The 252,772-nt window shown below is 39.2% G+C and overlaps 2 protein-coding genes across 3 annotated transcripts; one reads left to right on the forward strand and one right to left on the reverse strand.

Moving 5' to 3' along the window:
- The first annotated feature begins 51,406 nt into the window (after positions 1-51,406).
- Positions 51,407-228,113, forward strand: TTC29 (tetratricopeptide repeat domain 29). 2 transcript variants are annotated; one of them, XM_077176589.1, is made up of 12 exons: positions 51,407-51,633; positions 117,941-118,037; positions 120,378-120,461; positions 133,755-133,978; positions 143,470-143,655; positions 159,098-159,310; positions 160,304-160,389; positions 175,653-175,744; positions 181,073-181,196; positions 184,179-184,413; positions 227,250-227,322; positions 227,703-228,113. In XM_077176589.1, exons 2-11 carry the CDS (start codon positions 117,946-117,948, stop codon positions 227,285-227,287), a joined length of 1,374 nt encoding a protein of 457 aa, XP_077032704.1. In that variant the 5' UTR covers positions 51,407-51,633; positions 117,941-117,945; the 3' UTR covers positions 227,288-227,322; positions 227,703-228,113. The 2 variants fall into 2 exon arrangements, with proteins under 2 accessions (XP_077032704.1, XP_077032705.1); XM_077176590.1 differs by lacking the exon at positions 51,407-51,633 and adding an exon at positions 114,756-114,836.
- A 16,518-nt stretch (positions 228,114-244,631) lies between these two features.
- POU4F2 (POU class 4 homeobox 2) lies at positions 244,632-247,229 on the reverse strand. The gene is made up of 2 exons (XM_054633611.2): positions 246,930-247,229; positions 244,632-246,484 (listed from the first exon to the last, which is right to left on the reverse strand). The coding sequence occupies exons 1-2, from the start codon at positions 247,227-247,229 to the stop codon at positions 245,543-245,545; spliced, it is 1,242 nt and encodes a 413-aa protein (XP_054489586.1). The 3' UTR covers positions 244,632-245,542.
- Positions 247,230-252,772: the final 5,543 nt, after the last annotated feature.

Here is a 252,772-nt window from a genome sequence, read left to right on the forward strand (position 1 = left end):
ACAAAGCTTTAGGGACAATAATTTCATGCTTTGTACAGAATAAACAAAAAACCCCCGAACTTTCCAGGCAAGGGAAGGGAGTGTGTCAAATTAATCTGTAAAAGTCACACAAAAGGACTTTGCTTGGAAAAGAAATGCAGAATGGTTTTAATTAACATTTTGCTTCAGGTCATGCCATGTTCTTTCAATTAGGGCTTTGGTGTAAAAAGGACTGTCGCGTCCTGAAATGTCTTTACTTCTTTAAAGAGAAAGACTTGGTCATTTTCCAGAGATGGGGGAATGGGATACTTCCAGTTATCTTTAGTTTGGGGCGAGTATGGATTGTGATTCTTTTTCACTTTTGAATATAATTGAGAAGATCTGGGATCAAGCATGTTTAAGTGTCATTCTAAACTCTTCGTTTTTTCTTTCTGTTCAGCTCTCTTTCTTCAGGATATTTCTCCATTGCAAAACTCTGACATAAATAATTTCCCTTCATGCTGTTTTTTTAACATCCCTTCACTGTTTTTCTCTAATGCTCTATATATCTATTTAATATTTTGTCTGCAACATCTGGCTACAGTGGGGAATAGGTTTCTGTGTGTTGCCTTTCAGTGTTATGTGTATGTTAGAGTTTTAGGGTTTGTAAAGGCGTCATTCCTTTTTCATTGTAACAACTCCTTTTTTAACAGTCATGTGTTTCCTCTGTCTGTGTGTCTGCCCTGCAGTGGGCCCCTTTTGTTTGCAACCTCCTAGTTCTGCCTAGAAAGAAGTACTGAGGTAAACAGGAGGGTTTGCTGAAGGAGGAGTTTCATGCTAATTTCCCATTTCATCCAAGGTATATCCCACTTCCAGATGATACACACAGAATGAGCACCACAGTTCCCATCGTGCCTGATGAAACCAAAGCTACACAAGCAAGAAGGATAAACTAATATGTTTCTGTATCTAAAGCAGACTGACAAAAGAACTGTGATAATCTTATTTGTGACTATTTCCCATGTCAAACACTATTAACAAAAGATGCCCCACACTGCCAACCATTGGGCATTGCCATCCATTGTTTTAAGCAGTAAGACCCATTTTTGGGGAAAAGAGCGTGTACAGCAGGATAATGCTACATGAGTTCATTTATGAAGTCTTATAAATATCAACCTAGCTCTTTAACTGTGTGAGGTACAATTAGTGGTCATGCCTTCCTTTGTATGGAATTTTGCACTAATGGAATAGCACAGATGTAACTAGAGTTATACTCTAAACTGTAGACCAGCAACAGTGGGGAATATTTTTTTAGTAGCACTTGGTTTGCAAACCAAGTCCTCAAAAGTTCAGAAGTTCCAAATTCAGACTTGCCCTTGCTATATCATTGGGACGCTCTACACAGTCCTACTCTCCCTATGAAAAAACAATGTGGCAGAGAAAATTTATGTGTGGTCCTCTAATCAGAAAGGATCATAGCATTTTGATATAATGATATATAGGTAATTGTAAATTTACTATTTCCCAGTGTCTGGTTTAACCCACTAGGCAGTGAAAATTATTTTGAGAAATTCTCATAGAGCTACTTTTTATTTTAGAATAAGGAAAAAAAGGTAAAAGAACATTGCCTTGGCATTCTTGAGTGCAGCATGCTGCAGCTGCTGCCCCAGAAGTGGTGTGAGTCAAACTCCTTCCCGTAGTTAGGGCCATCTTTTTCTTTTGAGATATTACCAGAATTTTTCTGTGGAATGGATGTGGCAAGGGAAAGTTTTCTGGGTGCATCACTCACTTCCAAAAAGAGAGACTTCTGTGTATCCTTTACAGACAAGTGTTTAATGAAAATATTTTTGGACATTCTCAGGCAAAGGTCAGAGGAAGTTTCAAGACAGAAAAATCTAGCTTAAATATAGGACTGTGCTATGAGATCCCAAAATAAGTGAAAAAAAGGAATTAGTAGTGTTATTCAATAGAATGTACTTTTGAATGCACTGGTTTGGGGTTTGGTGCTGGCCAAAAGCTTGTTAAATACTTTAACTTATTAACAATAGAAAGTGAAGAAAGTTTGGGTTTGGTGGAGAGGGTATTGTATACAGAAATATAAACAATATTGGCTCTTGCAGTCTATCAACATCAGCTGTTGGGGTCTGACATAATCTCATAGGCATGTCAGAACACTTCACACTGTTATATTTACAGACCAACATACTGAGGGCAAAAGAATTCAGGCTTTTTGGAAATTGTGTCTGGAGATGCTCCTCTTATTCGCAGTATTGAACAGGAGTGGTCAGGGCAGACTCAATAGTTGTGTTGCTGTGTTTATTTCATTTAAATAGTAATGGACACAAGTCCTATGTTGTTTTTCTCTGAGTATTTACCAATTTATAGGCATTTGCACTTCTAAGCTGAATCCTGTTTCGTTTTTAGGATTCAGCTATAGATTACTTAATTGTAAATGAGACTCAGAGATGAAATCAATTTGTTGGAAGTATTTTTTACTTTCTAGCTGTCAGGAAATGCAATATATTTTTGGTGTCACGTTTTAGTTCATAGGCTGAGACAAGTGTATTGAATTCATTCCAAAAATGAGGATTGTCAAATGCAGTGTCATTGCTTCAAATCTGTATGGATTTGCTTCCAGCTTGCAGATGCCTTGCAGCCCATTGCATGTCTGAGTTTTCCAGTGCTGGAGGAGCTATCACTAGGTGCACAAAGCTCTGAGTATTGTGTGTGCTTTTCTACACGGGCCAGGTGCATGGGAGTCCTTGTGTCTCTAGGGGGGAACCTGTTAGAATCCCTTTAAGGCTTCTCTTAGGACTGGGGGATGGCAATTGCATGTACATCTCTGGCATTATTGTGGCTGGAAAAGGAGGAGTTGAAGACAAGTGTGTGCTTAACTGCAGCCCCAAGCACAGGTAGTGGAGAGGGGTGAGCAGAGCTGCCAGGGGACGCTTTCCTGGTGCCCTGCAGGAGCCTCGAGATCCAGCCCAAAGGGTGCGAGGCAGCAGAGTTGAAATAGCTGGAAAGAGGTTGGATCAGGCCCTCTCTGAGAACCAGCACTCTGCAGAGAGCTGAGGGAAGAGATGGCAAGCAGAGCTTGACCCAAACTGATCTCAGTCCCAGCACTGGGACAGCTTGGCCCCTGCTGATCAGGGAGGCTGATCCCTGGAGATGCTGGCACTGCACAAGAACACTTTGAACTGAATTCAGCACAGGGAATCTGCACAGCTCTAATTGAAACAGCCTTTTGTTGTAATGAAAAGAAAGCTGCAGAAGGGATGGTAAATGATGAATCCTTTCCTTTTATTTGGAGCCCACAACTGGCCTGCTAGTATTATACAGAGAACGTTCTGCACTCCAAGTCTATTTGAAATTTAGTCAAGCATTGCAGTAAATGATGTAACTCACTGCTGGGAGCTTCTCCAGACCTCTACTGTTTTACTTGCTTGTTAGTAAGGCATGTTTCACAGTGAAAATACTTTTATTCCTTTTTTTATTTTTCTCTGTCTTTTTTTTTTTTTTAATAAACTTACAGATTCTACATTTGCTTTTCTTAAATATTTCTTACTTAGGTTTTTGCTTGAAGCACTTCTAATCAAATGATTGATTTAAATTGTATCCTTTAAATCATGGACTAGGATCTTTTTGACATGTAATAATATTCCACATTCATTAAACCCTCAGCTCTTCAGTTTTAATAATTGCTTCCAGGCTCTTTGGAAATAAATAAAGGCTAGACTCTTCCATTTGATGCATTACTATATCCTTTATCATGAGTTGTAACTCTTACTATTCTTTCTAGCGTTCTGCTTATGTAGTCTTAAATACATTTTTATCTCAAGTCTTACAACACAATAAATTGGCTCAAGGGTACACGACTGTACTTTTTCCTTGTGAAGACATTCAGTCAAATGTGTTTATAAAGAAATTTAGGATCATATGTGGCTTTTGAAAGCAGTTAGGGAACTATGGATTCCTTTTCTCCTTCGAGTCTATAAACATCCATACACATATGCTTGCTTCCCCTGTGTGCAAGGGACATGCTTACTGGTTTCATGGGAGAAAAGGTTGGATGCATTGGAAACACTTCAGAAAATCTGTTCCAAATTTCTCCACTGTTGCTGCAGTTTTCTGCAACACCAGTTAGAGGGGTTTTTTTTGCTGAGCCAAACCCCTGGTTTGAGTTAACTGGAATTTAGGGGCAGATTTAACTGGTCCTTTTCTCTACCAGCTGCATCCAGCTTAACCAAGAGGTCTGTGTGCTCCAAAGGGGACATGGCCTGTTTACCTTTACAGGAGATCAGCCTTTAAGTTCTAGCTTGTCTTGAACACTGTGTGGATATAAAACTAGCCAGGCCTTAAGTCACTGCTGCTCATGTTTTGTGTGTGTGCATCTGGTCCCAGCAACCAAACGTACATAAATAATCTGCTATAAGAATAATGGTCTGCCTTACCCAGTCTTCCAGCTCCAGAGATTTTCCAGAGCTTGGCTGATACCTTTCAGCCTCCTTGTATCTTTTGAAGACATCAAATAAGAGAGAGTGGGGCTGCAGCAGGCAAATGTGGAGATAAGAAGCCAAGGGTTATATAGTCAAGGTGCAATATTTTGCAATGTATTGAGATCTGAGAAGTGTTGGCATCCCTGTAGATCCTCTTGAGTGCAACAGAACCCAGTCCACATGTGATACACTGTCTTTGTCTGCAAGCTTCCTAAATTCCACAACTATTATGACAGTTACCCAGATATTTGCAGTAGGGAGGATTTTCAGAAATATCTTTAACTTTGATTAGAATTCAAGTTTTAATATTTAATATGCTCTTGCCAGAAATTGCATACTCAGTTTGGATTTTTTTTTTAATCATCTGATAAGAATTTTACAAAATTCACCTGGAACTCAGAGATTTTAAATGTAGAATGTTGAGTTGACCCACAAGTGTTCTCTTCATAAATATATGATCATGCAGAAGATGTGTTGTGCCCCAAAATGTTGGCTTCCATATGCAAGAAGTCTTTGTTGTAATGCCGTGTGATTTTTACATTATTTGAGCTACTAAGAGAATAGAGTGGATCAGATCCCATGGGGGGATCCTTGCAGCTGGCTGATAGATGTGATTTGTGACTTGTGGGAAGACTTGTGTCAGAAAAGGGAAGATTCTGCTTGCAAGAGAAGGTGTCTCTTGGTGGTGCAGGACCTATGTTTGTATGCAGATCACTGTCTGAGTTCCTACATTGTTCCTTTTTGTCTAAAAAGGGTTGGTTTATGGCAATATTATTTTCTTGTGGCAAAAAGGGACTTATCTTGCTGGGCCACAACAGCAAGCATAGACCACACAAGACAGGAGAGCTCTCCCAGTTGTGCTAAGTGTGGTAGCATCTTAACTGGAATACTGTCTCAGGTTTGTGGGCTTGCAACTCAAGCAGAAGTTGGCCCATTGAAGGGGTTCCAGATGAGGACAACAAAAATGGTCCCAAGTCTAGAAACCATGAGCTCTGAAAAAAAAAAGTCAAAATCTACTGCTTAGTCTTGAGAATTCTGAGGCCACCACTTAGTCATTGTCTAATAAAAGGCCACTGCAATCACAGATGGTAACTTCTCCCCCACATTTGGGTGGGGTAGGAGGACAGTAAATTCTGTGAGCTGAAACTGCCACAAAGACAGCCTGGATTAGGCTTTAGGAAACCCAACAGGAAGGTGACTCACTGGACCCCTGCAAACTATCTGCCATGGGAAGGGCTTCTGAGAACAAATTAAGCAACTGTTGGTCAGGAAAGACATAGGTGTAGCTGCTGTTCCATACAGTGTCAGAGAAACAGGCCAGATGGCTGCTCAGAGGCTCTCTTTAACCCCATAGTTTCTCAGAGGATCTGATTTTACTAAATGTCAATATTCTTTCTCTGAAGATCTTCAAAAGCCATCTGGACACAATCCTGGGTAAAGTGCTCAAGGGAAGGCTGCTTGAGCAGGGAGGTTGGACTGGGTGAGCTCCAGGGCCAACCTTGCCCATAGCAGGTAGTTTTCCAGCATGGCACAGACTGAACACTGACCCTTGTTGTTCTCAATTTGGTGTGTTTTACAGCCTGGAGCTTTCCAGGAAAATGTATCTGCTTGTTAACCACAGCTGGCACTGCCTTCTTCCTGGCTTCTGAGGGAGATGCTGCTGACCAAAGGCAACAGGAGGTTCTCTGATTGCCTGCTTTGAGCAGCCATAGCACTCCAGGCTTCAAAGGGAAAGGAAGCTGGAACACTCTGTATTCAGATATTAAATATTGCTGTCTAATAAAAAGTGACTGGAAACACATTTCAGAGAGCCAAACTCCAAACTCTTCCATTGGAAGAAGTGGTTATCAGACCATCAGTTTGATGCTTGCCCAGTTAATATATGCCTGCTTTAGCTTATCTGAATTTAAGTCTTCTCAGAGAACACTGCTTCTCTCTCAACCTTTTTAGTATTACTGCTCTTTTCTTCCCAAATAAGGAAGCTTTAACCACAGTGTGTGCCTGCCAAACTTTAGCTTTTTGGAGCTGCAAATCTGAAGCAGGATGCTATCTGGTTTTATGAGGTCTTTCTGTTATTTCTATAATCCTCAGCCAGCCAAGAACCCCTCATTTATCCTCCTGTTCTAATCCTCCTATGTAAACAAAAGGCAGACACAGTCTTGGTTCCAACTCAGCTAAAAATTGAGGCAACTCAATGTGTAAGTATAACTTACAGAGGGACCTATTTCCCAGAAACATACATGCTACTTCAAAGGAATTGTATTAAGGTCCTCTACTGTTTGAGAAACACCTGAAAAATGTTACTTTCTCAAATGTATTTAAATTTGTGTTGAAGGAGAGTCCAGAGGCCTCACTTACAATCAGGGTTTAATTATGCCAGATGTTGCTGAGCACTGCCTATGGTAAAGAATTTGTTTACTTTTAAAACAGATGAAGCTTTGTCACCGAAACTCAGAGCATGATAGTGAAATAATGGGATTATGGGTATAAACACTTACTTGAAATGAAATGAAGTCATATTGGTAAAATCTGTAAGATTTAAAATGAAGAAACAAAAATAAACAAAAGCCCTCACATAAAAATGTTGACATTACTAAATCCCTGTTTTGTTTGTTGTGGCCTAGCCTAACATAAGAGGCATCCCAGCATTAATCCCTGCTATGAGCACATAGGCAGTTTTAAACTCTTATTTTCAAGCAAAAACCCCTGTGTGATATTCTAAAGGCTGATGCTTTCCGTATTTTATCAGTTTGTTTAAATATAGGGCTTTTAAAAAGGTGTTTAATGACTTTATTATTCAAATTATAAAGCCTTTAGCTTCTTCAAGATTATTCTTAAGTCCAAGATTCTTGGTTTTTCCTCCAACCCTTAAATGTTGCAGATACTGGGGTGAAAATTTGACCAAGTCAGAAGTTAAATTTCCATTAACTTCATGGGGGATTTTCCTCAACTGTATTCAGAGTTACAAAAGTTGCACTGAGATTTTTTGTTCTTCTGTGAGAAAATAAGTCTTCCTTTTTCGCAATTAACCTATGAAGTACCAAGGGAATCACAAAGCCCACAGTGAGGCAGGTTATTTGTCCATGAGATTTGGTTGCAAATTGTGTTAAGAACATGACAAAATTCTTCTTCTATCCTGGTTACACATTGGCAGTGCAATGCTATGGTTTCCCCAGCTCCCTGGGAGGATTTAAAGTTACAAATCTTTTTCTCTGCATTTTATATAGTAGAAGGGTACAGTTGGTTTTGTTTTGCTTTAATCTACAAGTGAAATTCCTACTGATTTAAAATCATTGGTATTGCAAGGCACCTTGTTACCATGGATTTGTAAATGAACAGTGTAGGTATAACCTCATAAAACCAAACAGCAAGGTTGTATGAAAATGTAAAGCAATATAGTACATGAAGGAGCATCCTGGGAAAAGAGCATAAAAATAACTGAAAATAAGTCTTATAAATTAGATTGATTCTTGTAAAGAGAAAAGAACTTGAAGATAAATTATATCCTAATTCTTTCAAATCAGGCTAAATAGAACACCATCTTAATAGTAAAATTACACAAAATGAAGTGAAATAATCAGCATACGAGAAACTTGGAAACTTGGTGGCATAATATTTGTCAGCAATCAGTAAACCCACTTAGTACTCTGTCTTTTGAAGAGGTTCCAGAAGCTGCACAATTTCCATAGTTCCTGAAATCCTAGGGACAAATATTTTCATTGGATCTGTTTTCTACTCTTCAGTAAGACTTACATGAGTAACAGTTCAGACTTGAATGCATTTGTTTACTAGCCTTTCTTCCTACAGACAAAGAATCAAATCTTTGTCTGAAGTAAAGCATTTCTACCTTGCAACAACATTCATCCTATGCCAGTTAATGCCAGCAAATTATTTCAAAATTTATGGATATTAAAATGTATTACAAATATAAGAATAGTTTTAAAACGTGGTCAGACTATAATGGCAGACTGGGGTCCACAAAAATATTTAAAATTGATTTGGAGAGAGTTTGCATTCAGAAAACAGCAGATAATACACAGATCCTACCTAAATACATGAACCAAAACAAAATGAGAACCAAAAACCCTCAAAACAAAGAAACACTAGAAAAGGCAAAGAAATGGGTTGATAAATCCGCTGAATAAATCATTAGTGAAAGAATGTGCCTTTTGAGAGCTGGGCTAATTGCATACATTCCTCAAGCAAAATGGAACCTGACTGTGAAAATGTGAAGATTGGCAAAAATCAGGACAAAATGAATCCAAAATATCAATAAACCTATTAAGAGCCATGTGAGAAACCAATCGATAGGGCGGGCAGCAGAACACAGCTGCTGAACAGTCCACTTTAATGCCATCAATAGCCCATGGGGACAAGTCAGCCTGTTGGTTTGGGAGCACGAAAGAAAAAGATTAAGAGGAAAGAGAAGGAAAAAAGAAACAAAGTAAATTCAGTGGTTTTGGGGGAAAGCATACTCCTTGCAAGAATTTAATTTATATATATTTTAAGAGAAGCATCGAGTGCTGATTTGAGAGATGTTTATCATCTGAACTGGAATTGAGAAGGGAACGATGGTAATCTCAAGGTAGGTTGTTCAGAAGTCAAATAGCTGAGTTCTGGTCCTCTTCAGTTTCAGTGGCAAGAATCCAAAACCTGCAGTTAAAAAAGAAATGGATCAACACTTGGCTCTGCAGTACTCCTTAGCTTTTTTTTTTCCTGATTGTTTGTTAATTTGTCATGCAGCAATATTGCGGGTTTCTTTGCTAAAGCACCCTTAGCAAATTCTGTGTGACAGAATATAGAGCTTGCATTTATTTTAAAATATTAGTGGAAATATTTTTGAGGCTAACACACTGATGGAGAGTGGGGGGAGCTTGTCAAATAACACTAAAATTGTTAATAAAATGGCCTTCAAAACGTGGTCTATTTCAAATGTGTCTCTCTCTATCCTGGTAGTTTCTATCACTGCCATTTTCTCTGCTCTAGAAGCATCTTTTTTTGTAGCTCCAGAGGAGCACAACCTAAACCTTCCCTCTGCCTCTGAGTTCTGGCAATCCTGGACAGCAGCTCCATTGCTGTTCTAAGATGCAGAGCCTTCCCTGAGCAAACTGTAGGTTTAGGAGTGGCTGCCATGCATCCTTACATCTTTCCTTAGTTCTGTGTTGAACATCTTCCAACATCAAAACCATGAAAAGATAGAGTTTTTGACTCTTTGTGAAGTAAGGAGGGAGGTCAACAAAACCTATCTTCATCTATCTTGAACTTCCAGAGGATGGACTTTGGCCTGTTTAGGTCACTGGTTTGGAGTGTTGCTTGGGAAGCAGTCCTTAATAACAAAAGGCTGGACACACTTTAAGAAAGAAATCTTAAAGTTGCAGAAGCAGGACATCCCTATGTGCTGAAAGAGGAGCTGGTGAGGAAGAAGACCAGCCTGGCTGGACAGGGTTAAAAAAGGGGCTTTAAAAACTTTGGAAGAAGGGGCAGGCAACTCAGGAACAAGGATGTTGTTAGGTCATGTAGAAAGAGACTCAGAAGGTGTCCATCTGACCATCACAGTGAAATCTAATAAAAAGTGTTTTTATAAATACAGCAACAGCAAAAGGAGGGCCAAGGAAAATATCCATCCTATTTTAGAGGTGGAGGGGATCATTGTTACAAGGGTGAAGGAAAAGCTGATGTACTTGATGCCTTCTTTGCCTCAGTCTTTAACAGAAAGAATGGTTATCCTGAGGGGAGCTGGTAGATGGGGACAGGGTCAGAACAGATGCCCTGCAAACCAGGAGGAATTAGTCAGTGATTTGATGACACTTGGACACTCACAATTCTATGGGCCTGGATGGAATTCATCCAAGGATACTGGGAGAGGTCACCAAGCCCTTCCATCATTTGTCATTAGTCCTGGCTCACCAGGGAGGTCCCAGACACCTGGAGGTTGGCCAATGTGGCACCCAGCCACAAGAAAGGCTGGAAGGAGGATCCAGGGGACTACAGACTTGTCAGCCTGACCTCAGTGCTAGGGAAGGCTGCAGACCAGATTTTCAGGACAACCAAGGGGTCAGACCCCAACATGGGTTTAGGCAAGGCAGGTCCTGCTTGACCAACCTGATCTCCTGTTATGACCAGGTCACCTGTCTGGTGGGTGAGGGAAAGGCTGTGCATTTGTCTCCCTTGCTGCTGGTTTTAGTTCTGTACCTCTCTTGCTGACTTCCACTGTAAGTGCCCCTTGTATATCCCACATCTTTGGCCTTACTGGCTTGCCTGGGAGTTTGGATTTTGACCTGCTATGGCTCTGCTGTCTTCTTGGGTAAAGTCCACAGGTGCTGATTTGAGTAGTGTAACTTTGCTGTCACAGAATTTTAGGTTTGCTTTTCTTGGTTACCTTTTCTCCATCTTGCTGAAGAAATGCTTAGAACAGACCTCTCTGCATCCTTCTTTTCCCCATAATATTTATCAGTTGTCTTCTGACAGCTGGATGGGAGCCCTTCTGCTAACTTTGTGGGCATCCTTTTCTTAAAATTTAATGGAGGATAAATGATATTTAAGACCATCTTAATCTACACCTGCATCTTCTCTACCAGTCATGATTCAGTTTTAAGCCTTTGATTCCCTCCGAGCAGCCCTAAATACCACTGTTGAATTTATTCTGGATTTTGCTTTAAATATTAAAATTTCTAATTCTTATGCCAGTGGCAATCAACTTAATTGGCACTGTATTCTGGTTTTTCTACCACAGAAAGAATGATAAAATTAGAAAGCTAAAGGTTTATTGTCCCTTTGCTTATTCTTGCTTATTCTCTCCCTCAGATGAAATTCCCAAATTCTTAGGTTTCTTTATGCTTCCCAATATTTAGAAGCTGATCATTGCAAAGAAAATTTTTCAGTTTTCTTTTTCCAAAGTTTTGGAAACAGAATCTGGAGAAAAAAGTTTTCAGATCACATCATACTTGTTCAGTCCCTACCAAAATTTATTTTAATTTAATAAGGTTTATTTCAAATTTTAAAAATCTAATCTCTATGAGTATCACAACAAAGTCCAATTTTCATTTTAATGAAAATCAATCTAGGTCATAAAAATAGGATTTTATTTAAATTTATTTTTAAAAACTGCAGTTCTTCTAACAAAAGAAATAAACTAAAAAAATAACTGCAGTTCTGTCTTTGTTCCTGCTGTGGAGATATATATAAATGTGTGTGTATTTTTTAAAAATTTAAGTTATTGACCTTGATAACATGATCTAAACAGCTACAGCATCTGGAGGTATGAACATTTCTGAGTGTGAATCATCCTGGACTTTTAGATAATGTCCCAATTGTGCTTATGTGTCAGAGCATACAGCTTTAAAGAAAATGTGTTTTGGATATCTTGGGCCACTTTTGTTTCAAATGGCTTTATTTTTGTGACTGTTAGCACAAAATTTACTCTTCTAGGACATTTTTGCTGAAGAGAAAACTGTGTTTGTCTTGTTTTGTCTTTTAAGTTTGGTTTTCAGGTTTGTCTGTTCTGATAAAGTTTGTTTCCCACAACTGGCAGCTGTGAGTCCCACAGGACTTTACAGCAACATCACCAAAAGCTCAGACTTGATTTCTCATTACCAAAGCACTGCAGTGAGATCTATATGTCTCAACTGTCCCAAACAAATCCCTTGTTTAATTCACAGTGATTTCTGACGCGCCTCACTGCCCAGATTTGTGTGTGTGTCTAACATTCAGAGTACGCGCAAGACCATCTGAAGGTTAAAGCGCCCTGTGCTGACAGGACACCCGGCGTGTCCAACAGCAGCTCTGGCTACTCCCATCTACAGCCAGAGCTGCTAAACATAGCTGGGCTTATCACAGTCCCAGCGAGGGAAGTGTGGCATTCCTGGGGCAGGGAGCCAGCACCGGGCACTTCAGACGTGCCTTTCATCGCTCTCCTTCCCTGGGATAGAGGTGCCGTTCCTGGGCCTAGCAACCAACAGCAATCTTGGACAAGTGCCTGCCATGCAGAGCCCTCACAGTTGTTTGGCCTGATAGCTGCTGAATTTATTGTGTGCTAATCAGCTTTGTCATGACACTCTGCAGTGAAAGAGGCAAAACAGGGCTGGAATAATGCAGAAATAACTGGAGTTAGTGTGTGTGCAGATGGACAGCTCTAGCACTGCGTGTCACTGTGACCCGTTTCCATTTGGTGAAGTCAAAATGACCTTGAAACAGGAGGTCCTGCAGCATGTTAAAACCAAAAACAAACCTGTGGAGAGCCTGGAGATTTGAAGGATGGTCTCTGTCTCTGTTTCCTACTTAAATAAAAAATTAATTTGAAGATGATTAGGATTGTAACAGAATTGGTGCCCTGTGGGTGATACAGACTATGAATGCCAAAGCAAAAGTGCAAATAATGTATGATTATTTTATGTATCTATTTTTTTTAGCATTAGCAAACTTGGACACAGGAGAAGTTCTGCATTACCTCCCTTTCCATTCGTGCTGTGCTGAATTTGCACTTTCTAAAGGCACAGACAATGGAAATGGCAATGGCCATTCTTGTCTGGGGCAGGTTCTGAGGCCCTGCAGGGGCCGGTGAACACCCAGCCCGAGTGCTTCAGATGCAAATGCCCCTCACAAAGGCTGATGTGGAACTTGTAGGGCAGTGGGGTAAGTGCAGGACTGTGACAGGGCTTTCACAAAGAGTCTGAGCAAAACCTATGCAAGTCAGACTTGGCCCTTTCAGTTTTAATATTGAAACTTAATGACAAGAAAAAATATCCCATTGCATGTAAATATATATTTAGGGTGCTTCCTGCTTTTCCTGGGTTTATAAATAGCATAAAGGCAAGCTAACTGAAAAGCAGGAATGTGTATATTTGAAGCCCTGTTCTCTGAAAGCAGCATATTGTGCAAATACTATTTTCAAAAAATTAACTTCCCATCTGTACTATTGTGGTACTTGTAATACATCTCTGCTGGAACCCAGGCACTTAAAATTTTAAAAATTGCAAATTTAAAAAAAAAAAAATCTGATAAGCAGAAATTTATATGTCTTTCTTCTAGAAGTAGTTTGTACTTAGGGATAAAAATGTGGATAAAGCTCCCTCTATTATATCTACCACATTCTCCTGAGAGAATTTAGGCCACAGAAGAAAATAGAAAAACAGAGGATTAATCAATATCTAAATTTGACTTGACTCTGTTCTGCTTCTCAGCAGACAGGAACCGCTGTGGGGAGGTGACAGTCCTCTCCTGGGAAAGGGACTTGGCTGCCTCTCCTGCAGGGGCTGGCTCCTCCCTGGCCACAGGAGAGCTCCTGGTGCCAGCTACGGAGGTCACTGCTCATTTGCCCTCTCTCTTGAAATGGAAAAAAGGAAACATTGCCAAAGAAGAGGGGAAAAAATGCAATGGAGAAGAGGCAGTGTAAGGCCAAAGGCAGAAGTGTGGGTTGTTGTGGGTGTGCTGGAGAGGAAATGGCTGGAAAAGAAATGTGGCAAATTGAGACATAGACTGAACGTCCTGGGGCAGGATTGATGGTCCTGGCAGGACAAACCACCCTTTTAAAGGGAAATATCAGATGGGGCAAAGAGCAGGAAAAGGGAGGGAATGCAAGGGCAATGAAAGGAAATACAAGGGCAATGGAAATATTTTATTCTTTAATGATTGTATTGTATCACAATGTAAACAGCACAGCCCGAGAGGGAATACAACATTGTTTCAGTGTCTCAGTACAATTTGGTATCCTCAGGCTGTTAAAGCCAGGGCAGGAGAAGCTAAATTGAAATTAAGTTGCAAAATGTCTGTTGTTTTTTGATGAAAAGGGGAACCTAAATGTATATTCAGTATTTAATAAATCTCAAGGAATTGGTTGTTGAGGTGGTAAGAGTAAGCTTCTGGCTTTGACAAGGAAAGATGGGTTGCTCTGCAGGAGCAAAGTGGACTATAAAGAAATTAGAGAGATAAATTGAGTGGAGTGAGATGGACAGGTGAATAGTAGGGACCTGCCCAAACCATTATCAAGTTCTGTTCTATAAGATCCCTCTTTGCCACCTTTACTCTGAATTTGAAGAGTAAAATCCCAGCATCTTGTTATTGACTGCCCATGGGCTGCCCCTGAGGTCCTCTGGGTGGGCAAGTTCTGTGAGCATCAGTGCTGGGAGCAGGAAAAGCTTGTTAGCATGGGCTGGATGTGGTTTTGGGATGGGCTGGGACCCCACGTTAGCACTGCCTGCTCATTCTGTTGGCTCTGGAAGGAATCAGTGTGACCAGCTCAGATGTGAACTTCTTACATTGCACGTACCTCAGGACCTGCCCATGTGTCCCAAATCCTATCTGGAGTATACTTGACTGGACTCAAATGTTCTGGCATGCAGCTGAAGCATTAGCAATATCCATAGATACTGATAAAATGGCATGGATGGAGGGACAAGTTGCATGATTTTTATTCAGTCTATAGTGACTCCTGATAAAGTGTCTTCCCATGGCACAAAAATTAACCATTTTTAGCTAATATTTGTGAACTGGTTTTCACTGAAATGAAACCTCCAGAGAGACTTCAGGTCTGAGTAGGTTTATTCTGGGTTTATGAGAGTGAGGAAATACTTGGAGACTGTAGTACTAAGATTTTTTTTTCCAGAGCTATGTGGAAGAACTGAGCAATTGAGCAAAAAGACAAGGTTTTGACTATGCCGTTCTGGAATTAAAGCAATGAACTTGAGGGGGAGCAGCTATTGTCAAGCTGATTGTTTTTCCTATTTTTCTATAATCCTGTCAGTTCTGCCAGTGTGGCTGTGTGGTGAACCAGGTCAGGGAAGAGAACTCATTTGAAAGCAAGATTTATGGGGGAGTGGAAAGGAGGAGTTATGTATTTTTACTGAGCCAGATCAGCTCTCCAAACCAGCTGATAAAATGCCCACCCTAAAGATACTCAGTTTTGACTGGTGGTTTTGGAAGACAGCTGGGAAGAGGTGAAAGCGGGATGGACAGGGCAAGAGCAGCTCCAGCTGATATTGCTGGCTAGGAAACGTCTCATTGGACTTGGCCTCAACTCAAATGCATTTCTTTCAAGGCAAGAGTGGCTTATGAAGTACTTGGGTCCATCTGGTTCCCAGCTCTCCTTCCTGCTCCCAGACTGCTCCTGGCATAGATACTTGCAAAGCCACATGTTAAACAGATGTGAACCAAGTGAAAAATACTCTTTGTGTAAGGATGAATATGTGTGAGTTCTAGACAATGGAGAGAAATACGAGCTTACATTTTTCAGGGCTCACACAGACACATCTGTACTAGAGACAGCTAAAAACTGATGATATAAACTCTCCCTACTGCTTCTGTCACCCAGCCTGGAGAATCCTGTTTGCACTATCAATGTACCCAGAGGGATACAGAAGGAAGAACTGCAGAACAAGTAGAAAAAGTGGCAGTTTGCTGTCTCGTAGAAACCTCTCAAAATTGGTTAGTCAATCCTTGCTGTGCAAGTGTCAGAAAGATTATCTCTGAGAGAGCCCTGAAGATAAGAGATAGAATACAAGGTGTCTGAAACTTGAGAGGAGCAGGAGCACAGTTGGTTTCTTTCCTGGTGTAGATGCATCCTAGTGACAATATTCACTATAGAAATGTTCCATAGCAAGGATGACTCAAGAACTTGCTTTCTGTAACAACTCGTCACTGCAGCAGGCCTCAGAAAATGATCACGTGAAATTAAACTTCAGGGTGAAAAATGAGTGACACTAGACTCTGTATTTTGAAATCCAGTGTTAGTAGGATGTGCTCCTTAAACCAGTAATCATAATTAAATGGATGAGAGGGAATTTTCAGCTCTGCTGTGCACTGGCTTGTGTTCATGATTATAAAGAATTTGAAATAAAATCAAATCTATATATAAAAGGACTTTTCTTTGGAGATACCCAAAAATCTATGAAGGATTGAAACTTGGATGGTTCTCCAAGCCTACAACTGCAGATTTATCAGCTGTAATGTGATGTTTACTTAGTGTGTTTTATTGCTAACCAACCATTGTGCACTGGAAAATTAGACCATTATCAGCACAGCCACTGCACAAATACCAGCCATATGAATGGGTGGGAATGTGTCTTGTGCTGGAAGTTGCCTGTTGGTCATGAAGCCTTGATGATGCCTGTCTGCAGGGGGAAGGAAGGCACTCTCCCTCTCTAGGAAACAAGTGCTTGGCATGGCTTATTAACTTGACTGTAAAAGGGTGCCACTTGCTGTTGTTGAGAATCACCAAGAAGCCAACAGACTTTTGTCCCACTTCCCATTTCTATCTTGTGGAGGATTCTGTCTTGTGAGGATCTTATTTATTCCTCCTCATAAAAAAAAAATAAAATAAAAAGTGTAAAAGTGTAGGAGACTGAAAATCTGAGCATGAGTAGATGTTTTTTTGTTTTTTTACCAGGGCTCCAAAACCATAACAAGGCTTTGAGCTTTTTTTCTGCATACATAGCTGAAAAACAGAACCTGAAACATATTTTGCCTTCCAGCCTGCTTAGATCTGTTTTTCTCGGACATTCCCAATTTTCTATACCTTCACAGCTCCAGACAGAATCATTATATTTTTGATCAAGATAAGATGAGAACATGAATTTCCATTGCTGATCCTTAAACAGACTTCCACCAACTCAAACTCTCCCAGTACTGAAGTGCTGAGGTGGGAGATAACAAGGCTGTTTCTGGGACAGAGGAAGAAGCTGTCTGTGCTTGGAGCAAAGCAGAAATGTTGTGGATGAAGTTAGCACAGTACTGAGCCCCAGCAAGCAGCTTCTAAGGGCAGGATGAGACTACATGAACTTGTAGCAAGTTCATGTAATCTTTGAAATTCTTCCAGAGATGGGAGCAGGAATAATATAGACAAGGTTTTTCTTATGAAATGTAGCTGTGAACTGTAGAAGTAACACACTGGTAATTTTATAATGCACCCTTATGGCTTTCTTCCATGACTGGAATGAACTTTATTTGCTGGAGGCTAAATCTGGATTCTGCTTCCTGTTCAGACTTTAATGGAACTAATTATGCCAAACTAAGTGTTTTCATGCAATGCACTTCAAATATCCAAAACTACAAATTGAGTACAGGTGTCCACAAAAAAAAATTCTGTCAGGATTCTCTATCGATATCTTTCCTCAGGCATACTTTAATATTCATTCATTAGCTTCATGATAGATGAGAAAAAGTTAGATATCTATAGTCTGTGGGTTTTTTGTTTGCTTGCTTGCTTATTGCTTTTTTGTATTAGATTTGATGGTTTACAAATATGAGCTTTTATCTGTGTCCCATATTTCCAAGTCAATAGTATTTCTCTAGAGACTTTCTACTCCTCAGTTTTCAGAGAGTGTGTTTGCCTATTACCATAATATGTTAACTAACACCTGGTAAAATATATAGCATTTTTGGGAGTAAAATTGATGTCTTTAAAAGTTCACATTCACTCTCAGTTCCTACTAGTCCATAATTGGCATCATATTGCTTAAGCCATTTTTGAGGAGGTTGTTTAAAAAACAGAACAAAGCAAAGAACAAAATGAATTCTGTGCTTTCCTGTATTCCCAGAGACATGGCTCTCAGCCATGGCTCTGCAAAAAAAGAGTGACTTAAGGTAAGGAATGAGAGGGTCAGAGAATGTTCAGAAGCAGGATGAAGAGAAAGATGAAACTTGGTCTAGAGACCGGGAACAAAATCAGAGGATAATTTTGACAGAATCACATAGTCAAGATCAATATTCATAGGAAGGCTTGTGGGACTTTCTCTTTTATAGTAGTAAGAATGGAGTACAGACTCCTATGAACATCTTAGAGACATCTTCAGAGATGAAAGCAATAAAGAAAAGAGAATCTCATCTGAAAGAATAAAATCTTAAAAATCAGAGAATGTCCTGAACAGGAGAGCTGTTCACATACAATGGTTTAGTTCATGGCAGAAACCTCATAATGATCCTTAGTGTTTCAGGGCAAAATTTGCTGTGTGATTTACTTGGGCACCTTTTCTCTGACTTTTGACATTCCTAAGAGTTTACAATATCAAACTGAATTGGAAGCAGAGTTTTCACTTAGCTGTGGAGATTCCAGAGTCTAGTCCTGTTCTACGGTTTCAAAGATGCTAAATAACTTCACAATTTCTAAAGGGCATATTTTCCTGACTTTAATCAGCCATAAAATTTTATCCCCACTGCACTTCCAGTATTTCTATTTCAAAAAGTATATGAGTAGATGCAAACTGAGATTGATGTTCTTTCTTCTACCTTGCTTGGAAAGATGCAGCTTTTTTTTTGGTGAGGATACTAAGTATTCAAATTGATCTTATAACACTCTAGATGGTAAATATTTCTCTGGAAAAGGCATCAAAATTCTTAGAAATAATGTCTCAGCTAATGTTAGAGGAAGTTTCCTGTATGTCCCTCCTACTGCATACTCATCCCAGCCCAGATGTTGCTGTCTTACAGTTATCCACTTTACACTGACAAAGATCCCTTTCCATGGAAAAATCTTTCTTAAAAACACCCCAAACATTCCTGTGAGATCACTGAAACTTACTTTGAACTTAGTAGACAAGGTGCTGCAGTTCATAAGGTCTTAATGAAACATTTGAAGTTTTGCCTATCTCAGACATGAGAGTTAAGTCTTACAACTTCACAAGGACACTCCCTTGATTAAAGTTAGGCAGGGGCTTTAAATATTCTTACTGGGCTGTGTCTCTAGTAAACTATGTTCCAGCTGCTGTCTCTCACTCATGAGACTCAGTAACATTCTTCTGCCTTTAGGAGCATACTTTAGAGAGAAAAATGAACTGTTTAAAAAAGGCTTTAGTTAGGATGTCAGGTGATTTGGGGTTTTGGTGGTTTTTGGTGGGTTTATTTTTGAGATAAGGTAGCATCATCCTTTATCTGATCTGGCTAGGCATGAACTTCAAAGCTCTGTCAAGATAAGGAATGTGATACCCAGATTATACCAAGAGAATGTTTGCAATAAACCAAATTATTCAGTGCAGTCACTCGATCACATTGATACGATCTATGTCTGCTAACAAACCCTCTGCACAGCACCCTGCTGGTTCTCATCTCCTACAGCATATGCTGCTATTGCTCAGACATGATAACTTGCTTTTTTCCAGTTAACAAAACAAATGGTGATTTTGACTGGTAAAGTTAATTCCATCAGCTTTGCATTGCTGTTTACATTTTGGAACACATTTAGGGTTTTCTTTTATACTTTCAGAAGAAACCCTTTTATGTATTCTAGGGGATGGGGCCAATGGTGCCCCTTACTGTGTCTTCTGCTACCTAATGAGGAGCTACAGCAGAGCAGGCTCTTATTGATGTTCACAGGGAAAGACCAAGCAGAATTAAAATGTCACATCAAGGAAAACTCTCATCTTTCTTTACAGATATAGCAGCGCTTACTGTCAAGTGAGTCCCTCTGCTTCTAGAAGGGTTTGCCCTGTAACTGGAATTTGCAGTCTAGAAGTTATGAATGCATGTTGGAATATATAAGTTTAACTGCTGCATATCAGGAAGAAAAATCTAAGTCTGCTTTTTAATCTAACCTGTATGAATAACACCGTGGGGAGGGCAGCGTGTCTAAAGGAAACCATGCAGTTAAATCCTCAAGGTCCTGTGTGTGACTGATAAATTTTAAATTGTTTTCATCACCCTGAAAACTGGCCTGGTCTGCTCTGGCATAAAGAGGGAAAACAGCTCAAATTCAAAAGATAAGTCAGTTGTTAAATGGTTGGTGTGGGGACTGTGGCTTTGACTCTGAACATAAACAAGCTTTTTCCTCATTGCTTAATGCTGCAAGGAAGGGCAGTGTAGCTGCTCTAAATGGGAACCATGTGGATGAGGTTAAAGAGGGGACTTCTAATCTGACAGACTGATTTGTAGGTATGTGATGATGTCTGATGTCAGCCAGAATTGCCCATAGGTATTGCAGGGTGAGGATGGTTGGATTTCATTTTTTCTCCCCCTTTCTCCAAGCCTGAGAGTGCTGCTTGTGTTGTTGTTTTTTGTACAAAATTATGGGGAACAAGAGGGTTCTTTTCACTATTCTGTGTGAGAATACCTGGAAAAATCTTGGTGTACTCTTTTCATTATGCTAGCAATGGACTTCTGTGAAGTTCTTTGGCATCAAGAAAATTAGGGCTGGCAGTTTTGGCTCAGTGCTTAGAAGATAAATTCCTGAAGTTGCATACCTAGACTTTCCCTTGTGTTTGCCTTGATTAACAGGCTATACATAGCACAAGCCGGAGCTACTAACCAGTGCAAAGAGATCTGAAACTTGCCTAAAACTTGGTCCCTGCAAGTGTCTTATTTATAACTTTAAAAAATTTTCCTAAACAAGAACCAAAATGCGCAGGTTAGTTGGTCACTCGCAGATTTAAGCAGTGCTGCACTTAAGGGGGGATCAGCAGAGCACTCCTGCATGTAAGAGACAAAATATGAGGAGTGTGGTTATTCCTCCTTGCATTTTAAGGACATTAAAGGGAATAAAATTGACTCCAAGATGAAATGTAATCTGGAAGTATTTATTTTCACTGGCTCTCAACTCATTTTGACTGCCAACTATAGAAGGTGGATTGATTTCCCTTCAAAGTTTACACCAGCTGCTTGAAAGGACAAGTTTTGAAAATCTTAACAATACCAAAGGGGATTCACTATTAACAGTGGTAGAAGTGTTATTGTGGAGCTGCAGTTTTCCCAGGCAGAGTTCCTGGTAAGATGGTGACCTTCACTCATAGGGTATCCCATGAGAATTCCTAGCAGTGCTCCACTGCACAAATACAGTGTTGGATTTCTGTCATTCTGCTTGCTACAATAAGGTGGGTTAAAAGACACAATTCTGGAAGTTTGAGTCCACACGACTGCATATATAGTATTATCCTAAATTTGCATGTGTACCTAATGACCAGGTAGGTTGTCAGGTTACTAATGGCCACTTAGGCATCTAACTGCAGCAGAGAAATCCTGGAAAACTAGAAGCATAACCTTGGAATGCCCAAATTTCAGAGTTTAGTGGAATTTTTTCTTAGTATGTTTTGAACTTGGAGGTTTCCAATATCCTTCTTTAAATGCTTACATTCATGTAGTGATGTGGGAGGAGCCAATCACAGAAAACCATAGTTGATTGATTATTAAAATCACAATTGTCTGAAATCAGGAACAGCAGCACTCATGACATCCCTCAGACATTTCTAGTAAAAGGGGAATGAGTTATTTACCCCAAAAGTAAAACACAGAAGTTTCAAAGACCAACTCAAGATCTCCAAACACTCAAGGCTTGTTTTCTTTTCTTACTAAAAAGTATTGTGAGAGGCCCATGTAGGTGGAAGTGATACATTAACACTCAGAACTATGAGTTATGTAACACTTCTTACTTTTAGCAGTGTTTGCTGCACTCATTGGATGTTTATATTGTGATAAGGCCTAGAGACAACGTGTATTAGACACATGAAAGTGTGTCCCACCCTTAGGATGAGGAAGGAATGAGAAATAGCAGATGTCCAAGACAAATACTTGTGTCAGAATACAGAAAGTCAGACTAAGAAAACTACCATGATATACAGCATCTTACCTGTCAGGCTGAAACACCACAGCTTGTCCCTTGTCTTGTAATGGTTCTGGTTAATTCTGTCCCCGATGGAAGCTGTGAGATGGCTCTTGAGAGAAAATACAAACAACTTTGCAACCTTGGCTCCAGTAGAAGTGCCATGAGAGAAGTCATGATCCTGCTTCTCAGGTGAATGTAGAAATGTGTGAACACTGAAAGCCTCTGGCAGGTGTCACAGCAGAACTTGTCACCTGGGGCTTAAAGGGAAATTCCCTCGTGTTGGTCTAGACTGCCTCTAGGAATGGATAAGCCAAACTGGCTTTCAAAAAAAGGTTTTGCTAATGACATTTTCTACCCACTTGAAGCAGATGTCCCCTGAGTACAGTTTATGTTTGCAGCTTAGTTTAGTACAGATACACAAAAAGAGAGAAAACAGGCCACTAGGGTCATAATCAATTCTTGCTCTTCTCATGTAAGAGGAAAGGAATACCTACAAAGGAATACCTACAGAGGAAGATGAAGGAAAATTGATCTCTTGATGAAGTTTTTCTGTGGTTGGGTTGTAGTTCTTTGCTTCTTGCTGGAAGCAAAGTTAACAGATCTTTTCCTCATCTAGTTCTGCTAACCATCTAGAAATGGTACTTTAAAAGGCTACTTTTTTCCTTTTAAATTCAGTTTGATCTGTTTAAATCAGCTACTGATGCAATCCTCTTTTGTCATTTGAACATATCAACTGATGATATTGAGGAAAGGTAGAAGCGTTCTATATTTTTATTCTTAAAAAGGAGTGCCAAAAATGAAATTCAAGCTGAAAAGAGAAATAAATACTAATCTCCCAACTTCTCTTCAATGAGACCAAGATATGTGAGCTGAGTTATCAAAGGGCTGATATAGGCATGTGTCATGCATTTTTTCCTGCAGGATGCACTGCAAAATGAAATATAGAATTGGCTTACTTGGGACTTTTTTCTTTGTTTGAACAGTTGAGGCTTATTCCTTCTTCAAGTCTTCAGATCAACATCTCTCTGGTATTTGGTTGTTCAGTCTATCAAAGAAGACTGGGGGTTGTGTTGCTTTTTTTTCCCATTATGTTGAGATTAGAATAGTACTATGGGGAAATCAGCAAATTGAAAACTGCAGGAATAGAATATTTATATATTCAATGCAGTGGTGTTTCCCTGAGGGCTGATTAAGGTAGGTGGTCTAATAAATGTACTAATATGACTGGGTAGCCTGCATTAAATGCATTCTTAACTGTGTGATTAAAGAAGGACTTCAGTTTAGTTTCATTCTTTACAAAAAAAAAAAAAAAAAAAAGATAATGGTGATATCTTACTACTTTTTGCCCATTTCTTTAGTTAGGCTTTTTGGAAAGAACAGTTTTTTTCTGTTAAAGTAAATAAGGACTGTCAAATAAGAACTTTAATAGCAGTTGTGATATGAGGTGTGATCAGCTACAAACTGAACTGAATTTAGGATGGCCAGAGAACAGTGCTGAGCATTCTCCTTGCTCTCCAGGTTAAAGCCACTCTTACAGACACTGTGGTATGACATCTGCCTGACATTCATCTCAGAATAAGCACAAGGCTACAGGTGCCTCATGTTGTCTTCTGTACTCTGGGACTCATCTTCAGTGGCACTTTCTAGAAAGTGGCTTGGGAATCCCTTGGACTGAAGGCAACGCTGGCTTTGCATCTCCAGCTCTTGGGGGAGCTTTCTCACCACTCACCCTTTCTCTGGGTGATGCTCTGGCCCTTCCCAGGATTAATGTGACTGTGTTGGTGTCTGGTTTAGCTGTGGCCTGTGCACAGTGAGTGATGCAGCCTGCTGGGGATTCAAGCACCATCCTGCCTCCACACCTGACTGCTGTGTGCACCAAACTTTTGGTTGGATATTACTGGGATTGTTCATCTGTGGGCAGAAACAGAAATTGTCTGCTGCTGCCAAGCTCTCATAGTGACAATAACCAATGTGCTCCGTATTTATTCCTGTGCAATGATTGCTGCCAGCCCAGTGGGGATGTCCAGAGCAAACAAAGGTGAGTTTGGTCCTAAGTACACAGCACAAACCATTTGGGTCAATTGTTTGTGTACAATATGGATTTATTCACTTACCCAATGCTATTAGCTGAGTATAATACAGGTAGATTTTCCTGGCAAGTGATTAAGTGGTTTTCATCAGCATAAATACCTGGCTATTTGCATTTGTGTGAGAGACCTGCTAACCACAATGAGATGGTTAGCAGAGACCTGCTAACCAAGCTGATATGGTAGTTCAGACTCTCTCACAAATTACTTATTCCCTTTTCCCACCTCTCCAATATGCTGTTAAATGTCAATATTTTAATGCAGTTGCTCCATGTGCTTGCTTGCTTTTGGTACTCTCCATCAGTAGTTTTAATTTTTGAAATTATGATCATTTTCTCTGTGATAAAGTTTCAGAAGTGAGCCTTAAGGAACTGAGAAAATAGTTTTGAGGTTTTTTTCTGTTAGCTGAAAGCTGCCTAGTCTTTTCTTAAAGTGAACTGTACCTATTTATACAAATGACATCAGGGACTGAATGAGGGAGCAGCTCACAATTTGTATTGTACCTATTGTGTTTCATTTTATACAACTACCACAACACTTTCTGTTGGGATAAACAACACATTTCCTTCAAAACATTATTTGCCAAGTCTGAGTTGTAAATTATTTATGAATATTATTCCTGGCAAAATACATAGGCAATCATATGGGATGGTCTATCAGGAACAAGATACCAAATTATGCAATAAATAGGACAGTGAAGATTAAAGTATAAAGAAGAGGTGACTTCACAATGTACTTCTGCTATATTTGTCAATATTAAACAAGTCAACTAAACTGGAAGGTCTTCATGGTGGACAGTCAAAGGAAAGTATTGCAGTAATACAAAATACTATTAAGAAAAGTACTGACAATGCTGTTTAGTCTGTCCAAGGAATAGCCCATCCTCGGAGTATTTGTTTCATGGAGATTTCATGGAGATTTCCATCCTCTCTGTAGGTCAGCCAGAGAGAGAAATAAACTTTTTGTGACAGATGTTTAAGCCAAATCCCTCAATCACTTACCCATCAGAAATGTGTTTGCCTCTGCTGGTCCACCCCATGGAGCTCATAGCTCACAGCAAACATTCCACGTGCAGTCCCATAACCTCCTGCTGACATAAACAAAAATGCTGCTATTGAGCAAAAATGCCAAAGCATGCCCTCACTGACTGAATATTTATAGAAAGATGCTATTGAAAGATGAAATAAAGAAATTTGGAAAGAGAAATAAAAATATTTTGGAGGATTTTTTAGTACTATATGTTGATATTTGGCAACAATTCAGAAAACATACCATGCAGGACCCTAGAGGGCTTGCTCACGGAGGTAAAAATATTAATGTAGTTCCCCAAAATTGCCAGTGGACCTGTTCATGTGGGCACCCACCCACTGCTGTTCCACTGAAATCCTGGCAAGAATGTGGGCTTTTAGCTTTAGACAGTGTTTTTTTTAGCAGCAGAAGTTGGTAGGGTACATTCCCATGTTGGTGTACACTGGGAATGATGACAGATGCAATCTGCATCACGTTATTCTATTTATTCTTACTTTCAAACCAGAAAAGTGAATGTCTGTCTGCTAATGCTGCTGCTTACAGCTGGGCTACAGGCAGAGCCCTTCTGAAGGTGAAGAAGAGACATAAAGTGGGAAAACTGTTACTGAAATTACCTTTTTTTAGATTTTTAAAGGGAGACATGTCAGGTTCCCTTTCTTTGTATACATTTCTAAGCAAGTATAGATATATATATATATTTTTTTTTCACTACTGAGGATATAATTTGCATACTGAAAATGTCAGCCTAAATTTATCTGCAAATTTAGTAGCTGAACTTTATAGCCTATTAAAGGGACTTCATGAGAGCATTTGAAAGTGGGATCAGGAATAAAACAACACTTGTCAAAATGAACAAAAATACATTTTGTTACTTAATAGTCTGTTGGTTATTTTGTTGGGATTTTTTCCTAGTATATTTGCTCACTGAATTGTTGATTTAGAAAATTTCTGTGGCTCGCAATAGGACATAAAATCTGTGTCCAGTAGAGGGTTTTCTGAAGTAATATACTGTTCTGCACAGCTTAGAGACATCTGTTTCTAATCTCAAAAAGCAATTGCAGAATGACCCAAGGCTTTCAAACATTAATTTTCAATAGGTTGCATTTTTTTTCCTTCTATTGATTTGGAAGTGATGGACCTTTTCTGCTGCAAAACATGCATAAATTAAAATGCATGTGTGTAAACATGCTTGCGCTGTATGATGTGTGCATTAGTGCTTTTGGAAACAAGGCATTCTTTTCCTGGAGTCAAATTTCCAAGGCTTGCCCCTTGACATGAGCAGTTCACTTCCTGCTTGCCAGTTCTCAGCATAAAGCTGGGGTTGGATTTTTTTTTTTCTATTATTTCAAATGAACCATAAGAAAATTGATCCCATGTGATGTAAAAACTTCTCAGCATGTTAAATATACTTCTTTCTTTTGAGCTGAAAAGCACTGAAGTTAACATTTGTTTCAGATTTCCTGCAATACCATCACTGCTGTGTAATAGCTGAAATGGTTCCATCCATCCCATTATGAAGATACTTTACTTCTTGACAAGACATTAAGTACAAGGCAAATTGGGGGTAGGGAGAAACAAAACTGTGTGAATTGTTTAACCTTCCACTACGGTTCAACAAAGTTTAAAAAAAAAAAAGAGCCTTTGGCAAACTGCCTAGATTTTGTAAGGCCACTCACACTTTGTGAGCCCCCAAAGATCACAGTGTTTCTGGCTCAAGGCTGAAATCCCATTGAGCCAGGGCTGAAAAAAGCCTTTCAACTGTGTTGAGTAAACACTTCAAGAAACAGCTATTTGTCATGATGCTCTTAAATGTTGGATGGGAGTTGACTGCCACATCTTGGGCAAAGATGTACAGCAACCATGAATACCTTGTTTGACATGGAGCACTTTCAGAAGGCATGGCTGCACTTGGTGCTAGGTGGAACAGGGTGTTTGCTGTCTCTGTTGAAACTGTGGGCTGGAAAAAGGAGCAAAATGATGAACTTGTGAACTGAACACTTATACTCCTTGAAACTCCACTGCATAAATCATCTTGAAAAAAATTGAAGCAAAAGCTTCTACTTATAACAAGAGTCCTGATTTCTAACACCCAATTTTCTACTTAGGAGCCCAGAAGAAATCATGTCTCCAAGAAAAATACTTCATTCTGAAAAATTGGGACTACACTGATGAATTCAGTGTAGGGATTAGCTAAGAATGCAACTGGTGGTCCTTTAGCCATGTGTGTGTATGTGTGGTGGTTTTGTTATGATTTGGGTTTTATTTGTTTGGGTTTTTGTTTTGGTGGGAGAGTTTGGGGGATTTTTGGTTTGTTGTTTTGGTTTGTTGTTTGCTGGCAAACTCAGGAGTGAGCATTTTTAGTGTACTCAGTCCTGTGGGCTCAGGCACCACCCATAAGATCTTAACCTATGCAAGAGTTTACAGAGCTAAAATAATATCCTTTTGCTCACTGTGATGTCTTCAGATCACTGTAGTTTTATTTTAGCTGATTAATTTATAAACCAGAAAAAAGGTTTATGTCATATTCAATGCTTGAGGGCAACTAGGGACAATGAAGACTGCTCAAAATCTCATAATCAGAGGACTGTTTTGATATTCATGAATTTACCCAATACACTTCAAGGTGTGGAGAAATGGGCGTTCATCAAGTTACCCAAGCTGCAGTGACACCTCAGACTCATGTGTGCAGTAGCATAAGTAAAAGCTAGCTTAAAACAGCAGCTGTTTTTTTTTTTCCTGTTGAGAAGATATTTGACTGCTTACATGAACAGAAGTTGTCATCTCCTTACCTCTCCATGACACTCAAAATTAGTCCAGCATACTTAAATACCTAGCCCTGGATTGCATTTAGTAGTGAGCCTTACCTCACATTTAGTGTCATCCCTATCCTGGCTTTACTTTTTATATGGTAATTTTATAAATAGCTTGATTCTCTGCACTTTCAATCTCTCTTTAATTAGCAATACACTACCTTTTCCAGATAAGAACTTTGTGTCATATTAAAATCAAAAAGCATGGGGATTTATTACTTTCTTGAACTTAAAAAAAATTGTTTAGATTGCATTTCAGTTTAATATTTAAGATAGGGTTGAACATAAACTAACTAAAATATTATGGACACATTCCTTTATATCTTGCCCAAGGAATGCAAAGTTTTAACACTGGGGCACACAGCAAAGAACAAAGAGCAGGGATGAGAGTAATTGGCTTGGAAATGGAAGCACCTCCTTAAATGTTTGATGAATATGATGACTTCTTTGCAGTTTTATTTATTTGCAGTAAGCTTAGATTTATTGACAGATTTATTGGAACTGGGAATAAAATTGTCAGATTTGTTCCTGCAGCATCAGTAAAGGGTATTTAGTTACATTGCCAGGCAGCTTCTAAAACAATTTGGCCAATTTAGGTTCAAAGAGCCAGTAAAATAAAGCAGATGGTATGAAAATTAGAGAAGAAAACCATGAATGAAATGAACATTACAAAACTTTGAATTTTATTCATGACATTGAAATAATGCTGATAATAATATATATATATATATATAATGGAGTGTGGTATTTGATCTTGTAACATCTACATGGCTTAGTACTACAATTAATTGTTCTTCAGACTCACTCAGCAAAACATTCCTGAATCCTGCTGCTGTACCACTGCAAGACACACCTTGTCATGTGTTTCTACTTAGAATCTGTGCCACTGGACAAATGTTTGTTATTAGTAAAAGTTTCTACAAATGAGAGTCACCATACATTTTCTGGTTCATTTCCATTTAACAACAGTTTTATATTTTGCCCAAAGGCTAGAAAGCTAAGTTTATGTCAGAGACTTCTACTTCAGCTATCATAGCTCAAAATTAACACTTTGTTTTAAAAAGAACTTGAAGAATTATTTCAAAAAAAGGAAATGTAACTTAATTAAACATTTAAAAAAATAACTCTTATAAACAAATATTTGATTTATACTGTACAATAGGTATTCAGTTTCACAGCAAATAGCTGAAGATGGGCTCGATAAAGTGCATTGTTTTTATAGTAAGTTGTTATGGTGGTCATAGCAACATCAAAGTTCTTTGCTAGATTTTAACTTTTTTTTTGTGGACTTCGTTTTTTGGTTTTTTGGGTTTTTTTTTCCCCATGGATAAGCTCTGTATCTGTTGTGATTGCAGGGAATAGTTCTGACACCCAATAGCATCATAAGAAAATACTAAGTATATGAAAACTGGTCATATATTAGAAATGTTATCAAAGATGTGCTGAATCAGACACTTTTACATGGGGTTTGCAGTTAGATTTAATGTTTGTCTGTAAACAAATACTGGAGTGTCTCAACTTCATACTTAAATAGTGACAAAACTGATTTAGAGTGTGCAACCTTTTCCTGTTTAAGTGGTATGGATTAAACTCCTGATAGGTGTGCACAGAGGACACAACCATTTTACAACGTGTCACTAAGTTTTAATCACTAGGTATTTAACATATGTGCATAGTTAAAGTTCAGGGCAGGTAAGGTAATTAATTTGTGGATGTTGATGTAACTGATGCAATCTGGAAGGCCTTTGTCCTCATTCCCATACCAATCTCTGACACTTTTTGAGATTTTCTGCTTTTGGACTAAAGCTTCTCATGTTTCATTTGAACTCTGTTTGATTTTTGGATGGAGAAAATGGAGCAAAGGGAATGTAAGTGGGCTAAGATGTTGATGTTCCTCCCACACATCCCTTCATTTTAATGCATGTGTAGGAGGGACAAAGAAAAAGCTATAATTTCCTTTACTTGCTACAGCTTTCATTTCCTTTCCCAATGTGGAGGCAGAGACTGTAAGAAATAAAAAATGCTCTGGACTGTTTGTTGGAATTTCTTGTTGAAATTTGAGTGTTTGGGTTTTTCTTCCACAGAAGATTTTGCAAAGTTGCCTTGTAGAAAACACGTGCCAAAATCAATTCCTCCCTAGTCATCAGTCTCATTCAAGGATGTGCGCTTAATTCTAGGAACTTACTTCAAGGTTGTGCTGAAAGTTTGTTGAATTGCAAGTTCTGTGAATTTTGATATAAGCCTCAGTCTGTGCTTGGGCGGGCAGGCAATTTTATTAAGACATCATTTGCCTAAAGACAGAGCAAAAAAAGAAAGACTTACTGTAAAATGGACTAAAAGTAGACCCCATGAGATCACAGGCAAGGCAGGATGTGCCGTGGTTTTCTTGAAGGCTTCTGATGCCAGAGTTTTTATGACTTTTTAGGTAATCTTTTCCAACCCTTCACTAATCATGCCATTAAAAAGGTGTGTTGTTTTGATTTTTTTCCCCTATATGCCTCTGTAAGTTCACTATTTCTTTTCTGTCTGCCATGGGCGCAGTCGACAAATTAATCATTTTATTCCTTGCAGCAGCTTGTCTGCTGTTGAAGATAGTTATCTTGTCTTTGCTAAGATACAGAATCATTATTCAAAGATTTTCCAGGTGGTATTTTCAGCTGTTCCCAGAGTTTTACAATCTCCTCTTAACTTCCATCTTTGGTTCTTCAGGAAGGATGATGGCCCTCTTCCAAACAAGTAAATATAGGAAATGGATCAAAAAGTACTCTCAAAAAGAGAGTAGAGCAATCTAAGAAGACACCTGCCATCCAAATACGTATGGCAGCCTGCCACCTGGCAGCCAAGTATGCCAGGGGAGGAATTTCAGGTCCTAACCTTGGGATTAGACCCCTGAAGAGGCCTCAGAGAGCAAAATTAAGGTCTTATAACCAAGGTCAGTTAAATCAGAATTGAGTTGTATGGAAAATCTTGTAGGACTTCAGTAATTACAGCTATTTATTTTAGAAAGTAAGCTATATAATAGAAAAATTAGCCTGAACTTGTTTTTTCTTTGTAGCAGAGGGGTCTCAAAACACCCAAACAAAATGCAGGACACTGAATTTTTTGGCAAAGCTCCCTTGCAGGTAAAGGTACATGCGTGCAAGCATGTTGTAGTTAAAATAACCCCCTTCTGTTGAATTTTAGTACAGTGTTAAATTATTCAGGATAGTAACACTTCTTTTACTCATCTGGCAAGATACTGAAGCACATACATAATTCCAACCTTGTGGCTAGTCCAATTAAGTCAGTAAATCTGTTCATGGTCTGTTTTCTGTCAAACAAACAAAGAAAAACCTAAACCTAGCAGGTTTCTTCTTAGGAAGAAAAAATAATTTAAGAAGATGATAAGCTTCTTTAAATACAACTCCCTGTCTTCTTTGTGGAGAAAAAGCATTCATCAGTCAGGAGTCCTTCTAGAGGGTCCTGTAGGAGCTTTTTCTTGTTCCTTAGTTATCTAATATTTAAAAGCAACTAAAAGATAAAAATTAAAATAACAAGTAAAATAATGGGAACTTATAAGTAAGGAAACAGATGGAAATGGATCAGGAAATTATTGGGATCACCTTGGTCTGAGCAACCAAAAGATATTTCTTGCAACAAAGTAGATATTTAGGAGCTAAGACTGTTGGCTGAATTTCCATGTGAAATTTCTCCTCACAAGCAGTAATTTTATCTGTCATACACTCCAGGCCTTCCTCAATCAGCTTTGCTGAACTTCCAGGAGTACTTAGAACAAATGTGCATAATAAGCAGTAGAAATTCTTGTAAGAACAAAGTGATAAACATAACTGTGTTTGGTGCAAGTTCAACCACTATTGGAACACTGTGTAACGTGCTGGAAGCCAAACTCCAAGAAGTATTTCCATAAACTAAACATGGCTCAGGAAGAAAACACCAAGGTAACATGATAGATTCTTGTGGCTTGAAAAAGGTGTTGGATGTTAAGTGGTCACATTTACTCCAGTCCTGTGGAACAGGACTAGACAGTCAGAGGCTCTCTTATTTATATGATATATTTCTCCTGCTGATTTTTTCTTTCACTGGTTGTGCTAGATTTGATCCAACAAGGTGGTTTGGTTATTTTTTTAAGGGATCCAGAGAAAGGCTGTCCTTCAAAGACAGTTGCTCCTTTTCATGAACTGTTTCTGGTTATGGAACATCCCCGGGCTTACCTTTGACACCAGTCCTTGAGGCATCACTTGGTCCTGGCTGTTTTGTCCTGCCTTCATGCTCCTTTTGGAGAACTGAAAAATATCCACAGAAAATTGTCTTAGCCTTCCCTGGATTGCATGTATGCTTCATCTGCTTTCATTGCTTTATTCCATTATCCCACCCAGGTTTTTTTCCCTTGAAGTGGTTAGGGAGTTTTGCTTCAGTTCATCATTGTTTTCATTATTACAACCTTTTGTTTTTTACCAATTTCCAGCTTTGCATCTTTTTTTGGATAACTTGTTTCTGTCCTTGTACCACCCTATTCCTTTAGCACATATAGTTCTTCTCTGTTCCTAGAACTTACCAGAAGTTATGTCCTGTCATCCAAGTTCCGGTTTATGAGGATAAACAAATTAATCTCCTTCATTAAGTTTATCTTGGTAGGATGGATGAAATGGGTTTATCAGATCAGTTATCAAAGACTTACTTGTGCAGAAACATTCTGCTGCCACATATAAAAACACTAGTCCTAAAAGAAGGCATAAAATATATTGAGAGTTTTTCCACACTGGAAATCCAGTGTGTTCACTGACAATATTACTGGCAAGCAGCTTGCTGCTAGGGGAAGAAAAATTCCTTGCCTACAGTTAATCTGTACAACATATGAAATCCATGGTCCTGTATTAACACATGATCTCTGCAAATTTATTGGAGAGGGATTAAGCAATACTTTTGAAAAAATAATAAATTTGCCTTCAAAAAAGGCATTTTTTTACTAAATGGTAAATGGTTGCAGCTATTAAGTTCCTCCTAATTGTGGGAAGAATAGTAAAAGAAGTGGGTTTTTTCATTAGACTACCCTTTCTTTCTCTTTAAATTCTCAGGCTCGTTGGGGGAAATTAATGTTTTCATTTCCAGGATCTCTTGCTCCAGACTTCTCTTGTGTATTTGCAGCTGACTTAAGACCAACAGAAGTCAGAAGCAACAGCCCAGTACAAGTCTGTCATTCTTCAAGTAAAATTACTTTTGAAAGTGTATTATCTGGGGCCCTAATTGATTAGGCAGCTGGAAGAAGGAACAGTGGAGTGAAAAATTAGTTCTTGCTGTAGACAACATTAAACCTGTCTTACTTCAAGAGCAGGTCAGTCCAGCTGGGGACGGAATTCTTGCTTGATTCAATTCCCTTGACCACATGGTAATCCATTAAGCCACTGTTGACCATTCCCTCTTGATACTTGAGCCCTTCCTTGGCAATGTCCATGTTCACTGGCACTGGGTCTGTTCCCATGGGGTTGTTTTAAAACTTTCACTCTCATGTATATCCATGAAAAAGTTGGATCTTTTTACATGAGGGTGTAAATCCTAGGATAAACTGTGATGCAGAGGAGAGTATTATTGAATGCATAGCTAGAATTAAACTATTTCTGTAATTCAAAGAAAAATAAGGCTTATGCCCTTCTTTTCCTTTTTACTGAAATGTATACACAGCCTCCTAAAGCATGTGAGACAAAGTTTCTGTTCAATCAGTAGTTTCCACTGCAATCTGTATGAACTTTTGTTGATTTACTCAAAATAAAAATGCTTATTTAACCTTAAAAATATCAAGAACATCAACTCATGACTTGTCTGTTTTTACTGGAGATTCCTCTGGATGACTGGAAAAAGTTGTTCTGAGTTAAAAAAAGAATAACATGGAGAGAAAGCCAAGCTAATGCCAAAGGACAGTTTAAAACTGTTGAGGACAGATGTTTTGTGTGTTCTCTGGGTCACTTTGGGGAAAAATATGGTGCTGTGACTCCTTAGAAACTGAGTTGATACTGACAATCTGGTTTATTTCTTCATAAATAGAAAAGCATCATATCAGTTACCAGTAGTAGTGCGTTTAAAATTTATCTATTTAGTCATGATTAATTACATCATTCGTTTAGTCAAGGTTTAGTTAAGCTGTGGGCAATCAGAAATAAAAAAAGACAAAAATGGAATGAAAAAACAATCCCTGTAAGCTGGACCTTTATTAAACTGGATGAAAGAAAATCAAGAGTACTTAGAGATTTTTCACCAGGACAGACAAGTGCCTGTGAAAACATTCAAAACATCACCTTTAAGGTTGTTTGGTTAGGCTCTGCTCTAGTATGGATTGAACTGGGAGTAAGGGGCATAGGTGAAAATGATGACTGGAACAGAGAGAATCTTGAGGCTGCTCCACAGAGAGCCCTGTATTTTAATCATGTACTGAAATGGGTAATTGTCAGCCTCCAGAGCAGTGTAGGTTTAGGAAAGTGCAAAGTGTGCTGCCTTCAAGGACAGCAAGCATTGTAATGTCCCGATGTGCTGTTCAATATCATTCCCAAGGCCTTCCAGGTCTTTCTGCGTTCTTCCACTGAATCATCTGTGAATGATGTGAAAGTGGCAAATCAACTAAGGGATGGCAGAGCAATGTAAGTGTAAGTGTCGTAGCACTAGGGAGAAATCAGCAAGATATTTGTGTGGAAAAAGAGGGAAACAGTTCTCCTTAAATCTGGCACTACACACTGGGCAAAGGGAAGGGTCTGTCAATGAAAGTTTCAGGGTTTTTAGCAGCTCAGAGGAAAATTGGCTTGAGTTCCTCAAGGGGCACTCTGTGGAGAAATAAAAACATTTAGGTTAAAGTTATGGTGCTGGCTGAACCCTGATGGGTTGTCATGGTTCTTGCATGGGAAACGTGGCTTGGAACTGGGCAAAGAGGACAGCCTTCAGAAAGGTTTCTCTGATCCCAGCAAACCTGCTGGGGAGCTGCACCCATTAGGAATTGGATTCTGCTGGAGCTCAGCAGCTCAGTCCCTGAGCTGAGAGTGGTGCTGACAAAGGGATCCTGTCTGCCCTGTAGTGTCTGTGTAGGTTATACACAAATGGGGACATTGCCTCTCTCTATGGGCTCTGCATGTGGAAGAAGCATGTGGTGCTGGGCAGAGCTTTCCTGGAGCAACTCTTTAATGCTCAGGAAGTGTCAAGTGTGCAGCCTGAAAGTTGATGTCTTTGGTGCCTAGAAAGCAAGCACGTAAGCCCAAAACCTGACTGAAGGTTCATCACAGTGGGGTGTGGATCCTCCCAGAGAGCATCAGCTCTTCTGTGTCCTACTGCTACGTCCTGAAGCATTCAATCTTTCTAAAACTCCTCCTGACATTAGTCTTTCCATACCTGTGTGAAAACACTCTCTTGCTAACAGTTCTTGGAAGGCAGAACGAAGAAATGAGCTACATGTTTTCTGACTGAGCTTCTGGCAACATGGACGTGCATCTGCTGCAATTGCACCTTCTAGGCCAAGTGCACACCTGATCAAAACTCAGAAGGGAAACAAAGGTGCAGCTCCCCTTCCAAGGTACTGGGTATCCCATTCACCTGGGGAAGGAGACATTGAAGAGAGAGTTTTCTTATTATTGATGCAAATTTGACACCTTGAACAGCAATGCAAGAAGACAGAAGAACCCAAACAAACTCAAAGTAACCCTGTCAGAACAGAAGGTGCAACTCATTCCCTATGATTAAGTGTATTGTTTAATGATTTACTGAAGCTTCAAGTTTTCCTCTTTAGCCTGAGAAGTCCTGAATCTCCAATGTAATGGTGTGGTATAACCTAAACATCATAGCTGCAAAAGCAGCACCAGCATCATCTTTAGGGCTGCCTACCTTGACTTAACATGTTCTTTCAGTTTTCCTCAGAGAAATTACTCTTTTATGAACACATCATCTTCAAACTGAGGCAAAGCATTTTCCAGACTGCTGTTGACTCCTGCAGTATGAACGTCACAGTTAAACATCTTCTACTGTAGCCAAGAGTACAGACAATACAGACTTTGCCTTAGAATAAAGGATCCAAGGAGAGTTGTTGACTTATTGATTTTATTGTATAGGGCACAGTTACCACATTTGTTCTTTGATCTGACACTGCAGGTATCAACCACTACCAAGAAGAGAAATAACTGTAAGAAGCTGATATTTATAGTGATACTCTGCCCTGTCCAAGCAACAGACTCCTTTGTCATGGAACAATGACCCCTGGTAAAGAAAATCACTCATTTCCACTGTGTGAAATAGTAGCTTCCTGTGAAATCACCAGTTCCAAGTGCTAGATGAACAGTACTGAGGTGAGTTAGCAGGCAGTGCTATACATGAAGGAACACACTTCTTTCTCCATGCAGTGGCTGTGATGTGGGGATGCCCTTTGGAAGGCCTAATAGGAGTTTCCTGCTGACACTGTGCAAAGTAGCTTTCCCACCAGGTGACATTTGAACACCCACAAACATTTACAGCCATGGCAATGCTGTAGATTTCCCTTAAACTCTAGAAAAAACACCTTGAAAGTGGTTTATTTGCGTAACTAGAGAATGCAATTTCAAAAAGAGAAGATAGCTCACAGCTGTGTATTCTTACCCTCACCTGTGCTTAGCACAGAGTGCCTGGTCTGTGCACCAGTGCATATAAATAGTCCTGTTATCCCAAAGCATGGCAAACACTCCAGTGATATCAGTACTGCTGTGGCCTTACCCCTTAGCATGCAGCTCAGTTCCTTTTATTAATAACCAGACGTTGTGTTTAACCATTTCACTGGCAGTGTTGCACAGCTCTCCTTTAAGGGACCAATCTACGTGTTTTCATAGCAGTTTTACAGCCTTAATTCAGAGTTGGTGATAAATAAAGCTGTTCCCAAACTTAGAAATGCCAAGAGCCAAGAATCACAGTTTCTCAAATCTCCAAAATAAATAAGTCATGTGTCAAACTTGCCTATCCATTGGCAAGGGAGTGCCACGAACACTAATGTCTGATTGTTGATAAGGGAATGTGGATGTTGTGAAGTGTTGACTGATATAGCACTCTAGGGAATGGAAAAGAGAAAGTGGTGGAAGATGCAAAAATGTGTCAGCTGATATCTCAGTAGGGCCTTTTTTTTTTTTTCCTGGTTCGGTGAGGATACTGTCCTGATGGGTTGCAGAGCAGAATAACCATCTAACTTCCAGCAAAATCAGTTCTAGGAGTTTTATTCTAGTGGTTTTGTGGTGATGCACAGTCTGAGTAAGGTGAACAAGGTTTTTTTTTTAAGTGCATATCAGGGCTGGTACCTTTGGCTTTTATTTTTGTGGTTATGGATATTTTCATCTTTGATGAATTATTACTTTGTTATCATGATTAGAACATCCAAGAACTCATGTAACAGAAATGATTCTTTGGCTTGTTCTTTACTCCATTTACTTGTCTGTAAATGAGGTCAATTGGATTCAAAAAGAGACTTTTCCATCTTTTTTGTTTTGTTTTGACTACCTTCCCATGCATCTTGAGGCTTCTCTTTTCTTTTTGGTACTTCCTCTCTAGAATCATACTTCTTGTTCTGATGGGATGTGTCAGTCACTCATCCTGTTGCCTGCAAATCAGCCAGGATCATTTCCAGTAACAGAGGCCAGTGTCATGATGCACTAGCACTGGTATCCCACAACTATAAATAGATTCTTCCACAGACCTCAGAAGGATAAATAGACATTCAGAGTTGCTGCAGTCATATAGGAGAAAAATAACAGCTCTAAAAACTAATGCCAGGACCCAATGTTTGGTTATTCAGAGGGCTGCTTTTTCTCTCAAAGGGCTTGGCTTGTGTAACTCTTTAGATGTTTTTAAATATTTTTTTTAATTTAAGTTTTATTTTGTTTGCTTTCTTCTGGCACATGGGCAAATTGCTGCTACCCAGCATGTGCCGTAGTGTTGTTATTAGTTTTAAGGAGAAGGAAAGGTTTCACTGTTATGGTCATTTCTGGTTCTTATGTGTCCTTTTCACAGCTTCTGTCTCCACATCTGCACAGAAGTGTGATATGTGTGTAAGAAGGTTCTCTGTATGCTGTGTATAAGAAATCTGCTATTTGAATCAAGCAAAAATCATTTCAGTCAGGGGCATCCAGCAAGTATTTGAAAATGCTTCATCTGGGCCTCCTTGGAGTGCAGGAGTTTTTGGCAGCACATTAAGGATTTATGTACTCTTTTCAGGAAAAGCAGTTGTGTAGTCAGGAAACTACTACTTGCTGTGATATACATGCTAAGCCTAATCCCTCTCCTTGGCATCTTGTAGGATACAGCAAGTCAGGTGGATGTCTGTAAAAATTTCATTGCTTTTTTTTTTATTTGAAGATTTAACAGACAACTTCTGGTGAATCTTGATATGGTATCTTAAACTGTATCTTAAACTATCTCCTCAATCTGCAGGTCTGCACTGTGTCTCTGCTGGAGGCTTCTGCCTCTAAGCTGAGTCAAGGAAGAGCTTGGAGTCTCAGCTACTGTAATGTGAAGCATTTTAGCTGTAAACAGTGAGGAAAAAGTTTGTATTCCCTTCTTGTAAATCAGATTTGGGGTTTGGAAAGCAAGCTGGGGCTGGTAGAGATGTGTGGCTATGGCTTAAACCATCACACCTCTATTTGCCTTTTGCTAAAGCTTGTGACAGGATAAACCTCCTGACCTTTGTTCTGGTACAAAACCAGAAAGAAGCAGAAGCCTCACTGGCTGTATGGATGACAACTAAACACAGGGCTCTCAAACGTTTAATTTTGGCCAAAGAAACTTCCTGTGTCACACTTCTGGAGGAATTGATCCCATGTGCTCATGGAGGCATTATATTGGACAGATCCTCAAAAGGTTTTTGTCATGTACTCAACATTTCCTATTTTTCAAGGACAGGTCCAGCAACTGAAGTTTTTTATTCCTTTTTAGAAATTTTGGGTCAACTTACACAAGTGTAATAAAACACCCAGGCTGCAAAATAGATCATATTTAATTTTATTGCCTTGTGTAGCCTGTGTAAGTTCTGGACTAGAGCAGAAAGTGACCACATTTTGTCTGTGTTTGCTCAGCACTCCCATTTGTAAGGCTCTTGTTTCAACTGATTATGATGTGCCAGCTTTAAACCATTTGGCCTTGGCATTTCCATGGCATGTTTTCCCAGTAAGTGTCACTATTAGGCTGAATGAAGCTTTCCAGAAACTGCAAAAATGACTCAGCTTTCTAAGAGAGAAAGGTGGAAAAATGCATTTTGCCAATGTAGCCAGAAAATAACTCATAGTCTCTTCAGTAAGTGGTTCTTGATATTTATTTAGTTGTTTGTACGAGGTGTACTGAGGATTTTTTTTGTTTGGTTTGGTTTGGTTTTTTCTGAAAAAGCAGCTAACTACTGGAGCTTTTTTAGAGTTTGTCATATTAAATTGGCATCTATGGACAAAAAAGAGGATACTTTGAAATGCCTGAGGGATGATTACCCAGAGGGACCTGGACAAGCTCAAGAAGAGATCCCATGGGAACCTTGTGAGGTTCAACAAGCTTGAGTGCAAGCTGCTGCACCTGAGTTGGGACAACCCCTGGTATTATTACAGCCTGAGGGATTGAGAGCATCCCTGCAGAAGGGCTTGGGAATGCTGGTGGATGAGAGGCAGGACATGAGCCAGGAACATGAACTGCAGCCTAGTAAGCCAATTGTAACATAAAGCAAACAAACAAAAAAAACCCCAACAAACCAAACAACAAAAAACCACAAACAAACAAACAAAAAACCCCCAAAAAACCAAAATCAAACAACCCACCCAAAAAAACCCCAAAAAGCAGCATGGCCAGCAGGTCAAGGTAGGTGATTCTGCCCCTCTGCTCTGGTGAGACCCTACCTGCAGTGCTGCATCCAGCTCTGGGGTCCCCAGCACAGGAAGGACATGGACCTGTTGGAATGAGTGTGGAGGAGACCATGAAGATGATAAGAGGACAGGAGCACCACTCACTGTTGTGAGCACCTCACTGTTGTGAGGACAGCTGAGAGAGCTGGGGCTGTTCAGCATGGAGAAGGTTCCAGGGAGACCTTATAGCACCTACAGTAGCTGAAGGATCTACAAGACAGCTGGGGTGGACTGTGTAGCAGGGCCCATTGGGGTAGGACAGGGGACAATAGTTCTGAGCTGAAGGAGGATCCATTTAGACTAGATATGAGGAGGAGGAGGGGTGATGAAACTCTGCAACGTGCCATGAGAGGTGGCAGCTGCCCCATCCCTGGAAACATTCAAGGCCAGGGACGGGGCTCTGAGCAACCTGATCTAATGGAAGATGTCCCTGCTCATTGCAGGGGGTTGGACTGGATGAGTTTCAAATGTCTTTTCCGTCCCAGCAGCCCATTCTGTGCCTCTGCCTCTGTGACATCCCTGGTGTCCCTGCCTGGCTGTGAGGCACAGCCAGCGCTGTCCCCGGCGGACACAGATCTCCCCCCGGGACACAGATCCCTCAGGGGACACAGATCCCCCTAGGAACACAGATCTCCCCCCGGGACACAGATCTTCCCCGGGGACACAGATCTCCCCGGGGACACAGATCTCCCCCCGGGACACAAATCTCCCCCCGGGACACAGATCTCCCAGGGACACAGATCCCCCAGGGGACACAGATCTCCCCCCGGGACACAGATCTCCCCCTGGGGACACAGATCTCCCCCTGGGGACACCGATTTCCCTGGATCGCTGCTTCCCGCGCTGCTTCCCGCAGCGGGCCCGGCGTGAGGCGCCCCGTGCCGCCGCTAGATGTCGCCGATGCTCTTCGGCGGATTTGCGGCGCCCCCAGAGCGCATTTCCAGGGAACTCGGTATTCCATGGATTCACGGGATCTTCAGGGCTGGGAAAGGACCTGTGAGGCCGCCGAGTCCAACCATTCACCCAGCACAGCCAGGCCGATCACTCAACCGTGTCCCCAGGTGCCGCATCTACATGTCTTTAAAATACCTTCAGCGGTGGTGACCCAAACACTGCCCCTGGGCAGCCTGTCCCAATGCCTGACCCCTTTATGAAGAAATTTTCCCAAACTTAAACCTCCCCTGGTTCATCTTGACTCCATGTCCTCGTCTTGTTGCTTGTTATCTCGGAGAACAGAGCCATTGCCTCCTGGCTACAGCCTCCATTCAGGGAGGTGTGGAGAGCAGGAAGGCCTCCCGAGCCTCCTTCTCTCCAGGCTGAGCACCCCAGCTCCCTCAGCCGCTCTTCACAGGATTTACTCTCCAGGCTGAGCACCCCAGCTCCCTCAGCCGCTCTTCACAGGATTTACTCTCCAGGCTGAGCACCCCAGCTCCCTCAGCCGCTCTTCACAGGATTTACTCTCCAGGCCCTTCCCCAGCTCAGTCTCCCTTCCCAGACTCACTCCAGCCCCTCAATGTCCTTCCTGTAGGGAGGGGCCCAGAACTGAGCCCAGGATTTGAGGTGCAGCCTGACCTGTTCCAAGGATGAGGGATGATGGTGGCCCTGGTCCTGCTGCCCACAAAACACAGCCAAGGAGCAAAGGTCCCCCCCCAGGCTCCAGGTGTGTCTGACACAAGCACCCGTGCATGGGCTAAGTTCTCCCAGAAGTGCAGTTTTGGTTGGTTTTATCTAGAATTGTAATGCTTTGGGGGTCGTGCTTCTTTCTATGGATGAAACATCCAAAATCCACATCTTCCATGGACTTCACTATGCCTGAAAAACACAAGTGGAAAAAGTAGACTTGGTTGATTCTGTTCTTACTGGAATGAATTATGATTGTCTCAGTGCTGTCGGGTCCGGCTGTCTGTCTCTGCCCCGACACGGGTAGAGTGGTTCTTTGGTGGGCGCGATGCAAAGGACGAGTCTGGACTCTTCAGCTTTCGGTCTTCAGGTTGTTTATTATTTCTTATCTACAAAATTTTTCTGTCTGCCCAACAGAGGTCTGATCTGCAAGCAGTCACAGGCACTCTCTGACCACCCACGGGGCGGTCATGTCTTTTTATACTAAAACCTACGTATACAATATTTACCTTTATTTCCCAATGCTTTTCACCCATGTTGGCAAGTGCACCTTCACCATAAACCAATCTCTAAGTGCCAACATCATCACAGGAGATGGAGGACAAGAAGAAGAAAGAAGAAGGACAAGACACGCCCCGATCCCTCCATCTTGCCTCCATAACCCCCCTGTACCAAAAACCTTAAAGTCTATATCTCACCCTCTAAATGTGTCGCTTTTACACCTTGTACTCTAAAGTGATTCTCTTGTCCTCAGACTCTTGTTACTTCTGTGGATGGATCAAAATCAAGCCACCAAACACTCTTGGCAACATTCCAGGGTTTTCGAGACCCCCAAGGGTTCTCCTGGCATCTCTGGACATCGGGAACGATGTGCTGAGATCCCACACAGTGCCAGAAAACTAGTCAATACCATGTAATTAAGTTTATCTTTGACAGAACTTTATGCTGCCATTTGTTCTAAAGCAACACGTCAGGTTACAGTTCCCAAACTGGGACAGAATCACAGAATTGTTTGGGCTGGAAGCAATTTTTAAAGATGACCTAATCCATACCCCCTGCCATAAGCAGGAAAAATGGGTTACACTTTGATTCAAATTTTGAGCCTTTGTCTCTCCTATAAATTCTGAATACTATGTAGATGAGTTTATAGCATGTTGCATTCAAAAATCTGGATTAACAAAACATTATTAAAGCTTGAAAAATCAAGCATCGTTGTTGAATTTAACATTGTCCATGCATCCCATGTTTTCTCCTTCGTACAGAAATAGAAATTACAGTGTCTGTGTATACAAACACACACTGTTTACTTTTGCCATGTCAGTGTGTTTTCATCTTCACCAGGGATGGTCAGCATTCAATGTTTTTTTTAATCTTCATTAAAAAATATCAAATATGAGATTCATATTCTGTGATGCTGACTGAACTGTTAATTTATTGTGGACACTTCTGTAACACTTCACAATATCCATACAAAATCAAGCACTGTTACTGGACAACACGGACGGTGTCGTGAGACAGAGTTTCAAATTATCAAACTACTATTAATTCTGGTGATCATAGTGAGACATCTTGAAAAAGCTTTTCAAAGCATTCTGCATTTTTATGCTATATTAGGTATTCAGAAAACTAATATAATAAATTAAACTTTGACTGAAACAGTGAGTACTCAGCAAACCCGGCCAGATGTTTCACATGGGATGTGTAAGAACTTAGAGTTTGTGGTCATCAGGTTAGTTAAGGTTTCTGCTTAGTTCTGCCTTGTGTTATGCACAGAAGCAGACATGGAATCTTCTTTTTTTAGGCAGCATTCAACTGTCTTGACCCTAAGAATATACTTTTTAGTTTTTGCTATAGTGATCTCCTGTTTTGCCACCCATTCTGCATTATTAAACAAACTAACAAAGAAATAACAACGGGAAAAACAACAGAAAAAGAAATGAGACAAAATTATAAGGACAGTAGCATTTGTTATCCCTGTAGAGCAATGTGCATCACATGAAGCATGGAAAGAAGAGAGCACATTAAAAAAAGTGCAGGCATTTTTAATCTTGATACTGCTTATCTTAATACATTCTTTACTTGCAAGCATAATATTGTTTTTAATACTTTGTGTAATTCCCTAGATTTTTAGAAAAGCAAAGTGAAAACATTGAACTAGATTTTGTGGATCATAACACCCCCCACAGAGGTCATCAGCAAGATGGCAATCTCTGGATGCATCTGACAGCCATCTGCTGCTTGAGCTAACAGTGTCACTGACAGCAGTAGCTGGGAGTTATTTTTATGCTGCCTGTCATTAGAAAGGAAGAAAGGGTGTGCATCCTGTGGATGCCCTAACCTCTTGCCAGGTGTGGAGAAATTTTCCCATCCAAGTTTCTGGGAAGGAAGTCTTGGCTGGGTCCCCAAAGACTCAACCTTTCTGTCTGAATGCTCCTCCTTTCCCTGTTTCAGCCTTCCATCTAATCCTCTTCCCTGCAACTGTATTTTGTCCCAGAATTCTTCCCTGAGTCCTTCAGCTCATTTCTCTTTATCATTTGTAGCTACCTCAGTGCTCTCTCCGATTTCCTGGTTCACTTTTGGTTCAGCTCTCCCTGGGTTGCTGTCTTCTGAGCCCAGCCCTCTCCAGGATTAAATTAGATTAGCTGATATCCCTCCCAAACCTACAAGTTTCCTGATTACTCCTGATGTCAGGCTCTTACCCCAGCTGGTAGCACACTTGCCCTGTGTTTGCCATTTTAATTTCATTCCCTCTAGCTCCAGTATCAGTTTCTCTCACCCCATCCTGCATAACAGGGTCCATTCTATGTGTTGGACCATAGGGCATTTTCCTGAATAGGGTCTTCCCTGCAAGCCAAGTTATTTTCCAGCCTGTGTTTAAGTTAAAATTCTATCTTCATATCTGAAAAACTTTACATCTTCTTCAGAGTATTCTTTCCTATAAGCAGTTCTCACAGAAGACACTTTCAGAGCTGTTTGAGTGAGAAGGGAGCATAGTCGAGGATTGTCTTAGATTCTGTCTCAAATTTTGTAGTTAAATCAGCTTGGTCATATTAAAAGGAGACAGAAAGGGGACAGCACATCTTCCAGCTCCTTGCCTTCAGTGCTAGGTGTCACAGTAAGGCCAGAGGGGACAATCAGATCATCTTGTTTAACTCCCACATGCTGCTAGCCTCTGTATTTCACTACCTTCATATATATTGAAGCTGATAAATTGAGTTTTGACATTCAGATGATCATAGTTCCTTAAACAAGGATTGGAAAGCCTGAGGATAAACACACAGGCTTGTCTGAGAAACAGGTGAATCACTGCCTTTGCAATATGGATGGTGTTTTTCTGGGAGCTGACATGATGGCAGCGTATAATACAGTCATGAGTAGATTAAACAGGTGATTTCATAGCAGGTATCTGATGCTTTCTACTATCACATTTCTTGTTGCAGGGCTTTTTTTCCACTATTTTCTTCTATTTTCTTCCAGTTTATCAAAAATATAAAACATGAAAATTCTACTAATACTTTGAGTACTTGTGCAGTTTTCTTTTTTAATACAAACAGAAGTGAGGAGCAAAATTTCTTCTCATTAAGCTGAATTTTATTTGATCCTCTCCTAAGCAGATTGCCATTTAAATACTCCTTTATAAACCTGCAGAAAGCAAATAATGCCACTGAGGACATTCCCTGAAAATGCATGCAAATTAAGGATTGTGATTTGGTTAAACCTAAGTTACTCAGTTTATGTCAACTTATCTCAACACTGAGAATATGGGTATTTTACTTGGAAAAGCCTTATAATATTTAGAGATTGATGAGTGAGGTAAGTTAATATAAAGAGCTCTGATTTTTATGGTTTTATGCATCTAGAACAGCAGTCTAACAGATTCCCAGAATTTGTGTTCTCTTAAAGCTGTATCATGCTTAATTTAGAAACAATTTCATGAGTTCTGAGTGCCACACACCATTATCAGTTCAGGATCTGGGATGTTCAAGTACTTTTTGCCTTTGAAATACCCTTGCATTGATGAACTCTTTCAGAAACTTTCATTTTGAAAAATCCTCTTCTGAAACAACTTTCAAATAAAGAAGAAACACACAGAAGTTTGCTGGCTTTGTAAGAACAACAAAATTTGCATACAAATCCTAAATAGGCTCAGCACATTAGATGGCCAGAGGAAAGTGATGACTGTGTTTGAATTAATATTATTACTTCTCTTTTGAAAGAACACCTGGAGACCACATGTGTGATCAGCTGCCCAGTGAGCATTACACACCCACAGAACAGCCCCAGGTATGCACAAGGTCAGACAAGAAGGTGCTCCAGTCCCACCTGGCCTCAGCCTATGAATAATAGGAGGCTTTTGCTGCCCAATGCTTGCCATGAAAATAGACCTGGCAGAAGGTGAGGAAACGTGGAGGTGCCTTGAATTCCCACTTAATAGCTGGATAATGGAGACTGACAGGTGACTTGCCTGGTGTCACATAGGAAGTTGAGTTAGTACCAAGATTTAGATTGAGCTTGGCCATAAGCCTGGCCTTTCTCTTGCAGTGTCTCATAGTTAACAAACTGATCTGTGCAAAGGCTGGATATGATTGCCAGCTCCTCTTTAGTTCCCTGTGAGGAAGTTATACTGATATGAAGCAATCTTTGTTGTCTCCACCTGTAAAAAATGCACCAAGTCCCAGCCTTTGGACTCATGTAAATGAGTCCTACTTGGAGCAGGACTTTGCAATTAACTTCTTCTCTAAGCCCTTAATGAGGGTGGGAAACAGCCTCGTGCTAAGCAACTATCTTCATAAGTGCATGGCAAACCAAATAAACAAACCAAATAAACAAACTTCAACAGTGATGGTTTCAAGTGTAAATTCTCATCAGGGACTGACTCTTCCCAGAGGTGCCTGCCCTTTGAACTGCCTCTGTTCAAAGTTTAAATCTTTGCAGCATCCTTAAGGATTCTCACTACACATGAAGTTGGGGTTTCTCTGCTTGTCCCAGCTCCTGTGCTCTGCTTTCTGTATTTCTTAGAGTGGACTCTGCAAAATACATGAGAGTGGGTAGAAAATGCTGCTACAGCTGCTCAGTGGTTCTGACATTTGCCCAGGAAAGTCAGGGTGTGGTGTGCCTAAATGTGTCCTGTGTCCCAGAAGAATGCTTTAGTTGCCAAGCTCTCACTTTCTGGGTTAGGATTGTTCTCACTTCCCTTTATTTGCCACAAAATGCAATGGGGTTCCTGCTTATTATGCTGGGCTGTTTTTTTGAATCTCCATTCAGAGAATCTACATTTCTCCACACTTTAGCTTTAGGAGCACAGCAGCACTTCACAGGGAGGACCACGTAACCCAGTATTTGTGTCTTGTGCACAGAATTTTCCATGCCTCAGGTTCCAAAATGTGAACTGGAAACAATGCACCTTATGCAGGGGAAGGCAGAGAAGAGGAATGTTTATTATTCTCCCACACATATGGAAATGTAGAAAAAATCATCTGGAGAAATGAGTGCTGTTAAAATAACTGTGCTAACACAAAATGTTTTTAGGTATTTCATATTCTTTTTCTGTTGCAGAGGAAGAGAGTTGCTGCTTTTTCCTTGTTTCAAACCCTAATCTTATGTGATGCAAATCTAATTCAGACTTTACAGCAAAGATTTCTGATGTAGTGAGAAGTGAAAATGATGGTGAAATTTTCCAATATTTCCTCATTTGCTTTTTCTGGATCTAATTATGTTTGTTACTGCCTGAGTTGTGTGCAGACTCTACAGCTGTTTTTCCTCCTGCGTAGTTGTGATCTCTTTAATGTTTATTTTTTAAGTCCCTAGGAATACTGCAAAAGGGACAAAAGTTGAGATGAAGTTACAAGGGGCTTTTTAAGGCTAAAATTTCTTGTCAAAAACTCTGCATGTCCCAGACCACAGAAATAATCAGGGTAAAAACTTTCACAGTGTTTCTTGAAATGTATTTTCTCTCACATTTAAACTGTGGAAAAATGTCTTTGTGTCACAGTAGAAATGGAGTCACTAGCAGGAACTCAAATGACCAAATGGCCTAATTTTCACATTTGAGTATTCTGGGTTTGTGTTCTTTTTGTAGGGTTTTAGTTTTGTTTGGGGTTTTTTCTGGTTTGCTCTCAGCCAAAATGCAGGACATGGACAAAGCTGAAGTAAAATGAAACCTTTTTGTTTGAGAAAAATTTGAAGAGTTGTTTTGCACAAACAAAAATGGCTTTATTTTCTGTGCCTGTGCTCTCAAGATACATTGGTCTGAATGGATAACAGAGTTTGGATTTCCTACTGGTCAAGAAAATTTTGAATTTTTCATGTAATCAGAGGCAAATAAGCATTGATTCCAATTCCAAAATTGGCTGTTTTTTTCAGTGGAAGCATCGAGGTTGCTTTATGTTGTTATAGTGGAGGTGATTGCAAGCTACACTGGAGATGTAGATAAAAACAAGAGTAGTTTGAAGAAGACAGAGATGCAGCTACATTATGTAGAGGCACATATAATAAATGTGTTTTACGTGTTTGATATTTTAACTCATTCTTAAGACATGTGTGAGTCAATCATTGCAAAGCTGGCACTGGTTTTGGAGCAGCAATTTAAGGCTCACAGACTGCTGTTCTTAACTCCTCTGGAGTGCCTTTGGGAAAATTCTGTGTATAATTCAACTGACTTTTGTGTAGTTTCAGTTGGACTTAGTCTCTGCACAGTTTATCCATGTGCTTGGATGTACAGAGAAATGCAAGGGGGAGATTAGCATTCAATTAACACATTAAAAAAAAACCAAAAAAAACCAAAAAACCCAAAAAAACCACAACACTTCTTCATCTAAATAATGCTCTATTTATTTTGACTGGATAGTTTTGCTTTTGGAAACTTGGATGAAATTGAGCCCCAGACAGTTTGAGGGCTATTAATAGTTCTTAAAGTTGGGTGATATTAAGTTTTTCAAGATCTCCCATTTCTTAAAATGTTTAAAGAAAAGAAAAAAGGTACAGAAACATTATTGAGGATGTACTCCATTTCCAGGAGAGGAAAAGAGAAAAAAAAAAAAAAAAGAGGAAATCTATTATTTAAGGAAGAAATACAGCCAGTGTGATAAAAGTGCCTTCCCACGTCTTGTGGCCAGGTGCTACGTGCATATAAATGTTTCACGTTAAGCTTTAAGATCAAGGAAGAGTCTGTGGGGAACCTTGTTTCCTGGAGATCTGCTTGCTGGAGTAGCTCCCAAGTACTGACTTCCCATTTTTTATTTGGTTATTAGGGATGAAAGGCAACATCGTTTTCTGGAACAGCGTTCCTTGCATGCCATTATCTTTGTCCACAGCCATGAAACATTCATTTCTATAGGTTCATGTGGATGCTTAGCCTCACTCAGCTTAGCCACCGTGACTCCTGCTTTATGTAAGTTTAATTCAAAGGATCACCTTTATGTCGTCCTGTAGGCTGAACAAAAGATAGATGGTTTCATTAGTAGAGAAATTGTCTTTTTTACATACAGCTGAGTATCATGGGTGTCCAGCCTGTGTGATTCAGGGCACTCTCTGGTACTGCTGAAAAGGAAACTTTGAAAGTCTAATTTTCTGCTATGATTCACTCTGGGCAATGTGTGTGTATGTGCAGCCTTACATGTGCAAATTGCAAGCAGGAAGTTTTGCATGCTCCAAATATGTACAGAACCAGGAGGAAAAATGTGACTGCAACCCATTTGTACTCAGTTTGCAACAGCAAATTGTCCTTAGGATTAGAAATTCCAACACTTACCTATTTTATCACAGAGGCTCTGCATAAATATTTCTTCCAAAAAGAATTTTTTTTTTAAGACTGGCATCATTAACAGATATTTAAAATATAACAAGTTTAGAAATTTTGGGGTTTTTTTGCTTGGATAAAAATCCTAGTTTAACTACTCTATTTTTAAAATTTAGCAAATTATTATATTTCTAGTAAATGCTATCAACATTAATGTATCTGAAGTTAAAACCAGGCACTTGTCTGTTCAAAAAATCATGTTTAAAAAAAATTCTAATTAAAATTTTAAGCTAAGAAATTACTGCAAAATATTATTACCCATATAAATGTCAGAATTGTGCTCAATCAAATGTAGCATGCTGCTGTAAGATGGGAAATGATAATTATACAGAGGTAACAAGGAAAGCACAACAGATGCAGAAATTTAGAGTGAAAGAAAACCCTTCAAAATTTGCAAAATTTGGTAGTTTACCAAGGCTAACGGGAATAAAAGTAAGAATAAGTTATTTGGGGTTTTTCAGGGATGAAGGATCCAACCTATAGATATTTCTTCTACTCTGACCTGTGTGCTTCTGTCTCACTCTTTAATGTAATTGAAGGTACTGAAAACAGGTGTCAGGGAGTTGCTTGGGGAAAAGCTAATAATGGCAATCTACTGTCTGGAGAATTTATGCTTGTGCTTTTTCTCTAACATGACACTCATATCAGGTATAAACTTAACAAGGACTGATCTATATTCTGTTCTCTTCAGACAGTGTTAGTGAATCCATTTCCTGATGGCTCTGGGGATGAGTAATTGTGTTGCTCAAAATCAGGCACGTGGTTGGTATTGTACAGAAAGAGAAATGTATTTTTGCCTAAATCCATGTTTTCTTTGCAGAACCATGGAGCCCACTCAGACATATATATATATATATGTGTGTGTATATGTCTGAGTGCATCTATATGTATAAAACTCAAACTTCTTAATCCTTCTGACACAGACATCCAAGTGCTGCCAACTTGGAGTTTAGTTTAGAAGATAAACACAGATAAAAGCACAGTAAGCAGGGATCTTGGCAGAGGAAGGAGACAGACACTCTGCATGGTCCATTGCCAGCAGCTTTTCATTGCAATAAGTCCTTCAGCCTGAAGACTGTTTTTAGAACAGTTCAGCCAAGGTGCTGAAACCAGTGTAGGAGTAGGAGCTCAAAGATTTCTCACATATTTCTCAGACCTGGAAGGGAAGAACAGGGAAGGGAACTCCACCTTCCCCATCTGAACAGAAATGAGCACTCATGCTTATGCTCCTAGTTTGAAAATGCATTTCCTACCTCTAAGGATGTGTTTGAATGCACTGGGGAATACATATAATTTTGTGAATATCTTCACTGAGAGAAATGATGCATGCTAAGGGTTGTGTTATCAAAGAAGCTTGAATTGAAGTGTCCAGTATCCTCTGCTTTAATATATCTTTGGATGGCAGGTCAGTATCAGTAAAGGCAGCAGGAATAAATGTTTTCCTAACTTTCCTGTAAAGCATGGCAGTACAGTTTCTGAGCATTTTAAACTAAAACACCTCTTTTGTGGGGTTCTATGATACACATTTGAGTTTGCTCTCTGCCTCAGACACTATATTTTGGTGCACTAACCATTTTTTTAATTTAAACACTTGTTATGTTCTTCATTGTCTGACATAAATTGAATATTTGGTGGGGAATTCTGACCTTGGATTCCATAACATGACTCTCTGTGATTGCAGGGCAACTGAATTGAGGAGCAATGTGAAGGCTATGTCCTTATTTTATACCTTTATATTTTTCCTTCCCTCCATGCAGTCTCATTCTAATTTCCTACATTTATTCTGATTTGTTTGGGTTTTTGGTTTTTTTTGGTTGATAGGTTTTTTTCCTTCAGGAAGTTTTTTGATTCACTGTGGATGTTTAACATTTTCCTTTTCCCCCCAGACTTATGTTAAACTTAGCAGATGCATCAAAGTAAATACTTTTATTTCTAGTATTTCCATTTTATTACTGTACCCTTTCTCTCTTTTTATTGTTTCTAATCCTGTGCTTTTGACTGTCTTCTTGTCTATATTCTGTCATCTAACCTTTATTTTCCTTCTCTGCTTCTTATCTTTCTTAATTTATCTGTAATTGTTCCCATAGTAGGGTGTGATTTTTTTTTATTCCCCCAAAGCGTGGAATAGTTCTATTTCTGTTTTTTATTAATTCAAGCCTGAAAAATAATTTTGTTTTGTTTATTTTATTTTTTAGGCTCAGCTAATCCTGCTCAACTTTCACATTATAGAGGGACAAGGTGGAGTCTTGTACTTCTGTGAAAAGATGTACAAAAAAGTTTGCTGGCATTTGCCCACTATGAGGAATAAGGTCCTGCATTCTAAAAATAAAAAAGTAAAGAAAAATCCAAAGTGAAGGAACCTGGAGGAGCCCCTTGAGAGCTGAAAAACACCCTTCCCTGATGTGAAAGACACATAATTTACTCTGCTTCTAGCAGGTCAGCAGTGCTGGAAGGTAAACCATTTTTATCAATAACATTTGGTTGGTTGTTGTTAATTTGGCAATGCTTTGGTCTGCTTGTAACCATGAATTTCAAAGATGTGTTCTGGAAGGGAAAGGGAAGTTTTAAAAGTAGCATTCCTGCTTGGAAAGTGTACCCTGAGATAGCCAGAGCTCAGATTCAGCTGGATGCACCCTCGTGCTTTCCCTGCAAATGGAAGTGCCTGGTCATTAACACAGTGAGTCACAGTAATGTGTTATGATCTGATCTGGCATTTAGAAGGAAATAGAGTGGCTGGCCTTGGATACCTCTCCTCCAGGTCATTTGTCCTAGTGATAAAGAGAGTGCTTGCTCCCCAGAGGAAGCAAAGCTGCCCATTATGTCAGCTCACACCCTGGAAAAGGCTACTGATTCCAGTGCCTCTGTTTGAGATGTGCTCTCTAAACGGGGTCAGTGTTATAACTGGGAGGGGGGAGCAGCTTCAGCCGTAAGTGAGTGCTCAGAGAAATGGTACAACTGACTCTGTCACAGATGAATAAAGAATGTAGACAATCAGGCTTGTTTTATATTCACTTTTAAAAAAAATACATATATAATGATTTGTTTTTTGGATCATTGATTTATATGTCAGACAGATGAAAAGCAAAATTTCGATGATGCCTTTATCATTATTCTGACAAGGACTGCTTTTAAGTTAAAGAGTGATAAAGAATGCCAACTTTTGACATTACTAGAACAGCCCTATCAGCTTTAATTTTCTTTTGTTTTCTTCATGTCAAAGAAAGGCCATTAGAGATAAATTATGATCTCAAACTGGCTAATCTAGTGACGTGCTTTTTTTTTCCCATAAATTACCCCAGCCACCTTCTAAAGCATTATGTAATCTCAACAAGAAGCCAGGTACAGAAAGTAGAAACGGCAAATATCCAACGTTACCCGTCTTTAGGCCAGGGGTTCTGAAACTCTGCCCGGAGCTGAGGCTCAGTGTCTCCCTGCGCAGAGGGATGTGCGGAGCCCTCTGCTCTGCCTGCCCGCACTTTGGTGTGCGCGGCGCTCCGGCGTGCCGGGCACCGCTAGAGTGTGCTCAGCTACAGCTCTGAGCAGGAGCACACACCGTGCAGCACAGAGAGGGCTCAGGGTTTATTTTATGGAAGTTTATTTTTTCCAATAAATTAGGGAGCTACTACTTTAATACTCTTTTCATTATCGATCAAAGTTAATTGACCTCACGGCATTAGCATCAGTGTACCTAAAGTGCAGAGTTTATATGTAAAACTGGAGAGTTTCATTTTGACCAGTCTGTGTCTACACTGGTTCCACATTTCAGGTGAGGAGTAGCTGTGCAGGTTTCATGCAAAAGTTTGTTTCTTTGCATCATACTTGGGCTTTGATTTTTGCTGTTGCAAAGCTGTAGTTTTCCCCCTTTTCTTTATTTTTTTCTTTCTACTAATTTACCAATTTGATGAGTGTTCAGCCATGGTTTTTTCTATAAAACATTATTGACAACTAATAATAATTTGCACCTCTTTAGCCAGGCACAGTCTGTGTTTTCAAAGCCTTTATAAGCATTACCTGAATCAAGAATTACCCAATCAAGAAGGCCAATATTATTCATGTATTTTGACAAGTAAACCAAGCTAGCAATCAAAATCAGATCATTTCCTTGAGACCACAAGACTGTGCAAAAGCCAAGACAACAACATCTATATTTTGACATCTATTCCTGTGCTCAACCATAAAATGCTTGGGTTTTTCCAAATATGTTTATAATCAGCATTATGATTAAAGGGTTTTGATTAACATTCTTTTGGGAATAGATAATATGACTTCTTTATATCTGTGCTAGAAGTTTTCAAGTGTAATTTATCATCCTGAATATGTTATAAAAGGACTGACACAAACAGAGAGTACACTAAGAAAAATTCCTTCCTGCAGCTCAGCTGGATGCTACCACAGATATATAAGGCAGTATGTGAAGTTTAAGAGAGAAACAAAGAACTGGCTAGAGAAGATGCTGGGAAAATCAGCAGAAAATATAGAAAATGATAGGGGGAAAAAAGGGAGAAAAAATATGAGGAAAGATGAGTAAGGTTGGATTTATTTATACCCAGGGCTAAATTATATATTATAGATACAATATGCAGCATACAATAATTAGATTTTATTTGTTAAAATAAGGACATAGAGCCTAGAATCACCCAAATTTGAAACAGAAATAAAAATCATGTTTCCTATCACTGTATGTAGTCTCTGCTGTCAGTCTACCCTGTTTTTAATGCATAATGGTAATGGAATGGAAATATTCTGCATGTTTCACTATCATGATGTGATGTGATAAATCAGTGTGTGTCATAGCATGTCATATTATATATATGTATTATAGGAATTGAAATATTTGGAGAGAAAATGAATTGAGCCATGAGTAGTAGCATACCTGCAGAAGTACAGAGGCCCAGAATAGCAATGCCATGCAGAGAGTTATTATAAATATAATCACCCTATATTTCAGCTTGTAGACTCTGTTTGCAGTATCCTCTTTCAAGACTTTGGGATCACAGAATAACTTTCAGTGTTTAGTCACTTTCTGCACCAGTGATTCCATCTGATGGGGATTCAATTGATTTTTCACATCTCAGCATAAGAAGGCCCAGACTGTGCCCTCTTGCCTGCGAGTGTTTGGTGGCACCAGCAGTAAGGGATGTCAGGAAAAATGCTTTTAGGAAAACGGCAATGAAGATGCAAATACCACAGAGAGCTTTCAGGTTTCATGGAACTGCAGACATTTTTTTATCTGAGCAGTTCAAAATGTGGATTTTACACAGAAAGAAGCTTTGCCTGGTTAAAATTTTGACTTTTTACCTAAAACATTAAGCAAAAGGATGTTACTGTTTTGTAATTTGAAGCTGCATTCATTTCCTTTTACAGCTGCATTTAATACTCAATTCTTAAGCATGACATTAATTCATATTATTTTCTTAATCCTGTTAAAAAATAGTCCTGAGAAGGATATCTCTCCTGAGAAGAGCAGAAGGTCAGAGACAGATGTGGGAGCAAAGCAGCTGATGCTATGTTGGGTGAGATTTTACTTTCTGAATACCACTAGGCAGTATATTTATATTAACTGCATTTAGTTGCTGTCAGGGCACTTTAAACTCCTGGTCAAACTGAGAAGAATAATATGTTTTCCCTGTGTCCTTGCTGCTCTCCTTTGCACCTCTCTGATCTCAGGTTTCTAAAGCAAAATGCAGACAGGCAGAGGCCAGTGGAACTGTAGTGGCATTGTCTGTTAGTGAAATGAAAAATGGGACTGCCAGGAGATGGTCCCATGTTGAGAAATATCCTAGGTTTGGAACTGGATAATATCTATTTTGTGAGGTGGGGTGGGAATTAAAGGCAGGAAGTGGTAGAGGAATTTATGTGATCATGGGAGCCTTGAACTTACCCAAAGAACAAAAAATGTCCACTGTAAAACCCTACATATAAATACCTTAACTTCTTTTCCCAAATTTATTTTCCAATAAAGTCAGGTCTTGGATTTTCTTTGACGTAAACTAAGATAGACTTATTTTTACCAAATGATCAGTGAACTAGTGAAAAATAATCATATGTTATGCATGGTTTCACTGAACAGCAAGACCTAAAGGGTCTGGACACAAAAACTATACTTAGACCAGGTTCCATTTTATCCAAATTTCTCTCTGAGAAATGTGAAAGATAAATCCACGGTTCTGGGGCCTTAGAAAGGCAAACTGAAAAGCTGAGGCTATTTAGTGAGTGCTGGGAAGCTTACACATTTGAATGGGGGGAGGCATATAATAACTCTGAATCAAAAGATGTTTTAGCAGCAGCCAAGATAATACTATTAGGAAGGAGTATAGCTCTCCCTGGAATGAGAGTCATCCTAAGCTATGTGTTAAAAGTAAGAAGAGAACCCAGAAGGAATGCAAAAGGGGATTGATTAAGAGGAAGAAGTATGCCCTGGAGGTTAAAAGATACAGAACTGAAACAAGAATGGCCAAAAGCTGTGTTAAACCAGACTTTACTTTTCATTTCATTTCAGTTCCCTGCAGAGCTCTTCAGCTTTGCAAACAAAAATTGAGCAAGGAGGAAAAATTCTCATCCTATGTCTTTTCCAAGGAGCATGTTAACACTGAATAGAGAGATGTGTTGGTGGCTTTAAACAACGCTTCACACACCTGAGAGCACATTCCTTGGAATTGAGAAGTGCTCAAGAAAAGGCTACTGTCCCAAAACTTCCTCGTGCTTTCTCCCTTTGCCAGAATCTGCACCACTGAATATTTTGGAAGAACCTCTTGAGGGGGCTTATTTGCTAGAGTATCAATAAACAAATCTGAACACAAGCCCTCTGGCTTGCCATTCAGAGAGTTAGGCTGCACAGGACTTGCATGTGGCATGCTGTTTCAAGGAGATAATTTGAGACTGAAATACTGTTTTACATGTCTGCCAGGTGACACACCCTGACTTCATACCCATAGGGGCTCTCTCCGAATGAATCTATGGGTATGGGCAGAATTAATTGTTATTCAGTTGCTCTAAGACACTAATAAAAGCTTTGCCACTGAAAGTATTAATTTAAAATTTTATCCTTTATTTTCTCTTAAGAGTTTTCAAATTATATTGTAAGTCCTAGTTAAGGGAAAACAGATTAGTAGGCTGAAAGCTTTGATAAACCATGAGCAAAAAGAGAAGCTGCCACTATTGATAGTACATTTTATTTCTATTACATTGTGCAACAAGATCTTCATCTTGCTCTTGTTCTCTCTGCTGGGTGTGTCCTCAAGTTTCCAGCATGATTGTAAATATTCTTAAGGAAGGACCAGCACTTCAGCAGCTCCTGGCTTCTGTGGTATAAGCACAGTTTCTTCTGCCCTGGTTCTTGTCTGTAATGTGCTCTTTTTGCATGTCTGAAAGAATAGTGGATTAAAGTGAACTACAACTATAAAACATGCTTTGTAAACAGCATTATTTCAGCAATGCTGCTCATAATGTTAAAGTACAGGATTAGGGGTTTGTTTTTCTTTGTTTTTTTTGGGTGTTTTAGGGGGTTGTTTTTTACGAAAAGGATGAGCTTCTGAAATGATGATGCAAATATCATAGATATTCCAGCACATCTGCCCTTCCTGAGCTCCTGTTTCTCTGAGATCCATATAAAATTTTACTGGTTTTTTTTCCCCTTTATTTTCTACCCTTAAATATTGTAAATCAAACACTCAACACATTCAAAACATATCAGTCCTTTGAATCTTCCTGGAAGACTCCCTACTGTGCTCCCTGAATTTTTAAGCCTTTCAGCCTCTCATATGACAAGTGTGTTTGTTTCCAGTGGAGGACACGTGCTCAGCACCGTCTGTCGGATTTTCCCCAGCGCTGTCGCTCGCAACGAACTTCAGCTTTGCATCAACTTCTTTTTGAACACTGGGAGTGTTCAGGTCTTTCTCAATGAGTCCTGGAACCATAATTTCTGCACTGGAAGAATAAATGAAGGTTGCTGCAGCCCCTTGGTTAATCTTAGCTCACACTCAGCTTTGCTTGCAGGCTGGAGTCACCAAGGCAGGCAGTGTGTTTTTTGTTTTTTGTTTCAGCCTAGCTCTCTGTGCTTCCTCCAGTGATCCAGCCACATCAAACCCTTCCTTCTGAGGGGGGAGAGCTGGAATTTCCCAGGTGCCTCACAAAACGTTTAATGAAGTGTGTAGCACAACCATTTCATTACAACATATTGTGTACTTTTGCCTTTAATAACTGCATTCCTCATCTAAGATGTCTCTATAGCTCTCAAAAATGAATTACAGTGGTATTATTTTTCTCAGAATATATTTTTCCATGACAAGAATAGCACTTTCCTAAACTATTGTATTTATTAGCAACCTGTTACCCTCTGACACTACTGTCATTTTCATCAGCTTGATAAAGTGAGTATCATTTAAAATCTCTTTAAAAATTATTAAACCAGTTCTAGTGGTTTCCTTTTTTTATTTCTCTCTCTTTTTTTTTTTTTTAATTCTGATTGGATGGCAGTCAAAAAATCAGATGTTTTGTATGAAGCCAAAGTATGAAGCTCTGTGCTGCTCTATTGCTTCAGCTTCAGGAAGAGCTGCTGCTTTTGCTTCTTTGGTCTTTCACTGCTTTTGCACATTCCTTTCATCTGCTGCCTTTTTCTGTCCACTAAAGATGTGAAGTTATAGATCAAGATTATATATAGATGGGGAAGAAAAAATTGTTACTTAACTTTGTTCATGGCTAGTGAATTTTACCCTGTTTGAGGGATACTGTCAAATCACAGAAGGGTCTGGGTGGGAACAGACCTCAGACATCATCCAGTTCCACCCCTGCCCTGCCGTGGGCAAGGACATCTTTCACTTGCTCAGAGCCCCATCCAGCCTGGTTTTGAACCCTTCCAGGACTGGGCATGCACAGTTTCTCTGGACAGCCTGTTTCAGTGCCTCACCACCCTCACAGTAAAGAATTTCTTCCTAGTATTTAATCTAAACCTACACCCTTTCAGTGAAGCCCATGTCCCTTGTCCTGCCAATACCTGCTCTTGTGAACAGTCCCTCTCTATCTTCCTTGTAGGCTGCTAATGATGGCATCAGGGAATTTATTCTTTAAAAGAGAAAACAAAACATAAAAACCTGATTAATACATTGCCTCTCTGTACCTTACAGTATCTCTGCCATAAGTAATCATTCCTAATTTAATAAACAAGTTTCTTAAAACAGTTAAATAGTTACTGGTGGACAGAGCTGTGAATTAGTTACCACTGGCACCTCTTAGCTAGGCTGTGGAATTAAAGGCAAAGAGATTGAACTGCCTTTTGATCCGAAAGTCATCCTTCTGAAATATGCTCTTACATCTTTGGAGAAATCATGTGTGACCTAGTTGCAGTGGACAGGGGCAGGATGCAAACTTCCAAAGAGGTCCTTTCAGTTCAATCCCCTGTAATGAGTGTCGTCATGAAAAGCCTCAGCCACTGTGGAACTCAAAGCAGTTAGAAGAGTTGTGATCAAAATAATTTCATTTCTCTTATAGTTGCACAAAATTCTCAGAACAAACTATTTTTTTTAAACTCTGGCTTTATTGCCCATATCTTAGTTCTGTCCTTAGAGCAGCAACCAGCAAGTCTACATTGAAAACAATCTGTAGCAAAAGCAACCTGCAATTAGCCTGATAGAAAATTTTGGCTATTGCTACTGTACCTCAATATTTTCACACTTTCTGCTGATGTCTCTCTCAGTTAATTCCTGCAACTGAAGAAAAAAAACCCCCAAACTTACATTATTTCCTATCATTAAGAATCATGTCATAATTATGTCAATCAAATAGAGAAAGAAAAGAAACAAAAGGAAGGGAAGAGAAAAGGAAAGGAGAGGAGAGAGGAGAGAGGAGAGAGGAGAGGAGAGGAGAGGAGAGGAGAGGAGAGGAGAGGAGAGGAGAGGAGAGGAGAGGAGAGGAGAGGAGAGGAGAGGAGAGGAAAGGAAAGGAAAGGAAAGGAAAGGAAAGGAAAGGAAAGGAAAGGAAAGGAAAGGAAAGGAAAGGAAAGGAAAGGAAAGGAAAGGAAAGGAAAGGAAAGGAAAGGAAAGGAAAGGAAAGGAAAGGAAAGGAAAGGAAAGGAAAGGAAAGGAAAGGAAAGGAAAGGAAAGGAAAGGAAAGGAAAGGAAAGGAAAGGAAAGGAAAGGAAAGGAAAGGAAAGGAAAGGAAAGGAAAGGAAAGGAAAGGAAAGGAAAGGAAAGCTGTGTAGAAGGTTTCCCCATGCATGTCAGAGACAAGGGGGATGTGAAAGCACTGGAGCATTCCAAGTCTACCAAAAAATATGAACTTGCTGAGTGTATGGTGCATATCAGCTAGAAATTAGCATCTCTAGAGACAAATAGGCAGGAACTGCAGGAAACAGCAGCTTTTTCACTTGCAGGGATGGAGGTAACAAAGCTGAAACAGATTTCTATAAATCATAAATAAATATGATAATATCTGGGAGATCTGTGCATATTTCTAACCATTTGTTTGAATGCTTTGTAAAAACTGAAACAAAACCAAAAGTAACCCAGTTCCTGGATATCAAATAGAGCCAGTCCAACAAACAAGAAAATTGCTGAAATCCATCTGAAGGTTGTGGGCTTCAGCAAGGGGGTGATGGAAGGGAAACCTGATCCAGAAGGAAGGCTTAGTAGGAATATCAAAATGGATCTGAGCACTTCTTCTCTATAATCATGACACAGTTATTCAAAGATGCTTTCTTTTTATTTAATTTTTTTTTCCCAAAATGGAGTTGCATCTTTATTTTCCCTTTCCCTATGTTAAATTCCTTCCTTTCCCTAAATGAAGTACTTTTTTCACACTGCTTTTGATCTGGCATGGATCAGCACTTCTATGTTTTTTAATCTGTATTAAGCATCCTGAATGCTTTGCCAAAAGTGCTTGACACTCCTCTGCAAATCATATGGTATCTAATACTGAATCCTCCCCCCTCATTTGTGACCTGGGTCCAGAGAAGCTCTACTGGAAGCTAGAGAATATGAAGCCAATATTTCCATGTATTTCAAGTAAGACAAAGGTAAATTTCCATTTTAATATAAATGTAACCTTGCCCTCTGCCCCTCCCCCCAAACCCTGAAACCAGCAAAGAATAAAATAACAGAGGAGTTGATCTGAAGAGTTACATCAGTCAAATGGTTCTCCAAAGCAAGGGAGCAGCTCAAATACAATTTTAGCACCTCTGCCTTTCAGAACTCAGTTGGATGTAATGTCTACATCAAGGAACTGACAGAATGAAGCTAACTGGTGTGAAAAAAATCCACTCCTTCTGAAGAAGCTTCTAAATACCAGTTGTCTAAATCTATTGATAAGCAGGGATGCATTATTAATGAAGCCTGCAGCCTGCCTAGTGCTGCTCAGATGGTTCAAGCATTTAGTAGGAAATATTTCTGTGAAGTGCTGCACGGAATAATGACAGTGTCTGTCTTAAATCGAACAAATGACTGTAGCAAGCTCTGGGGAGGCTCAGAGCAAGCAGATGCTTTCCAAGTGAAAGGCAGTGGGGTACCACCTGCTGTAGGCAGGCAGGCAGGAACAGTCCACTAAATATTGACTTGTTAATAATTCAAGACAACAGGAACCCCTAGCTCTTCGTGGATGGCACTGCCCCTTCATCTTGTGGCTTTTCATAACCCTAATGAGCTACTTGAAGAATCAGACACTGAAATGTCTTGCAGATATTCCCCAAACACTGGGACTCAAGCTGCCATAATTCTGAATAAGAAGTTTTTGGCAGTACACAAAATCAAGAGAATTTTTAAAATGGCAGGATCAGTGCTTTAGCTAAATATTTCTACTTGCTGTGTAGTGACTCAGTCTGCAGCTTGTACAGCTCCTGGGGCAGAATGTCTGCCTTTTGTGACATTTCTGAGGCTAAGAATAATTGACATTCCAGTTTATTAAGGGTGTATCGATAGTTTTATTTGCAACAAAGAAAATCTACAAGAGATTACTTGCAACAGGGATTCTCAGTCAATACTCTCTAAAAATGTATTAGTATGTGCTTGAGACCCTCCACAATTCCTACCTTCATCATGGATGTAAAAGCAGCATTTTCAAATGAAAACTCTTCAACTGAAATATTTGAAATTGAATAACATGTTAAAAATTAATAATCCCTCAAAAGTCAGCGAAGCTTCTATGCAGACTTTGTGGGCTTCTTGGTTTGCTATCAACAGCAGTTTGTCCTGCTGCAGCACTGCAGTTTATGATGAAATGCAGGAGCTCCTGTGTTTGTAGTACTGGTGATTGGTGCTGTTGCTTCTCTTCAAGATGCAACACTAAAAGAACATTCCCATTCATTCCCTGGTTTTGAGTCAAGATGTTTTTCTCCCCCAAATATCTAATTTATTTTTATTTTTAATTTTGAAATGATGTTTCTGTAGGGGGATACAGTATGGGTAAATGAAGGTGGTATAGAATGTAATCTTATCCCCTAAAGAGTTGCAGCTGAACCAATTACTAAAGATTAGAAGCAGGCCTGATGTTAACAGGCCACACCTGTAGCCAATAAGACCAAGTGATATAAAAGAGTGGATTGCTGGGAACTGGAGTTAGAAGACTACATCAAGGAAGAGTCAGTGCTTAGAGGAGCAGCCTATGAGAAACACTGAGGAGGTATGAGACTCTGGTGCTATGGAATCCTTGCACCATAATGATAATAGAACTCTTGACATGTAAGACAACGTGTTTCTTATTTGCATGATTTTCCCAGCTGTCAGAGGGCTACCACTTAGCTACCTGACTTTGCAAACTTCACTGGATATTTTACATCATTTAATCAAGCAAAACTTTGCTTCATGAACAGCCTTAATAATTCCAAGTGAGATATGGTAGGCTCTTTCATAAAGCAAGTGATTATCTATGAGGAACTTAACCCTGAGTAACTTAAAATTACATCATATTCACTAGTATTGCTATGATGTGCTTCCTCTGTATCACAGCCAGTGAAAATGCCTTGTAGCTGTTCCTGCACTGAGCACAAAGCTTTGGTTGGAAGAGCCAGGAGTGTGTGTGACTTTCTCTGCTGCACTGCCAAGCTTCTGCTTATGTCTTCCCAATTATTTGGTTGTCTTTATGTATTCATAAAGTTCAGATTTGCCAGGACTTAGAAAATTATCTGGGCTGCCTTGTGTAGCTCCCATTGCTACACTGAGGCAAATATTGCTCTTCCTTCTGCCCCAAAAATGCATTTACATCTGCTACATAAAACTCCTGTGCTTTGTATGCAAAGGACATGCAATATGAGCTTTTACTGAAGTTGTGGTTTTTTGTTGCTTAGACAAAAACCTGTTTTACAATAGATCAGTTGTCTGATTAGACACTATTGCTAGAGAATATAATTTCTTGTGCAGTTTAAAAATCTCTTTATCCTGCTTGCTAGTTTTGGAATAAACTTGAAATGCCAGAGCATTGGCCTGCTGAAGTGTCCTAGATGTCTCTTTATCAATTTTGCTTAGTGAAGATTGCTGGTACTTCTAAAAATGTTGCATATTCCCTGTGACTTCAGGTAAGATAAAGATTAAAAAATGTCAAAACTTCTCATGAACAGATACATGTAAAACCAAAAACAGATGAGGATTTGTATTATGTAGGTATCTGCAAAACTTAAAGATACTGGCAGATGAGAATACTAATTCTTATGTATTTGCTTGCATGTTCATTTTGCATACAGAATATGGGGAGTCTGATTCAAATCTTTTGGAGGTGGCCACTGGTGCTAATATTTTGTAATTTGGTTTTGGTTTTTTTTAATTTGTGAAAATCAAGTATTTAAAAGCTAAGATCAGGGTTTAGACTACAAGAGAATACAACCAGGTTACAGTAGGTCACACCCATGTAAGAAAGGGAGTTAGCTGGTGTCTTTCTCAGAGCTCATTTTCTTTGTGGGAAGAGCTGTTGCCTTCCTGTCCTTTCTCCTCAAACTTGAGCCAACAGATAGGAATTAAAGCCCATTAGTAGGCTGCAATATACCTAATTTTTATCCCAACCTCTTTCTCCCCTCCTGGGCAAGAAAAGAAGTTGTGTTTGTTGTAATGGCAAGGATAAGTAATCACATAGGTTCTTTGGACAATTTGAACATTTTGTGATATTCAGCTATGTTGTTCAAACAGGGAGATAAAACAGTTTAGAACTGAATGCTTTTACTTGATGTTAATAAATCCAGATGTATAAAGCACAGGTGAGGAGCTGTATGGCCAACTATCATTTATGGTGAACCAGCTGGCTCCTGCACAGAGCTGTCTGGATACATCCTGCCTTTGCAGACAAGAAAGCAAAGAAAAAAATGGCAAGGAGTTTTCAAGTCAGAGACAGAAAATTTTGTCCCCAATTTTATTTTCAAATTGATGTTACTTTCAAGGTATATGACTACAAAGTGGCACCTACATGTTTTTCTTGCCTACAATGGTATTACTAAACACTGATCACTTTTCTGCTTTCTAAATTAAGTGGTGGGATAAACAGCAATCTGGTTTTCTCAAAATATTGCTATGTGTTGTCACATCCTGAGATGTCAACAGAATATGTGACACTATGAAGGAGCTCTGTGCATGCAGTTTGCATGTTTCAATATGCTGCACGAGTAGGAGCAATAAATTGCCGAATTCCTCACCAACACTGCCAAGCAGACAGGATTTAAGGAGGAGAACATAATAGTGTGATTCAGGAGCGCCTTTGATCATGAGAAGCTTAAGCTTTTGAAATATCTTGCAACTGGCTAGCTTAGAATGAAATTTTTAAAGGCTGCAATGATCTTAAAGCCTTCAAAGGTGTGCTTTCTGTCAAACGTGGCTGTGATTGCTCTGCTGTGTGAGGCTTTGCTAACAGGAGAAATGCTTGCCTGCTACGTCAACATTAGCATCTCTGAATGCCAGAAAAGTGCTGTCAGTAAATGAGTTTTAATGGCCATTGAGCTCTGTAGCCTTGCCAGGGCCCCATCAGTGCAGCCACCAGATAATACGTTGGGGTAGATGCTGCAAGGGTCTGGAGAAAGCACAGCTGGCAGACAAGAATCTGGCCATCACTGAATATCTGTTTGGAATTAGAAATTCCATAGGCTGCACTATAATTAAATCTGAACTAGACACTTCTTAAAATGTTTCCCTGTGTTCTTAACCAAGCAGAAAGTAAAGCCTTCATTTTCCAATTGCTTTAGTATGATCAGAAACAACACTCCAAAAATCTCTACCAAAACATCAGAGGAATCCCAACACACTCTTGGCAAAAGGCTGAAAAGGGAACAGAGTAAAATATGCCTTTTTATTAATTCAAACTACTTCTTTGATTAAAATTGTAACTAGTTTTCCTCTACAAAACCAATTTTGCTTCATCTGCTGTTACTCTTGTGAGTGCTCCTTTAACAGAGGAGAAAAAATTTGTGGGAATTCTGCATTGTGGCAGTGCATGAGATTGCATCTCCTTGGTGACACTTGCTGCTCTGTCGGAGACTACAGTTGCTGCTCCATTTTAAAAGTTTCTATCCTGCCCTTCCTCACGTCCCTGCTGATTTTTTTACTTTTGTTTCTCTCTGAAGAGAGACTAGTGCTACAGGATGCAGTAGGTTAGGAATGCATATATTCAGTGCCACCTCTTAATTTGATTTCATTTTTCTTTATCTGGACTCTCCAACTCCAAAATCAAAAATATCATCAGAATTTATGCTATTAGTCATGCAAACAATTGTGCTGATTTTTCAAATAGGTTGACTTACAGGTTGAGGGTCTTTTAAATGGAAAAGGACTGAGCTGTTCCACTACCATAGCTGGAAGTACACCTCAGCCTGTTCTAATCTGCCTGTGTCCTGATCCTACTGCTGATTTGCTCTTATGGTCTTGGTCCCTTCCTCTCTCAGCCTTCCAGGTTTAGGGTCTCATTTAAATTATTTCCTTGGACTGAATTGTATAAGCTGAAATGCACAGTAAGATAAGAATCTGAATTGCTGGCTGAAGAAATTCATCACTAAGAGTGTAATGCAGTCCTGCTGTAAGAACTCACTGGGAGGGTGTTTTGAAAGGATGCTCTGGAAGAGCTACCTACTCTTGTATCATGACTCCTGACCAATGCATATAAAACCACATAGATGGAAAGTTAAAGTCTCAATTAAATTATTTCTGTTCAAATTCAAAATTTTTTCCATATTTGTTAAACAGTAAGAATTATTGGATCTCTTTATTCAAGTAAGCAAAATGAAGCAAGGAAATTATGTGGACTAAAATTCTTGATACCTACATGTTCTGTGTAAAAACTTTTACAAGAATGAGGCTCTTACCTTGCTCAGCTTTGCAAGAGTGTAATGTGAGGAAAGCGTGCCAGACACTACTGTACTCATAAGGAAACAGACCTTCAGAGTCTTTCAGCCTTGGTTTGCTGAGCAGCAGAAGTATATGGATGTAAAGAGAGCAGGAAGCCATTTCCACACAGGTTTTATCAAGGGAGCAAGAGTGGAGGGCGTGATGCAGTATAAACATCACACAGAATGCATTAGCTCCAACTCTAGATACGTGGACTTTATCATCTGTGGTGTTACAGAGGTAGCGGTCTAAAGACAGAAATGAGGCAAGGCTTTAGGAAAAAGAAATCTTCCATGCAGAGCAGCTTTCAGGTGCATGGATCTCTTCCTCATACTTCTATCACAAGGTAGAACCATTACCCCCACTGCAGCAAGGGCTGGAGCCCTGAGAGCTGCTGGCTAGTGGGGAACATCCTCCTCTAGTGGGGCCACCTTTCATCCACAAAGAGGAGGAAACAGCAAATGGACAGGATTAGGAGTCTTCCATGCCAAAGGAAACTAAAGCTCTTGGAAAGCTGATGAATGCCAGGATGTAAACTTTATTAAAAATCATTTACATTTAAAATATTTTTTAAATCTTAGGAGATTTTTGTTTATAGTAACTATTCATTTTTTGTGTAATTGGTTATTCCATCACCTCAAAGTCATACTGTTTTGGTTTGAGAAATGCTGTTTCCTGCTCTAGAAAATGACTGTTCTCTTTTCCACTCATTAGTAAATCACTGCCTTACTGACACCTCCCCCCTCTGGCTTTTCACCAGCTGATTGTTGCAAACTACCTTATAATGCAGTGAGAAACTTGTGGGCACACAAAAACACGTGGAGTACTCTTTTCATTATACAAGAGGGAAAATATTCTGAACCCATTCTCAATCTTGTTATATTAGACCCAAGATCACATTATGTTAATTCTCTCTGTTTCATTTTCTTTTTTCTTTTCTTTAGCCCTTGCTCGGGACTGTCACTTGATTACAACTTTCAGAAGTGACTGGATGCTTCTTTCAATGAACTTATCTTTCCAAATGATCTATTTTAATATTATTCTTCCTTTCCTCAGCAATATTCACTATTTGACACTACCTTTAGCAATATGCTGAAAAGGAAAGTTTTAATAATAAGTCAATTGGTCAGTGAGAACATGGCCATGGTATTTAACCTGGTTCCATGTTCTGTTATAAAATATTCTTACCAGAAGAAGTAACCTTATTCCTTTTTTTCTGATTTTCCTTTTAGAGAACTAGTGCATTTTTAAGTACATCTTAAATAAGTTTGTAATTTTTGGCATCTTAAGGTGCCAGAGCAGAGAAATGAACCATAAATGAGAAACATCAAAAGTAACTTAGAATTTTTTTAATATTAAAGCGATGAATCACAGGCCAAATTAACAAGTAAAGGAATCCAGCTATAATGAAATCTTTTTTTCTAACATAACACTTCATTATAAAGGGAGTTTTTCTATAATAGTAGCAAGTGTAATTACATTTTTATATATAATTAGGACATTATTATCATTTCACCATATCAAAGTTCATTATAAGACATCTCCAATGCATTTTTCATAGAGCAAAAATAAAAAGAGAACAGGGGTCCTTCAATTAAAGTGGTATAAGGACATCCACAGAGACTGAGGGAAGCTGATCAAACAGCTTAGCCCAAAAGGGACCAGGTGGAAACTCAATGCTTCTCTGGCACAGAGAAGTTGTGTTTTTACATATCCTACTTGTTATTAATTATACTCTTTACCCCTCTCATCTACCACTACATTGTTTTAGAGACAAAAATTCTTTTAAACTTGTAAACGAACTAAACTGAATATGGAAAATATGAAATACCTGTATTTTGTGAATCTGAGTCTTGAGTTCTCCTCTATCATGTTGTGCATGTTGCTGTTATGCCCAGGGAGGTACATCTCTGTCACCAGCAGGACATGCAGCTGGAATGCATGGGAAGTGATCCATTTTCTAGATTATTTTCCAAGTGTTTAGGTTCTCTTTATTTTCTTGTTTGAAAAATAATTGGACCCTTTCCTCTTTCAAGTATCCCTTTCTTCCTGAGTAAGGTGAGGATTAAGGAGCTGGCACAACAGTCAAATATCATGTTGATTATTAGATTGCATAGTTTTTCAGTGTTTGAAGAATATGCATTGTTTGATTATGCCCTGCTCACTTTCCTACTCCTGTAGGATTTTGTTTGCTGATCCTCCCATATATACAAATCCCTATATGTTTTTTTATCAACATAAGTGGTGTGTTCTCTTCCACCTTCAAAATGCATGTTAAATTTCTCTGGCAGAGCTGTGGGCTGGACAGTGTTTAATTTTGAATTGGCATTGGTCTAGAAGCCAACAGGAAGGAGATAGGTAGATTAAATCAGAAATAGAGTAGGAAATGGAGTATTTCTGGTCTTGTTTCAAGCAATGCATTTCAGACCTGCATTTTGAACAATACTTCCTATTCATTTCTGGATCTGGCAGAGTCTGGAGGTGAAACCCCATCCCACACTGCCCACAGCCCTTTGGCTCACCAACCCCAGGCTGACAGGGAAAGGCACCAGCCCTGCAGGTCTGAGAACAAGCTCAGTCCTTTGGAGCAGCAGTGTAACACAGGTACAGCATCCCTAAATTAAAACAGATGGATGTTCTTACATTTAATTTCTTCATTTTTGACTTTTTCCTTTCTTTTCTCTCCTTGCTGCTTCCATTAATTGTTTCCATTTAGTTTGGGATTATCTCCTGTTAGCTTGTTTTCCTCTTCTCACTTCCTCTGGTCTTAAAACCCTTCTACACAGCCATCTATAGGCAGCTATATTATCCTCATGACTTTGCCAGATATCACCAGGATTTTTGTCCTGTCAGGACAAAAGCTAAATTAGGTCAATTGTTAAAAAATGGGATAGCAGTTTTAGGGATCTGCCAGTTCTCTCCCGAAAGGAGAAAAGACTGAGATGACAGGGCTGACAAAATCTGCAGGCCACCTATGTACACATGTAGACGACTTCTGCAAGTGACCACAGGTCTCCACTAACCTCACAGTTGTCTTTCAGGCACTCTGTAACAGCATAAATGACTTTTGAAACAGGTCTAGAAGGAAAAGAATGTGGAGTCTCAGCTTCAGGTTATGTTGTGTCTTTTCAGTCTCTGACACAAGGGCCTCTGTAAATCTTTTAATTCCTGCTGCTATTTCAAAAATACTGAGAGACTCCCTTATTTACCAAATCAGGAAAAAACACAATCATGAAAACATTGGTTGCTGTGTAGTGCCATGTGAGTGGGGTTTGGATGATTGAGAAAATTAAAAACCAGTGAACTAAATAGGCTGTATTTACTGAGGGACATCTTTTAACTGCCCAAAAGAAGGAAAGCTGTCACTTCATCTTAGCAGTGCCTGGAAAAATCGGGTGAATTAGCATTTTTAATGTATCATAGCACATAGAGAGTCAGATGTTATGTAAATTTCCTATTTTATTAATCACATGGAGCTCAATTACTTCATTGCACTTAGAGCCAGGGGAAAAATGGTGATATGGAAAACTCCCAAGCTTCCTAAAATGCTGCTCTGCCTTCTCTCCACAGCATTCTTTGTCTTGTAGAGTGGCTTCATTCTTTGAAAAAATAAAATAATAATTTTTGGAGGAAAAAAAAGACATAAAAATGGTTTTGTAAGGAGCAAAAATGTTAAACCAGCAGGAGGTGGAAGATGAAACTTCTTATCATTATATTCTTTTATTTCTGAGAGACAAAGGCAACAGGTGATGTTTATGATAAGTCTATGAAGTATTTGTAGCTAGATGTCGTGAGGCTCTCCTGCAGCCTGGGCAGCCAAAGCCAAATAATGCCATTACTGTAGTGCTGGTTCTCACTGCAGGGCCCACTGCCCCAGGTTCATCAAAGCACTGGCCATGGCTGCAGGATTTCAGCTTGGAGTGATCCATGCCTGGAAAGCCCAGAGAAGGAACAAAGTGGGCTCTTGTCTGTTTGAGAGACTGTAGATATCCCCATAACCACTCACCACTGCAGAGCCTGACATCCAAAGTATTTATTATGCAGCTGTTTGACCTTTGGCCTTCCCTGTATAAGATTTTTTTGCACTCACATAGATACCTGATGGCAGCAATGTGAATTCCTGGTGCAGGAGTGCTGAGCTAGAGGAAATCAAATCTCAAAGACCTCAGTAAGATGCTGAGAGTCCAGTTTCTTCCACTGAAACTTTTAACACCTGGACTTCTACCTGATAAAATTTGAGTTTAGTTTGCTGTGAGCATTGACACAACTCTTCTTAGCTGCAGCTGAGAGGCCAATATCCTATAGACAAAGGAGGAGAACAGAAAGAGAAAATATGGACCTGGGCATCCAAAATGCAAGGGGCCTAAAATGAAGCCCTAAAAAAATTTTTAGGCAAAACTTCTGTCTTGGTTTTTCCTCTCTGTAAAGTAAGGATATTAACAGCTACATCCCTAAAAAACTGATTTTAGGAATTTTAGTATTTGTTCAAGTCCTAAAGAAATCTTGTCTCTTTAATTTATTGGGAAGAAAATTAGTTTAGTGTTAACACAATTCTGTCTGCCTTTCTTTTTCTAGAGATATAGTCCTGTCCCTAGTAAAAATTCCATATCGCACTTGAAATGTGGCAGGTAGGAAAACAGCATGAAATATTGCCTGTGGGGGCTTCTCACATACAAATATTAATACAGCTCTCTGCAAACATAGGCAGGTATCCATGACTTTATTTATACTTACATCATATTCTGGAGCTTTTCTTTATGACCAGGAGTGTTAGAAGAATTTTATTTCAGCAAAAGTGTAATTCTGTTGAGCTTGATGAGCTTTGCATGAACCTTAACTGGGAGGTACAGGCCTCTAGTTGTTCCTACAGCCACAATTCCTGGTGTATCCACCCTCAGGAGCTACTCTGTGCAGGGAGGGTAGGATGGATATGGGAAAGGAGCAGCAGAGAGCACCCATCATTGTTTTCACCACTAGCTGAACCTTATTTCTGACATCAGTTTCAGTCAATTAAGTCTCCATTGCATTTTTTCTTTTACTGGTCTTGATCTTAAGGCAGTCTCAAGATCATAGTGACTTCTGTTTTTGGGAGGAGAGAAGGTACCTTTCTAAATCATTAAGGCCAGATAGCCTACTATGGGTATTCTCCTTTCCTAGGAACACATTTCAGTATGAACTGTTTATTTTAAAGTTGACAATAATGTGTTTCTAGTGATTGTTTCTCTTGGGGTGCCCACTTCTTTCTCTTGCTGCCTCATACAGACAATCCACCAGTGCCCAGAAAATGAGCCATTTCTCAGAAGATTCCCAAACATGCTACAAATGCACTGGCAATGAATCCTAACCCTGGCTTTGACCAGCTGAATCACTATACAAGTGCAGGGTATGCATTACCTCAATTATTATAATACAACATTTCCTCAATTATTATATATGACAAATAACCCATAAAACAAACACAGAAGAAGAAATACAATTGGTCAAAGTGAAATACGCACCTAGGAACAAACTTAGAGATTACTGAGAGGTACTTCAAGGACTAATATCCATCAGTTGTACTGAACTAAATAAAATGAGTACTGTATCTAAATAAAATGATTGTAGTAGAACTAAATAAAACTAACTAAATAAAATTATTCACCTAATGATTGCATTTTATCAGTATAAGCAAGTGGAAAAACTCAGTGAAGAGACACAGCCCTTGATTTGGATAAGCAGCATAATAATAGGCAGTATCTGGTGAAAAAATGACAAAATCCATTTGTGTAGAGAAATTCATTTAAATAGGATGGTACTGAGATAAGCTGAGTAATACATGCCTGCAATTGAGGAAATCATATCTGAATTGACTGGAACAGCACAGACTGTCTCACAACCAGGAAATTTTGTATTAAGCAAGCAACTGTTTACCTTAATCACCACACTGCAAGTGGAAGGCTGAGAGACAATGTGGATTAAATTTTCTGCAGAAGAATATCAGTGCTGTCAGCCAAGTGTGCTAAGAAGGCTCCTTGAGATAAATCTCCTGGTTATCAGGATGCTTAGGTCTAGAAATTTGAAGTTAGCAAAAATTCAAGGCAGTTCATGTCTGCAACATCCTTTTGCTTCTACAAGCAAGCTCAGGAAGCATAACTAAAGTAAGGGAAACAAGAGAAGCAATGACTGCCAGCAGTGTTATACAGGGGTCACTTGCTCTCTGTCATGAGGGTTCCATAAACCTGGAAAGGCTAAAGGGACATGACAGCCACCCATACCTGAAGTATCCCTTCCTCCTAGTGAGGAAGGGCAGGCTGAGAGAGTTTTAATATCCCTAAGTTTTCTGAACTAAGTTCTTCCCAAGCATTTAAGGTGTCAGTGGAACAAAGATGCAATGTGGACACAACTGCTTCATCTGGGTGCATGCTGTGTGTCAGATCATGACTGGCTGTTTCATGCACAAATGGAAAATTTAGAAGGTAGGGACAGACAAAAGACATAATGCAAACAAGAAAGTGTCTGGAACAATGCTGGTCCGAAAAGGACGCCAGGCAGCTTTTATATAAAAACTGCTGCTATCAACAGCATGCAAATTATGCAAGTAATGAATTGGCTTTTATAAGACAAAATTTGGTCAGTTCAATTTTGCCATTTGATAATTACAATTCAGTTTGAAAATAAGTGTGACTAGCCAGAACTTTTCAAAACCAGTAGGAAGTGACATCAAAATGTTTTCAATGCATGCAGCTGAAATATCTATGTTAACTTTATGCTCCAATTTAGATTAAATGAACAAGGTAAAGATTATGGTTGAACCTTGAAAACAGCAGAGTTTGTACTAAAATATGTCAAAAATGTTCAACCTGCAAGACACACAAAAGATGTGTAAAGTCTCCAAATCTATCAATGGACAGTTTTAAAAGCAGATGGAAACATCCAGAGATGAGAACAAGAAACAAATAAATATTTGTTGGTCTGTCGGTCTGGCCAAACATCAGGAGCAAAGGACCCCATGTACACAGTGAGTTCAAAGAATAAGAATTATCCTGGTAACTCCTCCTAATACCCAGGCCATTGAAAACCTGATCTCTGAAAAACAAAACCAGTTCTCAGGTAGAATTGTGAGTGCTCTGGAGTCAGCACATGCTGGCCAGATATCAGCCAGGTTAGCAGTGACCTGAGAAGGGATTTTTCCCCTTACCAAAGCAAAACCTACCAAATCTGTGTTTCTTTCAGGTGTCCAATGCATAAGACAAATATCAGAGCAGGAAAAAAAAAAATCAGGCACAAAGTGCAGGAAGTGTATCTAAAAAGGAGGTCTGGACAGATTATTCCACTGTCTCTTCACAGCCTTGCCTTCTGTAAGAAATGTTTGGCTCTCGACAGTAAAACTGTTTGTGTATATTTTATTGTAACTGTAGATTTGTAATTATCACCATCCATGGAGCCAAGCTGACATCTCCTAATTACACTTTTTCCCCCAGTTATCTGAACAAGTGTGGCAGTGCTGTTTAGATAAGGTTGCTCTGTTTCACCAGGATATTTTAGAACAATGTGATTATGCATAGTTGCACCTAGCTACTACTATCATGACAAGTACAGAAGTTAAATTATGAAGCAAACGTAAGCTTTGAAGAAATTTTTATTTAATCTGTATTCCCCTGTTTCATCTGCTCATCCATCCAGCACAATCTGCATCATTATTAACCACACCATATTTCTAAAAAAGGAGTATAAAAAGTAAGACATCTGTGTTATAGCATTAATATATTCAAAGGTTTTTACTTTCATCTTCCAGGCATTAACACTATGTAAGTGCAATGTAGGCGCAACTTACAGCATCGATGAGATACCAGAGAAAAACGTACTAAGTGTCAGAAAAGAAGGAAAAGAAGATACAAGCAGACTGAGTATTATGTAAAAAGAGGACTTTTATTTCATAAATAGAGCACTTTCGCCTATTGCTCCTATATACATTTATTTCTAATTGCTACCACAATTTTTAAGGCACTGAGGCAAGCCTCCAGCAGTGTGCTGAAGGTGTGTTTGTGCTGTTATGCCCTCTGGCTTTGCTGCCAGCCTATTCCCTTAGATCAGAGCCAGAAGGCAGACTGTTTTCGAATACCGATCACCTCACCCGGACCTAATCCTTTGAGTTCTCTTTGGCATCTATTCCTTCTGCCAGTTTCCTCTTCTGTTCCTCTCTTTTCTTCTGAAGTTGACAACAAAGACATCCTCAGGGCCCTCCTTGATGTAAGACCACTCTTGATGTTGTTACAGTGTGGTTTTTTTTTTTGTACCCTAAAGTTGTGCTACTTTTATATTCAGCTAGCACAATATTTGCACACCAGAAGATAAAGAAAATGAGAATATGTTACACAGAATGATAGTTTCTTTTTTATTTGTACACCTTGGTCCTTTCAGTGGAAACCATTTTTTTCTTTTTCTGTCATTCATCTACATACCTGATCAAGAACCTAAAGGTATCTTTTTACAGGCTGTGCTGCTTATATACCTTAAATTGGCCTGACCTGCCACTTTTAATTTTAAAAAGATGGCTGTATGGGATGTGGATGAATATGGAATTTCTATGAAGCACAAAACTTTTGAACGGTTCCTGTCCTCTGTGATAGTGAGTTTTAAAAGGGAAATCTCCAAAGAGCTAATTAGTAGACAAGTAGAGCTCAGGCTGAACAAAGCTGAAAAGATAGCAGATAACTAAAAGGACCTGGCCATAGCTGACAAAAATCAAAGCACTGACAGAGAGCTGGCAGTAACCTTGGGCTGCTAACTGACAGGGACAATAAAAAAAGCCTCTGAGTGTGGCAGAGAGTGACAGCCACAACCAGAGGCTCTCTGAAGAGCCTGAAACCTCCACCAAAACGAAGATATAATCTTCTGCCTGGCAGCACCATACATTTTCCCTCCCATTCCAAACTGGGAAAATTGGAGCTCATCTAAATAATTCTGCTGCGTGAATGTGAGCCAAGAATGGAAACATCCAAGAATGGTGTACAAAGTTTAGTGGCAAACCTATGGTCTGAGGGGACAAGTCTGCAGAAAATGTAAGTTTGATTGGGGGACAGCCATGTTTCTTTGCTTACTCTGACGCTTTTGCTGGAACAGCCACAGAGTTGCTTGTTTCTTCCTCTCTGTAAACCTTCATGAGATAAACATTTAGCACAAGCTATGAAGAAATTTAGTCACCATATGCTCCCTGAAATGTAATATAAAATGAAAAACAAAATTAGCTTCTCTGCAGTTAGTAGGGTAGGGAAAATGCTTGTTGCTGCGATGTGTTCACAGAGGAAAATGTGCTTGATCTGATTCTAGAAGTCACTTAATGAATGGTGGCAGTGCTTTGTATTTATAGGCCCTCAACGATTGTAAACATTTTCACACTGTGATCAACAACCTTGGAAACCCTGTTCAGTAAATGGTCCCTCACAAATTGATGTATTGAGGAAAGGCACACATTGGACCATCAACCATTTAAATGAGTTGTACAAAAAAGCCATGGAGGTCATTTCAAGAGACAGAAGAGATGGTAACTGCAGGGAAACTAAGGCTGAAACAATGACAGACCATTTTCAAAAGTGGCCAGTTCCTTTTATCCTGAAAGTTACAATGAGCCTCCTAGTTATCAACAATCCTTCTGAGTCACAGACTATTGTAACACAGTTGGGAAATGTCTTTTGTTTTTTGGAAGGGATGGAGATGATTTTGATGTTAAAGAAGTGCTGAACTTTTCTTTACGGACTCCAGAAAATCTTGACAGCTCTTAACAGTCCTTGGTTTACCCAGTCCTAAATCCATCACTGAAGCCCACTCTCTTGGATATGTGTGTTTAACTTGATCTTTCAGCTAAAGGCTCAGTTATGAAATGTCATGTGTGTATTTGAAGCATTAAAGGAGGCTTAGAAGTATCTTAGTATCTATCTGCCCCATATATGCAAGGACAACTCATATATCTCAGTATTATTATTTCAATTTGCCCAAAAGCTTGAAAACAACTCAGTCCTTTTTTCAAAATTAAGACTGCAGTTTAGTAGTTTCCATCTGTCTGCAAACCAAAGCAAATCTAAAATCTTATAGAAATTGTCTTGCAGCTTCTCAGCCTCATAAAAGAGATAACCTTTTGCTTCATTTGAACCTGTAATTTTGCAACTTCAAGACTAGAAAATTCTTTTATTTAGAACTGCTGAATGTTAATATTTTTGTAAATTTCACTCATCCTCCGTGTCATCCATTTTCATTCTCAATTTCTTAAGACTGAAATAGCCTTTGGCTATGCTTCATTTCTCCTTGTTCTAAACCATGTTCTTCCCTCTTAGTCTTTGTCCTGACCTGTTCCTGTAAGATTCCTTTTTCCCTTCTTTCATGCTACATGTCTTACAGTCTCTTTTCAAGCCTTTGAGTTCTACTTCATGGCTCTCACTTTCTTCTCTGCAGGCGTTCCTCATTCCTTGCCTACATATATTTCACTTGCACCTCCTGCACAGGATACGTTTCCCTTGCCTTTCCCTCAGGAAATGACTTTACTCTTCCAAGTTTTTATTCTTTATTCATTTTTAGACACAGCTCTGTAAACACATATGAACCAGAATGGCAAAGAAGGGCCAGCAGCAGCATGGCCATCTCCTTCCTTTCCCAAACTGTAGTGTTTTCCTCTGCTTTACTGCACTGTCTTGGCAACTGCCCTCCCCTTACAAAATGGTTCACAGCTTCATCCTCTGTTCTTACACTGATACAGCTGAAGAGAAAAGCTTTTACAGTCTGGTTTTGTTCATCTTCATGCTTTAATTCCTCACTGGCTAAAGGGCTGGTACAGGTTAACATGCTAACACATATCTATACTAAACCCCTTGTAAATTGGTTTTGGAAGGTAACACTGCACTGCATTATACTCAATGCATTCAAAATGAATACAGTTTGTAAGGGTGACATTCATTTCTGGTAGCAACTGAAACAAAATTGGGCCAGTTTAACTGAGATTGACATTAATATATCACTGAGCAGTTAGTTATATCACATGAATTAGATATTACAAATTCAAGAATCATTTGTTATGCTTTTAATACAAATTTTCCTGACATAAGTGAGATAGAGATAAATAGCCACTCACAAAGATGTCATTTGGTCTCTTGGGTCTATATTGATGATTCCTGCTGAGAAAATGTAGCAGCAGTTTACCATGCAATAAAATGTGGAACAGGAATCCATAGTTTTTGTAGGAGTCTTTTATGATTGGTTCCTCTATTTTTAGTATTGATTTTTATGAGTAGCACATGTGTGTGTGTGTTTGTGTATTGGCAGAAGAAAATCCATGGAGAAACTGTGGAGTCTCCTCCATTTACCTAACATTAAAAGAAATGTCATAATGTAATGATGAGTACTACTTTGCTGCTTCTTCCAGTGGCAGGAGAACAGCTCTAATGAGGTTTTATTTTGGATGTAAACTCAGATAAATCTCTACCTCCCTTTTCTCAGAATTACCTTGCACAGCCCTTCTGGATGTCAGTATATTCACTACTCCAGTAATTACCTTTAAATTGTGGATACCTAAAAAAAACGCTAATGTTTATTATTTGCATGTCACATTTTATTTATGTAGACAGCTTCATGTATTGCTATGTATTATTACATTAGGTTGAACAGTTCAAAATCTTTTCTCCCTGAGGTTCATGGGAAATTAGAGGAAATTCAGAAACGCTTTGAGGCAGAAATTCAGAAATGACAAAATTTTCTCTTGGGTAAATATTTAAGTGTCTTCTCATTCACCAAATGCTGACATTAACCTGTGCTCAAGCTGTGTAATTTTTCTCCAGTATAGCTTGGTGACTCTGGGTCTTGTGGGCAGCACTTGTGTCCAGGAGCACTCCTGGTACTTAGAGGCAGCAGGCAGGGGCTGTTTGTCCATAGGTGGAGGGAGACAGCACCAGCAATTGTTCTTGCAGCACACGGGCTTCATTTCCCTAACAAAAGTGTCCACTACTCAGAAGATGCTCGCTGAACATCGTGCCCATTGAGAAACACCCAAACGGAGATGTGCATTGGAGATGGCTCTTTTTATTTCTTGTATCCTTCCTGTCAGGATGTGAGTCCTTTCCCCCGGGTCTGCAGGGTGGCAGTGTGGCCCCTCTGAGGCTCTCTGTGCACACAGAGCCCGTGTTCTGCACTGATGAGTAACTCGATGCTGCTGTGAGCCTGCGAGAGCTTGAGGCCTCATGGGCCTCATCTGACTCTTCTGCAACTACTTCTACATTCCAGAGATGTAAATGAAAGCGCCCCTCTTACGGCAGCGAGAAGCTTGAAGTGCCTTTTCTTTTCATATGCACATTCCTCGAGTGCTGCCTGAAATGACCAACAGCAGAATGTAAAAGAAACGAAAGCCGGAGCTCCTTCTGCCAACGCAATCCCAAATCATCTGTTATGGCAGGACTGAATATTTACTGAGGAGACATAGTCACAAAATTAAATTAATATGAGTGCCGCCAACACAGCCTCACAGAGAAAATGTGGAGAAATCTAAAAATCTCTTTTCTCCCAGTCATACTACACTGCACATCCTTCTGTACTTTTTTCTTTATATACATAATAAAGCTATCAGACACTGCATGCATACTTTGGTCCACCATACAGAGATTTTTCAGGGCTATCTTCAAGCAGCACCGACAAGGGATTATTTTGTGTACATCTGGTTTGTGAGAACTGTGTCTAAAAAATGAACACAAAATTTTCTCTTGTTGTTATAATTTTGAATTAGTTATTGTGGCATTAGTCAAATAGGATCTTTTTCAGTCTTTTCACTAAAAGAATTTCCTTTCTTCTTTATCAAAATTTTTATTTAAATAAAAATCTTTTATTTTTATTTAAATGAAAATCAATAAAACCCATGTTGCGGCTATTGCTGTTAAGTGCATTTTAGGGAGACTCTAATGGTTGCTAGAATTTTGCTTTTTATTATAAGGAAATGGCATCTGGTAAAAAAAACCTGATGGAGAAGACATATTTTTGTTTGAGATCTATGCAAAATATTGATTTCCCTATTTTTTAATGGATTAATAGCAATATTTGGAGCCAAGAGTGCTTTCTTCCTTCATTCATTTGGCAAAGAGTAATATAAATTCTCCTTTTGGAGATTCATCTCCACATTGTTTTGCATTCAAGCCGAACTAAATCTGATGTCTCTTCATGTCACACAGGATGTGCGTGCCTGCTTGCTGTGGTGGGATTGCTCACAGGGAAGCTTGCAGTTGTTTCCAGATTGTTTCCAAACACAGGAGTTTTATGGTTCGAGTTACTGATTAAAGGTCACTTCTCTATTTGTATTCTACTTTGACAGTTCAGGTGAGATGAAATTCTTGAATTATAAAGATATTTAGGCTGCTATGAATTGTGCTGAGCAGTGAGAGCTCAGAGTTCAGCTCCCTGGTGACTGAAAAAGCCCCAGATTGTTCCCCTAGAAGCTTCAAGGGCTGATTTTTAGAAGAGACTTTGTTGAGACCAAAACCTGCAGTTTTGGAGCAGTCTTTTAATTGACAGTGGCTCCACTAGTCTAATGTATTTTAATACCATACACGATTTTAATCTCATAAGCATATTTTATAAATCAAAAGGGAGATGTTCTGTTGTATTTAAAGCTGTTAAAAAGAATATTAACATTATTTAAAAGAACCAAATAGCATATGGGGATAAGTATAAAATAAAAATGGGATTACAAAATAACCTCTTCACACTAAAAATATGACACATTCATGTGAAAAATGTTAATTGCATTTAAGTGTAAACTACAATTAAGCATTAACATTCCCTACTCTTGCTCGTTTACTGATGGCAGTAAAATGATTCCTGAACTGAATCTGGCCTAGTGACACTCACCTGCCTGTGCCTGAGGATTTGAAATGATACTTCTGATCTCAGGTCAGCACAGCCTCCTGGGGCACTGGGCTGCATTACTCTGGGACTATCATAGCTCCCACTCGGCCAGGATGATAGCTCCTTCCTCTTTGCCTTTCCCCGAGATCCATTCGATGAAAATTGGTGGGAGGGTGACTTGTAACTTAGGCAAAATAATCTTCAAATCATATAATTTAAACTAATTTTGTGAGTTTTCATTTTTCATTTTCATTCAATTTCTTAAATATTACCTCATCACAAGTTTCTATATTTCATTTGAGGGGGGAAGCTGTGTGTGCACATCAAAATAGCTGTCAGAAAGATATCTGCCCGAATTGCAGTGAACACATTGGTTGTCAGTAGAACTATTCACCAGCAAAGCTGCAATTTGGTTTAACTCAAGTCCCAGTTGTCTTCCCTTTCTTTCCCCAGATTACCTTACATGTATAAAGAAACCCATGGGGGAAGTCTCCCACACTCTTTCAGGGAAATGCTTGCTTTACTCCAGTGCAAGGGAGACAAAAATACCCTCTGGAGAGTCTAAGTCTACACTTCGTTGGTGTTATGGCTTTGGTTGTACAAAGCAAGTGTGTTAACTGGACTCTGTTACTGTGTAATGCCAAAACACTGTGTTGATTCTGCATAGAAATTCTCAGTGTGCACAGTCTTCTGGCACTGAGCACCAGTAAAATCTATAAGTACCTCATAAATCAGATAGGAAAAGCAAACAGTTACATACCGAAGCTGCATAGCAGTATACATGGCTTTTAGAAGTTATTTATTGTCTCTCTTTCTAACTGTAAAGAGCATGCTAAGGGCTTTTGATTTTAGTTACCTGTTGTTAACTGCTCCATTTTAGTGGGAAAAGAAAAAGAAACCCGCTGCAGCTTTTTAATAATCTTTCAGGTCTACAAAGACAAGAAAACAACATATTTAGATTGTGCAGTAGCAGTAGGGAACATGGGAGTTGCAGTTCACTTTTTCTCTATGTTTTTCTTAACATCTATTATAAGGGTGATATATTTTTATCTTGTGATCTTCAAAGTCAAGCTTTCAGTAGTTATAGGCCTAGGAAGATTTTTTTAAAAAGACACATATTAGGGTGGGGGGTGTTGGTTTTTTTTTCATTTCCGAAGTGGCTGTTCTGTTTCAATTAGGCTAACTCAAAGAGTAACGTGAATTAAATGTGGAAAGGCACCCCAGCTAGGTAGAACACTTCTCAATCTTTAGGAGTGTATGAATTATGATAGCCTTTGGCTAATCATTTTGCAAGATTTATAGCCATTGCATATTCAGTTGCTGACTGTCAACCTTGTCAGGGTGTAGAAAGCCCAACATGATGAAAGAATCTCTTGCTGCCAGTGGCTTTTCTCCACTACCCTCAAAAACACTTTTCACAGTGAGAAGTCAGAAAAACACAGACTAGCACAGGCACCAAAAATGCTTTGAGTGAAAGTTGTTTGCATCTTTCTAAGAACCAGCCCGAAGATCTACTCCAAGTGACCGTGTCTAACAATTCAAACATCTTGGATGATACAGAAATCACACAACACAAAATCCAGACCACCAAGAGTTGATGGGTTGGTTCTCTTCACAGGTGTGTTACAGTGCTCATCTACCACTCAGTAGAGATATGAGAGAATTCAAGGTACAAGAGAATTCAGCCCAAAAGTCTTACCAAAATATTGACTCAAACATTCTGCCTTCCACTGAGACAATAATAGAGACACCCCCCTGATCTGACAGATGCCTTTCACCAAAAAAAAGAGGTGGCTATTTTCCACCAAGTTTCTTTATGTTTACCACAGGCAATGCATCAGCAGTTTAATGGTCAATAGGAAAACCTGAATTATAATTTGAAGACTTGAATCTTCACATTTTACACCTTTACAAAGGTGTAAAATTTGCCTTGGAAGACAAACATGCCAGTGAAGTAATAAAAGAAATGTACAAACATGTAAATATTATTGTTAGCTGCAATGATTATGGCAACACTTTAATTCCCTAAAATTATGATTTTGCAGTCAGGCTATGCTTGTGTAGACTTAGCTTGATTATTTTGTTTGGTTTTTAATGACTGCCTGTTTGTTATTTTAATTAGTCACAATCTCCTCTAGTGATTCACTAACAGCACTAGACAAGAGAAGTTTCTTTATATCCACAAATAACCCAACAAAAATTGCTTCACAGTCATCAAACACCATTCCTTCATCTCCATCTTTTCAACAGATCTACAAACCCTTAGTGATAGTTGCAAACAGGCTTTAAAGCAGAGATGCAATGGCACCTGCCACTCTCAAAGCTGCAGAGTTGAAAATTTCTCTTCCATCAGTCCCTATGTATTCTAGAAGCAGTCTCCCCAAAAGTCAACCCCAATATAGATACCCTAAAACATGCAATTTGAAGGAGACTTTTAAGACATAAGCCAGAAGTTTAACATTAAAATACGACAGATTGTTCTTTTCATCTTCATAATTGTAGAAGCATTATTAATTCCACAGCCATGTTTATCTCTCTTTGGTCAATAATTTTGTGTAATATGTTGTTTAAACATAAGAAGATCGGGGAATTCAACCTTTCTCATAGTCCTATCATAACTCCTCAGTATGAAGTGGAGTAAATTGTCTTCTACTTCTGTTCTTTATCAATAAATGGGAAAAATAGTGCATTTCACAGCAAACAAATGTTGGTGAAATTGTATTGGTAAGCCTGATAGAAGCTCAAAGCAGGCACTTTAAGAAATGTCTCACTTCTTTGCTGGTGTTAATAATTCTGAGAAAGGGTGAATAAACGGTTTCTTTTGTTTTTTTAAACTTTTTGAGAGAGTTTTAGAAAAAATGTGAACTGGGGGCTGTGGAATTTCTAAGCTGCAAGTAAGACTTATAAAACCAATAATTATTAAAGAGTGAGTGGTCAATATAATTGCTTAAGGAAAACTGAGGCCAGCTGCTTTCCTAAAATTAATCTGTACTTTTTAATATCAACTACACATTGTTCTAACCTATCTGAATTCAGATTAGCTTAGCTATAAGATAAGGTTTCACTTACTAGAAGGCTATTGCAGTTAAACCTGCAATGGATAAGCAATTTTTAAAGATAGTAAATGACACCCTTTCCTTGATACTGCTGCAAGCAATTCCTGCTGGTGAAAAGGGATGTATGCTCCTTGGAATTATTTTCTGAGAAATCATTTATTCTTATGAAATAGTGAAAATAAATGCAGTCTCCTACAGCCAGGCATACTGAGCATTGGACAGTTGTATCCCAAAGACTGCAGATAGAAACACTGACAGAAAGTTCTGAAGATAAAACAATTGCCTTTTAAAGATTCACTGAAGTGTTGATGAAAATAAATTGGCACATCTAAATAACATTGTTGATGCAACTAAAGATTACAGACACAGATAAAGTCACTCTTGGCACTGCTTTATTAGCAATACCTGAACAAGAGAAAGGAAAATTTTACAGGTTTTTGGAAAAATATCAACTCAGTATAATGGACATGAATCTAATGGAGATGTCAGGGTTTCAGACCTATTTTCAGAAAGGAAGACTATTAAAACTTGTTTCCACCAGTAACACAGATGATGTACTCTCTTGTAAACCAGACAGATTACTTGCATGTGTGTCAAGAATGCATTGAGACTAGGAAGTAAGCAAAGCAGAATGAGGGGAGTTGGGTATTTCTTGTCTTGGATACTGCAGATATGTTTGTATGTGTGTTATTTATAAACAAATATATTCAGCACGGTTACTTCAAATGGCTAAGCCTAGATTTTTCAAGCACAACAGAGCCAGGTGTGTCAACATAGGAGAGGGAAGAAAAAAAAGTATATTACATAAATTGCTCCATTCACAGATTCATATGTTCTGTCTAGCCTGGTGGCCTTTTTCATCCACTGAAAGGTGTTGCCTAGACTTGGGATTCCTTGGGATTCAGGCATAATTGATTGAAGTTAGAATAGTAACATCTATTTCTCTGAAGTGTTCTTATGTATTTAAAAATAAAATGAGAGTTCTTATCCAAGTCCTACAGATGGGGAAATTAAGACACTGAATGTTATGTGATTAGAGTAAGTTTGTCCTGCAAGTTAAGGGACAGGATCCACCAAACTCGGTGCTATTGACCCTGGGTCATATTGATGTCCCTTAGGCAAGAACTGCATATATGAGGTGACAAATGTAATATTTTTTTAATATATGGCAATGGCTGCTTAACAGAAATACTGATTTATATTTTGGACACATAGAAAAAAAGTGAGCACAAGGGCTCACTGACTCAAGTGAGTCAAGGTCAAGCTATATAATAATAAAGAACTTATGTATTACATATCAAGAACTGTCCAGACCTCAGCTCCCAGAAATTTGCTATGGGGAAGGATATTTGAGGTTACCAGTTGTTTCTCACTTGGTTATGTGCCTTCACTTCTCATCCTTCATCTCAACTCCAGTTCCATCTAAAACCTGCTGCCTGTGCCTTTATTACGCTTCTCTCTGCACCAGATTCACAGCTCTGAGGCTCCACAGCACTCTTCTACTGAAAGACATAGCTGAGTGGTACAAAGGAAGCATTGCTGGGAAATGGGGATGGGAGGCAGAGAGCTTCCAACCAGCTCCATTCTCTTCCAGCTTCCAACCCTGTCCGTCCATTCTCCCACACTGCAATGCCAACCCAGAGCTCTGCCTGTGCATGGAGTTGGGAAAGGCAGTCACAATGCCATAAGGGGTGCCATGGCTGCTCATTCTCTCTTCCTCATCCTTCAACGTTCATCTATGACAGCATTAGGGAAGACTTAGATGGAACTGGATATACTCTTGTTCTCTTCCCATGCACTCTAGTAGGAACAGGAAATTGTATGTGCAAATGTTTCATTTGAAATGTGAAGGTTCCATGTGTTTTCCAGTCCCTTATTTCACTGCACTACATCTGAAGAATTACATGAATATAACCCAGCACAAATACTTCAGTGATCTCAGACCAGTGAAAATATTGCCAAATAATTGTTGATCATAAGTGACCAGATAAAGAACATTTAAGTTCAACAATTTTGTGTAGTTATCACCTGAAAAAATGTGCCGAGAAAAAAGAGCTTAGGAAATTCAGCAGCACAGCAGATGAAACTGGAAATTCCTCTAAGATTTTCATTGTTTTTAAACTAAGCAACTGTTTGAGCAGACATGAAATTATTCATTTGCAGTCCCCAAATTCCCATAAAAATGGTCCCCTTTCCACTCTCCATTTGGATGACAGTGCAGTGCAGCAGAAACAAGACTGCTTGCCTGATGGGCTATATGTTTTTATTCACACATATCCAGAAATAATGGAACGCGTCCCTCCAACTTTCAAAAAATAATTTTCATCCAACAGAGACCTAAACTATGAAAAATTCCACCCAGCAGCCAGAAGTTTTCAGAAAGTTATGAGCTGAAAATGGGGATAGCATGGCAAACGTCACACAGCCTGAGCAGTAGTAGTCATTTTCTCTCCTACTGTAATATGTAGCTGTATAATTTATTCATGTTTCAAAATACATTAGGTAAAAGGAATGAATTCCTAGTGCTGGTAGACTTAACTCAAATCCTCTAAAAGTCAATACAGTTTCTTATGAGTAAGATTAAAATGGGGCGGGGGGGGTTTCCTCAATTAATTGTTCTCCAGTTGCACTAAATGAGCAAGATTCCATTTTGGTTGGAAATACAAAGTGCTTGTCAAAATGCCACTTCCTACTGAATTTCAGCTTCCTGCCCTAGGAAAACAATCCTTAATAGCCTCCCCCTCCCTCCATTGACTAGCTCTCTTCAAATTTTTTTCTGCTTTTTGAAAAAAAATTACAGCAATCCGTAAGAATAAAAATGCTTGTCTGCAAAGTATATTGTTTTAATTTAATTCTTCAGAGAGGAGAGCTCTTCAGAAATTAAAACATACTCTTTTATAGCTATTGAGCTACAGTGCCTCCTTCTGCTTTTTTTGTGATCATTTCCACTTTTCATACTGAAGTGAGTTCCTTTTGTTGTTCCTTTCAGAGAATTCCATGGCTTGAATTTTTGTTGGTTTACTTTTTTACACAGAAATTAGATTTTTTCCCCCCATAAAAAAATCTGTTTACATAGGATCAGGATCAGGATCAGAATCGGGGCAGGATATGTATTTAATTACCCATTAATGTCTTATCCTTGGAACCTCAATGGGTAAAGACAAAGTTTATTTTCACCAGGAAAAAAGTTAAGCCCCAAACGTATTTAAATCGTTTTGAGTTAATAGGCAGCATTCACTGCAAAGTTTGTTTTTGTATTACCTTTTTTTCTTGGAACCATCAGAAATTTCTGTTTTACAGTAAGGATTGCAGTGTGTTCTAAGCAGGCCAGGACTTCCAAAGCATTATTTAAATGCCTCAGCTGAATACCAGCATTCTTTCATCCTATTTCACACACTGAAGTACCAAAAGGGTAAATAACTTGCAATATCATTTTTGACTGACTTGACTTTGAAAAAGGCACAACCTACACAAACAACTGAGCAGTTTTTAGGTGCTTAACTGTATCTCTAAATGATCCTATATGCTAGTCAGTTAATGCTGATAATGATTATAAACACCTCAGTTCATCATATTAATGAGTTATAGCCAATAGAAAAGGACAAAATATATAACTTTTTCCACAAACTTAGTTAAATGTCAAGGTTTTTAAAGGCCTAGTTAGCAAGTATATTAGATGAGATATGTCAGTTTTCCAATTTACGACTCTGACTTGTCTCTTGTGATTCCTTATAGCCTCTAGCCATTCTCCTCTTACCTGAGGCATTCTCTGGCAAAAACCTGATGCTTCCAGTCATTCTGCATTCTTGTGTTCCTTCAAAAATAATTGGACAGGCACCTCTCCATAAACAATCATCATTAGTCACATAAGGTACACAGATAAGAATACCATACAAATAAGTTTCAATAGAATGTCTCGAGCTAAATAATAATAATAATTTGGCCAGCATGTTAAAAATGTGATTGACAGGGAGTTAATGCACTTAACACTTTTTCCAGCAGGCTGTTAAAATTAGTTCCTTGATGCTCAAAAAGTCCTGCTCCCAGAAAAGTGACACCGACATTGACCAGTGAGTTTGTTGCTGTTCAGTAACCTGCTCCATTTCCAGACTATATGATTAAAGTCATTATGGGAACTGTCAGGAGGAGGGAAAAAAATGAAAACTGTCATAAGAAGCAACTGTTGGAAATCTTGGGATTTTTTTTTAATGCTAAACTATTTTAAAATATTTTCTGTAATTTTAATATCACAATATCCAGCAATATAATAAGGATCCATGTAATAAAATAAATCCTTTGAGGTTATACATAAAAATGGTATATATGAGCATCTTTATTACATACATAGTAGGAAGGAAATGAATCATAAATTTCCTTCTACATGAAAGGAATGAATTAGCGTACAAAAAGAAAAGTATCCTTATTTAAAAATTTACTAGCAGAATTAAATTCTCTAAATTAAATAAATGAAATAGACAGTGGTGGGAGAATAAAATTATTTGTAATTAAAACAATTTTGGTTTTAAAAAAAAAAGCCTGTAAATGATGTAATGCTTTCTAACATCAATCCTACAGAGCCAATAAAATGCCTCCTGAGAATGCACTAAATTAGAAAATTAAAAATGTCTTAATTTCAACTTTCAACTTTTGTAAATTTATTGTAATATTTGATGCAATTATATATTAAAAAATTTACAGAATATTTTACACTCTTAATACCCATTAAGTTCTGTTTTTGCCAACACACCAATTGCACAGTAAATTGTTGTTAGTTATATAGAGATTGCAATATATGTCATGTGCTGCTCAGACATAAATTATAGTATTTATCTTGGATTGAAAATTGATTTAACAAATTCACCTAAAATACCTAAAGTGTTTAAAGATCAGGAGGTTTTACATTTCAACATAAAGATCTGACCCTTTACTTACTTATGTTTAAAATATTTTTGTAGATCCAAGAGGGTGCTTAAGACGATAGCATCTTTTATACAATAATATCAACACTATAATTATCTTCTATTTATTTTTCTTTTCTCACCTGCTACGCCTAAGTTTTGACATTAAGAATATTGCTTTTGATATTTTCAGCATTAAAAACCACTTTATGCTTTGGTTCCATTTTACTCCCAGTCAGAAAGATCAGAAAAAGCTCAAGTCACACAGTGAGAAACTTTATCCACTGAATGAGACATTATCCATTCCACCAGACTACAAATCAAAGAGTATCTCTTAGGCTGCTTAAAAATTCATTTTAAAATCTGATCCTGATTGTACTTTTATGGTAATTTCATACCATCAATCATCCTTTTACCTTTAGTCTCTAGGTCCACTGCTTTCCCCATAGATCTCATTCTCTCTACCTCATTATAATTCTTTAGGTGAGAAAACAGGGTAAGAAACCTTAACAGAAAATGAGAGAAAGATGTAAATTTCTTGAGAAAAGTCAGGTTCACTAAGAAGCACAGCTAATGATATGTTCTGATCTAGGATTTTTTTTTAAATTAAAAGATGGAGGGGGATAGAATAGAGTGAAAAACACATTTGCCATGCAAATAATATGTTTGTAATCTGCATTCTAACTCAACAATATCATTTGTACAACCAAGCTGTCAAAATATCTTCTTAGATGGAGTTCCTTAAAAAAAATAAAAGAAAAATAATAAAATAAAGATTTTTGGATCGCCACAGAACTTTTCCTAATTAAGTGCTGAACTTCCTAGAATTCTGTACTTTCCATTACCAATGATGCTGAGCCATCTTTGCTAATACTATAGATTATGTGAATTGCAGCAATTAGGAAATGGAACTAACTGAGGAAAGCTAGAAACATACTGATCAAAACTCCTTTCTTACACCTAAAATTTAAGCTGCAAAATTATGTGAAATGAACATAAAACCTTGTTGGTGTGTTCAGCAGTGGTGGTGCCTTCATCAGGCTGATCATGGGAAGGGAAAGCTGCTCTATGTTGTTCCACCAGGGCTTTGTGGCAGATATAATTCTTGGAAATCATCAAAATCTGGTCTACTCACAGTGGCTTCTACAAGAGCTGTACTTTCCCAGAAGTCAGTATTGTAGTTTCACTCCTTTCATTTGAATCCTGGCCATAATGAAAAGCCTTTTTTACAGCATTGGGAGATATGAGAAATAATGAAACCGCTGTTCGAGACATCTGGGCTGGAAGAAAAACTATTGTTAATCACAAGGGAAAAGAAGGATTTTTCCTGTACTTTGGGCTCATCCATGTTACAGCTCCTAACGTCTTTAGCAAAATGTAGCCATAAACCACTGAATTCTGGTAATAGCAATAATCCCTCCAAAATGGTTTGTTACCAGCAGTTAGTGACCAGTTTCTTAGTTAATGGCCTGAGGGGAAAGGCTTTAAAAAAGCTGTATGCACTGTTTCCTCTCAGGCAATTTAACTGGCTGCATTAAACTGTATTTTCATTGAGCTTCCTAACATTTGTACTCTGATAAAATTCTAGTCAGGGAAGGGAATGAGGTGGTGGTGGAGTATGTCATCACTCTACTTTGTAAGAGAAACACTAAAAAAAAAGCTATCTAGTGTCTTCCTAATCTGAATAATGTTAAGACTTGGTTCTGATGGTAATAATAAATGATGAAGTCTTTAAATATCATGTAAAATTAAGAGTAATTAGCAACTTTATCTGAAGAAAGATGAAAGACTCTTCATCTTTATGGTATGATACAATGCCCTTGAAACAATCAGGGAATACAAGAAAAAACATTATGTGCTTTCATGCAAAATCAAAATGCTAATCTGAAATGCTCATTTATTTTCATAAATCGAGTAAAAATAGTGCCTTATTTGGAAGAGTATCACAGTCTAGCATGATACTTGATAATATTAAAAAGTTAATAAAACATGAGTATAGGAGGGCACATAAAGCAATTAATATACAGTTTTCATTTGTATTTTACTGAGTTAATACATTGTTTCATAAAGTGATTTCAACTATGTCACTAATGTACTGACTTACACAAGTAGGATTTTTTTTTAAAAAATACATGCTTTTTCCATACTTTATAAAAAACATTTTCAGTAGATGAAAATATTGTACAGCACAGTGCTCTATTAAAAGGTAAAACAAGAATATTCATTCACTATTTTAGTTGTGTAACAAGCTGAAAGTCAGTCAAATCCATAAACAACCCTATGCTGATTCCTCTGCCTGCTCCACAGCTCACTGGGCTTAAATGGCATCTCTTCATTTTTTGCTCACATGGGTAAAAAAACTCATTAATCAGAAAGTTTTTCCCAAGTATGGCAATAAAGTCAAAGGAATGATTGGCATTACACAGAACACTCTGTAACATACACACAGGAATATAGGCTCTCATTAGGCACAGCATATTAAAAAAAATCCAAAACAAAATACTGTACATCTTTGCTTGTGCTATATAGGATGCAGGAAAGACAGGGAAAAGAGCCACATGCAGAGAAGTGGGGGTGAATAAAGACAATTTGAGGGTTCTGGAATCCCAGCAGGAATAGAAGGAATCAGCTCTAGGGAGCTCTGACAAGCTGCCTTACTGCTTTGGGGAAGGGCTCTAGATGGCAGAATCCCAAGGGAAGCTGCTTTTGTGCAGGACACTGAAGTAAGGGATTGTTGGGACAGAATTACTCCATTTCTGCACGGCCTGTGTGAGGCCCTTGAGCAGCTGGTGCCATTACCCAGCCACATCATGTGTGCTTAAAACTTAGTGGAACTGTCTTTTTCATGAATCTTGCTTTTATCAAAGTGATACTGGAGCATTTTTTGCTGTCAGATCCCAGTTCAAGTCTCTCTACCACCCACCACAAAAAGAATCCTATTCCCAGTAATTTGGGATATACCATAGCTATTATAAGGACTAGACTAATTTCACAAAACTGTCAGTGTTTTAAAACAGCATTGTGCTGAGGTGGGCTCATTCTGTGCCTAACTAGAAAGTCAGCTGAATTATGGAGAGTAGAATGAAGTATACCACAGCAAAATATTTAGAAATAAACAGACATGGTGCACATTGGGAACACACCACTCATGCAGTCATTGACTATCTTAAGTAAATAAATAGTGGTAATAAACAACATTAAAAATTACCACATTGGAACAATTCGGTAGCAACCCTGGAATTTTAGCGTAGTTATGTGGAAATGGGAAAGGGACAAAGAAAACTAGCAAGAAGTGGAGAGATGGGTTTATGATTTGAGGGTAGAGACAAAGGTCATCCTGGGAAGTAAAGGCTGAATACACCTAGGAAAGTGTAATTAAGAAAAATACTTATTTTAAAGAGCAGACCGTATGTCACATTTACAATTTACAATTACAAGCTGAAACATTGTTCTTTAATAACAAAATAGTAACTGCCCTTTTTTGTTTGTTTGTTTTCTGTGTGTGTGATATATAAAGGGAGCTTGAAAACCTTTTGGTTTTTGGGGTTTTCATGGCCTTCATAATCCTCAAAATATCAGATGTTAACTCCAGTTTTGCTGAAGGATGTTTTTGCTTTTTTGCATTTTTCCTGTACTTTAATTGAACTGATAAGAGAGAAGGGACTGAACATTTAATAATACATTCTTCCTTCAAAAAATTAATGAAACAAGAGTATGAAACATTAATGGAATTACTTCATATTAAACTATCCAGCGAAAGTGCTAAACATAAAGGGCCTCGTCATTGGGGTGACGGTGTAGGTTAAGTGCTCTGTTTGCATGGATGGGGATTGGAGGAATCTGGGCTCCCCTGGACATTGTTTCATCTCTCGTCCCTACAAGGGGCTGGGCTGTTATATCCACTTGTCTGAGGCCAGGCAAGGTTTCAAAACATCAAACTGAAGACTAGTTCCTTTGTGCTGAGGGACACCTCAGTTCAAAAGCTGAGCAGAGGAAGGAAAAGAGTGGACTAAAAACAAGAGAAAGAGATGAGAGAGAAGAAAGGGACTTTCTTGGCATCAGAGCTGACTTGGTGCTGTCTGATTTGAATATTTTGAAAGCAGAATTACTTCAATTTGGATCACCTCTGTTAAAAATAAAACAATTGGTGTTCATGTTGAGTACAAAGACACCCAGAAGCTGGGGCATTTCTTTTTTGGCTGTAGAAATCTTAGAGCCATTGTAAAATCCTGATTCTGCTATGAGTAGGAATGCAGCAGCATTCATTTCACACCGAGCTGACAACAGAAGACATCCCATGTAGGAAAAGTTCCTATCTCTGAGAGCCTCCACAGAAAGAGTTGGACTGGCAATAGCAACTTGATTTCTAGACAATTTTCTTACACTGATAATGAAGAAACAGCTGATGACTGAAGTTGGAATTTGAAGAAATTGCAGCTGGTGGCTTTTTTGTTTAACAGTATTGTGGTAATTTACAAACTGCCAGGTACAAAACTAAACATTTTAAGGCTACTTCTTCAGAGCATTATGTCATTAGGATGACTGTATTCTCTACCAGTTGTTTTGCAGGAAGTTGTTAGCTCAGGAAAACTGGCAGACAAGTGCCCTGCTGGTGCCAGAGCAGTGATTCTTTGCTTACTTGGTTTGTTCCTGTCATTCTCCAAAGAACTCTCAACGTGTTTCACTTCCCAATGTTTTATTTAAATCTCAGTGAGATAATGGATCATGGGAAAATACCTCTTATTTCATGGCTGAGCCTGCTTACAAATGTGCAGGCTCAAACAGAATTGCATACTCTTATGTGACCCTTTGCACTGCCTGCTCTGTCAAAGCCTTGGCCACATCCTGCCCAGGTGGTCAGTGATGAAGAGATCTCTGCCATGATTTCTGGATTAGAAATGGTGTGAAAATACAGCTCTTCCATTTAAAAAAATGAAACAGAGAAACACACAAGTTGGTTTTGCTTAAAATCTTTTTCTACTTTACTCCTCATGCTAATACATTTGTGACAAATAATATTTTCCAGGATGACATTTGTACAGTCGGTCTATAGGAAATGTCAGCCAGAGAAAAAAAATCCTGCATTAATCTGCATGCTGAAAGACTCCTCATTATTTCTTATCCAAACTAGGAGCTTACTAAATAACAAAATAGAATGCAAATAATTAAATAATGCAATTAAGCTCATATAAAGTTAGAGCTGTCCAGAAATAGCAGGGAAAAATTGCCCACCACATTTATAGGTGTATATATGATTTATAATAGAAAAAATGATGGGGTATTGATTTTATGCACACTTTATATTCTTATCACTCAAAAAATATCTAAATTAAGGTGATGCTGTGCTATGGAACAACTTACAGTGATGAAATCAATGGAATCTGTCGGGGGTCATCTTAATGGATCCTTTCAAAACAAATTTCTGTGTGGGAACTGCAATGGGGACAAAAAGGAAAGTGCAAAAATATCAATGTGTGAGATTTAAAAAATGAATGAGAGTAATTTCTCCATCTTTTTAGCAGATTTGATTATACCTAATGTCAGCAAAAAATTATTTCCCAAATTTTTGTCCTGAAAAGTGGGACAATGAGCAATCATTCCTTGATTACTTTCTTCATACTAGTAATGATTATAGCAGCCTTCAGTTACTCCTGTTTTATCAACTCTTTCTAGTTTGTCAGCCTTCCTCTTACAGAAACTCTTCCCTACCCTCAATTGTCTCAATGATAATGCACAGATCCAGGGATGGACCCTCAGGGGGAATGGCATAGAGAACAGGGGAACTCTATACACAGTCCTAGTCCTCTAAGAAATGAGGAATGCCCACTATGCCTGTCCAGTCCAGCCTTGCCTTAGGAATATAAAACTGGGCAGTTTCATAAACGTGCTGGTCCAGAAACCCAGGCACAGTCTGACACATTACAGAGTCTCTGTGCAATTTTCTTTAACAAGACAAATTATTGTAATCAAAGGGATTTTTCTTCATATTTTATTTTAACAAGGAAGGTTTAGAAAGTTCCTGATACCAAAATCAAAAAGGGTCCTAGGGCAAGAAGAAACATTCTTTTGACTATCTTAAAAACAATTCAATTTAAGCTTAGAGCATAGAACAGAAGATACCTGGTTCCAGAGGTTGAACTCATCCCCCTGGGGACAAGGAAATGTGTGACCTGCATGGCCACACAGAGAGAAGAGTCTTTATAGTTTGGAAACTAGAAAAAAAAACAATTGCACAGCAGCTATTGACAGAACACAATAAGTAATAACTTTGTGTAAATAATTTCAAATAGATTAGAAAACATCTGCTTGTGGACAAGTGGCCTTTATCTAAATATTAGAGGCCCTTTCTTGAGTCAGGTTCATGCAGTGAAGTTCATGCAGTCATAAAACACCAAGAAGTGAGTCTGAGGCAAAAGCCTTTCATATAGCTGAGAATTTAAAATTATTTTTAAGTTAATGAAATCAGTCAAACTTAGAATTCAGATAATTTTATATTTAATCTTTAGTCTATTGAACAAGTAAACATAAATGAAACTCAATACAATTGCAGGAATTAGTAACAGAGAGAATATCTAAGGAAGGAGAAATCAGCTCTTTAGCTAACATGCTATGGATGATGAGAAATTGTCTTAATTGTAAATAATTTGAAGGGTGTTTGACACTACAGTAAGGAGCAATCAAGTAATAAGACACAATTTTCTCTGCCTTCCGAAGGGTCCCTCTTTATCTTCAGTACCCTGCTCAGATTCACTAATCAGATCTGACTACTGCATCCTATTTTCAACCACTCCTTTATACCCTGTTAGTCTTCAGCCTCCTGAGAGTATTTTTATTCTATCCTGAATTTAGGGACTTTGGAGAGAGCATTTGGGAAGTTGTATTAAATTATAATTTGTTTCTTCCTAATTTGTTAAATTGTTGACATGCCAAAAGACAGTCGGAAGCTGCTTACAGGTATTTATAAAGTGAATTACCTTTTAAATATAGAAATTGGCATCACTAGCAATGAAAACCTGTCCCTTATGTACCAAATCATGAGCAACATGCCTAGGACATTCTAGACATCTCAGGAAAGTGCTTCAAAAGTCTCTGTTCTACAAAGACTGTGAGAGTCTGACATAAAGGGTGATCTGTGTTGAGAAGAGCAGCAAAAGTGCTGCTTGTAATCGTGAGAGCAACTTTGTTCACAAAAGCAAGTAAAGCAGAAGGCACTGAAGTTACTCCCATGGAGTTGCAAAGGTCCAGGTGTGCGTGTGATGCACACCCCCAGTAGCTCCTCTGCACCACAGCCATGGCAGCAATGTCAATAACAGACAGCCCGTACCACGTGTCTGAGAATCCACAGAAGAGAATGCCCTGAAGAGTCTTGACAAGCAGTGCCCTGGGAGTTACTTTGCTTTCAAGAGGCTGACTGCATTCTTTGTGCTTTTGGCAGCATCACTAAAAAAAAAAAAAAAAAAAAAAAAGAAAAAGAAAAAAAAGGCATTCTTCGATCTCAATTTTGTTTTCTATTGTTGAAAATTATTTCTGAAACCAAAAGAATACAGCCTTGCATCTGCTAGACCAGAACTACAGTGTTAAAAAGATCAAAAACTTATTTGGGCTAGTAAACTGAGCAAACACCATATGGAAGTTAAAGAGAAAACATCTACAGAAATGATGCTTTTAGACACTAGATTTTTGAGAGAGAGCATGTCTTAGTGTAAAAGAAATTTAACATACTTTTCCATCAGGTTTTTAAAAATAAATTTTAAATTCTCTGTGCATATTTTTGGGTAAATTCAAAATTTAACTCAAATTTGAAAAGCATAGATAGCTTGTTTTGTGCTGTCTCCCCCCTCCTTGTTTTTCTTTTTATCTGTTTCTCCTGTTGACAAAAAGTCAACAACTTTCAGTGTAGTATTTTCTAGTGTCACAAATGTGACCTTGATCACCCTTTCTTCTGTTAAGTCTTCAGAATCTTCTTGTCACAGCCAGCCATACTTTTCCAGAATAATACTAAACAGCTTGAGAATTTATTCAGTCTTCAGTTCTAACTATATCTTTTTCTGCTCCCTCTGATCAATCTGTCTTGAGTGCTGCTTTACCCTGGTGTATTGTTTTCTTTCCTGCCCATATTTCTGAACAAGTCTATTTAGATAGTCTGTTTCATCAATTTTAACATCAAACTCTATCATTACCTGTTTTGCCTTAAAACAAAAAAAAAACTTTGTGGAATTCCATAACATCCTAACTTCAGAGCAGCTGTCTACCTAGTAAATTAAAGACACAACTTCATTATCATGTGTCGGCATCCCTGGTTAGCTAAACCCAGCTAGCTCTGGAAACAATAGCCCAACAAATGAGGGTGCAGGAGTGCAGAGGATCCTTTGCCCAGGATCCTTGGAAACACTGCACTTGGCTGTGCAAAGCCAGCACAGCCCTTGATCTGACCACAGAAAATAAGGAACTGCTCTTTCATGAGGGCCTTATTCAGTGTTCTAGACTGGACACTTCTTTCTTCCTATCTGTATTTAATGCATTCATTCACCGTCTGCCACTGCAGATCCCATCTACTGTCCTGAAACAAAAGCACAAGCTGTGAGTGGGGTCAAATACTTTGTTAATAATTTTTTATCCCAAAATAACACAGTGCAGTATTAGAATTTTTTATTAAAACATTTTCTGTACTGTTTAGGTAACATCACTTATTTATCCTCACAAGTGGATGAACACACCTTCCAAATCAGGCAGAAACAGATGTCCTCTCTTTATGATAATTTTTCTCTCACCTATACAAAGGCATATGACATCTCAGTGCAGAATTGTGACACAGTCTTCCCTGTCTGGATATTTCCTTCTCACTCTTCTATCTACTGGTTTACACTTGGAAATAGCTGTATGTATTCTTTTCCCCTTTTCAAAGCCAGATACAGTTCTACAGTTGAGTACTAGACTTTTTCCTTTTTTTCTTCTTTTTCTAGTTGACTATTTGTTGCTGCATTTTAAAGTGCTATTCAAATTTGGAACACAATACAATTATGAACTGCTAGACTTAATATGTGCATGTAAAACCACATATATATTTATATATGCTAATCCATTTAGAACACCCTTTATTTAGGAAATGTATTATTAATTATGATCTCAATAACAGCAAAACAACTAAAAATCAATGCACTATGAATAATTCTGAAAGTAAAGTATTCTATTCCCTAAAAATATTTGTTAACAGGTATGAACTCTGAAACATATGTTTTCCTGACTTTTCTTATTTAGAGAATAATTCTGAAAGTCTCATTGGTTTCATTTTTTTTCTATTTCTATCACATGATACAGTAAGTGAAAGGAGGTTATAGGCCATGTTCTCAGCTTGTGAAAAATGGCATGGTTAAGTGAGAGATCCTTTATGCTAGCTGAGAATCTAGCCCCAAATTTCTAAATGTTACTCATTTACAATTTAAAACATATTGTTAATTTAAAGAGAAATTAAGAGATCCAATAAAATGTGATATATATACACAAGAAGCTGTGAAGCATACTGCCTACAATTACAAAAATAAAGGTCAGATTAATATATAATATTCCTTTTTGCTAGGATAATTTATGTTACTTCTAGACAAAAGAAACACAAAAAATTTCTTATCTGCGCTTTAGAATGGAGCCAGGTACAATGCTACATGGGAGTTATTTTTACAGTGGAATTTTTAAAAGAAAGTATGTAGGGAGTTCACTGAAGAGGAGATGTTGCCATACTGTGTTGAAGGCTGAAACAGTCAAGCTAAGAAGAAGCTATGTGTAGGGTTCATAAAGTAGTGGTGAGGGGACAAATCACATGTAATACGTCTAAAAATATCTTGGCAATTGGGAATAAATGAGTCAAAGCTGAGAGGAAGTTTCAAACAAAGAGAAACATTGAAATATGCAGAGATGAAAATCACACTGAAGGCTGGACTGATTTCAGTGACACAAAATGTAAAACTGCAGAACACAACCTATTTAGGGACTAAATATGGAGAATGTTTATGCAAGACCAAGTTAAACTTCTGAGCAGTTTCAGTTTTCAGAATTACTGTTAATGAAATATCTACAGCCTGCAGAAGTTTCAGTACATGGTGGGATTGACAAGTTTTAGGGACAACTTTGGAGCCATGAGGTCCAGGGCATGTTATACAAGAGCACAATTTCTTTCCACACAGAACAGAATTTTAACTGGGATCTCGTTCAAGATCTTGAACTAAAAAGGTTCTATTATGTAGGGGCTACAATATAAGAAAATAAAGGTAGTATAGAAAGTAATCTTACCTCCTAAAGAGTTGCAGCTGGGTTAATTATTAGGGATTGGGAACAGGCCTGATGTTAACAGGCTGCAGCTGTAGTAAGAACAGTGTTATAAAAGAGTGGATTGGTTGGTTGAAGGGACTGGAGTCAGTTGGCTGCTGTGAGGACAATGAAGAGTCAGTGCCTGGAGGAGCTGCCTATAAGAACCATCAGGCAGGTACAAAACTCTACCAACATGGAACCCTTGCAATGTAATGACAATAGAATTCTTGCACTATAATGACAACGCTATTAGTGTCACATTATGACATTTTTCTAAGTTGCCTTCAGTTTAGCTAATCTCATCCCTGGCACAAAGAGACTGTCTGCATTTTCTATCTTGTCCCACTTCCTCTGATGCTCCTGCAGTTAATGCCACACCAAGGTGTGGGATTTGTATGGCTTTATCCCTGGCAAAACAGGTCTGAAGAACTGGGCTGAGCAGCCACTGCTCTTCAGCTTCAAATCTGGCTACTGGGTTTGTGTGTTTTACTGGAATGTTTTTTTATTAGTGTCATCATTTTAAAATTTTAAATCTAATTCCCCTACCAGCCATAACTGATCATTTTCCATAGCAAATAACTTATAGGGAGTGTGAAGTTTTTTGCCACACCAAAATCTTATGGGGATTCTTAAACATAAATCCTCTGTTCTCCTATAAGTCTACCTGCTCTGCTGGAACTTTCCTCTCAGAAAAAATTCCTTTTTCCAGTATCAGTTCAGTCCTTTATCTCAGCTCTGGCAATACTGTACAGAAAAGGTCAGCTCCAAGCAACACTACTGTGTGTCATTCTCTTGACCTAGTACTGGATCTCTCTTCTCATCTCTGCTGGATGCAGCAGTGGTGGTTTCTCTTCTTTCAGAAGTGTCTTAGGAAGAGCACTCTTCTCCATTTCAGAGTCTGCTGCTTTCCTCCCTTTTTATTTAGGAAAAAATAAAGCATAAAGATCAGCACTCCTTCCAAAACAGCACTAATTCCCTGGCATCCAAACAAAAAAAATCTAAGCCACCACTATTACTGTGTTTTTTGCAACTGAGATAATATGATAAAATGATACTTTGTGTTCCCCTCCTTAAGAGAAATGCTAGATGAAACTGTTACTCTGTTTAAATGATGCCTGACTGAACATCTTTAACGTGTAGAATAGAAAAAGGAGTAAGAAAATAGTTCCTTTATCAGGATGTTCCCATCTGGCAGTTCAAACCTATCCTACCAAAATTAGCTGAGAATGGACAGTCTGTTGACATGTCATATCTGCCTGGGACATCTCACCTACCCTTTATAAATGCCAAGGACTGTACTTGGCAACTCTGAGATTGGTTCCCTGCATATCCACTTATATTTACCTGCATTTTCACTCTCCTTTTCTCACACAGCCGCCAGCCTGACAGTGTTTCTCCTCTCTTTTCTCTCCAGAGGTTTATTCAACAGGTAACTTACCCTTTTCCACTAATATAAGTTATTCTTCTTTTTCACATTCTAACTAATATCTTTAAACCTTTCATCCTCCCCCACACTTCCTGGTGTTTCTTCACTAACCATTCATATTTCTTTGAACTACTTCTTTCCTGTCAGAAGTTTATTCTCTTTCTCCTTCTCTTTCAATGTTTTTCTCAATGTCAGTTTTTATTTCAATCTTTATCTTTTTCTGAAAAGTCATCCTGAGTTTACGCATACATCCTTTTCCAAAAATTTTTTAATTCTTAAAGGGATATCCTTGGTTCTCCTAATGGTAAGTCTCAGGTCAGCTCAAAACAATGATGGATGAATGTCTACAAATTTGCACTAAAATACAGTTTGTTACAGTGGATCTTTCCAGGGTTTTAAGTCCCTTCTCGCTTTAAAAGTTCCTTTACTGTATTTAACTGCATCACTGTGGAGAGGCTAAGCATGAACTGATAACAGTGGATGTAAAGGCAAATTATGAAATGCACCAGCAATGGTTTCATATCTTACACAGCTCTGTCCAAGATTATTTTACACAAAGCAATCTGGGCATTTTCTCCCCACTAATAACTAGCAGCATCTAACCTGTATAATTAGAGAACAATATAATCACTTTAATTTCACCACTTAATTTTTCATTTACTAACCAGGAGTATCTATTTTGTTTTTTAAGATTAGATAAGTCAGTTTTATAGTTGGTGGTTTTGTAATACAACAAAATTCTAGTCGAAATAAGCACAGGACAAGGTAAAGACACTGCATTACAGAAGAAGGAGCCTTCTGCCTCAATGAATAATTCATTTGTGAGCCATGGAGGCCATAAAAATCTGAGAACAATAAATAAACATAATCTGCACCACAAAGCTTGGGAGTATTGAGTGGGGGTTACTCACTTGACCCCAAAGACAGCGATAACAGTTTGGTTCTGGCTGCCCTGCCGAAAGCTCCAGGACTGTGTTAATATAATAAGAGCTCTGATTAGATCCCTTCAACCTGAAGTGCAAAGAAAACGCTGCAGCAGAAAAGCAGCTGTCAATTGTTTCTAAAACAACTGAAGAAAATAAGTAGAACATGTTGCTAATCCAAGCTGATGAGAAGAATGTAGAAAATTAAGAGACCTTTACTCCAAAAATATCTTCAGTGGCTGGAGGCAATGAGTGTAGGAAATTTACTGTGGGCTATAATAATTGCTGCCTGCCCTGGGAAACAGCATCAAGGCCAGAGCAGTCATGGCTCCATGCAAGCACATCCTCTAATTATTGAAAAACCTGTGTGGAGTCTCAATGTTAATCAGTCTCTCAGAGACTTCAGCTTTATGTAGTTAGTGCAGATTTATGGCATTTTTCTTTTCTTGTTATTAAAACTGATATTTCACAAAGAAGAAACTATCTCCAGACAACTGTTAAAATGCAAAGTTTCAGCCATAAAAGAGAGCTGCAGAATTATTCTGAGACTGTTCCACAGAGAACCCAAACAAGAAGGCTAAGAAACAAAACATCAAAGACACATGGAAAAATGGAAAAAGATGAGACTTTAAAATATTAACTAAACATGCAACAGTTGGCCTATAGATTCAAGAGGTTATAGTGTAATTAATTAAGTGCTTGTTACAATTAGGGAAATAAACAGTGCATATGCTAATGCAACATGAATAATGCATAATGATAAGAAAGTAAAACAAATTGAGAGGTTTGCCCAGTCACATTACCAGAGTAATTTGCATTATTGTATCAACGATGTACTTAAAAAACAAACACAGAACTTCAAAAATCTATTGCAAGGCTGGAGTTTGCTTTCTCTTATGATTGCTGCAATAATATATAATGTACAAATTCTGATTATTCCACTGAGATGATTTTATAATATATTTTGGTCCCTAATGCTGGAGCAACTTTGAAACATTATACACAGTGGTCTTGGACAAATAACATGTTTAGTCAATGTTTCAGATTTTCACCAGCCAAGTCTGCAGATTTCTGGAAAATAAAATGGGAAAAGTTCTGTGTCTCAAGATCTTTTCTCTTATTCTTACATATTACATCAATTCCTACTTTCCAGAAGTACCTGCCACTTCATAAATAGATGAACCCTGGGAGAGTTCACAGAAAAGAAACCATAAAAATTGTGAACTTCTATGTCACTGACAGGATTTGAGAAGGGCTTGGGGGTGGGGAGGGCAATAGACGTGTTATTCACACCTCATTTGGTTGTCATTGTTCTGAAAAATATGAAATAATAGAACTGATTTGTCTACAGGTTTTAATTTACTGGTGATGGCTCACTGTGCTCTTCAGTGGCCTAAATTAGCATCACAATAATCTTTCTGGAAAGATGTGCATAAATACTGCATAAAAACTGACCGTAGATTACACTGATAACCCAAAAGTGGTACGTTTATTCTGTCTAGAAAAGGACTGTGCAAGATACCCAATTATCTATATGGGAACAGGAAGTTCAAAAGATGTAACTGGAATAAGCAGTGGGAATGCCTGAATCAGAGCACAAGACTGGAATCAGAAAAGGTGATGCAAACTGACACCTGACATCAGCTCTTTATTCCACTTAAGATGCTAACACTTGAAAAGAAAATAAGGACTAAAATACCATGGCCATATGTGCAGGAAAGATGCAGAATCATTTGATGTACAAAAAATGTTATGCAAAAGCAAGCAATGTGTTCAAGAATTCTCTTATCAGCGTAGAAAGCTCTTAGATGTAAAGACATCAGGGACATTATTTTAGACTAACTTGCAGCTGTAACCTTAACTATGGTCGTATGATAACTTAAATCATGTCATGCACTCAAAAGTGAATCACTGCAGATTTTACTGCCTGATTTACTCTAAAGGTGCCACCAGTTACAACCACGAAAATACATTAAAGCATTCAAGTGTTTTATCTTCTGTAAAGATTATGACCTTGTCCTACTCAGAATAAATATTTCTCATTTCAAGACTGAGTTTGAACAAACACCAGCTAATCCTGGGAGGGAAAACATGCAGTGGGATTGGTATTTTATTACCCAAATGGCATTTGGAAAATGTATCCCCATGTGAAGTTGGCTGTTACTAATGCAACAGATACTGCAATAATTGTGGCAATAGCAAATAGAAATAACAGGGGCAGAGTGGAAAGCTGTGTTTGGGAGCCAGGCTCTGCTGGCTTTGGCTGCAGCAGAGTTTATGTTGTACCCAGTGGCTGCTATGGCTCTGTGCTTTGGATTTGTGCTGAACACGGGGTTGATAATGCAGAGATGTTTTCTACTGCCACGTGGGCAAGGGGGTGTGGGAAGAGACACAGCCAGGACAGGTGACCCCAGCTGACCAAAGAGATGTTCCAGACCGTGTGACATCATGCTCAGTATGTAAAAATGAGTATGTGGGGATGTTTGAAGTGATGTTTGTCTTCCCAAGTCACCTGTGACAGGTCCCTGCTCTCCTGGGTATGACTGAACCTGCCTGTCCATGGAAAGCAGGAAATTAATTCCTTGTTTTGCTCTTTACTTTTTGTGGGTTTTGCTTTCCCTGTTGAAACTGTCTTTATCTCAACCCATGAGTTTCCCAGCTTTTACCTTTCCAGTTCTTTCCCTAGTCCTGCTGGTGGGGCAGTGAGCAAAGGGATGCCAGAGGCTGGGTTGCTGGCTGAGGTTAAACAGTGACAAAGGCAAAAGTAGTTAGACCAATGATTACAAATTATAACTCAGATGTCTATCAAAGAATAAAGCCACTCCATAATACTCAATGTGTTGCATTTAGCACTTTAGATCTACATATTCTTACTGGTGTGAAGTTCTGTTTTGCAGAATTAGCTACCACTTTCTGCCTTAGTAATAAGATCCACATCCAGAAAAATCTTATGTCTTCCTCACCCTTTTGTAATAACAACATGCTGAAATGCAACTGTATGCAGATTATATCAATACAGACAGGGAAGTCTAGATTTTCACACTTGTTTCTCTATCTGCATAATTGTATCTTTGCACTTTATTATTTACCTGTTTACCTTAGAGCACATTAATTTTAAAACATGAATAACTGAGTTTTACTGGGTGAAATATGCCACCTTTATAAAATACCATATTCTATAGTAATTACTGCAAACTGTAGTATTGCTCTTATTACTTAGAGTGTCTGAAATCATTGCTACAGAAATCCTGTAGAATTTTTAAAGGAGGAGAAATGCTTGACTTGTGTAGGTACATAGGATTTTCAATCCCAAAGCTTTTTTAACTCACAGGAAAATTAACAATAACTTATCAATTTTACTTTCAAATTATACATACAATTATCAGGCATATTTATCCTCTGCTTCAATTTTTGTGCAAACATAAAAAAGTATAGCATGTCTATTAATTCAACAATATATTATTGTCAATTACTGAAAATACAGCTGGCAGCTGTGAAGACATAAACAGAAAGTAAATTTTCTGAAGACTTGCTTCTCTGCTTTTCTAACCTGCCAGTTATTGGCATTATAATAATTAGAGATTATCTCACCTTTTAAAATAAGTACAAATTTTTTGGATAAGAAACTGTTTGAATTAACAGAATCTTTTAAGACTGAGTGGCAGATTTGACTAGACTTTCTTCACATACAAATGAAACAGATACGCTGCAAAGACTTAAAAATTTTAAATGAAAATTGTTCCATTAAGTGATCAGTGACTGTATAAGAACAGATTTTAATTTTATTTCATCATTTAATGGATCTTCCTTAATTTCATTTTATAAACCACCTAAAATTTTATGTTGATATCCTACTTTTGCCACTACTTTTACTAGACATTGTATGTGGTGTCATCATGTGTCTTCATGTATGTAAATAAGTGATCTGAGATGAATGTTTCTTGACTAAATCTTTCCTGGGAAGAACAAAATATGTAATTTTTGCATATGACTGTGTCATAAACTGTATGACCTGCTTTTCTGGGCATGCCTGCCAGTGTTTCTGTATGTTGTGCTGCCCTGTTTGCCTAATCCCTATCTGTATGGACACAGAATTATGTCCCTCTTCAAAAGACACCATAAAAATACTGAGAAAAATATAGTAAGATAAAGACAGCAAAAACAAAGGAATGCTCTTTTAGGGAGAAGGTCCATGTTGCTATGAGTTCTAGAAAAACAAAAATTTAGCTGTAATGAGGGAAAGAAACAGCAATACTGGAACACAAGGCACAAGGAAGGAGAAATACAAGGCACAAGGAAGGAGAATCACCAGCTCATCAGAAACAAGCCAGGCAGCTGCCTGTATCTCACACCAAGTTTTTCAGCTCTTTATGTTGTTAAAATCTAGGTACAATCTCTACAAATTCCTGTATTTCATACACTTCAGTCACCATATTTCTCTGCTATGATACTTTAGGAACATTTGCCAGTTAATTTGCAATGGAGAAGAGAAAGAAATGCCTGATGGCTCCTGGGGAGCTTGTCTTTGTAAAGTCTTTCCTGGCTGGACAGCAGGGACCCAGCTCCCAGGGAGCGTGCAGGGAAAGCGCACACTAAGGCTGAGTGCAGAGGCCAAAAGGCAGTGCCTGAACTCTGCTCAGGTTAAAGAGGGCACAGATTCACTGTGAGGCCTTGAGGAGAGTTGAGAGGCAAAGTTCACAGAGAGGACAAGAGGGTGCTTGTTAAAATTACAAAATTAGATTATTATAAGATTATAATGTAGGTCCTTAAAAACCTATATTATGCAAGATTCTTAACCCTGACTTAATGTAAATTGTTATGGCAGACAAGACTGGTTCTGCAAAGCAGAAGTATCTTGGCTGAATCCTCCATACTGGGTTCCGGAGACCATAAATTCCTCTTAACAAATCCAACACCAAGGACAGATGGATGCCTGACATTACAGTGTATCATTCAGGAGGAGGTAATGTTGAATTTCATTATGGACATTAGTTTCCAATCTTTCTAGCAGTAAACTCAAATTATTATCTTTACTACTGCCATAATTCATCTCCCAGTGGGCCATGTTACTAAAATACAATTTCAGTTCAGCTTGTTCCCATGTACTTAGCTCAAACTGTTTAATGAACATTGTTCAAAGAAATCATCATTAATCACACTGTAAGAACATCTATCTGGCAACACTTAAGACAAAGCTGAACTAATGTTGTTACAACATAAAGGTAATGGGTTGTTATAGAATCATAGAACCATAGAATATTAAGGCTTGGAATGGACTTTAGAGACCACCTAGTTCCATGCCATGGCCATGGACTGGGACATTTTGCACTAGACCAGGTTGCCCAAGGCCTTATCCAACCTGTTCTTGAACACTTCCAGGGATGGGGGCATTCACAGCTTTTCTGGGCAACCTGTGTGAGCGTGTCACTACCTCACAGTAAAGAATTTCTTCCTAAGATCCAACCTAAATTTCCTTAAATTTTCTAAATTTCCTACCACTGCTTTTCCTACCAAAGAGTCTCTCTCTGGCTTCCCTGTAGCCCTGCTGTAGACTGAAAAGTTGCTACAAGGTCTCCACACAACCTTCTCTTCTGCAGACTGAAAAGCCCAAATTTTCTCAGCCTGTCTTCATAGGAGAGGTGCTCCAGCCCTCTTATCAACTTCTTGTCCTTCCTCTGGACTTGCTCTAACAGTTCCATGTCCTTCTTATGTTAGCAGGACCAGAACTACGCTCAGTACTCCAGTTTATAAAGGTTTTGAGTTCATGGTCAAGTCCCAAGAAAAACCACCTTTAATATCATCCTTTCTGGAGCTGAGAAATTTCAGATTCAGAGCACCAGTAAATTTGTGGCAAATGATGGTCAGCACAGAGCATCAAGATAGAAAACATGCCTGAATTCTCTGCATCTTAGGAAGCTGTGGTGTACACAGATGTGTACTACAATTACAATAGCATGAAGCTTGTCCGTGGAAGAATGCCAAAACCATCTGTTTTCAATAAACATGCTCTCCCAAAGCCTAATTCATGAGAAACAGACACAAACGTCTGTTTCACATTTAGGGCAGAATGTGACTCAACAGTTTGGGCCTTGCAGCCACCACAAGACAAAGGCGTTTACGTCAAAGCCTACTGCGACTGCACGTAGACCCAAGTTCTGCTCTTAGCGTAGTGATAATGCTTTTCTCAGGATTTATGGCCCTCAACTAATATTTCCAGCTGCTGTCTTCTGCTTTAGGCTCCAAAAGATTTTACTTTGACCAGATAAGCAAGAAAATAAGGGTAGAGTTAGACTGGACCAGTATTAACTGGGGTTACACTTGGACATCCCTGCAAACTGAGGGACAAGAAATATCACCTTCATCTGTGAACACTTTGTTTTGAGGCAGATCCATAAAGAATGACTGAAGCCAGGGGCTTTTGCTGGGAAACTCCTGCTTCTCTGTTCTGGGCATCTTGCAGGCAGTTAAAAATCTTCCTCTTCTTTGTGTGGTAGTTAAAGAAATCACGCACATTTTTTCTGGTTCCAGTAAGGATCATTCCAACAGCAGCACTTCTGCTGAATTCTCTGGCTTCCTCAGTTCAGTTATTATTTTTGTATTATCTGGTAATTTTGATACAGTTATTGTAGATTCTTCAGCCTGTGTTAGATATTCCCTATATTCCCCAGAGTTTTGTATCCTGTTTTATACTACTTCTCTTGTTTTTATCAGTTGTCACCTATCGTGCCTCAGTATTTTACTCTCGGGTACTTCAATTATATATGAATGTGATGTTCAGAGCAGCTACTTTCCATTTGCCATCTAAATATCTTTGTAGATGAATGTAGTAACCTATATTTAACTTCATAGGCAGTTGTGCAAATCTACTGCATTTCAGCGTTTGTGTTTTGGTGTGGTTATTTTGTCTGCTTGCTTTTATTTGATAATTGATTTCTAGATGTTTTGGGTTTTTTTATCCTCTCTTTCCAAATCAAAAATAAAATGGGAAAAGAGAAAAAAAACAACTGCTTAGGTAAGTCACAGAGCAAATTCCCAAATCTGAATGGAAAGAGCCTAGCTTGGGATATTAGAGGGCTCATCTCTAAGGCTTAATCATATTGGCTCCCTTGATGGTGCTCATTTCCTTAAGCAATTTTTAAAGAAAAGTTCTATTACAAGACAAGGTAGCTTGTCTGGTTTCAATATCTTGGCAGAAGAAATAATTATTTGCAAAGCATTGGTAATACCTCACCAGACTGATTTTCAGAAGTGCTTTTATCTCACAATTAAGCAGAATCTGTTTTCACTGTATTCCTATAAATAAGACACTTCGAAAACAGAGAGGCAAAATCCCTGCTCTAGTATTGTCTACAGAGATAAAAGCCAGGTAAAGAAGGTGGCAGGCATGTGAGCTGGCATTAACATTTGCAGGAATATCCTTTGACTTATTTCCAGAAAATATCTGTAATCTCTGAGACACAAATATTTGTATGACACTTTTGTAATTTTATGTAAATATAAAAACACTGAAGGAAAATGAAGCATACCTCACATCATGCTTCCCTATGCTCCTTAAAAATTACCACAGGATAGTGAAATAGAATTTAGTATCAAGCTCTTACAACTTTGAGGTTGGGCTCTAAGTCCTATTAATGATATGAAATAAGAATCAGTGCATTACATTATATAAACTGGTTTTATTTTTATCAAGAGGTTTTGTTTTTTTTTTCCCTTGGCTACTTGTAAGATATCTTTGCCTCAGTCTATAATATTTAGAAGATGTTCTGGGTAGAAAACATATGCTGAAAAAAGAAAAATGACCTGCCTACAAAGCTTATGGCTGACCACAAATGTTTTAAGGGTGTTCTCAGTTCTTAAAGTCACTTCACAGAGCAGATAATGATCTTCTCAAACTCACCAAAAGTAGGGGGCTTTTGTGGAAAACTGAATTTTAGACTAATATAACAGTTTCTTAAGCAGTCATCTTTCTGCTTGAATCTAAAAATACATTTAATATAATATGCCAGTATTCAGGAAAACATATAAAACAATAAGCATATATTCTTGCAGGAAAAAAATCCCAGTGCTAGAAGAACAGAAAATAACTGCATTGGACAAAAATAATTCAAAAGAGAAGCCTTCAATTCATAGCAATAATACATCACATTCGTTTGGATTTTTGCTTTTCTAAATCCCATGAGCACATAACATATCTTTTAGACTATTTTGAAATAATTTTAAAAGTAAATAATTTGGTAGGAATTTTTAAATCTATTGTTAACCCATGATTTGAGTGGCAGTCTGACTAATCAGGAAAACAGCATGAACAAATGGTAAGTAAATACAAATCAAAACACATCAGGAAATAAATGTCTGAAAAAAAACCCCAGCAATGCACTAGGGAATTCTCTGGCTTCAAATGCTCTGCAAATACAGATTGAACTTTAGATATGTTGTTATTGGTTAAACAATTTTTAATGAAATAAAAAGACCTATGTGCTCTTAAATGGATAATTTATGTGCAATGTTATTGTCTCCCAAGGTTTAATTAAATGTTTGCCTTGTGGCTAATCAGCTACAATTAATAAATGAATCCTATATTCATGTCACTGATAGGGAATGTTAAAATGGCCTCCATTGTAGTTTCGGTATCACTTTTGTGTCTGGTTGATAACAACAATCTAATGTATGAGAAACTTTCACAAAATAATTTAGTAGGGACACTATGACAAAGTTCCGGTAGTATAATGGATAGGTTTATCACAATGCCTAACTTCAAGTTTGGAGGTAAGTACCCAGTGGTACTGGATGTGGAAGTATGTGCATACAAAGTGCTTTTCATCCCAAAATTCAATTTAAACACCTACTCCACCAAAAAAGGAGAAACATTTCTTAGCCTTATGGATAGAAAGGAGTTTACACAGTGTAGCATAAACATCCATTAATCACCTGACCTACTGAACCCAAAGGATGTGAACTATCTCTGGCATGACACACCTAAATGTTGCCTTAGTAAGAACAACACATTATTTTCCTAGACGTGACCCTTGCATGCCTTTTCACTCCTGCTACTTTAAGTTATAAACCTCTATAGGTAAGCCTTTAGAATGTAGGTGAGCCTCTGCTGGCATTCTCCCATCTGAACACTGTTCCTATAAATTGTGGGCTAACAGAGAACAGGCCAAAGGCAGTGCTGGCTGTCACTGACAGTGCTCCAGAAGTCATCTAGATAGAGAATTTTAGATATGCCAACCTCAAAAGATATCCTAGTTATCATAGTTATCATTTACACTGCAGCACACAGGTCTCAGGGCTGGGCTCCATCACAAAAAGGGATCTGTTGCCTGTATCAGTGTTTTAGATGTTGCCTGCAATGATAATTGCTGTTGTCTGTATCGGTGTTTTAGATGAGATGCAATCAATGGGTGTGACCAGAAATAGAAAATTATAATAAAAGAAGAGTTTAATAGCAATTAAGTGCAAACAATCTTCAGGGACCAAGAGCAAAACTTAGGAGTTTCAGCTTATTGGGAAAAAAATAATTCATCTGCCAGCTGAATATGAGCATGTCTTGCTGGCAGTCTTTCTTATTATCTCAAATAATTTTTTTTTACCAATTTAAGCATAATTTATCATACAAGGAACAGAACTGTACAGGATAATTCTACTGTCATCACTTAAGTCATTCATTTTGATTGCACCTCCCTTGATTTAGTTAGATTCTCATTCAGCCACAAGCCATACCACGTACAGCATCATGAAATTCACTCAGAGGAGTGTGAAAGGCTGTAAATACTGCTGTCTTCCATTAGGATAAAGAAAGGCATAATTAATTGCTGTACAGTAAGAATATTGGCTGCATATTTTGTCTCAGGAAATGAAAACTTATTTAAGAATAACTTATTTCTCTTGGGGTTGTAAAGACATCTTTATCTGTACATCACTGTTCTTTTACCCAGGCTTCCATTTATTACAGGATGAAGACTATACAAATTAATGTTTTAGAACCATTTAGCTCAGTTTTTCATGGAACAGCTTGTCCCAACATACACCAGAATAAACAGATAATCATAGACTAAATACTGAAAATACAGTGGAGTTTTCTAAATGTGATTACAGTGGCTTTTTCCTCTCAGTTACTAATATCAGTTGTACACATAAAACATTTTTTTAAATGCTCTATAGGATAAACAGCCATAACCTAATTCTGATTACAATTTCCCATTCAATCATGAAGGAGACCTTCAAACTCACTTGCCTGAGGCACTGAGAAGCTCCAGGTCTTTGACGCTCATGAAAGAAAGATAACAATCACTCTTCAGGGGAGAGAGATTTTATTATACATACCCCGTGGGTTTTTTTTATCCTTTATCAAACTGCACCTTTGTGGGCCTTTAATTTCTTAATGGGTTGTTTATCCTTTCCCCCATAATTCATGATGATAAGCTAGATGTCACAAAGATATTGTTATGGTGATGAAAAAGTTGTTCTGATGAGCTGAGTCAGTGATGTAGTTTGATTAACTTTTTATATAAATCTTTCTAGACAGCTTTCAAAAGAAGGTCAAACAAGTCAGTTGACATTGCAACAAATTTTTCAGTAGGTGAAAATCCATCTGATGCAGACCTATAAAAATACCTGAAATAAGTAAAGAGAACCAGGAGGAGATATTGATAGCATAAATTTCATTTTATCATAACATATAAGGTGCATGCTGGGCCACTTTTGCATGTAATGCATGTAGAATTGTAGGGGGATCCAGTATGGGTAAATGAAGGTGGCATAGAATGTAATCTTATCCCTTAAAAAGTTGCAGCTGAACTAATTACTAAAGATTAGGAGCAGGCCTGATGTTAATAGGCCACACCTGTAGCCAATAAGAACAGTGTTACAAAAGAGTGGATTGGTGGGATCTGCATAGAATATAGAGCTTACAATGGTATTATATAAAGCCTTAAGAGCATGACTTTTGCAAAGATGTATTATTTACAATTCCAACATTCATGACTAAGTTTATTAGGTGCTCTCAGGCTAATGCCAAGAAAATCTCTGTACACTGATTGCTACCTGGTAGCACGCTCAGTGTTGGCCCCTTCCCGTTCCCTGGTTTTGTATTTTTAACAGTTTGGCCTTTCCTCCTTTTTTTTCCTCCATGCTTTTCACCATGATACTTTAGTTTTCACCAAGCCTCTCCCTCTTCCCTCCCTTCTAAAGTGAAGGACTGGGGACACTTCAGGTTTGAGGCATTTTTGTGTAGTGGACAGGTGGACAAGTAACAGGAAAATCAGAACTACCAGGGACCAAAGATGAACAGGTAGGCAGGAATCAAAACACTTTTTTTTAATCAGCAGTATTCAGTAGTATCCAGATATGTCCTGGTAAGTTTTGGGCATTGCCATATTTTAGCACAGCAATTTGTTTTCCATGTAACCATTACAGGTGCACAAACATATTTCCTAAGGGTATCAACTACTCATAGTGATCAATACATTGCACTTTTTGCCTTGCTAGGTTACATTTTTGAATATGCCTATGTCTGAAATCAATTTTTTGTCAAACAAATTAATTCTTCATGCAGCTTTTGCAAGGAGCATCTACTATAAAATATTGTCATTCCTTGGACACTATCATTGCTTACAGAATTGGGAGAAAACCCACTGTAATGATTGGAACAAAAGAAGTGCTAGCAACTGTATTTTTTTTCTATGGACTGACATCCTTTCTCTTCAGGACTTGCAGGCTAAACATTTCTAGGCAAATTAAATTGGTGCTAGAACACAGCATTGTAATAGGAGTTGGTTTCATCCTTAACCACAGAAAGGCTACTGCCTCTTCATATTACTATAGAGATGTAGACTGCCTTTGATTCTCTGCTAAAGAGTGTTCTCTCTATCTTACATATTGTTTGGCATGCAGGATCCTTTGAACACATCTCCATAAAAAAAATTCTTACTTTGCTTCCAAGTAAAATGAATTATATATGTTTAACACAGGAGATGTAGCCATGGCGTAAATGTCTGCTTGTGAAGTACTCCAGATATCATTCCAGAATATTAAGAGTAATTTTAAATCTGCTGGTTTATCTTTTCTGTTTTTACAAGTTTTCTTTGTAAGTTTATGTACAGGATACAAATAATTGTGTCATTCAAGTGTTTAATCCAAAAAGCCAAATGATAATAAGTCAAATGCTTTCCTGAAATCAAATTAAATTACATCAATAAGCAAAACCTGCAGCCTCATTAAGACAGCAAAGTCTGATTGCCAGGATATAAAGATTTTTTTAGCAGTGATTGGAAATGTCTTTGTTCTTTGAAATTATTTGTTAACTGAGTTAACAATATAGTCTGTTCTGGATTTTGCCTGATCAACGTCACACTGGTAAACTATTATTATCCCATTTATTCTTTTAAGGTACTAGAACAATACTTTTAAGGAGGCTTCACCCTCCTTAAAAAAGTCTTAGTATTTCAAGAACTTCTGAATATGAACATTGATAGACATGTTCATTCCAAAAGCTTTAATGGCAGTTTTCTTTCAGTAACTGAACCATTCTCCCTCATCTTTGAATAGAAAACAACTCTTCAACATATTTAACAACATGTTTACATCAGCTGCCATCTTCCCAAATGACAGAACAAGTATGTATATCTTTAACATTTGAAGTTTGTCACTGATTAAGGTTTAAGCTCTCATCTTTGGGTCTTAATAGGGTCTTCTTGCTATTCAGATAATTTTCTGTGTTCTATACTTGCAAAACCCCCCCAATTTCCTCATTTTAACTCAGTTGACCATATGTATATTTCCCTCATAACCTTTTACCTGCCACAGCAATTTTCTACAATTCCTACCTTTCAGTGTACTTGAATGGCACCATACTCTTTCTCCACTTTTGCAGATGTTTGCCTTGCAAACCACCCTGGCTTCTCAGTGAACATATTCCTTAGTTGTGGCATTCTGGCTGAATGGGTATCTGCACTACCACCCTTAAACCACTTCCAATTATTATTCTCTCACTTCAGATTAAATTTCTTCTCCCAACAGACCTACCTTATAATAATATTCACCTTTATAAAATTGGCACTTCCAAAGGATTAAGTATATGTGTTATTGGCTTGGACTTAATTCTGTTTGCACATATCAAATGTGATCAAATCATTACCAGTTATACCTAAGCTATGGCTAATTTTTAGTTCTGTGATCAATTCCTTTTCATCTGACAAGATGAGGTCTAATATAAAATTCCTCTGTGTTGGATGCAACATTTTTTGAGTTAGGAAATTGACATTTAAAATATTTTGAAATTCCAAGTATGTTTTAACACTGGCAGCATGAGGCTTTCAGCATATGTCACTCAGCCTGAAATTCACTCAGTCCAGCAGTGCTTTCCCTATGTGTTGTAGGTGGGTAAGGCGTAGGTCATGCTGTTCTCTAGTGTGATTTGATATCAGCTAAGTACCCTGTCAGCTTCTGACTTATCCACTAGAACATTGACCCATAAACATGCAAGATCCTTTGTTTTCGATTGCCATCAACTCAGAAACAGATAATGACATTTTTTAAGTGCTTTCTGTCCACTTGATCCTTCCAAAATAGATTATAGCAATTGATTCTGACATTCCTGTTTTCCAAACAGTTGTAGCAATAAAAACTAGGTCAAATCTGTACTAAAAAAAAATGATCTCCTGCCAGTGTCAAGTTTCCAACATGAAAAGAGAAGTCACCGAAAAAATCTCTGCTCTTTATATTCTGTAACATCCCAATTGGGTTTCTCTTACAGTTTTCATTTGCACGTAGCAAAAGCTCATTGATTCCTTCTCAATATTTCCATTTCTGACCAGCCCCCAGACAGCCAAGCAGGCCAGCCCCTTAGAACGGCTCCTTTGTGACAGTATGTGTATCTTTAACATTAAATTTAAATTAAGAAGCAAACCCTCGTCAACAGAAAGTGAGGACATTTTCCACAAACCAAATGCCTTCATGTTGTCACTTACTCAAGAGATTCAGTCTAATTTTTTTTTCTACTTGCTTTTTCCCTTACTCAGAAGTCCTGAAAGACTTCAGGAAGGTTCAGAGGTCCTGAAAGGATGGAGTGCAACAAAGATGATTCAGGGACTGGAGCATTGGTCTTACAAGTAAAGGCTGAGGGAGCTGAGCCTGTCCAGGCTTGAGATGACTGGAGGGGACCTCATGAAGGACTGTCAGTATCTGTAGGAGGGATGCCAAGAGGATGGACCAGGCTCTGCTTGGTGCTCTGCTGAGCAATAGGACAAGAGGCAACAGCAGAAACTGATACACAGGAAGTTCCACCTGAATATGAGGAAGAATTTCTTTACTGTGCAGTGACCACACACTGGAACTGATAGTCCAGAGAGATTGTGGCCTCCCTCCCGGAGATATTCATGGACCATCTGGGCACAGTCCAGTCCCATGTGCCCCTGGGACAACGCTGCTTAAGCAGGGAGGTTGGACCAGATAAATACCCCACTGTGGTCCCTTCCAAGCCTAACTATTCTGTGATTCTGTGAAAGAAGAAAACCTGTTCGCTGCAGGTGACCCTTCAGCATCTGAGAGACTGCCCACACTTCCCTAGGTGTCCGTACGATCCTGGCTCTTTGCTTGCCAGCGTCAGGAACTCGCTCAGCTTTGAGGGACGCTCCCGTTTGAGGCAGCTCGTTCGGAGCCCACCTGAGCTCCTGGAAAGGGCACCAACACCTCGGGCCGTGCCGATTCCTCACAGCCCCTGCGCTTTCCAGGGTCTAACCCGGCTTCAGCACCTCCCCGAGGCCGCTGGGAAGGGGTGGGACGGTCCGTGAGGGCTCCTGGAGCCCGGCCCTCAGCGCCGCCCGGCCCCGTCGCCATGGCGAGGCCGCGGCGTCCCGTGAAGGGCCGGGCCGGGCCGGCGGAGAGAGCTCGTCCTGCGGCCGCGCCATGAGCCCAGGTGTGTCCGCCGGGGAGCTCCGGCCGATGGGGGTACATTTTATCGGTACCGGAGCCAAGGGCCGGGGTGTGTAGCGGGACAGGTGAAGGCACACGCTGAGGTGTCCCTGGGCGGTGGTTGGTGACAGCCAGGCAGCGGCGGATGGCGGCTGAATTCCCAGCGCCGCAGGGACGGAGGGCATTGAGGATACGGGTCAGGCTGAGGCCGTGACCGCGTCCGGGTCACTTGGAACAAATAGCGTCTATCACGCTGGCTTTAGATTTCAAAAATGTTTTGCTCGTTTTTATTTTTTTTATCAATTTACAATATTACTTTCAGTGTAGTAAAGCTGCGTGCCAGTAAGTCTGTTCTGTCACTTTCTGATGTCCCTTTATCTTACAAGCTGCCAATAGCAGCAGGTATGCCCACAAAGGCAGCCGTGTGGTGTATCCATCCCTACTTCCTCTCCTCCTTCCCGGGGAGGGAAATCTCCTCAGCCTCCAGTTAATACCTCCGAAAATGTGTAGGAAGAGCAAAGGGGCAGCCAGCTGGTTTCCCAAAAGGTACTGGGAAAGGCACCACTGCTATCAGCTGGTGTTTTACCTTCGGCTTCAGTGCACCTTGGAGCAATTACATCCATGGGGAGATTCCCTCCATTGTGGGATTAAGTGAAGCACTTCTTTAGAAACAAACTGCACCACCTCGTGTTTTGCTGAACTCTGTGGGTGTTTGATGAAGTAAATGATTCGTGGCTCAGACTTTATCATAAAGGAGCAAGATGTAAAGTGGTCTTTAAATGACCAGCAATGAAATTTACAAGACTGAAAAAGCATGGGTTACAGAAGGATGTAGTGCCTTCTGTCATGTGTCTGTGGTTGTAATTTACCTGTAAGAATTAGTTACCTTGGAAATGAGAGAAATAAGAGAAATACACCTTCCATTTCACTCTGAAAGCAATCTCCCACATCTAAAGTAAAAGTTGCTTCATTATTATGAAGCAGCTTGGGTTTTTTTCCTCTCCAAAATTTGAGTTTGAAATAGGAGCCAGGGCAGTATTTTAGTCCTTGTGAGGCAGAAACATGCTAAGAAAATGTCTGCATATGTGCCTCATGTGACGCCTGTGTGCCTGATAGCCTCTTTTCTGTGAGTTGGGAACATGGAGCATGTGAGCCAGCAAGGACTCGTTGTGTGCTCCAGCCAGGTGCTTTGTGGCAGTCCCCAAAGGAGAGCTCCCTATCAATAGCTTTCCATTGCTGCAGTGGCTCTCTGGGGGTCTTCTTGCAGCTGCTTCCCCCGCTTTTCTGCCCCATAGCTGCAGTCAGCCCCTCTGGCTTGCCAAATTCCTCAGCCTCCACTAGGGCATGGCTGTGTTCATTTTCCCACCTAATACCTCACAACAAAGAAGCTTGTAGAAAGCTTTTCATCTTCTCTGGGCTTCAATATTGTTGTTTCAAAGTCCAATTACTATTTCTCACTGAATAGCATCTTCCTAAAAAGGGGTTTTCCTTTCTATATAGTTTTTGTATACAAACCTGTCATTCTCTGTGAGAAGTGTAATCTTTTATAGTTATGAATTACCCATATGTTTTTTGTTCTATTGATTTTTTTTCTTTTCTAGGACACACTTCTGTTAAATTTTGCTGCCTCTAAATGCAGACCAGTTTATCTATAAATAATATCTATTTTCTTTCTGTAAAAAATGGTGTCATTAGTACAAGGCCCCAAAAGAATGACTTAGGAGAAATATGCTATCCTGTCATCCTTTCAAACTATAATTCTCCTTATTATTCAGTTCTCAGTAACACAATTAAAAAATACTTCAGTATAACCACAGCAAAATACTGCATCAATGAAATGGCTTTTGATCCCAGAAAGGCTAATATATAAACTATCTGCTAATCTGATGCTGATCATTCAGTAACAAATTCATTCATATCTAATACCTATTTCCTAAAAAATAAATTCCCTTTCACTAAATGTAGCAAATAGTTAAATTCTCTTCCCCCTCTTATTATATTCTGTTTTTCCATCCCTATTAAAAGTTTATGCCTTCAGGCCTACCAGCAGGGCATGCAATACCTACATTAAACCAAATTTAAAAGTAAGGGTGCTCCTGCTGCTAACGTCCTCAGATCACAGACATGCAAAATGAAGGAACTGGCAGCTGAAACTTTAATGGTAGGAAGTGTAGACTGAATACTTGGGGAAAAAACACAGTAGCTCTATATGACAAAAAAGTCCTATTAGCATTTATGTACTTCAAGATGACAAGCCAGACGATTCTAAATAACTGTGAGGCTTTTGGCTTTTGTTGTAAGTGAAGCCCTGTGTTGTAAGTATAGCATTACTTGCATTTTCTTTTCCTTCAAAAGCTTGTTTCTAGTATGATTATGTAGGATTTTGAACATTAACACAGTGCCTGTCATTGCTTTGCACCCTTTATATTCCATCATCTGTCCATGTTGTGTATTAACTTATTATCACTACTTGGACCTAGATAACTTGAGGAAGTAAATGAGATAGCTCAGGGGAATCCCATGCAGGTATTGGTTCCTGTAGGGGGATCCAGTATGGGTAAATGAAGATGGTATAGAATGTAATCTTATCCCTTAAAGAGTTGCAGCTGAACCAGATCAGGAGCAGGCCTGATGTTAACAGGCCACACCTGTAGCCAATAAGAACAGTGTTATAAAAGAGTGGATTGGTGGGGTCTGGAGTCAGATGGCTGCTGCAAGGACCAGGAAGAGTCAGTGCTTAGAGGAGCTGCCTATGAGAAACATTGAGGGGGTACAAAACTCTGGCGATATGGAATCCTTGCACTATAATGATAATGCAACTCTTGATATATAAGACAACAGGTTCCCGAATCAGCTGTCCCTATGGAAATCACAAGCACCTCAGTGAAAGAAGTGAGAAATCCATGGAAAGTTAAATGAACATTCCTTTGTGCTATGTCCTACTGAAGTAGTGCTGCGATTTGTGTGGCACTGGAGTTGGGTTTTAATGCACTGGAAAAAAACAGAGAGTGGCCTGGGAAGCAGCACAAGAAGGAAAAGAAACCACATTGCTGTGAAGGGGTTGTTTCAAGTAATGTTGGTTTTGTTTGTTTGTTTTGTTTGTTTTAGTGCAAATGAAGGTGTTGCCTCAAGCAGTCCTCCAAAGCCCAGGGGAACATCCCAAGTTCATAGAGCAGCCTCTTTGCCCCCCATTAGAGTTTGCAAGGTAGGTACCACTTCTCTTTCAAAGCATCGTTTTTGCTGTGAACAGCTTCAATCAGCTGTGCCACGGTGACAAATCGTGTTTACTCTTTTGCAATATTTAAAACTACAGAAATTGTAGGCAAGGAAATTCTCTCTTAGGAAAGTCCCACAATTAAAAGAAAAGAAAAATGGGTCTCTTGGATTAAAATGGATTTCTTGTTAACAACTGAGTGATTTAAAATTAAATAGGAGCCAGCTTACAGGTGGAGCAAACTCTTTTTTTACACTTTATGAAGTACTGTGAGTCATTATGAAAACACAAGAGAAAAAAGGATAAAGTAACTTGAAAAAGGCAAGTGACAACCTCTGGAAGAAAAGAAATGGTGTCTTTTAGCAAATGCCATCCTCATCTCAATTCTGTAAAAAGAAACAATGTCCATTCCAAGTCACAGTCTCTTTTCTTCACATTGATTAATTAATTAATTTTAATGTTTTTAATTCTCATTGTGTATAGGAAGCCATAATGATTTTCTTGAGTTCATGGAATTTCCTAGTGTATTTTTTCCTAAGTATCACCTGCCCATGTTTTCTGTGTTATTGCTACACTAGCATCATCCATAATAACAGCCTGGGTGAGATGAGTATTTGTTATTTATACATTTGTAGTTGCATCAGTCTAATACAGATTATTACAGAACTTCTGTTATACAGCAATTTGTTTGCAAATTTTTGCTTATTTTTTTTCCCTTGACTCTAGTTTTCTTTAAGTTTGAGGGTGTTACCAATCAGAAGTCAGAAATTCATACTTTGGCTATAAGGCAGGTGGCATTTTAAATTGTATATGATTCTAAGGGCTTTCCCTCTGATTTTTTAAATTTTATTTATTAAGATACCTTTGTAAAGACAATGGAAAGGCATCAGGCTTTCCTTTGTTTCATTTTGAGATGCTTTTTAACTGCAGTGCTCTTTAATTGCAGTAAGCTGATAGGAATTTGCCTGCTGTAGTTCACTGTTTCTGTTTGGGGATTTTGACTTTCTCTCCCTTCTTCCAAAGATCTTCCTAAATTTTTATTATTCTGGTCTGAAAATTTTGATATTGAAAACCTTTTGGTGTTGATTATAAGTGAATTTTCATGGTAATATCAATAAGGTGTACATCAGCAGCAACTCCTGTGGACTGTGCAGCCTTGAAGCACAAGCCTCTGCTGGTGCTACTCAGCAGCAGCAAATTCTGGAACAAATTTAAAGGCACCATTTGTGAGAGAAGTTTTCACTGTTACATTGTTTTAAATACAGATATGTCAAAATAGCTCTGCTTTGCTTAGCTATTTTGTTTTCATTTAAATGAACTTTGTGAAGTGTCTTCAGTATTCTCGGAGCAATAAGGAGTGTGATGCTTATAATAGCTAACATTATGAAAAGAGTTTACTCTCATCACTGTAATGAAAGACAGCACTGTAATACAGACAGGGAAAGAGCAAAGTAATGGATTTATGTGGAACACTAATGCTGAATTTCTTTTATCTTTGAGTGATTAACCAGACAATCTTTGTGCTCTTTCTCAGAAGGATAAAAATAAATTCACATTACTTTTATAAAGATAACATCCTCTACAGTTGGGATATCAGATTCTATTTATATAAACCTTATGGTCAGTAAGTGCATATTACCCTTTCCAGGCATCTCGTGTGTATCAGAGTGGAGATGCAAAGATATGGTGGCTGAAGTGATGGGTGAAATGATGCACAGTTCAAATTTTAAACCTACATCCAAGCATCCTGAAATTTGCTCTTTATTTTGATGACCTTCAAATTATCCCCTCAGTGGAGCACCTTTTGCACTATGCTACTCAAACTGTGGAAAGCCAGGAGCAATATTAAAAGATTGCATTGCACCAAGGAAAACATTTTGAGTTGGATTTGGGAAGTCTTTTCTTGATTTGCCTTTGTTTTTAATTTTGGAGAAGCTAAATATGAAATAGATTGTACCACTCTGGTCTGTACTCATAATACAAAAATGTAACAGTTCTGATTTAGGAAACAGTTTAAATATGGATAGCTTAATCAATTATTACTGATTTAGCTAATACACAATTTCTTTTAGTTTAGACAGAAATATCAGATAACCAGATCCCCTGAAAGCTTATATCACCTCTGTTTTCTTTCAGAAATGAAGATTTGAACTAACTACAGACCAAAAAATTAAAAAGATATTTGTATGCGCTTATAGAATGTCTGATCTATTACTTTGTCAATATTTCAGTGTTTAGCTCTACTTGGTGATGATAATATATTATACATGGTGCAGAAGTCTATGCTAGCACCTTACAGTGTTTCTTTTAATTTTTTTCATTTAAATTTAGGATTCATTTGATCAAAGACAAAGATGCCATAGATGATTATTTGGCGAAGAATATCAAAGGGGTGTCAACACAAGAAGCTGCTGCGTAAGTTGGCTTTTTCAAGGCATTTTAACATCCATAAGTTTATTGTTTCCTTTGTTTCTAGTCATCATAGTAATTTAAATTTAAAGTTCCCTAGGCCCTACCCTTTTTAGTGGAACTTGGCATTTAAAAATTGAAGTTGATATTAAATAATGATGTTTCATTTCTCCTGATGTTAAATATATCAAAGCATTTATCTCCTTGGTTTTACTAATTTGTATATTTACCAATTAGATCAGATTTGTAACATTTTTGTTAAGATTGTGTCAGTAATTATATTGTGCTGCCTTTTTTTTTTCTTTTCCCTTTTTTTTTTCTGAGCCTTTGTGAAATATCTCCTTTGGGGTGGGAGCTGAGTGTACCGACATACACATTCTTGTAATTTTGAATTACTATTTAGCCAAGCCCAAGTGCTGACTTCTGTGGTGAAGCATTTAATACCCCATTAGTTATTTAAAAACCCGGTGAATGAAAGAAATCTAGATAACTTTTGATTTCTTACAGCTGAGGTATTTACATTCAGAAGTTACAAGAGACTATGACTGACTTATTCTTCTGGAGTATTTTAACAGATCTGGGGTTCAGCACCATCAAAATTAATGAGAGAATTCTAACAAACTGGATTGCTGGTTGCTTAAGTGAGCTGATTTATTTATTTCAATATTTAAATAATAAAAGGATGCATATACAAGGGCTCTAGGCACCTTAACAATGAATATTGCAAGATCACCCTTGCAGCATAAAAACATTCTATCAGTCAGGCAGGAATTCCACCAGCTAGTTTCTTGCAAAATATGCTTCTTTTCTCCTTCCTAGCCTAAGAATGTGCCTGCAAAGCTTCCCTAAAAACTTCCACGTTGAAATCTAGGAAATTACTGCAAGTATCAGAGCTCAGGGAGCAAACACAGAAGTGAGCACCTTCCCTTACTGTTCCCCTGTTTCCACACCAGCTGTGAAACTGGCTGCTCTGCTCATTACACTCCAACAATTGTCACAGGCTGAGGTGACTTCCCAGGGAGCTGTTTCAGCTCTCAGTCCCAGTGGATTTCCACCCCATGCCAGGATCACAAGTGTTCTCCCTGAGGTGATTACACAGGAAGTCACTGCTATTTTAGGAAGGCCTTGAAGCTTCAAAGTGCATTTTACAAACAAAAAAACAATGCAAAAAATCCTCCTAAATGATGTTTTTATATCCAAACCGTGAGTCTGAACATTGTGGCAAAGGAAGCCAGTGAGGACATCCACAATGAAGTAAGAATTTTATCATCTGTTCTGCAATACCTACACAAAGTGGAGTTCCCTTACAGTTTTGTAAGAGGCTGTTTCTCCAAAGTTACCAACGCCTCTTAGAAGATTAAACTGAAATATCATACATATTCTGGTGTATTTCTGTGGAGATTTTTTAAGTACCTACCTTAAAAGGTTGCATTCATGTTCTGTGCATTTAATTCTCTTAGAATTTTAGCTTTTGATAACAAATCAGCAGTTACAAAATTTCTCTCTCTATGTATAATTTACTAATGCTCTTCCATAACCTTGATAAAATCACTTGAGAGCGACCAAAAGCTAGCAAACTAACTACACAGTTACATTAGTATTATGTTAATCTAGTTAGAAAAAACTAAATGCATCAAATGTAATCTAAAACAAATTTATAAAGTAAGGCAATGCCATGTGTATAAATGGTCTTACTGAAATCTGTGTAATGCTTGGTATGTCTCAGCAGGCAACGGTATTATTATTTTAAAAATATGAGAGATGGCTTGTAATATGCTGTGTAGTTTTTCAATATTGTTTCCATTCCAGAAGCAGATTATTATACTTCTTTATAAAAGGACTGAATTTCCTTCCTCTGACATATAAATATCTGTACTTTTGTTTAATATTGAGGTTAACTTTATATGCCAGTGATTATTGCACCAAGACAAATTCTTGTGGCCACACTTCTGCTTAATATTAAACACCATTTTTTTAAGTGTACATTGGGCAAACAAAAAATTTATTACCTTCTAAATAAAGGAGTATATAGGTAGTATCACATTTATGGAAAAAAGCAATATTCTTTAAAACTTCCCCCTAAAATCCTATCCTTCACAATATTCCTTAAAATTGAGATGAACTATTGAAGGAAAAAGGTTGCAGTTATTCTTGTATTGTAAAATACTGTCCTGTGTTCCAAACTTCAGCAAAAGGGAAGAATTCCATTAAGTGTCTTCATGACATAATCTCTTTTTTTCCTGTGGAAAAATGAAATGTTTTTAATTCTTTTTCTTTGTAATAATTTTTTGTCCCAGGTTGATATGATAGTTGAGGGAGGAAAAATAGTGCTTAAGATAGTACTTTAATTATATTAAAACAGGATTTTGTTTTGCTTCCTTCTCAAAGACTTAAACTTGAAATAAGAAGTAAATGTGGTGCAAGGATCTGGAAATGGAAAAAAAAGTAAAAGTTCATTAGTGCAGAATGTGAGTGCTTTCTTGCCACAGAAGCAGGTTTTTGTATGCAGAGGTTGGCTGACTCCTGTGGCCTTCAGCGTGCTTTCCTTGATATCTTCTCTTCTTAGTCCTGACTCACCTAGTCATTAACAGCTCAAAATCAAATTGCAGTAAAAATTAAGAATAGTTCATATGACTGAACTAAGAGTCAAGAAGTTCATGATGAACTGTGAAGCATTTTTCATCAAGATTTCAGGATTGAATCTTCGGATTAGTTTAGAGCCTAAAAGGGGCCAGAATTTGATATTGTCATTCTTGTTTCCTGACCTTTTTGTCAGGGCCAGAAAGATCAAGTAACAGTTCTCTCCTCTTCATACAAATTAAGATTGTTGAAAGAGGAGCACGTCATCAAAAAAGAGTTGAAAGACTAGAAAGAGAAACTTTGAAATATATTTGATTAGAGGAGCAGCTTTGCTTAGCTGTAACTAAAAAAATAATTACTTCAGTGATGTTACTACATGTATTTTAAATACATTTGAGTTGAATGATGGAGTTCTACGGTCCTCAAGGCTTTGGTGGTCAAAAGAAATCCAAATTGTTATACAGAGATGGTGAAAGCTTACCTAGCTATGCAGAAAATTTGTATTTGTGTTTTCTGTCTCATGAGTGGTGGATCAGTGTGTTATGGAAAGGTGGCTTGATAAATCTGTGTCAGTAAAGACAGGCTGTGAGATGAATTTTTTCAGGCGGGAGACAACACTCTTTTATACACATTCTGTCAGATGTTTTTGAGATACAGTGGGCTGTTCTGCTTAGAATTCTCCAATGGCTGGCCCACTTTAGGATTAGCTGAAACAGAAAAAGGCAAAGGCTTTAATTCTCAGGTGTTCTGTGTCCTCCAGAGCAGTTATTTGCCATCTCTGCCAGTACTAGGAAGGTGGATCGTTAAACTATTTTTCAGATTGTTGGCTGCAAAATGAAACATAAAATTTCTGCTCTAGCAGTGAGGAGTGATGAATATAGTGAAGCATAGCTTCTGCAAACTCCCTGCAAAAAGAGCAGAGGGACTTTCACCCAAGCTTGACTGATTCAAGTTAATAACCCCAGCCTTGTGATTAGTTGAGCCCCATCTTTCAGGATCCAGACAAGTGCTTTAGAACAAGGTGAATTAGACTTTCGAAGCACCTGTTTCTCTCCATTGCTTATGGAGAGATCATAGGGTGATGAGCTCAGACGTAGATACATCATTTACCACTCAATCCCATGCTGCAGAACTATGGAATTTTGAAAGCTGTAAAAAGGATGAGGTAGAGGTCTTAGAGATTGATTCCTGAGGCAACATTTTTACAGGAAGCTGTCAACTGCAGAACAGAAGTGACCTGGCATCCATTTTAAAACTTCTGTTGGTGGCGTCTGAAACAAAATTATTTTTCCATTCTTCAGTCAGAGACAAATTATTTACTACTCTCCCCAAGTTTCTGCTCTTTTCAGTGTCAGCATCAGCTAAGTAGAGTTAAACAAAAAAGATGTGGGAAAATTTGTGAGGGGTTAAGTGTTAGAGGAGTTTGTGGAAATAAATTATTTCTTTCCTACATCCATACGTCTTCTACCAGTGCTTTCTGAATACTCAGCCCTATCTGTCCTCCAGGACTAAAGAGGGAGAAACTTCCTCACCTGACTAGAGGCCAGGATGATCTGGAGAGTTCACTGAGGGAGAAAAATGGGATTTGTGGGCTGATGGAGAGGAGACCTACTATGAAGGTTTCTTCTGTATTTTCATCATAGCCATGATGGACTAGTAAGCCTTAGTTTTAGACTGGGATTTTTCTGACCTTGTCCTTTGTTTGTAATTTATTTCAATCGTGAGAGTTGTTTCAGCACTCAGTTTTTGATTTATTTGCTTCTTTATCTGTCTGTATTCTATGCATTGAAGGAACAGTGCTTTAAGGAAGCTGAACAGAAATAGCTGATTGGGGATTTGATTAACCCATACTTTTAGTAGCTGTCACCTCTACCACATAAATTAATGCGGTGACTTCTTAGGTTATTCAAAAAATAGATAGGGCCCTTTTTTCATTGACATCATATTGCCATGCTGTCTTTTTCACTACTGGAAATTTTTACTGGGGCTTCCCAATTTGAAGGGGCTTGGTCTAGGCACAGGGGTTTTATGTTGTAGGGTAGTTTGACCATTTCTCTGTTCATAAATGAGGCTCTTGAGGAAGAGAAGAGAAGCACTACCAGAAAAACGGTGAGGAAAATTTCTTGTTGGTATGGGATTTAGGCAAGGAAGCACAAGGTGCATCTGCTGTTACTAGAAAGCTTGCAAAAGGCAATTTGGGATGCAGACAAATAATGTGTAGGAGCAGATTCTGTTTTTCCCTTGTATTTCAGTCCTTGATTGGACAGTATTTGGTTCCAGTCCTGCACTGCTGTGAGCTGCTTCCATTTCTTCTGTGTACAGCGCTGTGGAGACAAGAGGGAAGGAGGCAAGCTCAAGGAGATAGCAGCAAACAGAGAAAGTAAACTTCTTTCCCTTTTGTGTTCAGTCCTAGCAAGACTTTGCTGTTCTTCCTGATGTCAGTCTTTGGACAGGACCTGTAAGCACCTTATGGCCCTCTGTTCACATTACTCTGGTTGAAAACTGGTGGAATGCTGTGTAAACTCATTTACATTTTATGAGGGTATTTCTTCACTTTTAGATACTAAAAACTGTGGAAGAGGGTAAATCAGAACCAAAGAAGTTTATCCTTTCATGGTAAAAGAAATTTTAAATTAAGGCACTCTGTCCCAAACTCCCTGCTGGTTGTGGAAAGGGAGATGGCACAAGTCACTTAGTGAGCTAGATGATAAATTTTAAATTTATTTCACAATATTATTTAAATATGTATTTTTTTCAGTCTGAATAATTCCTAACAATCTCGCTTGCCATGACCAGGATTCAATGTTTATTAAACAACTTTCAAAAAGAGATTTTAGAACTTAGAGGCACACATTCTTTTTGGTCAAATGAATGATCTCTGTGAATTTTGGGCCTGATAAGCATATTATTTAGTGTAATTAGGCAGTGATCTGAGGAACAGAGCTGTGTAGGAAGTGAATGGTTTGCCTTTCCTTAAGAAACTTCTCTGTGCATTTGTGTAATGTGGAAGATTTTTCTTGAAAAGGTTAAAAAAAGTTCTAATCAACTTCTGTACATTATGTAGAACTTCATTTTCTAAACTCTGCAAAAGAAAGTTTCATATTTAATGGGAAATCATGAATTATTCCATTTATTATCTACTTCCTCCTTTCAAAGACATGATCTGGATAAAAGGCGGGGTGAATAATTTCAAAAAATACAATACATTTTTAATGGGAAGGTGCAAACTACAGATTCTCATGACTATTAGCAAGTATAGAGGAAACAGAATTTTACTTGCAAAAACTCATCAAACTCTTGCAAAGATAAAATACATGACATACTTTAATAAAGAAGAACACAGTGAGCTGAAGTTTTTCTTTTTTTATGTAACTTGTTGTTTTTACTAAGTTTGGTCTTACGGTTTTTTAGTGCTTTCATTTCTCAGGAGTTCAACAATATTTACTACTGAAGATAATGTACAAGCAGTACACAACTGATTTCTATTTTTAAAACACTCCCTAAAGGTGAAGCATCTCTAACACACAAAAAGAGGCTGAGATGAGGAAAGTTGTCTAATCTGCCTTGGTACAGTCATGACTTTCTAATAATTTTTACAGTGAATCCTGCACTGTGCAAATTCCTCGCATTTCCTTTCTTATCAATCCCTTTGTGGTCTATTTGTCCTTATCCTACTGAGTAAATTCAGCTGGGGACTTGAATAAGAGATCTCCTAAACAAAAGCAAAAGTACTGTGTGAATTGTTCATGTCAATACTGCAAAAAAATGCAGAGCCTTGTATAGGGTTTTATGAAATTTTGTGACAGCAGCTTGAGAAGATACAGAAAGTAAATAATTATGTTTATCTGTCCTGCACACTGTAAAATAAGCATGCAGAGAAATTTAATGACTGCTTTGATATCATGCAAGTCAAATGGAAAGGATTCCAAACTCACATGTTTCTAGCTCTCAGACCATCAGGTCAGCTCTGAAATAAAAGAGGGAAGTTGAGAAATACTTCATTTTGATAAATAGTAGTCCATAAAATATGGTTGGAATTACTTTTGGTTAAGGAACATTATTAATTTGGAAAGAAAAGTGGAAAGATTAATGAGGATAAAGGTTTTTTTCTGATTGTTCTGGAAATAATCACAGGTGTGTTTACTTATGTAAGATGAACATTTTTCTAAGGGTCAAATTTTTATCTTTAGTTTTAGTGTTTTCTTTGCATTTATGTTTAGGGACAGAATGTTTCAAAAGTTCATTCCTAAATTTATATTTCCATTTTCTGGGTTAATGAGGATTCTTAATTATTACAGTGCTTACATTAATTTTAAAACACTTTTTATGTGTCATCCTTTGATGTTTATAATAGATTAATTTTTCATTTTATGTAGCTTTGAACAAAAGGAAGTGAGTTCAATATATGTGTTCTTTGTGGGATCCTACTGACAGGGTGTGCATCTCCCTTTGATTGCATGATTTAGGTTAAAGTGTGGTTTGACAACAATCCAGTGACTGAGGCAGCAGATGGAAAACACTGCATTGCTAAAGCTAAAAGTTCTTGTACATTAAAAAAAAAAATATATATAGTATAAAGTACCTACATCTCTTTTTTTAATATATGCTTTATTTTCATCTTTCTGTTATAGTTCTGGATACATAGCTCCATAAAGTTTTTCTTTTTAAAAAAATCTGTATTGTTACAAGTCAATTCCAAGTGCTGTTTTTCCCTCCCATGAGGTGTACAAATCGCTGTGCAATATTTTTTATTTATAATTAGAATAGGGAATCCTTTTTATAACATTTTGGGGGTTTGTGGATTTTATTTTTCTTGTAATATGATATTAGCTATTTCAACTTTGTAATTTGGAATTAAAAAGCAGGCACCCCATGCCAATGTAATTTAACACTCAGCCTTAGTAGTAAAATATTCTGAAGTGTAAGCTGTCTATTACTGCTTAATGGCATTTACTGTACTGTCATATCTTTTTTTAATGAGATTACTATAGTCTACAATTTAACATATTTCCATGCAGTAAATATTTCATTAAAAGAAGAGTATTTAAACGGACAGTCTTTAAAGCAGGATTAAAGAGGCTGTGCCCTGATGCAGTTAAATAGCTTTGTATCTGTAGCAGTATGTGGTACTGAAATGTGCTGAGTGCCTGGACCATACAAGGGCTTACTTACCAAAATACTTGTGTGGATAAATTCTCCCAGAGACCTGGGATAACACAGGGCTTGGATGTATTTTTGAGTTAGCTGTGTGCTCACCTTTGGTGGGTTGCAGCCCAGGGATGTGGCAGTGTGAGTACAGGAGCTGATACCACTGGAACCTGGGTGCTAAAGGCACTTCACCTTCCATATTTGCCAATTGTTTGCATGAGTCCTTTCTGTGTTCGACAATTGCCTGCACAAAATTTAGCTCATTTTGGGCATGGGTCACCAACAGTGTGGCAAAGCTGTTCTTGGCTTTTTGGCTGTCCAGCTATAATTAAATAATAATTCCTCTTTCAATTCCTAGGCACAGCAGCCTGAATGTATAAATTCCTACAGCATATTTGGCTTTTTTTTGTATTTTATGTACTATATTTGTTTTTACTTAATGCATATATTTTTCAAATTTAAGGGAGTAAACTTTGATATTCCCATGTTTATGATGTGGTTTTTTTGCATATAGGTTAAGCAAAAAGTAGCTAAGTATTCACATAAGTAGCTAAGTATTCACATACTTTATGTAATTTTAATTTTCTTCTAGATTTATAGACAGGAAATGGGGGGGAATTAAAATAAATTTGTTTAAATAAACATAAGCAAAAATATCTTTATTATTTTTTCATAATTTTGTGATGCTTATCTAAGGCATTTGTATTAGTCATTGACTTGCCAACTGCAGAAGGAAATCCCAAGTGGATGAAACCTATTTGAATACAGTTTTTAAACATTATAATAATTGTTAGAGTAATTATTTTACACTGGAAGTACACTTTAATATTTTATATACTATCGTTGTTTAATCCATGCCATTTTGTTCTTTACAAAATGGGATTGCTACAGTACAATACAACAACTTGTATTGTAATCAGCAGCTGGAATTTACTGGAAATACTAATTAAGCCCTACAAAATCAAAATATATGAAACCTAATATTAAATATATATAGCTATAAATATATAAATCTACCATCTGAAAGTAGTAGTCTTCTGGACTTATTTTGCATGTCTGTAATTGACTACATCAGACAGGAGGCATAGAGAATTAAGCTCCTGATAAATGATTCTGTTATGCTATGCTGGCTGTTTTGATTATTTCTAACACCAGTTCCTGCCTCTTGGCCTCTTAATTTCCTTTTTCTGTCCTCTCTTTCAGTTTAAAGGGTAGAATGCAAATAGCCTTATTGTGGAGGATTTTGAGTTGGAGGGAATGTTGTGAGGTGCTGTGTTCATCTCCCAGCATTGCTTAAGGGTTTTGTAAAAGTGCAATACCATAATATAGAAAGTCCTTGAGACTGGAACAACAGTGTAATTTCATTAATCTCACTGAACATTGCTATTTATTATTCTTCCACTGGTAAAGACGGATTAGAATCAGGTTTCTGTGATTTCTCAGCATGACTCAAGATTGTTTTGTAATAGCAATGATAATGCAAAAAGAAATCCATATAAGAAAATTACTGAAGTAGCTGTATAGTTTAGGAAAAATTCAAATATCTGTAGCAATATCTGAGTACACTTAAATTAAGCACAGTGTTAACAGCAGTGTCTTGTGACACTCACAGATCCACATTCAATAAGTAGCTCCTTCCACCCATGTGATATTACATGACACAAAACTGACACCTGTACCACTAAGGTGCCACTAAAATGGCAACTTTAACTTTTAGTTATTTATTTGGTGCTGAAAACTCTTATGACACACAACCCCCATCATGACACAGAGATTCTCAGAAGCTCACAGAATTTTTCAGCACTTTTTGATGCAACACTGCATCACAGTAACTGCTGGTGTAGGATCAGATCCACCTGGAGCTCACTGCCCTGCCTGTGTAAATAAACATTTAGCAACAGCACGGGGTAGCAGCAATGACAGAAATGAGTGCCCAGGCAGAGGATTGGGGATTCTCAGAATCAGTTGGCTCTGTGGTAAGTGTTGTGATTCTCATCTGTTGAGTTTCAGGGATGAGAAAAGCAAGCTAATTCAGCCTGTAAATTAAAAGCTGATTAATTGATATCTTTATTTTAAGCATAAATACATAGAGATGCTCCAAATTTTATTTAAAAATAGTTAGTTTTTTTAAAAATCCATCTGAAACCTTTTTCTCTGGCCTGACCTCATGATCACCCTAGGGGAGGGAGGACTTGGGGTTTGCAGTCACATCACATTCAGTTTCAAAACGAAAGCCGGCTGACCTTACAGGGCTGCCTGCTCACTCTGGTCCGACACATTCCGTGGCTTGCAGCGGCCGTGCGAGCCGTGGCGGCCCCTCGCCCTGTGCCCTGTGCCGGGGCACGGCCGGGCCCTTAGCTCCGCGCCGGGATCCGCGCATCCTGCCTGCACTTTCCCACGTCTCCAGTAGATGCCCCCAGAGACCATTAAACCCCGAGAACGGCTCCGCTCCGAGCACCGCAAAGGGCAGGCAGTCTTCTCTCATTTCGCTCCTGGAAGTAACTTAATTGTTCAAAGGAAGCCTCAAGTCGGCGCGGATGAATGCAGAAAAACAAACTCGCTTGTTTAACAATAAATCATAATTTATTAGATAGCAAGGTTCGAAAGTGTTTAGTGTAAGGTTGCTTATCAATGTAGAAACATACTATACTAATGCTAACAGTGGGATTTTATAAAATAAATCACAGAATCACAGAATATCCTGAGTTGGAAGGAACCTTATGTATGATGTTTTGATATTGATATTAGAAATCAAGTAATCTTTAGTTATCTAAAACATGAGTTGTTCTGCTTAAACTCAGATTTTACATGCTGCATGACATCATAAAAAGCAGGGTGGAAAGTGTTTTGAGGACTGAGGATTCATAGTTTATCTCAAGGTATCATGAAAAGTTTGCTGCTCTCACCTACACCATGCCCCTGTTCAAAAGGAGTGTTTGATGGGGGGAAAAGAGGACCCTGGAATTTTCATCTGGAAACACTGATAACTGTAATTATTTTAGATTTCATTGCAGTGTCAAGCTCTTTTAGGTGGTACAAATACCATTTATCCCCATAATACCATTAATCTCTTGCCCAATTTCACTGTTTGTGTATGATCAGTCACTTGTAGCTTATATATTACAGAAACTTAAGGAATAGTATTATTATATAGTATTACAATAGTATTGTAATTATATATAAATAATACAATAGTATTATTATTGTGGGCTTTGTGCATAACTGACATGACTTTCATTTTTATGGCACTAAATTTGGAGGGTTTTACAATAGATAGCTTCATTGCTTGCGTGCTAAAATCAGTCCTCTTTGCCTCAGAAAAAAATGTGCTCTGCACAGTAGGATTATCTCAGCATTATTTCAATTTCTCCATTAATTGGGATGGGATTTATTTAAACACGCTTGACACTGGTTTTTAAAAATTACATGTTTTACTATATGCTTTGTTTTCCTGTACTGGTTTGCTAATAATGCTTTCTTGTGTGGAAAATGTGCTTTGACTTTAAGTAAAATACATCAGTCTACAGAAATAACATGGACACAGTTTTTTTATTTGTGTGAATACCAGTTCTGTGCCCAGTGAGAGTTAAAAGTTACCTGAATGACTTGGGGTAGAGACTGCTGAGATCTTTTAGCACCACTTCCTTGTTATTTCCAATACATCTCCTGATCTAATGCATGTACACACACAAACATATATAGATCCCCTTGTATAAATAAACAGGCATGTGTGTGCCTGCTATGCAGATTGCTATTCCACTTCTCTGAGTTAGATTACTGTAGGATTCAGTCCGAGGCCTTTGGAAGTTGGTAGGAATTTTTTACCTATGCTCTTTAGGGCTTTTTTTTATTGATTACATAGAATTTTTAAACAGTAAAGAAAAAGGTATTCCATATAAAAAATAGAGAATACGTTGCATGGTATTACCATAGTGTCTTTACAGTATTTTGAAACTATATACTGTACATTTGGTATATGTCAAATATAGCATATTCTAGCGAATGAAAACTTAAATGCTTAAATGTATTTTTCATATACTTTTATAAGATAAATGTTGCAGATTTTTATGGTACAGAATAGTTGTATCTTTTCCCTTATCTATGAGAGAAATGCATGATTTTCAGTCTGAAAAAGCATCCATTTATATATAAAACACAAATTCAGTACTGTCTGGTCTAAATTGTATCAGGATTATTTAATATTTTTTATGCTCAGTTCTGCAAGTGAAATGTGAAAAGTACATGTGAAGGATTAATGTGCATCTGTGTAGTAAGAGATTTTATTTTAATTATATCAAATATGAAATAATGCAGATTATTTGCTTCCTACATCTTACATTGCTATCTGTTTTATTTACATCTAGCTAAGAAGTTTTCACATCACTTCCATCTTATCAACATTGTTAGATAATTGCAGTAGCTGTTTTTAAGATCAAGGTATTAGTCTCATTGGGCTATTATTATTACACCTGAATTTATTACATACAATATAAATCTCATTTTTCAGAATTTCATATTTATTTTAAAGCTGAGATATTTTGAATTTGAATGGTTTTTAATCTAAAAGGACAGTCTTGAAAACAGGTTGGTAACTTCATGGAATATGCAAGATAAAAGTAACACATCTGTGCCCTTGCGATTTTACTGAGGTAAAGGTTGGTTTTCCCAGACTGGACAATCATCCCTGCAAGCCTTTACACATGTACCTTGTGTTGCAGTCCCATTGGACTCATAGATTTTTCCAGAATAGGAGAAAATATGATTGTTTCATATAAAAGAAATATTTTGATTATTTCCATAAATAATACCCCCAAAGGTGTATTATCAATTGAGAATATTTGATTCTACAACTTTTTGATGTAAGTATCTCATCAGAGTTTAAGAAGGCACTAAATTCAATAAAAATTCATCATAGCATCACAAATTTGTAAAATTAGGGAGAAATTATCAAATTTTGCATCACTAAACCAGCTGAAGTTATATGCTAAATGGAAGGAAAATAATATCTAATTATTCTGGCATGTCATATGTTTCTGGCGGAGCATTTGTTTGGCTTTTTTAACCCAAGCCATCCTGTCCTACAGCAAAACTATTTAATAGATATATATATAAACGTATAGTATATAGCAATATGTATGTATAACATATAATAACGCTATGTATAACAACATATATGTTGTTTTGACATGAGCCTCAGTTTTCCCTGTGCACTGTCTTAAAGCAAACGAAGGGGTCATTGTGTTTTCATGGACTAATGTAAACATGGGGGGGTTCCCATCAGTCAGCCTTTTCTACCAAATATCAGCTAAGAATAGAAGTGTATTTTTTACCGTGTTTTCAATGGATATATTGGTATTTATTGATTATTGCCGTGTTTGCTTCCCTAGGGTACGGCATTTGCAAGCAGATTTTAGCAGATCTCTTTTTGAGCGGGGGAAATAATACCCACTCCCTGCTGCTGAACTGCAGAGGTCTCTTCCTGAAAGCTGTTGTAGTTATCTGCACTTATTTGGTAAGGTGGAGAACAGAATACAAGTTTAAAGGCTTAAAATCTCCCTTTCTTATTCCCAGTTACAGGAATTCATACAAGAAGAACATCTGCATAGACATGCTGCGCCGGGGTTATCACAAGTCCTTCTCTGAGCTCCTCACTCTGATCCAGAAGTGGAATGCCTTCAGGGAGGCTGCAGGGCCTGGGTCAGCCATATGGCATGAGAAGTCCCTGGAGGAGCAGCCTGATAAGCTGGATCAGCTTTCCCACTTCCTGACCGGGGCTGAGGCAGCCCGGCGAGCAGGTAAATGGGGGGATTGTGGGTAGCGGAGCAGCGGGAGCCGCAGCCGCCAGTGCCTGGGGGAAGATTCCAAATTGTTTCATGTATGAATTTGAAACGCTACTGCATCTTAGCACATTGCAGCCTTAGTCAACTGAGCTGTATTTATAGAATAAATGATTAGGAGCTGCAGATATCAGGAGAGGTCTTGTGAAGGAAGGAAAAAAAGGAAAAAACATGTAGAGTGAATTTTGATAACATCAGAAATGTTTGATGTATTTATAGCTTTGATAACATCTCAATTATTTTCTCATAGTTTCATTATTTGTTGTTTTTCTTCCTCTATTGATTTGAGAAGCTGGTTTTGTATTAGAAAAATTTAATAGGTGAAATGCTGTTTCACACAGTAATACTTTTATAAATCTATTTTTATTAAATATCCTGCTAACTGTGTTTGGATTTGTGACTGACTTAAAAAGGATTGTGAACATGTCAAATAAAATACAGCACACAGATGTAACATGCCACCTGTGAATTACTAGATATTAGTGAAGACATAACTCAAAATTACTGTATTTTCTTTATTGCCTACTATTTACTAAGCACTCATATTTATAATTTCCTTTTACTATAAATAGTAACATAACTTACTCCATCTTTCTCCATTGGAATAATTGCAGGGATGGAGGCAGACAAAGCTCTACCTGCAATCTTGTTTCATAGCTGAGTTGATATCAGTGTAGTTGTCTTGTTTCAAGTTGCATTTTGATCATTACAAATATGAAAACCTACAGTAAATCTTGTGAATTTGGAATCTAAGCTTTTTAACTGAAATTTAGAAACAGGCAACTTCATTTCAAAAAAAAGGAACAGCAAAATAAACCCTTTTGGCACTTCCAAAAAATGTTAATTTTAACTGTTTATTTGATGCTTGCCATGAAAGCCAAAAGTTGTGTTGCTTTATTTCACTGTAATTCTTGACAGGAAGCCCAGCCAACCATAATTGGAAGGAATCTTTAGCTTTGCCTGGAATATGACTAAAACCTGAATAGCCACCCGTGTATCTTGCAGAATATGAGAGAGAAGTTTGGGGCTTGGACTGGCCTGGCAGAAGCATTCTGCTAATATCTGATGGTCAAAAATACTGGACATTATCTTAACTGGCTTATCTTAATGGGCCTGCTTCCTGCAGCCACTTGAGGAGAACAGTTTGCCTGCCTTCAGTGCATGGTATTTTTCAGTGTTACAGGCTGATGTGTGACAACAGAGATGGCAAACATGAGAGACAAGGCATTCCCAAATGTGCAGTTCCTGCACTTCTCCTACTGAACCTGGCATTTCTTGTGTGCTGGGCTCTGTAAGTCTGTCACCTCTCCCAGAGACAAGGTACCACCACCAGCTGCCTAATTGCACCTTGCCTCTAGGAGAGTATCTCCCAACTTTGCCTGTTGATTAAAATGAAAGAAAAAAAAAATAATGAGGACTTAAGAGTTGGCAAGCGTTGTTACTGAATTGCTAGAGCAGGGCATAATTTGTTTTGATTTTTTTCACCGGTTTCAATGCAAATCTTTGCACAGATGTCTCGTTTGTATAGAATAAGGTTTGAGTTTCCTGGCACATGAAGGAGTGGATGGTAATTCCTATTGCAGGTCTGAGAGCCAGCAGTGCTGTGAAGATTCACATGAATTGTGCAGCTCATCAAACACTAATTCAGTAGCTCTGCTAATCCGGTTACTCTCTGATTCTAATCAAATTGCTTGGGGCTCTGGCTTATGATCTCCCGACAACTCCAGTTGACACCATTTAAGAATCATTCAGCAGTTCACCTCAGCTAGAACTTACCATGATGTAGCAGCCACAACAGTGGCTGACCTGCATTTGCTCTTCAGCTGCCACAGTTCACGCTTAAAAGGGTGAAGGTAATATTTGGGTCAGCAAATGGTGAGAGTTTCATAGCATGGTTATGTTGCTAATATTAGGTTGGCTGAAATTTTACCTATCTGAGGTAACAATTATGCTGAAAAAGAGATAGCAGCTATAAATAATGACCATTAAAAATTCATTACTTGTAAGTATTTTTATTAATTAAAACTTCAGAAAATGTTGGGGTTTGAACTTGGAGTGGTATGTGGAAAGCAAAACACTTACTTTGTCAGTAAATAATTTTCTTATTTGTTATTTAATTTTTCTCATCTGTTATTTTTGGATAATAGGGTATTACTGTCCCAATTTTGAATATAACTTCAAACTTCTAATTTTAGAGTTTTATGGTACTTACCATAGTGTACAGAACAAGCTATGTACACATTCAGTTTTCATATTTATTGGTGGAAAGTGTTAATATTGTAATGGTTTCCACAGTTTTTAGTTCTAGGACACTACAATTCTGGACATAAATAATTTGCTTGAACTGAATCAGAGCCATGCAGGCTAATATCAAAGAGCAATTACTTTCTTTACTGCTGTGTTTGAAAATAGTAGAATTTTGTTTACCAGCATTACACTGATTGCTTTTACATATACCAGTCAAGGTTCTCTCGATTTTCATTTTTAATAGAATATTTTGCTTTCACTTCAAATTACTCAGGAGTTGTCTTTTTTTTTAATTGCCTATTACCAGTACTTTGCTGTGTGCAAAGAAAACAGCTTTTTCTGGCCAACTTAAACTCATTTTTGTTGCATTTGAATATCTCCCAAGTATTGAAAAATAGAGAGGGAACTTTAATCCTTGTAGCTTTTCAGAAAAATGACTGATGGAGTTATTTTGCCCTGAGTTCAGCATTATTCTAAAGCAGTGGCAGAAATATTGCCAATGCTTGACTATATTTTTGTCTTGCCTTCTTTATACAAGCAAAGTAAATGTTTCTGACTTGAAAATTGAGGGAATTTTAATTATTCTTTGATGTTCCTTTATACTGGACTAACCTCTTTTTTTACTAGTTCTGGTTTCAGGAGCTTAGGGAAAAAAAGGAGGTAGTTGAGCTGTTTAAATATGTATATAGTTGTATGTCTTTTTACAGAAGAATCAGGATAAATGTCAGAGTATGGGATCTGCACAGCTCAGCATTTGATGTATACAGTGATTTCTTGGCACATATATGGAAATACTGGGGGTTCCTTCAAAAGGAAGCTGTGTTTTGTATTTATCAGTACTGATAGTACTCGATCAGTATAGAGTGAGCTGGTTTGCTTGTAGCCATTGAAAGGAGTGCAAAGCAAGTTCCAGCTCAAGAACAATTAAAGGAAGAGCTGTCCCAGCTGTTAACTCTTTTGCCAGAGCAGGAATGCAAAACCAGGGAAAGTGCCACAGTTCAGTGGCTGTAGCTTGTGCTGGGCACTCAGCACTGTAGTGGCAGATCACTGTGCCAAAGCCAGAGGGTGGAATCCTTGGCTATGAACACCCCTTCAGAAGGGCAAGACACTGCTTATTAGCTGATCACTGCAGCAGCTGCTGGAAACCAGGAGTTAAAACCTGGGAACTGCTGCCCTTCTGAGATTCCACCTGCTCCTGGTTCCTGACCCCACGCAACCTTTGTGCTATGCTGTGTGCTAAATGCTGAATCTGTGCATGTGCTGCAGGCTGCTGACCCTTGTTCTAGACAGTACCAGACACACAATTAGAAAGAAGTGACAACTTGGCTTTCTTTCCCTCACTTCAGTGTAGAGAAAAATTTTGACAGTATGAATTAACATTAGTTTTTGTTGTAAAAGATGTCTTTTCATAAAGTGTATGAAAGAAGCATGAGTATTTGATCTGCATGCACTGGAAAAATTTTGTCCAGTATACTCAAGGTTGAAAACAGAGTTTAGCATTTTACAGTAGAAAGCTTTTCTGTAAGGTTATGCCTTAGGCTTGGGCTAGAAACATTGCAGTAACCATACTGCCCATGCTATTTTCAAAAAAAAAAAAAAAGGTAATAGGTTATGCCTTAAAAGAAAAAAGTATATCAAACCCTCTTTTAAGATTTGCTTGGATGAGACATAGTTTTGTTTGCTTTTGAGGGGCTGGGCAAGGGAATGCTGTTTTATTTTCTAAGCAGGTTTGTCACTCCCTACTTAATATTTTATCACAGGAAAAATGTAGCAGTTGCTGGAGACCAGTGGAGAATTTTATTATTTTTGTAGTTATCTTACAAAAAGCTGAAGTGATTCTGTCCAGGAAAGAAACCAAACCATCTCAAAATACAGCCACTTGTAGAACTACCATTAACTTCAACAGAAGCAGCACTTTTTAGAAAATTTCTGTAGTATGTTTTCGTTGCAATAGCTTGGAGTTCCCTTTTAGCATTCCAGATTACCAGTTAATTGACTCATATTATTATCATTAGCTGGTTTTATCCTTTACCCAGTAAAATTATACCCTGACCATTTCCTTAGCATTTTTTTTAATAGACTGTTCATTGATCAAGCATTTTCCCCATATGTACCTGACAGTGTTGGGAGTGATGTGCTCTGTGCACACTCTAGGAAACAGTTTCTGCCTGTAACTTGGTGTCATTGTGCTCACAACTTGCATTTTCACTTTCTTCATTTGTGGACTTACAGATAAACATTCAGGAAAAAAAGTTTATCCATTTAAGAATAAACTCTCTGGAAAAAGGAGTGATTGAGGAGTGTTTTACCTATAGATGTAGAAGCATCCTTTTTCTGAACAAGCAAAAGGGACTGATTCTTTGCCATGTATAGATCCAGATGGAAATAACCAATTGCAGCACCATATTGAGCTGCAGTTTGTACTTCTTTTTGGTCCAACATCTTCCATCCTAGATCTTTCTCTGAGTGAATTCTTCGCAGCATCAGCTGTCTTGCTACTAAGTCACTGATTTTGATCTTTCTGGCAAAAGAAAAATTAGCCTTCCAGCACTCTGCCTCATTCTGACATAAAAAATTACTCATAGTGTTTTAATTGACCTTAGGCCACACCTTTATGTGCCTTCAAGAGTGAAGGGTCAGTTATAATCCAGTCATACACACTTTAAACAGCTGACTGGAGGATGAATGTTAACACCTGTTGAAAAGTTTCCATATGGCCTTTGTTTGGCAGGAACAAAGCACTGACTGGTGGCTTTTTGAGTGGGAAATAAGGACTCATAGCTGGATGTTGAAAGATTTCTTTCTGATTCCTGTAGTTTAAAAATCAGTGCAAGTTCTTGTTAATGGAAAATGGAACACCTGCCTATTTTATTCTTCAAAGGAGACATCAAGCCAGGATCTCTTCCTGATATTTTCGTCTGTTCTCTAAAGACCATTCCTGTACTTCTTTCCCTTTCTTCCACTGCATCCTGTAACAAGGGAGATCATAGAGATATGGCAGCAAGTTGTACTTGAGTCTCACTAGGATGGCTTGCTGGCTTTCTGTGTGTTTGTTTTCTCTCATGTTAGCCCTGTTGGGGTTCTCAAACTGCACCTTGCTACCCTTGCATTGCACTACTTAGTAGTTGTCTAGCTGAGCACAGCAAACATGCAGATATGGATTTGAGTGATCCTCTGTTGTGTGCACAGCCTTGCAGTTCTTGAGAAGAGTCCAGGAACAAAGGTATTGTTCAGTGCACTGATCAGGGCCTATGGCTTGAGCACAAGAGGAGATGCTACTTGGCAGCTGAGGTGCACCTAAAGAGATCCTGATACACAGCAGGGAATACCCTGTGTGTTTAATATATGGGGTTTAATGTTTAAGCTCAAGTTGAAGGTTTTGGGGTTTTTTTTAATCTCTGTTTAGCAGAAAGCTCTCAGGAAGGTTTGATAGGACAACTCTCCTTTTGTACATAAACACTCAATTAGGGAGGTTTTTTACATTTTTTTGGATCAACAAATGCCTAAAGATGACTTGTCTACATGTGTTTTATTATCAGTTGTACAGAATGTACTCTACAAAACCAGAGAGTTCAAAGTTTTAATATCCGAACTACTTGGAGTTTTTATAGAAGAATTTCTCTATTCCTATATTCCTCTCCTGGGGATGTAAAAGTTCACTTTCACTAAGTCTGACACACTAGCTTTGCCACTGTCAGAATAACATCAGTTAACTTCTTGATCAGTAACTCAGACTTTGGATCCAAATCCAAATGGCTTGTAAAAGTCTGGGGTGTGGGGGTTTGGTGCATGGCCTGTGTATCCGGTCAGCCCTGCCCAAGACAGTGCCAGAGACAAGGTTGTCTTTGTGCACTTCTCATTGTTATGCACCGGCAGGATCCTCAGCAGAGGTCACGGTAAAGTTCATTCAATCAAAGCCGTGGCAGTAGCTGGAGTCTGCCTCGGGTCACTTCCATCCCTTGGGATTTGTAGGGCACTACCTGAAGTTATTTGCGTAATTTTATGTCACATAAGTGCCTTGATAGTTTGTAGCAACAATTTCAGAGGAGCAAATCTGTATCCAGTGTGTCTGTATCCAATGATGATCCAATTATCTCTTCCCTTTCTGGTTTATTGCAACCATTTGTATGCATCCTCTGGTATCTTTGAGTTCATTTTCACTTAGCTGTGATCTAATGTGTATTATTATCTTTATGTTAGTGGTTATAATTAGGTTTTGTATTTCACTGCTCGTGTGGTCGTGTGCTTGTAATCGTGGGAAGCTGTGCCTCTACTTCGGAGATAATCTCTAAAAACATTCCCTTGTGCTGCAAGCATTGTTCAATTCAGGGTGAGATAAACCTCATCCAAGAAGTATCTGCTTTTCTTCACTGAGAGGAAAGGAATCCTAGGTAACTCCTATCTGTATCTAAATTAGTAAGTTTGGATGAATCCCAACTGGGTGTTAACTTTATTTCTGTGTGTTGTCCTGGTTTTGGCTAGGATAGAATTAATTTTCTTCTTAGTAGCTGGTACAGTGCAGTGTCTTGGATTTAGTATAATGTTGATAAGTGTGATAGATCAGGATGTTTCATAGATGTATAAATATGTTATAAACATATACGAATACAGGCATATATGTATATGTGTGTGTGCGCATTACACAGGTAAATGTAGGTATATTAAGCCCAGCCCAGTTTTGTTGTTTCCATTCCAGAATCATTTGAGAAGATTTTGATGAGGATATTGTACCAAAATAGTCTTAATTTCTAATGTATAAATATGTTTTATACAATGTAGACTCCAGGATATTCTGAAAAAGAGGCACCCAGGAGGTGCTTTTTCAGTCCTGAGGAGAAACAAAAGGCATGAAAACTCACAGCCATGAAGAATATTCAGATTAGGAATACATGAGGCCTGTATATTGATAATTATTCCTCTCAAAGCTGAATTTCAAAACTTAAGCTTAGAACCTTAGATGCAAATGATGAGATGATAATTTAAATGTAATTTCTGAGCTATTTCTTTTTTGGTGATTTTAAAGAGATTATGAATCACTCATTTCTTGGAAGGGATGTTATCTCTTTTAAAATATTAGAAATTGAAGCAATGTGTATTATATATTTCTAAATCATAATTTTATATATATTTTAATGGGAATTATTAGAAAGTTAGAAATCTGAGAAAATAAATAAGAAAGCAAAATAATAAATAAAATGAATAAAATAACACAAGCAGTAAAAAAAAAAGTATTGTTTACAATTAGAGGAATGAATTTTTAAATCAAAAGATAAAAGGAGTGTTCAAGAATGGGGAAAAGGTTTCAGCTTGATTTCAAAAACCTTTAAGCAGGAAGAATTCAGATAATGTTCTCTGAAATGACCAAGATGGAGAAAAAAGGAGGAGAAACAAGTAGTAGATGAACATCTTGAAGATGTTCATGATACAGACATGATTAGGTGGTAACTCTTTTTCTCAAAAGAATAAAGTCCTTACTGTGTTGTGCAACACACTGAAGAACTTTATCAAGATAGAAGTCAAATAACAGTCATGACAGTAGAGAGAATGAGAGACCTACATTTCTTCAAGTAGATCATATGTAATTTGTAATTTTAAGACAGAACATACTAGAGATGAGGCTGACAAATCCCTCTTGTCTGGCTTAGTGATGAATTTAAAGTACTTGTTTGGGTAATTGCTGCTGTGTGTTCCAAACAGTGCAAGTGACTTGCATAGGTGGTGGAATTTAGTCATTAAACTCATCCTTTTGGAAGCTGTATTTCCCCCAATTCTTCTTGTAGATTGCAGAAGAAGAGAATTTAACTGCATCTTTTGATTGAAGTGTTTTGATATGGTTGTCATAGATTTAAAATACTTGGGAAAGATCTGGACTTGAAGATCTTGCCTATGCTGAAAAGCTTTATTTTTTTCCCAGTTGATTTCTGTGTGGTGCTCCATACCCAGAATTAAGAGGGGTTTTTCTTTTCTCCATTCTCTCTCTTTTTGAGCAAAGCTTACAAATTGCAGAGCTCCCAAAAACAAAGCAGTTCTGTTCACACACCCAGCTTAAACAAAAAGTCTCTTACCTGCTGCTAGACGTGTGCTTAACTCCTTTTTACCCAAATATGTGGAAATTCCTTTAGTGCTGGCTGTTTGGCTCATATTCATTTAACAGCCAAAACACACTAAGTAGCCCACCAAAACTGCAATGGAATTTTAGCTAATTATTCAATTTCACATCAGGTTCATGCTCTACTTTATTATTTCATAGATTTTTCAGTATCATATAAGAAATAGATCTTTCAAATTCACTTTAGTGTGGAACAGTATGATGAGACTTGTCAGGAAAGTTTTAGATTTCAACTCCAAATTAGTAAAGTTTTGGAATAATTCAAGGCTGATATCTTGTGGGGTTTTTTTAAAAGGTACTTTTTCAAGGGAAATAAGTTGTTATTCTGTAACTTTAAATTGTGGATAATTTTGTAATGCTACTTAGATTTAGGAGTTGCAGGTTTTTTGTAAATGTTAGGGATAATGTGTGTTCATTCAGCTGTTTGAGATGATAAAGAATAGAATCCAAACTTCAGGCTATGGAATCTGGCAAAACTTCAGGCCATATAATCTGTGACTTAAAACCCACTCCTTTCCACATTTGTTCTGAGAACAATTCCTTGGTGAACTGGGTGGGAGGTTCCAAGGGAAATGGGTGCAATTTCAGTTTGTCTTTAATTTCTAAGAGTGCTAAGGTATTAAACATGGGAATATGCATCAAAGTCATACTTTGAACATGTAAAATTATATGAATTAATGGATTGTGTTTGCAGAGTGTTCTTTTTGATTCTTAATCTCCATCAACACAGTTGTTACCTTAGAGGTCCAAGGTTTGGAAAGCTCTTACGCCTTTTCAGGGCCCAGAGGCTCAGGCAAATGCTTCTCCAGTCTCACTCTGACTTCTCTTTTGACTAGCCAGTGTTTTATCCAGGTTTTGTGTTTATTAAACTGAATTCTGGTTTTGCACACAGAAATGAGAACAAAAATGTTTCCAATTGTGCTTAATTTGTAAGATTATAATTTTCCTCTTCAACTTCTCTGAGTGAACACAACAGAACTTGATGGCATTTGAATGTAGAAATAAAAATAGTATTGTTGCTATAACGTGCAGAATTTCTGAACACTGATGATAATATTACATTTTTATTTTGGTTTTTTTTTTGTTTTTAAAGGGCACTATGAGAAAGTGTATGATAACCAGCTTAGCTTGGCCTGCTGTTTCAATGACCCTGAGGACAAATGGTTAAGTAACTACTTCTATGAGCAAAGCTATAACACAGCTCAATTAGTAGAAATTGATGGTGGGAAGAGAAAGGCACAAGGATATGTAAACATGGCCCTCATCGAAGAGGAAGAAGGTAAGGCACTGACATCACAAAGCTGCTTTGGATGGCATCTCTAGTTACACAAACTGGGCTGAATTAAAAGAGCTGGGGACATGTAGTTCTGTAATGTTTCATCCTGCTTCTAATTTACATTTAGATAAACATCCTGTATTTTTGTTCTTTTTAAAATGACCTTTTGGTTCTCTTGGCCACAAGTGACACCCTCTTTGTTTATTCCTGACTGCCACATTGGTGTTTGCTTCAGACTTAGACCTCACCACCAGCTCCCTTTCTCTCCATGTACATCCTTAAACTGGGAGTCTCTGAAATCAGAAGATATTAATAGAAATAACTAGAATCATAGAACAGCCCAGGCTCTGAGGGACCTTGGCAGATGATCTGATCCAACCTTTCATGGAAAAGGGAGCCTAAATGAGGTTATTTTAGCACCCTGTCAATTGCATCTTAAAAACCTCCAGTGATGGGGACTCTACTACATCCCTGGGGAGCCTGTTGCAGTGAACAGTTGTTCTCACTGTGAACAATATTGCTTTCTTATATCAAGGTGAACCTTGTTTCTGTATTTAAGAGCAGATATTACCTTTCATGGCAGAGGGGTTTGTGTGTGGATAGTAGTCTGAGTATAAAAAAGGCATTTTCCTCTGTTTGCCTAAAATCCTTTCATGGTGTGGGAGGGCAAGCAATAAGTAAGCCTCAAGTAATTGAATAAAGCCTGTCTTCCAGTTCTAATTTGTAAGTGTACTGCATGCCTAACTATTGCTTAAAATATGTGATTTGTGTAGCCACAATGGTTTTGTTTCTGAATTTGAATGTGGGTTGAAACAATTCCAACTCTGAACTCAACTTGTGGCTGGTTTCTCATAAAAAGTGGCTTCTCTTAAAAAAAAAAATGACAGAAATTGAAATATTTTGTGGAAATAGTCTAATTCCATTAAATGTCTGGTGGAATGGGTGTGTTTTGAGAGATGGCCCCATTTCCCAGCAAAAGCCTGAACATAAAACAAGAAGTCTGCAGCCCTTTTTTTTTAATTAAAAGAGTGTTATCCTATTTTTCCTCTTGCTCTCTTCCAGCTGACACATGGCACCTTTTGTTATATTTCCTCGCATCTTTCTAGACTGATGGTCATTCACACTGTTTTCCTGTGAACTGTTGTCTTATCTTTCTTGCCTGCCACACTCAGACCTGGATTCAGTCTTAAAATTTGAGCATGTACCAATAATCAGTAAAATGGAAGGATTACTTTTCCTACTCATGGTATCATCCAGTTTCCCAGTTGATAAAATAGCAGTTGCTTAAAGCCCAGCCAGTCACAACCAAGTCATTTTCATTTTGAATGAAAAATGCTTAGGTCGGTTATCTATCTCTTACTCAGTAGAATAAAATGATTGAAAAATTGCTGGATTTTAATTTTTTTTTTGCAACGTTTTTACTTGGTCCTTTAGTTACTAAAAAATAAAATTTTAAGGTGCAGACAAGCAAACATTCAAATCTACTTGTAACTTCAAAGGCTCTTACTGAGTGTGACTCACTGCTGTTACCCAAGCACTGCCTAAAAAAAAATTAACGTTTTCTACTTTAGGATGTCTTAAGCAAAAGTTGTTGAATACTTAAATATCTTGAGGCCCATTATAAAAGCACATAAGTAAAGTTATGAAATAGCCTGAGATGATCAGAGAAGCAGAAATTTTATTTTCCTGCTGAAGAATATTAGAAACTTTTAGAAGAGAAGCTTCTTATTAACCTTATTAACAAGAAATAAAGCAAAGTGGATTTTCAGTGCCCAGGGTCAAACTCCACTGAATCTGTGGTCTCTGTCTGTTGAAATACTTTATTTCCAGAGAGAGAGAGGTAAAAAAAATAAAGAAGCTGAGAGAGTAAGCATAGGATTGCTTTGAGGGACCACTGAGAAAAAAAGACAGCAGATGTATTCCATGCACTTTGTATTTTCAAGGCTGAAAAATTGATTCAAGGGCAAGTTCTGATTGGAGAAAAAGTGTAAGAGGACATATTGGGTTGGCATTATATAATATTCCATCAGTTTTAATGGTGTTATAAGTACAATTTTAATTCTGCTTTTTCTTTTGTTCAGTTATTTATAATTTGATAATTAATTTGTGAAACAAATTAGTCAGATTCCTTCTTCTCTGGGGGTGTATCTACAGGAATAAATGTAGACATCTGGTCCCAGTTATTTTCAGTTCTCTTATCCAATAGTGTATTTTTCATTACTTGGGAAAGGAAGCTGTCTGTATATGCTTAGGACTGATTGCTTGGGAGTATAAAGTTAAACATGGACTTGTAAAGATTGCTGTTTGCCTTGGAAGAAAATCAATAAATTTGCTGGGTAATTTTTGTGTAATCAAATTTAAAGTTCTTTGACTTTCAGCCTGGTCCCTGTCCTAAAGGCTGGATATAACCTGATGTTCATTAATCTTCAAAGCCAAATATTTGAGGTGTTGGTGGTGTAGACTTCAGTCATGATATTTGGATGCAGGCCATTAGTAGCTGCCAGTAAGGGAAAGAAAACAATAAGTGAGTAGCCTGCTGCAGAAACAAATGGAATGTTCTGCTTGGAGCAAACATTATTTTAATGGCATTGCTTCACAGAATGAGATTTTTTACCTCTTCCCTAAAATACTCTGCCTATAAAATAAGGTGCGAAGCATTCACTGATTATTGTAGAAGTGCTCAGATTTTGATGCTGTTCAATTAGCTGTGCTATCCCCCCCAGTTTGTCTTTCCTCAGAGGGCTGCTAATAAGTCATTTTATTACTTTTTTTACTCATTATTTTACTTTATTTACTCATTTATTACTTATTTTTTTCACATAGCTCTTTAATGTGCTGATGTTACTTTACAGACACTGAAAATGCAATGACATAACACATTTTTCTCATGTTAAATCCAGAATTACTTGTTGACCAAGTAAGCACCGGCTTTGTGATAGAGTCTCTTAAGAAATGTGAGTTTAAAAAAAAAAAAACTTTTCTTCCTGTGCTTTCAATGCATTTTCAGAAGTAATATCAGAATTTCAGAAGTCATTATAAGAATACCAAAGGGTAAGATTATAATAATAGTTTATGATATATTACTGTGCTTTCTGCTGAAGTTAACTGTGAACTTGAGGTTTACACTGTTGTATTTTGCAGAAGAAACAGTTGGAGTGCACTGAAAAACACAATGTCTAGTATTGTTTTGTACAGACTCTTACGTCATTGCAATATTTGAGTGCTTTCTGTTTTGTGCTAAATGCTTGCTGCCTATCATGCATGAAGTGATATGCACCTTAAATATGTGCATCCCAAAGTTTAAGATTAACTTATATCAATAAAAAGAACACTCTGGGGGAAAACAAGGAGTTTGTACTTGTAGGAGGTCTTTGCTTCAAATATGTTACAACAAAACCAGATAAATTTCTATGTTATTCAAAAGCATAGCTCAACCAGGCATCTGAACTTAGGGTACCTGTCAGTTGCAGTGCTTGGGAACATTTCTGGATACATTTAAATAACTGTTTTAGAAAGCATGTAAGTATCACAGTAGCATCCAATGAATAAAATTAATTACAAATGCCACTCCAGAACCTGGATCTCCCTGCTATGAGAGCTGTAAGATGTGTGGAAATGATGCCATTATTCTCAAGGCAGTGGTGACTTTGAATTAGTCATCAGATTTCTATTCTGCTAGCACATAAGGATCAACAAAAGTGGAGGTAATACTTTATCTGAAGTCTTTACAGGCTGAAAAGATTAAAGCCAGGCAGAACTAGTGAGAGAAAGGGAGCAAGTACAAAGCAATGTTGGGAATCTCAGAGCTGATTGCCACAACATACAGCTAATCCACAAACCCAGTTTTGTCCGTGTGTGTGCTTTTCAGACTGCGAACCTTACGAGACCTCAATAAGGAATTCCTTTAGTCCTTTCTAAAATAGCTTAGACATTTCAAAAATCTGCCGTATTCTGCAAATTAATGAAGGGTTTGTAAGTGTTCAGTCCTAATCCAGCTCTGCCTTGATTTTAAGCAGAGTTTATAAGCTGAAGGTCTGATTGCTTTTCCAACAGAGCAATGGTATGCCTGAGTTGATCACTTTGCACCTACCCCAAAAATTTGAATTGATTGTGCCTGATTTATTTGAAAAGGTGTAATTGTTTTATCTGTGATCACGGATAAAATATGGTCTATTTCATATGTTGGAATTTGATAGAAACCTTTCTGGTTGAAAGACCTACTGAATGGGAGGGACTTCTAAGTGTAATTAATTTGTTAGGGAAAAAAGATCACAGGATTCTTGCAGATTTTAACAATCTTGATTGAAACTGAGGTGAAGAATTTTCCCTGTCACTTTGCCATTGTATTGAAATTGAAGTTTTTATTAAGGCATTGCAGAAATTGATGGAAAGGTTCTGATTGTGTTTAAGGGGCATTTCACAGAATGGCTGGATTGGAAAGAACCTCTGAAGATCACCTAGTCCAATTGTCCTGCTAAAGCAGGTTGCACCTGAAACAAGTTGTACAGGATAGCTCTGAGTTATGAAACTTAACTATTAATTACTGGATATATTTGCTGAACAACAACTTAAAGATGGATCATGACATCTTTTGGTTTTGGATCATAAAAAGTCTAAACAGTTTATTTTCTTGTTCTTAGTCAAGAAATTCTTGCTAAGAATCCATTGTTACTAAGAAATTGTTGATTTTGTATTTGGAATTGTTTATGACAAGTGCTTTTTAATTGAAAACTGTAATGTATAAATAATTGAGAGAAACTCAGCATAAATTCATGAGTATCTATGCAGAGGAAATATGCACGTTTAAGCAGAATTTCCCCAATTGGTTTGCCTTCAGGCAGAAATAATTTATATTCAGATATAAAAAAAGAGAATGTTAATATTGCAAAATGAAATACTAAAAAGGTTTAAAAAAGCAAAAGTTAAAATTGCTTGTGAAATTTCATATGCTTTTGCGTGTGAACAATTTGCAAGTTTATTTTAATTGCATAAAAATATTGTTTCTTTTTAGGAGATTGTGAAGTATAACCAGAATAAAATTCACCTGTGGGATGGGTGGCCCACATGCACCTTCTACATTAATAGAGCTTTATGTTGTTATCTGTGCTGCAAGTCTGCCAAGCCCACTTAAATAGCAAATCCTCCATAGTATAGTGTAGAAACATTCTGCTTTACAATCTGATTGCATAATTGCAAACAGCTGGTAAATAAAACAAACCAGGGGGACAGCATTTGTGACGAGAGATTCATTTCTTCCTCACTAGCTGTGGAGTGCAGAGCTGTCACTGATAACAGAATTGCTGCATTTGAACAATCCAGCCTGTCTATTTAACTGTGTTATGGTTCCCCCATAAGGCTATGCCCAGTATCTGAGGTCTCCATACCATTGTATCCATAAGCCCAGGTTAGACGCTGGAAGAAGGCAACCTAAAATTAATCCAATCTCTTCATTCAGAAACAAAGGCAACTCAAATTATCAGCTAAAAGATAGGTTTTTCTATATTTTTGTTTGTGTTGGAGATTCTGTTCTGTAAGCAACTTGTCTTGGTACCCAGTTACCTTTGTGATTTTTGATAAAACGTGAAGCTCATTATCTTTCTCCTTTTTATAATGACATTTGTCATTGTGTGGACCAAAACCAGGGAAAGTGTTCAAAGATATATATTCCTATGTAATTTTTTATAGGAAGCTTGTGTGCTAGTTAAAACATGACAGTGGCCTAAAGGAGAGCCATATTTCTAGAGATTTAGGGATTATCTGTCCTCTCAGATAGGAACCACAGGTTTGTTCTGCATTTGTACAGTACCCTTTCCTCTGTGCTTCTACAGCACAGAGGTGAGGTTTGGTGTGTGCTGTGATAAACTAAAGCTGGATGAGAACGTGCTGCTCCCTGGCCAAGCAGAGTGCTGCTGTCTCAACATGTGCAGCAAGTTCTGCCTGCCTTTCTGTCTGTCTGGAGTTTGGATCAATGTCTATCCTCAAGATATTAATTTTCTAAAAAAGTGGTGGGAACTTACTGTCCTATGGACTTCTTACCAAATTTGGTTGAAACTCACTCCAAATGTAGTTGAAGAACAGGATGATCATATAGATGTGTTCCCTGTGGAGTCTACCCTAAAAGTGTCTGTACTGTTCATTGTCTGGAGAGAACATACATATTTATATAACAGACCAAATCCAGTAGTAACCAACTATCATTGGTTTATCATGATATTTCCCCTCCTTGCCCCAGGTTGCATATCCCAAACTACAAACTTCTCAGATTTATTCCTAGTTGTGATTTTTTTTTTTTCTCAAACAGCTTATTCAGGAAAAGGCATGTAGGAATAGTTTAGACCTAGGAACATACTCACTTGTTTCCAAATCCTTTGTCTTTAACTACATAAACCTGTTGCTTAATTTTAAGTTATAAAGAGTCGCCACATCAGGCAACTTTAAAGACAGAAAGAAGCTTTCCATTAATGGGATATGAAATTCTGCATACCCAGTTTGACCATTTAAGGTACTTCCAGTCAATGATTTTCACCATATCAACTGAAGCTAATTCTCCTTTGTTATTCTGCATTTACTCTGTCTCACAAAATGGTTATATTGTTTTCTGATTGCTTAAGAATTGAATATATAAGTTGGCTGGGAAAAACTTAATTGTAGAGCATAATTTAAAGAATTTATGCAGCAAATTGCTAGGAGTTACTCTTTGGATATTCTGCTTTTCTCTGTCAGTCAGAAGCAGCCATAAATCCTTCTCAATTCTTGGCAGGACAGATTGAACAGGTTTATTAAATAATTGAGCTCATCCTCCTGCAGGTGCACAAAGTAGTTCCCCAGCAAATTACATCTTATTATTACAGGGCTGTTACTTGTATTGAAATAACAAGTACTGTCTGGAATTGATGTTATAGAAATTAGGAATATTTTCAGCTCAAATTAGCAGTCTTAAGTCTGAAAAAAGCTTCTGAACATGCAACATGAAAGAAAAAGGGGCCTGTTTAGTTCATAAAAATATTCTTCAAAAATTATTTTTTATTCTTATTTTTAAAAGGTTTTTGTTGGTAATGAAGGTATTTTGAATAAGAGAACTCAGGAAAAATTCTGTAGTGATCCTACTTCTGAAAGGGAATCTGTGAAAATGTAATACATTCTACATGATTTCACTTCACTTGTTTTAAATCAAGGTTTATTATTAAACACAAGGAAGTAACAATATTCTTTACACTAAGAAAAAGTAAGTTTCCTTAATCCTTTCGTGGTCACTCCCATTTTCCTGGCCTAACTCTTCAAATGAAGACTCTTTTAGTTCTGCTATACACCTGGGGACCAGTCTGTATTCTTGCTTTCTAATAAGCTCTTCAAGAAATATTCACAGCAGTGCACAGGTGCTGATTCTAAACTCTGTCATTTGCATTGTCATTAAAAGTTTTGACATATGAAAAAAAGATCCTAAATTAGTTTCCATTCCTATGTGTTCAGTGATTGTAAAGTTCATTTTCAAGTCATAAAACTACTGTAAAAAAGCTGTGGCTGTTTACATGAACTATGAAAGACGTATCAGGAATATTTTAGAAAAAACATTTGATGTGTGCTTAAATATAGTATGTTGCACTCAGGTGAACTGTTTATATAGGTACTTCTGTACAAATCATATTCTAAATGTTTTTGGTATCCAGTATTGCTCTGTTTGCTTTATATGCATGTTCATAAGACTATGACATTTAATGAAGAGATCTTTTTAAAGTATTGATAGCCACGAGTAAATTATACTGTGTTTGATCTGTGTTAAAGATTCAAAGTCCAAGATATTTGAATAGAACTTAGAATAAAAATGTAATTAGGTTACATCCCTAAAGTCTGATATATCTTTAAACAAGACTGCAAATGAAACTTTATTAAAACTTCAAATGAATTATTTCTTTGCTTTTTTAAATTCTTTTTCCCCCTCTTCTCTTTCATGTCTATTACTGACATTGCTGCTTGTATTTTACCTGTCTTTTCCAGAGTATTTTAATTATTTACTGCTTAATGACTGGTACTGAGATGAAGCTGCCCTCTCACTGAGTTTTTTTTTCTTTGCTTCAAAGCTTTGAGAGGTCTTGGAATACTGTAGCTGGACCAGCAGTTGTCATCATAAACTTTCCTCGAGGCAGTGTTTCCTTTCAGTAATTGATAAAGGAGGCTGTTTCCAGAGGTGCCTTTCCAGTGTCACTGAGAGCTGCCAGGGTTGCATGTCCTCAGCCATTACCAATAATTTGGAGAAGCCATAGATAAAGCAAACACAAAGCTGTTAATAAAAATATATCTTGCTCTTCAGAGAATCCTTCAGATTGGCTGGGATCTTAGCAGGTCATTAATCCAGCTGCACTTCTGAAGTGAATCATCTGCACCACAGAACAGCTCCAGTGCTGGAGCACTGGATCTGATAATAAATTTATTATTGGAATCTGTGGAAAGTAACGAGAACTGGGTGGAATCTGAATAAAATGTAAACACTGACCAAAACCAAAGTATTTAAACCAAAGCAAGCATTTGACATGACTTAGCCAAAAAAAAAAAAAAATTAGTGAAACTAATCTGCTTCAGTGTCACTTTCTCTATTTAAAAGGTAATGATCGTATTAGTCTGAGGTTGAATACGAATATAACTTGTTTTCATTATTTCTGTTGAACTTTAAAAACTGCTAAGCTCTGAAAAACAGAATTGCAAAGTATGTGCCATGCATCCCTGAGTTTTCTGCTCCCTTCCCTTTCTGCATTTAGATATCCACCCATAGACATTGAAATATTTGTGAAACCTGAAATGGGAGCATCCCACTGAGTGTGGGCCTGCTCTTATCCAGAGCCTGGAGTCTTACAGTGTGAGCTTCCTGAATGCATTTTGCATCTTAGGTAGCCTTTGCATATTGAACAGAGCACTTTGATGCTCTGCAAGCATGAAAGAGGGCTTGAATAATACTGTGAAGCAAGAATTCCATTCTCTCTAAAATGGGTGTGTGATCATTCAGCTAATGTTCAACATTGTTTGAAATGTTGTCCTCCAGATTAAAATGGATATATATGAAAAAGCGCTTATTTATATATAATCAAAAAAATCAGAAGGTGGCATGTGACAAATGCTGCTTTTCATAAAATGTGTTAACCTAAAAAGATAAAGGAATTTTAATTGTAAACCAAAATTTTGCATGTCGGTTCATTTGAATATGAATGTAAGACAGACAAGTTAGTGGAATTTTCATCTGGGACCCGTTTGCTTGTCTTTTCTTTTCCCCTTGCTGGTCCACAGTACACCATTCCCAAAACAGCTGTCATTTCAGCTGCCTGTGGGAAAACCCTCCTGTTTGCAGCTCAGGAGTGCTGGCAGCAGAAGGGGAAGGGATTAGAGAGCAGCCAGGCAGCCAGAAAAGCCAGCATTATCCCTACCTTGTGAGGTGTCTCTGGGAGAAGCCTTTAAGTAAGCCCTTTTTAGAACAGGTTTGATATCCCAGTGTGCTGGTGGTGTGATACAGAATCTGTGAACTGTCCTGCTGTGGGTTCTACAGTATGCACTGCCCTCTAGGTTTGTGTAGGTGTATTTTGAGTGCTTGAGCTTTAAGGCAAGTAATATGGGTCCTCAGAGGACAAGACTACATATGCTCTAATGCTCACTGGATTACTACAGTTATGATTTTCTTTTCAGACAACACACATTTGTTTAAGTAATGTAAACAGAAATAATGTATCATCCTCTAAGGTGCCGTACCTAAGACTTGGCTGGCAGTCCTTCACCCAGAGAAGGGAAGATAAAATCCTGTCCTTTTGCACTGCAGTCAGTCAGTCCACCAATGCTACATCTCAGGTTGTGTGAAGCTCAACTTTCCTTTTCTCTCTTCCTCTCTCCTTTGTGCCTTCAGGTGCTCTACTTCTCAGGTATGGCTTCAGCTGGCCTTAGGCAACTTGGACTCCAGGTAAGATCTACTGGTGTATTGTCAGACTGGAGGAATGGTCAGAATACCCCATGATGAGCCAGTGTGTTCGTTGCAATATTCTTATGAACTGCCTACATCATTTTGCTGAAGCTCATGGTGGAATCTTTCTGGAAAAAAAAAAAAAAATCAGCTTCTCTAAAGTAAATTCATATAAAGTTTTACCCATTATCTTAAAAATACTCACTTTGATTGTTGGCTGATGATTGGTTTTGTTTGAGATGGATCTTGGAGAGTTATGAAACCACAAAATTTTATCTTAAATCCTTTCTGCAATTTTTTTCTTATTTTTTCAGCTGGCACATGAATTCAGGTTATTGAATGTAAGAGCTGTCCCAGTGGCTTCTTTACAATTCATTTTACCTCAGGAGTCCAAGGTGGTTCAACTGAATGAGAGTTGTTTGCTGAATGAGAGCCTTGTTTTATGTTTCTTGTGAACCCATCTCTGTTAAACACTTTTGTAACAATCTCTGTGGCAGACTTAAGTATTTCAGCATGAGTAGTGCTGTCATAATTGAACAGAGAAACTGAGCTTAATACAAGTAGTTCAAGCTGTTAGACTGGAATGTAAGCATTTATCTTTTGAAAGACAATGGCATTTTTGGGTTTTGTTACCATTAGCTGATGCTTCAACCAGATTTTGTGTTCTCATAGTGTAGTGAAATAATTGATGGCCAAAGATGCTGTATATACTATAATATACACAGAGTTTATTTTACCTTTAAGTTGTTTTAATCCACAGCAGAATATTTTCTGAAGCCCTCAACAACTGTTTGCAATTTAGAATTAAATGTGCTTCCTGGTTCTAGTGGTGCTGCTGGGGCAGGTTACCTAACAGACCTGTCACTTTTCTTGAGCAGTTGTTTCTGTGGCATTATTTTCATTGGCAAATATGCGAGCTGATAGAAAAGGAAATCATTAGGTGCTCTCAGTATTGCTGAGGCATGGAGCTAGAGCAGGTCAGTCACTGCATTTTGCAGATTGTGACATTTTAAATTACCTGTACACTACTGGAAGCAATCTGTGAACCTAATTAACATCTCACCTAATTAAAGTCAGGAATGTATGTAGAGAATTCTAGATAGTTTTGCACTGCCTTTATTTGTTAAATACCACATTATTCAAAATTGAGTCTCTAATTTCAGTATTGAAAACTTCAGGTTTGTGTGCTGTTTTCTTAAGTGGGAGTAACTTTTTTTTTTTCCTCCTTCAAGTAATCAATGCACTGCTGAATGAGTTCATTTTAATGCACTCAATCATGCCTCTAATGTTTGTAGCTTACGGGCGCAAGCATCAGTAATGCAGGAATGTTATATGGCTTTAGTTTGGGCCATTTCATAAAATATTCATGGAATCAAAAATGTGCATCAAAATAGCGGCTGGGAGAATTACATTTATGTGCCTGCTTTTATGGCAGCTTCACATTTAAACCCATTTGTGTTAATATCTAGTCAATCTTTCTACTTAAAAAAAAGGCAAAATAGTAGTCTCCATATATACCCCTTTTGGTTTGGTATCTATTTTGATATAAGAAACCTGTATTTTTGGATTGAGTTTTAAGAAGGAGAATTATAAATGAACTTTTTGATGATCTAAAAACATTGCATTGAATTATTTTGCTTGAATGAATAGATTTAATTTTTTTTATTTGAAGCAATTCAGTGAAAACTGTAGCACAAATCTGTCAGAATTTCTTATATTCATATATAGTTATTTAAAACTGATTTTCTACTCCCAAAATTATATTGTGACAATGTTAGCCTCCCATATTTAAGATTAAGCTGTTGCTGATGGGATTTCCTTTGTTATGCCCTGAGTTATATTAAACTATAAAAAATTATTAAAGTGTAAAATTTTGGTAGTGGTAGTACATATGTTGTAAGAGTTATCATTCTGGTTTTTGATTCCTTTTATAAGAAGAGAAGAGAGACATCAGAGATTCTCCAAGTCCATTTGGTATCCACTAAGATAATTTCTACACGGCACTGTGAAAATAAATATGCAATTGCTATTAATGTTGCCAACTGAAAATAGCTTTACTGCTTTGTGTAACATTCTGCAAATAGATTTTTCAAACATGGATTTCCTGGAAACACTTTCTTGCTTTTCTCTTTGAATTCCTAGACCTATAAAAATACATTTCTGCAAGCTGTTTCAAGTGATTTTCTTACTCCATTGTTTTTTCTTCTCATTTTGCTTTTTTTGGTCTTCGTTTTTTTTCAGTTCATAATAAAAGTAATTTAAAACTCTGCCTTTTCACTGCCTAAGTAAGATAAAAATGCTCTTATTCTCAGCGATGTTCTGCAATTGGCTAATTGCTTTCTTTTAATGTTTTTTCTAGTTTTTCAGATGGTGTTCTATGGATGTCTGCAGGCAACACTTGCAGCAGTTCAGTGTTTAAAAATTAGAATGCACTGGCCTGATCAGTTCCAGCTGAACTGACTCATGACAGGGAGTAAACTCACTGGCCCCCTGAAAATATTATTTTCCCACAACATTTGAGTTTCACAGTAGCATTATGGATTAAATAAATAAGCTGATGTGTCATTTGCCAGTGGCAACAAAGAATTTCAGTTTATTTTCATGGAAGAATAAATTCCAAAGTCTTAAATGTTTTACCTTCCATGAATTTGAGAAGTCTCCAAATAGCTCTTTTTATTTGAAAGAGTCTTCAGTAAGCAAATTCCCTTGTAAGGGCTTTCATGTCAGGAATTCCATCTCTTCCTTGTTAAGGAAATGAGCAGGTGTTTTGGCTTTCTGTGAATCACTTTCTTTTTAGTATTTCTATGAACAGATTGTTTTACATTTTACTATGTAATCTTTCTTGGTAATTCAGTGAGGCCAAATGTAATATAGATCCATTTGAATATTACCAAAAAATCATATTACTTTATCATTTTGAAGCTTGATGTAGGTGGGTTGTTTCCAAAGAGATTTCGCTGAGGTCTGGCATAAGGAGTGTCGGGTCACAGCTCTTAGGGTTAGGTCAGCTCCTGAGAAATGTGGGGGGTAGGGAAGGTATGAGTTCCATTTCTAGTCTGATAGAAACTTTCTCAAGGGGATACTGCAAGAAGGGAGCTTGGTAGAAGTCACCACACCTGATAGTTCCAACAACCTGATCAATAGTCCTTAAGATTGCAAGTTTTATTTACCTAAACAATGTGTCCTGTTAAGTGATCATGTTACAGTGTCAGGAGAAACTCAGATACTGTTCAGCTTCATGGTGATACCATTCGTTTGTTTGCTGCTTCCCATTCTTACTGAAAGTTTTTGAGTAACACATGAATCAAATTCTAGTAAAGAATCCATTGCACATGTAGTTTATCCCAATGACTCAAATGTATGATAATACCCTTTCAAAAGAACAATCTATTTATTAATGAACTTTGGGGAGAATTCCAGGGAAGAGTGTATGTGCTTATGAGAAACCAAGTGAACAAAGTGCTGGCTCTACCTATTAATGTTACATTTTAACTCAACTTTCAATCATTTGTCACAAACCCAACATGAGTTTCTTCAGTATCTTAAATCTGCCTTTAGCAACTTGAATAGCTGGAATTCTGTTGACTTCAGTGTTGACTATGCCCTAAGGAGTTAGCTGAACTGGATAGACAAAAACTCAAAGTGGAAGCCTCTTGAGAATGGACAAGGGTTTTCATCTGGCTTTAGCAAATCTACGTGTCTATTCTCTGTTACATCTACTGTCAGGGAGTCTGTTAACAGCTTGTACTGGTTGTGATAATTTCCCTTTGCCTTTCTATTGTGCAGTCTGATGTCAAGCGTGTGATATTTTGGGAAGAATGTATAGAATTTTTCCTGTTTTCCCAGTGTGTTGGGCCATCTCTCCAATACCTGTTCCTAGGTAGAATGGAACAGAATAAAGCCTGCTGACTCCCTTTTCACCTGGCACTGCACTCTTCAGCACCTGTTGTCTCCTCTGGGATTCTTACATGAATTTTAGGCTGTAAAGCCATAAAATTATTTGTCTATGACACTCATTTAATTCATTGCGTCTTTGAAAGAGGAGCTTCTTGTGCTTGTCAGTTTTAGTTGAACTCATTTTAATCATCAGAGAAACTTAATATGAAAATAAATTTAATTCTAATAAAGATGAGTTATGTTTTATATTGCAAAGTTGAAAGCATGGTTATAAAGGGGTAACATATGCAAAAGACAAATCTAAATTGAGTTAATAAGAGAAATCTGTCATAGCTGTTCTGCTGCCTCTAGGTTGGCTGGAGGCCTGGGGAGATAACCTCATTTTCTCAAGGAATGCTTAAAGAAGATACATCTCCAAGCTTTTCTCCTTTCCTTTCTTATGACTGGGAAACAACTTTTCTGCTTCCTGGTTCATTTTCAGTTTGAATTCAGCACTCTAAAAAAAGACTGCCAAACAGCAATAGTTCCTTATGAATCCCATCTCAGAAGAGGTGCAAACTACAAACATATAAATGAACCCATTTTATGGGGTTTTTTCAGCTGTTAATAGAAATACAGTTAATATATTGATGATCTATGGGACAAGATTGCTCCATCGCATACACACTTATGAAGGCAGGGTCACATTCACAGTTCTCCCTGCTACAGAAGAGTCTTTGCTAACCAAGATATTGTGACTAGAATGCTTTCTTAAAATTATTTTTAGTGTAAATAGTCTTATCTTACCTGCTTCCCAGCAATACCCATTATGTATGAGAAACAGCTTTTCTGTTCTTTCCAAGAGCTTTGAATTTTCATTGTCCAGCAGGTATGGAAATCTCCTAGATTGATTTTTATGCACAGAGGTAAATCCAGCTGAAGGTAGAGGAAAAACTACTTGAATGTGAAAATGAATTGAATTCTGTCTTCAAACTTTCCTTTGCCTTAAAAGCGTTTGAGTAACTTACATTTGAAGACCTTGGAGTACATTACTTCAGGCTCAGTAATTAATCTATCAATGGTTAATGGTCTTGCAGTAAATCTGTTAGATAAACTCACCAGAGTTGGCCTTGCAATAACTGCTGAATAAATTACTTTGCATGATAATTCCTTTTTTCATTGATTAATTTGTTTGAATGAAGGTTTTTAGTTTTTCTCCACACTTCAAATCTTTCACCACAGTTTTCATTATGGAAAAAGAAACTTGAGGAATGGTTTCAGTTGTGATTATTTATACATAAATGTGATTTGATGTATGAGAACCACAAAGATCTAGAATAAATTTATTTTCTAGAAGATCCTAACTTTGCATCCATGGAATCATACCCCTTCAACACTGGGAATTTACAAAGGAAAGCTAATTAAAAATATAACACATTTAAATTAGAGCATTACTGAGTACTGGGAAATTTGATTCTATTTTCCAGTGGTCTGTGGGTTATGTATTGAAGAGTCTTGAAAAATCTGTGGAATGTTTGGCTGCAACTTATAACAATAAAATTATTATAGACAACAAACTTGAACAATTTTTTGATGATTGCACTGATTTTAATTATGAATGACATTTTTCAGGTCACATAACGAAAGCTGCTGAGCACCTTGAAACCTTTTATGAGCTAACAGAGGGGACATCCTGGAAGGATGAGACAGGCCGCACTTACACTTCACTGGCATGTCAGCATCTCTGGAGAATTTATACATTGCTAGCAGACAAAATGCTGGAAAATAAACAACACCAAGAGGCCATCAAAATGCTAATAAAAGCTTTAAAGATGGCCAAAGAAGGTAGGTGGAAAACAATGCTTTCCTATTCCTTCATTTGATGTGTAGGCCATGATTTTCCCAAGAGTAAAGTAGAAATTGTCAAGGTTTTGAATGGGTGATTATTTCCTATGAAACTCAAAGACAAATGCTATCAACACTCTTGCAGATCTCACTGAAGCAGAAATGCCTTCTTGCTGACAACAAAGAAACTTTTAGGTTCTTCAAAGCTTTATCTCCAAAAAAAACCTGACAACCTTGTGGGAACAATAATTTACAACTGTGAACCCATAATCAGAAAGTGAAGTCACTGATGCAAGCTGAGGTCACTTATTTTGATTGGCTAGTCACTGTTGATTTGGCAGTTTTTGACTGATACTATCTGCTGGAAAAGTTACCTTTTCACTCTACATACTTACTTTATACTTGAAAAAAATAGGTTTTTATCATAAGCAAACAAAATTTTCTATCTTAATATGCATAAATACTTTTAAACCTAAAGTAAAAAAACTACAGAATTGCAGAACAGAGGTAGGAAGAGAAACAGGAGAATAAGATGAAAATGGTGAACTGGTGGTTCTCTCTTGATGTTTCACCAAAATTCACATTAGCAAAATGTGTGGGCTGAGATACATTTTGTGTTTATATATATGAAGGTTTATTATCTATTTGTAGCCACTTTTATTTTATATTGAGTATATATAGAGAGACTAGTATAATTTTCTAATGTGAAGTCGCTTAGGACCATGATTAAACAATTAATGACAGAGAACTCACACATGTTAATTTGATTGTACTTTATTACTAGAAGATATTTTCTCTGACTTTGCTAAACTTCCTTTATAGCCTTTATTTTTAATTACTACTGTATGTTTTCAGAAAGAGATACATCGGGGGGGTAAGGAAAGGGAAAAACTTACTACACTGTATCTTGTTTAAGAACCTGCAAGAGCTGTCTGTACCAATGAAATTTTGTTCAGATCATGCTGGTAACTCTACCTTTTACCCTTTCTTTAGGAGGTGATATAAAGATGCATGGAGAAGCAGCCTATTGCTTAAGTCTAGCATATCATTTTTCTGGAGAAAACGAGACAGCACTCGCAGTAAGTGTATTCTTTGCTTTAGCTTTCTCAATATCTTCCTCTGCCTCCTCAGCTTGTTTGGCATTTGCAGAGTGGGAAAAAACTTGGAGACACTTGGCTCATGGACCTTTCATAACTTTATCTAGTTCTGTAGCAGGGATCCACGTGGCTCAAGCATTTGTGGTTCCAGTAAATACCAGAACTGAGTCCAGGTTTTCATGCTTGGATCTGTACAAATAATATAAATTGACAATTCAGGTTATATGTGACTAGCCTTCCTTTTCTTGTATATACGTGAATATCAGTCTCTGTTTACTAGGTTTTTAAAACACCAGTTTTGCAAATTAGTTTGCTACAGTCTATTTGTGAGAAACAATGAAAAATATATCAGTTCACACACTTAGATTGTTAGAACATCAGTAATTTAGAAGAAATATGAATTGCTTTTGAAAAGCTGTAATGCTGATACAATTTCTGCTATGGATACTTGAGTTCAAACTCCTCTTCTGATGTTTCCCTTGAGCCTTAATAATTCTAAGAAAATGAGAGCTCTGCATGTGGAATTCTAGTCTAGAAGGAGGGTTTCCTTGCTTCCTCATAGGTCAGTGTGAGAGGAAAGATAAGCAACAACTTGATTCTTTTGTGCCTGTCATCAGTCACAGTCCTCCATGATCCTCTTAGAAATGTTCTGTGGAAAATAAATTTGAATAATTTGTTTATTGTTATTGCAATTAATCAGGTAGATAATTTCTCTTTCTGTTTGTTCTTGTAACTGCAGAATGACTCGGTATTCTATTAATGAACTTGTTTTATAGAGGTCATTCATTGTGAGTATTTGTTGTGATGGTTTTTGTTTTGTCTGTTTTTCTCAGAAGCAGACTAATAGAAGTCCCAGAATGAATTCAGCATGGGTATCAATATTACTTGCTTGGCTCTTGCAGCGTAGGATGTGTTCTAGATTTCTGTCTGATTTCCTTTTTGTTACAATTTTTTTAGAAGTTATTGACCACCTTTATACACTATTCTTCAATGCTGAAAGTCCTATCTGCTGCATAAATCAATTGGATGCTGGAAAGGGGGACCCTGTTCCCAGTGAATTGCAGTTAAACATGTAGCTGAATATAAAAATATTTCAAAACTAAAAAGCTCCAAATAATTTTATAAAATTGTATCTAATAGTTGCAACATCAACAAGAATATGATATTTGATCTTTTACAAGAAGGCAGTGTGATAGATTAGACAAGAATTTTTTGTCTTCAGTTGAACTGCAATTGTTTTTTGCCTGACAAGTATGCTGGCATTCTTACCTTAGCAACTTTTCTCAGACTCTCAGAAACTTAATTTAACTTCTCATTTCACATAATATACTGTGTGAATTCTGAAGAGCAGCAAGATAAACAAATGTGCTAAATGAAGAAGCCTGCCTCTTAATCTCTCCAGAATATACAAAGGATCAAACTACCCTTGAAAATGTTAAAAATATTAGTTGTCTTGGCATTGTTTCCTCAGAATCAGTTTTGACTACATTTTGTAGCTATTCCCTTCCCTTCATTGCTCCTCCATGTCTCTTGTCAAAAAGTTACAGCAATCGTTAGGAAATTGCATTTCTTTTTGTTGCATGCAGATTTTTTTTAAGGAAGCTTCTGAAACCCTGATTTTTTTATTGTACTCATTTTAAATATGTAACCAATAGGTAGTACCTAATGTTTTCAGTCCTACAAAAACACCTGACAGTTAAGGAAAGCAATGTGCAAGGGCAGGAAGGTCTCTGTATCCAAAACAAGTTCTACATTATGTTAAAAGTATAAAATGTTATTTTAACAGTAACGGAAATACCAATACTTTTCAGTGGTAATAATACAGTGGCATTTTCTAATATAATGGTATTGTCAATAATATTACATGAAAAACTTTTAAAGTACTTTTGTTAAAAAAATACACTGTGTTCTCTGGGATGAAGAAAAAGGGGTACAGTTTTAGTTCCTTTTGTCCTTTGCAGTGATCAATATAGACAGCAGTAAAATATCCGTGGTTGACAGTACTGTGGAGCAGAACTTGTCTTCACTCTTCAGTTGGAAATCCTTGCCTAAAATTTCCCCTTCTGTTCTCAGTTTAATGGTCTCTGTATCCAAGGGGAGCTCAGATGCTTACGGAGATGAAATCATTGCCTCCTGTTCCCAGGGGCCCACTGGTTATCATTACACATAACATGCAGACAATACTGCTAGGAGCCAGTTTGCCTCATGGTAATATGTAGTTCATCACCAGCTTCTGTAGCATGCTAAAGAGGTCTTGCCACACAGCTTGGGACTATTCGGATGTAGACTCAGGGGTCTCAGCAGTTATTTCCCTGCTTTGCATCAGTTTTCATCTTCTTTATCCCTTTGTGCCGTGGTCCACCTCAGGCAGTCTCCTTCTAGGGGAATCTGAAAGGAGCAGCTGTTACAGGCACCATTTCCTCCAATTGTTGCCACTTGGTTCCTTTTGCTCTTTAGCCTCCCTCCCCCAACATGCACACTCAGGATCATGCATATGAACTTGTTTCTCTCTCATTCATGTCTTCTAGCAGGGCAGAGAAGCATATGTTCAAAATAGTCATTATCTGATGCAGTAATTAAAGACTGAAATGATTAAGCTGCAGCCCATTCTATAAAAAAATGCAGTCACTTTGTATCAAACGGGCTGGTTTTGTTAGAGAAGGTTTTTTATTTGCTAAGGACTTGGTGTTTAACATTATTTGATTTGATGTAAAATTTTTATAAATAAGTTTAATTTTATTTGATATATATGATTAATTTCAGTGGAGCTACTTAGATGTAAAAATATAAGTGTGTGCAAGTGTAAAAGCCTGAGAACTTATTACGTTCAATAACAGTGGGGTATGTTCATAATATTTTTCATATCATCTGGTTTCTGATTTTATAATCAAGCCTAATGGTTTTACAAAAAAATATTAATAGTTCACATTAGATAGATTTCATCTTAAACATTAAAGATTTTGTCATGGAGAGTTCTCCATCTGGGCTAATTTTAAAGTAAAAGTTACTGTTTACTTGTTTTTTCCTCACACTCATTATACAAGCAGGATATTAAGTGAAATATTTCTGTGTCATTAGAAATCTTACATTAAGTATTATAATCTAATGCTTGATTTGTGACTTTTTTTTCTTAAACTGGGCTTTCAAGAATTCTTCAAAGTGTAGGGTATCATGGATTTTTTCTCTTTCAATTAGAGTTGCGTCCCAAATCATTATGAAAAATCCAGTCCTTGTTCCTCATCTAAGTGTTAGGGTTTTTTCTAAGTGTTCCTTTATTTTGGATATTGAATCCTGTGCTTCAAATATGTTACACATTTAAATAATAGAAGCAATGTTCATGTGTACTGAGACTCATGCAAGCTAATGTGGTAATTTATGACATAATGCTGTCTGCATGAATTGTCAGAATTACGATACACAAGCCACAGGCATAAAATTATCAAGAAAATTTATGAACTTGCAAAGACATCTTCACATTCAAAATGACCCTGTTACAGCAATCAGAGGTGATTAATGGCCATAAACTTAATTTCTGAAAAAGTGTGTGTCAAAACAACTGGGAATTTTGTCTCCTCTCATGCAGCTGGGGAGAATATGAGTGGGGTGCAGATATTCTGAATTTGGTATGTACAGTCTATTTTATCTGATTATATCTCATTATATGGATTATGCCCATATGGCATGGATGGATGGATAGATTTGGTAACTCAAGGAGGACCTTAGCAAATAAAAGAACTCCAAAAGGTAGAATAAATGTTACTCTCTTTTCTCTCAAATATTGAGTAAGGTTGTTGAGAAGAATGAGCATGTGAAGTTAGAGGGCTGAACTTCAAGTCAGTGGTGAATAGACAACTGAGTTTGGGTTTAAACTTTCATTATTGTTACCCCCAAAAAACCCCCTCTCATATGGGGTTCAAAATACACATCCAAAGACACTCTTCAGTAGAAATTATTTCAAACTTCCTTCTTTTAAATCACACAGGTGATTTAAAAAGTCCAAGTGATCTTTAGCCATTAGTAATTAAGTGTAACATTTTCAGCTTAGTAAATGGCATCACATGCTTGGAAAAACATGTTAGCATACCAGTTTAAGAAGAAGTCTCATCATTCCTAGAGGCTTCACTTTCATTGAAGTGACTTTTAAACTGTTTTAAAAACTCTATTGATATAGGAAAGTCATGGTTTTCATATCTGAGGAATGAAACCCCAAAACTTTGAGCCTTCTTAGAAGGTAGGCACTTCTGATTGATCTTGACACTGGCAATAGATTATGTACAGAGAAATTGAGTGGCCCAGTTTTGAAACTGGTTAAATTTCATGTTCCTGAAGGATCCCACTGCTGCTAGATACTGGTGAAGATAATACAAACAAAGTTATGTGAGAGGATTAATATTGGGAGTGAACTTCGTCCTGACAAAATAGACTGACTCAAATGCTGAGGGAATTAAGAAATTAAAAATTATTTGTGTTGACAATACTAAAGAAGACCTAGAACTTCAGGAAAGAGATGAATGTCTGATCATTTAGCTAATTTTTTGTTGTTAATTTAGCACTTAATTCTTAAAGTGAAGGACAGTTCTAACTTTTTATTTGGATATGAAAGTTAACAATCTCTTAGTGAAGGAAGGAGTTCTTTTGTGGGTTTAAGGTAAACAAGATTTTTCCTATCTTAACCAGTTTCTTGAAAACCTGCGGGGAAAAGTGTTCTAATTATGAGAAGCAGCAATGCTACATTCCTTCAATACTTTTCTGTACACCACACAGTTTTGCACCTTGGTGTAATGGTGTCCACTATGCTTGCCTTGAAACATGGTGTCATTTTCCTTTTCAGTCTATGGTTCAGATTGAATTTTCCTTGGTTAATGGCAGCATAAGAACTCCCTTCAGTTATGTGGATTTTTGTCAAGATAAATTTGCCACAAGAACATCCTCTATAAGAAAACACTCTTAAATGCAGTCCTGCTGCAGAATTACTGTAGTCTAGTTACACAAAAATTATAGAGCAGAAGAAACAAAAAATATTAAATACGTAAAAAATCTATTACCTGATGATAAAAAAAAAATCACAATTCCATGTTTTCCCACAGCAACAATGAATGCTCTAGCAACTTGTTGATACTGACTTAACTCTTCAGGAGTCTCACGTTCCATAAGAATGGCTACCAAAACACAATGAATGGCTGGATTTCCATCTCATCCATCACAGTTTTCAATTTATTCATTCATACACCCCAAAAGAGTAGGACTACTGCAGTGAGTTGAAACTTTGAGTGCTCAATCCATTAGATAAATCTAAAACACCTTTTCAGAATGTTAGTATTATCTGACCACTGGTGTTCTCAAGAATCTGAATACAAGTTGGTGACAAAAAGTTTAAAAACTCAATTTTAAATAGACCTATGCCTGGATGACAATGCATGACATTGTTTTGTTTGTTTCTACTTCTGAAATGTATGAAAGTTTCTTCATATATATATATATATTTATAAGATTATGTAGCCTTACTTAAAATATATATATTAAACATCCTGCATTTAGAAGTTCTGCTATTTACATATCAAATGTGGTTTCCCAAACTTCAAAATCTATTTTTGGTAATATTTTGACTCTACTTAAAAATTATAAATTCTAATATTTTATCATTATTTATTATTTTATTATTGCCTTACATACACATGCAGGCACTTAGACACACTTTCTGTATGAGTATGGAAAAGAACTGGAGGGGAGTGCAGTGCAGCACTAGTTAAAGTATATTTACATCATCATAGAGATTCTAAGATCAAGAGAATTGTTTGCATAACTCTGAATTATTTCTGAGAAATTGTTCCTAACTGTTATGTTTGAACTCAGAAGAAGCAAACTGCCCTTACTGGGGGTTTGCTCGGCTATAATATCTTGAAAAATTGAGGACAAAGCCATAAAAATTCCTTGATCTGCTCTGCTAGGGAATAAGAATATCTTTACATCTGGTTTTCACAAGGCATGGCAGGCAGAGCACTTGGCAGTCATGGAGCCTCAGCTCAGGTCTCACCTTTTTGGTGTTGCTGCTGGGATGGAGCAGCCTCTGCGTGCTCTCCCCTGGTGTGCCCAGTGCAGGTGCCTCTTCCTTGTGCTTTCCCAGGCAAGCTGGCACTGGGGACACAGCTAGACAGGGTCTGCTTCTGGGAAAGAAGGTTATGGTTAGCTTGTCCTGAGATTTCTGAAACTCCAGTAACTGACTTCTGTCAGTTATAGGGTGTGATTTAGGCATTTGCTCTGGAATCTATTGAAACTTTTTAGAGTAGTTAATAAAATATGCTCCTTTTTTTCTTGTTCTCCCTTTTTCTTTTTTTTTTTTTAAGCACCTGCCAATGTCAAGTTTCCCCTCATTTCATTCCCACGTTGGATTTCTAGCTTGGGTGTGCTATACCTCAGAACCTAAATGGTGCACATAATTGAGGGAAAGGTGTAGCTACAGCATGTCTAAGTCCATAGTTTGTTATCTGATAACAATAACATACAAGATCTAGGAACTGGCAGCCCATTAGTGCACTTCCATTAGTGAAACTGCACATTCTATACCCAGGGCTGTAGCAAATGGCTGAGGAACTGCCAGAGAAATTTTCTGATGTTAGATAATCTACTTACAGAAATCAGATTCTTAATGTGTTGTGAGAAAGGAAACATTTTTACCCACACTGTACAAATTCAGGAATTTCAGTACTTAAATGCAAATGTATTAATAATCTGGGAGGTTTTGTTTTCCATTGTATCGTTAATTCTAATGAACAGATTATAAAAAAAAATCTGTAAAGTAAAATCTGTAAAGTAAGGCTTTTAAAATTAGATTGGTTACTCAAATTGGTACAGTTCAAGCTACAGTAATTCACTTATTAAATATATGTTTAAATTTCAATTCAGTTATTCTCAATGACTTTGGGGGGACAAGTCATATGTTCAGGTATTCACAAATGCTTAACAACTTTGCTTGATCAGAATCATCCATGGCTAAATTGGAGAGTAGGTCTTGATTCAGGCATTAGATCTTGAGGAATTTAAAATTTATCATTTGATAGATAAATACCCAGAGAAGTTAAAACACTGAGGCATGTCTGTGTAAAACTGGGATCTTGGTGCCTCCTTGCTAGAAGCAATTTGTTTTGCTGTTTTGCTTTCAGTTTATGTATTATTTTAGAGCTGATCAAAAGAATTGGTAGCAAAATGTGAAATAAATTGTACTTCTAAAGAAATCGATTTCACATTCCTTGGTGCTTTAAATGATTTTAGTAATATTAATATTTAAAATATTTCTGTCTGAAATCTTTTTATGACTGCATATACAGTAAAGATCCCCATTTCATTCAGCTGTTTTTCATACTAGTATATTACACAGTAAACATTGTACAAATACTATATTTTAGCACTGAAATGGATGCAGAAGATCTCAAGTGTCTATTTGCATCTAAATGAGTCAAGTTTTATTCAGTCAATAAGAACAGTCTATTAATCCTTTTACTGCATTACATGGGTTAAAACTTGAAGAATATAAGATTTTCAGCTGAATGAGATCCCTTCTTGAACTTCTATATTTGTTTACAGAAAAGTACCCACTACATTATCTAATTTAAATTGGTTTTATACTTTACTAGTTTATCTCTGCAGTTTTTACAATTGTTATGCAAATTTAACTGTTTGCTTGCTTGCTTGCTTGCTTGCTTTTAGCTAGGAAAACTCTGTGTAGTTAAAAATATCTGTTCAAGATATTAGTAAGTATGAAGCAGAATATTTATAGGTGCTTTGTCTAAGAAGTAATGGGCATTTAAGCATGCAGGTATTTATATTATGGTACTATTAGCTTAGCAGGCTACAGTGATCTGACAGCCAGGTACATTCATGTAGACACAACAATCTGATAAAAGCAGTCCAGACATCTGGATCACAGTCCTGCATACAAAAACATTTCTTAACAATTCACATTATTGCACTTACCCCAATTTCCAGTCCTGTCCACCCTTTTCTCCTTGTTTCTTCCCCCGGCTCTGCCTTTGTCTTTTATGTGCTTGCAGAATCTCACTTTTCCTTTACAAGTCACCTCCATCTGCTGATGTGTCAGAGTGGCCCTGGTGCCACACATCACATAGAGGAATTCTCAAGATGAAGGGCTGTATTCACATCACTACTTCTGTCTCAGCACTGTTTCATGCTTGTCACTGCTCAGCACTCAGCGCCACACTGCCTTGTTTTGTCAATAACCATTTATTTGTTGCTGGAATAGTAGCAACCATTACATCTGACCTCCCTGTTTCATCAATTATGAATAGATTATTGGATGTGAACATCTGCAAAAGCTTGCTGTTGAACTTACCTCCTGGCTGGGATTAGATAAAGTATTAAACTGTTGTTTATTGTCAGGCCAAAACTCTACTGGGAAGCCAGGGAATTCCAGGACTAGCAGACTCCCATCAGCAAGCACCAAAAATTGTTTAGTATTGCCACCGTTTCCCATAAGATCGTAGCCATTTATTATTTACACTTATTACTAGTTGTTATAACATACTTGATAAAAGCTCTTGGCAGGCACAGTGTTTCCAGCTATTGTCACATCTGTCAGGATGGAAAAGATACATAAACTGTTTTTTCCTCTTATATTGCTGTTAAAGGGTAACAGATGAAGCTTCTTCACTCCAGACTGTTAAGCCATGCTTTATTTTGAAGAAATATGTCAACAATGGCTGGCTTGGAAAACATTATATTTCTGTCCTAAATATAGATTGCAGTAACCTTCACTAGGGCAATGTCTTTTGCAGTGGAAATTTCAAAATGTACAGTAATAGTAAATGAAGATACTTGGTTTTGATGTTTGCATAGTTTTTTGCTCTGAAGGACCTGGATGACTTTTTGGAAATTTTTCAATTATGAATTAATAATAAAACCCTTTATTAGGTATAGGAAGTAAGAAAATTATTATTTCATTTCTGCAAAGTTGTTGTTTATAGAATTAGGATGAATGTAGTTATTGGTGGCACAGAAGTGCAGAATTAAGGACAGCAAGGCAGAAACAAAAATTAACCTTTATTCAATCATCTGTACATTTCATCTCTTTAAGCTTTCTGTGCAGCAAAATGAAGCATACAGGGTGAACTCCTGACCTTGTGGAAGCCAATAGAAGTTTGAAATTACTCTAGGGAAAGGAACCTTTTCAATTAGTTACTTGTATTTACATATCATCCATTCAGAATCAAAGCAAAATGTACATGCCTTGAGTATTATATGAGGCAGACAAGACTTGATACAGGCAAAGAGCCTTAGGTCTGATCTTGATAGACTGTTAAGGAATGAGTGAAATGTTTGTCTTCCTCCCTTAATCCTTCAAGCAGATGCACACACAAGGAACCTGAAGCATGTATTGCTGAGTGTTTGTAGAGCATGAGGGTAAACACTGCTCTTGATAGCCCAGTAGATCAGGGGAGGAGGAGTGTGGACTGGATTAGTTACCCACAGGGAGAGTGGAGCCAAGCAGCACCTCAGTGATAGCCATGTCCTAGCTCTGGAAAGTCTTCAACAAGGGTGTTCCTCTGGAAAGTCTTCAACAAGGGTGTTCCCCATTGACATTTGGCTTGGACAGACTTCTGGCTGGCTTCTTCTATTTCCCTCCCCTGTCCCTGACCCCTTGCTTCAAGATGTGTCCTTATGCATTATCCAAATAAAGTCTCTGGAATAGGAGTTCTGGAACAGACCAGTTTGACCAATTCCAGCTGAATTCTTCCTATCTCTGTAAGAAGATTGACAACATTTGTGGATTTCTAGTAATTAATCTAAGACTATAGCCTGTGTAGTGGGTATGGCTGAGGGCAAGGAGTTAACATTCACAGAACTGAGTTGAGTAAACTCAGTATGAATAAAGAGGGAGTATGAGGGAGAGTATGAGTAAAGAGGGAGAAGTAACAGTTCAGTCAAATCAGGGAGTGCTGTCTCTTTCCTGGGTGTGGCACCCAGTTTCTGTATCTCTGAGCTCTGAGCATGCAGATGGATATGTGCAGTTTCTGAATGCTCACTATGCCTGAACACATTTAGCATTGCACGAGGTGTGGCCTGCCATTCAGGTATTGCTGTGTAATATTCCTGGGATTAATGAGCTCTGCACACTGTGATCAATACATTTCATGAACAATACCCTTTTCTTTTGCTGTCCAACCTCTTCCACGCTGTGTTTTGGCAAAAAATAAGAATGCATCTGGGTTTGTATTGTGAAACTTTTCTTTACTCTTAGCATGGCCACAGGTGTGTAACCACTCAAATTATGGCCACAAAGACTGCACTTTTTTGTAATTTTTAAATATGCATTTCTGGGGCAGCTACTGGTCAGAGTTCATTGAACTACAGAGTGCCCATGTATACAATTCTATTGTCTCTTATTTTCACTGGAGTATATCAAAGTGATTATTTAGTAACCACTAAATAATGGTACGAAGTGGTATGAGTCCTGTACTCTCACTCGACTGCATTGTCTGTCTACCAACAACTATTGTTGGCTTCAGAAAAATACTGTCAGATGCTGCTAGCCAGGCTGGGCCTTAGCCTGCCACTGCAGTGCCTGTCAGGAATCATTAGCTACTGATCTCTTTGACTAATGGTCCAGTTGATTGTCTGATTCATGTTCAAGATCTGTAAATGAGGCAGAAGCATCTTTCCTGCTCACCAGCTGTGAAATGGCTAAACACAGCTAGATTTGCAGAAATCAAAATAAATGTATTTCCAATAAAGTTTGGCAACGATATCAAATCTAAAGCTGAAAGCAGAACTATGTTTTTGTGTTTTTTAAAGTTACAGTATTATAAATCAATGTTATCTCATGATGTGCTTGTAAGAGAAATGTATTTTACCAAAACAGTGAAATGCTGGTAGTAGCATTAATCTTGTGTTGAGTTGGATAGATGTTCTTTATTCAACATAAATTCATACTTTCAATATTTTCTCTTTTGTCCATTATCCCCAGATGTACCAGTGTTCAGCAGAGCCTCTGTGCTTTTATCTGAGTCCTGTGTATGCTAATGGGGTGTGTGTGCATGTTTTTGTTCACATATAAAAGAATTACAGATGTGACAAAAATAAAAAATAAAAGGTGGGATTTTAGATGGAGGGGGTTCTTGGGGGAGGAGCTCCTGTATCTGTTTTATATTGATGGAATAAACCCTGGAGGGTCAGCCTGGCATAATGCCAAGATAACTGAGAAGTAAATCTGGGTCTGAGAGCTCACTAATATTTTTCTTGGAAAAGGAGGTAAATATGACATTCACCTTTAGCTAGAGAATTAGCGTGAGAGCCATACCACAAACAGGCTCTACTTTGCGGATTCAAGCAGAGATTAGGACTTTATTTTTACACTGTAATTGTAGGCACAACAGACTTAAAAAGACACTGAAAAAGAGTTGATTTTGTGAATGGATGTTCCCACAGGAGCTATCCTGTGGTCTGTCATGTGGAAGACAAAGTTGAAGTCCACCTTCCACTTCTAGCTTCCCACATCCTGCACAAAGGAAAAGGAGGAAAAGTGATTGAAACACACTGTTCATTTCTGTATTAGACTTTGACTTTCATGTTATTTTGGTTTTTTAAGCTAGTGTTTCCACAGACCCAAAGAAGTAAAAATTTTGAGATAGTCAAAGTTCTTGATCCAAAAATAATCTGTGATCAGAATCAGTGTGTTTTTTGTAATTGTTATGTTGTTAAGCTTACATTTTTATATAGAGGTAGAAAGAACTGTACATTATTCTAATCTGTTCAACCTCATGTACAACAATCTTTTCCCTCTAGTTGCTAGGAGTATCAAACTGTCTTTGAACAATATGGATATTTTATAATGGAGTCTAGCATGATCAAGATAAATCTATTGTAACTGCTTCCTTCCTCAGAACTCTTTGTACATGGCTAATTGTAAACAAACAAACAAAAACATAAAGGAAAAAACAGACATTTTACCCCTTCAGTAACTCTAAATCTCTAGAAACTTTGTCTAACTTTAGAGAGGAAAATTTAGCTAAATAGATATTTAGCTAAATATCTATTATTTATATATTATTATAATAATATATAAATAATAATAAATATATAATAAATATATAATAAATATTATTATTATTATTATTATTATTATTATTATTATTATTATTATTATTATTATTATTATTATTTATATACATTATAAATGTAATACCCAAAGTGGTTTTAATTATACATTACCAGTATAGATTATTACATAGTCCCATTCAATATCTATTTACACATTGTTTTATATTTTTATTAATGAATAAAGGAATTAATGAATAATTACAAAGGAAATTACCAAGATGACATTTTCAAACACAATATTGCTATAGAATACCGCAGCAGAAGCATCTTACCTTAATAAGATTGTTTTTCTTTTGTTGTCTGAATTTTTCCCATCCAGTAAAACTTCACATTTGTGTAGGAGTTTTCAGCATTAATTATTAATTATTCCACCTCTTCCTTGGATGTCATTTTCCCCTGCACAAATGGCCAATATAGATATATATATATAAAATACCATTTTCTGGCTATGCTTCTTTCTAAAGGGAAACTTTTCATTGGGAACCTATAAATTCCATTAGATCCAAATGGTAACCAGTGTTCCCAATATTTATCCACTTCCCAAAGAACTGATAGATGACTGGCAGAGCCCTGCCCACTCAATACTCTCTGCCTCATGTATGTCTTTTCCTATGTGGTGTCCACAGGAAGCCAGTTAGATGGATCCTATCCCATAAAAATAATCAGGAAAGTTTTCATGCTCATTTGTTGGTTTTTTACAGATTCTGGCAGGCACTGTGTTGATCAACAGGCAGAATCACTATGTTGATTCCACTTGATTTTCCGGCATGTAAACTTTATCATTTTCTTGTTCTAAATGAAAATTTAAAATGTGCTGTAATTTCAAGAGACTCTGGGTGAAATCCTGTAATGCTTATGTGTTTAACCATCATTTTAACCTGTTCTATCTGTTTCTCTTTTTCTATCCTGAAATGTTTCTGGCCTGAAATGTTTCTATCCTGAGTGTTGAAGGTTGGGCATACATCACAGAAGGGAAGAACACTCTTCACTTCTTTCACATAAATGGATACTGGGCAGTTTTGGCATCCAGGGATGCACAGCTCCTTTCCATCAAGCTGCTGTGTCCCTTTCTATGTCCCCATCTGTTACCTGAAGCTGGAGGAGTAATTTGAAATATAGACATAAAGAGTACATTTTTTATGGTAATTTATCAATTACCTCCCTTTCATGGAAGTGATTTAATTAATTTTATTTCCTCATTATTTAGAATGAAGTATCTGATTTGTGTAGAGTAGTAGTAACCTGGGACCAAAATGAGCACTTTTCATCAATATGAATGAGCGGCTTTATTTATTTACTTCCTTCTTTCTTGCAGCTGTTGCAGCAATGCAATGAACCAACTTTTTACTTCAGCTATATGCTTTGTATAATTTTTCCTTGGGTTTATCTGTACTTTTCAGGCTTTTTGATGTCTTTAATAGAAAAAAAATGTAAAGTAGCCAAAGCCTTAGGTTTCTAAGTAACCTTTCTGTGCCAGATAGTAATGACTGCAGGCCCTGTATCCAAGTTTAATATTGTAGAGGCCAGTTTAAAGTAGGAACTGTTTCAGCCCAGCACATAACATTGGTGACACCTCCTGACACTCTAATAGCAGGTTTTCTAATATGGGCACAATTATTACAACAAATGCTGTAGGTCCCCTGAGTTAAATGCAATACCAGGAATTATTTCTCAGACACACCTGTGTGTTTCTGCTACCATCCTGGATTATTAGAAAGATGTACTGCAGGCACTGACAACATCATGTATGTATTCAGTTTAGGGAGGCTTTTGAGCTGATGTGACAACTTCCTAACTGAGGTGCCTTTGTACTCTTTCTGTCACACCTAATGCATTGATAACTCAATTGGCAGTGACCTGCAAGGATAGGATGCAACATTAGAACACTACGATAAGAAAGTACTTGAGGGATGATAAATAAGGCAGTGCACATAAATAAATGCTACTTTTGGTGCACACAGAGTTTGTGTAGCTAAAGAATAAAAGCCATGTCCAGGGATGCTGCTGCATGTAGTAAAACTCTTTCAAGAACTAGGAAATCTGAGTGGTGGAAACAGCAATGGAAATGGTGTCACCCACAGCATTAGCACAGACAGGTTGTCTTCTCTTGAACCGTGCACTTTGCCAGTGACAGGGGTGTGCTCTGAGTAGAAAATGCCCAGTCTTTTACCTCAATATAAATAGGCATCCTGGGGCATGCAGGATACTGTCATATGTCCCTGGGCATCTCCCGTCCTCCTTCAGAACTGGTAAATGACATTCACTATTCCTTTCTTGGAAATGTGCAAAAAGGATTTCCATAGAGAGTCTTTGGAGATTTCCTGTTTTCTCATGTGTGTAATAGATTGGGTCAAGCAACAAAGAGGAGGGATGAAAGAATAAGATTTAATTTTATATGCACTCTCCTGTCATCGCCATTGGAAAAAAATGGATGAAAAGAGGAATTCTGCAATACAGGTGATGTCAGTGTTAAATTAAATTAAGATCATATGATTTTATGCAGCAGCTGTAAGCCTTCAGTTATGGCAGGGTTCGTAATAATAGAGTAGATTCCAAGCTAATGTTAAAAAAATTCTCATGTGTGAATAATTAATCAGAAAAATAGCAGCATTATCTACAGTACTTTAAGCCAATATAGATTAAACATATAACATGTAATTTATTCCGTTTTGGGGCATCTGAATTGTACTAAGATAAGTTGTGACAAATTAGAGAAACAAAAATAATACTGAGTTGTATTTCAGCATATTTTAAAACAGCATGGATGCGAAGGACACCATCTTAAGTTATTGATTATCAGAAACTCATAAAAACACAGGCTCTTAAAATCTTTTAAATTATGGATAAGGAAGTTTATACTGCAAATTAGGGAGTACTTCTTTGGTTTTCTGCAAATTGCCAAAATACAGAGATTTAATTGCAAGTTACATTTTTTTGATTTGAAATTATTGAGTAGTTTCAAACAACTATAAATAATGATCAAAACCCTAGTCCCATCATGGCTAATTAGAGAACAGTTGTAGAAGTGGGAAAGCTTTAATTTTGTGTTCTGTGTGGGCAGAGAGATTAGGAGGGGAAGAAAAAGTGGAAATTCCTATTGGGGTATTTACTGTTTTTATCTTCCTGTTTCACAGGTTTTGAACACCTCTGTAGAAATCTTCACAAGCCTTTGTGATTCTGCTGGCCTGGGCAGAGCATATGCAGCTGTAGCCAAGATCCTGGCAAGGTAGGTTAGCACATCCTTGTCTGACTGTCAGTGCAGATTCACTCAGCTGTGAAAGACTTAAATTGTTAGAGGTCTGTCGCTTTCCATTACTGACTGCTTAAATTTTAAGCAGTGCCCTTTTTGCAGTAAGTGACCCTTTCATCGAAAGTTATTTTAAACTGTTACACATTTTTTAAAGTGTAAGGTTCTAGTTTTTCTTTGCCTGTAAACTATAACATGTCCTTTTTCTTCCACGTTTTGAGGGCTTTTTAAGTGTTGGGGTTTTTTTGGTTTGTGGGGGACCTTACCTTACTGGAAAATAGAAATGCAGACCTATTTTCCAGGTTAAGAAAGCAAGAAAATCTGGAAGAACGTAGCAAGCTCCAGTAGGTGTCTCAGTGTAATATTTTCTGAGCTGTAAGTTTCCATTTATTGCACTCACTTCTTCTGTGGAGGCATTTCTGGTTTGTGCATGTGTAACTAGGTACAAATTTTTTGCAGCTATGATGCTCGCGTTCAATATTTTCATTTCAGCATCTGGCATTGAAATCTTCCTCCAGGTGAATTAGTTCAGGTACAAATAATTTTGACATAAAGTTGCCTAATGAAATGATCATATGAGATAGGGAAAAAAGAGATTAAAGTGAAGGTTGCAGCTTATTCTTGACTTATCCTATGTTTGAAGACCTCAGTGCATATGATGCATGATAGAGCTTGGCAATTGTTTATGGAGAGGGACCTGTCACCTTGTTCATATCACTGTGCAGAGCAAATTCTCCTCTTGGAGTCAGATCCCTTGTCTCCTGGCCTTATCCAAGCACGTAGGGATCAGCCACAACCACAGTCTTCTTCAGCTCTCTGATGCATAATTCATGTCTACATGTATTCTGAGCATCCTAAATAAGGACATGGGAAAAGATATTCAAAAAGACACAGAACAGACTAAGAATACCAGGTCCCAGTTTTAAAACCGTGTTAATTTCCTTTCTGTGATTTAGGCATTCTGGAATGAGGGCACATGCATTTATTTACTCAGAAGTTTCAGATTTCAAGATCTTTATGAAATTAGTTTGCTAAACCCTTCATCTGAAAGATCATGCCAATGCAATTCTTTTCTTAAAAGCAGACCTAAAGACGGAATGGCTAGTGATTTTCTCCCGTATCAAATCTGTATTCCACTCCTTCTGGGAGCATTCTTTAACTATCCAGAAATGGACAGTCCCACTGTTACCAGTTGTTGCAATTTGAAAAAGAAGGAAAACAGGAGATGAGGAGCAGTGGGAGCAGATACTAAGAGCAGTAAGACTCCACAGTTTAGTATTTAAGGCATTCTCCTGGAAGAGGAATATTCTGATTAATTTAGGTGAAGGAGTAGTTCAATCTCATGTGTGGGATCAGGGATTTAATCTGTTGAAGAATAGATTAGAGAATAGATTGAGTCTTCTTGGTGAAGACCCAACCCTAAACCCTTTCTCTGAAAAATGGCTGTTGTTTTACTTTTTATAAAACCCATCTGGTAGTTATGCCATGAGAGCATTTAATTAAATTAAACACCTTCCATATATATCTGCTCTGAAGAGCTTTGGGTATGTGATAGGCATTAACTGTTCAACCCTGTCAAATGTCACAATGGTTCTCAGCAACTTTCAGTTGTTCAAGAAACTTACACGTGGAAAAGTCTGGGCACCTATGAATCATAGAGTGATAGAATCATAAAATAGTTTGGGTTGGAAGGGATCTTTACAGGTCAGCTGGGCCACCCCCTGCAGTGAGTAAGGACATCTTCAACTAGATCAAGTTGCTCAAAGCCCCATCCTGGCTGGCCTTGAATATTCATTTCCAGGGATGGGGCACCAACCACCTCTCTGGGGAACCTGTTCCAGTGTTTTGCCACTCTCATTGTAAAACATTTCTTCCATACATCTAATCTAAATCGACCCTCCTTTAGTTTAGAGCCCTTGCCCTGTTGCAGCAGGCCCAACTTGTGCTCAACAATTTGTCTCTGTCTTTATTATAAGCTCACATTGGAGCTGTAAGGTCTCCCTGGCGACTTCCCCAGGCTGTACAACCCCAGCTCTCTCAGCCTATCTTCATAGGAGAGGTGCTCCAGCCCTCTGAGCATCTTGGTGGTCTCCTCTGTATCCACTCCAACAGGTCCATATCCATTCTGTGCTGAGGATGCCAGAGCTGGACACAGAACACTTTGGATAAATGCATCAAAAATTACTGCTGGTAACAGAATCCCCATATTCAGCTTGTTCAACCTTCCTTTACTTGTATTGTTACTTGATCTAGGCTAGATTTGTGTAAATAATTTTAAATTTGATGGATAACATCTTCACAGGAAGATGACTGTTTCCCAAAAATAATGCATTACAACCATAATGTCTGTGAGAATTTGCACTTATTTCCTCGTGACAGATTGGAGAAAGTGCCTGAGCCCTCCTGAATGGCTCAGAACCTGTCTATGGCTGTGGAATATTTTTTGCAATCTTTGCTGCAGATGATGCAGACTATGGGAAACTGAAAATCTTTATCATGTGCATTTAGTCATGTCATTTTCCAGGGGAAAGAATCTGACATAATAGCATCATGTTCTTGACTTATTCTGCCAGTGTCCACCATGGTAATGACTTCTTGTGGACACATGATTTATACATCCAATTCCATCACATGAGCAATCCTATAAAAGGTGCATATTTTCATAAAAGTCTAATAGGGGTAAAAATCTCATAGGGCATTTTAGCATGAAACTGGAAAATGAGCTGCTGTAGATGTGTAATCTCTTCTGCTGAAGTCATCATAACTGTTCTGTGGGATCATGAATGACTATATCTTTAGGAAATTGCATTTTATGCATTTAGGAAGGTGATGTCTAAGGAGATAGAAAGTGTATGGCTGTATAAAATAACATGTAGATTTTGAAGGAACTATAAAATATTAGCCCTTTGAGTAGGAAAGATCTGTTTATCATGTTATCAGGTCTTGTGCAGGATAAAGTGTTTCAGTAATCCTTCTAGCATAGTTTAAATATCTCAAGCTCTAGTGCTTTTAAAAGTACTTCCTTTGAAAAATTGTTGAACTGTTCCAACTGATTTCTAGCTGGTATAAGTGAAGTCCTAACAGTGAGAAATATCTTTCTGATATGTATCAAATTGATTCCTGTTTTCCTCAAAGAGGTTATATGCCCTAGCAATTTTCATATTTTCTATATGTGGAACAGAAGTTTTGATGTGAAAAGTAAAAAATGGCCAAAAATACATCAAAACATTTCTATTAATTCATGAAATTAAGAAAACCTTTTTACATTTTCTCCTGTCACTGATTCCATTTGCTTTATTACTTTCAGCCTCTAGCCCACAAACTTGGTGGTACAATCAACAAACCCCTTAGTGGCTGTTTCATCTCTGCTCTATTTGATTTCTCCACTCTGAGTAAATGATTAAGTTTTCATGCATTGGTTCAACCAAAATCTATGTTCACTCAACCACATCCTTTATTGATTACTTCTACTGCAAACAGTAGGCCAAGTGTGATATACATAATTGGACAGTTGTCAGGGGATGTGGGTGTTAACAGTCCTGTTTTCCCAATTGGAAACTGGAATCACCTTGATACACAAATATTCTGCACTGTTTCATTCTCATTCCTTGGACCAAGGAGTCCTTTTCCTCAGAATATATGTTTTTAACTCTCAAAGGTCTGGTTGAATGGATTTAATGATTATACCATATAATATGCTCTTCAAGTTGCACCTGTGCACTGCATATAGAAAACTAGAAAAACTGGAATTAATATTTGTCTAACACTTTAACCTTGTCCTTTAACTTATATAAATCATATGCTGTATTTCTTTAGGGAAGCATTTGATTTTCTTTTCTTTGGAAAAAGAAAAAAGGTTAAAAAAATATGTGTTTCTAATTCTAAAATTTAGAAGCCTTTTGACATTTGGTAAATGTTTACAGTCCAGTATGTTTTGTATTCTCATGGTAATAAAATACTTAACTTAGGAAAGTTTAGTAAATCTAAGTCTGCTAATTGACCTCTAAGCTTTACAGTAGCATATACTTGAGCATTTCAAGAATGTTAGTTTGCAGTGATTTAGCATCCTTTTGTAGTAATCTTACCCTCTTAGTCACATACAGATAATCACTGCAATATTTTAAATTTGCAGTTAAGCTTTGCTACGTTTCCTGTTTCATGGTAGGCTGTTATAATTACTCCAACAGCATAAAAGAGAGTTCAGAGTTCTGCCAGATTTTGAAAGCACATATCCCTAATATAGTTTATAATAAAAACTGTACTGTAAATAAATGCCAGGCCATCATTTACTGCAGGAATATAACTTGAAGGTAGTTTAAGATAGTGAGAAAATAAATCACAATTCTTTATTGCTTACAGAAACTCCTATTTTTGTGAATCTCTTAATTAAGACTGGATTTTCTGTCTTGGTGCCTTGACATTTAGCATGCTACACTCCTACATTAGTGACTCAAGTTCATGGCTAATATTGAGGTCAGCTGGAATAACACTCCAGCCTTAAAGGGAAAAAGGGCACCAAGCCTTATTCACAAGCAAGCTCAGATGTCTGTCTTATATCTTGCAATCACACTGCTGAGGTCTTATATTGTTAATATGACCGGCTTTATTAAAAAAAAAAAAAAGGAAATCTGCAAATGTTATTGTCAAAGTATGTTAGCCAATTTTCAAGTTAGATGCAGCTGTGACCTCAGGTTGCTCTGAGCTCACTGGGATTTGGGGGTGGCACCCGCAATCCATGGTTTATAGGTTTGCCTGTGTGACCCTGGGCACCTTTGATCCAGCCAGCCAAAGGGCAGTGTTGTGTTCAGGGAAAGGCTGTCAGCCCAGAACTGAGATACAGCACTTCTATGGAGCCACTGCTGCACCACCAGGTTCTAGAGCAGCTCTGAATGACTGAAAAAAACCTTCATACCTCCTTCCCCTATTTTGTCAGGATGTGAGGTCCAGCTCAATTGAAAATATTATCAGCAGCTCAGTAGAAAGAAAAAATAAAATAATGGAAAGTCCAAAAGCCCTCTTAAATCATCCACCTATGTTTTTATTCATGGCCTTAAAATAAGGCACAATATTCTGAAAGAAAGTTTTGCTCTATTTTGCTGAAAGGATCCAGTTTTGCCCTCAGACATTCTGTATGAAGTAGTCTCACTGGGCTCAGCACAGGTAGTGCTGGAGGCCATTTGGAAATAAAATCCAGTCATGGATGAGTCATCACAAAGTAAAGTTTCTTCAGAACAAGGGGGCAGATCTTCAGCATTTGAAGAAGCCATCTGAGTAAATATTTCATTTTGTCCCTGTCCTTTGCTTCAGTCAGGGAAAATCAAGTGAGGCTGTGAAGTACTTGGGAGAGTTTATGAAGGATGCTGAGAGTGCTAATCTAAGCCAAAGCCTGGTGGATGCAAATGTCCTACTTGGAAAAGTTCACAATGAAAGAGTAAGTACTGTTTGTAGTAATGATCTCAAACAACTTGATTTACTTCTTGGTAAAATCTGGTTTTGCCTAGGAGATGACACATGAGGATTTAATCCAGGTGTTGCATCTTGCAGGAGTTACCCAGGGAGAAGTCACTGTGTAGACTAAATGAAATGTGCCTTAATTTTCTGAGAAAGGTGAAAAATTCACATCATATTTAACACAGAGAGTTTTGTTCTAAAATAGATGAATAAAAAATTCCAAATTCAGATCAGGACAAACTTTACATGTTGTGAAAAATCCACATCCAGATCACCATTGGGGCCATATATGCCTACAAAGAATCATCAGTTAATGCAAATGAAATTTTATTGCACTGTACATGAATGTATACTGCATTGCATACTAATGGGCTGTTTATAATCTTAGCTACATTTCTTCTCTACATTCTCTCAGCCAAATTTATTAAATGGGTTCTAGCAGCAAGTAGTTTGTCAAAGGTCTGTTAGCAATGGAAGGACTTCCTCTTGTCTCCACTTGCACTCCAGTGACACTTGGGTTTTGAAATCAAAGGGTTAAAGACAGTGCTGAAAAAGTGAAAGATTCGTGCTTTAACACCTATTTTAGAGCTGAATTGCTACACAAAATTATTTAGATACAATAAGTAATAAAAGGAATTTGTTCTGTATGCTGTCTAATATGGAACTTTGGAAACAGTTCCACTACAAATAAAATAAAACTAGAAATACCCCTTCTATCTTCTGTTGCGTATTTTTTGTCATCAGTTCTGTGTGTAATATATTGAACAGAGTACTTTCCCCTTTTCACTTACACTATCCCTAAGTACCCTTTTTTTTGTTTCCTGGGTTCCTCTTACAGAGAACTCCCACTACCAAAATTGCTGTCCTGTTTGTCCTGGTTTTATTTCATAAGCAGTAGAAATTTTTTTACTCTATAATCTCTAAATTGGCCTGAGAGTTTTCTGTTTACATGTGTTCTTAATATAAATGCTGAATTTCCCATTGAAAACTAAGTTTTATGGTCTTTGACAACTTGATGAAGTAACTGTAAAATGGGTCTGAAACTTAGAAGGGTCATATGACACTGTGCTGAATTATTCTCCTCCAAATCTGAAAAATAATTAAATAGATTCTGTTTAACTACTTCTGTATGTCATTCCTTCTTCCACCATTGCTAATAATCAATTCAATAGAACTTGTATTTTAATAACTAATCTCTATTTTATTATTCTTCAAATTATCTTTCTCAATTCAGAATTTTCTGCCTTGAGCTGAGGCGGTGGTGTAGAAGGGCACAACTGCAGTAACTTAATCATATCAATGTATATAAAATATTTAGTTTAAACATAAATTTAAAAATCTTGAAGTTTGCAATTTCCTGTTTTCTATATAATTTTTTTCTGCAAGGTCAGCAGTGTTTATCAAAATGGAGTGTGAAGTAACATTTCCTCTTTTGGATCACTGCCTGCTGGTGTCAGCTGTCATCGCCAGTATTCTCTAAATCATTATTAGGGTCTTCTTATTCAACTCTGTACATCCCCCAGTGATAAAATTTGCAGAAGTACTGTCCATCAAATTAAAGATATTTCTGTTTATATCCAGATTTATCATGGGGACCCTTAGTAAACCTGGGATATAACTCTTCCTGTTCTTCCCAACACAAATCGCTTTGACCAAATTCACTTTGCTCTGTCCATACTGTTACTGTATCTTTCCAGTTCTCTCATTTCGCTATTCCCTCACCAGCACTGTCTTTGTTTAATGCTGTACGCACAGTTTGCTTTCTAGTCACAATTGTTTTACCCAGATGTTTCTTGTTTCCTAACATGCCTGGGTTTGTGTTATGCAGGAGTAGTAGCTCTCATTTCCCCCAGTTCAGTAAGCAGGTTGCTTACTTAATATGTACACTCTGAAGTTTGCATGATAATTCTGTCATTTCTCATTTCATTTTTTCTGAGTTTCTTAGTCTGATTTGCTACATTCCTCTCACTAATTGCATCACTTAACCTGCTATAGTTCTCATGAGTATGGTAAGTAGGTGTTTCTGCTTTTTATTATATTACAGCTTATCATTCTTTATTCATTGTTGTGTCCTCATGGGCCTAATTCTGCTCTTCTGCTGTATTAAACAAAGCTGAAAGACTACCAGAATTGCTATTACTCTTTTTTTTCTTTTTTAATCATAAGCACATTTTAGCAGTTATAGGAGTTTTCATCCCAAAAAGTGATATCAAGTGAAACAGGTACCAGTTGGAGTCTCACCTCCCAGTGTCCATACAGAAGAGAATTTCAATTTTATTAAATCAAGGTGAGAGTGAAAGGATAAAACAGCTCTGAAAAGGTTTTCATTCAGGAAGTTTCTGCTATCAGAGCAGCAGAATTCCATGCCAATGGTAGGATAGAGAGATAAATGATTTGAGTTTTCAATTCAGCAACAATTGGGCTACATTTCTCCTACTTTTTCTTTTTTGTGATTAGGAATATCCCTAGTGTTTGTATACCCCTTTCTTCCCCCATAAATGAGCAAATTTAAATTTCTGGTTTTTTCTGTTATTTAAGTCTATCACTTCATTATCCCCTTTTTTTTCCATTTCTAGGATTTATTCTTTAAGATTTAATACTACCAGAAATTAGGACCTTTTCTCCCACAGATATGTTGAATGCAGGGGAACAATAATTTCTAAACAGCCTGGCTGCAATCTGTATTAATACTTAGCGTTGATATACTTGAATTTGTATGCTCAAAATTCTACAGAAATAACCAAAAAACTATTCAATTCAAATATGTGAACCATGTTACCTGTATTTTAGAGGTTAGAAAACAGCAAGGGAGAGTGATTTCTTTAATGCCCTGCCATGAGTCACTCTGTGGGCTGCCACATCTCTGAGGTGGCAGAGGAGAAGGCTCTGATGTCAAAATAAAATAAGGGTGACTACAAGTAGCTTTTAACATTATTTTCTTTTTTTCTCTCTTCTTTACTAGGGGAACTATAACCAAGCTCTGGAATATTTCAGTCAGGCCTCTGAGGCAGCGAGAGCTTTGAACAATCTGCCCTTGGTGGCTGAAACAGAGAGCTACTGTGGCATTGCCAAGGCTCATCAGCTGATGGTGCCGTTCAACAGCCACGTAGCAGCAGCAGCCGATCCGCTCAGCCTGCAGTGCCTGCTGGCATGGAAGCAAAACAGAAGTGACATGTGCAGTGACCCTCTTCCAGCCGGTAAGGCAGTGCTTATGAAACACATTAGTGCTGCATTGTCCTCAACACTTAAGTCATTTTTCTTGTAGAGTTTTATTAAATTATTTCCCAGGTTTAATCCTTGTACGGAACGGAGGTTGGGCTTTACCTCTTTGTGCGTTTGTTTTAGAGGCTGAATTAAACAGGTTAAAATACAATATAACTGGGAGAAATGGACAGTAGTAGTTGCTCTGCATGGTAAGTTGCATTTTTTCAGTGCTGTTTGCCAGAACACCACAGTTACATGTTTTAGTCAAAACATAATTGTTTTAATCTTTAAAGAAAATAATAATAATAATCTCCATTTGCAGTACACTTTTCAAGTGCATCCAAAAATAAGATCCCTGTTACTAAAAGTGAGACGTAATTTCTGCTTGACATAGTTCTGAATCCGGAAAAACACACTGCTTTATTTTTGGTATCCTTGTACCTCACATTAGAAAGAAAGGGAAAAAATAAAAGCAAGTCTGCTTACTTTACTATGTTTCCCTATCTCAGAAAGAGCAGAGGAGGACTTTGTGTGGATTAGCCCTCTTTCTTCATGGGTTAAATTTTCTTTGCTCTTTTCCCCTGGTACAATACATTAATACAAGACAAACTGAATTATGCAGTATCTCCAAGTACTGATAGTAGTAAACTGTATTGTACTAAGGAAGGGGGAGGTATATGTCTACTCTACCTTAAAACTTCCTGCTCTGCATTCCTGTGAAGAGTGTGAATCTGGACTGCAGTGGAAATAAATGACAACTGGGGGGGCAGTCACAATATGGAGCTTCAGAGTTACTTTGTTATTCCCTCAATTATCCTACTGCTAAAGACAAAGAACTGCCTGGCTGCTGCTTTCTTGTGTATTTCATCCTCTCACAGAAGTGGAAAATTAAGTATAATTTCTGTGGTGAATTTTGTATATAAAATAAGCGATAATTGAAGATATTAGCAGTTTAACAGGAGCCAGGATGCCAGAGGCAACACTGGGAGCTGCTGAGAATTATGGAACAAGGGCATTCATTTGGAAGCTGAAGAGATAGTACTTAGATAGTATTCTGTTTAAAGTTCTAGTAATGGTAGCACTTCTTCAATGGCTATACATACCTATATTTGTGATTTGTGTCTCAATAAGTGAACATCTAGCACACTGACAGATTTTGTTGGCTGTCATAGTTATTTGGGTGTATGTCTCCTGTCTAGACATGCAGTGCAAATGCCAAGAATTCCAACAGAGATGGTCGGAAAAATAATTAATAAAAGAATTTTATATACATTTCATATAAGGATCGCTAACTGTAGCTGATAAAAATAGGAGGCAAACAAAAGTCAACAATGGCAACAGCAAAAAAACCCCCACAGGAACCTCAAAGTCATAGAATGAACTTTGTATCTCCAATATGAATTTTAGTTCTTGCACCTAAAGGGGTTTTCTGTTCAACTTTTATACATGGCTTTTCCCAGTCAATTGTGAAACTCATTTATATCCTGAAATTATATGTGCCCCTTTAAGCTCAAGAATCCTGCTCCTCTTTAACAGTACTTCAGGGATAAACAGAGTATGATTAGAAAAGCCCTTTATGTCCTGGCAAGCATGGTACCACAAACAAGTTTTGCCTGCTGAGATTCTCTTCCTTCTGTATTTCTGCCTAGTTTACCCTCTGTTACTTTCAGTATTGCGGTTTTCATTTCAGTTCCAGTTCACTCCAGGAACCCTGTGGCTACTGCATATTTAGCAGCTCTTCCAGTTCAATATCATTCTTCTCATTAGTGCTCCAAGCTTACTCTCATGATACCCAGATTACATCCAGGAAAACATAGTGTCACACTGTCAGCACAATCTGTAACATTTCTCATGTTTCGTGTGCCAAATCTCTCGTTAGTACTGGCATTACATTTTTAATATCTTTGTCTGGCAAAACATGACCTGGCACCAATTCAAGATTAGGATTTGCTGGCTTTGAGTTTCAGGTACAGCCTTTATTCTACCTTCCAGGAGAATGTCTCTGCATCCTATGATGAACTCATCACTTAGAAAATTCCTGCTGTGATAATAGAGCAGTATTTCTAGCTCTTTCAAACAGCACAGTGTTGATAATCTACTAGATTTTTCTCAGTCTTTTTGAGGATAGAACAGAGAAAGACAAGATACAATGGTAGCTCTTAATCCGCAGGGAAATTTTATGAAAGGGAGAAGAAAGGCAGTAAGTTTTTATTTCTAACTCTTCTGACTGAAAAAAAAATTCTGTGTCAAAAAAATAACAGTAGATTCTGTATTCGTAGGCAAAAGAAATGCTTAAGCTAGTGGGGGAACAATTACATTTAAATTCAAGTACTGCCATATTACCTTATGTCTTTCAACCAAAATTTATTTTATAAATCAATCATTTCAATAACCAGGCAGGAAGAACCATTAATTACTCATTTTACCTCAACATTTATTAATAAAATAGATGTTTTGCCAGAGTTCTCATGGACAAAAGGGATGGGATTTTTAGAAGACAATGATTAAAAATGCAAAGGAGAATGTGTTTCTATCTGCTGTCTTTGACTCAGTCACCTGACTTCACTTCAGGAGAGTTATTTATATCATTGTGAGATGCCACTGCAACAATATGGTTTTATTGTTCTTTTTATGTTTAGTGAAATGGATTGAAAACATTATCAGCAGAATCAGTAAGCAAAAAGGATTGTGACTCCACATAAAATCCTAAAAAGAAGCCTACAGCCTAACATTTTCTGATGAGAAAATATTTCACAGGTCTTTCAATAAATAATCACCTGACTTGCTGCCTTCTAGAGGAAAGAAGAATAATTAAAGGTGCTGAAGGCAGGAAATTTTGGAATCAGATTTTGCATGTTGATTACATGAAATGCTGACCAGAAATTGTTTTCTGTGAGACTGGCAACTCTCAGCCCAGGTTTTTGCGTCTGGCAGGGCTGTGCCTCAGCAAGAGCCCTTGAATGCTTGAAATCATCTGAACGCTTTTGAGAGTAGACTTAAAATGCATTATTTCCCCTATCCTACAAAGTCTTCACTTGTTTTCTTGAGAAATAGTATGTGCTTTTGACAACAATTTAGATTTACATTCCTTGACTTTGGAGAACTTGGCAAAACTGACAACTGACACATTTTACCATAGATTTCCTGTCTTTATTTTGTTGGAGTTTTTTTATGATACCTTTAAATACTGCATATTGTCATCAATTCTGAAGTCTTATGATCAATGGAATTATCTGGTACCATCAACTTCAGCATAATCAGGACTATTTCTAGTATTCCACACCTAAGCAGCCTTCAATATAATTTAAAATGCATGCACCAGCTAAGCCTATAGCTTGGAAAATACAGTCCAATGAATTTTTGTTCTTACTCCCAAATATGTAGTCCCTCAATATTCTTTCTCCAGCCTCCTTTCATGGATGTAAGGAATGGTACATTCCATAGTGTGACTGTGTCCTTTTGTGTTGTGTAAGAAATTACATTTTCATTCTACTGATTCACATTTTTGAAAGCTCTTTAAGATGTTTTATAGTCATTTTTCTGTAAAAGATGGAGCTAGCACAAAATTTCTAATGTTTTGGAAAACAGCAATCTGACCAGGTGCATTTTAGATTGAACGTGTGTACACCTTTGTCATTCATTAATAAAAGGATTATCCATAAAGGATGAGAGAGTCAGAAGTGAGATGTGAGATCAAGGATTATGCTAAACAAATTCAGTTAACATTTTTCTACTGTAACTTACCAGAGCTGTGTAATTTATGGGCCATTTTGGTAATCGTGTCCAACAGCAGAACAGACTGCTTCATAATGTGATAAACTGCATTTTTTCACTCTCTCTTTTGCCTAAAGTACACTAATTCCAGGAAAACTTCTAATGTTACCTCTTCCCTCTCAGCAGTCAGTGCACTGTGTGCTCATCTGGAGATAGGGAGAAACTGGAAGGATTTTAGAGACAGATTTTGGGGTTTCTCAAAAAATGCAACTGAACATGAAGTAAGGGAATTATGCACACTATTGTTATTCATATATAGTGTGTATATAATTACAGACATTATTGCTCACACTGGTAAATAAGAACTATGACTTTGAATTATATAAAGGAGGTGTGTGACCAAGTACAGACTCCAAGGCTGTCCCTGTGCCAGAGGCACAAAGGCTCACTTCTTAATAAGCCCATTTTAAACGTAGTTCAAATGCTTCAGTCCCCTACTGAAATTCACAGGACAGCTTCTCTACCTTTTTATGGGGTGTCTCAAACAGAATCATTTTCTCCCTTCTGGAGAAATACAGTAGCTAAAAAATCTGAAATATATGCATTTAGGAAAATTATTAGGAAAGTGAAAAGTTGAGAGGTGATTCTGTCTTTTTTTCTTTAAAATGTAGTGAACTTATGCTGCCTCTTCTTTATTCACATCACCTAGCACTCATTGCTTTCTAAATTTTAACTTGTCTCACCTTTAGCTTTTAAAAACATCAGCCTTTTTTTATATTAATGCTAGATACACTCTTAAAATATTCTTAACTAAGTCTTAATGCAGCCTTAACTAAGTGTTGAAATAGACCATGCTTGTGTATAGATGTTTATGGCTTAGAACAGGTGTGTTTCTGAAAATCAGCTTAAGTGGTTCATATATGTAATATTATTTATTATTAGTTGGGGTTTGTTTTTTTAAGTATGTGTTAAGTGTGCCTAGAGATACACTGAAATTTTTAGCAAGTGAGATTAATTACTGCTTGGACTACAGAAAGAATCAAGTGTGAAGAGAAGAGCTGAGGGTGACAGGGAGGTTTTTCAGCACATTGTGGTCAGTGGCTGGATGCAGCAGATTCTCAGTGAAGAGCCTGAGAACATGGTATAAACATCTGTGTCAGTTTTGCCAGAGTTGCAGTAGCTTGCTCTATTTTCTGATGATGGCTGAAAAGAGGGGAGTGCTGATATTCAGTGTTCTCATGCTTTGTACAAATGCAGTATCCAGCAGGTTTTACGGTGATTTCTTTTAAATACCAATGTAAATAATTGGGAATTGCCAGACAGGATCAGATCTAGGTCAGGTGTGTGGATTGTCTGTACCATATTTAAGAGGGAAGTCGTGGAACATTTTCATGATTAACCAGGGATTATTGTGTTAGAAGTTTCTCCCTCATTTTTACTAAGAGCTGGCAGATTTTATGACTAAGTGGTGTTATAGGTTCAAAAAAAATCACTATCACCTTGACTATGATTGTGAGCGTTCTTGTCATCAATAGTTATATAAAAACATTTTACCCAGAGGAGAATTTGGATCTTATCTAGGCTTTTTGTCGTCTGATGTTTCATTTGGAACCATCTAAATCTTGCCACACGTTTCCTTTAGACACATCCTGTGCTAAATATTGTTGGCATCCAGCTGTGTTTTCTCAGACAAGCTCCCTAGATCAGCAGAAAATGGTTTCCTAAATAAGGTGAATTGTTCTTTCTTGTGGAAAAAAAAAGTTGGAAGTGATGTTCAAACTGCAGTATATTGTCAGACCCTTTAGTGTAGCTTTATGCACTGAACTAGCATAGTTTGTGCACTGCACTGTCAGTACTTCTACATAAGTGGAGTTCCTTTCCAGTTTAAAAAGCAAAAATTCTCAGGGTAGAAGTTGAGTACTGCTTGATTTTATAGAATGGTGCAGAAGAAATTGAATCTCTTGCCCAGCCTTGTTAGGCCACTTCTGGAGAAATCTTTGATTTGAGGCACCTAGAATTTTTTGGTTTGACTGCAGCATTGATGAAGAGTCGCAAAACCAAACCACTGGCAGGAGTTGTGCTCTGGCAGTGCCCTGATGGTGGCAGGGCCAAAGTAGGAACAGCCAGTTGGAAAACTTCTGAAGTGGCCCTAGGGCCTTTCCATGTGCCCATCCTTTCCTTTCCTTTGCTGCATACACCAGCAGAGGTGTATCTAGTGAGATTATGCTCAAAAAGGAGAATGGATCCTCATAAAGAGCCAAAGATAAGATTTTTGCGGGTTTGTTTAATACTGAGATGGTTGTTGTCATTAGACTTCATAAAGAATCTTTTATTGTTGCTGTCTGCAAGCATGCCAACCAGTCTAGACCTCAGGCCAACGTGAAAACAGTTCTCTGCTGCAAACTCATCCTTACCCAAAGCTCCCCAACAATCTTTGGACACAGAAAATCAAAGCCAAGACAAAGAAACTGTGTTCAGTGCATATGTTCTGTAACGGAGCCCTTAGGTCATCTCAGGAGTCACAGGCAGTGTATCAAACAGCTTCCTTCTCCTGGGTTTCCCAAGCCAGCTTTCTTTTCTGCATCCTTGAGAGGTTTTTTTCTGAGATCCTTTTCCCTGCCTAGGTACATTCTTTTATGTCCCAATTATAAGTAACAAATTGCTGGTTTTATTAAGACTCTGTGGTCTGAAGATAGTCAAGATTTAAATGACTTACATTTATAATAAGCCAATCTATTTTGAAAAGTGAAGTGTTGTACTTCCACAGTTTTATGTATTTATGAAACCGTGTTTCTTTCACCCAAAAATCCACATCTCTTTATTCTTTTCTGGTAATCACCAGAGATATTTTGTGATTTTTTTTGAACTGTTTTTGAAACATTTATTATGTTTTTGTTTCTCTTCATTCCTTGGCTGTTCTCTTGTGTTTTCTTTCCTGTTCTTCACCTTTATACTGAAAATTATTCTTTCTCCTTTTTTGGCCTTACACCTTCATTCTGAATTCCAATGTTATCTATGTTTATGCCAATGTTTAAGAAGTGTAAGTCAGTTACCTCTATACCCAGTAGCTGGCATCTCAACTTACATCTTCTTAGGTATATCTTTTGTGCTTTTATTTGTGGTTTTGGGAGTTTTTTCAGTGTTTTCCTACTGTTTCCACACTGTTCTTCATGCTCCGTGTTTTTATTACATTGGGATCAGAGAATGGAGTGGAAAGAATCACACTTCCTATTGAGTATCTTGACAAGTTGGTTAATAGAAGATTGTGAAGTATCAAAATGGCTTTTAAATAGATCTTAATCACCTGTGGGAATGGATTGATGAAGTTTAAGTATACAACTGGGTGATTAATTAGCTTGAAGATCCAAATGCATGCTTAAGTAGATGACCATGCCTCCAGGCTCATCCACTTGTTCCTACTCAGTCAGTTCAGCATTCAATATTATCTATAATACAGAATATTCCCATGGAAGGCCTCATACAGGTCTTGCCATAGAGCCAAGTAATTATTCAGTATTTTTCATGGTGTGTCAATCAGCTATATCATTTTGAACATGGAGCTACTATCCTACAATATTGACATTAATAAGTATTCAATAGAGTAATTGATATGGAGAGGATGATTTGAAATGGTTCTTGTTCAAAGTTTTTTTTTCATACTTTTTCATGTTTGCTACAGGGGTTTAATAAAGCTCCTTTTTCTTAAAATTCTGGCGTATTTTTAATTTTGGGGATGTTGAGCTGCTGTGGATATTAGTCAAACATAATGTAGCTGGTGTCAGGTCCTGTGGGGAATTAATCTTCCACAGCAGATTTTGAAATGGGAACTGCAAGTGCCCCACACCCCTCAATAAGTAAACCTTATGTTTATTCATCTGCTAATGCAAATATCATGAAAGCCAATACTCAAGCCCTGTCTTTCTTGTGGAGGTGGGTTTCACTCTCTGGTATTTATAGGTCACATGAACAGAGACTGGAGCTGCCTGACTGGGTCTGTGCATCCCAAGTGGGCATCTGCTAGCACCATGCATTTTCCTCATTGCTGATAGGAAACTGAAGCTGAAAAGTAGAGGATGCCTGTGCTCTAGAGTAATCTTGCTCAGCTTATGTTGGGCACACAAGGAATTTGATGAATAGGAACCTCAGACCATACCCAGGTGTCAAGGAAAACCAGTCTTAGGAACCAGGAAGGGAGAGGGACGCGCTGCACAGAATTCACTGACTTCTTTTCCTGGGTGCAGCACTTGCAGCCCTCTGTTTACCTCACACTTCAGGCTCCTGCTGGAAAATGTCACTTCAGGATTTTATAGTGCCAAGTTCTGTGACTTCAGAACCTTTCAACCTGCCAAACAGTGCCTTGAAACATGAAATTCTCCAAGAGTGAGCTTGTTCTCACTGGTACCTTTAGCTCAGTTCTAAGAATAGTATTAAATCAAATTAAATTTCATTTTGTTGATATTCATACAAGTGCACACATGCTGCAGTAAGAAGAGAATTGAGATGAAGCATTGACGATTTCAAGCATTAAGAAATCAACTGTATATTGAAGGATAACTGGATTTCTGTTCTTGTAATCTCTTAGAGATCTTGAAAAGGCTCATTGTTCATACAAGGAAAAATAATACTTCAGTTGCTGAATTAAATGTGTCAGTAATGACTGCAACAAGTTAACTGTGGTTACCAAAAACAGAAAGCTCAGACTAATGACACAGAATTTATGTGGATACATTTAATTTTGGTTTAGTTCAAAATAAAATATTTCTTTCTCTCACATACTTTGATAAGTTTTTAATGATTGTACTACAATCCATTTGCCATTTGGAAGATAGATGTGCATTTGGAGCACATTAACATGTACATGTGTACCTATGGAGAGAGAAACTGTATGGCAAAGAGAGGAGAGTGTTGCATATCTGTTAAAAATTGTGGACCAAATACTGCTTTTTTATGCTCATAAAATATTACTGTTTTGAGGAGGGTGGCACAACTGTAACTAAAACTTACTGATTTTGCCCCTTTAACTACATTATCAAAAACTTCAAGACAAGCAGAGGTTCAAATAATTGGGGGAGTTGCTAGGTATGATATTTATGCTGGAGAACATAACCTAAATAAGAAGGAGGTTCTGACTGAGGCTGTTCTAATAGCTGGATTTTAGTACGTTATATTTTGTATTTCTAAAGAATACTTTTGCTGGGAAATGCTGAAAAATATATTACTAATCATAGTTGTAGTACATTTAAGGAATGATCATGCAACTAAAATGTGGAAGATGCAGGAGGAGTCCTAATACGTTGTAGGAAAATATGGGGTTAAAGTGGACTATATTTTAAGCAGTGTTCAGTTGACTTGCTGTGTGGAGAGAGACTGAGCAGTCCTGGCTAATGACTTGTAGGTACTGAATCCTCAGGTCTCTCAGGTGGTTTCACTCGACCAGTTTCAGCAGGATGATGAAAAGGTTGAGATAAAATAAACTGACAGTTGCTACTCATCGCAGGCAGCAAGCTGTACCCTGGCAGATGAGACCCTGGGAGCCCTCTTTTTTAAACAAAGGCTTTCACTGCAGTGAGCAATGAACTCCAAACAAAAAAGGGAAAGGAGAGAGAGATTGGCAGCTGGTGACCGACAGGAGGAGGGAAGGGAGGGAAACTGAGAAACACAGCAATTGTTGGCTAATTAGAAGCTATTCCCACCTACTTAATACCAACCCATTAAGCAGAAAACACTTTTCATCTTACTCTCGCTGCTACACATGACATTATACTCCAATCAATACCCTCCCACTGGCTGCCCCACTGCCCACAAATGAATACATTGCAGTTCAAGAATGCAGTAATTGAGTTGGGGCAGTGAAACTGCAGCTCACAGTCAAGATCTTTTTCTGAAGATATGAATGTAATGTTTGATGCTTGGATAAAGAAATCAAATCCCTGTATTGACAGCTGTCAACAATTGGAAAACGGATGAAGTCAGCAATAGATCCATTTTGTATTGAAGTGACAATAAGAGTTTATTTTCAAAGTGGGATTTTTCTCCTCATTTGAATAAGAAATCTAGAGGGTTTGCACCCAGGTGTATAGTTTTTTAAGGGCATTTTGAACTCTCTTCTTCAGTTATACCTACAAAATGTATAGTAGATACACACATCATTATATGCCTGCAACATCTTGTATTTACAGCTGCTGGATTTGTATTTATTTTTAGTTTGGTAGGCTACATTTTCTCAGGCTACTTTTTAATTTCATTTAATTAGGTCTCCCTATGATTTTTAGGCATCATCTTAAATTTTACAATTTGGTCCACAATAGTACCTTGTGCAGTAGATCTAGGCCTTACATTTCAATCGTTAGAACCTTGTATTTAAGTTCTGCGTTTAGATCCTTGCAAAGTGTCTCTTTCAAATTAAATCCCTTGTTCCCTGAGCCATCTGGAATTGGTAATACCATGCACTATCTGCAGCATAAAGTAATACTGTGCAAACTGCTGTAAAACTTTCTTCTTATCAGTTATGTTACCACAGAATCAAAACAGCAGGACACTTACTCTCCACCTTGGCTGGACTGAAGACATCAGTGTCAGTCTTCTGGAACTGCTAGAAGGAGGTTCCAATGCAAGAGATGACATCTCTCAATCCCTTTAAATTCCAGAGAGAATTGAGTATCAGTTCAGGAACTAAGATTCCTTACAGTGCAAGTTTGAAAACATTTTTTGGATGCAGATAAATTGCATGCTGTGACATCTGATATTTGCAGAAAGAGGTAGCCATCACTATTGATGCTATTCATTGTCATAGTGCTACTGTGGCATTTTCAACATTACAGCATTTCTTCAGATGCTGTTTGCTCAAGTGCTTCTTACCTGCAAAATCATGGAACATGTTGTTATCTTGCCAGGCTGAGCCTTGAACCCTCAAGTCAGACTTTATGTACATGAAATAACCTACTGGCTCTCACCATTTAACAGCCTGTCCATACCCAAGTAAGAACAGTGAAAGCCGAGAGAAGTCAGTAAGGCTGACACAATAACAAATGTTTTGCATCTTTTGAAATTGGAGGCCAAATAACCACAAACTGTTCCTTTGTTGCTTCTTTCCAGTTGTATTTTAATATTTTAAGCTTATTAGTTAAATAATCATCGATGTTAACTCATCTAATTTGCTTCCCAGTATTGTAAAGCACCTCTCAGTTATTTGGGTATACTCCCTGGGCTTCTTTTAATATATGTTAATTGCCATTAAAAAGAGATTTGTCCTTAATAAAGTCTGGAAAAGGGAAATCATTGTCTTCTCATGGAGAGATTTGGGATCTTCACCACTTGTGAAGATGCAAGTGCCTCAGAGATAGAAGTTGAATATGATAAAACATGGAGACAGAGATTTTGTCACTGCTTGTCACTTATCTCAGAGATACTTGGATAGAACAATCAAACCTACATATAGTTTCCATATAGGTATAATCTGCTATTTAAAATAACCTGGTTCTAACATTTGTCCCTGTAAACTCTGGGACTGTGGTTCCTTTTAACACAGAAGTATACAAGTTCAGTCTTACTTTGACCAGATGCCAGTTAGAAGGATCAGAGGCAGGCTAGGGAAAAAGCGGAGAGCAGTTGGCAAACTTTGTGTTTCTCAGTGCCAAAGCCTGTGGGGTTAATTTGAAGATGCCCAAATCACCTTGGCAGCATCATCTCAAGTCTTTTCCAAAACTGTGGAATTTAATGAGCCAGGACAATAAGCATAGGATCATAGAAAAATAGTAGTGGAAAGGACTTCAGGAAGTCATTTTCTTCAGCCCCTATACAGCAGCAATGATGCAAAGTATTTTTGTAATTTCCAAGAGAAGCTTGTCTTGTCTGTTCTTAGAAAAATCTGGCAATTTATTTTCCACAGCATCCACAAGCATCTGTTCTAAAGGATAAAATTATGCAGAAAAAAGGAATAAACCAGGAAATTTTTCACTTGTCTAAAGCTGTCTGTAATTGAAACTCTGTGTCTGTTCTTCAAATTCATCCCTTCCATATTTGCAGTAAAATCAGAGACAGGAATTATCTGTCACATACTGGACTTTACAATAAAATTTTCTAGCGATTTCTGAAGAGGATGGTTATAAGGATTACTTAGTCTAAGTATAAATTATATATGATAGAATGTAGTTCTTCCTTATGAGCACAACTGATGGAAGGAGGTAGAGAGCGGATGCAAGGGTCCTGTTTCCCTTTTTGTTTATTTTCCAGTTATAGTGCCCAGTAGGACTAGTCCATATCACTCAGCTGAGTATAGGAGGTTGGTATCCCCTCCAAAAGGGCAGGAGGAAGTAAACCAGTGCAGGGGGAAGGGTTGCTACGTATTCTTAAATGATCTCCCTAAGTGCTGTGAAGCTTTGTTATTCAAAGTCTCCTACATAATTCAGGACTCTTCTCCTTACACAAGTTTCTGAAGCAGGAAAGCAGCAAGATTTCTCCATTCATTTTATCAAGTTAATCCACTCATACTTCAACTCCTCCTAGAGATGCAACTGATCAAAAAAAAAAAAAATACTTTAGATCCTCATTTATGATTGAGGATTTTTTTTTCTATAAACACAAATAGGAGAACTGAACAGATTCTTTATCTATTCTAGATTGGATGTTTTGACACTTCAAAAACCCAGGCTGATTTTTGTCTAGTTTCAGAGTTCACTATTTCAATCCATAGCCTCAAAAAATAAAATTACAGTACTACTGTGTGCCTTCACAACTTTGGATTTTCATAAAGCTATACCAAGTCCAGTTTGCCAGTCTTCTGCAATGAAAAATCAAAATATTTACATGCCAGATAGCTCACTTTCTCAGCCCTTGTCAAATGCTTTTATGCCCTTTTCATTAATTCTTTTTTTTTTCCCATTCCATAGCAACTTAATTAAGAGTTTGGGGTATTTTCTCATCTTGGAATCTATTTTTAAACTATCTGCCATACTTCCCTTGCTCCAGTTTCTCAACTCACATTCATTTCTAAATGTTGCTCCTTTTTTTGTCCTAAGATCTAACAATAGCTGCCTTCATTAGTAAAAGTTTCCTACAGAGACACTTCAACCTAAGTTAGAAGCTGGCAAGGCTCTTGTTTGCTAAGGATTCATTCATGGAAAAGAAAATCTGAGGCTGTGTTTGTCTTTTGCAGAAGCTATAACTATGGGAAAAGAGTACAAAAAGCATCAATCTTCAACTAGATCAAATGATCAATAAAACCCACTCAAATTGCAACCAGCAAACATTCTGCTCAAGGAGACTCTGCTTCAGAAAAATGACTTTATCATAGCTGAACAGAAAGTGTATCCTGTGGAAATAGTTATGGCCAGGCACTGAGCTGATCTTCCATACATTCTTTCACTCCGTGTGAAATAGAAGTGTGTTTGATTTTCTTCTACCAATTTCAGTTGTCTCACTGTGCTCTGAAATCTCCAGATTGATTAATGGAGCTTCTCTGGAGAAAAAAGATGTTTCTCTCCCCTACTTACATGTACACTGTGCACTGCAGAGGCACACACTGGTTTGGTTGTTATATTGTGTTTGGGGACGTGTGTTCTTAATGGAAAAAAAGAAAAAAATTGCCAGACTTAAAATTATATATGTTCTCCATCATTGATTTCCATAAACTTGTTCAAGTTTTCATAACCATTGCGCCTCCAATGCCTTTCTATCTGTAAACAGTTTCAAGTATTTGTCTCTGAGGATGCTTGTGTGGGACCTGCTCATGTCTGACACAAGCAGTCTCAGTTAAGGGGAAAACTTTTTTTTCCCCTGACCTTGTGAGCACTGTGTACACAGAAGTTTGTGGTCTAGATATTAAGGAGGCTGTTGCATTTCATTTTACTAGATGGAGGGTTCCCCATGTGCCTGAGAATCTCAGTTTCCATGGATAAAGCAAGGGCTTAAGAGCTTTTGAAGTAATCATTACTTAGAAGACTGAAGGATTGTGCTCTTACAGCACCTCTTACCTTGTTTTCCTGGAAACAGATGAAAAAAGTTTTCCTCCATCAGTGTTGTTTTAATTGTGATTCTGACGTGTCTGCAGCTGATTAAGTTTGGTTGCTTTATATTTGATTTAATATTTTAAATAATAGTTTTGATTTCAAAAGGGATTATTCACAGACACACTCCCCACTAAATTCAATTTTTTTTTGTTTTGTTTTAATAATCCTAGGTCTTCCTAGATCTTTCCTTATTCCAAAATTGTCTCCACTGGCTGATTTTGGTGGAGTGCTCTACCCTGTACGTCCTGACTGCAGGAAATACATATAACACACCGCATCTCTGCATGGTGTAACTCCAGTGTGTGCTTCTCTGCATTGGCACAGTGTGAGACAGAAGTGAGCAACACTCCCCTGTTGCAAAGTCACTCTTTATCCTCATTTTCCTGTCACATGAGCAGCACTGTAAGCAGAAATACTTGATACTACAAAGCGCCTTCCTTAAATCAGTTTTAACTGAAACTGCAGCCACTAATGGTAATTTTTTATGTATTGCATGTCACTGCAAGGAAACTGAGAGTGTTTCTGAACCTTCAACAGCAATCTCTCTGTAAATGGGAGATTCTTTTCAATTTAAACTTAAGGTAATTCAGAATTTCATGGCTTTATTATCCTCACTAGGGGGATAATTGCTGTTATCATTTAACTGCATTTACATACAAAATCCTGACACAAGCTCAGTCTTGTTTACAACAATGCAGTTATACACATGTGGAACTGCAAACTTTTACCTAAAAATTTGGTCGGTTTTGATGACCAGAGGAAACCATGAAACAATTTTTAACATGTACCATCCAATGGTATAATTTTAAGAAATCACAATTTTTATTAATCATTGTGAAAAGTAAGATCTTTAATAGAAAATTGTTTCTTAATGAACAGAGTTCTGTGTTGGAGAGCAAAGCATAAGAGATTTAACATGACAGTATTGTTCAGAGGGGAATTTTGGTGCTTTTAGGTGAATTCTTGAAGTAATTTATATAGGAAAAATAGCTTAATACTGTTCTTGCCCCCAATTAAATGAAATTGGTATTCTTTCACAGGTGCTTGATTTAGGAGGATGTGAAATATGAGAAAAGAAGCAATAATTTTATTGTAAGCTGAAGAAAAAGGTCCACAAGCATGAGCCTTTACAAGTAGCTTTGTCTTACTTAAATGACATTTACAGAACAGTTAATTTCCATTCAGCAGTGGCTCTCCATCATTTAATTGGAAATATTCTAGACTAAGAAATTGTCTTTCAGTAAGGACCACAGATTATTGCTTTCAGGTCTGGGGTCCTCAGCATGGGGAAGGTATGGATCTGTAAGAGGGAGTCCAGAGGATGGTCACAAACATGACCACAGGGCTGGAGCACTTCTCGTGAGGAAGGGCTGAGAGAACTGGGTTTGTTCAGCCTGGAAAAGAGAAGGCTCCTGGAGACCTCATTGCAGTCTTTCAGCACTTGAAGGGAACCTCTAAGAAAGGTGAGGACAAACTGTTCAGCAGGACCTGCTGTGATGAGCTGTAGAGGATCCAGTATGGGTAAATGAAGGTGGTATAGAATGTAATCTTATCCCCTAAAGAGTTGCAGCTGAACCAACTACTAACGATTAGGAGCAGGCCTGATGTTAACAGGCCACACCTGTAGCCAATAAGAACAGTGATATAAAAGAGTGGATTGGTGGGAACAGGAGTCAGATGGCTGCTGCAAGGACCAGGAACAGTCAGTGCTTAGAGGAGCTGCCTATGAGAAACATTGAGGAGGTACAAAACTCTGGTGATATGGAATCCTTGCACTATAATGATAATAGAAGTCTTGATATATAAGACAGCAATGAGTGGCAGTGGTTTTAAATGGAAATGAGAATAGGCTTAGACTGGCTATAAATAAGAAATAGTTATTAATAGTTACAGTTATAATAAAAGTGGTGAAACTCTGGGGCAGGTTGCCCAGAGAGGTGGTGGATGCCCCATCCCTGGAAACATCCAAGGTCAGGTTGGATGGGCCTCTGAGCAACTTGATCTGGTTGGAGAAGTTCCTGCTCATTGGACTGGATGACCTTTAAAGGTCCCCTCCAACCCAAACCATTGTGTGACTCCCTGATTATTAAATTTAGTACCCTTTTCTGTGAAATTGGAGGAATGTGTCTTTTGATTGCACTTCACTTCCTCTACATTTCCTTGAAGTTGTGATGACCTTCATGATGGAGTCCAGCCTGAGCAAGGCATGACCCTTTTACTCTAGGCAGGAGTAAAAAAAATCTCACTCTTCAATGAATTTCCACCCCTCTACAGTCCTGGACAGCAATGCCATGCAGGGTGCACTCCAAAAGAGCACTCCTTCCCTTCTAGCATTTTACACCGAGACACCGAGGCAAAGCTGATATTTTTAATGCCCCCTGATGACTGACTGTGGTGTTTTTGTTTGCAAGAGGTGACGAGAGAGCCCCCGGGTGCAGGGGAGCGTGGGTGCCGTGCGGGGCCGGGGCTTGTGTTCAGCCTCTAGAGGGTGCGCTTTGATCCCTCTTGATCACACAACAATTTGCTGTGACAAAAGCGACGAGCGAGCGGGTGAGCGCCGGCACTTATGCATGAGCAGCAGCATCACCCAGCAGCCCACGCTGCCGAGGCGAAGCTCCCGGCTTATGCAATAAACCATTGCAGCCCGTGCGAGCCCGGCAGAGATGGAACCTGCCGCTTTTTTTGTCACTGAACGGGGCGTTAGATGCTCAATCAGCATTCAGATTTATGCTTCAGATGCTCATGAAAGAGGATGCTCTCCTTGGCGTGCCTGTCAGCATTGATGCTTGTGTGCGGGTTTTTGTATTTTGGAGGTTTTTTCTGAAAATATTAACACAAGCATCCTGCCACATAAACAGATCTAGGGAGATCTGAAGAGTTAAGAGATTTGCAGTATTTTATTTTACCCTTTGACTTCCTCATAAATCTTTTTTTTTTTTTTCTTTAATGTGAAAGGTGTCTTCAGGAATGTAGCTTATCATCTTCCTGTGATATATGTGAGCTTTAAAATGTAGTCTAAATTTGCTGGGAGAAAATAGTATTCAGGATCCAGTAATATAGTTGGATTCAAGACAGAATAAAAGGCTTATATTGCTACATTTGATTCAAAACAATGGCTTAATTGGCCAGGAAAATGTAGTTATCAGATGATAAAGATATGAAGTCAAGGGCAAGATATGCCTGAAAACAAGCTTTTTCCTGCCTAAAATTAGGCAAAGTTAATAGGTTAAATTTTGTTTATTAAATAAGAGAACCCAAAGTTGATTGATATAGTAATTTCAGTGTTTGCTATGGCAAATATTTAGCTCATTATCAGTTTTAATAGCATTTTGCAGAACAAGCCTTTTCTTGACATGCAGAAAATACTATTAAATTTCCCTGCATAGATACATTGTTATGACATGCAATAACTACTTGAATATAAAGGGGATTAATAATTTAAAAGGTGTTAACAAATTAGGGCCATCATTAAAAATAGACTTTGAACCATTTTGTAGAAAAATCAGATTGAGGTAATGCTCTGCTCTTATGATAAAGAATTACAGCATTAATTCTGCAAAGTGAACTTATTGCTCCTATTCGTCTCCAAAACCCTGGAGCATTAAAAGACAGGAAGAATGAAATGATCACGGCGTTTTTTCAGGCACAACAGCTCTAATATTTCCATCACAGTTTCACAGCTCAGCTTGCATGGTTGTGCTGGAGGAAAAACCCATAAACGTCATGCTTCCCTTTGTTTTGTTTTTGCTGGTCTTATGGAATCGGGTCGAATTTTTTCAGACCGTTTATATTAAGATACTGGGAATTTTGCTTGTACAGCATCTGTGCAGAGTATAAAGCAAACATTTCTTCTGTATAGAAGCTGTTCTTTTCTTGGTTTTTAAATGTAATCCCCATGTTCCTTTTGCATTTTGTTTTTCCTTTCTTGCAACAATTGATGACCAGAGGCATTTCAAGGTTGAATTCTTGTTGCTTTGCAAATTATTAATTTGTTTTCTTTCCAACTTGAGATAAACAGAAATAAGATCCCTTTTGAAGCCTTTTCTTCATTGTTTCAGATTGCATCTATGAAATATGCAGAAAAATGGTCTTTTTTTTTGTGCAAGTGTATTAGGAAATACACTTGATTCTTACTCATGTGAGTAATCCCTGCCCATATAGTTTCATTGCAGTGAGGGTCAGGTGTGGACCCTTATTTTAGAAATAGCTCAGTCAAAAGATTTAAATAAGATTTAAAAGGCTAACTTTAATTAGTGCTCATTAGTGCTTGTTGATTACTTTCATGTGCAAGTTGGAAAAGAAAGTAATTTATGGGATTTAAGTAATAAATTTCACATTTGAAAGACAGAGATACCAGGAGTTCTTAGGCCCCCAAAGGAAGCAAAACATTTGTTCTCCCCCTCTCTTATTCTCACTTGCCATGGCAGTCATCTCCCTTCATAATATTTCCCTCTCATCCCCCTTCCTGAATTTTCCCTCCCCTTCCTCTTGCACTTTCTGAGACCACAGAACCCAGATGGTGCCCTCACTGTTGCCAGACCCTGGGGGAACTGCTTCTGTTATACCCACCTCTCAGTAGCTGTACTAAGAAGCACGCCAAAAGTCCAGTGCTGAGATATGTTTAATTTTGATATTATTTCCTTTCCAGTGAATTTGTTTGTCAGCACCAATTTTTATCCCTAAGCTCAAGTCCCTGGTATTGGCAGTGGTGCAACATCAAGTTTAAATAAAACAATGAGTTTCTAGACATCTGATTGTGATTTTAGCAGAGTCAGATGTTGTTAAAGCACCAATCAATAAATGGTTAAAGCATTGTTTATATAGCACCTCTATTCGTGCTAATACTGAAAAATTCATAACATCAGGACATTTTTCAGGCAGACATGTGTGTTTTAGTGCATTCAAGAAGTACATCTCCTTTTATATACCAAAATAACAATGTTTGGGAGTTTTTAATTACACAAAATGAAGGAATGGATGGAGAAAGTAGAATATGTGGCAGAGGAGAAAAGATTTGTGTTCTGATAAAATATAAAATAAGAGTAGCTGTGCTAGAGATACAGTTAACAAGGACTATCAATGATAACAAACTATTAGCACGTTATTAGCCAGTGGAAAATCAAGGACAGTATTAGTCTTCTCTATGACAGAGCGAAGAAACTCTTAGTGGATGACCTAGGGGAGGCCAGTGTGCTTTAATGCTTTTTTTGGCTTTAGTCTTCACTGAAAAGGTCAGCTGGGATCATGTGGCAAACAGAGTTTATGTGTGCAACAAGAAAAAAAATCAGCAAGATCCTAGGCCAGAACAGGAGAAAGTAGGCTAGAAGGTACTTAGAGGAGATAGATCTTCAAATCAGATGGGCTGCAGAAACTTGATCCTACAACCCTAAAGAACTGGCTGGAACAATCTCGAGGTCATTAGCCATTTCTGAAAACTGATGAAGTTCAAGTCAGGTTCCAGAGTAATGGAAGAAGGCAAACCTGATGCCTGTTTTTAGAAAGGGAAAAGGAGGAGCCACCATGGAATTTCGGATAGATCAAATTAAGATCCAGTCTTGGAAAAATACCAGAATCTACAACCAGGTGTTTAATAGATATCTAGAAGAAAAAGAGGAAATCTGCAACAGCCAAAATGGGTTTGCTAATGGTAATTGTGTCAAGCCAAAATAATTACCAAGCAATAGGACTGCCAGGTAAAGAAGTTAAAATAAGGAGAATGTAGCTGATATAATCTGTCTGGAGCTTTTGATACAGTGTTATATGCAACATTTATAAGCAAGAAAGGAAGCCTAAATTTCATGAATCTACTATCAAGTGGGTGAATAATGATTGTTAAAAATACCTCTGACAAATAAAAGCTATCTGTGCCTGTTGTTAGAAATGGAAAGCTGTTTAGCTTGCTATTTACAAGGATCTGAGTCTGTACTATTCCTTATCTGGAGACTGGAATAGTAAGTATGCTTTACCTTGGAAGAGAACACAAACTAGGGAAGGAACATTAGCATCCTGTTCATGGCGGTGCAATTCTAAAGGATCTTGGCAAATTGAGAAACACGTGTAATGTTTTCAACCTTGTGTGTGTTTGTGTGAGTATAGATAATCAGGAGTAATCAAAGGCAGAATTACAGACAAGGAGTCAAGACTAGCAGCAAATCACAAGCTGAACCTGAATGAACAGTGTTAAGCTGCTGTGAAATGTGCAGACATCTTCCTGGGGTATTAAAAAATGATGACTCCTCAAGTAATCCTTCCGCTCTACTCAACACCAGTAAGGTCTCAGCTTAGTATCATAGCAGTGCTGGGTTTAATGCTTTATGGAGTATGCAGAACAACTGGAGATGGTGCAGGAAGGATGAAAAGGAGCTAAGAATCATGACCAAAAGAAAATATTGATTTAATGGTAGATTTGAGCATCTGTGTCTATAGAAGAGTCTCAGGGTAGAACAAAATTGCAGGTCCAAACTTTGTAGAATTTGAAGAGGAGCATAAAATAATTAATGATTTTTCTTTTTGTCCATGATAGGTTGAACTAAAAGTAGTGGACTGAAAAATTGCAGGATGCTTCTGATTAGCCACTGGGAAAAACTTGACAACATTGTAGGAACTTTTTTCCAGTGGTTTATGAGTTGTCATTATGATGAGAGTGATTTATATATGTATTTGACATTCATATCAGAACACAGGCAGATGCTGTAATTCAGGAGATAAGCCTGTGAAATGCCCATGACAGGATCTCATGGCCTAGAAAAGATAAAAAGGAATGATTTTCTGTTAACAAAAAACTGCACTTTATTTCGCAATAAAGACTCATTTGCTAAAAAAGATGGGTAATAAATTTCATTTCTGTGTGTCTCACTTTGCCCATCTGTGAAGTCAGCTTTAAGATGCTGATATGTCTTGTAAAACAGTTTTCCAAAATACTCCTTGGCTTAAGGATATTAAAAGGTATTCCTTACCTACTCAGTTCATCCCCTCATCCTTTCCTTTCTGGAAGTTTTCCAGCTCTTTAATCTATTCTTATCCATGCTCTTCTCCTCTGCAGAAATCGTTTCAAGGCTACCAAACCATCAAATTTTTCCATCCCATTGATTCTGATGGCAACAATATTTATTTTTGCTGGTTGTTGGAAAGTCTGGAATCAGTTTCCTGTTCAGGTTTAATGTGAGGGAGAGCTATGAAGACTGAGAGTGAAATCCACTTATTGGAGCAAAGCATTGCACAGTTTTAACTCTTCCCTCCTTCCATTGCCTGTTTCTGCTCTCTCTGGCTAAAATAACAGACCAGCCTTTTTCACCTCCACTTCCAGCTCAGGACCATTTCATCTCTTCCCATTGTTGGAGTCTTAGAACCTCTGGTAATTAGCATTCAAAGATGAGCACATGCTGCAAGAGAAATGCCTGTTTCCCCCTACCTGGGGTCAGCCAAGAGATCCATTTTCTCATTTAACATTTGGTGTGAAATGAAATTCCCAAGATTGTTTCTCTTGCTGCCAAGTCCTCCAATATAGCATGATGTTCATTATTTTTTTTTTTTTCAATTTAAGTATGTTTCCATGTAAACTCAAGGTTAGCCATAGGTAGCTAACAAGTAAGATGAATTTGACAGAAATTCTATTGGGTCTGTAGTGTTTTCTTCCTCTACTGATTATTAAGGAATCCACAACCCAAGAAAGGGCTTTTCAAGGGAAACTAAGCAAATAGAAAATGGGGGCATAGGGTGTGTATTGTAACATATTAAATATTTGAGTATTTTTCCATGTCTTTTGGCGTCTAAAAATTACAAATATTTATAGATCTGAAATTCAGACAACTATTTGAAAAATGAATTGTGTTCAATGCCTTATGGTTAAACTATATCTATAACTTCACCAGTTTCCTACAAGCATTTAAATTATTTGCTTACATTTTGGAGGAAGATGAGAAAGAGAAAAGGGCTGCAGATTGATGGAAGTTTTTTCAGAGTCTGACTTAATAAATGTGACAATCAAATATGAGGATTTTTGGAAAGAGAGATAAGCGACGGTAGCCTGAAGGCTGAACTTAATGTCAAAGAGGGTGTTCATGCAAAGCAAAACAGTGTATCTAGTAAACTAGAGAAATACCATCTTTGGAGGAAAAAATCTCTAAAGATTTTATGCCACTTCTAACAGGCAACAACAAAAAAGCCCTAGCTGTACCTCAGGATATGATCAGTCTTTTTGAACTGGATTTGTTCAGTGCTTTTTTGTTCTTCAGCGCTGTCTGCAAGCATTCCCTGTCTCAGTCATAAGGCTCAGAGTTTGGCAGTTTTATTTCTTTGTTATATTTTCATCATGTGAGATAAAAAGTCACGGATGAGTGATATAATGGAAACAAATGTTACCTGTGTCTGAGCAGGAGAAAAAAGCCCTCAGTTGCACTGAATCCATGCTCTTATTCTTTCATTAAATTGTTTGAAATTTTTTGAAAATGATAGGTGATTTTTTTCCTTCTCTGCTCAGCCAAACTGCCTCTCTATGAGAAGGGGAGCTCAGTAACCACCTTAGGAAAAGCATTTCTCAGGATAGCTGAGGTTGAGACTGTTGTAGGCATGATCTGTTCAGACTCTGTAGGAGGGGATGAAGGCTGCATCACTCTCGAGTAGCCCCTGGAGGTTAGCTCAGAGCAGCAGTACAGCTTTGGAGGGAGCTGTCAGCCCTCTGGGCTACAGGGATGTGCTCTTTTTAATAAGTACATTGCACAAGACAGTACCTATGAGGTAAAGGGCATTAAAGGGCATTTTTTCACAAGAAAGTCTTTTTTAAAATAATGATTAATAAGTCCAAAGCTGCACAGTTAATTTGTGAAAAATACAGGGTGTTCCAAGTACCAAGCAGTCCTGGATGTTTTACGTGTGAATGGAGCCTGAACAAGGTACATTCTACAGAGGGGAAGTTTGGTTCATCCCTTGCTCAGAGATTTGAATTTAAGCTCTGTTTGTTTTCACCAGTTGTGAAGAAGGGGATTAGTAATGTGAAGATCATTTAATTCAATAGTGTCTCTTTAGGTAAACAGTATTTAATTTGATTAGTCAGCATATTCATTTCAGTGCTGGAGGAATTGGGAGAACTCCTTGTTTAAAAATGGGGAATAATAGTAGGTATGCATTTGCTCGGTATCACAGTGCCATATATCTTCCAATCAATTGCTTTTCAGAATGTGGGATGCTGCAGACTTTGAGGGTATTGTATGTAATTTATACTTGCATTTGGTTTTTTTTGTTATGACAAACACTTCATATATATCATGTTCTTTTCAAGTTTAGCTACTTCATTTAGTACATTTACTGAATTGTTAGTCTATTTTCTTGGACACATGTTAGGTAAACACATCAAAAAGTTGCTCAAAAATTAAAATGGAGCATAGTGTTATCAACACATTAAGCAAAACTCAAATGTTCATGACCAGCAATTGCGTGAGATAAATCAGACAATACTTTAAATATAAAATGACATTACAAAGAGTCCCTTAGATTTTCTTTTACATATTTTCCATTAATATAAAATCTTGAAGTCTGGTGTTGATAGACATGATTCACTGACTTGCTCACTGAATTTGGGCAGTGGTAATCAAAACTTCACTGATGAACTGGTCTCAAATGAAACTGCAAGATTGCCTAGTTTTTTATTTGCAGAGAAATGAAGGATGCCAGAAATGAAGGATGAGGTTCTGGTTGTCCTAGAGTTATTACGAGTGGGAGATTATACAGACATATATGGTAGTGATGAACAGAGATCAGAGAGACCGGAACATCAAGGGAAAGGAGAAATGGGAATTAAGAGATCAAAGACTGTAGAGGAACTGGAGGGAGAGTTGGCTTTGTCTTCTCTGCCAAAAAAGGTGCGTTTTTTGCTAACAGTAGCTGTATTTATTTTGCTGTGGAAGACAACAAAAGCCTTGTAGCTTTTACTGTGATCTGGCTGAACAAGTTCAATTGCAGAAGTGAACTGTAACACCTCTGTCCTTTGTATCCATTTTACCGAACAGTAAGGTAATTTTTAATGAATGAACAGAGAAAAAATTACTCTGCTTTATTTCATTGAACACTATTTGGAGAGGAAAAGCATAACAATAAAGAGCAGCGTAAATCGGACAAAAGTCTGGTTTTCATAGTAGGCAAAATTTGTCACCACGAGAAGGACTCAGACTACCAGAAAAGCACATGAAGAATAATGTCTGGAGAAGATAAGGCACTGAGAGCATGCACTAAGAGATAGAAATTTATTTCACTCCATGCCACTGATTTGCTTTGCAAATGTTGACTCACCTTTTCTCTCTGATGCATCTTTTTCCTTTGTTTCTTCAATAATCACAGAAAAGCACAGCTATTCATTAAATCTCCTCTTAATCTTTCAGGAAAGAGATCACTGAAACCTAAGGTCATATCTCTTTAATACTGGCTATTTATAATTAGGCAGTGAAAACCATACCTAAATATTTAAAGCAGTTTGAGATGTTGATTACCCAGAACTCCCAATGGAAATATACATTTTATTTATAAGAAGCCTAGGGAGAGAAGGAAATGTGTGTGATTTTTGGAAGTTTTGAAAGTCTGTGTTAAAAACTTGTCTGACCAAAATGCTCCAGGTACAGTTGATTCTGAACAGCAGTATTATACCAGGACCATTCTTTATTATCTTGAACTTCTTGGATTTCAGTCAAAGATGTGGAAGTAAATGCTTAAATGGAACAATCCAGTTTAAAAGACACTTTTCATAAATTATAACTTTTCATATACTTTCTCATATAAAATTAATTGAGACTTTTAGGAAACTTGTCTACAATTTCCTGCACCTCCTCAGTAACAGACAAGACTTTGACAGAAAGCTTTGTATAAAGAAGAACCTGTGAGAGCACAGCTATGCTGGGTCATATCCTAAGTTTCCTTTATCATAGAAGTTTGTCTGGAAAGAATTTGCACAATAAGAATAATTTCATGACAGTAAATCCACCAGAAGTAGAATTTATCATGCTGGAGTTATGTTGGAAACAGTTGTTTCAATTTGGGAAGTATTTTAGCTCTGTTAAATTTCCATCTGCAAATGTGTACTGGAAGGCAATGTATCTACCACCAGAGAATATAGGGTATAATTCTCATTTTTAGTACCTGAAAATGATTAAGATAAAAATATCCTTATCCCTAATGTTAAAAAGCAATAGTAATACAGCTAAGCTGTAATAACTTTGTCTTCTGTTCTTCAGGATAGACCTCTGAGTGGCATCCTCTTGAATTCACAGCAAAATAATAAGTTTTTTAATAGAGTAAATTTTCCTCTAGGATTATGTGCTTATGTCTACTGTCTGCCTTATCATGGGACTTGATTCTTTGTTTAGTATAAGTAGCATTGGGATCACAATAAAAGAGAAGGCTGGTCTCCTTTGCTGTCTGCAGACTAGATTGCCTTAAGAGACATTGAGACCAGTAGAGAAAAAAGAAATTACACTGATCCAATAGATACACTGCTGAGAGGTTTCTATTATATTCTTACCTCAGACATTGTACCACCATTAAATTCACACTTTCAGGCCCTGGGAATCAGGTCAGCATGACAAAGAAGTTTGGCTAAAATGAATCTGCTATATTAGTTTTTGTGAAAATGATTAAGCTTTGCAGGTTCAAGATCAGGACTATTTTTCAAGCAGTCATTGTTTCAAAGCTAGGCAAATAAACCCTGATAGAAAAGAGGAAATCATAGGGAGTCAGACCAAGACAAAATTGAGTATCAGAGTAAACAAACTACCTGAATACATGATCTTGAGTCAGAAAGCAACACAGTCATTCATTTGGCACAGTTAAAAATCAGCTGGCAGGCAAATTTTTTAAGTATTTTAAGTAGACTCCCCATCAAATAAGCATAATTATAATCAAAATTCTTACAACGTTCTCAAAATTCCTAAAGGCAATCAGCTCCACTCAAATTAGTAACTTGGATAAATCACCATTAATTAGCTAATATAAGCCAGCAGGTGGTTTTGAGCCCAGAGAGATTCCCTGGTTATTTAAATTATGTATACTATACTACACCAAAGATAGAATAAGTAAAAGGCAAAAAACAGGCACAAGTCTGCTAAAAAATAAACAACAACAACAAAAACAGTGTGTGGGGAGGGTGCCTACCTAAGGTCTTCTCCAACTCCTACACCCTACCCAAAGCAATACAAGATGTCTTTGACCCTCAGCTCAGATAGTGTCATCTAGGAATGTTCTGTATGGTTCCTATTTTAGCTCTGAAATATATGCAGGAAACAAAATCTGCAGTGGAAGCTTGCTTGGACAGGTTAGTTCTGAAGAATTTGTAATTACTAGGACAGAGAGAGCAGTGACTGTTTTACAGAAATGCACCACTGAAACCACAGGGATAGCCTTGTCCCACACACATTCATTCCAAAAACAGTGGGAGACTTTTTTTGTGAGCTTTGTAGGCATTTCCTATGAATAAATAAAACTACATCATTTTAAAAGATTAATGTCCAAGTCTTCTGTGACCAATGCTGTTTTGGTCAATTGTGGACAATAACTGTTAGGAACCAAACCAAACACTTTCATATTAGTATGTCAGAATAAAATTAGCCCTTTTTTTCAAAATACTGGTACTAATAGCATCACGAAATCCAGAAATTCTTTGAGAAGTCTGGTTCAAACCTTCCTACAAAACTATTGTCTTTCAATAACTCCTACTTGCGTGGTCTTTTATCCTAAAAAAGCTCAGGGATTGCCATAAAATTCTGTCATCATTTTCTGCCACACTTATGCTTGGTAGTCATGCAAAATCAAGGCTCAAGTGTATTTTAGAGTCTCTGATTGAAGAAAATGACATAGTGTAGGAAGAAACAGCAAGATCAGTCCAGATACTTGTATTTGTCCCACTGAAGATCTGGACAGTGATGCAGTAACAATACTTTAAAGGATTAAAACCCCTGCCAGCTTTTACTAAATGATCTACAGGTCTGGTAGTAATATTTAATCCCAAAGTGTGCTCTGGGATCACCTGTGCCTTTCACATCAATCAGCTCAGTGCAATGTTCTGTTTACAAAGAACTGAGATTGTGTATCTCATTGTATTCCTGCCTCTGTGTCTGCCAGATACTCTGTGTTGCTGATATTTTCTTCAGGCTGACTGATGTATTTTGATGAACTTCTTTTCATACATTTATGCAGGTTTCTGGTCTATCCCACTTTTTTTCAATGTAAATGATAAATGCATTATAAACCTGTTGTCCAATAACTGTTTAGCATTTTCATTCAAACACAAGTTACAGTAAATTGAGTCTGTTCAATATGACAAATAGCAGAAGAAGAAGGTTTTTCATTGCCATATTACAACCCAAATCCTAAAGTTACTTTTCTAAGCAGAGAAAGCATGAAGCCTGTACTTACCTAAGCCTTCCCACCTCAGCAATAAGCACATAGGAATTGGGCTTATTCCCACATCAGTGGGGAGTCAAGGCAGTTCCTGAGTTCCTTGAAAAAACCTTAAGATATGTTAGCAAAGTATGTAAAAATGGTAACAACCATAGCTAATTGTGTAGGTAAAATTAATTCCATGTGTACACAAAAGTAACATCACCAGTTTTTTAAAAATGTTTCTTGCATTTTGTTTTAAAGTACCTTAAAAATTCTGTTTTTCTGGGCACAGTACAGAAGTATACAGCTGTTCAGGGAAAGAAAAAAACCTGCAGACTTGTTGTTCAACACATGCAACACTGCCCTTTGATATCTTTTTTTGGACTTTGTAATAATGCTGTAACTACCACTGTTCCCAAATATTTTATTTATAAAAACTGTCCTCCCACAGGGTGGCTGCAGATGATCTGCAAGCTGAAGACCTGCCTGCAAACTCCTCTCACTCTAGGAAATGGTGCTCCTATTTGTGAATATCAGTGCTTGCCTTGCGTTTTTTAACAACTGGTGTGCTCCCAATTTCAGTCTATACAGCACAAGTTCCAGCTCTTGGGTAAAGAGTGGAGGTGACAGTTTAGCATCCAGTCTTTCCATGGCAATGCTGATATGTTCTGTTGTTGCCAAAACCATAGAAAAACAGCCTGAGTGCCTTTATGTTAGCACCATAAGTGCTATTGGTGTTATTCTCTCAAGAAAAAAAAGTCATCGTATCTTGGAGGGATCAGCACTCACAAACCATCATTTGTTAGTAGCTTTTGAATGAAAGTCAAATAGGTGTTAATGTTCAGAAAATGTCAAGTTTGATAGAATAAGTTTTAGTCACCAAAAAGATGAAATTGAGAGAGTGATGAAAACCCCTGGTAGTGTTCAGCAGAGGTCATTTAAGTCCTGTTGCCTACATGGAACAATTGGAAGAGTTTCTCTGTAGGTTTTTTTATGCTAACCCTTCTCTAATCTCCATGATTAAAGATCATGCTTTTCTAATACTAACGTGATATATGGAAAAAAGACTGTAGTAAGCTGAATCAAACCCTGTTTAGCCTGTCCAGCAGTGGTTAATAGATTAGGGAAAAATATAAAACCAGGAAATTTGGATGGAAGACCTCTATGTGGTATTCTCTCCATATCTCCAGCAAGAAGTCAGGGACTTCTTGAAGGAGTTGAATCTAGATCCCATTATATTTAATAGGCTTTCCTGTGTTTGTTCATGAACTTATCCAGTGCATTTCTGTTAGAAAACTGGCAGCCAAGGCACCCCATTGAATTTGGCAGCTAAAATGCAGCTTCCTTGGATCTCCCCATAGCCCATTTTTTGCAGCTTTTCTTCATCTGTTACCCCTCAGCTTTTGCTCTGTAAGAAAGTAAGTTATCATTTCTCACTCTTTTTCTTCATGGCACTCATGAAAATAGATACATCTCTTTATATCCTGCTATCAGTCATCTTTCTATCAAGCTGCAGCTTCCCATCTCCCTATGCATAAAAGACATTTTACATACGTGCATCAATTTGCATTTATCAACACTGAATTTTATCTGATGCTTTATTGCCTAATCATAAACTCTTTCTTAAGTTCTTTAAAGTTTTGATTTTGATCACCCAGTACAATTTTTTTGTCAGCTGTAGGTTTTGTCACTTTGCTGTTCACTAACATTTTGAGTTCTTTGGTTTATTTAAATGTTTACAGAACAAATTCTGCCTTATATCCCTGTTGAATTCACTACTGATGTTTCTCCATACTGAAAATCAATCCATCTATTTTTATCTTTATTTTCTGCCTTTAACTAGTTGTTAATCCAGGGAAGATATCTGAAGCATTCTGGGAATCTAATCAACCAGGTAATAGTCATCCAGATCTCTTGTATTCCTCAAAAGAAAACAACCTCAGGAGACCTCTACAGAAGTGATCTTGATTTCTTTTCTTCATTATAACATTTTAATTTACTTACCTATCATTATATCCTTTATTAGAGTTGTAGCTAATTTGCCTGCTATGAAAGTCAGATTTTTACTGGTCTCTCCTCCCATGGCACTTTCTAGGTTTTAATTAATGTCTTGTTTGGCACTTCATGTCACTCTTGTACTGAGGCTGATTTAAGCAATACCTTTGTACATGTCCTTTAAACCTCTTGAGCAAATACTACTTTCTTGCCTGATTGATTTCTCAGCTTGTTCTAATCCTACTCTAACAGTGTTTTGGTTTGAGAGTGTTCCTCTCTTATCTAGAAAATAAAAATGCTGATCTCTGCTGGAGGTCTTCCTTAGTCACCATCATCCCAAGAATACATTTCACCTTTCTGCTGTTATCTTCTATTCCATGAGTTCTTGTTCAACTTGTGTGTGTGTGTGTGTGTGTGTTTGTTTTTCTGGGGGGGGAAAAAATGTAATTGTGCTTTTCCCCACTATTTTGTTCTTAGGGACACAAATAGAAACAGGAGAACAATGCAATCTGTGGAGATGTGATGCTTGATATCAATGCTCTGTTATTTTTGTGTGGTTATCATAAAGTAAACCACTGGGTTAAGTTGTACTTTAATGCCCATACCCTGAAAACTTCCAGCTGTTGTATTTTAAAAAATTTTCTCTGATATCTTGGCACCATGAAAGTTCTCACTGGAGTTCAGTTTAAAGCCAGGCAGTCATCAGCTGCTCCTAGGTGCAGTGAGGGGGTCGGGTTGCTGTTCGTGTGCTACAGCAGAGAGCAGCTTTCTGTGTCAGAGGCAAATGAGCAGGATACAGGGTGATTGCAAAACAGCTGCAACCTCCTGGGCTATCCAGGGCAATTTCTGACAGCTGTGTCAACCTACAGAGGCCCTGATTCTGCTTTTAATTGAGACCTATATATTAGAGACACCTGTACCTTCCTTCTTGTATTTTCCAAGTTCAAGGGACGCTTTCCCAGCAATCAGTGTCAGAATACAACATCGTGTGGTTACTAAACTTTTTGTCACTTACTGGTTTTCCCTGTATTGTCTTGTTCATTACTTTTTTGGAAAATAAAAATCTGTATTGTTAATGACTATTTCCACTCTTTTGTCCTTCATCATTTTTTCACATTTTTGCTGTCTTCAGGGTTTTCTTTCATCTTTTCCCTGCAATGCTTTCCTGATAGGGACGGGACTTCACTCCTTTTTCTCTCCTCACAGTACTGGTTAAATGATGAGAGATGAAGTTTGATTTGATAGTGAATTGCTGTTATTTGAATTTAGAGATAACACCCCAATTGAAATGGGAGTGGAAAAAGAGGTTTGTTCAAGGATGTTTCTTTAACTTGTCTGCAGAATCAGGCAAATACCACTGCATTAGGTGTTGGAAGAACATTCAAACATCTTTGAGGGAGCAAATGGAGGGAATAGTTCAGTGAAAGTGTCCTGGAGGGCTTTGGGTACTTGAGAGAAAGGGAGAGACAGAAATAGTTTGGAATGCATAAATGTGGTGAGGCAGTAGAAAGCTCCAGTGCTCAGAAGGAAAGAGTTGTATCTTCTGAAAGTTTTACCTGGTAGCCCAAAAAGTAGGGGCTGGAATTTGAAAGAAACAAACAAAATCAGTTTGTGATCCTTTATGGGTCATTTTTGCCTGGTCTTCAGTTTGTACAGGAGTCCTGAAAGCTTCTAGGCTTGCTGGCTTGTTTTGGAAATTTCAGAAGATGCAATGTGTGCTCTGTGGTGTCTTGTGTGAGCTTCTCAAAATTAACTCCAAAGCTGGCATATTACATTTTTGCCAAGTCATATTTACTCACAAGTGTATGATGTATGCTTGAATTAAGATGTCATGATTTATTTAAATGTCTGAAAAAAAAATCATGTCCTTTTTCAACAGCTTACCTTTTAACCCTTTGTTTCACAGTGTCCTAAAACTACTGGTTTTTCTGTTTACTTTCTGTATGTAGTGATGACCTACATTTATTTTAAAAAAATACATAAAAATACAAAGGTATAAGTGTAAACTTTGCTATTCTACCCCTGTGATTAATGAAATTACTTGGGAAGCTTTACAAAGTCAGGACTTAGTCCAGACCTGAACCAGTAGTTTGGCTTGTATTAGGTTGTTTGTTTGCACTTCTTTTTGGTGAATAGGTATATACTTAGCAAATATATAATATACAAAAACATGAATTAGCATTGTCTTACTAAATTTAGTTGTCCATTAATGAATCCAGAACTCTTCAAAATAAATCTCTTGTTTCATAATTTAAGCTCCTCTACTAAAACTACTTTTAAGATACCAGTAGCTGTTGTTTGTATTGAATTGTAAATCATTTGTGCGTGAGATTAAACTTCAAATGAAGTTATAAAAAAATATTTTGTTTTGCTAAAGCATTACTTAAAAGCTCATGGGGAGCTGTGTTGTAACTATTTCTAGCTGTGACGTGTTGTTTCTATGTTTCTAACTATTTCTATGTTTCTACATGTTGTTTTGGAAAACAAATTTCATAGTAAACTTGCCTTTTCACATAATTGTTAATTGTGAAGCTGCCTTGCCATTACAAATAATAATTTGAATATAAATATATAAAGGAAATGTGTATTTGAGATGTCTATATTTTTGATGTAGGTGAACTTAGTGATCTCTAAACTAACAGTGTCCTAGAAGACAGAGTGATTCCTCTTTCTGAATGCCATAGTATACCAACTCTTGAAAGAAAAGTACAAATAATGGATGCAAGATTGAGATCTTTAGTATCAGCAATAAAGTGGGATAATATTCATTTTTTTGAAATGGTATTGCTTCTTGCCTCTGCACTCAGGAAAGGTAAAACCATACAGAACTAAATGCTCATTACGATGGTCTGATTAGTTTGCATATGGATAAGGTGCAAAAATTAACATTTAGATTTGGATTAGTATTTGAAAACTAATCTGAAAGTTATTTTATTAGCATATTAATCAATTATATTAACTAATAGCACTACAGGTAAACAAACATGCAGTTTGAAGTTCTTTCCCAGAAGTAGAACGCACAAAAACTGACTTCTCTCTTCTTTCAAGTAAGCAAACTTTGCACATAGGTTCAAAATGTTTAATTGAATTACTATTAAAATTGAAGTCAATGACTAGAAATAGAATCTAGAGAAAACATGCACTGCAACTTACCCTAAAGGAAGAAATATTGGGCCAATGAAAGCAACCTATAGAGAATGGGAAATAACAGGCATGTGCTGGCATATTAGGAATGTCTCTTCATAGATGTGCAAGTTTTATTTCACATTGTCCTCACCCTTCTCAATAAGAATGACTGATAGCTTCACTTTGTGATTTCCCAGCTTTTAAGAGTCTATTTTTATTTATTTTTTATGACCAACCTTGCACTTGTTAAATGTAATTTTTGCTTTATGTAACATAGAAAAAAGCACATCTGCAGTATGCTGTCCCATGAATTAACAAGAATGACTGGACATAAGACAAGAAATCCTTTAAAAACATATGTTCACATTAAATATCTGGGCTAGCTCAGTAAAGGAGGTCTTATGGGGTCATTTTTGATGCAGTACAAGTAAACCATTTCTGCTCTTCTGAAATAGTTTCTTTCAGGTTTGTATTGAGCTTGTATAATGACACATTACATAAATAAGGGCTTAGTTTGTACATTAGTCTTTTACATCTTGGATTCTTACTAAATCCTTGTTTTTACTAACTTGATGCTTAAGAGATATTGATTTCTGCTCTGCATGCCTATGGTGTTTATTTTGATATGTCTGGGATTAAAAACTAAATTAACACGCATAATCAGTTTTCTCAGAATTAAAAAGGGTGCTTTGGTACCTTTGGTTACATTCTTCTGAAGAAAAAGGAGAGCAGAAGAGATGTGATAAAAAAGGGATCAATTTATTCAATCACTGGGTATAAAAACATTAGCCCTGGGAAAGGCCCTTCCTCTAAGAGCTTTAGCTGCCCAGTCTCACTTGTGTGGCACAAAATAATTTGCATTTTTAGAGAAAATTCATGTCTTCTCTGAGCTCTAGTGAAACATGAATAAATTGCTTTCTTTTCCTCTTTTTCTGATTTTATAAAGCTGAATCCATTAGGGGCTGAGTCAAACTGTAATGAAAGAAAGGCAACAACTGAGATGATGGAAACCCTGGATTAGATTTCTTAGTAGTCCAAGCCCAGCTGTCATGGCCTACATGTCAAGTTAGTACTCTTTGGGGAGGCCTGGCAGTACATGTGAATATTTTTTTTTAACTGCTGTGTTACAACAGGTCTCTAAAGCAGCTAGGAATTAAACAGAGATGCAGAGATTAAGAATTAAAGAGAGCCACAGCAAACATTCCACCAGGGAGACTTGCAGTGGGGCAAGTAAACCTTCCCAGGGCTATTCCCCACTGCCATGCCTGGCAGGCTCACCTGTGACCTGGAAACTCTGAAACCTGCAAGTGGGGCTGTCTTATTCCAATTTATAGCAATGGATTTTGTCTATTATACCTTGTGAGCTTTGCTATGAGCTAGGACTGTGTTTTGATCAGAACATACAGCTCCTAGCATGGATTTTAAGCCAGTGACTGTTTTTATAAGGAAGACCTGGTGTCAAAGCACCAAACATTCACCTGAGTACAGATTGATGTTAAATTATCAAATTACTGGTACTCAGAGTCTTCTGCCTCTGCCTAGTGCTTGGAATTTGTCTAGCTTCCAAAGAGACTCTTGCATCCTCCCATGAAGGGGCATGATGGCACAGTCAAGTGCCCCAGTCTGTAAATGATTCAGACACCTGAAATCTTCTCAAGTTCACTTTTCACTTTGAGAATTTGGGGAAATCATTATCTTTTCAAACCTAAGATAATCTTATAACAGATTTCCTCAATTGTGGAAACAGTTTATAAAAAAAATAAAATCTGCCAGCATCCCTGTCAGACTTGTGCCCTGGGGGAAAATTCCTTCCTTATTTCTCAGCTGGTGGCTTTTTATGATTTCTCTCATCTTAGGAAAGCACTTCAAACCAGCAGCAGCTGGTGTCTGCCTGCACTTCCACTGGTGGCTTTGTGAGGGACAGAATTGAGCAGCAACACCAAATAATCCTGTTCCTTTTTCTCCCTTTGCATTGTGGTTGTGGAAAAGGTCCAGAAGAAGCCAGGTCACCCATTGCTGCTCTCCTTCCTATGCCTCCCCTCAGCTTTGCTAAGTGTCTGCCCCACTGGGAGTACCTGCTGGTGACTCTCATCACTGTGGTCAAGGAGTGGAATGAGAGGGTGACATTTTTTACTTCATGAAAACATTTTGCTTTCCTGCTGCATACTTCTAATCTTTCCTGTTCCTCAAGCAAAACAGTGTGACTGATATGGCATAATTCAAAGTGAATTTAAAATTTCTGAAGTCAAATGTTTTCTAAAAAGATCTGTTTTGAAGCAATTTGGCAAAGCTGACATAACCATGCTAACTTCAGTGAACCTGCATTGGCTGCATCAGTTGAGAATTGGACCCAGACTAGCCAAAGCATTTATTTTTAAATTCTAGCTTCTGCTGCTTTTTCTTAAAAGTCTCTGTAGTTCTCTAACTTTCTAAAGTAGCTCACAAGTCTTGTGCTACTGCTAATAAAACAGAAAATCCATTTCCATTTTTCAGTGTAATCTTTTTTTCATGTGAATCTATTTCTCATCAAAAGAAGCGAGTGACTGGCGTGAAAGCTGGAGCTCTCTACTCAGCTGTAAAGACGAGTCTTGGTCTTTCAAGTTGTCACACGTTGTCTGGGAGAGCATGGCCATAAGTGCAAAAACTAGGAGGGAGAAACTAAACACCCTGTGTTGCTGTGACCAGCAAAAATATTGTTCCCAATGCATGGTGAAGAGAATTATGTCTGATTTCTGATTCTACATTCTCAATCTGTTGGTAAAATCAGCAACAAAAGCTGAGACAAAGAGGATCCTCCCAAGTGCCCATGGGAGAGGTATGTCCTATAGCACACCAGTGTCAGCATGGTCACTGCAAGGACCCTGCATAAACCAGGACCTTCATTTCCAGCAGCTATTTTTGTTGGTTATTTTTAAAAGATAAGTAGGAGCACTTTTCTTCAATCTTAGAGGGGAGCAATATTCTCCCCAGACAAGCTCAGTCACAAGAAAATTGATACTTCCATAAGGGATTCCATACCTTCTTTTTAAAGAACATGATCTTCCAGACACTTCCCTACATCTCCTCAGGCGGAGAGGATGCACTCATGCCTGGGGTGCCTTAGAATATGTAAAGCTAAAGTCAGGTAAGGAGAAAAAAAATCTCCATGGCATTCCTTTTTATTCTTGTAGCAGATGCATTGCTGAGATTTCTCTGCTTGGCTGGCTTCTGGTTCTGTACCCAGATGATACCTTTGGCTAAGCTCATGGAAGACAGTTTCCCAGGCAAAAAAACCCTACATTATAGAGACCTTAGATGATAAACAGTTTGCAAGCCACCAGACAGAGACATGGAGATGGAGATGACTGGAGATGCTGAAAGTCTCAGCCATGAAAAAGTGCTCTTAAAAGTGTAATTCTCGAAGGGCAGGTAAACTTTTAGAGACCAGAAAACAGCAGAGCCAAACCAAAACATAAAGAATGAGAGCTGCAGAACAAGAAACTCTCAACAAAATTACACAGGATGCTCATGTCAAAATGCAGAGGTAAAGCAGAAAGAACTGAAATCAGAGCTATTTTAAGTCAGAGCAGTCTGATACTGTATTTGAGCCTCGGTATGATGACGGCACGCAGTTAAGCAAGAGGATGTGTTTAAGTAATCTGTGTTTCCCAGCTTTCCTCCCCTGAGACACCTTTAAGGAACCTGAATTTCAGAGAAAGGAGTGCTAACCACTCTGTGACAGCCAGGTCCTTTGAAGACACATCAAGCTGCCTATTCAGAAATAAATATTGCACACTGCCAATGAGCAGCTCTTCTGCTCAGTGGGTAGAAGATGGTGTTCACAAAAGGCAGGCACATGAACTGTCCTCCTACACTGTCTTGTAGGTTTTAATTGTGTTTTTATACAAAATATTTAACAGACAAAATGCACTATGTCTGAGTAAAGGAAAAAGGATGAGGTTTTATATGTAGTCATACACAAAAGTTGCACAGTAAATGCAAACAGTAAATTCTCCAGCAGAGTATTTAAATTTACAGTACAAAGACTGTAGTGAATTGGGGGAAGACAGCAAGAATTTTTCAGTGTCGTGACTTTGTTATGAATTGGCATCAGAATTTTCACTGTGCCTGAAATCTGTGTTTTCACACCTACTGTACTTTATTTATTTACTGAGCACCCAATATACCTGGCTTTGCTTTTTTTTTTAAAGTGAAGTAGCCATGATAATTCTGCACACAATTTAGGAACAAATATGCTGTTTCTGTTATGATCAATATGTTGTCAGAAACATCAGCCATTTATTGCTTCCTTGAGAGTAGATTTCATTCATAACTCTAAAGATGTGTGTTAAAACTTTGATACAATATCATTGAGATAGACACATTTCTGTAAAAGTCTATAGGAATGCCTCTAAAATACTGGTAGGTGTTCTTTGAGACAATAAACTGCCTCTTCTGTGAGCAAGGTAAGGATTTCCTTTCATATGGATTTCTGAGTAGATTTCAGGCTCAGTCTTTAGTGATAGGCAAAGGTAGAATTAATAGAAGTGTTTTTATACTGCTTGTGTGTTCTCACCAGCTCCTCAGGGTAACCAAGAGCAAGTTTGGCTTCTACCAAATGAGTAAGAGTAAGAAGACATCCTTTGCTCAGAAGTTTGCTCAGCAGGTTCCCCCAGGACTTGTCCTGCCTTTAGGAGACAGCAAGTAGGTTGCAGTCGTGATCATTCTGCATCTGGATGGGGACTGAAAGAAAAGAAACCCTTCTCTAGGCCATTTGGGAATTCTGCTTTGACTGTGGAAACTTTGATTAACCAGCTGGGCAGATGCTCACCTGCTCTGTGCTGCTGGAAAACTTTGCCTTTGACTGACAATATTCAAGACCCTAAACGGCAAATACAAAGTTGAGCCAGAGACAAGATGCTGTACTGAAATTTTAGGCTAATAGTTTGGATTTAATGTAGAATTTGTTGACAGTAAAGGTAAAACTATGAGCTAAAACTGGAAGCAATTTTGTTCAGGTTTCTTCATGTTTGAAGTGATCTTCTTGATGATTGTTTTCCAAAGCTGATTTTTCTGTGTCACTAATATTTGTGTAGAATTTTTGTGATCTCTAAGTTCCAGATACACAAAAGACACAGTGTCATATTTTGGCCTTGAGAAAAATCCCTGGTTTCTATCTACAGTCAACAATTTGGCTTGATAGAACTGTTATTTAAAATTGATATTCAACAAATGGTTTGAGCAAAAGATGTCACAGATGAATGTATAACAATGCACAGAACTGAAAAAGGTAAGATCAAGAGAGATTTCCATTGTTGTACAAATGTCTGGAACATGCCCCAACTATGTAAGAGAGGAGGATTATTTTGTATGAGAACTGTTGAATATGAGTAAGTAAACAATGGAAGTTATTAGTCAGGGAAAAATTCATATTCCTGTTAGATTTTCTCACCCAAACCAGAAAAACCTTCCACTTTCATTTTAGTGCCACAGTCTGAGTAGACTCTTCAAAAGCTTATAAAATAAATTCTGCTTCTCATTCATAAACTTGTGAAGCCTTTATTCAGAGAAATCTACCTGCTCAAGTGCTTGCTGTAGTTCATTAAAGACTCCCATTTGTACTCATAGAGACTCATTCATTGCCCTGAATAATATATATGGCACACTGAAAGAAAACCAACTCTTGCTTTTACAAGCTAAATTAAACAACTTTGTCTAATAAAAGAAGCACTGTCTCGCTTCCACTAGGCCATAAGCCCTAAGGGTCTTGTATTTGTGTGTTTATTATTTATTTCTTTTTTGCCAAATTGTCCTTCAAGGATCTGAAAGCTGAGAGAACTGAGCCACTTACATTGTTTCTTTTCTCTGCCTGCTTAGAAAGACAGAGGCTAGCATGGGCACAACTCTACTGAAGCAAATACTCATCCATAAACTTATTCTAAAATGCAATTGGATGATCTTCTGTCTTTTTCTCAGTCCCACCTTCTAACCTTCCTCATCTTGAGAGTCCATCTCTATTATGTGTGGCTTTTCCAAATGCCCATGATTAATAACTGCTGTGATTCATTAGCCTGTGTTGTTGGCAATGTTTCCCCAATGGGAGCATTTGCTATCTAGGGATAGTCCATGATTGCTCTGCCTCCTGGAACAGTAAGATGCTTTCAATCTAATGTGCTGACCATGTTTTAGCATAAAATAACATTAAGGCATCCACATAATGGAACCGTCTGAAGATCCATTTTATTAAGCACTGGAAGAAAATATGTGTGTGTGTGTGTGTGTGTGTGTTTGCATGTGCCAGGGAAGTGTAATCAGCAAACCTATTTCACCAGAAACGTCGTTTTTGCGAGGGTTTCACGTAAGGACGCAGCTATTTTGAGGTGTAGTTCTTCAGCTGTGAGCATGAAAAAATACTCCATAGCCAATATCTTACCTGGTGCAATTAACTTACTCAAATTATATGCAGCCTATTTGAAGAAGGAAAAATGGGAAACAGAGGTAGGTTTATTGTACTTATTCCATTTTGTGGGTATTTATTTTAAATGCAATCTACCTTCAAGTCCAGAGCTGTGCTGCTCTTAAAAGATTGCTGCTTCAAGTTGCTCCACATACCTTAACATAGCATGGACCCTTTTTACATTATACGATCAACTTTTTGACAGTGCAGGGCCAGCACAGCTAATGGAATAATAGCCTGCAGGGTCCAGCTAAATGATATACGAATATAATCAACCTTTGTGATGACTATTCAAAAGTAATCCCTTTAGCTTTCAACTGCAACATATATTTCAACCAGGCAAAGCCATATGAAGAAAATCTCTGCAGACTCCACTGATACAATATGGCCTTCATATCCCCACAGTGTGTTTGCTGCTCACAGTGAGTTTTAAATTTAAGGTAATGGCTACTGTATATTCATGTGAGCATAGAACAATACCTTTGATTTGTTGGAGAAATGTTACATTAGCTACCAAGGGCCCTATTCAGTAAACTTTGACACAACCCTTATATATGGTTTACTGCTTATTCTAAATGGAATGTGCCTGATAGAAATGGTTTGCATGCCCAAATTGTACAAATTCATTAATCTTTATATTAATGAAATCTCCAAGTACAACTCCCTTCATTCCACATGAACCAAGTCAGGAAACATTGTTAAACAGGTAGGCCCAACATGCTTCTAGAAGGCATTGCATCAATTTTCATTTATCAAGACAGAAAAATACATCAGAAGATCATCTACAAGTATGGGATGAGCATATTGTTTGCAGTCATATTATTTTCTGCTCTCTATTCCTACACCATTACATCATTCTTCAGATTATATAACTCAAAGCAGCTGTGTGACCATTAGAAATGCAAGTAAATTTTAAAATACAATAATGGGTTCTATCTCATCAGCTGTGTATCACCAACATGGTAATACATTGAGATAGTCTTGCTTTCTCTCCCTTTTGTAACAAAACATGCAGTATTGGCTAGGGGTGGATCTGAATACGTGGAAGTAATTCTGTTAAAGGAAAGTAGATGTCATGAAAATGCTGTGTTGCTTTATATTACAACTTTTGTATGTACACCATAGTCAGAGCTCAGTCTCATCAGCAGGAGTTGCAAGGAGGGCATTGTTTGTGTACAGGCACCTGAATCCATGTGAGAACATAACAGCATATAACCATGTCTTGTTTGAGGTGATGTGTTGGAGGATTCTGCTTAAGCAGGTGAGCTGTAGTGGAGGAGTAGGAGAGCCTGTGGGCTTTGCCTCCATTTGTTTGCCATGGCACTTCTTGAGCCCACAGGAAACGGCTGCATCCTCAGCATCCTGCAGCAGGGAATTCCAGTGATGAGCTGGCAGTGCACAAAAAAGCTCTTGCTTTGTATCCAAGCCCACCACCTCCCACTTTCAGTAGACCCTACCTCATTTTTTTTTATTTGGAAAACACAGTGAAAAATGGTTTCTGGGTCACCTTGTGCTTGCTATGCTCACTGTTACTTTTGTCGTCTTCTCAAAAAAAATTTTTTTTTTTCAAACTAGTTTCAGCTGAAACTATATACCTGAAACAATAGTCCTCTTATGACTTCATCACTTCATGGAGCTTTCAGTGGAATTCTTGTTTAATAAAGTCCAGCAGTCTTTGAATAATGCAAACCTTGCATTTGAATGGATTCCCATCACACGGGCATGCAGTCTCAGGTGTTGTCTGTTTCATTTTCTTTATAATCTTTTGAGAGAATGGTGCCTAAAATTCCTGTCCTCTCTGGAGTTAGTTGTAGATTCAGTCTTTGTGGGTGTGGCCTTCTTTCTTTTGTATGGCATTTCATTAATCATATAATGTAAAGGAGCTGCAGCCCTTCATTGTTTTCTCCCAAAAACACTATGAAATAATGAGATTTTTAGAAGTGTAGCATTCTGTAGATACACACATGGAAGCAGAAGGAACAGAGATGCCAATTCTAGCAGCACTGAAAATCCAACCAGACAATTTTAATTATATTTTATCAACAGCAGTGGTAATCTGTCAGGGACATCCTATTATGATTAATTATATTTACATTCTATTAATACATATTAATGTTATCTCCACATTTTGCACAATAAGATAGAAGGAGAATGCTTGATGGTGTGATCTGTGGTGGTATATATGTATTATCATTATGAATATGAGATGCTTTTATTGTTTCCAAATAGCATAGGCCAAACAAATGCCAAGAAAACATTTATGGCTCAGTATTCCATCAGTTATCCTTGATATGCTTAATATGTGCTGGGAGGGCAGAGCTGTTAATCAGCCAATAATAGCTTGGTGCCCAAGTGTGAAGGCAAAAGGCCGAAAGGTGCACGACAAAAGCAATTTCTGCTGTAGCTCCCCATCTGTCATGTGCACATCCCCGCTGTCTCTTGCACGTGTCAGTGTCTGTAGCTGTCAGAGACACACTTTTCTGTGTGTTTGCCTGGAAATACAGATGTTGCTGTACCCAGCCACACTTTGCACCACCTTTCCACCAAAGTGCATCCACTGGAAAGAGCAGCAACATTGCACTGGTGTAAAGCTGGGTTGCAGTTCTGACCCCTGTGAGCACTTCTGGGCTGCTTGCCACAGGCTGAGTTTCTAAACCAAACTGAGCCATGCAGGTTTTATTAGATTCTTTTCATTTAAGACTTGGTCTGCTAGGAAAGGAATTCATTTACTTTAGGCCTGGCTTCAGAACGTGTCACCTGGAATAACTACATTGTTAAATACAGAATAAACCACTAACACACACACTGCCCTCATACAAAATGAGACTCCATAGGGGAATGCCAATTCTCAGATATTTTTCATAGAGTCACCTATCCTGTTCTTACTTACATACAACTATGGATAAAGTCCTAGTTAGCAACTATACTTAATAAAAGCCTGTGAAATGACAAAACAGAAATTTTATTGAGTCATGCGGAGTGCAGTAGTTTTAATCTGTTCCAGACATTGTACCAGCAGAGACACTGCTTCAAACATTATTTTTAACCCCCACCAGAACTGGATTATTTATTTTGGCCATGAGTTAAATTATGATGCCAAACAAACGCCGTTGGTATTGCTGTTACTGAAAGCTAAAGTCCAGTTTTAGGCATCATAGTACAAAGAGGTAGTGACAAATTGAGGAGGATCCAGTTAAGAAAACATGAGTTCCTTTCAAATATTGAAGAGACTGTGTTTGCTTAGCCTCCAAAAGAGAAGATTACAGAAAGGAAAATAGTCTCTCAAGCTATAAGGAGTTATTCTGAAAGAGGGCTATTCCATTGTTCTTTGTGTCTGCAAAAGGTAGAACAAGAGAAAAATCAGTTTAATTTGCAATAAATATTTATCTTAAGTATTAGGGAAGAAACGGAGCAATAAGGCTGTGAAGCACTGAAACAGAGAGATTAGGGATGTTGGGAAACAGCCTTCATCAGAAGCCTTGGAGAATAGATGTCAGGGATGGACTGGATCTTTCTTCATTTGAGGAGGTGAAGCAGATCAGTGCTTCCCAAAATAAGGAACAGTGCCCCTGGGATGTTGTAGGTGGAATGAGGCAGAGGGAAATGTGTTGCTGGAGAGTGCCTGGGAACAGAGCAGAAAGTGCAGCCAGGAGGCGGAAGTTTGGTGTGGGAACAGAGTGAGACAGCATCACTGGAGCAAATGAACTCTGTGGCTGTCAAGAACTGCAGAGTCAAGCCATGGCCTCCCAGCCACCTGTTCCCTGATCACATCCCATGAGGAAGACCCCACTGAGAGATCTCTTGCTTCTCTTGCTTCCTGCCCTGCTCAATTCCTCCCCTGAATGGTGCTCAATTCCTCCCCTGCCTGCCATCTTTCAGTGCTGTCTTGGCCATTGTCTTCTCCCAAATGTATCTCCCTTGTTGGCTCCCCAGCTGCTCCCACCCAGACCTGTCCTGTTGGAGAACTGCTGCACAGGAGTGCAAGAAATGGGACCAGAAACCCCTGTCAGTTCTGTGTTTCTAGAATTATATCTTATGTGACTCACCTCTGTGTTTTTTAGATTTCCTTTTCTTGTGACTTTTTCCGTAGGTCATGTTTTTCAATTGATCCATTTAGGCCTTTTAGCCATTAAAAGTGTTGTAAGTCTAAAACATTCATGCACTTTTTTTTTTTTTTTTTTAATAACAGAACCTGGTAAAGAAACAAGTGCCTCAAAGCCTCTGTGAGCCTCTGTCCAAGACACCAGTTCAAGATCTTTCTGGTACAGTATTTGCTCTTCATCCGTAGACTTTATACCAATCTGCTGATTTTTACAAAATGTCATTGCTATCAATACTTAACCTGATTTTGACAGGCAATTACACATAATCTCTGTATAACTATGTCTAAATAATTATATTTTTCCTGCTCATAAATGAATGAATTCATGCTTCCCTCAGTTTTTTTACACATATTCCCAGTTTTAGAATTTAATTGCCTTTGATCGTGTAATTACTTTTAATTTACAGAAATAAGCCTTTGAGACAGAAACAAATCTGATTAATTAGATGCCAACCCCAAATATAAAACATGTAGATATCGATGTATATACATAAACTTCTGACATTTTAGTATTTTTCTATTTGCTGTTTTTTGTTCTAGAGGATGCCTACTTATTGACAGAGAAGCTGATGTATAATGAGTACAAGAAAATCCTTGAAGAGTGGTGCAACAAAGGAGGAATTTCAGCAAAGGTTTTGTCATTAAAATGCTATTATCAAAAAAAGCATCTGTCATTTAAATAAATTGTTTTAAAAGACAAAGAGTAGTAGAATAGAAAGTACTTTGTGCCCCCATTTCTTAATATCTTCCAAAGTGTCAAGATCCTCCTGTTAAGGTATTGAACATGAGTGGGAATCCAAGATGCTCAATGCCTTGTAAGATCAGGCTCCAAATGTGTCTGGAGAGTTTTCTGTAAATCCCAGATTGTGGTCCCTCCCAGAAAAACTTACTCATAGAGCTACCAGTGATTTTAGCATGTGTGTAATGGTTGGGGTTCAGCTGTAGCTGAAACAGAATAGATCCAGCCTGGGTGGCACACTATGGTGCAATTTTGATCCAATCTATATCACAGGTTGGACTCAAAACAAACCCAGGTTTGTTTAAAATCCATCTGGATGCAATCCAGTGCCATGTGCTGTGGGATAGCCCTGCCTGGATAACCCAAATATGGTCCCTCCCGGCCTGACCCATTCTGTGACTCTGCACTTCACACCATCAGGTAAACTAAAATTCTGCTTTGGTTCTTTCTGGTAAATAATCTGAAGCACTGATTTTGGAGTCTGTGTAAAAAATTGTGTCCCATTTTGAGCTGATGAAACTCCTGACAGTTGGGTTTCCCACATGACCCACTGACATCTGTGGTCTTCACAGTCCTCAGGGAACTCAGTCCTCAGAGCCTGCTGCTATTGCTGTTGGCATTAGCAAGAGTTAGAGGACAGAATTTGGAAGTTATCGCTTTGCAAAATACAAATAAAACCAGGATTTGGAACCTTTGAATTTTATTTAGAAAATTGGTGATTCATAATTTCACATATTAGAAAAACCCTTCTTTTAAACTAAACAAAGAAAGCTTTATCACTCCCAATAGCCAACCATTCCTTTCTTTCAATGGAGGTTTCCAGACTCAGAGTTTGTAGCGAGGTCCATTAGACCTATAATCAGGTTTTATGATGGTGTTTGAGCAAGCATTAGCTTTTGCCATAGTAACAAGTCACAGTTTTCTTCAGGATTGTAATCCGAGTATTTGGTTGACATGTGACAATAGGGTTTCTCCCTGTTAAAGAATAGTAAAAATGTATCATTAACCAGCTCTTATTAGAGTATTTTTGATGCAAAATGCTGTATACATGCAATTTAAATACAAATAGCTCAATAATTTTATTCTTTTGTTTATAGGTCTTTATTGTCTGAACACTATGCTTATTATAACAATGTTAATTTAGAAGGCTTTTGCAAGGCTGAAAAGTTGTATAGAAATATACCCACGTGCAATTATGCACACACATAGGCAACAAATCTCTTTGCTGAGTGTTAAAATGAGGTAAAAATTTTATGGAAACCAGAAAGAGAAACAGGACTACGAATTAAATATAAACATCTGTGTTGTCTACCCCTTACTTTTCCCCTTTATATTTTAATAGTATTGATATGAAATAAGAAAAACATTCTAAAACCAGCACAGTTTTTCAGGTAATATCTTAAAATCCTATTAATCTACAAGCTCTTCTAATCTTTGTAAGTATAGCATGACTGCTAATTTTAGATATTTGGAATTTCTTTTATCGAAATATTGTCAAAAGAAATTACATTATTAAATTTGGCCTTCACAGTAAAAAAAAATAAGTACATAAAATAACATAAACTATGCCAATATTCTAGAAAAGACAATTATCAATTTATCAAGGGCAAATTTCTAAATTCTTAATGGCTTTTAATCCCATGTACATTTCTGCAGGAACTGAACATTCTGGTTTTGTGTCTCAAAAGTTATTGTGCAGTTATGTTAAATAGCATCCATGATTATCACTATTTTTTGCCAATCTGTGCTTGTTACTACATGATAACTCTGATATGCTTGTGAAAAATGATAATGAATTAATCCCCTAGAGCATTAACTGTCCCATACTTTTAACACTTTTTCATCATGCAGCTTTTAATAAAAATAAGGGGAAATTTGTCATCCTATAGCAATGTAAGTGTGAGTTCCATTCTTGAAAGTCAGGAAGCTTTGGGAGCAGATTGTGTTTATTGTGCTAAATATACCTGTCTCCCATCCCAGGAACAATGTGTCCGATGAGTAACTCTCAGTCTGGCAGAATGCAGGTGCTGTTCATCCCCTTGCAGACCTTTTTAGTGGGAAAACGAAGGCTCTTCCCCCTTCAAATTACTGGGGCCAGGAGTTAGGCAGGATGTTGTTCTCTATGTCACTGTTAGGACAGGATCCTGGCGTAAAGCTCTCAGCTGCTGGGAGCAGTCAGAGCTGCAGGGGTCACAGCAGCATCTCACACACCCCAGCTGACAGCACAGTGCTCACTGCACTTGGCTGAAGTTCCACCCAGTGCTGCTGCAGAAGGAAAGTCACCACTCTGAATTAGCAGAGCTCTCCCAACATCACTTCCCTTTGCTGATCTCTGATCACAGCCCTGCTCATAAGATCTGTGGGGATCAGAGCTCACATTGGTGTATTGGAGCTTCTGCCTTTTGTCTCTTTCCATGACAGGTGCTTTAATTCCTTTAAGGAGCTCCTCTTATGGAGCATAGTTATTCTCCACCCTGACTCTTTCTTTATCCTTGCAATCCTTCCTCCAAGTTTTACCAGAAAGCACCTGATCCCCTGACCCTTAATTTGCAATCAGGAAGGAGGACTCGTGAGAGAATATGGATTGCAGTTTACAGCTTTCTCTGTGCTCTCGGAAATCACAGGCAGAGTTGACTTTAGTTAGGAAAGCAAGCAGATCAATTTAGCCTGTAAAGCCAGTCTATTTCAAACCAGAGACTTGTCATATTAGAGCAGATGAATATCTGAATAGTCCTGAACTGTAATGTCTCCAAAATCTACATTTTGTGGGCACCTCGGATATGTTAGGTTGGCAATTAAGGTGGCCTTTTTAGTAGGGCTTTAGTAGGTTTCACTGTGGATGTATCCAGTGGTATTGATTAACAATTTGTAGCAGAGAGGAAGGTTGTATCTCAGAAAGGATTCTGTTTATAATTATGAAAAGCATGTTTTCTGACCATTAATAGGGTGTATCTTGTTAATTATGATGATGTATAAGGTATTTCACCTGTAATGCCATTTAGAAAATTAATGTTTGAGTCACAGAAAGGTCATTGCCATTCTGGAAGGAATCCATTCATCTCTAAATAGGCCATCGGAATATAGACTAAGAAATACTCTATATATAATTACCTGGAAATAGATGGAATAAATAAGATTGATGATAGGTATTAATAAAGCCACATGTTAGTTTCCTGCTAGGAAAAAGTAGATTGTAACTGGAAGAAGCAATAATAGACATGTAAGAATGCCAGAAATAGGTTAAAATCTTGAGTAGTTCTATGAGGTGCAGCTCTTACTCATGAGGTAAGAACTCAGCCCTCAGAAGTGGTGTGCATCAAGGGCTTTATCCTGAGATACAGGCAGGTATTTCTGAAGATAGCTCCTACAAAAAAGAGAATGAGGACTTTTTTTTTTTTTAAACAAACCTGACAACATGACTTCATAATACTTCTGTTTTTGCCACACAAATGCTTACAAGTAGATAGAATGTGTTTGCTGTCTTTGAAGATAAACATGTTCATGGGTATTTCCATGTGTGAGCCCTCTTTTGACACAGGCCTGGAGTCTCCAGGAGCTGGGGAGGATCCTGGGGGGACAAGTCTCAAGTGGTCCCTGCAGCTGCTCATTCTCCAGCTCAGTTCTGCTACTTGGTCTCCTGCAGCATGGGAGGTGTGGGACAGAAAACCAGCATCCAGCAGATTTTCATGGGTGAGCCAGAGACTGGGAACTGGAGCATCCTGAGAGGAGTGTCTGGGAGTGGCAGTAGCTCCTGACTCCTGCTCGGCTCCAAGCCCAGCTAGGATTGAGATCTCCTACACCTGACAGACAGATAGAGGTAGCCCCTGTTTGTGGGAGGCAGCTTTTGTAACTGACACATCCAGCCCCTCATTTGGGACATACTTATCCATACACAGAGGTACATCAGCTTGGAAAGGTTGCTGCCTCCTGCACTGAGCTGTTCTATCCCTGGCAACATTGCTCCTGGTCTTCCTGGACTGTCAGAAAACATTGTCCCATCTGACCACAAGTTCACAGTTTACAATTGCAATGACTTAAACCTGGATTTAGCTATAGAAATGCCTTTAAAAACATCTTCAAAGAGCCCTCCCTGAAGCCCAGTGGTCACTGTTATTTTGCTGTTTGCTTTCATAAGAGCTGTCTGCCTCCCGGCTCCTCAGTGTCACTTGGCTGAGGAAATTACACACTCTCTTTCCACACAAGTACCAGGAGAAAATGTTTCCTTGGCACTGATGGCTGCTTGCAGGACAGATTAAACCAAAATTTATTTATGATAAGGGAGGTTCAGGATTACCTGCTTTCCACCTCCTGGTTGCTTCTCTCTCACAGCAAACCCTTTAACTTTAACATGTGGAATTGCAATGAGCTTTCACATCTGCTGAGCCTTGATACTCTCAGAGGAGCTCTGTGGTATTAGAATATTTTGATGAATTAGGGCTTTGCTTTTACTTTGCTTCTACAAACCTCTGTTCTTGGAGGGCAGCATCTCCAACACGCTCAGGTTCTGCGCTGCTTTTGGCAGAAACATGAACACCTGCTCAAGATTGCACTTCCACACACACACACACCAAACCACCTTAGAGCAGCTGATGTTTAATCAGTGTCCCTGGGTGGGGTCACTCATACAAATCATGTTCTAAGGTTTTTATCTCCTTCTTCCTGACTAGAAAATTCAGGATAGTAGGACCTGCCTAGAAAATAACTTTCTGGAACTATCTCTGCCACAAAACTTCATAGTCTATACAAAGTAAGTAAAAAAACAAGCTGTAAAGGTGAGGAAAGTAAAATTAAAAAAACTAAACTAATATATTTGCAAGAAGTATGTTTGTCTCAGTCACCCTTCTGTTTCTCCCAGATCCCACATCCCACTGTAGGGAGCTGGAGTATTTCCATCACTGAGACAATGCACTTTCCCTTGAAAGCTGCTGGGTTTAATCTCACCATCAGATGCTGTGATTCATTTCTATGGTCCCTGTTGTACATTTCTTAATATCAGACAAGAGTGAAATATCTTCAGGACTGTGAGACTGAAGTTAACTATTTTTTCAAAGGAAAAAGGTGCTGGAAATATATAGTGGTCTTCATCAGCTAAAAGACTGTGTGGAACGAAACCCAGGCTCATGAGCCTGTCGTGGTGTTGACTACATGAGCCAAGAAGAGGCTTTTGCACCTCTAAAATTGAGTGAGCTTGGTTCAGTCTAATCTCAGACATAAGTCAGAGCTGTGTTCAAGGAAGACAAGAGGAAGCTCTTCTACTTTTTCCTCTGATTTCTGAGCCTTTGAGGACCATTCCAGGTGTATGCCAAAGCTCCTTCCTGTGACAGCTCTCCTGTAACAGGACAGGTCAGCTCTTGACTTCTGAAGCAAAGGCTTCAATGTCTTCATAGGCATTGCAAGCTGAAGTAAAAGCTTGCATGTGGCAGCTCTGAATTATGGGTCACCATACCTTTCCTGATCTCTCTACTGGGACCTTTTGAATTTCTACCTGGAAATCGTCTTCAGCACCATTGAAGTGCAGGTGTTGATAACAGCACTATGAGCTGAAAAGGTTTATTTCATAGTTTGATGTGGTCCTGCCATCTTTAGCTGGTTTTTTGCCTCCCTGCATGATGATCACTCATCTGGGGTAAGTATTTCCATGTTTTGTCTGGTTTGCCATGGCTAGTCCTTGGTTAGGAGCTTGATCCTATTTTCTCACCATTTTCCACATACAGCATTGCATCATTAAAAAGAAATAAATCTTTTTTTCAGGTAGGTGGATATTCATAGCAGAACTAAGTCACAATCTCACCTCCCATCTAAAAGGCTTTCAGTTGACACACAAATACAAATTACAGTAAATTATCTGATCTTTTTGAGCCTGCTGTATCCTTTCCCCATTTGCTCTTTCTTCCACACTTTTCCTTAGACCCATTTTTCCCTTCTTCACCTTCACTCAAAGTCTCCCCTCTGTCCCCACAGTTCCAATGCTTCACAGCCTTCATTTTTATTCTTGCTGCTGAATGAAGATGTGATACAGATGAGAAGTAAAAATGAGGAGCTCTTTCAAATTAAGTTTTGCTGCAAACATTTTACCTGTAAAAAGTCCATTACAGCCTCAAGAGAAACAAAGGTACTTAAGCCTGGAATGTCACTGATCTCTGGACACCAGCCTGCTGCTGAATGCCTTCCAAACTCTGCCATTCCACGACTTGGTTGGACCTCCCACAAGTTCTCCTTCAGGCCTGGCTGTGGACTCTGCAGTCCTGTGTATCGGACCAACCCCAAGTGGCAGTGCTTTTACCCAGGATCATCCACAACTGCTTCCCCATTAATTCCCTCTGTCTGGAAGCACCCTGATGTCTCCTTAATAGGGCTTAGCATTATTTATAGCAATTTACAGGTGTGCTGCTAAAGGATGGAACTGTAAATCACCTCAGATGTTGTTCTATGATGAAGTGCCTCTACATTATTTAACAAATTGTCCCAACATGACTGAACGACACACAATGAGAAAACTTGCCACAGAAATGTAATATTGAAATGAACACATAAATACTGCGTATTAAGATTTGTAATTGCAATTTTTATTCTTCTGGCAGTTTTTTACTCCAGGAGGATTTTCAGCTTCAGAAAAGCGGGGTACTTCTAACCAGGGGGTGTCAGCAGGGCAATACAATGACTTATGTATGTGACACTGTCGTGCAGCTGGCTTTGCAGAGGTGTTTGGCAGAAAAAATACCAGGTTGCACGTGTGCATCTTAGTTACAGCTCACTGCCTAGGGTGTAAGGTAGCAAGCAATGTTGTTTTACAGTATCTGAGTGATTCTGCCTCGGTAGAAAGAAGACTGAGGAATGATGAAATGCCAGCCAAAAGTGCCTACAGGTACCTCAAAATAAAGAACTACACGTGTTCTGAGATGTTGGTTTATCGTATTTGCCCGTAATCTGAGCACAGCGCTTTCCCAGATCAAGGCAAGGCAGGCAATTTTGAAGTGAGAGGAAAGGTGGAACAACATCTTCTTCCTAGAAAGCCTGGACTGAAAATGAACTACATTCAGTGTTATATTTCTCCTGTGATTGCAGGTGGTTTTTCTTCTTTGGATATAAGGTACCATTATGTGAGAAAAGCTTCTGATTTTTCTCTATTCAGTCAGGGGTAGTTTAAAGATTGTCATGCCTAAAAATATGCACATGGATGAGATCTCACTGAGATCTGACACAAAACCCAAGGAAGCAGCCCAGCCACCTGGTGATTTCCTCTGGGCAAGAAGGAAAGAAGAAGACTTGGCTCACAAACACCCATAGGGCAAAGAAGGGAAGTGATCTGGAGGGGTGAAGGGAGAGTTGGTGTCAGCACTGCCCAGGGATTCAGTTTGGAGGTGTATGAGTCAAAGAGTCTTTTCCAAGTTGAGAAATTAACAGCCCCAGCAATTCCTCTGTTGCTTTTCAAGGAGTAATGTTTTATTTTTTTTAATTTAACCTTTTTGGGTTTTCTCAGTTAAATTTTTAACATCTCAGGGCTCTCTTAATGTGAAGCCCAAGACCTTCTGAAACTGTTGTTGAGGATATTTAAAATGTTTCTACAGAAACAAGTTGTCCTGCTTCCATGTGGGTAACAGGGCTGTTTGTGCTCACATGTGTCCAAGGACAGGAGGACCCACGTAATAAATGCCAGCCTCAGCCATGAGTGCTGAATTCAGGCTGCTGCTGCACTGGGAGGATGAGGATTGTTGGAACAAAAGCTGTCTGGGAGGCAGGAAAGGGTGAAGGAGGTGCCCAAAGTGCTGAAATATCCACACGAGCAGCATCTCTTCCTCAGGTGGCTCAGTCATGGATGGGACCTGGCTTCCTGGTTCCCCCTTCCCTTCCTGGGGGAACCATACTCCACATGACTGTCCTTGTCTGTTTGTGCCTCTCTTTTTACCTCCCCAGCCTCAAACCAGTTTTTAAAGTGTTTTAAGCCCCTTCAGGCCAATGGAACAGACGGGGAAGTGGTTTAGCTGTGGATGTATCCCCACAGGTTTTGTGCAGCGGAGTGGACATCAGAGATGACAGATCCCATGTGTGTCCCACACAAGGGAAAAGGCAGAAAATCACATGTATTGAAATCCCCAGGCAAGAGGATTTATTAATGCTCCATCCTCTGATGTCAGCCAGAGTTTGTGCATTATTTGACACCAGAGAACCCAACAATAAAGGCCCAAATTCAGGGAAGTCAGCTTTCACCTCCCCTCCGGAGTACACCTGAGGCTGAGCTTTAAAAAACCTGCTGTGCTCTTGGGGAAATGGGTATTTCATGGAGTATCTCATACTGCTAATGTCCTGGGAGTGAGAGATTGAAGGGAAGTACTTGTTCAGTGTTTTGGAAGTGTCAGATGGGGCAGGGTTGGTCCTAAGAGCTCTCTTAGGACTTCGGAAATCTCTTTCCATTTCCTCACCCATCCTGAACTTCTCTGTATTCCTCTGCTGTAAGGTTGGATAGCAGCACATCCCTACTTCCTGGGAATGTTGTGAGGATCAGTATGCTACTATCAGGGAGGGATAAAAGCACTGAGTTGCTATAACGACCCTGAAAGAATTATAAAACTCTAGAAAAATGCATCCTTATAAAACTAAAACACAATCCATTGGAATGCAGCATTAAATACACTGTCACTCACCCCCAGCCTGGTTTTTCCTTTTCCTGCATGAGCTCTTCCACACTTTGCCACTGCTCGTACCATTGGAGCCTGTGACATGTATAAAACAGGACTCTTGGAGCACATGCTGGAATTTGGACTGTGTGTTTTCCTTCAGAGAGCATCTCTGCCTCGGCACTAGAAACCTTGTCAGTGCTGTGTTTTGCAGAAATAAATAAATAAAGGAGCGAACGAAAATGTCATATACATAAATATGCCACAATAAGTTTAGTCTCTGGATCAAAGTGCTGAAAACGACACAGCTTTGAAACAGAAAGGTAGGAATCAAAATTACACATCCCCGTGCATCAGCCCGGGTGCCAGCTGTTTTACTGAGCCGTGCGTGCTGTGGCTGATTAAATGAAAACATTTTAACAGCTGTCTGAAAGAAGGAAAACCCTCTCCCCACCTTCCCAGGCTGCCTCCTGCTCCATCCCCATGAGCTGCCTGGGAGAGCAGCCCTGTGGCCCCATCCCATGCCTGACCTGTCCCTGTTCACCTGCACATGTGTGGGGCCACTGGGATGCAGGGCTGCTCTGGGATCATCCAAAGGACAGGCAGTAGGGTCCTTGGAGAGGTCAGGACCTCACTGAGTCCTGGTGCCATTGCCTGGCAAATCTGCATAGGGGCAAGAGCCCAGCAGCTGTCTGGCTCTAATCCAGACTATTCCACGAGTTGGAAGTGCTAATGCCTGGGGCAGGGAGACAAAGCAGCTCAGCTTGGTGGGGGAAGCAGCTCTGGTCTTCATATCCAGGCCAAACACAGCCTGACCTCCCCAGCAGGGAAGAAAAAGGCTTTACAGAAGAGAGAAAGCTTAGGTGAGTGGTGGGTGGTCTCTGGTGGCTGCATCCCTGCCACTCTGCAGAACCAGCTGGGAGCTGTGCTCCAGCCTGGGGCCAAGCAGCTCTGTGTGACAGCTGGCTCCCTTCCTCTATTCCCCTGCCTCCCCAAAACAGTGTGGGCACACTGAGCAGCCTGCTTGGGGCAGACCCTGTGCCCAGCCCGTGCCAGGCACTGCTTGGGCAGGTGCTCATCAGCTCCAGCCAGCACAGAGCTGTCTGTGGTGCCCTGCCCTGCTTCATTCCCTGGGGCAGGCACAGCCAGGAGGTGCTGAGCTGTGCTGCCATCCCAGCCTCCAGAGGGGCTGAACTGGGAGGCCTCCAAGGTTCCCATGCCCTCGGCTTCACCGGGAGGGCGGTGACACTTTTTGTAGTGGAAATTTGGGAGGGTTAGTGTCAAACACCAAATTCACAGTCATTCTTACAGATGCTGCATTTTAAGACTCTATTCTTAAAGAATCTGTATTTCTAAAAGGAAGAGCAATCAGGAAAGAAGTTTTGCAACTCAGGATGTAAAAACTATTACAAAAGGTGACACCTTTTGCTTTTTTTTACCTAACATCTGCTGTGTCTGTATGTTTGTGTGTACCTGTGGGGTGGAGGCTTTTATTATGCCAAGGTTTGCACAAGCCCTGCTCATCACACCCTTCTTTGGCCCAGGGACCTCGCTGCTGCTGCTGCCCAGCAGACATTGCCACACGTGTCACTGCCAGAAGCCCTCCCACAAGGGTGTCCAGGGTGAGAACAGGACATGGTTCATTTGCTGCTGCACATCCACAAGTTCTGCCCACAAATTATGGCAAGATACTGAACTGCTTTTTACTTTTGTAAAAGCTGCAGCCACTGCTGCTATAAAATGTTGGCGTGGTCATACCATGAGACTCTTCCATGGGTTTCCTTCCCCATTGGGTGTGGGCAAGTCTGTGTTTGACATCCTGGTTTGGAATGGCTTTGTTCAATGCAGACGAAGCTATCTCCCTGTAATTGTCCTCCCTAAAAAAATGTGGATTCTCAAAGTTTATCCTGCCTACCTCCGTGGTATTCTCTCCAAAATAATGTGGTGGCACCGGCAACAGAAAAGTTATGAGGGAGTGAAAAGATGGCTAAGGAAGGGCTTCCTGTCACACTGTAAGCCTTCCTCAAATCCAGCAGGCCACCCCCGCGTGCCCACACACACCCTGAGGGGACTCTGTCCCCAAGTGCCACACGCAGAGAGACACAGCAAAGAGGCCAGCCAGCTCAGGGCCCTGTGCCACTGTGCTACAGCTCCTGTGTGCTCCTGGTGACAATCACTAAGGACACATCTGCAAGGACCACTCATCATGTCACCCTCGGGCCACCTGGTGGCTCTTTGTGCCTCATCTCTTGCCCACCCACGGTGGTGTTTTCCCTCACTGCCTTGAGGGTATTTTTCTCTTCCTCTGCCCAGAGAGCTTTGGGGACCAATACAGAAGTGGTGGCTCTAGGACAGGTCATCTCCGGCTCTAGGACAAGTCATCTCCAGGCTCTAGGACTAGGACACTCCATGCTGGAGCATGCAAAGTGCAGATGTGCCCAGCTGGTCAGGAGCAGCCGTCTGACATGTGAGGGCCAGGGCTGGATGCTCTCCACCCTGCTCTGATGTGGAGCACCCCTGGGCTCACTGGCCCAAAGCTGAGCAGGGCTGATCATACATGTGGCTGTTTACACATCACACTTTAGGAGAAATACCTGGGGCGTCCGTGTGTCCCTGGGACCGCGGGGTGAAGGAGACCCCCCTTTGACAGAAGCCTGTGTGAAAGGCCACTCGGAGCCTTGCCGGGGGCTGCAGCGGGGTTTGAAAGGCTGCAGCCGTCCCCCCACCGCAGCCCCTCTGCCCTGCACGCTCTGGGGGCTCCGGGGGCCAGGGGGGCTCTCTGATGGGCGGGGAGTCCCTCCCGAATCGCCGGTGCCCTCCGGCCGCGGGGACAGCGCGGCCCCCGCACGGAGCCTCGGGGCAGGCACCGCGGGGCTCCTTCCCTCATGCCCGGGGGCAGCGGCCGCGTCGCACGCCTGTCACCGCCGCCTCCTCCCCGTTATTTACATCCGTCTTTAGCACTCTAATTACCCGCTTTATTGCTTTTGCCCGGGGGAAGCCCGGGGATGGCGGCGCAGGGGAGGACCCTCCTCTCCAGCCCCCGCACTGCCCGGGGGAGGGGGACACGGAGCTCAGCCGGGCTTGCCTCCACAAGCACCTGGCTCCGGCAGGATTTGGGGCGGCGTGGGGCCGAGCCGGCCCCCCCGGGGGAGCCGGAGGGCGCTGCCCTACAGCTCGCCCTCGAGGGGCGGCCTCAGCGTGTTGCACAAACGCGACCTCCTCCAGCGGAGGGGGAAAAAAATAAAAAAAGGCGACAGGATAGATGGATTTTCAGATAAGCAGCGGAGGTAATTTATTGGCCTTTATGCTCTTCCGATGGAGTGGGGGAGAAGCGGCGGAGTCACGTCTGCACATCATTAACCGGCTTTACTGCGCCTCGGCCCACAGAGGCTCCCCCGACCCCGCCGCGGAGCAGGCCCGGCCCGGGCCCGGCGCCGCCGTGAGGGCGAGCATGAGGGGCCACCGTGCCCGGGGTGACCGTGAGGGGCCACCGAGCCCGGGGTGACCGTGAGGGGCCACCGAGCCCGGGGTGCTCGGCCCACAGAGGCTCCCCCGGCCCAGCCACAGAGCGGGCCCGGGCCAGGCGCGACGCCACCGTGAGGGGCGACCGCGAGGGGCCGCCGTGCCCGGGGTGACCATGAGGGGCCACCGCGCCCGGGGTGCTGCTCGCCCGGCCCCGGGGGCAGCCCCAGCCTCTCCCCGCTTATCCAGGTTGTCCGCGGCGCACTCGCTCCTCCAAACTCATCTAAATTACATCAATAACAGAGCGCACTCTTTAATGAGCTCTCAACTTTAAAGACTTGAAGGATATTAACAAGCCGCTTGACAAATGGTGCTTAGAAGCACATTAAAGACGCTGCTAATGGAGCGCATAATGACGGCTAATTTTCGATCAGATATAAATTAGAGCCCCAACAGTTATTTGCCTTAAGGACTTTATGTAAATGATCCTGTTCTGTATAAACGGGGAGGCGAGCCCAGCCCAGCCCCGCCGCGCCGCCGAGCCGTGCCGTGCCGTGCCGAGCCGTGCCGCAGCCCGACGGGGCGCGCAGCCCCGGCCCCACCGCCGCGCAAACTCCGCGGGGCTTCGCGCACAGCTCCGCCTGCCCCAGTGCCGCCCGGGGCGGGGGGAGGAGGAGGAGGCCGAAGCTCGTCCCACTGGGGCTGGTGGTGGGTTCAGAGCGCGGCTGTGCCGCTGCGCGAGTCAGCGCCCAGCGCCCGCGGGGGTCCGGAGCAGCCCGGCCGGGCAGCGCTGCGCCCCGCGGAGAGAGGGCAGGGGCGGGGGCCCATCCGCGGAGCCGCGTCCCGCACACACACACGCTCCGGGGGGGTCCCGCACACACACACGCTCCCGGGGTGTCCCAGCTGCCGCCCAGAGCGCTGCCACCGCCTCTGCTTTCTCTTCGTTGTTTTCGTTCGAGGGTCGTGACCACTTTGGGGACAAGGTTTTGGTTGGTTTCTTTTCTGTTTCTTGCTCTTAATTTTTTTTTTCTTGTTTTTGTCAACAAGTGCCAGCTGAGGGCCCGGCCCTGGGCCAGGGAAGGCGTGACCGGCCCCGCGCAGCGGCCGCGGCTCCTGCCCGCCCACCCCGGCCCTGCCCGGCCCCCGGGATGCTCCCGCACGGAGGAGCCGTGTCAGCAGGTCAGGAACTTCCCCCGCCCTGGGAAGGGGGTCCCGGCTGTCTGGGGGATTTTCCTGGGGGATTTTTTTGCCAGGTGGGCTGTGACTCTTTTTCTATCTCCCACCCGCCGCCCCGCTGGCTTGCGGGGTGTCCTCGTCTTTCCTCCAAGCCCCTCCTTTACCTTTGCGGGGCGCGCTGAGCCGCAGCCACGGGGCAGGTTCCCCTCCTCCGGGAGGGCTCGGGGGTCTCACCTGCCAAAATAACAACAAACCATAAAGGAGGGAGAGAGGGAGGAGAACGCTGACCCCCCATCCTCCTCACCCCGGTCACCGCGCCAGGATGACAAACCGGCCGGGCTGTCCCAGGAGCGGGCACTGCTGGGGTTTCCCCCGGGAGAGCATTTAGGGAGGCAAAAGGAGGTCTCGCCCCGATCCTCAGCGGGGCAGTTAGCGGCGGGCCGGGGCGGGAAGGGGCGCGGGAGTTGCGCGGGCGCGGAGGGCCCCGCTGGAGGCCGTACTCACCCGGGCGGCCCCAGGGCTGCGCCTCCTGCTCCGCGCTCGCCGCCCCGATCCATCGATTTGTTCCTGGAAAAACGCGGCGCATTCTTATAGCAGCTACGAGCAATTAATATTGCATTAACCCTATTAAAAAAAAAAAAAAAAAAAAAGGAAAGGAAAAGAAAGGGGAAAACCCGCACCCCAGCAAAGCCATTTATTATTAAAGCGAGGGTAATTGGAGACCCGAGACGGGGATGTGTGCGTGTCGTGGGGCAAGGAAGGCGAACGCAGGCGTGACCGTGTGGCGGGAAAGAAGGGGAGCCGAGGGTGGCTAATATTTAATTTCAGGTCTGTGGTTTTCTAATTCGAGATTAAAAGCAGTCACGTCTTTGAAGCCAGACACTTGGTGTAAATGTACAGTTAAAATATTCTATTCCACAGTCCCCAGACAGAGCTCTGCTACTCCCAGGCTTCATTAAATTTTAATTATCATCCCAGACTGGAGCAAGGAAAGAGGGGGAAGATTGTCCACCTAATTGCAATTGATAAAGGCAAAGAAGCCGAGATATTTTTCCTCGCCGTGCACGCACAGCAGTTGTTGTTGTTGTTGTTGTTGTTGTTGTTGTTGTTGTTGTTGTTGCTTTAATGCGGGCAAAGCCCGGCGAGAGCAGCGCGAGCATCTCCGCCTATGGATCTGCTGTTTACAAAAGATGCACGTGAAGGAAAGCCGGGAAGTGATGCCGTAGATGGGTGTTGGGGGAGAGGGGGGGCTCCTGGAGGATCTGGCGAAAGATCAACGGAAGAGACGAGGACCCTCATTAGAGCTCGTCAGCTTATTGTCTCCCAAAACAAAGCACGCTGGTGCCTCAGCCCTGCTCGGCCCGAGCAGCGGAGGGGCTGCCCTGGCACCCGGCCCGGTTCTCCCGGATCCCGGGCACCTCTGCACCCCCACACACCCTTCAGCCCCCCGGCTCTTCCCTGCCTTTTCGTTTGTTAATCATCTGCGAGTGCGGCACCGGCAGGTACCGGGAGAAGTCGGCTAATTGCCCCGGGTTTTTAATTTGGCAAACTAGAGAACGATCTATCTCCAGGCAGTAAAAGGTAAAAAATAAAACCCACCGCGTTTGCTTTCTAAGCAGCTTCCTATTATCACATCGCCACTTAATTTTATTTCCATTCTCTCCAAGTTAAATAGAAAGCCGAGCTCACAGGGGAGCTGCCATGTGCCTACAGACTGGGGATGTCAAGCAGAGAGACTCACAGTGCAAAGTTAATTTCAATTCCCGAGGAGGATTTCACATTCTCGCTCGCTCTGACCCACAGTAATTAGCTGAGATAACTAATGATTACTTACTTATTCCTTGTAATTATCTGGATTTAATAATTCGCTGTGTAATTTATTAATTCGCCCGTAATAGCCTTTAAGTGAATGGCTCATTTAAGAGGGCGCAGCGGCAGTGCAGGGGCTCTTCTCGCCGCTCGCCGCCTTCTCCTGCTCTCGGTCTGGGGGGGCTCTGCTGCTTTGGGGGCTCCGGGGCCCTCCCCAGCCGGGCTGCCCTGACCCTGCTGCCCTGGCGGCCGCTCCCTGCTCCTGCTGCCCTCCCTCCCCTCTCGGAAGGAGCCCCGGGCCCGCAGGGCAGGGGGACACTTCCCGCGGGGGGGGTCGGGGACAGCGCCACCCCCTCCCAAAAAGTTGGGAGCCTCGGCGGTGGATGGAGGAGCAGGGAAACACCCTGCGGGCCCGCGGGGCTGAGCCGAGACCCTGCGGGGGCCGCGACGGCAGCGACAGCGACAAGGGCTGGCAGGCGGCGGGAGAGCGCGGACAGCGGCGGGGACACGGAGCCTGGGCCCGCCGGACCCCGGGCCCTGCCTCTGCGCCCGCGGAGCCGCCGGCACCCTCGGCGTGCCCGGGCGGCTTTGAAGCTGCAGCTGGAGCTGGTGGCTGGGCGGAAATATGAATATTTAATCGCGGCTCGTGTATGATCTCCCTCCCCCCCTCGCCCGCCGCCGTCGGGGATTTTTTTCCCCGGCTTTTGTGAGCGCCGCGCGGGGAAATCACTTTTCCATTTTCAAATTTGGGGGTTATTTTCGCGCCTCAGCCTGCGGGGCTCCCCCTTGCCCGGGGCGGGGGGGACAGAGCAGCTCGGGGAGCGGGGACACCCCAGGGCCCCGTGTCCCCTCCCCGCGCACACGGCGGGCCCGGAGCTGTCCCCGGTGCTGTCCCCGGTGCTGCCCCGGCGCTCCCGGGGCCGCTGCCCCTGCCCGGAGGCGGCGCGGAGCTCGGGCAGAGGCTGGCGGGGGAAAAACAAGAAGCAGCAAACGCGCTCTGCCAATAAAACGTAAAAAATCCTGTTTCCTTTTTTTTTAATGAAAGACGATTTTAACAACATTTAAAAATAACTTATTACATTACTAGAATAAATAAACCTCCTATTAACAAAACAAAAACAACAAAATTTAAAAAAACAAACAAAACCCAACGAAATTGCGTCATGTACAGAACTTAAGACTTCAAACAGTCTCGGATAGAATAGCGATACAGCGAAATCTGTAAGAATATATCTATATGTGCGTCAACGCCAATGAAATATTTACAATACATACAGGTACCCAACCGAGTACCCTCAGTTTATTGTTGTTGTTCCAAAAAGAAGTGTACCAAATCGGTTGTGAATTTACAAGCAGTGCAGCCTCGCTCGCTCGCTCCCCTTCCCTACAAATTTTAATTTGGCTTTTCTACAAACAGACTTCCAAAAAGAGACTTTCCTCCGTGGAAAAGTATTGCAATTAAAGGTAATAAATAACCGAACAAACAAATAAATAAATAAATAAGCAATCGGATAATTAAATAAATAACCGAGCCGGTCTGAATACCGTCGCGATACACCTTTGAAATCGAGAAAGACGGATATTGTGCTGGCAAGAAACCCGAAGGGACAATCCCACCCCCCACCCTCCCCACCCCCCAGCGCTGTCACCTACGCGGCCACGTCCTTTCTCACTTCGGGAGCAGCGTGTGGTGGGGACAATATGGGAATCCCCATTAAATATGTAACGCGGTAAACAAATACCTCGGACAGTGAATCAGGCTACACAAATAACGTAAGACATCTACTATAGGGTGCCGACGCCGTACGAATAAGAATACTCGCCAGAGAAATACCTTAGGTTCAGGTGACAATTTACAAATGGCCAAAAGGGACATTCAGAAGAAGAAAAGCTCACGTTCATAAATCCTACCAACACAAAATATTTGATTCTCACTAACAATTTTTTTTTTACTTTTATCAAGACTTAGATTAAAGAGGTGTAATTAATTAGAATGAGCACAAAATGAAGTTGCTAGAGAGATAAATTAATAATTTACAAGGGGTTGTTTGGCAGTAATCTAATAATAGCTTTTGAAGACCAGTGAACACAGCAGGATCAGCTCTTTCCCTAAGCGTTATAACTTCAGAGAAGGAAAAGGATAATAACCACAGTAAAAATATATATATATTTATATATTTATAATACGCAGTGTAAATGCAGAAAAACCTGCCATCTGTTTTTTAATCATTATTATTATTATTATTATTATTATTTAAATCAAAATATTTTTAGACGTCTCTCGCGGTGCGAAGCCTCAACTCTAGATTCAAGTTTGGGTCCCGAGAAAGCCATGGCATCGTGGCCACCCCGCTGCCACCCGGGCGAGGTCTGTTAGGAATAAAAACCAGCGGTACTTGCCGGGGCGGGTCCGGGCGCGGCTCCGCGGGGAAGTTCCCCCGAAAGTTGGGCGCGGGGCGGGCGGCGGGGTGGGCTGAGGTCGTTTGGGGTCGTTTTCCTCCTTTCCTTTTTGTTGTTCTGGTTGTTGATGGGATTTTCTGTGGGCGGCGGCGGCGCTGGCGCTGTCGGTGCCGCCGGGCTCAGATGCCCGCCGAGTACTTCATGCGCTTCTGCTTCTGGCGCTGGTTGCAGAACCAGACGCGGACCACGTTCTTCTTGAGGTCCAGCTTCTCGGCGATGGCGGCGATCTTCTCGGAGGAGGGCCGGGGCTGCAGGGCGAAATAGGCCTCCAGCGAGCGCTTCTCGGGGGCGGCGATGGAGGTCCGCTTGCGCTTCTTCTCCGCGCCGCTGAAGAGCTCGGGCTTGGCCAGCTTCTCGCGGTGGGACTTCTCGGCCTCCTCCAGCCACGCCTGCAGGATGGGTTTGAGGGCGATCATGTTGTTGTGGGAGAGGGTGAGGGACTCGAAGCGACAGATGGTGCTCTGGCTGAGGGAGCCCACCCCCGGGATCTTCAGGTTGGCCAGCGCCGAGCCCACGTCGGCCTGGGTCACCCCCAGCTTGATGCGGCGCTGCTTGAAGCGCTCGGCGAAGGCCTCCAAGTCGCGGGGGTCGGCGTCCACGTCGCTCATGCAGCCCATGTGTGCCGGTAGCCCGTGGGCGTGGGCCATGCCCAGCGCCGCCGGGTGCATGGGGTTCATGCCGGCCATGTGCGGAGCGTGGCCCGGCGTGGAGACCACGGCACCGTCGGGGGCCGCCATGGCCCCCAGCGCCAGCCCCGGCGTCAGGTGCTCCAAGAGTTCCCCCTCCAGCGCCTGGTGGGGCTGGTGGTGGTGGTGGTGGTGGTGGTGATGGTGGTGGTGGGTGCCCGACAGGGCGGACGGGTGGGAGATGGGCACGGAGGAGGAGGAGGCGGCCGAGGTGCAGGGGATGGTGTTCATGGTGTGGTACGTGGCGTCCGGCTTGAAGGGGCTGTGGTGCGGCGGGTGGTGGTGGTGGCTCTTGCTCGGGGAGACGATGTCCACCGCTGCCAGGGCTTCGGCGCGGGCCAGCAGGCTCTCGTCCAGACCGCCGAATATATTGCTCTGCAATTGCAAATAGAAGGCACACATAACGCTCAGCAGGGAATTCGCCTCCCCGCGCACTCCGCCGTGCCACTAAAACCTTCCCAGCATGTTAAAAGAGAAATCCTGGAGAAGGGAGGGGGGGTGGGGTGGTGGGGGGGAGGAGAGCACAGGAGAAGAGGGAGCTAGCGGGGCGAGGGAGCGGGCGCGGCGCGCAGCCGCTCGCACAGAGGAGCCGCGGCGGGCGGGCGGACGGACGGACGGACGGACACACGCACCAGCCGCACGCAGCATCCCAGGTCATAAAAATTAATACGAGCGGCAAGAGCCGCCGCATGCATAAGTTGGGCGAGCGCCCGGCGGCGCCGGGTGATTTGCTGCACGGCCATGAAAAAATCATCAGGCGGATCCGGGGGGCCGCCGAGGGGCTCCCCTTAAAGCGGGGCGGCGGGCGGCGGGCACCTACCGGAGGGGCGGGCAGGCAGGCCCGCCGCATCGCCTCCGCGCCGCCGCCGCTGCCGCCGGGGCCGGAGCCCGAGCTGGAGCCGGAGCCGCCGCTGCCGCCGGGGCCGGAGCCGGAGCCGCGTCCGGCGGAGCCGCCGCTGCCGGTGCTGCTGGGGGAGCTGGCGGCGGGGGCGGCGGCGCCGGCGGAGGGACAGGGCGAGGCGGTGTGCAGGGCCGAGTACTTGGTTTCGTGGAGGCCGCCGCCGCTGCCGCCGCCGTGGGGGAGGCCGAAAGGCTGCTTGCTGCTCAGAGACATCATCATGGTGCTCGCCGCCGCCGCGGCCCGGCCCGCCGGCAGCCGGCCGCCGGAGGAGGGCAGGGGCGCGGGGCCGGGGGCCCGAACCCCCCGGAAAAGCCGCAGGAGCCCCGCGCCCCCACCCCCCGAAAAATTAAAAAAAAAAAAAAATTCCCACTCGCCCCCCAGCCGGCTGCCCGAGCCCCGCCGGGGACGAGAGGAAGAGGCGGCTCCGGCGAGCCGGGGATGCGCGGGGAATGCGCGGGATGCGCGGGATGCCTCTCGCCCGCCCGCCCGCCCTCCGCCCGGGCGCTCGCCGCTGTCCGCCGCCGCCTCCGCTCCGGCGCCGGCCCTCGCCTCTCGCGAAGTGCCCTCCCCGCCGCCGCGCCGGTGGGTTTTACTCTCTCCCCTCCCTCCCCTCCCCTCTCGCCTGTCACTACAGCCCAACTCCTCGGGAAGGGCCCTCCGCGCCTGCCTCCTCGGCCCCGGCCCCCTCCTCCGCCGCTCCCTGCCCGCCCCCCGCTGCTCCCACGCCCACGCGTGCTCCCGCACTCACCGCCGCGCCGCGCCCCGTCGCCTCCCGGAAAGGGGAGGGAAAAAGCCAAAAAGAAAAAAAAAAAAAAAAGAAAAGAAAAAGAAAGGAGGGGGGAAGCGACGACCCCACCGCCTCGAATCCACCTTCCATGGAAAGAAAAAATAATTTTTAAAAACGGGGGAAAAAGTCCCGTCCGGGCTCAGCACGCACCTACAGCCAGAGTGTCCCGCCGCTGCTCTGGCACCGCAGGGGCGGGGGATGCGCGGGGACAGCGCGGGGAAAGGCCGGGAGCGGCGGCCAGGGGCTGCCCCCGCCGGTGTCCCCCATCGGCGGGGAACCGGGGGGATCCTCCTGCAAAAGCTAAGCACCGCTATCCCGCCAATTTCCCACGCCTGTCTAATAGGAAAAGAAGAAAAGGAAAAGGAAAAGAAAAAATGAAAAGACAGAGAAAAGAAATCGGGGAAAGTCAGTTTTCCTGGAGGTGGTCGGGTTTATTTCCATGAATTTCACTTTGCAGCAGAAAGGTTAAAATAAGTGCTTAGGTGTTTAATTTCTCACCTAAACAGCAGACTTGGTAATTTTAAGGGAAATAAAAAAAAATTACATTGTATCAGCTCTCACTGTCGCCAGCTCGGAGAAATGAAATAAATCAAAGTTAAAAGCTTGAGTATCATTTAATTATGGTGTGAATAGCGCTTGGAAAGAAGTAGAACAACATCTCTAAACAAATTATGGCCGGGCCAGGAAGGAATTATTAGATTGAAATTTCATTTAGGCTCGGGAGACACGGCGCTTCAATATGTAATCTGTTATGCCTCATCTGATTTGTATGCTTAATTCAGCTTGACGAATTTATTAGTTTTCATAATAGTAAAAAAATTGAGCAGCACTATGGGCTAATGCATTGTGTGTACTATAAATTGTATGTCACCGTTGAAAGGCTGAAGTCTATAGAAATCTTTTATTAATGACAACATAGGAAAGAGGATTTTCTTGCAAGCCTTTAAGGAGTTCATGCCAAACCTCCGCGCTTCGTGTCTCGGTAGGCTATTAACATATCGTCATACTAATTAGGCTACTTCATGAGTGATATAATTTCAAACTTTAAATTATGTTCTAATTAACAAGGGTTGTCCAATTTGCTTAATCTTCAAAAGGCTTTTGGCTTGTCTAATTAGTCTAAAGCATCGAACATCTCCAACGCCCGAGAAAGAGCCATCAATAATAACATTTTGCGCGTTTTGAGGCGGTCGCGGGCCGAGCCCACGCGGGGTGCGGCCCGCCCGTGGCGGGCAGGGCTGGCGGGGCTGGCGGGGAGGCCGCTGTCCCGCTGTCCCCCCTCCCTCCGCCGGGTCCCCGCAGCGCTCGGCCGCTCCTGCGCCCCCGCCTCCGCCTCCCGGCAGCGGCCGCAGCGCTGCGCGCCTCGGCGCGGGCGTGCCGGGAGGGGAGCGGGAGAACCAGGGAAAGCTGCCGCCGCTTCCCGGGGAAGAGGGGAAAAAAAAAAAAAAAAAAAAAAGAGAAGGAAGGGAAGGAAGAAGAAGAAGAGAATACCTCGTTGGCACGGGGAGGTCCGAGGGCAGCCAGCCTGCCGGGTGCGCGGAGCCGGGGAAGGGGCTGTGCCCGCCCGGCTCTCCGAGCTCAACTTTGGCGGAGAGAAATGCGAGGAGGAACCCCCCCCTCCCGCTATACATTTAACCCCTCCCGCACTGAGTTTAATTACTCGCAATAGTTGTTCTAATGTATGCTGTCACACGGGAGAATTGAGAACGCATATCGTTAATATGAATTAATCTTGATTTTAATAGCAACTGACAACCGATCTCCAAAACGCCGAGCGCTCATCGCCGCTCCCATCGGCCGCCGCCGGGACGCGGAGCGGCCGCAGAGCTGGGGCAACTTTCCTCGGTGCCGGGCCCGGGGGTGACCCCGGGGGTGCCCGTGGTGCTCTCCGCGCTGCAGGGACCCGCCGCGGCTCCGGCCCCGCGCTGCCGCTCTGCCCGCTGCCGGCAGCGCCTTGCCCGCGGCACCGCCGCACAGCACCTTCCCGTTTCCCCCCTTTTCCTGGTGATTTTTTTGTTTATTTGTTTGGGTGCCGGGTTTTTTCGTGGAGGCCCCGCGCTCCTCAGCCGCACCCCCCGCCCGCAGTCGCGGGGAGGCAGCGGCCGCGGAGGCTCCGCCGCCCCCGGCACCTCGGCGGCCCCGCAGCCGGCTCTGCGCGCCGCTGGGCTGCCTAAATAAAAGGAGAGCCCCCCCTCCAAGTTACCCACGCCCACACCCTGACCCACGCAGACATCTGGGGAGAAATCACTGTCGCCTCTCATGTATCCATGTTCTGATTTACGATTAAAATTTAAAGACGCGCATTCATATTTTACCGAACCTAATGCGCCCTATGAATTTTTAATCCATTAAGATGCGGGCTACACTTTGAGCAAACTCTACCTTTGTTTTGAGGGCAGGGCAGCGCCGGTCCCAGCCCTGCCGCCCGGTGCCTCACTCCGCTCCCGGGCCTTGCCGCCTCCGGACGCTCCCCCGGGGCTCCAGGCACCGGGAGCGACCCGGCCCCGCCGCCGCGGAGGCTCCGCGGGTGCGGACAGATGCTCCGGCCCGGGACGCCCCGTTGGGGCATCCGCGCATCCCCGCCGGCGGTGCCTCGGCATCCCCGGGCCCCTCGGTGCCTCCGGCCCGGCATCGCCGTCCGCACCGGCCCCTGCTCCCCCGATTCCAAATTTCCTCCCCCGCTCCCAAATCTCCTCCCCCGCTCCCAAATCTGCGGCCGCGCCGCCGCCGCGAGCCGAGTCAAGTCACGAAGTCAAACTTCGAGCCCGGAACGATCAATGAAGAGTTTTGCCGTCCGTGGCGCCTCGTGCTTCCTGGCACTAAAATAAATGCAAGAAATCGAAACTTAATTACTTGAAAGAAATCCAGAAATCCCTCTGCATAATTTATCCAGGCATTTTTTCGTGGCGTTTGTGTTGAATGCACGCGTTTGACTCCGCACGCTCCTCTCCCCAGCGCTGCCCCCTCGGCAGGAGCGGGGCGCCGGCCGGGCGGGGGTGCGGACCCCCGGACCCCGGCTGAGGGGAGAGGAGGGAAGAGAAATCCGCATTTGTGCCCCTCTCTTTTCCCCCATCCGAGAGCATCTCCTGGGGCACGGTGGCAAGCGGGAACTTCTCCTCCCTGCCTGCAGGGTCTGAGCCCTGAGCCAGGCGCTCCGCGGATATTTTCTGACCAGGAGTGCCTGGCGTAACAAGCTCCCAAGCATGATGGAAAGTGCCAATAGAGTAACTCAGTTATTCCGATACAAATTTCCCCCCCGCATTTGGATCCCATGCTCCCTCTCACGGATGGGGTATGACACCTGGAAGCTGGGGGTGGGACATTGGTGATGGAGCCATGGCCTCCTCCTTGCCACCCAGCCCAGCTGATGAGAGCCCTGCCTGGGGAGCCTTTCGCTGAATTCATTAGCACTGGAAGTCTGCTGGCTCGGGAGCAAACTTTATCATGGACACCTCATCGAGAACTTGAAGTAATGTTATGAAAGAATGAAAAATACATTTGGGAGCTGCCTGGAAACTGAAGTACATTTTGATTTAACTTACATTAACAGAAACCTAATGTAGAAGTGAAGGGATCTAACAAAACCATTAATAATTTAAAAATAATTACAGATAGTCTATCCTTACTATTCACAACCACTCAACATTTTAGACAAAGAAAGCTGAATATTCTTCGTGGGAGAAGGATGTGAGCAGACTGCTAAGCAGGAGCTGTCCAGCTCACACTGCCTCTCCTCTGCTCACACACACTGCACATTCCCCACAGCACCCAGGACACCATCCCAAAACTGCTTTTCCAACAGGGAAGGTGGAGGTGGAGGCAGGGCCTCTCTTTGTACAGGGTTTTTTGGCATTTATTTTGGCATGGATTCCAACCCCCTCTCTTTGTTGGAGCTGCTGTTTCAGGTGGGCCCAGTGTGGCAGGGGAGACCAGGAGCACTCCCAGGCTCCTCAGGCTCTTCCAAGGCTCTGCCAGCCCTGGAGACCTCAGGAAAGGCCTTTTCCATCCATAGCCCTGGCTAACACCAGTGGCAATGGTGACTCTCCTGCCCTGTGCCATCTAGCTGGGATCAGCACAATGATCACCTTAGCTTGGCTTGCCATGGAGCTGTGCAAAAGTTATTTTTGATACATTCATTCTAATTCAAGTTTCCATTGTATGCTTTACAGTGTCCTGCAAGGCTGTGATTTTGCCTTGCATTTCTGATTGTTTGGATTTGGGTTTGGGGTGTTTCTTTTTTGAGATATACCTGCTGTTCAAACACTGTAAAATCAGAGCAGCTAGATATGCAGTGGGCTTCACTGCTCTTCATTACAGATCAAGATAAAACTGGAAAGAGGGAAATTCCGACATAAAGTGGCTTCTAAAGGAAAAGAAACACTGGATAATACAAAGCAGATGAATTCAGATCTAACTCTCACAGGAGCACAGAACCCCACCCTACAAACAGTCTCACAGGTGGGAGCTCTCCCTAACCATGTCCCCAGCTCCTATTTGCATTGAAAACATTAAGACCTCATGGATCAGTAAAAAAAAAAAATCCTATAAATCACACTGTGAATGTCCTTGGGACTCTACTCTTGCTGATTTAGACAAAACCCTGGTATCTTAGATTAGCCTTCATTAATTATTTTCATTAATTCCCCTTGTTATGGATGTATTATCACAAATCATATTCCAAACACATTCCCTAATTAAGCATGAAATTCCTCCCTCTGTATGCCATTTAACTGGAGCAGTAAGGATGTGTGTGTTCAGCCTGGTGCCTGGAGGCTGGTGCCAGGCACTCGGTGCAACGAAAGATGGTGCTTGCATTTCAGATATCTTCCAGGGCTTGCTCTAACTTTGGGAAAATGTTGTGGCTTTTAATTTGATCACCAGCATGGGCTCGTCCTCAGCTCAGATCTCTTAGCCTTTGTAAATTTTCAGTGTCTTCCATCTACTTCTTCAGTCTTTTCAAGAAAAACATTATTTG

Source organism: Agelaius phoeniceus, chromosome 4 (assembly GCF_051311805.1).
Source record: "Agelaius phoeniceus isolate bAgePho1 chromosome 4, bAgePho1.hap1, whole genome shotgun sequence".
Classification (NCBI taxonomy): Eukaryota; Metazoa; Chordata; class Aves; order Passeriformes; family Icteridae; genus Agelaius; species Agelaius phoeniceus.

Excerpts from the sequence above, each read along its gene's own strand:
- TTC29 (XM_077176590.1), top strand. Across the intron at positions 120,462-133,754 it reads TCAACACAAGAAGCTGCTGC|TTACAGGAATTCATACAAGA; the intron begins GTAAGTTGGCTT and ends TCTTATTCCCAG. Across the intron at positions 160,390-175,652 it reads AAAACGAGACAGCACTCGCA|GTTTTGAACACCTCTGTAGA; the intron begins GTAAGTGTATTC and ends CCTGTTTCACAG.
- POU4F2 (XM_054633611.2), bottom strand. The coding sequence starts at position 247,229 with ATGATGATGTCTCTGAGCAGCAAGCAGCCTTTCGGCCTCCCCCACGGC. Across the intron at positions 246,485-246,929 it reads CCTGCCTGCCCGCCCCTCCG|AGCAATATATTCGGCGGTCT; the intron begins GTAGGTGCCCGC and ends TTGCAATTGCAG.